Genomic DNA, 252,978 nt, shown 5'->3' on the forward strand with positions numbered 1-252,978 from the left:
AGAAGATGAAGAACAAGAAGATTGAGATGTGAAAGAAAGAAGGAGGGGGAAAGAAGAAAGGAGAAAGGGTCAGTGATGGAATTGAGTAACTGTAATGAATACCTTTTTTTTCCTTGTTGATTCACTCTAACTGGATTTAAAATATCAAAAGATTTTGATTTCTATGAATAATGACAAAACATATATATGTATATATATATTTATATAATATGTGAGCTCTTGACTTTATAATTTAAATTTACTCAAGTCCAAATTTTTATTCTAAATGTTTTCATCATATATGTGTACATAAATGGAGGAAATCAGTTATTCAACGTATACACGTGCATTTTTCAGGGATGTAATTATTATGTAAATTCCTCTATGCTAATTATATTTACAAATAAAATTTACAAATTTTGCTGAAAATTAGCATGGGTCATTTTTTAATTATCATTCTTGATTTTAACCACACAATGTTGAGGTGGACCACTGCACTTTAAAAACTTTAAAAGCTGAAAACACAACATATCTCTTAAAACTTGACAATACAACATCACAAAGAATTTCAAAACCAATATGTTTCAGACCAGATGTCTCATTTCTAGTGGGTAATAGAAAGAATGGTGTCTATGTAATTCCTCTTGGACTTTGAAATATCATTTCTCTGTTGTAAAGTGAGTGTTCTATAATTGAACATTATTCACAAGATGTATTCGTAGACAATCCTACTGGAATAGAGTATACCAGTAAATTACATTTTGCTTTTTAAACAAAAAAGTAGAGGAAAATGAAACCAATTGTGTATCTAAAAAGTGGCAGAGCTTTGGCAAAAGAGATTGCCTCAGTTTGTCATTCCCACAGCCTCATTATTTATAAGAAAGTAGGAAAGGAACAAACATTTACCCAGTATATTCTGTGTCAAACACTATTAGATGTTTTACATAAAGCTTTTAACATTTAAAAAATTATAAATACAAAAAGTACAGTGTTTGTGGAGCTCAACTAACTTTAAAAACGTGAACAGACCTATGATTAATTTTAAGAAGTAGAATAACCTTAATCGTAATTCTAATTCATAAGTTTCCTTCTAGTCACTGGTCCCCAAAGGGAAACCTAACACCACAGATGAATTGTCACTGTTTTTAAAATTTGTATAAAAGGGATCACACAGTACGTATTCTTTTGTGTCTGTGCCTTTTTTCTCCAATATATTTGTGAGCTTTTGGTAAAATTGTATGTAGCTGATTTTGTTATATATAATAATATTCCATTAGTGAATATATCATGATCTAATTTTCTTATTCTGCTGTTCCTGGCCATTTGGCTAATTCCACTTTCTGACTATCATGAATAGTGCTATTATCAATATCCTTATACATATACTATTGTGACTATATGTGCATTTCTGATGACTATATACCCTGCAGTTAATTGCAGTGTTCTAGGTTATGTATACACTCAGCTTTATTCAATGCTACCAAACAATATTCAAAGTGACTTTCCTTTACAGTCTCAGCAGGAAACTGGGAGAGTCTTGTACATATATATTGTGTCTTTACCAGTATCCCCATGAGGTATGTAATTTCATCATTATTACCTACAAATATAAAGTTAGCCCTAGAACACTTCTATGGGACTCACTCAGCATCACAAAACTGGTAATACAATGGTGATCACAACTACAACCTTCAGATACTAAGGCTGTGTTTTTATATTATAGGAGTAATGGATCATTAGTAGCCATTCTGGTTGATGAAAAAGGCTTCTGTGACTACTCTCCTGAGGAAGATTCGGTGGGGCTTACCTGGGTTCAGTTGATAAGACTAAACTGTGATTTCTTAGGTGGTTACCATGGGAGAGATGACCATAAGATTTCCCATAAGTGTGTGAACTACACAATGTAAAACATAATCTGGCAAGAAAACTTAAAGAAACTTTTAGTCAATTTAGTATTTCAGATATAAGAACTTTGTCTCATTTATATAAAGATACCATTAACAAATTTAAGTGAATTTAATTTAAAGAAAAGTGTTGCATTTACACATTTTAGGTGGAACCTCAGCCCATCTCAAGTTAATAAAGAAAACTCTTCTTAATAGAAGAATATCACCTAATAGATATAAAAGAAATGATGAAATTAGAAAATTGCCATTTTGCAATTTCCATGTAATTATAGAATCAAGATGATTCAATGTTAAAACCATTACATAGTAAAGGATTATTGACAAATAGGAAACTTGTTAGATATCAAAATATCACTGTACAGATTAGTAGCAATTTTATTTTTTTTGGGGTCGGGGGAGACAGAGAGGACCATATTCACAAGGAAATGATTTGGCAGTAACTGCCTTAACCAAGTATCATTAATGACTGGGGCAGTAACATTCTGTGTGTCCTAATTCCTGATGTGCTGTAATATATAGAACATGGTATCTCCTCTATGCGGGAACTCACCAAGGATGTCTAACCTGAATATAAATAACTTTTTAAAAACGACCAGAGCAGTCCAAAATGTGAAAAAAGTCCTAAGAAAACTGACCTAATCTCTTCAAAAGGTGAATGTAATAAACATGTTTATTTAACATAAAACGTAATGTTTTTTTAATGGTGAGACTGTTAAAGATGAAAATAAATTAATGTACCTAAAAACAAAATGGAATGTGTGAAACTTGTCTAGATCCCTTTATAAAGCTGAGAGTAGGCAAAGAAATGAGGACAGTGAGAAAGATTTATACAGTGAATGAAATCATGCTGTTCATAGTACTTTGTCTAAAGTTCATAATTTGTCGACATCTGCAGTGAAGTATCAACGGGAACAATGAAAATTAAATTTGTAATGTCTAACAATTTTATGGGAATAAAAGGGAATTGGACATAAGCTATACAATTGTTCCAAACTTCCTTTAATTTTTACCTCAAGCAAAAAAATTATATTCCATGTTTCTGTGTGCTGTGCAGCCCATAATTTTACTTACTATTGTTAGTTAAATTTGGCTAAATCCAGCATAATATAAAACAATAATTAAATTTTTTCTCAGTCTACTGGGAAAAATATTTTTCACGAAATGGCTTTATAAATATGTGCAACATAAAAATACAATGTTCAGGGGCTTCCCTGGTGGCGCAGTGGTTGAGAGTCCACCTGCCGATGCAGGAGACACGGGTTCGTGCCCTGGTTCGGGAAGATTCCACATGCCGCGGAGCAGCTGGGCCCATGAGCCATGGCTGCTGAGCCTGCGCATCCGGAGCCTGTGCTCCGCAAAGGGAGAGGCCACAACAGTGAGAGGCCCGTGTACCACAAAATAAAATAAAATAAAATAAAATACAATGTTCATGTAAAGTGATCTCATTATCATAATTTTTCATGATTTATTATTAAAATAATACCTTAGGATTAAGTATAAACATATATTCATAGTTCATGTATTTGAATATGCATATTTGTACATGAACATATATTCATATTTTAATGTATTATCAAGGTCTTACTTATTGGCCCTATTTTCTGTGTGGAACTTGACCTTAAAATCTGATCTTCATGCATGCATTCAATCACGTATTGCTTTCCTGCCCTGCTCTGATCCCTGAGTATGATCCAGTATTTAGAGTCAGTTTGTTTTGCTGATTCATGGTTAAATTTGTATATATAAAATTATCCTGTAGGAAAAAATATATTGATAGATTTAGCTGTCCTGTATAATAATATACAGACTCATCACTCATTAATAACTAGACAGCTGTGAGGTGTAATTTATAATTATCTGAGTCTTCAAAATATCATTAATTAAATTAAATTTGTAAAATTCTAGATGTTACACAGCTTATTAATTTAAGGAGAAAATGGAAGTTTTTGAAAGTTAACAATCTCAATGTCACTCCTCTTAATGTCCCTAAAGTTATATCCCTACTTGTCATTATCTCCTTTCCAATGAACAACAGCATGGCTAGTATCTCTGTCATATGTTTGTAATTCCATAATATTCTGCTTTCCTATATATCTCTTAAATACCCTTCTCTATGTGAATTGAATTTTCACTCTTTTCCACTAACTTCCTTATCTCAACCTGAATAGTATAACATTATTTCTCTCAGCCCTACGGAGGTAACTCCAAGTCTATCCTATATTTGTTTATATATGACTGAAATTAACTGTAATATACTGTTCAGGCTGTGAAGAGGTTAGCTAAGCTACTCATGGACTTGCTGTCTCGGCATACATTTTGTTGGGACAAGTGGACTGCAGTGACCTTAAACTGACATTAGCTCCTCAGGCAAGTGCATGCTCTAGAGAGCACCCTGCAGATTCACAGCAAATGTAAGTTCCTGATGTGATTTCTCTAACAGCCCTTGTAATCAACAGTCTCCCCCACCTCCCTCAACACATCTTGTAGATAAGACCCTATTCTTGATTTATTTTTTTTGAAGAGATAAATTGTATTTATTGCTTGGAAGAATCAATATTATTAAGATGTCAATTTCCCCAAAATCATTCTTTTTTTCCCCTTTTTATTTTTTTTAATTTTTAAATTAATTTTTATTGGAGTGTAGTTATTTACAATGCCGTGTTAGTTTCAGCTGTACAGCAAAGTAAATAAGTAATACATATACATATATCCACTCTTTTTTAGATTCTTTTCCCATATAGGTCATTACAGAGTATGAGCAATGAGTAGAGTTGAGTTTAGTAGAGTTCCCTGTGAAAAGGTGTTCAACCTTACTATTAGAGAAATGCAAATCAAAACTACAATGAGGTATCACCTCACACCAGTCAGAATAGTCATTATCAAAAAATCTATAAATAATAAATGCTGCAGAGAGCATGGAGAAAAGGGAACCCTCCTACACTGTTGGTGGGAATGTAAATTGGTGCAGCCACTATGGAGAACAGTAGTGAGGTTCCTTAAAAGACTAAAAATAGAGCTACCATATGATCCAGCAATCCCACTCCTGGGAATATATCCAGAGAAAAACATGGTCCTAAAGGAGACATGCACCCCAATGTTCATTGCAGCACTATTTACAATAGCCAAGCAATGGAGGCAACCTAAATGTCCATGGACAGATGAATGGATAAAGAAGATGTGGTAAATATATACAATGGAATATTACTCAATCACAGAAAAGAACAAAATAATGCCATTTGGAGTGATATGGATGGACCTAGAGATTGTCATACTGAGTGAAGTAAGTCAGACAGAAAAAGATAAATATCATATGATATCACTTATATGTTGGAATCTAAAAAAAAAATGGTACAAAAGAACTTATTTACTAAACAGAAATATAGTCACAGATGTAGAAAAAAAATAATGGTTACCAGTTGGGGGGAGGGAGGGATAAATTGAGAGACTGGGATTGACATATACACAGTACTATACATAAAATAGATAACTAATGCTCTTTTGATTTAAATTGATCAGTCTGGCCTTAGCCTGGGAATACCAAATCATTCCATGCATGGATCGTAATACATTTATTTGCTCCATGTCCTGCCTTTCTCTGTACTCTGTTTGCATTTCCCTGATTACTAGTAATGTTAAGAGTCTATTCATACTTATACTGACTAGGTGTTATTTTCACTTTAAAAAATTTTCTAATGATATTTATATCATATGCAATATGATATGATATGCAATACATTGTATTTTCTTTTCTGATTTGTCAAAATTACTATATAGTCTGGATAATAAACATTTGTCATTGTTATATGTTTCAAATATTGTTTCTTGGACTGTCATCTGCTTATTATTGTGAGGATTTATTATAATATAAAATTGTTTTTTAAAGGTGAATAATATTTCAATATTTCCTTTATGGCTTTTATCTTTTGAATGTTACTCAAAGAGCCTTCCATCCCCCAACCTCAAAGTTTTAAGCACTTTCATCTATATATTTTTTTAGTGTTACAATGTTTCTGGTTTCCAGCTTTATATGGGTTATTTGTATGTTCTGGTGTTTAGCCATCTGATATTTTTATTTAGCATGTGAAGAGGAAAAGGGTTTTATCCATTGTTTGAATATCTGTTCTTTTCCCCACTGGTCTTGGATGGCACAACTATTGCATATCAAATTTACATATATACATAGGATTGTTTCTCTAATCACCTTTCAGTTCCTTTATTATCATAATCTATTTCAGCAGTGAAAGATAACTCTAGCTATATCTTTATTTTTATGCTATGAACAAAATAATATATTTAATTATCATATTATGTATAAAAGTTTTCTAACGTTTCTAATGTTCTAATGTTTCTAATGTTAACCATCTCATACATGAGACCAATTGGCCTAAGTAAAGTAAAATTCAATACACTTTTGAATTTTCTTTGCTACTATTTAGAATTCTTGAATTATTTTTGTGAGAACCACAACATTGACTTTTCTAGAACTTTCTTTGGTTTTGTCCTCATGCTGATCTTTACTTATTAATATTAGTTGTGCTATTCCACATTTTCAATGAACCAGAATCATTTATATAAAGTTAGAATTGTCTTCTTCTAGGAAACATTTCAGTTCTGAAGAAGTGATCTTAGCTGTTTCTCTGTCAGAAAACTTCAGAAGAATAGAGTATACCTGCAATATTCCAATGAGAGTAGAATGAAGTTGAGACCTTGTGCTATTTCTTCAGCTTATACTTATTACTATACTGAGGGCACAGAGAGTACTATATTGCTTTCAGAAATGTTTAGTTCATGTCCAAAATAATTTTTATTAATTTGTGATGCTGTGAGCAAACATGAGAAAATAAATATAGAGATATATATTTTTTATCATATATATTATATATATATATTATAAGCTGTTAAAATAAATAATCACAGGGTACATTTTAAATAAAAGACATTTCTGGAAAATTGTGAAGGGGATTCCTGGAAGAGTTTAAATATGATTTTTTAAATTCTCCTACCTTCTTCTTACTTCAACTTCTTACTCCACTTCTTACTGATTTCACAAGTATCATCAAATTAATGTGAATGATAGCTGCACTTCTAGGAAAAACATATATTGTTTTTTACTTTTTTATATGTTCTAAGTTTGTCTCATTTCTCATTTCTAAACCTGAGTAGATCGCACAGAAAACTGGCAGACATTGTCCAGCATTGCTGGAAGGAGTGAAAAGATCAGAATAAATCAAGAAAACTGTTCCTTCTCATACTCTGTAGTTCTAAGTAAAGAACCCTGGCTTCCTTTACATCACTCATACTACAAAACATTTAAATTTTTGTTGTATATTATAGTTCTCATCACTTGCAGCATCCTTGCAAATGAGCTTCACTGAAGTCGTTCATTGAAATATTAATAAAAATTTTATTTTATGGCCAACTACTTTGGTGAGAAATAGCTCTCCAGAATTTGCTTACAAATCTATTAAAATGGAAAACTTTTAAATGAATGAATTAACAAATACATTTAGCATGAAGAAAACTAAAAAGTGTGATAGTTACAACATTTCATTGGTTACATTTTACAGGGAAAACAGTAAGAAAATGTGTATAATATTGAATTCAATCACGAAAATTAGCATAGGCTTCTGCATTCTGGGGCTGGAATAAATTATTTTCTAGGATTACTTAAATTTAAATTGCAACCTATAGCTAAACATTGTAATTCTTTGAATAACTTATTCTTGATACTAGAAGACAAATGATTTCTATAATGTTTTATATAATGTAGAAAAGTTTGGTAAAATTTTTAAGTTGACAGGAAATTTTATACCTTACTGATTCTTGAAAATTCAGTGACTATTTTATCAAAAAATAGAAATGCAATACCAGCGTGAAGCATTCATTAATGGATGTACTTACTAAAATTGAGAGTGGAAAAGTAGCATGGATATTAATGCCTGAACAATTCATCCAAAATATGAGAAAAATAAAATCCACAAGGGTGAGTCAGTGATAAACACAAGTCTAGAATTCAGAACTTCCTTATTTCCTAGCCAAGTTCTCTTTCCATATAGGTAGCTTTTAAAAGTGGAAAACACCAATAAAAAGTAGAACAGAACTGCACACGCTTTTCAAACAGCATAAGGCATATATGTAAGCACCTATCTTTTATGATAAGGAATATCAAAGTTTACAAAATTAATACCACTTACTCCTCAAAACATTCTGTATATCGTCCTTTAACTTAGAATTTTTGTGTAATTAATGTTAGAATTAAGACCAGTCGCATCTCTAACTTCAGTACTTCCCCAAATTCTAATATTGAATAATCCCATGAATGAGCAAGCTGGATATTGTAATATCATCTATAACACCTGTGAAGTTCTTTCTAAGATCATATTTTCTTTCAGGTGTAAACTTTCCTTTTTCTTTTTTCCTTGTCTAATTTTAAGCTCACCCGGTGATTATAGATTTTCAGATCTGATACCATTTGTTTACTAAAATTTCCAGGAGGGTTTTGTGTGATGAAATGAATTTTTATGTTGAGGTGAAGATGATGTTCTTAGCTGATAAAATAACAGCTTCTCACAGCATCTTAAAATGAGTAAACCTCTTCTTGCCTGGTGATATGCAGCTGTTTCTGTAGTTCAGAGTGAGTTTCCTGCTGAAATAAGGATATGAATGTTCACAAATTGAATATTAGTAGAAGGCAGATTTCTTCCTACTGCTTTCAGATAAGATACTGACAATGAACAGTAGGAGGTAAATTCATCTCAATTCCAATTATAAATAACATACAAGCTTCTTTTCCATCTATTGTTTGAAAAACAGAAAGCTACATGAATTATAGCAAAATAAAGCAATTATAAAATTGAGTGCCAATGAATTTTTATGGTTTACTTATTTCTCTTTTAAAAAATTTCATGCTGTGCCCCTTTGGAAACTCAAAAATATGTTTTCAAATAATATCCTCAGATTCATAGAAGGAAGGAAAAATAACTATCGTGTCTTCTAGTTGTTTATTTAAAAGTTATTATTAAACAATCCAATTTAATCACATCAATTTTATTTCAAATAATCAAGTGATCCAAGTGCTTTATTCCACTTTCAATCCATATATAATAATATATAATTATTTCAATCCAATATAATTAAAATAATTAATTTTTAAAAAGGTAAAGATAATATTGTTTTGAAAAGGCACACCGACTAAGCCTCAGGCTGATATAAAAATAAAACCAAACATAATCTGTGAACTTGAACATAAAATATCAGTGTATAATATAGGGTAGACTGTAATTTTATCTTAGGGCATATTCATTCTATGGGTGTATATGGATTGCTGTAGTTCAGCATTAAAATAGACATATATTATGCATAATTTACTTTAAATAACTATTTATTTAATTTATTGCAGGGGGATAAATGGAAATACATGGTCAGCAAACAAGTTAAATTTACTACTAAACAGTATACCTGCTTTAAATTTCTCAGAAAAAGAGATTATAGATACTGTATTAAAGGCACATTAGACTATTCTCTCTGTATATGTAGAATATAAAGTTCTCTCATTATATAACTTCATGATTTTGGACCCTCTCTTCTGCTATTTTAAGGGAAAAAGTAATATAATCAGCATTGTGTTTTAGAAACATTATTTTTACAGTGAGGTGGTGATGGATTGAAGAAGACCAATAAGGTTTCTGAGTGTAACTGATGGTGAACATGCTGTAGTGTATACAGAAGTAAAGATATAATGTTGCAAATATGAAATTATATCATGTTATAAACCAATGTTACCTCAATAAAAATAAAGAAATAAAATAAACAATTTAATATTTAAAATGGAAACCATGGAAACCTAGCTAATTCAGGGTGATGATGACAGAGAAGTGTATGAGTAAGAATGAAATTAGAGATAGGATCAGTACTGATATAAGCAAACGTGCACTATTTTAGGATGCAGAAACTGAGGCACAGGGATTTTTGGTAACTTTTCCCAAAGCCATAGAGAGGCAAGCAGCCATACCCCCACTTGTGGTTACAATATTCGATGAAATAAGGATAAAGTCCTATACAGATAGGCTGGATAAAAAAGGAAGGGAATGCTTTGAACAAAAACACAATCTATAATGTAGAGGTAAGAGAATTCCACTGCCTGGAACAACAATGGAGAAGTGAAAATGCCTTGAGGCAGGAATGCACTGAGTGTGTTCAAGGCATGTGACATTGTTACATACTCAGCTTGAGACAGCTTTGTAGGCTGCTCAAATTTGCATGACAGTTGGATATTTCTGGTCATTAGAAATAACACTTAGAAGTAGGAAAAATTGTTTCTGAAGAAAGACTTCCAAAGAAGGGTGAGCAATGGCAATTAAATGAAGTTGATATCTTGAACAGGAAGAAAAGACAGTGGTTTCAAGGATGGTCAGAGATAATAGATGATTACTTTTCAATTTGTACTAATTTTTTAAATTATATGTTCCCCTCAAGTGTACTCCGCATGTTTATTACATTTTAGTATGACTGGAACATAATTTATACTCTTTATACTATTAAGAAAAATCATTAAAAATACTAATTATTGAGTGAATTTTCTATACTTCTTTTCTTAGTTTCAGTGGTCTGATACTGGTATTACAGTACTTAAAATAGTCCTTTCTTAACCTATATAGTCAACTCTTATTGACACGCAGTGAAATAAATGGGGGCATTAAAATTAACAATATGTCTAAAGAAAATAAGTCTGCTCTTCTTGGGGAATCCATGGGGTTTCTAAAAAACTAAAGCACCTAGGGGGGGGCAGAGTCAAGATGGCAGACTAGGAGGATGCAGAATTCATGTCTCCACACAAGGGCACACACCAGGCACCGGTGGGGGACCACGGACACCTAAGGGGACAGGAGGATCCCCAAGTGATGGGGTTGACTTTCTGTTTTATCTTGTTGCTGTTGATTCATTTATATTTTTATTTTTTTCTAATAAATCTTTTATTTTTCTAATTTTATTTATTTATTTGCATTCTATTATTGCTCTGCTCCTTTTGGCTTGTTCCCCTCCTTTCTTTTTTTTCTTTTTTCTGTTGTGGTTTTGTTTTACCTTGTTGCAGTTGTTTCAATTACATTTTTGTTTTTCCAAATATATTTTTTACCTTTCTAAGTTTATTTTACTTTTCATTCTTTGTTATTGTCCTTTTTTTCTTTTTTTGCCATGCCACACAGCTTGTGGGATCTTGGTTCCCAGGCTGGAGGAAAGGTCCGAGCTCCTGTGCTGGGAGCGCCAAGACCAAACCACTGGACTAACAGAGAACCTCAGACCCCAGGGAATATAAATCAGAGTGAGGCCTCCTGGAGGTCCTCATCTTGGCACCAAGATCTGGCTCTACCAAACTGTCTGCAAACTCCAGTGCTGGACACCTCAGGCCAAACAAACAGTAAGAAAGGAACACAGCCCCAGCCATCAAAAAAAAAAAAAAAAAAAAAATGAAACGACAGAAAAATATGTTACAGATGAAAGAGCAAGATAAAAACCTAGAAGACCAAATAAATGGAGATGAAATAGGCAACCTACCTGAAAAAGAATATAGAGTAAAGATAGTAAAGATGATCCAAAACATCGGAAATAACATGGAGAAAATACAAGAAACGTTTAACAAAGATCTAGAAGAACTAAAGAATAAACAAACAGTAATGAATAAATGAAATTTAAAATTCTCTAGAAGGAATCAATAGCAGAATAACTGAAGCAGAAGAATGGATATGTGATCTGGAAGATAAAATGGTGGAAATAACTGCCAGGGAGCAGAATAAAGAAAAAAGAATGAAAAGAATTGAGAACAGTCTCAGAGACATCTGGGACAACATTAAACCCACCAACATTCGAATTACAGGGGTCCCAGAAGAAAAAGAAGAAAAGAAAGGGTCTGAGAAAATATGTAAAGAGATTATAGTTGAAAACTTCTCTAACATGGGAAAGGAAAGAGTCAATCAAGTCCAAGAAGTGCAGAGAGTCCCATACAGGATAAACCCAAAGAGAAACATGCTGAGACACATATTAATCAAACTATCAAAAATTAAATACAAAGAAAAAAAAGCAGCAAGGGAAAAGCAACAAATAACATATAAGGGAATCCCCATAAGGTTAACAGCTGATCTTTCAGCAGAAACTCTGCAAGCCAGAAGGGAGTGACAGGACATATTTAAAGTGATGAAAGGGAAAAATCTACAACCAAGATTACTCTACCCAGCAAGGATCTCATTCAGATTCGATAGAGAAATTAAAAGCTTTACATACAAGCAAAAGCTAAGAGAATTTGGCACCACCAAACCAGCTTTACAACAAATGCTAAAGGAACTTCTCTAGGCAGGAAACACAAGAGAAGGAAAAGACTTACAATAAAAACCCAAAACAATTAAGAAAATGGTAATATAGGAACATACATATCGATAACTAACTTAAATGTAAATGGATTAAACGCTCCAACCAAAAGACATAGACTGGCTGAATGGATACAAAAGCAAGACCCACACATATGCTGTCTACAAGAGACCCACTTCAGACCTAGGGACACACACAGACTGAAAGTGAGAGGATGGAAAAAGATATGCCATGCAAATGGAAATGACAAGAAACCTGGAGTAGTAATACTCATATCAGATAAAATAGACTTTAAAATAAAGACTGTTACAAGAGATAAGGAAGTACAGTACATAATGATCAAGGGATAATTCCAAGAAGAAAACATAACAATTATAAATATTTATGCACCCAACATAGGAAAACCTGAATACATAAGGCAAATGCTAACAGCCATAAAAAGGGAAATTGACAGTAACACAATAATAGTAGGGAACTTTAACACCCCACTTACACCAATAGACAGATCATCCAGACAGAAAATAAATAAGGAAAAAAAAGCTTTAAACGACACAATAGACCAGACAGACTTAACTGATATTTTAAGGACATTCCACCCGAAAGCAGAAGAATACCCTCTCTTCTCAAGTGCACACTGGACGTTCTCCAGAATAGATAACATCCTGGGTCACAAATCAAGCCTTGGTCAATTTAAGAAAACTGAAATCGTATCAAGCATCTTTTCCAACACAATGCTATGAGACTAGATATCAATTACCAGAGAAAAAACTGTAAAATATACAAAGACATGGAAGTTAAACAGTGCACTGCTAAATAACCAAGAAATCATTGAAGAAATCGAAGAAGTTTAAAAATAACTAGAAACAAATGACAATGAAAACAAGATGATCCACAACCTATGGGATGCATCAAAAGAATTTCTAACAGGGAAGTTCATAGCAATTCAAGCTCACCTCAAGAAACAAGAAAAATCTCAAATAAAGTATCTAACCTTACACCTAAAGCAACTAGAAAGAGAAAAACAAAGAAAACCCAAAGTTCATAGAAGGAAAGAAATCATAAAGATCAAAGCAGAAATAAATGAAACAGAAATGAAGAAAACAATAGCAAAGATCAATAAAACTAAAAGTTGGTTCTTTGAAAAGATATACAAAATTGATAAAGCTGTAGCCGGATTCATCAAGAAAAAAAGGGAGAGGACTCAAATCAATAAAATTAGAAATGTAAAAGGAGATTCCAACTGACACCACAGAAATACAAAAGACCATAAGAGACTACTACCAGCAACTATATGCCAACAAAATGGACAACCTGGAAGAAATGGACCATTCCTGGAAAAGTACAACCTTCCAAGATTGAGCCTGGAAGAATTAGAAAATATAAACAGACGAATCACAGGTAATGAAATTGAAACTGTAATTAAAAATCTTCCAACAAACAAAGTCCAAGACCAGATGGCTTCACAGGAGAATCCTATCAAACTAGAGAAGAGTTAACACCTATCCTTCTCAAACTCTTCTAAAATATTTTGGAGGGAGGAACACTCCGAAACTCATTCTACGAGGCCACTATCACCCTGATACCAAACCAGACAAAGATATTACAAAAAAAGAAAATTATAGACCAATATCACTGATGAACATAGATGCAAAAATACTGAACAAAATACTAACAAACAGAACACATTAAAAACATCATACATCATGATCAAGTGGGATTTATCCCAGAGCTGCAAGGATTCTTCAATATACAAAACATTCAATCTGATACACCATATTAACAAATTAAACAATAAAAACCATATGATCATCTCAATAGATGCAGAAAAAGCTTTTGACAAAATTCAACTCCTATTTATGATCAAAAGTCTCCAGAAAGTGGGCATAGAGGGAACTTCCCTCAACATAATAAAAGCCATATACAACAAACCCACAGTAAACATCATTCTCAGGGGTGAAAAACTGACAGCATTTCCTCCAAGATCAGGAACAAAACAGGGATGTCCAGGTTCTCTACTATTATTCAACATAGTATTGGAAGTGCTAGCCACAGCAATCAGAGAAGAAAAAGAAATAAAAGGAATACAAACTGTAAAAGAAGAAGTAAAACTGTCGCTGTTTGCCAGTGACATGATACTATACATAGAAAATACTAAAGATGCCACCAGAAAACTACTAGAACTAATCAATGAATTTGGTAAGGTTGCAGGATACAAAATTAATGCACAGAAATCTCTTGCATTCCTATACACTAACAACAAAAGATCAGAAAGAGAAATTAAGGAAACAGTCACATTTACCATCGCAATAAAAAGAAAAAAATACCTAGGAATAAACCTACCTAAGGAGGCAAAAGACCTGTACTCAGAAAACTATAAAACACTGATGAAAGAAATCAAAGGTAATATAAACAGATGGAGAGATATACCATGCCCCTGAACTGGAAGAATCAATATTGTGAAAATGACTATACTTCTCAAAGCAATCTACAGGTTCAATGCAATCCTTACCAAAATACCAATGGCATTTTTCACAGAACTAGAACAAGAAATTTTACAGTTTGTGTGGAAATACAAAAGACCCCAAATAGCCAAAGCAATCTTGAGAAAGAAAAATGGAGCTGAAGGAATCGGGCTCCCTGACTTCAGACTATACTACAAAGCTACAGTAATCAAGACAATATGGTACTGGAACAAAAACAGAAATATAGATCAATAGAACAGGATAAAAAACCCAGAGATAAAACCATACACGTATGGTCACCTTAATTTTGACAAAGGAGGCAATAATATACAATGGAGAAAAGATAGCCTCTTCAATAAGTGGTTCTGGGAAAACTGGACAGCTACATGTAAAGGAATGAAATTAGAACACTCCCTAACACGTATATAAAAATACACTCAAAATGGATTAAAGACCTAAACGTAAAGCCAGCCACTATAAAACGCTTAGAGGAAAACATAGGCAGAACACTCTATGACATGAATCACAATAAGATCCTTTTTGACCCACCTCCTAGACAAATGGAAATAAAAACAAAAATAAACAAATGGGACCTAATGAAACTTAAAACCTTTTGCAAAGCAAAGGAAACCATAAACAAGATGAAAAGACAACCCTCAGAATGGGAGAAAATGTTTACAAATGAAGCAACGAACACAGGACTAATCTCCAAAATATACAAGTAGCTCAATATCACAAAAACAAACAACCGAAACCAAAAAATGTTGGAAGACCTAAATAGACATTTCTCCACAGAAGACATGCAGATATCCAAAAAATACATGAAAAGATGCTCAACATCACTAATCATTAGACCAATGCAAATCAAAACCACGAGGTATCACCTCACACTGGTCAGAATGGCCATCATCAAAAAATCTGGAAACAGTAAATGCTGGAGAGGGTGTGGAGAAAAGGGAACCCTCCTGCACTGTTGGTGGGAACTTAAATTGATACAGCCACTATGGAGAACAGTATGAAGGTTCCTTAAAAAACTAAAAATAGGACTACCATATGACCCGTCAATCTCACTACTGGGCATATACACTGAGAAAATCATAATTCAGAAAGATACATGTACCACAATGTTCACTGCAGCACTCTTTACAATATCCAGGACACGGAAGCAAATGTCCATCAATAGATGAATGGATGAAGAAGATGTGGCACATATATACAATGGAATATTACTCACCATAAAAAGGAACAAAATTTTGTTATTTGTCGTGAGTTGGATAAACCTAGACTCTGTCATACAGGATGAAGTAAGTCAGAAAGAGAAAAAAAAATACTGCATAGTAATGCATATATATGAAATTTTAAAAAGTGGTATTGATGAACCTAGTGACAGGGCAGGAATAAAGACGCAGATGTAGAGAAGGACTTGAGGGCATAGGATGGAAAAGGGAAGCTGGGATGAAGTGAGAAAGTAGCACTGACATATATATACTACCAAATGTACAATGGATGGCTAGTGGGAAGCTGTTGCATAGTGCAAGGAGGTAAACTCGATAGTTTGTGAGGAACCAGAGGTGTGGGATAGGGAGGGTGGAAGGGAGGCTCAAGAGGGAGGGGATATGGGGAAATACGTAAACATTAGCTGATTCAGTTTGTTGCACAGCAGAAACACAACATTGTAAAGCACTTATACTCTAATAAAGATGTGAAAATAGAAAAAAACCAAAAACAAAACAAAACAAAAAAACTCTAAAACACCTGAAATTTAGTATATGTGAAATAAAGAGGAGAACTTTAATAAAGGTAGGTATTTTAAAATTCCATCAAATTTAGCAGTAAAGGAATCACCTGTGTTGTTGGTTTAAGCCATTTTAATGGAATAAGTACAGAAGATTGAATGCAGTGGAGGAAGAGAGATCAGAATGAAAAAAAAATAACGTATACAGGTAGAGTGCTAAGGAAGAGACTACGTAAAGGTGACAGCTGGTAAGATGTAGCCTTATAGGAGGTTTTAGTATTGTTGTTTTTCAAAAATACAGCCTTTTTATAGACTTGATCAAATTTAAAAGATACTGAAATACCACCACCACCCCCCCAAAATGTAGCAAGGATGTAATGGAGCAGTTCCCTAAAAATGAACTAGGTATGGGATGTAAAGCACAAATGAAGAGTTAGCTAGAAAAAAATGACATGTATTTTATCCACTTGGATAGAACTAAAAATTCTGGGTACAGGTGAGGTACATAAAGGGGAAGAAAGTTCACAGAGTCCCCTTATGATGCCTTCTATTTTCTCATAAAATTATTAGGGATATTCAAATGACAAGAGTAAACGTGGAATTGATGGTGTAAAGCACATTTGAAGAGTGAGAAAGTTTTTGAATAGCCACTGTGGGAAATAATAAGAGTAATATATGTGTATATATATATATGTATATATATGTATATATATATATATATAGAGAGAGAGAGAGAGAGAGAGAGTTAAAAACACCCTCCACTTTTATTTAATCCACATTCTCCTATTATTTTATTTTTCATTTCCAGCTGCAAACTGAGGTCTATAGATACACCACTTATTAGGTAAAAGGTGAGTTTCTATCGCATGCCCTTCTGACTCCAATTCGCATGCTCTTGGTTAAAACCCTACATTAGGATATCAAGCTGCCCTGTTCTATGCTATTAGTAAAGTACAGAAAAGGATAGAGAGCTCACTTTGAATTCAAGAGCATAAATTTGTAGTGGCACCGATTTGTGCACTTCAGATGAATTCTCAGAAGCGCTCGGCATCCTTCCTGGAATTGAAAGGAGAGCAGACAGAAATGCCCTGTGGTTGATGAGCTATAGGTCGTTTCTCCAGAAGCACAAGGGCGAGTCATCTGAGGGTACGAATGACTGAGTAATTACAGTCACGAATCATTAGGGCCCTGTTGACCGGTATTGAAATGAAAGTTGATTGATAATTTGACATAAAGTAAAGAGTTCAATATTTTTAAAAATGAGGTTAAAGTACAAGTGTAGTCAGAATAAAGGGGTGAGAAAGAAAAATGAAAAGATGAGTTATTTTAATTAAGCTTGGATGAAACTTCTCAGAGTTATGAGACTTACTGAGGATTGCTTGAAATTATTTGTGTAATAAAGTAACAAATAGAAATATATGTTCCTAATTATTTATATTTTGAGAAACTTTGGAAATAAAAGTATTTTTAAAATATTATTTTTTAATTCAGATGTAAGAAAAGAGGCAAAAAGGAGAATGAAAATTTTCATGTATGTGTAAAATCTAGGCTATTTTTAATCCAACTATTACTGTAGATTCCTTTACACCTGCAGCTTTTCTAGTCATATCTGTGATTCACATTTTTAATACTATCATAATGACATCTAATTTGCAGAGATTAATTGAAGCTAATATTTAAAGTATATGAGATTAAAAAAAACTAAACAACTTTTCATTCCAGCCATATAAAACAGATGGAATGTCCCTGATTAAAATTATTTCTTTCTGCAATAATTGTATTTTCTCCAGTTTTCTGCTTTGTGAATTCCTACTCAACTTTCAAAAACAAATTCATATTTTTATTTCTATAAAGAAGTCCCTGAACATTCCCAAAAACTTCACTCCTGCATCTCAAAGATGAGCTTAACCTTGACTGTCCACTATCTTGTAGAAATCCCTGCCACCTCAATTACTGTATTATATTTATGAATTTGTCCATATGTGTTTTATTTTATCATATGTGTCTTACTGATAGTTGGTAAATTATTTGACTTCGATGATGGTAGCTTATGCATTTTTGTATCCTAGGAGCATCCTATGCATTTGATAAATATTTTACAATTAGGAATTTGAGAGATTAAATCAAAAGAACAGAAACAACAGAGGGAATGTGTGTGTATACGATGTCTGTAGCAGAGTATAATTGTAGACAAAAAAAACCTTGAAATCTCAGTCCTCTTATCTGAGGTCCTAGTTGCATCCTGCCCAATGATCTTTATTATTTCAAATGACTAAAAACATCAACCAAATTTAGAAAAGTGCAATAGCTTCTTAGTGGAGCCAGAAAAACTGAATCAGTGCCCAATCACCTAGAGAATGCTCCAGGTCAACCAAAGGAAGAAGAGATGCTTCTATATGACCACTATATTATTAGCTTTTATCTGCCACAGAGGAGGCATTCATTTTAAAAAGGAATCATTTGAATTCTCTAGATGGAAGTTGAATGTGTAAAGTTAACTGAATAATATCTTCCACATGATTTAGAATAACCCTTTAAAAAGTTCTCTTGCATAATCTCCCTGATCTTGAGGTTTTCCAGATTAGATTTTAATGTTTACTAAATATTAAAAAATAACCTAATTTAAGGTAAATGTATATTCAGTTATAAGATTCCTATACGAAGAACCACAGATGATGATAAGGCTGGCTGTGTGACTAGGGGCCAAGCAGCCCAACCCCCCAGACCAGAACGGAGCAAGGGTTTTGCAGAGCCTTGACTCCCAGCTTGGGCATCTCCCTGGAGCCCAAGGGGAGAGCAGTGCGACCCACGACCTCCAACCCCACCCAGGGCAGCACTGTGCAGCTGCACTCATTGGGACTTCACCAGCCTAGGCCCTGTCCACCCTTGGAGCTGGGTGCCAGGTCCTCCACACACCCAAGACATGGCAGCTTCTAATGCAATCTTCTCACAGTGCCTCTTAATAACATGTGGACTCCTACACGGTCAATTAGCATCACTGCTTTGGTTGAACTGGATCTGGGATTTGCCATGGCTTTGGCTTCCAGACAATGCCTGGTCAGGTCAACACAGACAGGAAGTCAGTCTCCTCAGGACACACTAGAGCTTCAGCTTCTGGACAATGCTGGGTTCCATCCATGCAGACAGGAGCCCAGGGTCTTCTGGACCCTCTGGGATATGCCACTAAGGGAGTGAAAAGTGAAGAAAAAGTGAGGAGAAGCTGCCTGTATGTGGCTGACTGCTGAGGGGGGTCCATTTTCAGAGAAGTAAGCGGGGGAAAGTCTTGATGTGGAAAATTGTGGATTTTAGGTAGTTTTGTGTGTGGCATAGACAGTTTCCAGTGTCTTTCTTTGGTGTGTGGTATCTAGTGTCCTTGGCATGATTTATTGAGGGGATTTCCCCAGTGTGTGTCCTTGACAGCTTTGCCATAAATTAACTACATACACATGGTTAACCATACACATGGTTTCTTTCTAGGTTCTCTGTTCTGTTCCTCTGGTGCGTGTGCTTGTTTTTGTGCCAATTCCACAGTTTTGGTTCCTGTAGCTTTGTAGTGTAGTGTGAAGTCAGGGAACAAGTTGACTCTAGCTGTGCTCTCCCTTCTTAGGACTCTAGCTGTGCTCTCCATTCTTAGCTGTGCTTTGACTTTTTGGGGTCCGTTATGGTTCCACACAAATAATATGATTGTTCTGTTTCTGTGAAAAATGTCATTTTAATTGTGTTGGAGATTGAATTGAATGTGTACACTGCTTTGGCAGCATGAATGTTTTAACAATATTCTTCCAATGCCTGATCCAAAACCAGTTGGTTTTCTATTTATGAGTTTCTTTGTTAGTGTCTTCCAGTTTTAATTGTGCAGGTCTTTCACATCATTGGTTAAATTTATACCTAGGTATTTTGTTCTTTTTGATGCAATTGTAAATGGGACTGTTTTCTTAATTTTTCTTTCTGATACTTCTTCTTTCTTAGTGTATAGAAACTCAATTGATTTTTGTGTATTACTTTTGTATCATGCAACTTTACTAAATTCATGTATTACTTGTACCTTCCTGTGGTTTGAGGTGGAAAATTGTAGTTCAAAAATCCCATTGTTTCTACCATCCCATTGTTTCTAAAGTCATCTACAATACCCAAGACATAGTGACTACTATTATAATCTTCTCACAATACCTCTTAATAATATGTGGATTCCTACAAGAGCAATTAGCTTAACCATTTGGAGTGAACTGAATCTGGGTAGGGCTTGGCCCTATCATGAAGTGTGATGTTTTATCTACTTTACTGGCATGGTCTTGACATGTTTGTTTTGAAGTAATTTACTTTCCAGTAATTTCAAACATACTGAAAACTTGCAGTAGCAGTACAATGTACTCTTTATCTGTAAATTCAGATTCCCCAGTTAACACTGATTTACCACATATGTCAATTTTAATGACAACTTCCATTGTGTTTTACCGCAAAAAGGGACACTTTCCCAAGGAATACCTAAATAGCCCCCAAATGTGAAATCATTATGGTTTTCGCCTTCTAATCCAATTCACAGGTCCACTTCTACTTTTTCACCACCTGCTCAAATGTCTTTTTTTCATTCTGAGTGTTCTGGAGACTTTCCCTCATTTTCACAACCTTGAAGGATTTAAGGCATACAATATGAGTATGATCTGGGTGGCCTTTTCTGTATGGCTTCTTTCACTTAGGTTGTTTTCAATGTTCATGCATGTTGTGACATGTACTTCATTCATGTTTTCTATGCTAATAGAAATATATATATATATAATATATATATATATTGCAGTTTTAAAAAGAATACTAATAAATATTTCCTGATAAGTTGTGGAGCAATTGTTATGCAACAATAGATCACTAATACAAGCATTTAATGTTCTACTATAAACTTAGATAACCTGATTCTCCATGTAACAGTAAAGGAAATTGTGTCATGGATTAAACATCACATACATGCATTGTTTTCAGTTTAGAGATAGAAACTGTTCCTTGGAAGAGTCTCAGTAATTGTCAACTCTTTTCTCTGACATATGTATTTTAGAAATATCTGATTAAGTTTGAAAAAAAGGTAAGAGTTATTGTTATTGGAATTACATTTAATTTGTAGCTAAATTTAGTAAGAATTGTATCTTTACAATATTAAGTGTGCCAATTTAAGAAAATAGTGCTTCTCTTCATTTTGCATGGGTTTCAAGCAACTCATGCAGAAATACCCACCCCCAAACCGTTTAATTTTCTTCATAAAAGTCTTGAATATTTTTATTGGATTATGTCTAAGTACTTAATTTTTTGTGCTATCATAAATATATTTTATTTGTCCATCTGCTTATTATTGATGTTGAGAAATGCCATTTCTGTTTTTACATGTACTTAGCATGCAGCAAATTACTTAACTATGTTATTAATTATAACAAAATTTTGACATATTTGGAGGGAGTTTTCTACATAGACAACCACAAACTTTGAAATATGGATTCTTAAAAACATTTCCTGATGTTACATATTTTTATATCTATGTGCCTTTCATATCTCTCCCAATCTCTGTCTTATTGCATTTGCTGAGAATTCCAGTGTTCTCCTGGGTAACTTTGTATAAAGATGATAAGCATTAGTATTATTTTCTGTCTCTCATTTTAAAAGATAATTAGGTCAATTTTATTTTAGTATCAATTTGTTTTTATTTTTTAGATAGCAACTATTCCTTCTAGTTTGCTAGAGTTTTTTAATAACAAAATAATTTATATGTATTCCCCTATCAAAGTAGATATATTTATATATTCAATGACATTTTCTACTATTATAAATGATGCTGCAATAAATATTCCTTTGCATGTTTTGATATCCAATTATGAAAGTATTTCTGGGGAAGACAACTGGATTAGTTAATAAACCATGAAGAAGATGTTTTTGTTATTCTCATTTTTCAGTTGAAGGAATCAAGATTTAGAGAAATTAAATATCTTGTCCAAACTCATTCATTAGGAAGTGGCAGATGCACAGCATAAAAAGACATATATTTGATTTAAAACCCAATTGTAATCAATCTGTAGTTCAACATAAACCTGGTGCTACTTCTGTGAAGTTGTCTCAACTTTCTCCCTTGTACTCAACAGTGATTATATATAATGATAATTATTATGTTTTATGACATTATTTAAAATGAAACTCTTTATAAGGGATCAACAATATAGCAAATCACCATTATGGTAAATCATTGAAATGTATTGGCAATTTCAGTAGCTCATTAAATGCAGAAATTATTCCTCCCATAAAAACTGACTTTACATAAATACAGCAGAAGAATTTCTTGGCAATGGATTAACTATTTCGACTTTTAATAAGTTATAATTTATATGATCATAAAATCGCTTATTTGTAAAATGTGAAGGTCATCTCTGCCTTACAGTAGTAGTTGTGGTAGCATACATTTATGTAATGCATATTTTGTACACACAGGGCTAAGCATGATCCATTTTGTCTCAAAGTATCTCTACTAGATAAATTCACTTATTTAATTTTCTTCTACCTTTTTTCCTTCCTCTTTTCTTTCTTTTTTTCTATCTTTTTTTATAAAGAATGTGAGAAAGTGAGGCATGGAGAAATTAAGATATATATGGAAAGCCTCATGGTGGTAGTGTAAGAATTTGACCATAGACAATCCACTTCAGTCTGTCCTTTTAACCACACAACAGAACACCTTACACTCTGGCTGATGTTGAAGATAAAATATAATGTATCTGTAAATGTCTTTCAAACCCACATAAAAACAAAATTTTTACAGAGTTTCTCAAGGAAAACTCTTCTTCCTATATGTACCTGCTCCTTTGCCAATTTTATCAGGATACAATTGGAACTTAATATAGTTTTAGAATAAAAGGACATTAATAAAGCAGATTTTACTGTTTCAATATAGTTTAAAGTATTTTGACTAGGAAAATTCCAATATAATTGCTTTGCAAAAAATGTACATTAGGCAATAAGAAATATTCATGAGCTAAGAAGCCATCAATATAAAAAGGATACTTAGAAGAGTAAGCTATCATTTTATTGTGTTTAATTTAACATGGAATTGAGCATAGCCACCTGCATACCACAAAAATCTTATAATCCTGTAATTTAAAAAACATATCAAAATATATTAAAATATACATTGTAAGAATAAAACCTGTGAATTTACTGTTCTAATCTTCACAATACATATTATAGAATGTTTAAAATTATATACAAACTAACAGATGATCGTTATGTCAAGATTTTACTGCAGAGCTGAAATTAAGCTCCTTTCAAAGTTTTATTATAAACAGTGTAGCACGTTTATAAGCTCCTGGCATATTGGAAAAAAAATACAGAAGTAGAGTGGAGTGTCTATTATATTTATAATGATCATGATAGTAACTATGTTGCTATCATTGTGATCATTACCATCATCTTCACTCCCTGAAAACATAGGCTGCTGTGCTGTGTCATCTTGAATCTTAAAGAACAGCATGGTGAATTCGAGAGAAATTGCGTACATTTCAAGGGCTGGAAAGGTTAAGATCAAGAAAATGTAGCTGTGCTGTGGAGGTGGGAGTCTTTCACAAAGCACAGTGCAGGGTTTGTTCAGAGACAGCTGATCTATTGCCTTGTCCTACTGACAAAGAGTCTAAAAACCACTGCAGGTGCTACCAATCCAGGCCCTTTCAGATCTCACTGTATCCTTCCTGCCCAAAACTCCCTTTGAAAGAAAGGCAGTAATACATTTCTATGGAAAAGAAATCTAGATAAAATAGGAGTTATAAATGTCTTTCTTTCCTGCTAGGAGGACTCTGTGTTCATTGACACCATTACAAATTTTGTTCATGAAGGTTTTTTGTTCTTGTTTTGATCGTTTTGTTTTCATATTTTCTAATAAAAAGATATCTTTCTAAGGAACAAGTCAATGTATGGGTATTCGATTATTTGAAAGTGAGTAGAATTAAAAGAAAAAAAAACTTTTGACAGTTTCAAATTCTTCATAAATGGAAATTACTATATTTTATATTGTTCTTCAGACAGATGATAAGTTTTAAACTTTTCCTACTACAGTAGCAATTTTCTGCTAAAGATAGATGAATTTTCAGAAAATTTAACTTAACGTCAATTTTCTATTTCACTTAAATAAAATTACATTGGGCAAAAGAATTCCAAACAAACAGATCATCACTGTTGAACATTTCACAAAATCCCCAAAACCTGGATTTTACTTAAGCAACAAAAAGTCAGAAAGTGCTGTTTTTAAATATATATTTTGAAACACAATTAGAGTAAAATTTTCAAATAATGTAAAAGTATTTCTTTGTTTCCATTAGCTTTTAAGCAAATTCAATATGATTACCTTCATTTTCTTGCAATGGACTAGTTGGTCTGAATTTATGCAAACACAAGGATAATTATTTGTTCAATATAAATTTTATCTAATTCATCTGAAAAAAGTAATTTGTCAGCAGGTTGTATTCTACTAATTATTTGTCTAAGCATTTATTTATTCTTTTATATCTTTATTGGAGTATAATTGCTTTATAATGGTGTGTAAGTTTCTGCTGTACAACAAAGTGAATCAGCTATATGTATACATATATCCCCATATGTCCTCCCTCTTGCGTCTCCCTCCCACCCTCCCCACCCCTCTAGGTTGTCACAAAGCATTGAGCTAATCTCTCTGTGCTATATAGCAGCTTCCCACTAGCCATCCATTTTGTATTTAGCAAGCATTTAATAAACACTTTTCTGAACACTTCTTCATTTATAATAAATAGCTTTCGGCTTCATGGAGCCTATTTTTTAGTGGGTAAACTAACCAGAGGTGGAAGCATTCTATAATATAAACTCAGATAGTGATAATTGCTCTAGAGAGAAATACTGCATGGTAGAAGTTTAGAGATCAAAAGTAGGGACACTAATCTTGATAGGGTGGGCAGAACAGCCTTCTCTGAAAGAGTGATAGTTACGCAGAATCCTAAATAAAGTGAGAAGTGTGCCTGAGAGAACACTTCAGTAAGAAGAAACAGCAAGTGCTAAGACTTTGGGTTAAAACTGAGTTTAGCCTATGCAAGGAGCTGAAAGAAATACTGCATTTCTGGAGACAGAGTAAGGAAGGGAGAGAGGGATGGGAAATAAGATCAAATGTAGGGGCAGAGAACCAAAGAGGTCTTTCATGCTGCATTAAGGGAGCTGGATTTTATTCGAAGGGTATGGGAAACCAATGGAGGGTTTTAAACCATGTTGAATATAATATGATTTACATTTTAAAAAGAAAGATTCAAGATTAGGGTAGAATTGGCTTTGAGAAACTCAAATGTGTAGCAGGGAGATCAGTTAAAAAACTATTGCAGGGCTTCCCTGGTGGCGCAGTGGTTGAGAGTCCGCCTGCCGATGCAGGGGACACAGGTTCGTGCCCCGGTCCGGGAAGATCCCACATGCCGCAGAGCGGCTGGGCCCGTGAGCCATGGCCGCTGAGCCTGCGCGTCCGGAGCCTGTGCTCCGCAACGGGAGAGGCCACAACAGTGAGAGGCCCGCGTACCATAAAAAAACAAAAACAAACAAAAAAGACTATTGCAGTATTCGAGGCCAGATATGATTATAAATCGTTAAATTTGGTATATATGGCAGAGGAAAAGTCAATAGGAATTACCAATTTAGCCTATATGGGAACTATTTTACAGACAGTAATGAAGAATTACTCAAGAATTTTGGAGTTAAGCTACCACGTAAATTGTATCCCTATTCATTGTGATGGATCAGATTTGAATAAGATATTTGGAGAAGAGAATAATATTTCTATTTGGTTGCCTTTAGATTATAAATTAAGAGATAAAGTTGCCAGAACAATGAATGAATAACCATCATCTCTGTTGAGACCACCATTGTAAATTCTTGTTTACAATCTTCCCTAAAATGACCACATTTAATTTGGAGCACTTGGAATCCAGAATCATTCTTTTAAAACCTTTACAGTGCCTTAACACAAAATAAAATGAGTTGGTGCTCTAAAAATGTCTATTAGTTTGTTTTGAATCAATGATTATACTAATTTGTGTTTCCCATTAACATAATAAACTATAAAATTCATAAGAAAAAATACTTCATGTTTATTTAAATTATGTCTAATTATTTATTATATTGCCCGTTAAAGTGTGCTAAGGAAATAACATAGTCTTATTTCCCATTTGACTTCTTTACTACAAGCTACAACTAACATTTAATGAAGGATAGAAAATTGATAATATGCATAATTCCTCTGCCATCTATTTTCATGACAAAATATTTCTTTCAAAATCATTTGAGACAGACAATACTTTGTCTTCCATATATAATCATTAGTGAAATGGCTTATATGGCAATCACCAATACCTGTTATACCTATTGTGTGTGATAATATGTAACCTAGATAAAAAATGTAAAAACACAAGAATTGTATTCTCTATTAAATTGATTGATTTTAAATATTGATATTCACGAAAGTTTGAATAATTTTTCTTTACTTTTAACATTAACTTGTTTGTTTTCCCAGTGAACATTTATATTTGAATAGGGAGTGTTTCCTTGTCTCTATAAATATTTTTACTTTTTTTTTTTTTTTTTTGCGTCGCAGGCCTCTCACTGTTGCGGTCTCTCTCGTTGCGGAGCACAGGCTCCGGACGCGCAGGCTCAGCAGCCATGGCTCATGGGACCAGCCGCTCTGCGGCATGTGGGATCTTCCCGGACCGGGGCACGAACCTGTGTCCCCTGCATCGGCAGGCGGACTCTCAACCACTGCGCCACCAGGGAAGCCCCCCCATACCTTGTCTTATTTTTCTCCATAACCCATTTTGCTATCTAAAACTTTATATATTTTAACTATGTGTTTGTCTATGTTCTGTCCCCTCATGCTACAATGTAAGATTCATGAGAGTAAGGATATTTGCTTATTTGTTCACTATTGTATCATTCATGCCGTGCACAAAGGTTGGTCCTTAGGATTACTCATTTTAGTTTCTTTGGAGAAATAAATGCATACCCAGAACTACATGCAATTACGTTCATTTAGCTAAAGTAAACAAAATCTCCAATTATGATGATAAGTCAATCAAAATATTGTTTCTTTTAAACTATCCAAATTTTTACCCCACTGGTTACATGTTTGTTTTTCTTTTATTTAACATTATGTGATTAAATATAAATTCACTTACAAATACCCAGTTCCTGAGAAATGGGCAAAAAAGGCAGGGATTCACTACCAGCAAAATGAATGAATGAATGAAGGAATGAAGAAACAAATCCATAAATAAATTTATAAAGATAGCCTGCATACATCTGAAGTTTGACATATTCCCACCAGTAGTCATAAATGTAAACTTAAATAGGCACTAGTCTAAACACATCAAAATAACAGAAAAAGAAAAACACACAAAAACAAATCTCAATAGAGGCAGCCACCACCATACACTACATTGCAAATATTGCAAATGGTTGCAATCCTCTTAGGAAACACATTGGTGATACTCTTTAAGAACATTAAAATGTGTTCATATACTTTGATGCTTCCATTATTATTCCAAGATTCCAAGATGAGAAAACCTGAAACACGGACAGAGATATATAAATATAGCATATTTGTACACTGTCATCACAAAGTTAACCCTATATCTTTACATTAGAAACACAAAATATCCAACGATAGGTGTGTATTCAAATCCTGTTTGTATGCACCTATTAAAAATAGTATTTTACATTGTGTTAATTGAAGTGGAAAATGCAAATAAAATAATTTAAAAGAAGAGTGTCCAGGTAAATTAATTTACACATGTGACTTGATTCATGTTTAAAAATGTATGCATGGTGGAGCTTCCCTGGTGGCGCAGTGATTAAGAATCCACCTGCCAACGCAGGGGACGTGGGTTTGAGCCCTGGTCTGGGAAGATCCCACATGTTGCAGAGCAACTAAGCCCATGTGCCACAACTTCTGAAGTCTGCATGCCTAGAGCCTGTGCTCCACAACAAGAGAAGCCACCGCAACAAAGAGTAGCCCTTGCTTGCCACAACTAGAGAAAGCCTGCGTGCAGCAATGAAGACCCAACGCAGCCAAAACTTAATTAATTATTTTTAAAAATGCATGCATGCACGGGGCAGAGTCAAGAGGTCAGTGTGGGAAGATGCTGTTAGCTTCTTCCCACAGCTGGGGTTCCTGCCAGCCGCTGGTGGGGGACCCTGATGCACAAGGAGACAGGAGGAACCTCCAGTGAGCCAGTAGGATGTGGGGTGAGGGAGGGAGGAGGAAAAGTGGAGGCCAGACAGGATCAGTGCTCCTGAGGCCAGGAAGATCAGGAGAGGCATGTGGGAGGGGCCTTCAGGAGGAGCAGGAGAGAAGCAGAGAGCGTTTGCCCTGCCCAATTGGGCCCGGGGTTCTGGCTGGGTTCCCAGGTGAGGACCCACACCCTCTGAGACATTCTGTTCCATTGAACCTAAGCCCCACCCCCCACAGCCCCCAGGGCCTTTTCCAGCCCTGTGGATCCTAAGCATACGGCCCACCCACTGCCAAAACCTCATCCATGCTTAGGCCCCACACTCTACAGCTGAGGAATTTTCCCCTTTTTTTCATTATTTTTCTTTCCCTCCACTCCTTTTTCTACTATTGTAGAAATATTTTCATATTCTTTCTAACATATCTGTTAGTTTCCTAGTCTAATTTATTTATTACTTTGTTATTATTCTCTCTTTTTATTTGCCATCACACAGGGCTTGTGGGATCTTGGTTCATGAGCCAGAGGTTGGACCAAAGCTCCTGTGGTGGGAGCTCTGAGTCCGTAAAATGGGACTAACAGAGAACCTTAGACCCTAGGGAATATTCACTGGAGTGAGGTCTCACGGAGTACCTCATATCTGCACCAAGACCCAACTCTACCCAAGAACCTACAAACTCCAAAGTTGGAAGCCTCAGGGCAAACAACCAGTAAGACAGGAATACAATCCCACCCATTAAAAACAAAAAAAATTAGATGGCAAAAGAATATGTCACAGATGAAGGAGCAAGGTAAAAACCTATAAGACCAAATAAATGAAGAGGAAATAAGCAATCTGCCTGAAAAAGAATTCATAGTAATGATAGTAAAGATGATCCAGAATCTCGCAAATAGAATGGAGGTATGGATTGAGAAAATATAAGAAATGTTTAACAAAAATCTAGAACTAAAGAACAAACAAACAGAGATGAACAACACAATAACTGAAATGAAAAATACACTAGAAGGAATCAATAACAGAATAACTGAGGCAGAAGAATGAACATGTGAGCTGGAAGGCAAAATGTTGGAAATAACTGCCAAGGATCAGAATAAAGAAAAAAGAATGAAAAGAATTGAAGACAATCTCAGAGACCTCTGGGACAACACTAAATGCACCAACATACAAATTATAGGGATCCCAGAAGAAGAAGAGAAAAAGAAATGGTCTGAGAAAATATTTGAAGAGATTATAGTGGAAAACTTCCATAACATAGGAAAGGAAATAGTCACGCAAGTCCAGGAAGCACAGAGAGACCCATACAGGATAAACCCTAGGAAAAACACACCAAGACACATATTAATCAAACTAACACAAATTAAATACAAAGAAAATGTATTAAAAGCAGCAAGGGAAAAACAAAAAATAACATACAAAGGAATCCCCATATGGTTACCAGCTAATTTTTCAGCAGAAACTCTGCAGGCCAGAAGGGAGTGTCAGGATACGCTTAAAGTGATGAAAGAGAAAAACCTACAACCAACATTACTCTACACAGCAAGGATCTCATTCATATTCAATGGAGATATCAAAAGTTTTTCAGACAAGCAAAAGCTAAGAGAATTCACCACCACCAAACCAACTTTACAACAAATGCTGAAGAAACTTCTCTAGGAAGTAAACACAAGAGAACAAAAAGACCCACAAAACCAAAACTCAAAACAATTAAGAAAATGGTAATAGGAACATACATATTGGTAACAATCTTAAATGTAAATGGATTAAATGCCCCAACCAAAAGACACAGACTGGCTGAATGGATAGAACAACAAGACCCATATATATGCTGACTACAAGAGACCCACTTCACGCCTAGGGACTCATACAGACTGAAAGTGAAGGGATGGAAAAAGATATTCCATGCAAATGGAAATCAAAAGAAAGCTGGAGTAGCAAGACACGTATCACATAAAATAGACTTTAAAATAAAGACTGTTACAAGCAATAAGGAGGGACACTACATAATGATCAAAGGATCAATCCAAGAAGAAGATACAACAATTATAAATGTTTATTAACCCAACATAGGAGAACCTCCTTAATACATAAGGCAAATGCTAACAACCATGAAAGGGGAAACTGACAATAACACAATAATAGTAGGGGACTTTAACACCCCACTTACACCAATGGACAGATCATCCAAAATGAAAATAAATAAGGAAACACAAGCTTTAAATGACACAACAGACGAGATAGATTTAATTGATATTTATAGAACATTCCACCTGAAAGTGGCAGAATACACTTTCTTCTTAAGTGCACATGGAATATTCTCCAGGATAGATCACATCTTGGGTCACAAATCAAGCCATGGAAAATTTAAGAAAATTGAAATCATATCAAACATCTTTTCTGACCACAAAACTGTGAGACTGCAAATCAATTACATGAAAAAAAACTGTAAAAAATACAAATATATGGAGGCTAAACAGTGCACTACTAAACAACCAAGAGATCACTGAAGAAATCAAAGAAGAAATAAAACAATACATAGAAACAAATGACAGCGACCCAAAACCTATAGGACGTAGCAAAAGCAGTTCTAAGAGGGAAGTTTATAGCAATTCAATCTCACCTCAAGAAACAAGAAAGGTCTAAAATAAACAATCTAACACTACACTTAAAGCAACTAGAGAAAGAACAAAGAAAACCTGAAGTCAGTAGAAGGAAAGAAATCATAAAGATCAAAGCAGAAATAAATGAAATAGAAATGAAGAAAACACTAGCAAAGATCAATAAAACTAAAAGCTGGTCTTTGAGAAGATATACAAAATTGATAAACCCTCAGCCAGACTCATCAAGAAAAAAAGGGAGAGAACACAAATCAATAAAATTAGAAATGAAAAAGGAGAAATCACAACTGACACTGCAGAAATACAAAGGATTACAAGAGACTATTACAAACAACTATATGCCAATAAAATGGACAACCATGAAGAAATGGACAAATTCTTGGAAAGGTACACTTTTCCAAGCCTGAACCAGGAAGAATTAGAAAATATAAACTGACCTATCACAAGTAATGTAATTGAAATCACAATTACAAATCTTCCAACAAACAAAAATCCAGGACCAAAGAGCTTCAGAGTTGAATTCTTTCAAACATTTAGAGAAGAGCTAACACCAATCCTTCTCAAACTCTTCCAAAAAAGTGCAGAGGGAAGAACACTCCCAAATTCATTCTACGAAGCCACCATCACCCTGATACGAAAAGCAGAAAAAGGAACAACAAAAAAAGAAAATTATAGACCAATATCACTGATGAACATAGACGCAGAAATCCTGAACAAAATACTAGCAAACAGGATCCAACAGCACATTAAAAGGATCATACACTGTGATCAAGTGGGATTTGTCCCAGGGCTGCAAGGATTCTTCAATATATGCAAATCAATCAATGTGATACAACATATTAACAAAGTAAACAATAAAAACCATATGATCATCTCAATAGATGCAGAAAAAGCTTTTGACAAAATTCAACAACCATTTATGAGAAAAACCCTCAGAAAATGGGTATAGAGGGAAGCTACCTCAACATAAAAAAGGCCATATATGACAAACCCACAGCAAACATCATACTCAATGGTGAAAAACTGAAAGCATTTCCACTAAGATCAGGAACAAAACAAGGATGTCCACTTTCGTAAGAATTATTCAACATAGTTTTGGAAGTCCTAGCCACAGCAATCAGAGAAGAAAAAGAAATAAAAGGAATACAAATTGGAAAAGAAGTAGTAAAACTGTCACTGTTGGCCGGTGACATGATACTACACATAGAAAATCCTAAAGGTACCATCAGAAAACTACTAGAACTAATCAATGAATTTGGTAAGGTTGCAGGATACAAAATAAATGCACAACAATCTCTGGCATTCCTATACACCAACAATGAAAAATCAGAAAGGGAAATTAAGGAAGCAATCCCATTTACCATCACAACAAAAAGAATAAAATACCTAGGAATAAACCTGCCTAAGGAGGCAAAAGACTTATAGTCAGAAAATTGTAAAACACTAGTGAAAGAAATCAAAGACGACATAAACAGATAGAGAAATATACCATGTTCTTGGACTGGAAGAATGAATATTGTGAAAATGACTATACTACCCAAAGCAATCTACAGGTTCAATACAATCCCTATCAAACTACCAATGACATTCTTCACAGAATTAAAACAAAAAAAAATTTCAATTCATATGGAAACACAAAACCCCTGAATAGCCAAAGCAATATTAAAAAGAAAAACAGAGTTGGAGGAATCAGGCTCCCTGACATCAAACTCTACCACAAAGCTACAGTAATCAAGACAGCATGGTACTGGCACAAAAAAAGAAATATAAATCAATGGTACAGGATAGAATGCCCAGAGATAAACCCACGCACATATAGTCACCTAATTTATGACAAAGTAGGCAAGAACATACAATGGAGAAAAGACAGGCTCTTCAATAAATGGTGCTGGGAAAACTGGACAGCACATGTAAAAAACTGAAATTAGAACACTATCTAACACCATACAAAAATTAAACTCCCAATGGATTAAAGACTTAAATGTAAGGCCAGACACTGTAAAACTTTTAAAGGAAAACATAGGAAACACACTTTTTGACATAAACCACAGCAAGACCTTTTTTGGCCTAACTGCTAGAGTAATGAAAATAAAAACAAAAATAAACAAATGAGACTTAAAACCTTTTTCACAGCAACTGAAACCATAAAGACAAAAAGAAAACACTCAGAATGGGAGAAAATATTTGCAAATGATTCAACAGACAAAGGATTAATCTCCAAAATATACTAGCACCTCATGCAGCTCAATATCAAAAAAACAAACAACCCAATCCAAAAATGGGCAGAAGACCTAAATAGACATTTCACCAAGGAAGACATACAGATGGCTAAGAGGCACATGAAAAGATGTCAACATCACTAAGTATTAGAGCAATACAAATCAAAACTACACTGAGGTGTCACCTCACACTGGTCAGAATGGCCATCATCAAAAAATCTAGAAACAATAAATGCTGGAAAAAGGTGTGGTGAAAGGGAACCCTCCTGCACTGTTGGTGGGAATGTAAATTGATACAGCTACTATGGAGAACAGTATGGAGGTTCCTTAAAATACAAAACATAGAACTACCATATGACCCAGCAATCCCACCACTGGGCATGTAACCTGAGAAAACCATTATTCAAAAAGAGTCATGTACCACAATGTTCATTGAAGCTCTATTTACAAAAAGCAGGACATGGAAGCAACCTAAGTGTCCATCAACAGATGAATGGATAAAGAAGATGTGGCACATATACACAATGGAATATTATTCAGCGAAACGAAACGAAATTGAGTTATTTGTAGTGAGGTGGATGGACTTAGAGTCTGTCATGAAGAGTGAAGTAAGTCAGAAAGAGAAAAAGAAATACCATGTGCTAACACATATATATTGAATCTAAAAAAAAAATGGCACTGATGAACCTAGGTGCAGGGCAAGAATAAAGATGTAGACATAGAGAATGGATTTGAGGACATGGTGTGGGAAGGGGAAGCTGTGGCTAAGTAAGAGTAGCATCGACATATATGTACTACTGAATGTAAAACAGTTAGCTAGTGGGAAGCAACAGCTTTGCACAGGGAGATCAGCTCGGTGCTTTGCAATAACCTAGAGGGGTGGGATAGGGAGGATAAGAGGGAGGCTCAAGAAGGAAGGGATATGGGGATGTATGTATGCATATGGCTGATTCACTTTGGTGTACAACAGAAAGTAACAGTATTGGGTAACAATTATACTCCAATAAAGATCTATTTTTAAAAAATGAAAAAAATTTAAAATGCACTAGTGCTTCCCTGGTGGTGCCATGGTTAAGAATCTGCCTGCCAATCCTGGGGACATGGGTTCGAGCAGTGGTATGGGAATATCCCATATGCCACGGAGCAACTAAGCCCGTGTGCCACAACTACTGAGCCTGTGAGCTACAACTACACATGTGTCACAAAAACTGAACCGCTGCAGCTAGAGCCTGGGCTCCACAGCAAGCGAGGCCACCTCATTGAAAAGCCCACACACCACAACGAAGAGTAGACCCCGCTCACCACAACTAGAGAAAGCCTGCGTGCAGCAACAAAGACCCAACACAGTCAAAAATAAAAATTAATAAAATAAATAAATTTATCTAAAAATTATTTTTTAAAATACACTAAAAAACACATGTACATAATCTTCAACTCAATTACCTACATAAAAATGTACATTGAAAATCAGAACACTGAATCAGTTATATTTTGTTTATATAGTTCCTGTCCTTTCATTTCTATATGAGTATGTGATATATTCATAATTATACAGATTACTTAATGAATTCACAATGAAACTATTAAGTATCCTCAACACATTTTGGAGGTGAGAATTATTACAAATTTTAGGTCACAGTGGCTTTACTAATGTCTTTATTATATACATATATTTCTTTTCCCTTTTCAACTGTTATTTTCTGTTAGTTTTTATTTTAAAATCTTCACCATTACTAAGAAAGAGCCCAGAGTTTTCTAATCTTTACCCACTATAAATAATGTTACAATGAATACCTCTGTACTATATCACCATGGGTAATTATGCATACTTCTGAAAGATAGCTTCCCAGAACTGGAAATGCTGATCCAAAATAAATGAACATGCTAAAATACAATCATTACATCCAAATTGTCCTTAGATATGCTGTTAAATTCATACTTCCATTAATTTTATATAATAGTACCAGTCCCTGTTTGCCTATACCCACACCAAGATTGGACTCTATCAATTCAATTAATCCTTATGTATCTGATAGGAAATGAAAGTAGTTCATTGCTTCTTCAACCTGAATTTTCTGATTACTGTGATTACAAATACTCCCTGTCATATTTATATAGTTTATATTTACTTTTTCTGTGAATTCAACTTCTAACCTCATTAAATCGCTGCAAAATTCAAACGGAATAGGGAAGGAAACAAAATTTGTTTTATATAAAAATGTCTTCTCTTTGTCTAACTGTTCAAATTAGGAAAGAACAAATCACAAATATACCAGGACAATAAAGGTCTTCTTCACAACAGCAATACAATGCAATTAGAATCACACTCATAAATATCTCCCATGACAAAACAAATGCCTTATGTACAACAATCATTCATTTTGCATTGATAAATCATTTTTTTACCAGCTACATATGGTCAATTTCTCTTTTTTTATGTTGTATCTTTTTCGATTGCACCTAGGAGTCATTTTAATATAGATAATTGAATTGTAGTTAATTCTCCATCTGGTATTCCAGATTGGTTACTACTTGCTGATTTGAGGCTGATATTTTTCATTTATATTACTTGATCATTTTATTCACTGGCGCATCTCTAACAGCATGTGACATGTACAAAGCATATCATGTGAAGACAGTTAAAAATTCCCAAAGTATAATTCCTTTTTGAAGCACTTGGAACTCTTACAGAAGTGCTTATATGATCTTATTTTTGACTTATAATTTACTTGTGAAGTATAATCTTAAAGGAACTTTATAAATAGATGTTTCGAAACTAGCATGTGGTATATTATTTTTTGTTGTTCTTTTTTAATTTATTTTAACATCTTTATTGGAGTATAATTGCTTTACAATGTTGTGTTAGTTTCTGCTTTATAACAAAGTGAATCAGCCATACATATACATATATCCCCATATCCCCTCGCTCTTGCGTCTCCCTCCCACCCTCCCTATCCCACCCCTCTAGGTGGTCACAAAGCACTGAGCTGATCTCCCTGTGCTATGTGGCTGCTTCCCACTAGCTATCGATTTTACATTTGATAGTGTATATATGTCCATGCCACTCTCTCACTTCATCCCAGCTTACCCTTCCCCCTCCCCGTGTCCTCAAGTCCATTGCCTATGTCTGCGTCCTTATTCCTGTCCTGCCCCTAGGTTCTTCAGAACTTTTTTTTTTTATAGATTCCATATATATGTTAGCATATGGTATTTATTTTTCTCTTTCTGACTTAACTTCACTCTGTATGACAGACTCTAGGTCCATCCACCTCACTATAAATAACTCAATTTTATTTCCTTTTATGGCTGAGTAATATTCCATTGTATATATGTGCCACATCTTCTTTATCTATTCATCTGTCGATGGACATTTAGGTTGTTTCCATGTCCTGGCTATTGTAAACAGAGCTTCAATGAACATTGTGGTACATGACTCTTTTTGAATTATGGCTTTCTCAGGGTATATACCCAGTAGTAGGGTTGCTGGGTCGTAGTGTATTACTTTAATATACAGAATATGTTGTTGACCCAGCAGACCTTGATAAATATCTTTTAATTATTTATGAATCCTGATGCTATTTTCAGAAAACTGTAAGCTGAAAATATTGCATCATTAGATACAGATCTAGTATTGTGGATTCAACTCTTCTACTAATAAGTCATCTTTTTAATATTTGAATAGTGAATTACAGTTTTAAAATGCTTTCACTTGATTTCACCCTGTTATGTAAGTAAGGGATCTTGTGTTTTAGTGAAAGAATTTTTTTGAGCCAGGGAAAAGTTTAGTGTATTACTAAGACTTTTAATAATTTGGAAATTAGATACTCTTTTCACATCTCAGTGTCAAAATTATGCTAACCATATTTCCATTTTAAGGTTTCTGTGAGGACTAAATGATAATTCATTAAGATAAATTCAATGTGTCTTTGCTATTTCATTACCTCCTTTATTATTCCCATTTCAGGGATCATGAATCAAGTCTCATAGAGTTTGAATTACTTGCCAAATTCAACATATTTCAGAATCACCAAGAACCTGTTTCTCATTCTAGAAACTGCTGTGTAAAATGTGGCATAGATTATGGACAGTAGGCCTCGTCGGGACCAATCTGCTTATTTCACAGCAGAAAAATCTGAGTCACAGTGACTTAATGGATTAGCTCATACATAGGCCATTAGGCTTTGACCAGGTCACAAATAATGGTGATAACTTAGTGTTGTATTTTGAGATGTATTGATATTGCAAATATAAAAAGGATACTGAGTACATAATATTGTAACAAAATACATTAGGTTTTAAAATATTGAGGGATGTGATTAATTTTGTTTTAATTTATGGGAAATGCTCCATCTCACATTTACCCATTTGAAAATGTATACGTATGTATTTCCTTCTGTATCCCATTAACCCACATTGAAGAGCGACCACCGCTGTTTATTTAAATTTACAGGATGAAGACTTTGAAAATGTTTATATCATGTTATATATTATATCAAGCATCTCTAAACCAAGTTCCTCTAAACTAAGAACTCTTTTAAACCCTTAAGAATATTGTATATTTTTTGTAATTATATATGTAAGTATTTATAAAAGCACACTATCTCTATTCAATATTTATAATTGACTCAGATCTTCCAGGTACGATTTAGCTACACAATGCGTCTGAGTGACATATTGTTTCCTGTTAAATAAGCTACATCAAAAAACTCACAAGGTCTGACAGACAATTCAGATAGCATTTTACACATTGCATCAGATTTTTGAAAAAATAATTACTCATGTTTTAATTATGTAAAATAGATACATACCTTAAGTTTTGTATGTTTACAATTTTTTTAATGAATATTTTAATTATCTGCTAAGAGCTTGTTTCAGTGTATCTTGAAATTCATGTCTGCTTGAATACTGGCAGAAATATGAAACCCTTCTAATGGAATCAACGTACTAGTTAAAAAGAAATCCTGAGGCCTTAGAGATTTCCTGTTTCAGAAGTTTCAAAAAGCAGTTTTGAATATCTATGTGATGCTAGGTAACTAAGATTAAAAAAAGTTTTCTTGCTTTCCTTGAAAACATGTGGCATTTAGCAAAATTTTTGTTTTATCATAATGTTCTTTGTATGTATAAATGCAGTAGAAAATCAAGTCCAGTTTTGTTTTATTTCTAATTTTTAAAGTCTTAAATGCACTTTTTGAAAGTTTGGCAATAATATCTGTGGTATCATAATGTCACATATAAAAAAATCTAAACTTACATATATTTTCCTTAGTTTATTAATTTTCATTTGCTAAAATAAATCATATAACTAATTTCCATTCTCATTTTTCATCTGAAAGCATCATGGCAACTAATAAGCACAGTATTGAAGCACAAATGTTTAAGCATGCACACACAAAAACACACACACACACACACACAAATGTTCACCTACTGTGGAAATATTGCTAAATTAACTATAATAAAATAAAGCAAATTATCAGAGGCTTTACATTTCCAAGGAGTTTTTTCTAGCTCTACAAAGGACTGGAAATATTTATGATTTATGATAAAATGGCCACATGTGAGCACTACACATCACTGAAGGAGACTTTGTTCATTGATTATTGGGAATATTAGTTAACATATCTCTGATGTCAAAAGCACTAGTATTTCTGCTTTGTAAACTTAACTTTTCCTCATTAATCCTCAAACTCTCCATTCTCAAGGGTGCCTCCCCACAGTGTTCTCACAGGCCTTGAGCTTATAGGTGTGAGTTCTATGAGAAAAGGTCATAAAAGCACATGCATACCTACATCACAAACAACAAAGCCACAGAAAATATTTGTAAGTAAGAACAGAGGAATAACGTGTGAATTAATTGCTCAAATATAAAGGGAGACAATGTCTTTGCAAACGTGACTTCCAATATTGCATTGTCATATCTCTGGGGCACACCTGTCCTTGACCTTCAGCCATCCCTACTTTTGTTTTACTGTGCTAGTTAATGTGTATCCATGTTTTAAATAAATAAATAATCTCAATATTAAATTGCATAAGATATTTCTCTTTAATCAGAATGTGAGAAAGTGTATTCAAAATATATGAGATTATATGGCAAATTATTATTTTTCTAAAGCTCAGACTGGCATATCTTAGAATAGTCATGGATTTGCACTGTGATAATTTAGCTATGATGGATAGATTCAAATTCCTTAAAATTCTATCCTTGTGTTAGCTGTGGTCACAGAGATGACTTCTGCCATATGTAACTTGTGGCACTGAAACATCAGAAATATTCTTTTTACACCAGGAAGTTCAGTGCCAGATCATGTGCTACAGCAGCTCAAGGTTGTTTTCCCTTAATCTTCTGGCTTTTCTTGCTGGCATGGGCAACAGCCTATCTACTGCACCTCCAGCTCCTACTGGAAGTTTTCCACTATCTTCTTCCACTCCAGTGACTGATGCATGCTGTTTCTTGACAAATTGTCCTCCTGTTGGCCACACATCTTTAAAGTTGGAAACTTAGAGGCAGTGAGTGACCAAAATTAGTCCAGATCATTCCCATGGGTTTCTGTTTTTTAGCCCTCACCAGTCTTTTCTTCCCCCACTATCTCACCATCTACCTGCTGATTCAGGGCCAACATCAAATGCAAAGTAATAGTTTTTTATAAACTGATCAATTATTTCCCACAATTGCATAAAATCCAATCCTTATAATAAATCTGTATACCTCTAGATTAATATAGATATACAAGTATGAATGTAATGTATGTATGTATGTATGTGTCTATCTATGTATCTATCAGGTATTATTGACCAGTTGTTTTATTTAACATCTCTGATGGAAAGTGAACTGATACAGTCATCTCATAATAACAAAATGAAAGTTCTAAAGTTTGTCCATGTGCCTTCTAATAGATAACACCAGTGACTGAGTTGCAGAAAGCTAATTACATTTTCATAATTACTGACAGAACTGCATTTTGGTATTAGGATATATGGCAAAGAATATGCATCAGTCTTAAATCTGGGCAATATCACGTGTGGTGCACCCTATTGGTGCTCCACCCAGTGCCCTCAGATCCCTCCTATAGCTTCTGTGCAATAATCCCCCATCTTTGCTCTGTTTTTCATCTAGTATCCACAGCATCTTTCTGAAGACTGCCTCTAGGCTATTGCAATTGTGTTGCTTACATGAACAGAGAGATGAACTAGACTGGATGTTTATACTTCACTGTATTTACTCAAACCCAACACTGGTGAGCTCTAAAACCCAGCTGTCTTCTCTCCAGATAGGCCAAATTTTGAGATAGAATGTGTGCCCCAGAGCTTCTCATGACATCAGGTTGTAGATGGGACTTTGCCTGAATTTGCATCCTTGTTTGGATTCTGCCCCATCCTGCTCTCACACAGTCTTACTACTCTCATTATTGACTTGTACTTGAATTCACATTCCTGGGTCAGATTTTGGTGAACCCAGCTTAAGATATCATGGAACATACAAATAAAGATTGGGTGTTCATTCTTAAAGAAGAACGCATAAAAACAGGCCATTGTAACAAAAGTGACCTAAATCATGTTTAATGGGATTTTCTGTTTAACTTAATGAGAATTCTGGTATGCAACACAAAGGTATTTGTTTATTTTTAGAAAATAATTTTAGAGTGTCTACTTGAAAAACTAAATGAAACATAACCCAGAAAAAATCGTTTTTGAAAAGTCAATGACATTTGAAAAAAATAAATTGTTTCATCATAATACATTAGTTAATGAAACCATGTCACTATTTAAAATATTGACAATGACAATTTATGCCTTTGGATCAAAAAACAATTTCATGAATACCATATGCAAATTCATGCCAATTTATGTATTATATATTACAGCCTACATTTATTTTCTAATCTTATTCTTATAAGATGCAAAATGTATTTTTCATTTGCAAATATAGAATTTATCTCTTAATTGAGTATGAAATCTATGGGAAATTATTTCTCTTTGTCAGTCATCTGTGCTGGAATTTGACAAAACTCATAATGTAATTTACCAGGATATCATTGAATTTCTGTGTACCCAAATATATTAATTATTTGTCTTCTTGAATTTGCTTGTTCACTTGTAATGATTCCATTAAAATTTTTCTTCTCATTATTAATGGATCAAAATAATTAATTATTAATTCTTTTTCATTTAGTATATTAGTTAAAAGCCCTTTTATTATGTGATACCTTTGGCCAACATTAACTCATTTGAAATGCAAACATAATTCAGTCTTTCATGGGAAGGAGATGAGATGACAGCTAATCAATGATTGACTTTGTCCTTAAATTGTTCAACTGTCAAGGATAAAACATGTCAATCAGTGAGAACAAATGTACCATCAGTTATAATTACATCAGCCAAAAAGTCACAAGTGTCCCATCAGCTTCCAAATATTAAAGCTAAGTTGGAATTAGCACCATTGAGTGGTCAAATTCATTGTCCTATACTTTTCTTTAATTAACAAAAAGAAATATGGAGATAATTCTACCATTCAGACCTATCCATCGATTTTTATATAAACATTTTCTTGTCCTTGACTTAGTAGTCAAGAGATTTTTAGCCTTTAATTATATCCATAGATTAAAAAACATATGCCAATCTAATTCATGGAATGATGAGAATGAGAATAGTCATGAAGCTTGGAATTAGAAAACACTGCCACTTACTACTTGTATGCCCTTGGGCAAATTACTTCAGTTTCCTAAACCTCAGTTTTCATATATCTGCTATGATGATTAATAATTCAAAATTCAAGGGTTGCTAAGAGTATAAAGACAATATATATGTGAACACAACTAACAAAAGTACTATTCAGAGGAGGAAAATTAAATGTTTGAGTGCAGGAATACTTTTATAAGATTAATATTTTAATATAGCTCTTGATAGTAAACAAAAGGTGTTACAAAGTTAAGTTTAACCCATCCTTTTCTATAAGGATTAAACTATATGCTCATGATTCAAAGAAAGGAACCCAAAACAACATAAAACTGTACATTTTATATTACAAATTTTACATAAACAGATACACACACATGTACATACAAACTAGGAACATGGAGGTTTTAATAAATAATGGAAAAGAAGATCATTTTTCTTCTGGAAGGTAAACCAAATCCTTTATGAATCTCATGAATACTGTGACCTTAAATCAATTCCACTTTATAAACTTTAAATATTTTGGATTTTTTTATATTGCTTTTGTTTAATTATTTAATTTTTTTGTTTTCTTGACATATACATTTCAACAATATACACCATTAAAAATATTTTTATAAACATTTCAAGGTAGACACATTAACCTACCCTGTGAATATGAACTTTCTAAAAAATGTATCTCCTTGAAGTAACTCACTGAGCAATTTGCGACCTTGAAACATATAATTCATCATGTCAAAAGCCAGGAGCTCAGTCCCTGGAGTCCAAGGTTATGTGGATGTGAGGTTTTGAGTACCATTAGGAGCCAAAGGATTACAGAAATAGCCAAGCATTCTCCATCTTTGCTTCTAGACAGCCAACACATACGGCTCCTGTCACAAGGCAATTTTTAGTGACCACTAGAGCCTTTCAAATGGAAATCCACTGACCTTGAAAGTAGGCAGTTTGGCAACATCAGTACTTGTTCAGAAAGATTTTTGAGTAATTTGAAGTGACTCCAAACACTGTTAACTTGAGGCGAATTTTCACCCAAAGGTCAAAAAGGCAGCAATTAAAAGTTGAAAGGGGCATCTCCGGTGGCGCAGTGGTTGAGAGTCCGCCTGCCGATGCAGGGGACCAGGGTTCGTGCCCCGGTCCGGGAAGATCCCACTTTCTGCGGAGCGGCTGGGCCCGTGAGGCATGGCCGCTGAGCTTGCGCATCCGGAGCCTGTGCTCCGCAACGGAACAGGCCACAACAGTGAGAGGCCCGCGTACCGCAAAAAAAAGTTTGATACAGATGAAATTGTTATACCAATGGAGAAAACAAAATGATAAAGAGAGGAACTGATATTTGTGCTACTGTAGAAATTATATAATATCGCTTGGATACATGCCTTTGTTTCTTCTCTGCTTGGAAAATCAGCTTACAAGAATTTTCTTTGTAGGGACACAGTCAGGTCTGGGGTTAAGAGCACAACCAAGCTAAACTAAGAGCTAAGTAGTTACTGTTTCTAGGACATCTTCCCTTCCTCATCCCCTACCCCATGACTCCCCTTTAGCTGTAACTTCCATGGATTCTAAGGTTAATGAATTAAGAACAGATGGCAGTCTACACTGTAAGAACTAAAAACAAACAAACAAGCAAAACAAAGAAATGTCCCATAGCCCCACAATTGCTGGCATCATGTGAAATTTCAAGGCATGCTTAAAGTTTGACAAAACTTAAATTTGTATCTTTTCTGCCTCTTTTTTATATTAAATTTGTTTTGTTGAGTCCTTATAGCTTTTGCCTCTTCCATAACATCATAAGCCCATATTTCTTAATAACCAGTGATGGGGTTTTCTAGGAGATGATGACTGGGGAGCCTAGAAGGGGATTTTTGCTAACTGTTAACAAGCATTTATACTATTTCATCTTCATGTAGACTCTTAGAGTCATAGGGTATAGCTCCAGCCATTGGCATTGGATAATGCCCTGATGTATACTCCAAAATCATGATGCCATAGGATACAGCTTAGATAGCATTTGTGTTTCCCTATTGCCAGGCATGATAATAAAAAGGCAATATTTAAGTGTAGCATGCTCAACATTTCAAAAAGAAAAATAAGAATTCTAGTGTCTACTTACACCCTAAAAAGAAAAGAATATATAAATACATCTTTGGATGTACAATAACCATAACGAAAACTATTCAAAAAAGGAAAAGAAGGAATTCTCCACAGAGGAAAAAAATCAGAGAATGAAGGGCTAACTGCTAACTGATTTCATATCTTTTTACTTAAGGTAATTATTTTAGTGGATTATCCAGTTTAAAATTGGTATTTAAATATCAAAATCCTAAGAAATTAGAGGAGTAGAAAAAGTTTTAATACCTTTTATTTTCCCTATACCAAATATAATTCTACAAATGCAGAAAAGAGAAAACATCAACATTACTGGGCCATTTTTTGACAATATTTTACTTTCACAGTGAAAAGGACAAGGTCGAATTTTATTGTACTGGTAGGTATAGTTTCATTAATGATCTTACAAACCGTTCACCCACATACTGACACAGATGAGGCACTATGTCTCAAATATTGAAACCATAACATAAGTGCCATTACTTTTTTTTTTTTGGCTGTGGACACAATTTAATAAAGCTACTGTCAGCTACACTATACACATCATAGCTAAACATATTTCAAGACTGGTGAATCTAGCAAAGCTTTGCACAGTCTTCTGTACTGCCAGTATCAAAGATTCATTCTTGCAGTGTATTACTTATCACTTCAGTCTAAGTCTGGATGCATTTTCTAGCATGCATTGCCGTTATCCTCTTATATAAACTCTTAGGAGATGAACTGATAATTTAGAGCCTGTGACTGCACAAAGCCAAAGCATCCTGCCTGGGTGAAAGGGCCAGATTGTGTAGTTACATGAGTAGGAAAAGAACTCAATACATCTATATGGGAAATGTGTTTTTGATGAAAATGATATTTTTAATTAAAAACAAATTTTCCAAGTGTCCAACAAGTTTTTAATGCTTCATCTAAGCAATAAATAATGAATTAGAATTTTTTCTGCTTATAGGACAAAATAAAAAATAATTATGAGGGAAGATTTATAGAGTAGACCAACAAATATAAAGTAATATTAAATGTATTTTCCAAGGCCTTTTTTACTAGTAGAAATACTTTCTACAATGATATAAGCAGAAGCAGCTCATGCAGCTTAATAACAAAAAAACAAACAACCCAATCCAAAAATGGGCAGAAGACCTAAATAGACATTTCTCCAAAGAAGATATACAGAGTGCCAACAAACACATGAAAGAATGCTCAACATCACTAATCATTAGAGAAATGCAAATCAAAACTACAATGAGATATCATCTCACACCAGTCAGAATGGCCATCATCAAAAAATCTAGAAACAATAAATGCTGGAGAGGGTGTGGAGAAAAGGGAACCCTCTTACACTGTTGGTGGGAATGTAAATTGATACAGCCACTGTGGAGAACAGTATGGAGGTTCCTTAAAAAACTACAAATAGAACTACCATATGACCCAGCAATCCCACTACTGGGCATGTACCCTGAGAAAACCATAATTCAAAAAGAGTCATGTACCAAAATGTTCATTGCAGCTCTATTTACAATAGCCCAGAGATGGAAACAACCTAAGTGTCCATCATCAGATGAATGGATAAAGAAGATGTGGCACATATATACAATGGAATATTACTCAGCCATAAAAAGAAACGAAATTGAGCTATATGTAATGAGGTGGATGGACCTAGAGTCTGTCATACAGAGTGAAATAAGTCAGAAAGAGAGAGACAAATACTGTATGCTAACACATATATATGGAATTTAAGAAAAAAAAAATGTCACGAAAAACCTAGGGGTGAAACAGGAATAAAGACACAGACGTACTAGAGAATGGACTTGAGGCTATGGGGAGGGGGAAGGGTAAACGGTGACAAAGCGATAAAGAGGCATGGACATATATACACTACCAAACGTAAGGTAGATAGCTAGTGGGAAGCAGCCGCATAGCACAGGGAGATCAGCTCGGTGCTGTGTGACCGCCTGGAGGGGTGGGATACAGAGGGTGGGAGGGAGGGAGACGCAAGTGGGAAGAGATATGGGCACATATGTATATATATAACTGATTCATTTTGTTGTGAAGCTGAAACTAACATACCATTGTAAAGCAATTATACTCCAATAAAGATGTTAAAATGAAAAAAAATATATACATATATAATGATAATTTCAAACAATTTTGTCACAAAAATCAAACTGAGAGGAAAAACTTTATCCAGCTCCTATGAGTTTTGTAGAGGAATTTTCATAAGAATCATTGGGAAGATTTTTTTCTTTTTAACTTTTTAAATTATTTTTAATTGTGGTAAAGTGCACTTATAAAATTTACAATCTTAACCATTTTTAAGTGTTCAGTTCATAAGTACATTCATACTCATTGATTCTTGTACATCCAATCTCCAGAACGTTTTTCAGTTTCCAAAACTGAAACTCTATGCCCATTAAACAACTCCCTATTCTCCCCTGCCCATAGTCTCTAGCAACCATCCTTCTACTTTCTGTTCCTATGAATTTAACTACTCATGTTCCTCAGATAAGTGGAATCATACTATACTTGTCTTTTTATGACTGATTTCTTTCACTTAGCATAATGTCCTCAAGGTTCATCCATGTTGTAGCATGTGCCAGAATTTTCTTCCTTTTTAAGGCAAAAAAAAAAAAATTCATTATATATCCACCACATTTTGTTTAGCCATTCATCAGATGGACACTTGAATTGTTTCTGCATTTTGGCTATTGTGGCTACTGTTTCTATGAACATGGGTGTCCAATCTGACTCTGATTTCAATTTTTATGGGTATGTACCTAGAGGTGGAATTGCTGAAGCATACAGTAATTCTATCTGTAAGTAAGACATCTACTCCTAAGAAACCAGAAAATAACACGTGTTGGCAAGGATTTGGAAAAATCTGAACACTTGTGCATGGTACATGGGGATGTCAAATGGTGCTGCTGCTGTGGAAAACAGGATTTGTTCCAGGAGGGGTTTTTTTGTTGATCTTTTCAAATTTTCTACATGGACAATCATGTCATCTGTGGACAAAGACAGTATTCCTTCTTCTTTCCCAATTGACACACCTTTCCTTTCCCTTTCTATTCATGTTGCATTAGATGAACTTAAATACAATACTGAAAAGAAATTAGGAAACATCCTTGTTTTATACTTGATCTTAGGGGAAAAAACCCTTCAAGTTACTCATAATTAAGTATGATATTAGCAGTAGGTTCTTTCTAGATATTCTTTATCAAAATGAGGAAGTTCCCCTCAGTGCTAGTTTACTGAGAGTTTTTATTAGGAATGGGTATTGATTTTTTAAAATAATTTTTCTGCCTCTATTGATAAATCAAGTGATTTTTCTTTTTTAGTCTGCTGATGTGATGGATTACAGTTAGTTGATTTTTGAATACTGAATCAGCCTTGCAATTTTGGGATAAATCTCACTTGGTCATGGAGTATAATTCTTTTTATATTTTATTGAATTCAATTTCCTAATATTTTGTTGATGATTTTTACATCTAGTTCATAAGAAATATTGGTCTGTAGTTTTCTTTTCTTGGAATATCTGTCTCATTTTGGTATTAGGGTAATACTGGCCTCATAGAATGAGTTAAGAAGTATTCCCTGTATTGCTATCCTATGAAAGAGATAATAAGGAATTGCTATAATTTCTTCCTTAAAAATTTTGGAGGGGGGACCTTCAAGATGGTGGAGGAATAAGACGTGGAGATCACCTTCCTCCCCACAAATACATCAAAAATACATCTACATGTGGAACAACTCCTACAGAACACCTACTGAACGTTGGCAAAAGACCTCAGACTTCCCAAAAGGAAAGAAACTCCCCACATACCTGGGTAGGGAAAAGAAAAAAGAAAAAACACAGACAAAAGAATAGGGACGGGTTCCCTTTTCTCCACACCCTCTCCAGCATTTATTGTTTCTAGATTTTTTGATGATGGCCATTCTGACTGGTGTGAGATGATATCTCATTGTAGTTTTGATTTGCATTTCTCTAATGATTAGTGATGTTGAGCATTCTTTCATGTGTTTGTTGGCACTCTGTATATCTTCTTTGGAGAAATGTCTATTTAGGTCTTCTGCCCATTTTTGGATTGGGTTGTTTGTTTTTTTGTTATTAAGCTGCATGAGCTGGCTATGGGGAGGGGGAAGGGTAAACGGTGACAAAGCGATAAAGAGGCATGGACATATATACACTACCAAACGTAAGGTAGATAGCTAGTGGGAAGCAGCCGCATAGCACAGGGAGATCAGCTCGGTGCTTTGTGACCGCCTGGAGGGGTGGGGTAGGGAGGGTGGGAGGGAGGGAGACGGAAGCGGGAAGAGATATGGGAACATATGTATATATATAACTGATTCATTTTGTTGTGAAGCTGAAACTAACATACCATTGTAAAGCAATTATACTCCAAAAAAAAAAAAAAAAAAAAAAAAAAAAGAATAGGGACGGGACCTGCACCTCTGGGAGGGAGCTGTGAAGGAGGAAAGGTTTCCACACACTAGGAAGCCCCTTTACTGGCAGAGATGTGGGGTGGCTGGGGGGGAAGCTTCGGGGCCACGGAGGAGAGCACAGCAACAGGGGTGCGGAGGGCAAAGTGGAGAGATTCCCACACAGAGGATCGGTGCTGACCAGCACTCACCAGCCTGAGAGGCTTTTCTGCTCACCCGCCAGGGCGGGTGGGGGCTGGGAGCTGAGGTGCAGGCTTCGAAGGTCAGATCCCAGGGAGAGGACTGGACTTGGCTGTGTGAACACAGCCTGAAGGGGGCTAGCACACCACAGCTAGCCAGGAAGGGGTCTGGGGAAAAGTCTGGATCTGCCTAAGAGGCAAGAGACCATTGTTTTGGAGTACGCGAGGAGAGGGAATTCAGAGCACCACCTAGACAAGCCCCAGAGATGGGCGCCAGCCATGGCTATCAGTGTGGACACCAGAGACGGGCATGAGACTCTAAGGCTGCTGCTGCAGCCGCCAAGAAGCCTGTGTGCGAGCACAGGTCACTATCCACACATCCCCTCCCGAGAGCCTGTGCAGCCCGCTACTGCCAGGGTCCCATGATCGAGGGACAACTTTCCCAGGAGAACACATGGCACCACAGGCTGTTGCAATGTCATGATGATCTCTGCTGCCGCAAGCTCGCCCCACAGTCCGTACCCCTCCCTCCCCTGAGTGAGCCAGAGCCCATAAACCAGCTGCTCTTTTAACCCCCTCCTGTCTGGGCGGTGAACAGATGGCCTCAGGCAACCTACCTGCAGAGGCAGGGGCCAAATCCAAAGTGGAACCCCAGGAGCTGTGCGAACAAAAAAGAGAAAGGGAAATTTCTCCCAGCAGCCTCAGGAGCAGTGGATTAAATCTCCACAATCAACCTGATGTATCCTGCCTCTGTGGAATACCTGAGAAGACAATGAATCATCCCAAAATTGAGGCGGTGGACTTTGGGAGCAACTGGGGACTTGGGGTTTGCTTTCTCCATCTAATTTGTTTCTGGTTTTATGTTTATCTTAGTTTAGTATTTAGAGCTTATTATCTAAACTAACATAAACATAAAACCAGAAACAAATTAGATGGAGAAAGCAAACCCCAAGTCTACAGTTACTCACAAAAGCAAATGACAATGAAAACACCATGACGCAAAACCTATGGGATGCAGCAAAAGCACTTCTAACAGGGAAGTTTATAGCAATAAAATCCTACCTCAAGAAACAAGAATCATCTCAAATAAATAACCTAATCTTACACCTAAAGCAATTAGAGAAAGAAGAACAAAAAACCCCCAAAGTTAGCAGAAGGAAAATAATCATAAAGATCAGATAAGAAATAAATGAAAAAGAAATGAAGGAAACAATAGCAAAGATCAATAAAACTAAAAGCTGGTTCGTTGAGAAGGTAAACAAAATTGATAAACCATTATCCAGACTCATCAAGGAAAAGAGGGAAAAGACTCAAATCAATAGAATTAGAAATGAAAAAGAAGTAACAACTGACACTGCAGAAATACAAAGGACCATGAGAGATTACTATAAGCAACTATATGCCAATAAAATGGACAACCTGGAAGAAATGGACAAATTCTTAGAAATGCACAACTTCTGAGACTGAACCAGGAAGAAATAGAAAATATAAACAGACAGATCACAAACACTGAAATTGAAACTGTGATTAAAAATCTTCCAACAAACAAAGCCTGGGACCAGATGGTTTCACAGGCGAATTCTATCAAACATTTAGAGAACAGATAACACCTATCCTTCTCAAACTCTTCCAAAGTGTAGCAGAGGGAGGAACACTCTCAAACTCATTCTAAGAGGCAACCATCACCCTGATGCCAAAACCAGACAAAGATGTCACAAAAAAAGAAAACTACAGGCCAATATCACTGATGAACATAGACGCAAAAATCCTCAACAAAATACTAGCAAACAATCCAACAGCACGTTAAAAGGATCATACACCATGATCAAGTGTGGTTTATCCCATTAATGCAAGGATTCTTCAATATACACAAATCAATCAATGTGATAAACTGTATTAACAAATTGAAGGAGAAAAACCATATGATCATCTCAATAGATGCAGAAAAAACTTTCGACAAAATTCAACACGCATTTATGATAAAAACCCTCCAATAAGTAGGCATCGAGGGAACTTACCTCAACATAATAAAGGCCATATATGACAAACCCACAGTGCACGTTATTCTCAATGGTGAAAAACTGAAACCATTTCCACTAAGATCAGGAACAAGACAAGTTTGACAACTCTCACTACTATTATTCAACATAGTTTTGTAAGTTTTAGCCACAGCAATCAGAGAAGAAAACAAAATAAAAGAAATCCAAATTGGGAAAGAAGAAGTAAATTGTCACTTTTTGCAGATGACATGACACTATACATAGAGAATTGTAAAGATGCTACCAGAAAACTACTAGAGCTAATCATTGAATTTGGTATAAAGTGGCAGGGTACAAAATTAATGCATAGAAATCTCGTGTATTCCTATACACTAATGATGAGAAATCTGAAAGAGAAATTAAAGAAACAGTCCCATTTACCATTACAACAAAGAGAATAAAATACCTAGGAATAAACCTACCTAAGGACACAAAAGACCTGTATGCAGAAAGCTACTGATGAAAGAAATTAAAGATGATAAAAACAGATGGAGAGATATACCATGTTCTTGGATTGGAAGAATAAAATTGTGAAAATGACTATGCTACCCAAAGTAATCTACAGAATCGGTGCAATCCCTATCAAACTACCAAAGGCATTTTTCAGAGAACTAAAACACAAAATTTCACAATTTGTATGGAAACATAAAAGACCCCGAAAAGCCAAAGCAATCTTGAGAAAGAAAAACGGAGCTGGAGGAATCAGGCTCCCTGAATTCAGACTATACTTCAAAGCTACCATCATCAGGACAGTATGGTACTGGCACAAAAACAGACATAGAGATCAATGGAACAGGATAGAAAGCCCAGAGATAAACCCACGCACGTATGGTCACCTTATTTTTGATAAAGGAGGCAAGAATATACAATGGAGAAAAGACAGCCTCTTCAATAAGTGGTGCTGGAAAACTGGACAGCTACATGTAAAAGAATGAAATTAGAACACTCCCTGACACCATACACAAAAATAAACTCACAATGGATTAAAGGCATAAATGTAAAGCCAGACACTATAAAACTCTTAGAGGAAACATAGGCAGAACACTCTATGACATAAATCACAGCAAGAGCCTTTTTCACCCACCTCCTAGGGAAATGGAAATAATACAATAATAAACAAATGGGACCTAATGAAACTTAAATGCTTTTGCACAGCAAAGGAAACCATAAACAAAACGAAAAGACAACGCTCAGAGTGGGAGAAAATATTTGCAAATGAAGCAACTGACAAAGGATTAATCTCCAAAATATACAAACAGCTCATGTAGTTCAATATCAATAAAACAAACAACCCAATCCAAATACAGGCAGAAGACCTAAATTGACATTTCTCCAAAGATATACAGATTGCCAACAAACACAAGAAAGGATGCTCAACATCACTAATCATTAGAGAAATGCAAATCAAAACTACAATGAGGTATTACCTCACACCTGTCAGAATGTCCATCATCAAAAAATCTACAAACAATAAATGTTGGAGAGGGTGTGGAGAAAAGAGAACCCTCTTGTACTGTTGGTCAGAGTGTAATTGATACAGTCGCTACAGAGAACAATATGGAGGTTCCTTAAAAAACTAAAAATAGAACTACCATATGACCCAACAATCCCACTACTGGGCATATACCCAGAGAAAACCAAAATTCAAAAAGAGTCAAGTATCACAATGTTCATTGCAGCTTTATTTACAATAGCCAGGACATGGAAGCAATCTAAGTGTCCATTGACAGATGAATGGATAAAGAAGATGTGGCACATATATACAATGGAATATTACTCAGCCATATAAAGAAATGAAATTGAGTTATCTGTGGTGAGGTGGATGGACCTAGAGATTGTCATGCAGAGTGAAGTAAGTCAGAAAAAGAAGAACAAATACCATATTCTAACACATATATATATGAAATCTAAAAAAAAAAAAAAAAAGGTTCTGAAGAACCTAGGGGCAGGGCAGGAATAAAGATGCAGACATATACAATGGACTTGAGGACATGGGGAGGGGGAAGGATAAGCTGGGACGAAGTGAGAGAGTGGCATGGACATAATATACACTACCAAATGTAAAAGAGATAGCTACAGGGGAAGCAGCCGCATAGCACAGGGAGATCAGCTCGGTGCTTTGTGTTCACCTAGAGGGGTGGGATAGGGATGGTAGGAGGGAGACGCAAGAGGGAGGAGGAATGGGGATATATGTATGTGTATAGCTGATTCACTTTGCTATACAGCAGAAACTGACAAACCATTGTAAAGCAATTATACTCCAATAAAGATGTTAAAAAATAAAAATGAGACTAAAATGAAAAAATATTTTTGGAGAATTCACCGATAAATTCAACTGTGCCTAGTTCTTTCTGTTTTGATTAATTTCTTTAATAGGTATTGGCTTATTTAGACTGTATATATCTTCCTGTGTTAATTTTTTCAAATCGTCTCTTTCTAGGAATTGGTGCATTTCATCTAGGTTATCAAATCAGTGGGCATAGAGCTGTTCATTGTATTCTTTAATTATCCTTTTAATGTCCATAAAATTTGTTGTGCTGTGCTTTTTTTCATTTTTTTTTATATTAGTAATTTGTGTCTTCTCTTTTTTCTTAGCCTGGCTACAGGTACTTAGATTTGATTGATCTTTTCAAAGAGCTAGCTTTTAAAAAATTATTTCAAATTTATGATTTTTGATTACAGTATTATCAAAATTTTACATGCACATAGTTTAAAGTTAGTTTTACAAAACTTGTTTGAAAAACAGCATCCCTTCCCCCACTATTTCCCATCCTCAGAGGAAAACACTTCCAACTCTTAATGCTATTTCTTTTAGTATTTGCCTCTATGTCTCTAAGTTATATGCTTAAATTGCTCATTTTAAAAATTGTGGTAAAATATACATAAGATTTACCATTTTAAGTGCACAGGTAAGTGGAATTAAGTATATTCACATTGTTGTATAATCATTACTCCTTTCCATCTCCAGAATTCTCTTCATCATCACAAACTGAAACTCTGTACACATTAAACAATAAGTATTGCCTACCCCCAGGCCTTAGACCTCAGTTCTGCTTTCTGCCTCTATGTATTTTATTATTCTAGGAACTTCATGTAAGTGGAATCATACGATATTTTTCAATTAGTGTCCGGCTTATTTCACTGGTGTCATGTCCTCAAGGATCATCCATGTTGTAGCATGTGTCAGAATTTCTTTTCTTTTTTAAAATATTTATTGGGGTATAGTTGACTTACAATATTGTGCTATTTTCAGGTGTACAGCACAGTGACACAGATATAAATACACGTATATCTACTCTTTTTTAGATTCTTTTCCCATACAGGCCATTACAGAGTACTGAGTACAGTTCCCTGTGCTATATAGTAGGTCCTTATTAGTTATCTATTTTACATATAGTAGTATACATATGTCAATCCCAATCTCCCCATTTATCCCTCCCTCCACTCACCCCCCCAGTAACCATAAATTTGTTTTCTACATCCATGACTCTTCTCAAAGAACCAGCTTTTGATTTCATTAATTTTCTGTTGATTTCTTGTTTTAAATTTCATTTATGTCTGCTCAAATTCTTATTTATTTTCTTCCGCTTATTTTAAAATTAATTTGCCCTTCTTTTTTAGTTCCTATGTTGGAAACTTAGATTATTGATTTTAGATCTTCCTTCTTTTCTAATATATGCAATTCAATGCGATAAATTTCCTTCTAAGCACTGTTTTGCTGCATTCCACACATCATAACAAGTTGTGTTTTCATTTTCATTTAATTCAAAATATTTTAAAATTTTTCTTGAGATTTCTCCTTTGATGAGATCTGGGTTGGAGAACAGGGTCAGTTTCTGAAAGCTAGGCAAAGGATGTGATTTTTCTAAGCCACTGTTGACTTTCTGCTCACCCATTCTTGATTGTTTTGGTTATATAAGAAAATACTTAAGTTATACAGCTAACAGCAACATCTCCTTGCTGACTCTGGCCTTGTGGACCACTGTGGTAAATGCAACCACTTTTCCTTTCATTTCAGAATCCTACTGTCACCAAGCTCCGTCTTACAGCAGAATCTTTATTGTCGACAGACGACCAACGAATTACACCTCACACTTAGCTTCTCTATGATGCTGGGACACTCTATTCATCACATTTTTATAGCATTAGTGAAGTGACTGGCGTCCTGAAGATCTGAGTCAACTGGTTGATTTCCTGTTCTTAAAGCACAAATCCATTCTAATAGGCTCAGCAGTTTATTGTTTCTTTCTCAAAACTCTGGCACAGTTATGATGTCTCCTTTCTCTCTCTCTTATATCCTACATACTGTACATTCATCCACAAATACACACACACATATAAACATATTTGCATGAGGCCTTTGGCTGTTTCAAAGCTTAATGGAGGCCATTCCAATTCCAACAGTTAGGTTTGGCTACATGGCCACTTGCAAGGATGTTAAATCCTGAATCATAGTGGTTTAAGAAAGAATGTTGGTGAAAGCCACACATGCACACACACACACACATACACAGTTGTAACCTGCGCAAAATAAAGATCGATTCTGCCTCATCTTTGCCTTGTGATGGATGGCACTGCTGTTGATTAGAATGATGGAAATGAATATGTGGTCAAAGGAACTAGCAAAAGACTCCGTGGTGTTCTGATAAGTGATTTCCTACACAGATTAACATAAATGATCCTGTATCCGACAGAATGAGGCAGATTTTACTCTAATAAAGTATCTCAACATTTAAATGGCTTAAAACAACAAAGTTCATTTTTGACTCATATTCCATGTCCATCCCATGTCAGCTGGAGGCTGAAATCCTTGCAGTGTTCAACTGGGGATGGAAACAGAGAAACCTCCACCATCTGGACCTCAGCTGTTGCTGAAGCAGGGGAAGGAAACTCTTTAAATCACTAACTGGCCCATAGTGGCTTCTGCTTATAGTTTATTGGCTAAAGCAGGTGTCATGACTGTGCCTCACTTAAATATGGAGGAGAGATGCAGTCCTCCTAGGCATCTGGAATAAAAGTAGTGGGAAATATTGGTGAGGACAGGGTAATGTCTACTATAGGATCTGTATATTGTGGAATCTAACTTCTAACTCTACTAGACTAGCAAAGTATTTTAAGAAAAGTTAATTCATTACTTTATATTAATATTATAAACATAAATTTTCAAAAACAAAGATTGAATATTTCCTGGCACTAAAAAGAGACCTTTTTCCTCTCTTCCTTTTCTTGAAGCACTTCCTTGAGAAAACTTCTACTTGTAAACCTTTTTTCTGTTTCTTTGATATGTAAGCAATACTTTAATACTTTGTAAAAACTAAACAAACCTCTTATTAGTTTTACAACGCCAGAGCCATCTCTTTGAAATGTAAACATTAAAGAAGATAGAGAGCATCCCCACATTGGAACTATCTGCTTGTCATAAAGACGGGTGAAGTTTTTTCTGTTTTTGTAGATAAAAGCAATTAACTAACACAGATGGCCACCCATTATCAGGTGAATTTCAGATGAACTATATAAAGCAAATGGTGTTGTCAAGTCATCTCATATGAGGACAAGTTATCACTTATCTCGAGGACGTGCATGTAATGGATTGTATCTGCCTGGCTGTATTCAGGGGTGAGATTTCATTCTATCTTTGCAATTTCATTAACAGATTGCCTGTGATGCACATAATAGTCTAGCTTAAGGCTTATTCAAGAATAAAAAAATGGTTTCTTTCTTTTCTACATTTGTTGAGAGCTTTTTCTGGTTTGGAAGAAATTTTTATTTTTCATTTTTCCCCAACAGAATGGAAGTTGTGTATGTATGTATATATGTCTAGGAGGCAAGAACTACTAAGGGTTTTGAAAATGAAGTTTCAATGTACATGACTTCTCAGTAAGAAACTTATTTCCTCTTAATATCACTAGTCTTGTACACACTGCATGTGTACTAAGAGCACAGTAATAATATGAGTCTAAAGTATTCTAAGTAAAATTACAGAAGTCTAATGTGTGCATATATTAGTAAACTACTATGTATAAGCAGAAGAAATAACAAGAGTGGTGTTCATGATTATATTAATACTCAGTGCATAATTTATGTTAGATTTATACAAGAAAAGCACATACGTGGGTAAAGAATGCATGCATTGTCGAAGGTTATATGTGTATTGCATACACAATTCGGGTATGTATGTACTCTACCTACACAAGAATATATTTGAAGATTTTATGTAACCTGACACAAATTATTATTATTTTCTGATCATCATTATAACTATCATTATTGTTACTATTATGATCCTTGCTTGTGACTAAATATATAGTAATATTATTACTGCTATTATATATTTAGTCATAAGCAAGGATAATAACAATAACAATGATAATGAGAGAGATTTATAAAGTAAAATAATGTGTTACCAAATTGTAAAGCAAATATATCTTAGGATAAGAATTAGGTTACAGATTTCTTTTACTCCAGAGTGCACTATTCCTTTGTTCCCTATTATAGAAGAATGTGTCTACTTCTTTGATAAGCAGAAAAATTTCCCCCTAAAGCCTAACTCCTAGAACCTGTCAATATGCTGCCTTAAATGTCAAGAGTACTTTGCAGATGTGATTAATGTAAGGATTTTGAGATGGCAAGTTCATCTTGGATTATCCAGGTGGGTCGAATGAAACCACAAGAGTTCTTACAAGGGAAAGAGGGACATAGGAGAATTAGTGTCAGGGAAGGTGCTGTGATGCTGGAAGCAGAGGTCATATTCAGAGGGAGAGATTTGAAGATGCTATGATGTTGGCCTTGAACATGGAGGATGGAGCCTTAAGCCAACAAATAGTGGTGTCCTCCAGAAGCTGAAAAAGGCAAGGAAACAGATTCTTCTTTGGAGCCTCCAGAAGGAAGGCAACCATACTGACATCTTGATGTTAGCCCAGTGAACACTGTTTAGACTTCTGACCTCCAGGACTTTAGGATAAATATGTATTGCTTTAAGCTCCTGTGTTTGTGGTAATTTGTTCCAGAAGCAACAGAAAGCTAATACATAGGTGGCCGAATATCATCCGTATACATTTTCCATGTGCTCTTCTCTCAGCACCAACATCCCCTTTACCTTCCAAAGCTCTGCCCAATAATCATCTCACTTGTTCTTTAGCGTCTATTTGGATCAGCACATTGGAGAGCGCCAACAGGAGCTTCTGAGCAGGAACTAGACAGTGAATTTGAAGTGGTTATTCTGTCAGCTCCCCCTTGTCAGTTCACCACATATGGGCTATATTCTTCCATTGAACGCCAAGGCTTAGCTTAAGTGGCCCGCTTGTCAGAGCTCTTAGTGTTTTGCTTACCATCTCTCCCCTCTCCTTTCCTCTTCATGTCTAGGGGTCACCTCCCCGATGTGACTGGACCACGCCCTACATTATTCTTTAGGTGGTTTCACTACACTGTGCTTGAATCCTTGTAAAACGTGCTTGGGTTGGACAGAGTGGTCTGTACACCTTTAAATGGTAGCACCTTCAAATTGTATCCTAAATTCAACTACTGTCCTCCTGCTACCACCACTGGCCTTCAGCATTTGTAACTTGGAGTAAATTGCCTAAAGTTCTATGTACTTGTTTTCTCTGCCTGGATCTTATGCCATAGATACAGAACATTCCACCGCAGTTAATATTGATGATTTACATTTACATAGGTAAGTACTTTCTATACATAACTTTATTTCTTTCCAGTCTGGATCTTCCTCAAGGTGCTGAAACAGGAGAAATGGATTTTATGATCAGTTCTTCTTCTATACCAAGTTGCTGCTGCTTTAAACCAGAGGTTTATTGTCCATTTGTTTCATGCCAAATGAAGTTCTTGGACCAGTTTATTAGCTTCTTTTTTTTTTTTTCTATACTCTACCAAGTAACGAGACTCAAATAACTATGTAAATTCATTAATCTCATAAAGCAATTAGTGTAAAATCCAATGACTGTTAAATTATTTCAAAACGAATTAGTTACAACATAACATTTAATTTTCATGATAACCCTCATTTATTTACACAATATGATAATTTCGATTAAATAAATGAAAAGATGTATTAAACAGAGCAGCCGAAACTTGTCTCTTGTAAAAGTGCCTTCTGTGACCTAGCGTGAAGCGAATTAACGTATAGAAGACATTTAGTACCCCGTCTGCAAAGAGCAAGCAGTCGTAAATTGTGATTCCCCCGTCTTTCATCCACTGTAGATAGTCACCGTGGCTTGTTAAAAATGAAGTGAAACTCCATTCTATTGTATTCTAAAGAGGTCTCCTTTCATTTAACTCTTGTGTAAAAAAAAAAGCAAAAAGATAACCTCTAGAAATCCCTCTAATATTTCTCTATCTTTCTGAGCTTATTTCAGCTGATAATATTTTATCCACTCTAGGATTGAAGACGATGCCGTAGAGTAAGGGGAAGATGGCTAGGTAGGAATGAGATGTGGGAATAATCCACAGTGCTGTTCAATTTCTTTCACATGTCTTCAATTAATCAAAATATTTACTAAGCTCTTCTGCTCTGATGTAGATTAAGAGGGATATACTATTATGGCACCTTAGATTGTATAAAGACGATGATTACAATGTACGATTACTATAACGAGCTGCATACACATTCAATGAGAAGAACAGGCTCCTACTTAACCAATAACTTACCATTTTAAGTCTTGATTTCCTCCTTTACAGTATGAATTATGGTGAATGAGGTGACTGTAACAATGATCACATACTTATATTTAACTCGTGATGTGAGTCATAGCTGACATGACTATGAAAATCCAATAGAGTAATACATGTACAAGAACGCTGTTAACTATAGAGTCATGTGCTGCTTATAAATACTGGTTTGCTATTTTTAAGAAATGTTTAGTTAGTTGAATAAAAACTAATCTGGAAAAATATTTTAAATAAGGTTTTGGTTTTCATTGACACTATTTGGATTGTAAGGGTATGGAATTTGGCTGGAGAAAGTGGATGGCAGAATAGATAAGAGTGAAAATGCAGTTATGTAATATTTTCCTGGTTTCTATTAAAAATGCATGCATTATTTAAAATTTACATATAGTTCTGTTTCCCACCATGATGAAGTAGTGTGTCTCAGACTTACCCTTCGGCTACGAACAACTATAAAACCTGAGAACACAGTGGCCAGGTTCAAACACTGCACGACCTACAGCACAGGAATATGATTCTTGAGAAAAGGAAAATGCATGAGGGAAGTTCCAGATTTCTGCCTGGGTCAATTTCCAAATAGAGAGCAAGTAAATACAGCCTATTTAGAGGATTAGAGAGCTGTAGTATAGCTTAGTCAAAAAACAGAGTTAGGAGTTCAGAGCTAATGAAGCAGCTGGAATTTTCAGGACAGGGTCCTGTGGAAAGGAAACTTCACAAAGAAAGAGCTCAGGAAATCTGCACCAGGATCTCCTCCTGTCTTTTGTTGAATATGCACAGTCCTATGAGTCCTGCCTGAAAACTGTTACCAGTGGCCTGTGAATGAACGGAGATTCAGGAGCATGAATACAGCTGGGAGAAATTAGAATTCTGACCAGCAAGAGTGGAATGACCTCACAGAACACACCAGGCACTCAACTGAGACCCAAGAAATACCATACTTTAGGAGGAAGGCTAAGCTAGCCCCTGGAGGGAAATTATGTCCCCCAGGAGACATTTGGAAAAGTCTGGACACATTTTGCGGTTGTCACAACTTGGAGGATGCTATTGGCATGTAGTGTGTAGAGGCCTGAGATGCTGTTAAACATTCTGCAATGAATAGGACAGCCCCTAAAATGAAGAATCTTCCAGACCAAAATGTCATTGGTCTGGAAGATTTTCTCAAGGCTGAAAAACACTGCTGTAATAGAAGGCTTACTATAGACACATCCAACAAACAAGAAAACTTAGATTCCTAACAATGTATCATCCCTAATTTCCTCTACACAATAAAAATCCTAGATGTGTGAGAAAGCAGGAAACCGGGGCCCAGTCCATTATAAAGTGTCAATAGAAACCCCTTAGGCTATAGAACTGTGAGAAATAAATGTGTGATGTTTAAGTCACCCTGTTTATGGTATTTTGTTATAGCAGCCCAATCTAAGACAGGGACTAGAATTTATTTCCATATCAAGTGTACATACACCCACTCTCTCTGTATGTGTGTATGAGAGTCCAATAACCCTGAAAGCCTGGTGATGCTAAGGAACTCTTCTAAGTCTTCTTCATGTGATTTTCTCTATAGCAGTAAGTGGCTTCCCTGACATTCCAGTGGTTAAGACTCAGCGCTCCCAATGCAGGGGGCCCAGGTTCAATCACTGGTTGGGGAACTAAGATCCTTCATGCCAATTGCTGTGGCCTAAAAAATAAATAAATAAAAATAATATAGCAGCAAGTGGCAAAAATCATCCTCAAGATGAGAAGATGAACCACTCTGATATGAGGGTCAGACAGGACTCATCAAACCCCACTGCTAAATACTAATGTTTACACCTAGCGCCACTCAGGAGCATGTTACATGAAGGGAGCTAGAAGGGAATATCACTCTGGAGAATGGACATTCTGGGTTACCCCTCCATGCTCACTGTTTAAAACCATCTCACGATAGAGCAAAGTGCTCAAATCTTTCAACCTAAGTTTCTAATTCCTCACCTGTTGGGCTTAGCACGGCGGTGCAGACATCATGAAGCACTGTGCTCTCCACTGTTATTGCATACAATCTGGCATGGCTCCACCTCTCTCTCTCTCCCTCCCACTATCTCCATACAAATTCTAAGGGGCAGAGTAGGTGTTCTTAATATTGCACTTTTTATTTCTCTCAGTATATCAATGCAAATTTCCTACTGATTCCCCTAAGATCTCTCAAACACTTTGGAAGAAGGGTGTTGCTTTGCTTTATCTTTTTGAATGACTTAATTCCTGCATTAAGAGGAGTACTTATTCCCCATAATAGCCTTACTTACTGCTTCCCACTTATGTGACTATTTAGGTAAATTAACCCACTAATCTATTGATGGGGTTTCTCCAAGACCAAACCTCCAAAAAACAGAAAACAAAACTCAAGGCTGCAGTTTTACAGTAATCACCAATAAAAATTGTTAAATCACCTTAGAAAAATAGACTTTGAACTTTACTATTGCTTCTTGTATATAGAATTAATAATGAAAATTGAATTTGAAACTGGCATGATGATTCTGTTATATAATAATCATCATGATGAAACATCATAGACACACATATATACACACATAAATATGCATGCATTTATTTTTATCTCTTCTAAAGTAGGCAGTTTGTTTTCAGAGCAAATGCGTGCAAATTATCACTTAGTGTGGGTGAGTTAACTCCAGTCACTCTAAGTCAGCAATGGGCTGTGCGAGGCTACAGGGTGGCATTATTATTTTCTGTCAAACTCCTACAGGTGCTTGACGATAAATAATATGTTATTTTATTTAACGTCCTTCTATTTTAAGCACAGATTAACTAGAGACATTTAGAAGAATACCATCTTACGGTAAAGCACTTCTTACCGAGGTGGAAGTGAACTAGAGTTTAGGAGGTTGATAAGAGAGAGCAGATCTGTGTCTGCCTCACCAGTTTTAAGAATCTATGAAATGTTTCCTTTGGCAGAGGAATCTGGTTCTTCTAATAGGCAGCAATAGATGTGTATATACATAATCATCTTCTTCTTTGCTAAAGTAAATGTAGAAAAGGAAAAAAAAAAAGAACTGGCATTCTACAGGGAAGCTGCTTTAGAAGGCTCTGCCAGAAATAATAGAAAGAACCGAACGTGGTCCTCACCCACTTCACTTAGATTCAGTGGTCAGCATCACATGGTGAGGTGCAAAGTTTACAAGAATGATAACCTCTGTTCTCTTAGCATTATATTCTCTAATGAAAAAAAGAAAAATGTAAACAGAGAACTTACAAGGAGAGACACAACAAATGGTGAAACAATAAAACAATTCTCATGTAGAAACTTGGAAGACTAGGTTATTTTAATGACATCAGCAGGCCACATGGAGTAAGGCATGCTGGTCTCAAAATCCTTCACAATAGAAAACCTTATGTGAGCCGTAAAAAATCATTTCTCTAAGACCACAGCAGACCTAGCAGGTTTTCTTCTCTTACCTTCTCATTATTTTCTCCTTCATTTATCTTTTCAGAGTTTTGTTTTAAATAAACCTAATTTGCCTAATAAACCTAAACTGCTTACAGCATAATCAATTAAATTCTGTGAATTCTGGAATTTTCCAACTCTCAAAAACATCCTAGGATCTACCATAATTAGATTTGGCCTTATATACTGATGATTTCATATTAACAAGATGCCAGGAAAATTAGTTTCATATTGGATCACCAAACAGCACTCTGTGGGGTAAAGTAAAAGTGTTAGATTACAGGGGTCTCAATAACAAAGAGCACACATAAAAAATTATGCAAATATCTGGTTGTTCATTCAGCTCATACCATTGATTAGGATACAATAAGTGTTAGAATTCCAATTTTTTGGCTCTTTTCATTCCAATGTTCCTAAAACATGAGATCTTCATAAGTTTAACATTATAGTTTATAGCAATTATTTTCACCATCCTTACCACACATTAATGTATATAAATAATATAAGAAGCTATTAGATAACTATATATTGAGTATTCTGTGGGAGGATGGAAGACTGAAATTAGACCTAATTAGAAAATCTTTTTGAAGCTATAATGCTAAGGTTGGGTTTTGAAAGATGACTAAGAGATAATAAGAAAAAACAAAATCTATCTGAGGGAATAAAATAGCTTATGAAATGAGCTTCACTATGTTTATAATGTTTGATAACCTAATGTTATGTAACAAATCACCCCAGATTTGTTACTTTAAAAAAAATCTTTTTTTTTTTTTGTTCACAATACTGTGGTTCAAATTGTAATGTCTTCAACTGGATTCATTTACCTCTGCTCCAGATGATAACAGCTAGGCTCCCTTAGGTGTTTGCCTATGGTCTGGGTTGGCCGGTTACAATGAGACCCCTCTATTCATTCTCCTTTATTCTCTAGGAGGCTAGCCCGGGATTTGGCACATGGAAACAAAAGAATCCCCAGGAACAAGAACAAGTCCTGATACACAAGAACTTTACTACCTTTGCTGGTGTCATGTTGCTAATGTTGTAAAGCCAGAATCTATACAGAAAAGAACATGGAAGCATGAATCATTAGAGGCAATTATTGTTAGGAACAATCTACCACATGTGCCTTGACAAGAGATGGGGCCCAAGTGGTCACTATGTAAGAACAAAGGTATGAGGGCCTTGTGTGTTATCATAAGGGGATTAGATTTCATACTTCAAAGATCTGAAAGTCATTGAAATGTCTCTAATAATAATAATATTACATCTTTTATACAATAGAAAGGCCCCAAAATATTCTCCCAGATGACTCTTTATAGAAGATATGAATAAGTCCTCTATATTTTTGAGAGTAAGAATTATATTAGTTTCTTTGTTCAATAGAACAAGACAGTTTTGTTCTTGATGGTCTCTCACATCAAACATATTTCAAATTTTTTTTCTGTCCATTTTATGTATGAGAATTGCTATAGACTGAATGCTTGTGTCTCCCCAAGTTTCCTATGTTGAAAACTAATCCCCAGTGAGATGGTGTTTGAAGGTAGGGCTTTTGAGAGTGGATTAGGTCATGAGGGTTGAGCCCTCATGGATGGGATTGACACCCTAGTAAGAAGAGAACCTAGATAGATCTGTTGCTCCTTCTGCCATTTGAGGACACAGTGAAAAGACAGTAGTCTGTGAATGAGGAAGAGAGCCCTCATCAGAATCTCCCAGCATCTTGATCCTAGACTTGTTAGCCCCCAGAATTATAAGAAATACAGTTCTGTTGTTTATAAGCCACCCAGTTTATGGCATCTTGTTAAGAGTAGATTAAGACAGTAGGTTAAGACAGTAATTCGTAGGTTCCAAATATGATTACACTGATTAGATTTATGTTTTGTTAAGCTTTATGAATTTCTGCTATTCGTGTGTGCACATGCAGTACCTCTGAATTCTCTTGACTGATGCCCAATACGTAGGTTCACCCTTGTCACTGATGCATATGAGAATAGATCTTAATACCCCTGGTTTTAAAATACTTTGACACAGGAATGAGTGAATTTCCATTTACTATCCTTTAATTCCCTTTCCTCTCAGCACAGCTGGAGCCCATCATCTCTTTTACTGGCCAGCTGTCTGCAGAGCCATCTCCACATACTAATTTGGGGCTGGCAATTAATAGCCAAGGAGGGAGAAAAACTGATACACCTCAAGGACACCTCTGATTCATTTATCCTTGTCTATCCATTAAGAGATTTTTAAGTCAAATATTTTTTTGAATTCAGAAAAGTTTCCATGTCAAACATTATTCTTACCCAATAATCCTTTGACTTGAATTTGCCTGATTAAAAATATGAGAACAGTCATTTAAAATCAAATGCCTTTCTAATGAGTAGTAAAAGGTCACACTCTAAATTATTAATAACAAGGACAAACTATTCATTTCTTTTAGAGACTGGGTTAATGTAGGGTTTAGAATCCAAGTGTTTATTCTAAATCATATTTTTCCTTCCACACATAAAACCTAAAAAAAAAAAAGGATATTGAGTTTTTTAATCATTAAAGCTAAATGCTAGGGTGTGTGTGGGATGAATTGGGAGATTGGGGTTGACATATATACACTAATATGTATAAGATAGGTAACTAATAAGAACCTGCTGTATAAAATAAATAAATAAAACAAAATTTTTAAAAAAGGTCAAGAGGCAGTTGGAAGCAAAAAAAAAAGCTAAATGCTTCTCAAAGTTTTGTGATATGTTTCAAATTATTCATTTCTAGTGTTGAGCTATTTTATCATTTTCTTGTCATCTGAAGAAGCAGTAAAATTTTGTTTGGATATAACTTAAAATATTCATTGTCTTATTTTTCATCAATTACTTCACACTTTACATTTCATACTATGCAAACATTTTAATATAAAAATTTTATGTCTTTTTAATTATTTATAGATTTAGACTTCCTTGGTCCAGAAACTTTTCTTAGTATACAAGCCTTTGATATAAGCAGGGAAGGTTATAAATATTTTATTTTTAGTTATCTGTTAAGCACTTTCATCTAAATTTGAGCTTAACAACAACACATGGTATGAAAAAGTCAAGCCCAATGGAATAATTTCATAAGTTATATTTAATCTATAATAAGATTTTCCTAGTCACATGGTAAGAATGTTTGTCCCCATTCCTTTAAATTTATATGATTTTTTTTTTTTTGCCAATGAAATGTCACTTCTAGTCAGAAGCTCCTTTAAGCACATAGGTAAGAAGACGTATGTAATACACATCAAGTGCTATATCTTAAGTATATATAATATTTATCTGTCAATTATACCTTAATAAATCTGGGGGGAGGGAGAAAGACATCATGAAGAGAATCATACAAAATCTTATAAATATATGTGAAAATATCTTTTAAATACAAGAAAACTTAACAAGAACAAACTACAGGAAAAATCATAGAATATTTGGCCATTGTATAATGTTCAAACACAGATAAAACTAAAAAAATTAATATAGAGATATATATGTGGTAACACATTAAATAAAACAAATTTTTTAAATAAAAATCTATATTAGTGGTTAGCTTTTGGAGGATGGAAGTGTGATGTGTATATGAAAGGCACACTGTGTGGGTTTCTAAGGAACTGGTCCATTTGATTTCCTGGATACAGAGGGTTTGGTCTAATTCTTTGAAATTTCCATATTTTGTCTTTATCACAGTGTATAATGTAATTTACTATATAACAATTTTAAAAACCAAAAGACTGCTTAAAAAGCACGATCTGCCTTGTGCTTAATTTTTAAAAGAAAAACTGTAAAAGCATGGTAAAAAGAACAAAATGAGGAAATAAAAATGTATCTACATGCTACATCTACAGCACCTAGAGCAATTGTGCATCAAAAAATTTAATAATACTATGAAAAACATGTAAAATATAAAATAAACAAAATATTCATCAATTAAACATGGTTAAGCAATATTTAATGTAAAAGAAAATTGAATCTCAGGCAAAACATATAAATAGGAAGAGTAAAAGTAGCATATAATTATAAAAGAGAAGATATAAAATTCTGAACTTCATGTATCTAATATACAGCTTCAAATTTGTGTGTGTGTATGTGTATATGTGTATGAAGTAGGTAAAAGAAATTATGATGGCTTATGTATGAACATAATTTAGCTTTTAACATATCTGACATAAAAACTTACAGTCCTAGCTAACAAAAAAATGAGCAATGACATAAAGTATTTGATTAAACAATAGAACATGGTTAAATCATATCTATATGTGCATGTAAAACCATAAAGTCTAAGTGATGAGAATATGCATGCTCTTATGTGCATTCCTCAATCAAGTAATTATCTCCTTTCCTAACAACTTATATAAACATTATATCTGCAACAAACATTTAACATTATGATATAAAAAGTAGCTGTCTTCTTTGCTTCAGAGAGAGATATATTTCCTGGTCATCATTTTCATTATTTTTCTATTCTTTCCACCTGCATCCAGTCATAGAGCACAAGTTGATTGCATCCTGCTATAGGTATCAGATCTGTATGGCCTGCTACAGACACCAAGCTGAGTAAGAAATTACTCATACTCTCAAGCATCTCATAATATGCTTCACATTCTCATAAAAGTTTACTATAAGATCTCTAAGACAAATACATAAGCAGTATAAAAAGGAGCAAGAAGGATCACACTGCTACTAGAATGGTACTGAGGCAGGAGTTTCATCTTTTTCAATTACAAAGTTCGATTGGCTAAAATAAAGATGTTAAACATTCTGGTTTCCCATCTATCTCCACTCCTAGAAATAGGTCTAAAACAATTAAATTCACTTAACTAATTGATATAGTACTATCTCTCTACTTATATCATTATTACATACTATCCAAGCTATCAATATATTTCAGCCTCTCTGTTTTTAACTATACTTTATTTCACATCATTTAAATCCACAGCTCACAGACACTTTAGTTCCACAATCTTGTTGCCTATCACTTGGAAGGCTTGTACAAGAGATAAGTAGAGAAGCAGGCATGGTCATTAATTAACTGTTCAAAGAGGTCTGCTGTTCATGAGGTTCTGTGTTACATGTACTGACCTTGAAAGTCTTATTGATTGAGGAAGTTCTGAACAGAGTTTTTTCCAGATTTAGTTACACTTGTATCCCTACATGGCTGTATAGCTTGGTTAAAGTATCTGTAACATTATTAAATTACTAAAAAGGAGGTAGTCTCTATAGAGGAGAAGAAACGAACACACATTTACAGAGCAACTAGTATGAAGTAGAACAGAAGTCAAACATTTATGAATGCTGTCAAAATTAATCCTTGAAAGAAAACCATGGGTCAGCCCCAATCCAGGACGATTTCATCTCAAGGTCTTGAATTACACCTGTAAAGTTTCCATGTAAGATCACATTTACATGTTCCAGGTATGCATATCTTTTGAGACTCTACCATTCCTCCCACTACAGTAGCTAAAAGTCCATATGACATAATGCTAGAGTAAGTAAAAAGTTTATCCTTAGTATATATGTGCTTTTAATAACTTTATTTTATATTGTGATATTTCCTCTGTCTCCGTTAATTTCAGAGCAAAATAATAGAACTATTACATATTTCTAATATTACAACCTCTTGGTTGTTGCTTGATAATCCTTTGACTAGTTCTAGTATATGTACTTCCAATAAAGCTCTCCAAAGATATTCTACTCTGGCTTCTCTAAATGATCCCAGGAAACCCCTCTTCTAAGCTCCTGTCACTTTGTTCTATCTGCCTGTTAGTAGGTGGATAGTAATGAACTATATAAGAGATATCTTTTCCTAAACTTATTTTATGAGGGTATTTCACCTGATCAGATATCAGCACCATTTATTTTACTTTAACCCCCAGTTCATGCCCTTTAATGTGTTTAATGAAATGCTATTATCATGTATCCTAAAAAAATGTTTTGGAAGTCATTCATATCTGCAATGTTAAAAGAAATCTCAGGGACCAAAGGCAGTTTAAATAGAAAGTGTTTGGGAGATGTGTGTGTATATCTGCACTTGCTATAGGAGAAAATTGAAAAAAAATGTGATTGCTATGATATCATTTCTGCCTGTTTAATTATGTGCTTTGGAAGTAGCCTTCCTGTGAAACTAATAACAGGATCATTGTTACAATAAGTATTCTTAGCTTCAAAAACAAGAACAGGTCCAGCTACTTTGAGAGAAATATAATTTACTAGTTCTGCTTCCTATATCACCATACAATCATCAATTTGCTATTTTTAGTGACATTTAGGCAATCACCCTTCCAGTGAATTATGTTATATTAAATAGGAGAGTCAACATAGTCTTTGGGAAGACAATGAAGGTATTGCTGTCCCTGTCAAATAAAAGCAAAGTCCTTCTGATCTTCCTTGAAGAGGAAGCAGCACATTTATCGTCTTCATATTGCATCCCATGATGCATATTAATTTGTTTCAGCAAAGTCACTGCATATGGAATAACACAAGCATTTTAATGTTACTATAAAAAATTTTGGTTAGGAAACTAGTTAAATTAGATTAAATAGCATTTTGCTCTTAAGGATTTTATATTCAGTTTCCAACCACCACAGTTCCCATGGGTCAGAGTACACTGAGAATCCTTCTGCCTCTCCTGCCCATTACAGTAATGGGCAGTAATTACCCATCCAACCTTTACCTTCTTGGGTATGTCAATCTGAAATCTCATCTCTCCCAGTGATATCAGGGGCCCATTTTAATGGTGGCATCTCTGACGACCATCCCTGGTCTCCACTCTTCACATCACATTTTTTTCTACACTCTCCTTTACATTATGGCAATTCTGTCATATTGACTTCCCATGATATTTACCAGAGACCAATCTTACTAATTTACAGTCAATTAAATACGTAAATGAAGCATATTCAATCTAGGATCTTGGGAAAATACAATATTATAGAGCTTCCCTGGTGGCACAGTGGTTAAGAATCCACCTGCCAATGCAGGGCACACGGGTTCGAGCCCTGGTCCGGGAAGATCCCACATGCCGCGGAGCAACTAAGCCTGTGTGCCACTACTGAGCCTGTGCTCTAGAGCCCGCCAGCCACAACTACTAAGCCCGTGAGCCACAACTACTGAGCCCCTCTGCCACAACTACTGAAGCTTGCGCACCTAGAGCCCGTGCTCCACAAGAAAAGCCACCGCAATGAGAAGCCTGTGCAATGAAGAGTAGCCTCCACTTGCTGCAACTAGAGAAATCGCGGGCAGCAACAAAGACCCAATGCAGCCAAAAATAAATAAATAAAGCAAAAAAAAAATACAGTATTATAAATTCTATATGTTCTGGTGTTGTATTTCATCCTTGGGCTAACAAACTTAGATTCCATTCCCATATATATTATACAGGTTTCTCATATTGAAAGGTAGCTTGATAATGCAATTATTTGATGTATAAGCTTTCTCATCTTAAAATAGACCTCGATATTCTTCACAAGGATACTTTTCTAGTCATGGGTATAGGGGCAAAGAGAAGATGAAACAGGACTTGAGGAAAATAGGCATCTCTTGCAAGACAAGTCTCAGGTGTGACCACTACAATATGTATGATCAAGCTGAGGGTAGTTTTTTGACATAAGTGAAGAGGAATATTTCCTCTGACAAATGGAGTTTCAAAGGATTAGGGGTACAATACTTGCAACTCAAATTTGAGGTGCCTACTAATTCCCAATTAATTACTTAATGTAACTCTAATTTTTAAGTCTGCCTTGAGATTTGCATTTGTATACAAATCTGAGGGGGTTTTGTTTGTTTGTTTGTTTTTTGGAATGATTATTTCTCCATTATCATTTTTTTCTTCAAGTTCTCTGGAAACATCAAAAGCAGATATCACATCACTTGTCATAGCCCTGGAAATCTCTGTTATTACTCTTCAAATTTAGTTCAGTGTTTGCTTGACGTTCCTAATCTTTCCTTCAACCAGCTCATACAACTAACCACAACTAATTCTATCAGGGCTCAATCCCAGAAATAGACTATGATCATTATTTTACAAGGGTATGCATTAGAGGAATTAGAGCTTATACAATTAGATTTTATATAATTATGGGAAGAACTATAAAAATAAAATCTGGAAAGAGAAGTTGGTGGTAGGGAGGTTTAGAAAAAATTACTATCCAGGCTTTCTAAAGCAATAGTATAGATGAACAAGCTGGAGCCTGGAGGCAAATCTGTAGCAAGACTTGCTCAGCTACCACAGTGGGACTGCAAATGGAAGTGGTTGAGTTAATCTGTGAGCCTTTTCGCCTCCTCTTTTGGTGGTGTGCCTAGGTTACTATCAGTCAGCAGGTCTAGAATATAGAAGCGGACATAGATATGAAGCTGGCAAGTTATGAAAGACACATATGGAACCATCCAGCTCCTCTGGGTTTTATCTCACCATGTCTATCCATGGTGACTGCTTTACTTTCATCTTCCAAATACCATGTTTCTCTTTTGCCTAACTCCTCCCAGATCCATGCTGGGAAAAGCAGACTGAAAAATGGGGTTTCGGATCAGCAAAATGGCACACACTATACAATCACAGTAAGTTATAAATTATGTAATTACACTATTACTACATTAAACTGATTCTGTTTTTTTTTTTTTCAATGCAAGTAATTCTAATAAAGAAATCCCTCAAGCTGGTTAACCACATAATCCCAACAAGACATTACGAGGATCTGTTTTCTGAAACATTTTCTGGAAATGTTCTGGGTATTTTAATGACAAGTAATATAATGTAAGGAACTTATCATACATGTTATAAAAGAGATGAAGAGTCAGAGTGCTGAAGCAGCTCAAACATTATCTAGAGTAACATATCACTTTTTGGAATTGGAGGAGGCAATATTAATAGAATATTAATACAAATATGGCCTACAAAGTGAGGTCATATTATAGAATGTAACATTCTTTCAAAGGCAATGGGGATCTGGGGTTATGGAAGGAGGAATTGTCTTGTAAAGAACAGACAGCATGGAGGAAAAGCAGCCACTATTGGAATAGGCCAGAGATATACACATATAAAAGACAAAAATACCTGGCTCTCCCCTTCTTTTGTCCCTCAGGCTATCAGCAGGAATTCCTGTTGGCCATATTTCATGGAAGACTTAAGCAGATGTTGTGAAAACAGTTTTCAAGAGAAGGGCAAGAAATAGGTGGGAATGTCTGAGAGATGATGATTTATATACATCTAAACACTTAATAATATATCAGATATTACAAGAAGAGTTATTTGAGTGGATACATTAAATTTATTTTATGCCTTAAGGAATCGTTGACTAATGTATTCTCTGAAGTTTTAAGAAGTTTTTTGAGTTATAGTCTCCTAGAAATGTAGAAAAAATTATTTCTTTGACTAGCTTAAAGAACATGAAGATGAAATAGTCTAAGAAAATAAATTTTTATAATCTAATAGCCATATATAACCACACTGTGCAGTTAGAAAAATAATTTGGATTTCAAATTTTAGAAGAATTTTCAAGTTTTTCATGTGTTAAAATGTCTGTACAGTGATGTCATGAAACAGATATATAATGGTTAATAAAACTCAGGTAGCAATGGGAGATTTTTTTTTTTAAATACTAAAATCTCTGGTGGTTAATACACATGACTGAATTTCCAGTTAAGTCTATCTCACACAAAATACTGCACCATGCCTCAGACCATAGAGTCTCCCAATGAGGAAATAGGGCTTAGATATGAAGCACTGTGCAAATAAACAAGCACTTTCTTCCCTTCCTAGGATAAACAGCTGGATGTCTTTTAACAGAAGTTATTAAAGTTACTAAAACTTTTTAAGAAAAAGTATGAACTCTGGATTTAAAATACAAACTTTAAACATTTATATGAAAAAATGTTGCAGCCATTCTTGTGGGAGCAGTGTGAGATACATGCAAGCACATGAGATGACTTCATAGAAGCAGGATATAATAATGATAATAATGGCAAAAACAACTTTTATTGCAATCATTTGAATTGTCTTTTATTTCAGCTCCTAAGAAAGGACTGCTAATTAATACTGTATGTTCATAGTTCCATGAGTTTGCATATATAAAAATTACATTTAATTTACCTATATGATAATTTTTATATATTCAGGCTAGAGTGTAGAAGTTTCATTATTATATAATACTTTATTTTTTGTAACAAGGTTCTGATCAAGAGATTATTTCTGATGTTAAAGGATGATCTTATTACTTGAGGTTTCCTACTATAGGTAAAGACGAGAATCAGATATTTAGAAATTACAGAGCACGTAAACAGCATCTCACCTCAACAAAATGGTCCCTTATTTGTAGGGCAGGAATAGAGACGCAGACGTAGAGAAAGGACCGGTGAACACCGGGGGTTGGGGGAGAGGGGGCGAAGAGGGGGGTGGGATGAATTGGGAGATTGGGACTGACATATATACACTACCATGTGTAAAACAGATAGCTAGTAGGAACCTTCTGTATGGTGCAGGGAGGTCAGCTTCGGTGCTCTAGATGGGTTGGATGGGGGTGAGGGAGGGAGGTCCAAGAAGGAGGGGCTATATGTATACATATAGCTGATTCACTTCATCTTTTAATGATAATTTATTGTTACAGAGAAGAGGAAAAATGGGCCAAGTCTGTACACTATTTGAAAGGCATCAGGTTCCATTATTTTACTGCAGTGTTCAGTTTTCTTCAGATTATGGAGGAGAAAAATGAATCATAATTCATTTTCAAGGTTGCCAGGAGCCACTAATACTTCAAAATTGGTATTCATGTATTATTATATTTTACATTACAAAACCTTAAAGAAACAATAAAGAAAATTAACTTTTGACACAGAATCTTACTTCAGGGTAATAACCACCATAATTTGATTCTTTCCTGCATCTGTTGTTTCTGACAATGTATTAATGAGATCTTAAAAATCTTCTAATAACTTTTGTCAACTTAGTAAATAACATAAGTACTGGTAAACAGTAGTAAGTGAAGATCGATTGAAAGGAAAAAAAATAAAGTGACAAATAAAAATATGATATATTATCAATGATAGAAACACATTAAATTTGTTGCAGTGTATCTAATTTTAAATATTTAATTGTTGAGGACAAAAATCTAAAGAAATTAATATTTAAAGTAATACAATATGTACTTAACATGCCCAATGAATATTAAACTGCAGCTATCAGGAGGCCTACATGCAGTTAGACGCAGCTATGATTACCATAAATGTTGTGAAAAAAATCAAGTGTTTTCTATTCTATAGTTTCACTATTCTAAAAAAAAAAGAGAAAAGAAAACAGATATAGAAGTACACTTTTGTTAAAAATATTTTCAATCATTAAAAATATTATTTAGCTTGGTTTCTAATTTGAACTCTGAAAAGTATAATTTATGTGATTTAGGATACACATTAAGTGATTAAAAGTTTAATCTTTTCTAATATTGAATTAGTTATATAACCACCTCTCTCCTGCCTATGTAACTGGAACATCGTAACAATCTTCCTTTAAAAAGGTGCATGCATTTCTTTATAAATGAAAAATAGCATCGTATTATTGAAAACCCAGACAGTGTTTTCTTATATTCTGCTTACTAATGGTATTAAATAATAGCATACAATTAATATGCTGAAACAGATTTCAGGTTATTTAAAAGGATTTTGGATCAACTGTATAGTCAAATATTATAAAACATATTTTATGTATTTGTCATTGTCTACTAAGATTAACATTGTTTTCATTAAATGCCAGATAAAACATGTGGAATAACTGAGGGAACAATGAATTCCTGCACTGACTAGAGGCAGAGCCCACTCATTTTTTCTCACTGATCATACTAAAATAATTCTAGATATGGTTCTCATACTGAGGAAAGAGGAAGACAGAATTGAAAAGAGATGTGTGAAGGATACTGACAGAGAAAGGAAGACTACATGCCCACACATGTTAGTGTCCAAGCAGGTGAAATGATAGCAGAGGCATCTTTTTATCATCATTGGACACCAATAAACTGAGGGAAATCCTCTTGGGAATCATGCAAAAATCTAGGCATTGCAGGTCTTAGTGATTTGAAATTCAGAAATAATTACTCATACTGTCCACTTATATGTCTACTAGACTTACTTTACCACTTATGGGTAAGACAGAAATAATTAAAATAATTATGTCCTCCAGCTTCCTTCCTCTCTCTCTCCCTCTCTTTCTCTCTCTCCTGAGTAAAAAATGTGATGTCTTCACAAATAAATTCATTTTCTAACTACTTTCCCTATAAAAAGATATTGGAAATTTCACTTGTAGTTATGAGGTAGTATCAGAATCTCTACTGACACTCCCACTGTAAATAACTAGAAAGATGGGCAAAAATACAGGAAGCAACAGTTTTCAGCCATTGCAAAAGAGCCAGCATAAATTTATGATTGTTGAGAGAAGGAAATCATTGCTATGGACTTCCAATGAGTGAGAGGACACAGACTGAGACAGTTTTGTTGAACTGAAGAGAAAGATAAGAGGTTCAGGGAACCTAAGAAGGCTGGAATGTGTGAGAGAGAAGACCACAGAAAAGGGAGCAGTTTAGCAGAAGAGCTTTAAAAAAAAAACTCTACATAGGGATCCACTTGAGTCTCTGCCTAGATACTAATCTATGAGTTTGTCAGATGAAATTTCCAAAATGCCAGACAAAAATTAACTTCCAGGTAAAAAAACGACTACCTAGGAGCTGTAAGTTGAAAGATTACCATAACTCAAAAGGGGCCAGAAATTGTTGGACATGCCAACTGCCTAAGTGTAGAGACCTTGTTAAGCATAGGAGACATTCAACAGAAAGCCCAGAAGAGTCTCATCAGAGTAACAGGGCTGAATGAGCCACAAAGTAAAGACTACTCTGATTTGTCCAAAATAATAAAAAATGAGCCTCAGGCTGTTAAAATTCATGTTTAAATAACTTAGATGTCTATCAATAAAAATTGCAACTTTCTGGGCTTCCCTGGTGGCGCAGTGGTTGAGAGTCCGCCTGCCGATGCAGGGTACATGGGTTTGTGCCCCGGTCCGGGAAGATCCCACATGCCGCGGAGCGGCTGGGCCCATGAGCCATGGCTGCTGAGCCTGCGCATCCGGAGCCTGTGCTCCGCAACGGAAGAGGCCACAACAGTGAGAGGCCCGTGTACGGCAAAAAAAAAAAAAAATTGCAACTTTCCTTAAAAGAATACAACAGCATCAGGTATTTGGTAACATAAAATTTATCATTTTTGACATCAAATAAATGTATTAGACAGGTGAGGAAGCAAAAAAATATGACCCATAGCAAGGAGACAAATCGGAAAACAGAAACTGAAACGATGGGACTAGCAGAAAAGAAATAAAAAGTTATTAATATGCTTCGAGATTTACATGAAAGCATGTATATAATAAAGAGTTTAAAAATAGGCAAAAGTTAAAAGAAAAATAGGCAAAAGTTTTCTAAAGATAAAAATATAACTTGTGAAATTGATATTTCACTGAAGAATTAATAATTAATCATATTGGAGATCTAACAATAGAATCTATGAAATAAAATCACAGAAAGAAACTAAAATAAATAAATACACAGGGACAAATCCTAGGTGGAACTTGGAAAAGCGTAAATGATCTAATACATATGTAATTGGTATTCCAGAACGAGAATAAAGATACTAAAAATAATTGAGAAAATAACAGCCAAGCTTTTCAAAATGAAATAAAAATGATAAACTCAGTGATCTAAAAACGAACAACAAAACAAATGCTTATTTATTAAGATCTAAAAGAATCAAAATTGAAAATTAAAACTATTTATAATTTGTATTTTCTCTATTCAGCTATTCTTGATATTTTTTTTTCCAGTATTGGACACATGGTATTCCATTTTCTTAGAATACCTTTATTCCAAATAACTACTTTTATATCTGCCTCATGCTAATAATTTGGTCAACAATTCCAAGTTTTCTATATAGGGGTTGTTTCCAGCCTATGCATTTCAATAGCATCCCACCATTGTTTTATTATTTACTTCTTTGTATAATTGCTTAAATACTTGTTTATTTATGCCTCTACATGTTAAGCAGCTTCAGAACACAAGCAGCATATTGCTCATTTTTTCTACACCCAGCTCCTACTTTCATCAACACAAAGATATAAGAAAGAAAACATACACGATAATGTCACCAGGTATCTAAACACCTAAAGGGCCACCCTTGTCTTTTTTAGAATCCTATCCCCTAATAATAAATGCAATTCCAAAATGTATTTAACTACAGGAGAGAGTTATTTTCATGTAATGGAAATAAATGTTCTAAGCTCAACCAAAAACCTATATTAAAATTGAAGAAGAAGGGCTTCCCTGTTGGCGCAGTGGTTGAGAATCTGCCTGCCAATGCAGGGGACAAGGGTTCGAGCCCTGGTCTGTGAAGGTCCCACATGCCACGGAGCAACTAGGCTCGTGAGCCACAACTACTGAGCCTGCGCGTCTGGAGCCTGTGCTCCACAACAAGAGAGGCAGCGATAGTGAGAGGCCTGCACACCGCGATGAAGAGTGGCCCCTGCTTGCCGCAACTGGAGAAAGTCCTCGCACAGAAACGAAGCCCCAACACAGACAAAAATAAATAAATAAATTATTATTAAAAAAAAATTTGAAGAAGAAAATGCTGAACCAGTATCAACAATAAAATCTCAGATACATCATTTTCTTATCATGACAAAGTTTATCCCTCTGAATTGTATGCCTGCTATTTCCTATCAGTTCAAAAGAGGTCTCTGGACACTAGAAAAAAAAACTGCAAAAAAGTGAGAGAAATATGTACACAGTAGCTATTTACATTGTCATGGATTATCTATCATTTGGAGTGTTTTGTGCCCTAAGCAGATATGCAGTGATAAAACATTAGTGAATAGAACAGAAATGAGATAAAAGTGGTTTCAGCCCTTGAGTAGTGTGTAACCTAGGGCGAGTGTCTTGACAATTCTGAGCTGCCCTTTAATAGTCTCTAGATTTCGGCTGATATATGACCAAACTTGCATGGTTTCATGAGGACTCAATTAAGTAACAACAGGAAATAATATTTGTGAAACAGTAATAGCATTTGCTCAATAAATGTTAGTTGATTGTCAATATTAGGAATGATACAATTGTAGAAATAGAGTCACAAACTTATGGTTGCCAAGGAGGAAAGTGGAGGAGGGATAAATTGGGAGACTAGGATTGACAATATACACACTACTATATATAAAATAGATAACTAATAAGAATCTACTGTATAGCACAGGGAACTCTACTCAATACTCTGTAATGGCCTATATGGGAAAAGAATCTAAAAAAGAGTGGATATATATATATATAACATATATATATGTTGGATATAGATATATATTTTTTGGATATATATATATATATATATAAAACTGATTCATTGCACAGCAGAAACTAACACAACATTGTAAATCAACTATACTCCAATAAAAATTAATTAAAAACAAAAGAATGATACAACTGTATATTTCCATCTGGCTGCACACCTACCAGGGAAGTCCCTTCAGGCATTCTGGTGGATCTGCTCTTTGTGTATTTAAATTCCTAACCTCCTCTCATTCATTCCTGGGTCTCTAGCTAAGGCCTTGGGCAGAGACAGGCCTCCATATGGGGAGGGAAGGGAAAACCTTGAAGATAACTTTTCCCCAACTCTGATTCAATACTCACTACTTTCCCATGCCTGGACCTCCCTAGGTTGTGCCACATCCCCATCCTCACCCCTACCCCCAACTCAGGGTTCATAAAACTGCTGGAGCCTTTTGTTTGGGGCCCCCTCCAAAGTGGGGTGAAAAGCATTGACCTACCTGGCTCCATACTCCATTTCATGGGGTAAAATGCAATGGAGTCGTGAGCCTTTCTCTTATTTCATTGTAGTAAGTGATTAAAGTCTTAACTCTTTCATTTCTGCCTTGTTGCCTTAACTGGCTACCCTGATACCTGGCAGCTCCCCTCTCACCCAGCTCAGCTGAGCTCCTGACACCTAGTGAAATAAAATCAAAGCCAGAGGTATATACTTTTTAATTCCTATATTTAAATAAAATTACTTTGAACAAAATATAGAACTAAACAATGCATCTTACTTAATTCATGAATATTTTTGTAAAGAGCATCATTTTAAATATTATAGATTTTTAAATTCATTTTAATAACATTTTATATCTTTTATATGTCTTTTAATAACATTTATTAAAAGAATGTAGTATTATAATAAGCATTCCTTCTGACTGAAAGTTAATATAGTCATTTGAATTTTTTGTAAGAGTCATATATATTGCAAATATACGTCTTCCAATTTTTAAGAAGGCAAAAGCTTTCTTAGGGGCCCCATCTATAATCCTCATACATTTGCCTATTTATCTATTTGAGAAATTGATATTCAGTATAAAAAATTTAGTTGCTATTCTTATTACCAAATACATGGCTATGAGGCAAAGCAGAAGATATCCCTTTTTTTTTTTTTAAATTTTAACATTTATTGGTTTTCTTTGATTGCCTCTGGTCCAGTTTTGGAAGGGCTCTCTGGGTTCTTCTGGACTTGTTTCCGGACTGCTGCAGCTGCAGCTTTTAAGGCCCTGTTTTGCTTCTCCAGCTTTTGAGCCTCTTGGAAAACCCGAATGCACAGAGCCTTTTTGGTGACCCAGCGGCGGTGGGTTTTTTGGTAGTACAGAGGGGGAAAGGTGTACTCAATCCCCAGCTCCCTGAATGTCTTCTCAAAGACAGTATAGTTGGTCTTGCGGAGGTTTTTGAGCATGTTTTTCCTCTGATCAATGCTCATCATCAGATAGCGCTTGTGGGCTTTGTCCTTTCGATGTTTCTTCATGTGTTCTTCACAACTGCGGATCTTGACAGTCAATGCAACAATTCGAGCCTCCAGGGAGCTGGTGTCCTTAGGCTTTTCCACGACCTTGTTCATCAACTGCTCTTTCTTGATTTTTAGCTTCTCTTTCTGGTTGGCCATTTCCAAAGATAAGAGTTTTTTCACGACATCATCAACCTTCTCAATTCCAGGCATGTCCTGGTAGTCCTTGAGCAGCACAGAAGGGGACAGGTCATCTTCATGGCTGGGCTGGACTGGTGTCTGGGTGGCATATCTGCGGGCGGCCCGGAGGATAAGACCTCCAGGACTTGAGGGAAGGTCCCGCTGGATGGAGAGAAGCTTGGCGCACCCTCCACCCGGCAGCCCGAGGACTGGGGCCTGAGTCACTGCCTGGGTCCGAATCGAACTCAGCGCCCTCCACGCCGCCCTCAGCATGGTGGCTTCTGACCCCCGAGGGACCCGCTCCACTTAATCAGAAGAATAAGTGGAGTGTTGAGAACAGTTGGAACTTAAAACACCATCTTTTTTTGATCAAACCAGTAGCAATCCTGCTCAGATTCAAGAGCAGGAAAGAGACCCCTTATCTCCATTAAAAGAATGTAAAATAGTTTGCAGCTATGTTTTTGCTTGCTTGCTTGTTTTACTTTACTCATATTATTAAGGAAATTGAAGTTGCAAAATTACAGGGTTGAAGCTAAGGTTTTAGGGCATTTAGAAAAGTATATTTGAGATGAGGTTTGTTTCCTCTGTGATTGTTTTCCTTAATTTCTCACTGCTGAAGAAACTAAAAAAAAAAACCTGTGAACAGGAAGATACAGTATGGGAGGTTTGATATTTTCCTGCCTCAGCTAGTGGTCTCATTAATAAAGTTGTATTTGGTGGAGATAGAGGCTGTGGACAGGCACAACAAGGCAGGCTTATGGTCATTTTATTTGACGTTTTGTGCATCTTTATACATGCAAAGTGTTAAAGTGTTTCAATTAAATATTTTAGTGAAGAACTGTAAAAACCAATTTAGAAACCTAAATTGAAGATGTTTCCTTTGTTATTCAACATATAAGCTGTTAGAACAGGGTTTTCTTTCCATAAAGAATTGACTTTAAATCAAATACTCAACATTTGTAGAGCTCTTTTTTTTTAAGCTAGCAAAGTAATTCAATTATTCTAATTATATAATAATTCTGTGATCACATTTTTCCTACTTGCTTGAATTAAAGAACCGAATTTCAAACTTTTTGATATATGAGTGCACATGTATCCCTATTTCTTATTAAATTATATGTATACAATTGATTGATATTTTTAGAAGTCCTCTGATTATGATTTCTTCAAAGAAGTTATTAAAACTAGACAATAAAGGTCATTTTGTGTATTATTTGTGTTTACTTTCTATAACTATAGATCACACATAATTTATCACCCTGTGTTGACTCATTTGATTTTCAAAATAATCTCTATTTCTAAATTATTTTTCTTTTGATTTAAACAATTTACCTTTAGTTTGCATGAATTAAATTGTATGAATAGAATTCAGAATACATACTCAAATCATTAGATTGTTTTGTATCAAAACATTTTTATTATGGTAATTATCTTATCTCAAAATGACCTATATATGGAATTTTATGTATAAATTATTGCTGGATTTATTTTAACCTAGTCACAGATATTCATACTAAGGACATATTTATTAGCTCACTTTTTTGTCTTTGGAGTTACATTTTTCTGATATCACTTCTCTACAAAACATAAATAAAGAACTTTCAGAACATATGTTGGAAGGTGAAAAAAATTATTTCTAAGTATAAAACATTTTTAATTTCAGATTTATTTGTGTAAAGGGTTAAGGTTATATGAATGTCATCTCTTTATGAAGTACTACACTCTAGTTTTATTACTAATGCTACTCTTCATCAAATCAAACACTGCATATGGTTATAACATTGATTTCTTAATTTTATGAAAATTGTCCTACCAACAGCTGGTCTCTTGAACAAATGAATATGTCAATGGCTGATTACAGATTAATGATATAGCTATTCTTCAAAAGTGCAGCATTTCTCATTCAAAATTAGCCTCATAGTAGTTTAGAATGCTTATTTAAAAGGAACACTCTTTAACTTATGCATTTAAATATTTTTGTTGATATGAAATTGAATGCTTTTGAAGAGCATACACACTTTAGGAGGAAAAAAAGAACTGAAAGAATTTAAATTTAGGATTATTGAAAAGCACATCTGCTTTGAATGTGATGATTTATCAAAATCAGCATGAAGCAACTGCTAATCAAATTTGCCTGAAGACATCAGACAATACTCTATTATCAGACAAAATTATTTAGGATCATTTTTTAAATGTTTATTCAACTTGTAAAAACTTAAAAGTTGAGTTAAAAATCTGAAATTCTCCTTACCAAGCATATTCCGAAAAACTTGTGTCATCATGCATTTAAAATGATATGGAATGCTAATCATAGCAATAGTTTTCTTACATTTTGGGATACTACAGCAACATCATTATGCTACAGCAATTTCTGAAAATGAGTGTTCTTTTACCACGTTACTTCTTGGCCTATCAGCTACTGTTGTAAATGATCTAACTACCCATCAACCATATATTTGAAAAATGTCTTTTATATTGGGTCCCAATGGTTAGGTAAGCAATGACAAAGGTAATAGATAGAATAAAATTAACAAATAAACCTAGTCTCAGTGTTAATACCTTGAACGTACCACTGTGATGCTTCCCAGTTTTGAAGAATTTTGCTTTTCTTTATTACTGTGATTGACATATTGAAAGCTGAGTTCTTTGAAATTCATATCACCTGACAGTCGGTTTGAAGAAAACCTTACTGATACTAAACACACAATGTATTGAATGCACATAGATAAATAAAAGTCCTCCAGAACTGAAAAGTCTGCTAAAAAAAAAATGCAAGTAGATGAATGTGCTCCAATAAAAGCTGTCTTTTCACAAAATTAGTATTTAAATTCCTATAGATTTTTAAATTTCCATTTAAGCAAACCTGTAAGTTTTAGTTATTGAAGCATGAGTTTATTCTGTCACATAATTGTTCTACAATTTAACTCTAGCAAAAATGTCAGCTGAGATCACAAGAGCATTTCAAGGAACTTAAAACAAACATACCAAAAACATGGTTATTAATGTAATCTTTTGTATAGAAGACAAACTTTTCTAAGTGTGTGTCTCACAAATACCCCAAAACTGCCCAAGCTGATGAGTAACCCACACACTCACACACACATGCACATACTCAAATTATTCAAGTTAACTGTGAGTTCTTAGGTACTTGTGCAGCAGTCAGGCTCCATAATCCAAGCTCTGAAACTGTCGTTGGTCTAAAATAGTGTCTAAATGAGGTGACTGAGGAATGGGAAACATAATTTGACCAAGGTCACACGATAACTAAGTGGTGGAGCCAGAAAAAATACAATTTAAAGAGAAATTTAAATACTTAGAACTGAATTGTTAACCCTCTACTTGAGGACTTTACAAGAGTATTATTTTTGAAAGGCACTATTTCAGTCAGTTCACACTACTATAAAATATATGTAGACTGAGTGGTTTATAAACAATGGAATTTATATCTCACATTTTGGGGGGCTGGAAATTGGCTACTGAGCTGCCAGCATGGTCAGATTCTGGTGAGGACCTTCTTCCAGAATGCAAATTGATGACTTCTTGTACCCTCACATGGTAGAGAGAAGAGAGAAGAATCAGGCTCTCTCCTAACTCTTATAAGGGCACTAATCACATTCATGAGGGTTCCACCCTCACTACCTCATCTAATCCTAGTTATCTCCCACAAGTCCCACCTCCTCATTCCATTACATGGGGGGTAGAGTTTCAACATATGAATTTTCAGGGGAACATACACATTCAGTCTATAACAATCCATATTCTATACATTGAAAACAACATAAGAGGCCTTTCTCACCTTCTGAGATGGCCCACACTCTGTGGAGTGTGTTTCTCTCTAAATAAATCCACTTCTTATTCATTACTTTGTCTCACACTGAATTCTTTCTGTGATGAAACATGAAGAACCTGAGCTTCCTTAAGTCCTGAAACCAGGGAAGGATGATTCTAAGAGGTCCTCACAGCTGCACCTCTCTCCACTGGCTAAGCTGGTACCCTCCTGGGCTGCTGATAAGATCTGGGACCCTCCCACACACTGACTCAACAACCTGCTTGCTCCAGGGCTAGGTGTGACCTTCCTACTGGCTGGGAAGGGTCCCTGAGTGTTGTCTTGGGAGGGTCCTTGATGGCCCTTAAAGTTCTGCTGGAGCCCATATAACCAGATGCTGCTGGGACCAGCTGAGGACCAGACCCCGCCCCCACCGTCACAGGATCTTAGTTCCCCACCACGATTGAACCCAGGCCCACGGCAGTGAAAGCACAGACTCCTAACCACTGGACCACCAGAGAATTCCGCTGGAAGTTCAGCATTGATGCAATGATATTACTGATACCCAGCCCACACTCAGATTGTAAATGTCTAATAACTTCATATATGTGTAAAAAAGAAAAAAAACAAGAAAATTGGAGGAAAATACTGATTTTAATTATACTTTTTCTTATAAAATTAGATCTAGCAAACCTATAATTAATATGACTCAAGTGTTAGAATTAGAGCATAAACCAGAGCAAAAAATAATACTTTGAGCATAAACTAAAACAAATAGGTATTCTTGTTCCACGTAAAAACATAACATGCTCATATCTTGGGCTATGGAGCTTGGATTATAATTTCATAATTTTGGGTTATCTTAATATATTTTAGAAAACCAGAAAAAATCACTTGCAAATATATGGAAAATGTCATTTAATTATTAAAATTCTTTTGTATGCACAGGTGGTATTTTTTATATACTATTTCCCACTTAGACTAGAAATAGCCATAAAAAAAACCCTTGCATTAAATACACAGCTACACTTAATGCTTTCCAATTATGTTTTTCTCATTTTAACTTTTTTGTATTTATGCAAATATAATTAATTATATTGAATAAACTAATGATATACAATAATTCTTAACTTAGCATCCTAAAACATGTATAGTTTTTATCATATTAGTAATTATTATAATTACATTAGTAAGAAATATTCTCAATAGTACAAGATTCAAGAAGCTTGATACTCAAGGAAAAACAAATTCAGGGGAAAATTAGGGGTGTAAAAGCCACATATATAGAATTAGAAAAATCTTTCAACTGGGCTACCATATACAGTTTGCTTTGAAGCTGATAACAGAGACATTTACTATGAAATAGTCTCAGATTCTTAATTCATTACTTTAGAGAAAAGCTTTATTAATAAATATGAGGGAAAACTACCCCCCACCTATTAACAAATCATTCTCCTTTTCTTCCTAGAGAAGAACATGGTTCTAGCAATATACTTATATTTCTTAAGTAGAACAGTGATAATTTCTCCAACAACAGAATCAACATGGAATCAACATGGATATTTATACTCACATGATATATGTGTAAGTTTTTTTATTTTAAAAAAACACAGTAATATTTCTATCACACTTTGATGTTTGTAAATTTTCTTAAGAGAATCTTATATCATCTTCAATGCTATACCATTACTACTAGTCATTACTGCCTATAATATGTCAAGTAACTAGTTCTTATAGCAAGAACTGGTTAGGTATGGAAAACAGTGTACTCTGAAATTAAAAATAACCATAAATGCATATGCATACAGCCTATATGAATATCAAAATAATTATATTTATATTTTACACAATTTTACTTTTCTCAGAACACATACACATTTTATTTAATGTGGATTAATATGCATAATTTATTTGGCCAAGGCATTTCACAAACAGTTTGTACAGCTGATAAAAGAAACTATGTGAGCATGTAGATGCCAATTATGCATTTTTGTATCAGCTACTCTTAGTGCTTTAATTTCAATGTAAGAGCACCTTGTAAGGGTCAAATGTCTTGCCTTTATCTGTCTGTTTCTTGCTTTCAAAGTGTTTAGTTTTCTTCTCTCACCTTTAACTATAATGTTAGCTGTGGTATTTTCATAGATATCTTTTTATCATGTTGAGAAAGTTTCCATTTACTCCTAATTTACTGAGTATTTTTGTCATAAAAGTGTGTTTAAATTTGTCAAAATTTTTTTCTGCATCTATTGAGATTATCATGTAGTTGTTTTATTTATTCAATTAATATGACGTATCACATTTATTTCATTGCATTCCTGGGATAACCCCGATTTTGTTATGGTGTATAATACTTTCTATATGCTGATGAGTTGACTATTCTAGTATTTTGTTGTGAACACAGCTTACATCAGTTGCATCCGCCCCACCCAGTACACTGATGGGCAGGGTGAGCCAATCAGTGCCCAGGTTGGCACCACTCAGCACGTGGCTCAGTGTTCACTATCACTGCTCAGGGGCCCCTACTGCACCACTGCTGTGAGCTCAGCCCCCGGGGCATTACGAGATCTGAACCAGCCGGAGGTTCTGGAACCTTCCCAGCCAGTGACTCTGGAGGGCCTGATTTACTGCCTCAGTCAAACCTCTTCAGTTGAGGTTTATAACTAGTAAGTTACAGAGTGGCAGCAGCCAAGGCAAGTCCTTACATGCAGCCCTTCCACCTGCCCAGCGTGTGTGTCTCTGCTGTACCAAGGTGGTTTTTACATTTAAAGTAGAAAAAAGCTAGACAGGAAGGAAGAGAGGGAGGGGCAAAATGTTTATTTTTAAAAAATGGAATTGTCTTTAAGGTCATTTTTTCTGAGGTTTAATCTGGCCCCAAGGAGGCTCCCCTCAGCTGTCTTCCTGCCTGATTCTCTCTGTTAAAATATGAGTTGGTCGAAGTTTAGATTGTTGCTCTAGTCTGTTGTTACCAGACTCTTCTTAATGTTTCCTACCCAAATTTCCACTGTTTTCAAGTGCCCTGATGCTTAAACTTCCCCACGCTCTGTTCCAAATTCAGCCTGTCCCCTTGGGGAGAGTCTCACAGCTCTTACTTCTTACTGCCTTCCTCTCCCCTTAGGTCAATCTCCTGCACCACTGCTGTGCAGTTGGGATAAGGGCAGAGACAGTGGCCTGACCTCAGAAGGAAACCTCTCCTGTACAAGCAGGGCTCTGGGCAAGGGCAGTAGCTCATGATCCTCTGAGCTTGCCTCTGGGGCATAAAACCTTTACCCTGTGAATAATGTTAAGCAGGGATGTCAGGACTCTATTCTGAGGCTGCAGTCCCTGGAATAGAAACTCCACCATAGGAATTGGGGATAGATGGGCAAAGGGAGCCCCAGATCTCTCCCTGTCTACTGCCTGTAAGAGAGCTCCTGCAGCACAGAGCTGAGGAGGACAGGCAACGCTGATGTCCTCCATCTCCTGGAGAGATACTATAGCCCGAGGCTGGGAACTGGAGGAAGGGAGAGCCCTGCGATCTTGGCCACACCCACCTGTAGTGATGCTGTCACATTGAGCGGCTCAAGTGCCACAGTCTCTGGATATTCTTACCAGTATTTAGCGAATTTATTTTTTTCTGTAAAACATTCTTCTTCACTTGTATGTCTTTAGGGCACTATTCAGAGGCTTTACGTGTTTTGTTTTTAAAAATAATTTCCACTGATTATGGTTGTTTCTCTTGGGAAAGGGTCCTCTGCCATTCCAGATGTCATTAAAGGCAGTTCCCCCCCCCAAAAAAATATACTACCACAAGGAATATAATTATCATTATTGTATTTGAATAATTATATATGAAAAACATTTTGTGGAATGAGAGACTGTTCTCTACAATATATCATGATGTTTTCTGTGTATTAAATAATGAAATAAATGTGAAGTTATTTAGCATAGGAGTTGGCATGTGATTCTTGATAAGTTTCTCTTCTTTCTGAATATGTTGTGGGGACATTTTATGATTATAGCTGGTCTGGAATTCATCTTGCCTTCAACAGAGACTTGAGAGGGTTTCTTAAGTTTTCTGTCTTGTCAAAAGCAAACAGAAGTTGCTAGGGAGATTTTCTGGAAATTATAATGTCTCACATTTAATTTGCAAAAGTGTGAACTATGTTTAGTTGCATATGTTTTTATATCAATAATTATTTTATGCTAATGTTCGCATATGTATGTTCTGCTAGCATCTGTTCTTTATGCCTGGAGAAATGCATCCAACTAGTACTTCTAATGTTAGGTACTTGTAATACCTCAAAGAACTATGTAGCAAATGCGATAAACCCTTCTATATCACAAGAGTGCCAGTCTCCTCCTAGGTTCATCCCTACACTGCATCAAGCTTAACCAATCCTATCTTTTCCCGACCTCAAGTATTGACTGCAGTTTTACTCTGCTTTTTAGATTTGTGCACTGATCTAGGTTTTTCTGCTTTGCCCTTGGAACTTATTTAGTATGTAACCGAGATTTATCTTTTTGGCTTTTCTCACTGTTATCTATTTGTGAGGTTTGATATTAACCCCAGCATCTCCTAACCTACAATTAGAAGAAGTTAAAAAATTAAACTCATCCCTTTACCAACACCCTGAGCCAAGTACCACTTTCCATACACTGTCGATTGTTATACACAGAACAATTTTTTAAACAATATTTATTTTATTGTTTGAGTAGATTATTTTTAATTGCTAGAATTAGACACAGACTTTAAGACACAAACTGGACTATTATTTTTATTTTTAAAAGTGCTATAGTAGTTATAGGGAAGCCCTCCCTCAGAGCTAGGATAACTGGGGTAGAGATCAAGAAGGAGGTGGGGGATAAGCCAGACCTTAAAGGATTCCAGTAAAAGAACAGAATCCTAACAGTGAATTAATTAACATTTGTATAAGTGAAAATCTTAGAATTCATCAAACATGCCAGAGATACTTAGTGACTACAGGATTACGGGTAGCAGCAATGGAAGATAATTTTTGAAAGGCAAGCTGAATTCAGATCGTGGATGGTTTAGGTTTGAAAAATGTAAGAATACAACACATGATGCCACTGCTGTTGCTTTGTTCTCAAGAATAGAGGAAGTTGATACATCAGGGAAATATCAGTGAATATTGTGAAAAACAAATAAAAGAGACGTGGACAGAGCCACAAGTTAGGGGTGTTAGTTGATAAAGAGATAAACAAGGGGAATGGAAAGAAAGGAGCCAGAAGTGAGAAAAGTCATGACAGTGAGACCAACAGACCTTCAGAAGGGAGAGACAAATGCCAGTGTGACCAAAGCTTTAGAAAATAAGAAAACAAAACCAAAACCAGAAAGTGGTTGATCATGGGGATTTAAGATTTATGTAATTGGTGTACAACTGTTTATTGCTTCAAGGTAATATTCTGCACTACAACAAGACCTAAAATTTAAAGTAATAAGCAGAGAATGCGATATATTGTATCCAGAGATAATGAAACTGCATAGCCTCAAGTGTCTGCTGTGAAACTTCCTTTATAAAACATTAATTATATGAATGTGTCACATTAAGCAGTTCTTGGAAAGAATTCTTGTGTTCCACTCAGAAAGGTGAATGCTTGTGTTCCACTCAGAAAGGATTTTTTTGCTGCTCTTGAACAGTGCAAATTTAGTTATAATACTGCTTCTCAAGGATTTTACTTTCACGTATAAGGGTTTATGTAATATTGGCTATTAATTCAGGTTACAATTATTTCCAATGGGCGATCTGTTCTTAAGATATATGGAACCGATTAGAAAATCCCTGTAGGTTGAACACTTAATAATGAATAGCTTAATTCATTAAATTTCTCTAAATACCTATAGTCTGAAATGTTGCAGAAGTCAGAAAGATACACGTTCCCATTCAAGACACATGATTTATCAAAACTGCTCAGTGGGGAAAAATATTAAAACTCTCCATATTCTGGAAGTTTATACATTTGGTGAAATGTAATAGTGCTTGTGATTTAGCTGACTTGAAATGTATTAATTTTCATTACTAGAACTAATTATGGCCATTTCCACTTACTATTTCCCTCATTAGAAAGCTCTAGTGTATGCCATCAGTCAATTAATGACTCGGCTCTCACTACCTTACCTGCTGTGTTATAGTAAGTTCATGAGTAGTGAAGGGTTTAAGCATGTAGATAGTTTTGGTTTTTACTACTATTTGTGGGAGAAAAGCAACTAGAGATGTCATAAGATGATATGCATCACTCCCAGGTTTTCTCACGCCTGAAGCTTACACATATGGAGGCACTTTTTAAGAGAAATAAAATTTAAAATGTATTTATAAAGATATAAATAAATAGTTGGACCTTGGAAAGGGCACATATAAGTGTGAGGTCCTAAAATGTATGCATCATGATAAATCTGTCTCTAAAAAAAATAATTGTCAGTATGATATTTAAAGGGTGAATTCAATTCCACCGAAGGAAAAGGCTTTATAATGTGGCATACTAGAAAAAGTAGATGAACTAATGCCTTCTTTTTTTTTTTTTTATTAGATCTTAATAAAGCTTGTGGCTCAAAAGTGGTGTATCGGGGTTCCCTGGTAGTGCAGTGGTTAAGAATCCGCCTGCTTAATGCAGGAGATACGGGTTCGAGCCCTGGTCTGGGAAGATCCCGCATGCCGCGGAGCAACTAAGCCCGTGTACCACAACTACTGAGCCTGCGCTCTAGAGCCCACAAGCCACAGCTACTGAGCCCACACACCTAGAGCCCATGCTCCACAACAAGAGAAGCCACCGCAATGAGAAACCCACGCACTGCAATGAAGAGTAGCCCCCACTCGCCACAACTAGAGAAAGCCCGCGGGCAGCAACAAAGACCCAACGTAGCCAAAAATAAATTTAAAAAAAAAAGTGGTGTATCCTTTGATTTTGTATTATCAAGTTAGCTTACAGAATGTTTACCAAAAATTAAAATGTTTCAGCCTTAATACCTGGAATATAATGTTGTAGCTAATAATCAACCCAATGTCATATCAACATATACCCTGGAAGAAAGAGAATACCCATAACAAATATAAAAGCAGATGTTACCTTGGTCGGGAACTACTGTAACACACGCATTTGACAAAAGGCAAATATTAAAAACATACAGAATCTTTACAAAGCAATGAGAGAAAAGACAGATAATGATAGAAAAATGAGCAAATGATAGCTCACAGAAGAAATAACCAAATATACAAAATACAAAAATACAATCTGTAGTGACAAAAAGCAGATCAGAAGTTATCCAAGGATGGGGGTGGAAGGAGGGAAAAATTTAAAAGGGACAAAAGGAAGCATTTGAGGTTAATGAAAATGTTTGCTATTTTTGATTTTGAAATGGTTTCGTGAGCATACGTGTGTGCCAAAACTCATCAAATTATACATCCGCCCCCTCCCGCACATGAGTTTATTGTCATCAATTGTATCTGGATACATCTGTTAAAAAAAAAAAAAAAGAAGGAAGAAAAGAAGAAAGAGACAAAGAAAGAAAGAAAAGAAGAAGTGACCAAAATGGAGAGTAAATAGCATACACTGCTGTTGGGTGAGAATACCTATGTCTGCTCTGGAACTCTTTTATACTATCCTATCTCCTAAGGCTATAAAGAGCACATACCCTATGACCCTGCAATTCCATGCTTGGGCATTTAGAAATACAAGTATCTATTCTCCAAATTACATTGTGCTAGAATTAGGTTTATCTTTTGTCTGAACTAGCTAATCTTATATAAAGAGTGCTGTTCGTAATACAGCAAAACTCTAAAGTAATAATGTCCATCATTAGTAGAAAGACAAGTAAATTGTGAAATATTTGCATAATCAAATACTATATAGAATAAAACAAATTATATCATGCTTATACAATATGGATTATGGTCACAAATATTAAGAGAAAGAAGTGAATGAATAATGACACATAAAAATTCAAAGACCAACAAAACTCTTCTTTAGAGATTGGTACTGTGGTTCCCTTAGTGGAAGAGGGAAGTGGCCTAAGAAGACTTCTGAGGTCCCTTCAGCGGGAAAGTCCCTTCCTTGATCTCTTAGTTATCACAAACTTACCATTGTGGTTACTTATTTATGCTTTTTACACTTCTCTTTATGCTAAGCTTAACAATAAAAAATTTAATTAAACAATCATCAGGAGGGAGATGAAGGAAAGAGAAGATTCAAAAATTGTAAGTTTTAGTTTCTTTTTGTTTTTGTCTAATTTTTAAATAAAAGAAACTAAAAAGAAAATGGTGATTGCACACAAAGCAAAGGGACATTTAGAAAGATTAATATTTTATGGTCATGTTCAATTTAGAGAATATTAAAATATGAGGTCTACTTATGTGTAAATGGACACCTCAAAGAACTTGAACCCAGAAGTGCCTTAGAATGGAACTCATTTATAAGCGTTAAATAACGTGTATGTGTGTTTTGTTTTGTTTTGTTTTTGTTTTGCCATTCACTGCAAAAGCAGTCACAGTGTTTGAATTTGAGCTACAATATTTGCATTTAAACCACAAACATTTCACCTTCCACATAACTGAAAATGAAGGAATTTTTTGAAAGAGAAAATGGGGAAAGACTTTTTAAAAATGAGTTTCTCTGAAATGAAAGTGTCCTAAGCAAAAATTTGACTTAAAGTTATTGTTTTTTTCTTATAAGAAAAATATGAAAGCAGGCCATGGCATGTTCACAGATCCTAGAAAATGGCCCATATGAACTGGGCTTGTCTTGTGTTTGAACAAGCTAGTCTTAAATAAATGGTGTTCAAAATATGGGTGCTTAAAGTTTAAAAGGCAGAAATATGCATTACAATCATCTTGATTTTTTAAACTGAATTCCACTAAAAAAGAATACTTCTACCACATTTAAATAAAACATAGCTGTGGATCCTACAGTATAAGTAAGAATAAAATGATAGCATAATATGTAGCTTTCTATTTATAGAAGCAATTTAAATATTGGTTAAATTAGGTGGTCTCCTTATACTTAGGAATAAAAAAGACATTAAAAATTAAATACATATATATATTTAAATATATATATTTAAGATGAGATAACCATATTGTTCTACTTGATGATATGATAATAGTATGACCATATTTCTGAAAAATAATAAGGAATAAAGAATAATAATTAGGTGAAATCTGTAGCTCACTAAAATTTCTTGGTTGATTAAAATTTAACTTGGAAGAACTAGTGGGTAGCTGGTAAGTATGGTGATAATAAGGTAAAAAATATTCTTCAGTTTAATTGATAAGTAAAATATTTAATTTGAAAATTAAATATTACCCAGGTTTGGGGGAGGATGCTGACAAAAATGCCTAGTGTATTTTTAATGCTTTTGTATAATGAATGATCTTTTGTGAAAAATCAAAATGTATAAAGAAATTGGATGTGGAGCTCGCATCTGCCCACAAGTAGGGGGCCTTCCGGATGCTGGTGGGGGACCTTGATGCCCAAGGAGATGGGAGGAGCCCCCAAGCAAACCGGGAATATTCATCATAGTGAGGTCTCCCGGAGGTCCTCACCTTGGCACCAAGACTCAGCTCTACCCAACAGCCTACAAACTCCAGTGTTTGAAGCCTCAGGCCAAACAACCAGTAAGACAGGAACACAATCCCACTCATAAAAAAAAAAAAAAAAAAGAGATGGCAAAAATATGTCACAGATGAAGGAGCAAGGTAAAAACCTAGAAGACCAAATAAATGAAGAGGAAACAGGTAATCTACCTGAAAAAGAATTCAGAGTAATGATAGTAAAGGTGATCCAGAATCTTGGAAATAGAATGGAGGCACAGACTAAGAAAATACAAGAAATATTTAACAAAGAGCTAGAAGAACTAAAGAAAAAACAGAGATGAAAACACAATAACAGAAATGAAAAATACACTAGAAGGAATCAATAACAGAATAACTGAGGTGGAAGAATGAGTAAGTGAGCTGGAAGACAAAATGGTGGAAATAACTGCTGAGGAGCAGAATAAAGAAAAAAGAATGAAAAGAATTGATGACAATCTTGGAGACCTTTGGGACAATGCCACACTCACCAACATTCGAATTATAGAGATCCCAGAAGAAGAAGAGAAAAAGAATGGGTCTGAGAAAATATCTGAAGAGATTATAGTGGAAAACTTCCCTAACACAGGGAAGAAAATACTCACCCATGTCCAGGAAGTGCAGAGAGTTCCATACAGGATAAACCCTAGGAGAAACATACAAAGACACATATTAACAAACTAACAAAAATTAAATTCAAAGAAAAAGTATTAAAAGTAACAAGGGGGGCTTCCCTGGCGGCCCAGTGCTTAAGAATCTGCCTGCCAATGCAAGGGACATGGGTTCGAGCCCTGGTCTGGGAAAATCCCACATGCTGCGGAGTAACTAGCCCATACACCACAACTACTGAGCCTGTGCTCTAGAGCCCGCGAGACACAACTACTGAAGCCCACACGCCTAGAGCCCATGCTCTCCAACAAGAGAAGCCACCACAATGAGAAGCCCATGCACTGCAATGAAGAGCTGCCCCTGCTTGCCACAACTAGAGAAAGCCCGCAGGCAGCAATGAAGACCGAACACAGCCAATAAATAAAGAAATAAATAAATTCTTAAAAAAAAAAAAAAAAGCAACAAGGGAAAAACAAAAAATAATATGCAAAGGAATCCCCATAAGATAATCAGCTGATTTTTCAGCAGAAAATCTGCAGGCCAGAAGAGAGTAGCAGGATATACTGAAAGTGATAAAAGAGAAAAACCTACCACCAAGATTACTCTAGCCAGCAAGGATCTCATTCAGATTCAGTGGAGAAATCAAAAGCTTTTCAGACAAGCAAAAGCTAACAGAATTCAGCACTACCAAACCAGCTTTACAACAAATGCTAATGGAAATTCCCTGGGAGGAAACACAAGGGAAGAAAAAGACCCACAAAAACAAACTCAAAACAATTAAGAAAATGGTAAAAGGAACATATATATCGATAATAACCTTCAATGTAAATGGATTAAATGCCCCAACCAAAAGACACAGACTGGCTGAACGGATACAAAACAAGACCTGTATACATGCTGTCTACAAGAGACCCACTTCAGACCTAGGGACACATACAGACTGAAAGTGAAGGGATAGAAAAATATACTCTATGCAAATGGAGATCAGAAGAAAGCTGGAGTAGCAATACTCGTAGCAGATAAAATAGACTTTAAAATGAAGACTGTTACAAGATATAATGAAGGATACTACATAATGATCAAGGAATCAATATAAGAAGAAAATATAACAGTTATAAATGTTTATTCACCCAGCAAAGGAGCACCTCAAAATATAAGGCAAATGCTAACAACCATGAAAGGGGAAATAGACAGTAACACAATAATAGTAGGGGACTTTAACACCCCACTTACACCAATAAACAGATCATCCAAACAGAAAATAAATAAGGAAACACAAGCTTGAAATGACATAATACACCAGAGAGATTTAATTGATACTTACAGAACATTCCACCTGAAAGTGGCAGAATACACTTACTTCTCAAGTGCAAATGGAACATTCTCCAGGATAGATCACACCTTGGATCACAAAACAAGTGTCAGACAATTTAAGAAAATTGAAATCAAATCAATCATCTTTTCTGACCACAATGCTATGAGACTGGAAATTAATTACAGGAAAAAAACTGTAAAAAACACAACTGCATGGAGGTTAAACAGTGCGCTACTAAATAACTAAGAGATCACTAAAGAAATCAAAGAAGAAATTTAAAAATATATAGAAATAAAAGACAATGAAAACACGACAACCCAAAACCTATGGGATGCAGCAAAAGCAGTTCTAAGAGGGGAATTTATAGCAATTCAATCTCACCTCAAGAAACAAGAAAAATCTCTAATAAACAATCTAACACTACACCTAAAGCAATCAGAGAAAGAACAAAGAAAACCCAAAGTCAGTAGCAGGAAAGAAATCATAAATATCAGAGCACAAATAAATGATATAGAAATGAAGAAAACAACAGCAAAGATCAATAAAACTAAAAGCTGGTTCTTTTAGAAGATAAACAAAATTGATAAACCCATAGCCAGACTTATCAAGAAAAAAGGGAGAGAACATACATCAATAAAATGAGAAATGAAAAGGGAGAAAACACAACTGACACTGCAGAAATACACAGGATTATAAGAGACTACTACAAACAACTATATGCCAAAAAAAGGGACAACCGTGAAGAAATGGACAAATTTTTGGAAAGATACCCTTTTCCAAAACTGAAGCAGGAAGAATTTGAAAATATAAACAGACCTATCACAAGTAATGAAATTGAAACTGTAACTAAAAATCGTCCAACAAACAAAAGTCCAGGACCAGCGGGCTTCACAGGTGAATTCTATCAAACTTTTAGAGAAGAGCTAACACTCATCCTTCTCACACTCTTCCAAAAAATTGCAGAGGGAGGAACACTCCCAAATTCATTCTACGAAGCCACCATCACCCTGATAAGAAAACCAGAAAAAGATATCACAAAAAAAGAAAATTATAGACCAATATCACTGATGAAAATAGATGTAAAAATCCTGAACAAAATACTAGCTAAAAGAAACCAACAACATATTAAAAGGAACATACACCGTGGTCAAGTGGGATTTATCCCAGGGATTCAAGGATTCTTCAACATACACTGAACAATCAATGTGATACACCATATTAGCAAATTTTTTTAAAAACCTATGATTATCTCAATAGATGCAGAAAAAGCTTTTGACAAAATTCAACACCCATTTATGAGAAAAAGTCTCCAGAAAGTGGGCATAGAGGGAACCTATCTCAACATAATAAAGGCCATATATGACAAAACCACAGCAAACATCATACTCAGTGGTGAATAAATGAAACATTTCCACTAAGATTAGGAACAAAACAAGGATGTCCATTCTCAGCACTCAACATAGTCTTAGAAGTCCTTGCCACAGCAGTCAGAGATGAAAAAGAAATAAAAGGAATCCAAGTTGGAAAAGAAGAAATAAAATTGTCACTGTTTGCAGATGACATGATAATATACATAGAAAATCCTAAAGATGCCACCAGAAAACTACTAGAACTAATCAATGAATTTGGTAAGGTTGCAGGATACAAAATTAATGCACGGAAATCTCTGATATTCCTATACACCAACAATGAAAAACCAGAAAAGGAAATTAAGGAAACAATCCCATTTACCATCGCAACAAAAAGAAAAAAATACCTAGGAATAAAGCTACTTAAGGAGGCAAAAGACTTGTACTCAGAAAACTATAAAACGCTGATGAAAGAAATCAAAGATGACATAAACAGATGGAGAAATATACCATGTTCTTGGATTGGAAGAATGAATATTGTGAAAATGACTATGCTACCCAAAGCAATCTACAGTTTCAATGCAATCCCTATCAAACTACCAATGGCACTCTTCACAGAATTAAAACAAAAAGTTTTACAATTTGTATGGAAACACAAAATACCCCGAATAGTAAAAGCAATCTTGAGAAAGAAAAATGGAGCTGGAGGAATCAGGCTTCCTGACTTCATACTATACTACAAAGCTACAGTAATCAAGACAGTATAGAACTGGCACAAAAAACAGAAATACAGATCAATGGAACAGGATAGAAAGCCCAGAGATAAACCCACACACATACAGTCACCTAACTTACATAGATGTAAAAAGGAGGCAAGAACATAAAATGGAAAAAAGATACCCTCTTCAATCAGTGGAGCTGGGAAAACTGGAGAGCTACATGTAAAAGAATGAAATTAGAACACTACCTAACACCATACACAAAAATAAACTCAAAATGGATTAAAGACATAAATGTAAGGCCAGACACTATAAAACTCCTAGAGGAAAACAGGAAAAACACACTCTGACACAAACCACAGCAAGATCTTTTTTGACCCACCTCCTAGAGTAATGAAAATAAAAATAAACAAATGGGACCTAATGAAACTTAAAAGCTTTTGCACAGCAAAGGAAACCATGAACAAGATGAAAAGACAACACTCAGAATAGGAGAAAATATTTGCAAATGAAAAAACAGACAAAGGATTAATCTCCAAAATATACAAACAGCTCATGGAGCACAATATCAAAAAACAAACAATTCAATTAAAAAATGGGCAGAAGGACTTCCCTGGTGGTGTGGTGGTTGAGAATCCGCCTGCCAATGCAGGGGACATGGGTTTGGGCCCTAGTCTGGGAAGATCCCGCATGCCTTGGAGCGGCTAAGCCCGTGCGCCACAACGGCTGAGCCTGCGCTCTGGAACCCGCAAACCACAACTGCTGAGCCCATGTGCTGCAACTACTGAAGCCCATGCTCCTGGAGCCTGTGCTCTGCAGCGGGAGAGGCCGCCGCAGTGAGACACCTGTGCACCGCAACGCCCGCCACAACTAGAGAAAGCCCGCGTGCAGCAATGAAGATCCAAGGCAGACAAAAATTAAAAACTAAATTAAAAAGAAAAAGAGGTCTTCCCTGATGGCCCAGTGGTTGAGAGTCTGCCTGCCGATGCAGGGGACAGGGGTTCGTGCCCCGGTCCGGGAAGATCCCACATGCCGCAGAGCGGCTGGGCCCGTGAGCCATGGCCGCTGAGCCTGCGCGTCCGGAGCCTGTGCTCTGCAATGGGAGAGGCCACAACAGTGAGAGACCCGCGTACAGAAAAAACAAAAAAAAAAAAAAAAAAAAGAAAGAAATTTGTCTTCATATATTAAAATAAAAAAACGGGGCAGAAGACCTAAGCAGACATTTTACCAAAGAAGACATACAGATGACCATGAGGCACATGAAAAGATGCTCAACGTCACTAATCATTAGAGAAATGCAAATCCAAACTACAATGAGGTATCACCTCACACAGGTCAGAATGGCCATTATCAAAAAAATCTAGAAACAATAAATACTGGAAAGTGTGTGGTGAAAAGGGTACACTCTTGCACTGTTGGTGCAAATGTAAATTGATATAACCACTATGGAGAACAGTACGGAGGTTCCTCTAAAAACTAAAAATAGAACTACCATATGACCCAGCAATCCAATATTGGGAATATACCCTAGAAAACCATAATTCAAAAAGATACATGTACCACAATGTTCATTGCAGCACTCTTTACAATAGCCAGGACATGGACCCAATCTAAATGTCCATCAACAGATGAATGGATAAAGAAGATTTGGCTCGGGCTTCCCTGGTGGCACAGTGGTTGAGAGTCCGCCTGCCAATGCACGGGACACGGGTTCGTGCCCCAGTCTGGGAGGCTCCCACATGCCGTGGAGAGGCTGGGCCCGTGAACCATGGCCGCTGAGCCTGCGCGTCCGGAGCCTGTGCTCCGCAACGGGAGAAGCCACAACAGTGAGAGGCCCGCGTACCGCAAAAAAAAAAAAAAAAAAAAAGATGTGGCTCATATATACAATGGAATATTACTCAGCCATAAAAAGAAATGAAATTGAGTTATCTGTAGTGAGGTGGATGGACCTAGAGTCTGCCATACAGAGTGAAATAAGTCAGAAAGAGAAAAACAAATACCGTATGCTAACGCATATATATGTAATCTAAAAAAAATAAAATTGGTATAGATGAACCTAGTGGCAGGACAGGAATATAGATGTAGACATAGAGAATGGACTTAAGGACATGGTCGGCGGGGGCAAGCTGGGGTGAAGTGAGAATAGCATCGACATATATACACTACCAAATGTAAAATAGTTAGCTAGTGGGAAGCAGCAGCATAGCACAGGGAGATCGGCTTGGTGATTTGCGATGACCTCGACGGGTGGGATACGGAGGGTGGGACGGAGTCTCAAGAGGGAGGGGGTATGGAGATATATGTATGTATATAGCTGATTCGCTTTGTTGAACAACAGAACCTAACACAGCATTGTGAAGAAATTATACTCTAATAAAGTTGCATTAAAACATGCATAAAGAAATTAAAAATGCATACTGGGTGAGAAACTTAAATATGTCTAACCAGCAGAATTAACTTGTAGGAGCAACTGTGAACCAGTATATGGGAAAAGTTTTGTAGGACAAACACGGGAAGGGGGTCCAGTTTCCTAAGAACGAATGTCTTTGGTTTTACTCTGTTTGGGATCATGTCAGCCAACTTGAAATTAGAGGAACAAGATAAAAACATAAACCTGACTTGATGAGGAGATCACTGCAAATATAGAACTCAGGGAGATTTTAGGCACCACAGAGATCCATATGAAGGGTGACCACATAACATCATCAAACTTGGAAACTTAAGACTGAAAGGGTCCCCATTCATAATTATACCAGACAAGTATAAACCCAGACTGTCCTGGGCAAATGAGAATTTATAGCAACCTTACTGACGTTGAACTTGAGGGCAGGTTGGTTTGATGGATAGTCTAGCAGAGCTAGTGTAGCTGAGATGCTCCATGAAACCAGACAGTTTGAGGGATGAAGAAAGTCTTGAAAAATATTCAGTGAAATCACAGACACTGGTCCAATGGCCTCATTGTACATGTTTAGAAAATTAGAAAGGCAACCACTGTGATCACAGCCTGTGGTCAGAAGAAAAAGCTGAAGTCCTCAGAGTATTCATTAGTACATCTGAAATACATCACCAGAAACAGGTGAACAACAATAGAAACAAAAAAGTGATTTTTCTTTTTCTTTCTTTTTGCGGTACGTGGGCCCCTCACTCTGCAGAGCACAGGCTCCAGACATGCAGGCCCAGCAGCCATGGCTCACGGGCCCAGCTGCTCCATGGCACGTGGGATCCTCCCAGACAGGGGCACGAACCCGTGTCCCCTGCATCAGCAGGCAGACTCCCAACCACTGCGCCACCAGGGAAGCCCCAAAAAAGTGATTTTTGAGACCACTAGTATAGCATATAACCAGCCCCAAACAAACAAGATAATAAATAAAAACAAAGAAATGTTCCTGTTACTCAGAAGCATCAAGAAATGAGAAAAATAACGTAGTTAATTTGTTGTACCTAATACCTACTTAGGCCCAGGGAAGAAGGCTACTGCCATGGTGCTACGCTTTAGAGGAACAGCCCTATAAATGGCCCTGCTTATCACAACATACAAAGCAAATGACATAATGGGCACCACTGCCACTAGGGATTCAGAGCCTTGAGTTGACATGATGCTACTGGGAGATTGAAAATACCCATTTCCATGACCAACAACATTCAAGCTCTAGAAAAAAATTTTCATATCATTTGCCTCGTACTCCTGATTTGAAAGGCAACAAGTTTCAAATACCTAGAAGTTTTGAGAAGTTTGCTGCAGCTGATAGTAAAATTTTCTTCTTAAAGTGGAAAGAATTTGATCATCAAAAACACTTAAAGAAAAAGGAAAGAAAAATAATTGAATTGTCATATCCTTCTATCAGATTAAATGGATGTAAAGGATTTTTGAATATGGAGTATTGTTTCCCCATAATGCTGAGTGTCAAAGTTCTATACCCATTTACACTCCAATTCATGGTTTCTGATATACTCACAAATTACTGTAGTATTTGCAACAAATTACCCATGGTGGTAATTGTCCATGGTGGTAAAGAAAATTTTCAATATTAGCTATTCATTATTACTCTTAAATTTGGATACAAATGTCTACACATAATACGTAAAGCATGGTATAGACTCTTTAGATTAGAAACTAGAATTCCAAATAGTTTTAATACAATGTTCAAATATCATATACCAACATCAGATTGACTTAAATAACTTTGATTTTAAAAGTTGATATATACTCATTATAATTTGTATTTTACATATCCATTTTAATGCACAGTTTTGAATATATTTGGAGAAAAAAATGTTTGAAAATGTTTGAAGCATTTTTTAAGGTTGTGAGTTTTTAGAATTACTTGTACTCATTTTTCATGTAAATATATTTAAATTTAGTATACTTAGAATCATATTACAATTTTAAACCTCTATATTATTATTATCAACAGATTGTATGAAAACTATAATTAGAACATATAATTAATTTGCTGATATATAGGCAAAAAATGAATTTTATGGAATAAATATCAAGGATTTATGTATTGTGTATACTCTTATTTTATTACTAATAACAACATTGCTAGTATATCAACAGACCACAAAGTATTAGCTTTTTTCAGTCATTTGATATTTTGCAGACTTTCACTTTTATAAAATCATAGCTTTCATTATATTTGCCCATTTTGTTGAAATGGAGGTATATTTTCCATAATACAAGGAAAAAGTATTTTAACGGTTTATTAGTTTTACTAATAACTTTAAATTTCTTAGACATATGGTATGTTAGCCTCAATTTGTACTCCTGCACAAATCCAACAAATGTAAGAAGTATATCTGAATAAATCGTCATACTGTCAGTGGACCCTGAACAATTTAATGGGTGTCTGTTGATCCACGATTCCAAATAGAAAGAAATAGTCCTAGCAGTTATAGGGGAGATATACGAATAGAGATAAAAATAAATGAAAGCAGAGTTTCAGACTTAGGAATGAAAATGTAGAACAGAACAGAAGAAGAATATATGAAACCAAATAAGAAGCTAAATCTAATGACTTCTACCTAGATTCCAAGTGGAGGTTTCAAAGAATACATCAGTGTCATTATAAGTATTTCTTCAGTGTTTACAACAGCATCAGGGCAGTAAATCAAGGCCACATCCTTTCAACAAGTTACAGTTAGGATTCAAATTGTAATTTCTCTGGCTACAAACTGTGCCCTTTCCACTTTGCTCCCTTTTAAGACTCAAGTGATTGGTGTCATAGAAGAAATATTTGCTGTAGTGTATTTCTCAGTTTTCTCTATTAAAAGTTGTACATTTACTAAAGAAGTAGGGTTCAAGACAATGCTTCATATATATGAACAAACACCTTTATTTTTTGTAACCCAAATCCGTAAGATTAAACCATAATTCTATAGTTCCCATTAGAATTGGCAAACTTGCTGTAATTAGCAACCTGGTATAAATGTTTACAGAAGTGATCTAGATGCAGGATTTATTATTTAAATTATAATAAAGAGGAAGGTATAGAAATTACTCATAATAGACATTAGGTAAGCCAAATTATATTCTCACCTTTGCAGAAATGCTGACATTGTGATTATTTTCAAATATAAATTGATCAGTATTCACATGAAGTAATTTTTATTGCAAATATCTACAAAGATTACATGAATAGTATTAATTTTTTGGTCTTTGGGTCAATAAAAATAAGAATATGATAATATTATAGATCTTGATGTATTTCTCTTTTATAGTGCTAACATAAAATACTGTTGTTTGCTCTTGATGAAATTCTAAATATCAGGGTGTATTGCCGGACTATGGGTAAGTAAAACACTTTTATGCCCTTCATCTCTTATCTTTTTGAAAGATTATCAGTCTCTTAGAGAAGATTTTCACCTTATACTGAATTATAATTTATTGTTCTTGATAACCTGTTTCTACTTTTAGAAGGCAGAAGTCAATGCTTTATAAAATGTAAAATATACATAAATGCATAGAATAACATAAAGCATTGTCTCTACATGAACTTTAACAGGGTTCAAAAGACTTCAATAAAGTATATGCAAATATATTTTTCAATTCAATATACAAACCTTTTATTTGGTATGTTCTCCCAAAGAACAGATGTTCTTTAGAAAGAATAAATATTTACAGAAATCTCATTGATTTCTTGAGAACTAATCCACATGAATAATATTTGCAGGAAAATTCTGAAAAATTTTCCCTTTTATGTTACTTTGAACTGAACCACATTAAAAATAATATATCTAAGAGCAATGCTTACAAACAGATTTTTAGAATTATTTAACTTGCACATAGATTTATAATTTTTAGGAGCAAATAAAAATCTAATTTACTAAATTAAAATCCTATAATTTTAGAAGGTAGTCTAAATATTATGTAAATATAACGATGATAAATCTATTGTTTCCTATTCCATTTGATTTGCTGAATCAACTATACCAATTACTATTTTATAGTGTTTTATCAACAAGAAAACATATTCACAGGAATGAATCACAACATCCCTGGAAAGTATTATGTTTCTCATAATAATGATCATAGGACTAATGTTCAAACAGGTTAAAGGACTTGTAGTTAAGAAGTAACATTAAGACTATAACAATATTTCAGAACCCATATTCTAATAATCAGACAATGGTACTTCTCTATTCAGGGTACCTTAACAACAATAACAAAAGAATTGGTATAAAAATGACACAACTCAAATTCTGGATCCATCCCGTAAAAGCTATCTTGCACACAACACTTCTTTATAACTTGACTTCTTCATCTACAAAATAGAGAAGAGTGTCTCTCACATGATGTTGTTTTGATAATTAAAAAGGATAGAGAAGGGCTTCCCTGGTGGCGCAGTGGTTGAGACTCCACCTGCTGATGCAGGGGACGTGGGTTCGTGCCCCGGTCTGGTAGTATCCCACATGCCGCGGAGCGACTGGGCCCGTGAGCCATGACCGCTGAGCCTGCGTGTCCAGAGCCTGTGCTCCGCAACAGGAGAGGCCACAGCAGTGAGAGGCCCGCGTACCACGACGAAAAAAAAAAAAGGATAAGTATTGTGATTATGCTTTTCATATCTTTATACTAATCCTTAGCACCACTTGATGCAAAGTCAGATTTACCATTCCTATAAGGAAATTTAAAATCAGAAACTATAACTAATTTTGCCAAAGTGTTATAGCTAAAATTTTAACCCATCAATTTCAAATAGAGTTTCACTGTATTATACTTCTAAAAAATTTATCACATCAAAATTGGCATTCTGTAGTTATCTAATGAATATTTGTTTCTTTGTCTTTGTGAGCTATTTTCTATATAACAATTGTTTATCTTTATGTAGCAAATTGCTACCATCAATGTTTACAGTGATTATCAAAGGTACAGAGAGGCGGGGAGACTTATTTAAGCTCCAGCAAGGACTTAAGCCTCCTAGACTTCCTTACCTCTTTCTACCAAAGTACTTTATTCTTTTTTGTTGGTGAAGTTATTCCTCTCTTTAAGGAGATTTTTAAAATATCACTCTGAAATTTTAAGAAGTATCAAATAATGCTCTACTTTTGAATTAACAATTTTCTGCTCCCTGAGAGCAATATCTCAAAAAGAGACATTGAATGGGGAAGTTCCTGGTCTGATACAATAGAGATTGTAGATCTCTAAATTATCCCTAAACTGTGTAATTGGAATTCTGAAGTCCAGAGAAAGGAGAAATGTTCATAGAAGGATTAGGGCAGTCCTCACCATTAGGATAAAGTCAATTCTGCTGCTATATAATTAAAAATATATTTGAAATGATACAGATAATCTGTACCCTGTCCCCAGGTGCTGTTCTATCAATGTCAAAAAGTTATCACTGGGCCAGTTCATACTAAAGGCCAGACAAACACAAGAGTAAATCTCTAAAGCAATAAGAACAATTAAATAATTTGTATGTTTCAAAATATCTAAATATTCACCATCATGTACAAAGATTCTAAATTTCTAGAGTGTTTAATTATCATACAGATCCAAGTTAGTCACTGAATATTTATTGATAAAATAAATGTTGGATCAGTTGTAGGTTGAACATCAAGGAACCTCACATTTGAAAATATTCTGTCAGTAACAACAGTGTGTAAAGCTTGATGAAACTCTCTGCCAGAGAAACTTTTAGTGGACTGTTCAAAATTAGCAAAGACAATTATTCAGGGTTTCTGGAGATTTTATAAAGGGCTTAAAATAAATTGAGAAGCAGTTATGGCACAAAGTCTACAGATTTTTTTTTTTTTTTTTTTTGGTGGTATGTGGGCATCTCACTCTCGTGGCCTCTCCCGTTGCGGAGCACAGGCTCCAGACATGCAGGCTCGGTGGCCTTGGCTCACGGGCCTAGCCGCTCCGCGGCATGTGGGATCTTCCCGGACCGGGGCACGAACCCGCGTCCCCTGCATCGGCAGGCGGACTCTCAACCACTGCGCCACCAGGGAAGCCCTACAGAGATTTTTAACAACATTGGAAGGCCATGGACTTCAAGCTCTGGGCTACAACATTCTCCCGTAAAGAACCCTTCCAGTGTCTTGGCAAAGGTATATCTATTATCGACTCCCCCCAGCTCTCTGGTGCAAAAGAGCTCTTTTGGGTAGATTTGGCATCCACTGAACATGAATATCCCATCTCCCAGACTATGTGGTCTGGGAGACATATATTGAGGACGATGGGTTGTGGAAGCTAGGTAGAGCATAAGCTCTACCTACTCCTCAAGTACATATACACACAGCTCCTTCTCTACAGGGAGGATCTGGGTTGGGGAGGACACAGTGAAGAACAAAACCTCCATCTCTCCCATCCCTAGCTCCTGCTCATGGAACAGAAGTTCTGCCCTGTCCAGGGAGAGCCAGTGCAAGCCTTGAAAATTGGAAATCCCTTGGCCCTGCCTGAAGGGCCTAAATGTATGTGCATTACACTGTGGCACAATTAATGACTCAGGGATTTGCTGAAAGCAGTAAAGCAATCAGTTAAGAACCAGTGAAGACTAACAGTGGTACTAGTGTGATATAATAGAGGCATACCCAGCAGAAGTCTAACAAGAAAATCAGGGAAAGATCCAGTGAGAGAGGACTGTGCTAAAACCACCATCCATCCTATGTGGTCCAGAAGACTGTGATCACGCTGAAGACACTGCCCTCTAGGGGAGACCTTCAAGACAGCGGGGGAGTAAGACGCGGAGATCACCTTCCTCCCCACAAATACATCAGAAATACAACTACATGTGGAACAACTCCTACAGAACACCTACTGAGCGCTGGCAGAAGACCTCAGACTTCCCGAAAGGCAAGAAACTCCCCACATACTTGGGTAGGGCAAAGGAAGAAAGAAAAAACAGAGACAAAAGAGTAGGGACGGGACCTGCACCTCGGGGAGGGAGCTGTGAAGGAGGAAAAGTTTCCACACACTAGGAAGCCCCTTCACTGGCGGAGATGGGAGTGGTGGAGGGGAAGCTTCGGAGCCACGGAGGAGAGCACAGCAGCAGGGGTGCGGAGGGCAAAGCAGAGAGGTTCCTGCACAGAGGATCGGTGCCGACCAGCACTCACCAGCCCGAGAGGCTTATCTGCTCACCTGCCGGGGTGGGCGGGGCTGGGAGCTGAGGCTCAGGCTTCGGAGGTCAGATCCCAGTGAGATGACAGGGGTTGGCTGTGTGAACACTGCCTGAAGGGGGCTAGTGTGACACAGTTAGCCAGGAGGGAGTCTGGGAAAAAGTCTGGACCTGCCTAAGAGACAAGAGATCATTGTTTTCGGGTGCGAGAGGAGAGGGGATTCAGAGAACCGTCTAAACGAGCTCCAGAGATAGGCGCAAGTCGCGGTTATCAGCACGGACCCGAGACGGGCATGAAACGCTAAGACTGCTGCTGCAGCCACCAAAAAGCCTGTGTGCGAGCAGAGGTCACTATCCACAAACCCTCCCGGGAGCCTGTGCAGCCCGCCACTGCCAGGGTCCCGTGATCCAGGGACAACTTCCCCGGGAGAACACATGGTGCGCCTCAGGCTGTTGCAACGTCACGCCTGCCTCTGCTGTCACAGGCTCACCCCGCATCCCATACCCCTCCCTCCCCCTGGCCTGAGAGAACCAGAGCCCCCTAATTACCGGCTACTTTAACCCTGTCCTGTCTGGAAGGGAACAGCAACCCTCAGGTGACCCACATGCAGAGAGAGGGCCAATCCAAAGCTGAACCCCAGGAGCGGTGCGAACAAAGAAGAGAAAGGAAAATTTCTCCCAGCAGCCCCAGGAGCAGCAGATTAAATCTCCACAATCAATTTGATGTACGCTGCATCTGTGGAATCCCTGAATAGACAACGAATCATCCCAAAATTGAGGCGGTGGACTTTGGGAGTAACTGTAGACTTGGGGTTTGCTGTATGCAACTGACTGGCTTCTGATTTTATGTTTATCTTAGTTTAGTATTCAGAGTTTATTATCATTGGTAGATTTGTTCATTGATTTGTTGCTCTCTTCCTTTTTCTTTAACCTATAGACTTTTTTTTTTCCTTTTTCACCTTTTGTGAGTGTGTACGTGTATGCTTCTTTCTGTGATTTTGTATGTATAGCTTTGCTTTTACCATGTGTCCTAGGGTTCTGTCTGTACTTTTTTTTTTTTTTTAGTATAGTTTTTAGTGCTTGATATCATTGGTGGATTTGTTTTTTGGTTTGGTTGCTCTCTTCTTTCTTTCATTCTTCTTTCTTTTATTTATTACTTTTTAATATTTTTACTATTAATGATTTTTTAATTCTTTATTTTAATAACTTCATTTCTTTTTATTCTATTTTTTCTTTCTTTCTTTTTTCTCCCTTCTCTTCTGAGCTGTGTGGCTAACAGGGTCTTGGTGTTCCTGTCAGGTGTCAGGCCTGTGCCTCTGAGGTGGGAGAGCCAAGTTCAAGACATTGGTCCATCAGAGACCTCCTGGTTCCACATAATATCAAATGGCGAAAGCTCTCCCAGAGATCTCCATCTCAATGCTAAGACACAGCTCCACTCAATGACCAGCAAGCTACACTGCTAGACACCCTATGCCACACTACTAGCAAGACAGGAACACAACCCCACCCATTAGCAGAGAGGCTGCCTAAAATCATAATAAGGTCACAAACACCCCAAAACACACCAGAGGATGCAGTCCTGAACACCTGAAAGACAAGATCCAGCCTCATCCACCAGAACACAGGCACCAGTCCCCTCCACCAGGAAGCCTACAGAGTCCACTGAACCAACCTTAGCCACTGGGAGCAGACACCAAAAACAACAGGAACTATGAACCTGCAGCCTTTGAAAAGGAAACCCCAAACACAGTAAGTTAAGCAAAATGAGAAGATAGAGAAATACACAGCAGATGAAGAAGCAAGATAGAAACCCACCAGACCTAACAAATGAAGAGGAAATAGGCAGTCTACCTGAAAAAGAATTCAGAACAATGATAGTAAAGAAGATCCAATATCTTGGAAAAAGAATGGAGAAAATACAAGAAACGTTTAACAAGGACCTAGAAGAACTAAAGAGCAAAAAACCAATGATGAATAAATGAAATTAAAACTCCTCTAGAAGGAATCAATAGCAGAATAACTGAGGCAGAAGAACAGATAAGTGACCTGGAATATAAAACAGTGGAAATAACTACTGCAGAGCAGAATAAAGAAAAAATGAAAAGAATTGAGGATAGTCTCAGAGACCTCTTGGACAACATTAAATGCACCAACATTTGAATTATAGGGGGTCACAGAAGAAGAGAAAAAGAAAGGGGCTGAGAAAAATTTTAAGAGATAATACTTGAAAACTTCCCTAATATGGGAAAGGAAATGGTTAATCAAGTCCAGGAAGTGCAGAGAGTCACATACATGATAAATCCACGGAGAAACACGCCAAGACACATATTAATCAAACTATCAAAAATTAAATACAAAGAAAAAATATTAAAAGCAGCAAGGAAGAAAAACAAATAATATACAAGGGAATCCCCATAAGGTTAACAACTAAACTTTCAGCAGAAACTCTGTGAGCCAGAAGGGAATGGAAAGGCATATTTAAAGTGATGAAAGGGAAAAACCTATAACCAAGATGACTCTACTCAGCAAAGATCTCATTCAGATTCGACAGAGAAATTAAAACCTTTACAGACAAGCAAAAGCTAAGAGAATTCAGCACTACCAAACCAGCTTTACAACAAATGCTAAAGGAACTTCGCTAGCAGGAAGCGCAAGAGAAGGAAACGACCTACAATAAGAAACCCAAAACAATTAAGAAAATGGTAACAGGAACATATATACCGATAATTGCCTTAAATATAAATGGATTAAATGCTCCCACCAAAAGACATAGACTGGCTGAATGGATACAAAAGCAAGACTCGTATAAATGCTGTCTACAAGAGACCCACTTTAGACCTAGGGACACATACAGACTGAAAGTGAGGGGATGGAAAAAGATATTCCATAAAAAGGAAATCAGAAGAAAGGTGGAGTAGCAATTCTCATATCAGACAAATAGACTAAAAAAAAGGCTACTAGAAGAGACAAAGAAGGACATTACATAATGATCAAGGGATCAATCCAAGAAGAATATATAACAATTGTAAATATTTATGCACCCAATATAGGAGCACCTCAATACCTAAGGCAAATTCTAACAACCATAAAAGGGGAAATCAACAGTAACACAATCATACTTGGGTACTTTAACACCCCATTTTCACCAATGGACAGATCATCCAAAATGAAAATAAATAAGGAAACACTAGCTTTAAATGATATATTAAAGAAGATGGACTTACTTAATATTTATAGGACATTCCATCCAAAAACAACAGAATACACTTTCTTCTCAAGTGCTCATGGAACATTCTCCAGGATAGGTCATATCTTGGGTCACAAATCAAGCACTGGTAAATTTAAGAAAACTGAAATCGTATCAAGTATCTTTTCTGACCACAACGCTATGAGACTAGATATCAATTATGGAAAAAATCTGTAAAAAATACAAACACATAAAGGCTAAACAATACACTACTAAATAACCAAGAGATCACTGAAGAAATCAAAGAGGAAATTTAAAAATACCAAGTGGCAAATGACAATGAAAACATGATGACCCAAAACCTAAGGGATGCAGCAAAAGCAGTTCTAAGCACGAAGTTTATAGCAATACAATCCTACCTCAAGAAACAAGAATCATCTCAAATAAACAACCTAACCTTACACCAAAAGCAATTAGAGAAAGAGGAACAAAAACTCTAACAAGTTAGCAGAAGGAAAGGAATCACAAAGATCAGATCAGAAATAAATGAAAAAGAAATGAAGGAATGATAGCAAAGATCAATAAAACTAAAAGCTGGATCTTTGAGAAGGTAAACAAAATTGATAAACCATTAGCCAGACTCATCAAGAAAAAAAGGGAGAAGACTCAAATCAACAGAATTAGAAATGAAAAAGGAGAAGTAAAAACTGACACAGCAGAAATACAGAGGATCATGAGAGATTACTACAAGCAACTCTATGCCAATAAAATGCACAACCTGGAAGAAATGGACAAATTCTTAGAAATGCACAACCTTCTGAGAGTGAACCAGGAAGAAATAGAAAATATGAACAGACCAATCACAAGCACTGAAATTGAAACTGTGATTAAAAATCTTCCAACAAACAAAAGCCCAGGACCAGATGGATTTACAGGCAAATTCTATCAAACATTTAGAGAAGAGCTAACATCTATCCTTCTCAAACTCTTCCAAAATATAGCAGAGGGAGGAGCACTCCCAAACCCATTCTACGAGGCCACCATCACCCTGATACCAAAACCAGACAAAGATGTCACAAAGAAAAAAACGACAGGCCAATATCACTGATGAACATAAAGGCAAAACTCCTCAACAAAATACCAGCAAACAGAATGCAACAGCACATTAAAGGAGTCATACACCATGTTGAAGTGCGGTTTATACCAGGAATGCCAGGATTCTTCAATATATGCAAATCAATCAATGTGATACACCATAATAAACTGAAGGAGGAAAACCATATGATCGTCTCAATTGACGCAGAAAAATCTTCTGACTAAATTCAACACCCATTTATGATAAAACCCTCCAGAAAGTAGGCATAGAGGGAACTTACTTCAACAAAATAAAGGCCATATATGACAAACCCACAGCCAACATTGTCCTCAATGGTGAAAAACTGAAACCATTTCCTCTAAGATCAGGAACAAGACAAGGTTGACCACTCTCATCACTATTATTCAACATAGTTTTGGAAGTTTTAGCCACAGAAATCAGAGAAGAAAAAGAAATAAAAGGAATCCAAATCAGAAAAGAAGTAAAGCTGTCACTGTTTGCCAATGACATGATACTGTACATACAGAATCCTAAAGATGCTACCAGAAAACTACTAGAGCTAATCAATGAATTTGGTATAAAGTAGCAGGATACAAAATTAATGCACAGAAATCTCTTGCATTCCTATACACTAATGATGAAAAATCTGAAAAAGAAATTAAGGAAACACTACCATTTACCATTTCAACAAAAAGAATAAAATACCTAGGAATAAACCTAACTAAGGAGACAAAAGACCTGTATGCAGAAAACTATAAGACACTGATGAAAGAAATTAAAGATGATACAAACAGATGGAGAGATATACCATGTTCTTGGATGGGAAGAATCAACATTGTGGAAGTGACTATACTACCCCAAGCAATCTACAGATTCGATGCAATCCCCTATCAAACAACCAATGGCATTTTTCACAGAACTAGAACCAAAAATTTCATAATTTGTATGAAACCACAAAAGACCCTGAAATGCCAAAGCAATCTTGAGAAAGAAAAATGGTGCTGGAAGAATCAGGCTCCCTGACTTCAGAATATATTACAAAGCTACAGTAATCAATAAGTATGGTACTGGCAGAAAAACAGAAATATAGATCAATGGAAGAGGAGAGAAAGCCCAGAGATAAACCCACACACATATGTTCACCTTATCTTTGACAAAGGAGGTAAGACTATACAATGGAGAAAAGACAGCCTCTTCAATAAGTGATCTGGGAAAACTGGACAGCTACATGTAAAATAATGAAATTAGAACACTCCCTAACACCGTATACAAAAGTAAACTCAAAATGGATTAAAGACCTAAATGTAAGGCCAGACACTATAAAACTCTTAGAGGAAAACATAGGTAGAACACTCTATGACATAAATCACAGGAAGATCCTTTTTGACCCACCTCCTAGAGAAATGGAAATAAAAACAAAAATAAACAAATGGGACTTAATGAAACTCAAGAGCTTCTGCACAGCAAAGGAAACTATAAACAAGACAAAAAGACAACCTTCAGAATGGAAGAATATATTTGCAAACGAAGCAACTGATTAATCTCCACAACATATAAGCAGCTCATGCAGCTCATTATCAAAAAAAAAAAACAACCCAATCCAAAAATGGGCAGAAGACCTAAACAGACATTTCTCCAAAGAAGACATCCAGATTGCCAGCAAACACATGAAAGGATGCTCAACATCACTAATCATTAGAGAAATTCAAATCAAAACTACAATGAGGTATTACCTCACCCCAGTCAGAATGGCCATCATTAAAAAATCTACAAACAATGATGCTGGAGAGGGTGTGGAGAAAGGGGAACCCTCTTGCACTGTTGGTGGGAATGTAAATTGATACAGCCACTATCGAGAACAGTTTAGAGGTTCCTTAAAAGACTAAAAATAGAACTGCCATATGACCCAGCAATCCCACTACTGGGCATATACCTGAGAAAACCATAATTCAAAAAGAGTCATGTACCACAATGTTCACTGCAGCACTATTTACAATAGCCAGGACATGGAAGCAACCTAAGTGTCCATCGACAGATTAATGGATAAAGAAGATGTGGTATATAAACACAAAAGTAATATTACTCAGCCATAAAAAGAAACGAAATTGAGTTATTTGTAATGAGGTGGATGGACCTAGAGTCTGTCATACAGAGTGAAGTAAATCAGAAAGAGAAAACAAATACCATATGGTAACACATATATATGGAATCTAAAAAAAAAAAAAAAGGTTCTGTAGAATCTGGGGACAGGACAGGAATAAAGACACAGATGTAGAGAATGGACTTGAGGATGTGGAGGGGATGGGGTAGCTGGGACAAAGTGAGAGAGTGGCATGGACTTATATATACTACCAAATGTAAAATAGATAGCTAGTGGGAAGCAGCTGCATAGCATAGGGTGATCACCTGGGTGTTTTTTGACCACCTAGAGGGGTGGGATAGGGAGGGTGGGAGGGAGACAAAAGAGCAAGGAGATATGGTGATATATGTATGTATATAGCTGATTCACTTTGTTATAGAGCAGAAACTAACACACCATTATAAAGCAATTATACTCCAATAAAGATGTTAAAAAAAAATCTTGTGTACACAGCATTGCAGTATAAGCAGGGCTTCCCATGTGAATGTGTTTCATTATTCATGCCTTCACTAGATCTCTCTTATTTCAGGTTATTTCTCCTATTAGAAGTTATAGAAGATTGTACCATGTCAAATAAAGTTTACTAATTAAATCTATTTTAATTCTAAATGTTTTTGCCATAAAACATCATTGAATGAAAACAGGAAAGGGAAAAATATTCAAAATTAAATCAACAATGACAAATTGAAATAATTCCAGTAACAGTTTAATAATCCTCTCTTAGAAGTAACTAATTAGAGATAAATTCTTTCTTTCACAATTGTTCCATTTAAGATAATTTTGCACTACTTGAATTTTATGTGAAGCAAAAACAAATAAAGAGACCTCTAAACTTGTTTTTGTGTGTGTGTGTGTAATAAACAAGCTGTGCTACTGACTTGCAGTCTCCTACTTACCCCAAGTTAAAGACATAAGCCTTATTTCCATAGACTTCAATCCTAGTTAACCTATTTTCTTTTTAAAAATGAGGTCCTAACAGGCACTTTTCTCAAGCAATCTGGTTTCATCCATATGTAAACTTTTATGGCACACAATTGTGTTAATTATGTATTTTTTTTCCAAACCACTTCAGTTCACTTGGCTGCTATTTTACATAAACAATGCAATGAATATTGCCTCCAGCCTCAGTCTTACCAGTGCAAAATTTGTGTTAAGATGACTCTGTCTGGCTTTGCTTGCATCATCAGACATTTTTACTCTTATACTTCATCGATATTGTCAGTGCTTGGCTCTCTTTGAAGCCTCTAGGATTTGGATGTCTACAAAAACAACAGACATCTGAAAGCAACATTTTCCTTAACTTATGGTTGCTGCTGATGTCCAAATTTATTTGTACCTAGTAAAAATTACCCTCCCACTACACTTTTTGTCTCTCTCTCTCTCTCTCTCTATATATATATATTCATAAATATATACATTTATTTTGCATATATATATATTATTTTTAAGAGTAGTTTTAGGTTCACAGAAAAATTGAGGAGAAGATACTGGTATTTCCCATATACCCCCTCCTTCCCCACACATGTAGAGCCTCCCTCATTATCAACATCCCCCACCAGAGTGATATATTGTTACAGTTGATGAACCTACGTACACATCATAATCACTCAAAATCCTTGGTTTACATTAGGGTTCACTCTTGGTGCTGTACGTTCTATGGTTTTGAACAAGTGTACGATGACATGTATCCATCATTATAGTATCGTAGGAAATATTTTCTCTGCCTCAATATATTTTGTAAATTGTCCACTTATCTAAAATGTTTTATATATTTTTTTAAATTTTTTTATTTTTGGCTGTGTTGGGTCTTCATTGCTGTGTGTGGGCTTTCTCTAATTGATACGAGCAGGGGCTACTCTTCATTGTGGTGCACGGGCTTCTCATTGCGGTGGCTTCTCTTGTTGCGGAGCACAGGCTCTAGGCATGCGGGCTTCAGTAGTTGTGGCTCGCAGGCTCTAGAGCACAGGCTCAGTAGTTGTGGCACATGGGCTTGGTTGCTCCATGGCATGTGGGATCTTCCCAGACCAGGGCTCGAACCTGTAACCCCTGCATTGGCAGTCGTATTCATTTTTTTTTAAACATCTTTATTGGAGTATAATTGCTTTACAGTGGTGTGTTAGTTTCTGCTTTATAAAAAAGTGAATCAGCCATACATATACATAAGTCCCCATATCTCCTCCCACTTGCATCGCCCTCCCACCCTCCCTAACCCACCCCTCTAGGCGGTCACAAAGCACCGAGCTGATCTCCCTGTGCTATGTGGCTGCTTCCCACTAGCTATCAATTTTACATTTGCTAGTGTATATATGTCCATGCCACTCTCTCACTTCATCCCAGCTTACCCTATCCCCTCCCTGTGTCCTCAAGTGCATTCTCTACATCTGCGTCTTTATTCCTGTCCTGCGCCTAGGTTCTTCAGAACCTTTTTTTTTTTTTTAAGATTCCATATATATGTGTTAGCATACGGTATTTGTTTTTCTCTTTCTGATTTACTTCACTCTGTATGACAGACTCTAGGTCCATTCACCTCACTACAAATAACTCAATTTCGTTTCTTTTATGGCTGAGTAATATTCCATTGTATATATGTGCCACATCTTCTTTATCCATTCATCCGTTGATGGACACTTAGGTTGCTTCCATGTCCTGGCTACTGTAAATAGAGCTGCAATGAACACTGTGGTACATGACTCTCTTTGAATTATGGTTTTCTCAGGATATATGGCAGGTGTATTCTTAACCACTGAGCCACCAGGGAAGCCCCATGTTTTATATTCTTAACAAAACACTTTGTTTAAAGTCAACTTTTAAAATCATAGAATATCACATTTCTGGGTTTCCATTAATTAACTTCTAATTCATCTCTGAGCCTAAACTACTAGTTTGTCAGGATAATTAGTGTCAGCATCATTTGCTTTTCTTCAGCCTCTGTAAGGTTTCTTAAGAATCTAGGAGCACTCTGAGTTCCGGAAAATGTAAGAGAATTTCAATTATCTTTCTATCATACTGGCCTTTAATAATGTCATTGTTGAAGACTATACAATTCCTCAATTATCTGGGTCACTCAATTCTTTGTCATATGTAGTGTGTGAGAAGTTTTATTAAACATGAAAGCCCTATGCCTAGAATTGATCCTTCCCCATACACCCAGGAGTCACATCAGAGGTCTTATCCATTCCTCTCTGCTGTCCTCAAAGGAATGTTCCCATCTGCCTTTTCCTTTTCTTCCTAGACACCCAATACAATCTGTTCTTAAGAAACATCCTTGGACTTTATGTAATCTTTATTGTGCCACAGCTTTCCTGAGACAAGACAGAACAAAGTCTGGCTATCCATTTAAAACAGAAGGGAGACAAACTATTTAAAAAATTAATAATCAATTGGCTCATATTTCAATAAATTGTACCACCACTGCTATTCAATTTAGTGTTCTACAACCAAGGAAGCAACTGTATTATCCTGTAGAATGCTGATTCTCTCTAGGAAATGTTATTAATGCCAGCATCTATAGTTATGGCAAAAGATACTTCACTATTCCTTTCTGTATTGTTGTTTGAAGCGTATTCATTTTAGATCACTCACTTAAAATTAACGATCCACAAATAGGAGAAACAAAATAAGCTGCCTGTTTGTGGTGAACAATTGTTTTGGTTTTCTTACATTGATTTTTATATTGATTTTCTTATATTGATTTTCTTAGTATTGATTTTTCCTTCAGATGTATACTAATATGTTGTATCTGTTTCATAATTGGAATGAAGTAACTTATTCATTCAACCATTTATCTCACTCTCTATAGATCAGCAGTTAGATAGATATAGATACAGATATAACAAAAATAAAAGCAAACATACAATCTATACCAGGCACCGTACTAAGCTTTGGGGTAAAAAGGCCCTCTTAGAGCTTATATTTTAATGAACACTAAGTTAGAAGGATCTGTATGCTCTTCTTTACATCAATGTGTGAGAATCCTGCAAGGAAATCTGTTTATGTGGGTATTAGAAACTGTTATATATAAATACAATTGTTATATAGACTATAAATACATACATTTCATGGACAAATATGACAGGAATGGTACATTAAACTCAGTCATAGTTCTTTTCTTGCAGGACTACTCCATGATGCTAACGTGAATGATGAATCTCTTGCAGAGGATATAGTCTATATAGCATTTCCAAACTTACTGGCTACAGAGTATTTCCATCACAGAACATTTCATTACAATCTGAAATGTCTGAACTTTAAAATTCCAGGTACTTCTTAAAAATCATTTCTTTTCCTATATCTATGAACTTTTTAGTATACTGTTATTTGATTGGCTTTCATTTTTAATAATCTCTTAGTAACATAGATTTTATAGGCAAAGCCTCATGAAATGTATAATCCCCTAAAAAATATCTTTCAAAACTAAGGTGGATAGATTTAACATATTGATAGAGAATATAGTAATATATGGGTAAGCCTTCGTTTGCATCTTTGAATCCAACATATCTTTTCTACTCAATATAATTTAATCTTGCTCCTTAGTCCAATTTACAAATTTAAAATCTTTGACTTTTCCCTTTCTGTGCTACCCAGACAGCGGTCTGTAAGGCATTGTTCTGGGTTCCCAGCATAACTTAAAGAGAAACTTTCACAATGCCCTGAGCCTTTAATGTCCTGCAAATGAAGGAGGACGTCCTCAAACCTTGCAGCAAGAACCCACTTAGGTGGCACCGACCTTGACTTCCAAATGGGACAGTTATCTAAGAAGAAAAAGTAATGGCATTACCTCTAAATCTGAAGAGAACCTGGGAGAAGCTTCTGCCGTCCTCTTCTGCCATCACTGCCATTGAAAATCTGGCTGATGTCAGTACCATAACCTCCAGGAAGACCAGCCAGAGAGCTGTGCGGAAGTTTGCTGCTGCCATGGACGCCACTCCTACTGCTGGTCACCTCGTTCCTGGAACCTCACTCACCGGAGCCCGGCAGGCTTCCGGGAGCCGCGACTCGTGGTGGTTCCCGACACCAGGCCTGACCACCGGCGTGAAAGGCATCTTCTGTGAACCTGCCTACCACTGCTCCGTGTAACACAAACCAGTCTCTTTGCTGTATGTACACCGCCATCTGTGCAACAACCGGGAGCTCGCTCTGCGGGTCTGACGTGACGGACGGACGCTGACCCGGGAAGTTCTGCGCATGCGCAGTTCCCTCTCCCGTGAGCACCTGCGGGAGTCCCGCCTACTCTCGACTTGTGCGAAGATCCTCAACAGGTGTTTGTAAAGGAAGGGCAGGCCTCAGCTGAGAAGGCTGTGAGCAAGGAGGAATTCAGGGTGAACGGACTTCTCCAGCTCCTGAATTTACTGCTGCTAAACCCGAGGTGGCAGCCTGGTTTGAAGGCAGCAGGTGCCCTCTGTGCCTGCCCATTAGTTCCCCACTGAGAACCACAGTGCACAGCGGTCAGTGAAGATGCCACTGAAGATGGGCTGCAGCTGCCACTGCTCAGGCCATGGAATGGGAGGAGCAATCGCTGAGTGGTCCGCAGCTGTTCTGCAGACTCTTAAAAAGGAAATAGGGGGCTTCACTGGTGGCGCAGTGGTTGAGAGTCCGCCTGCCGATGCTGGCAACACGGATTCGTGCCCCGGTCCGCGAAAATTCCACATGCCGCGGAGCGGCTGGGCCCGTGAGCCATGGCCGCTGAGCCTGCGCGTCCGGAGCCTGTGCTCCGCAACCGGAGAGGCCACAGCAGTGAGAGGCCCGCGTACCCAAAGAAAAAAAGAAAAAGGAAATAGGGTGACAGAAAATAAAGTTTCCAAAGTAGGATGAGATAAAATAAAATAAATCTCTGACTTTTGATTGGAGTGATGAGTCCATTTATACTTGATATAGTCATTAATTGGCTTTACGACTGCCATTTGTTTATGTCTGTTGTCTTTGTTGCTCCTTTATTCTTCCTTAACTCATTTCATGTAAAACCAAATTTTTAGTATTCATTTTAATTCCTCTGTTGATTTTCTATTTACTCCAGGATTTATAATATGAATCAATATATTATGATCTACTTCACAATAATACTGTCTTAATTCCAATAAAATATTGCAACTTTTCTCTATTACTGCTCCGTATCCATTTTTCTCTTTTGTTCTATTTTGCCATATAATTTACAAATTATTATATGAAGTGAAATGAGTCTGACAAAGAAAGACAAATACTGTATGATCTTTGTCATATATGGAATCTACATATATTTATATTTATATAGATGGTTGCCAGAGGTGGTGGGTAGGGGTTGGAATAAATGGGTGAACTTTTTTTTTAGTTTAAATAAATTGAATTTAAAAATGACATCTGTGTATGTTACAAACCTAAAAACAGAATATTATAATTATTGCTTTATGTAATCATGTCTTTTAATAAAATTGAGGAGAAACATTATATATATAGTCTATATTTACTGACAGATGTACCATTCCAGTGCTTTTCATTTCTTCTTGTGGATTTGAGTTAGTTGATCATTCTGGCTAGAGATTTTTCAGTTTCATTGATCTTTTAAAAAAAACAGTTCCCTTTTAATTGATTTTTCCTATTATTTCCCTTTACTATTTCATCTTTTCTGCTTTTATCTTTATTATTTCCTCTCTTCTGTTTGCTTTGGGTTTATTTACCCCCCTTTTTTTATTGTTGCTTAACATGGAATATTAGGTAGCTGATTTGAGACCTTACTTCCTTCTAAAGACAAGTGTTTAATGCTGTAAGATCCCCATAAGCACTGCTTTATCTATTTCCCACAAATTGTAATATGTAATGTTTTCATTTTCATTCAATTAAAATATTTTCTAATTTCCCTTATGAATCTCATGAGTTATTTAGAAGTATTATGAGTTATTTAGAAGCATTTGTTTACTTCCAAATATTTGGGTTTTTCCAGATATCTTCCTGTTATCAACAATAATTGCATTGTGCTCAGAAAATAGACTTTGACCATCATCAGTTCTTTCAGATATATTGATTTTTGTTTAATGGCTCAGAAAATGTTCTATTTTGGTTACGTATTCCAAAAGCTTTTTGAAATTTGTATCTTTGCTTTTGTTTGTTGGAGGGATTTATAAATGTCAACTAGGTCAACTTCTGTTTATCAGGTCTTGTATATGTTTACTGTATATCTGCTGTTCTATGGATTTCAGACAGAGAAGTATTAATATATCCAACTACAATTGTGGATTTTTCTTTTTACTTTTCAGTTCTATCAGGTTTTGCTTCATGCATTTTGAAGCTTTATTGGGATTATTATGTCTTTTCCCTCATTGACTCCTTTTTTTCTGGTAATATGCCTTGTTCTGAATTCTATTTTTTGATATTACTATAGCCCCTCCAGATTTCTTTGCTTATTATTTACATATTATATTTTTCCATATTATTACATTTAACCTTCCAACATCTTTATATTTGAATTTGGTTTCAATAGACAATATATAGATTGTATCTTTTAAAATCCAATTTGACCATCTCTATCACTAATTGGGTCTACAGACTGTTTATATGTAATGCAATTATTGATATATTTGAATTTAATTACACCAACTTATTTTTCTCTTATTATCGGCTCTTTGTTCCCTTTTTCTTTTTATCATGATAGCTTTTGGGTTGAGTGTTTCTTTTTTATTCCATTCATGCTTCACTGTTTGTCCATTATTTATAGCTGTGAAAAACAGTGGTAAACTTACAACAGGATAAGTATAATTACTCCTTCCATTCCTCTATCCTCTTTTTTTTTTTTTTTTTTTTTTTGCGTTTGCGGGCCTCTCACTGTTGTGGCCTCTCCCGTTGCGGAGCACAGGCTCCAGACGCGCAGGCTCAGCGGCCATGGCTCACGGGCCCAGCCGCTCCGCGGCACGTGGGATCCTCCCGGACCGGGGCACGAACCCGCGTCCCCTGCATCGGCAGGCGGACTCTCAACCACTGCGCCACCAGGGAAGCCCTCCTCTATCCTCTTTTAATTATATATTTTCATTGTATTTATGTTATTAGCCACTTTATTTTTACTATTTTTCTTTCAGAGAGTCAAATTTCTATAAAAGCAAGTCAAAATTAGAAAAAATGTAGTTATTATTATTTTTTACCATTTCCAGAGATCTTTATTTATTAAACAAATCTAGATTTCTGTCTGATATCATATTGATTTGATATAAAAAGTATTCTTTAATATTTCTTAGATCTACTGGCAGCAATTTCTCTCAGGTTATATTTGTCTGATGAAGTCGTTTTCTTTTTTCTTTGTATGTAATATTTTGCTGCCTCCAAGATTTATTTTTTTATCATTGGTTTTCAGCACTTTGAATATGCTGTATCTTGGTTGTGTGGTGTGATTGAAAATATGATTCTTCTTTACAGCTCTACAGCAAACTTCCTCATTTTCCATAAAGTTCAACCAATCTGAAATTTAATTTTGTTAGCCCAGAAATAATAGAAGTAATAGTAATATAATCAGGTTCTATAGACTGCAGTTAATTTTTATTTAGTATTTTAACATATGTATTGAAGTAATGGAAACATTACATCCTTGTAATGTTTCAATTATCTTTCACTCAAATTCTTAAAGCAGCTTTACAGAACATCAACTTGTCAGATTTGGATACTAAATAGCTTGTCTTGTGCATCATTTATTGTGTGTGAAAACTCATTAACATTATCCCCAAACTGTGTAATCCCAGGATATATAATTGAAATAAAAGACACTGAGGCTAGATTCTTAGTTCAGCATGCCACAGAGACTTTTTTTCAGACTGGGGTGTCAGAGGGTTAATGTTTCTTTTTCTTCTTTTTTATTTTGTAAGGAGATATTGACTTGGAAGCAGAAACAGAAAACTAAACCATATTGAGTGCTAAGAGATTTTACCTATACCATGACTCTTAAAGAGTTGATGTTGTTATTTCCTTTCTATGGATGAGTAAACTGAGTCTCAGAGAGGTTAAGTCACCTAAAATCACAGATATTAAGTGGCAGGTTTTTCATTCCAATCTAGATGTGGTTCTTAAATATAGTGTTTTCACTATTCCTGCACAAATTTTAAAGAGTTTGAAAATTATATTTAGCAAGCATATTTAAATTCTATGAAACTTGAAAGTGTCCTATCATAACTGGAAAAGCAAATTTATAATTAGGTGAACTAATGTAAACAGATTTCTATGTTTACTGCTTGGCCAAAGATCAATCATAGATATTAACCAGCTGAGAAGCAGGAGAAGAATATTAGGGATTGATGGAGTGTATCCAGAAAAGTGATTCTCAAGGAGACATCAGAGATTTTAAAAGCATTTCAACATATTTATTCAAAATAAACATGCCTTGCCATCCTATGGAGATTAGGCATAGTGATCAATGAGTTCATTAAAAAAAAGAAACACTTTTGTTTGCAGTTGTTGTCAAGACAATGGTTATAATTAGATAAAAGCAACTTTCAAAGTAATTCTTATTTTCTGCAGCAGAGAACGCTGAATGTACACTCTTTAAAAGTTGAAAATCCCAGGCTGGAGAAAATATGTCTGTGAGGAAAAGTATCTGGGCTAAAATATACAGAACAGTAATGACTACACTATTCGTTATTGCAGTGATCTATTCAGAAATCCCAGATCTAGTAAAAATAGTTTTATACACTTTTCCCTAATGTTTTGTTCAAAACAGGATGGACATTTTTCAATGATTTGTAGAGAAGAATGGAATTAAAGAATTACCTATACCCCAAGAGATTAATTTTAGGGCCACGTGGAAATTTGGATAATTTAAGCACATATTATTCTTGCCAAATTAGTGGCTATTATAGGATACTCTTTCTCAGCCAAACAGTGCTGATTATTCACATTTTATCTCTAATTTCAACTCCTAAGCGTATGAGGAATCTATTATATATCATATGCATGTTGAAACTGTTATGAGTTAAATTTGAAGTTTTTCTGTAGACAGTGTTGAAAGTATATTCTGGGTTTCTGGTGCTTTTCAAAACATGTTTAATGTCCAGTGACAATATAACATATGAAACAAGAGAAAGCAAGGGAAATGACCTTCAAACAAAAGGAAGAATGATTAGAGATCACTATTTTTGCCATGTTCACATGACATTTCTCCAAGAGGAGAAATAAAAAACATGCCTTATATCTTGTTTAAATGCATAAATGTTCTATATAAGTTTGGGTTTGTTTAAAAAAAATAGCTGACAAATACGCATTTTTTATTTTGAATTATATAAATGTAACTCTACAAAAATGGAGAGGTATTTTCATATGTAATTATCATCAGCAATAGAGAAATGATATGATTTTGCTTGACGCCATTTAAATGTGGATATTGTTATGCTTTGAATCCATCATTTTTTATCATAATGCAGAAAAGAGAGTAAAGTTATTCAAATTTGAGCCTTTCTTTCCACAGTTTCGGTCTGCAAATGTATATTCCTCTTAGAAGTGTTGTAGGCAGGGAAAGTGTTCCACATGATTTAACAAAGACAGATAGGAAATGTATTTAGAAATATTATATTGCATGTAAATTTCAGAGAATTTAAAGAATTTTTGGAGAGATTAAAGGATTTTTGCCAATCATTTGAAAATCAGAGGCATATAGCCAGTTCCACCCATTTCTATGCTCAATTTGGTTAATCTCTGTAAATAAATCTTAACTAATCCCATTTTTTCTGTCAAGTCCATAGCCAATGGTTTTTAAGATTCATTGTCTACCATATGTTAGCACAAAAAGTTTTCCAGAAGGAGATTTGAATTTCTAGTTCAGAGTACTCATCTGGACATATGTCAAAACATCTGTTCTTTCTGAGGGTAACCACCTCCAATTTTTACGTGTCTATAGAAACTCTCAAAATCTCACAGTACAGTAATAAAGGCAATATCTCAAACTGTCTTTCAAAGATGTTCTAGAAGAGGTCCAGAAACATGTAGCATATCTTGAGCACTTTAGAGAATATGTTATATGAATCAGCCCCTATATATGCATCACCTTTTCATATTAAAAAAAACCTTCAGGCATAATGAAGCCAAGACCATCTATTATCATTAAAATATGGGATTTCTTTGAAAATACAATTGTATGTATACTTTTATTTAAATTATTAAATGTCTGTTTCAACTATTCTGATTTATGAAACAAGTGAAACATACATTATGTAAGTTTCCCTTATTTTCCATGATTAACCGGTGTATGTAGTTCTCATATCATCTATAATGAATAATTTATTAGCAATAACTTTCAGTAAGATTTAAAGCTATTTCTTCATAAGAGGATCATGGACAAAATCTATTACTGGCACATGCAGTTGCACTCAATGTGCTCATGGACAAGGCAAAACAGTTTTTATAGAAGAACACATTATGGTATAGCTGTTGCCATGAACATTGTATATGAATCAGACTTGGAAATGCTATCCTTAACTGTTACTACCAAATCAATCTCCATGAAGATGTCTGTCCATACAAAGAGCTTTACTTGTTACTATTAGGCTCTAGGAGCACTGATGACATTTTTTATTCATTCTTCTAATTATGGATATGCATGTCTTCTTTCTCCCTTCCTGTAGAATGTATCATTTTGTATCATTTTGCTCATTTTTGTGCTTTGCTTAGGGGCTAGCAAATGTTTTGTACCCTTAATCATTAAATACACATTTTTTCTTTATTAGAGATAACTCAGTTTTAAATGTGTTAATATAATTCAAGGACTTTAAAAGATTGTATTGTTTTCTTTTTCATAAACTGACTCTGCGTGCCCTACCGAACACCAGATTCATGGCTTGGAGAGACAGTAAATGCATTTTCAGAGTAGATGGTTTCTACTCTGGGAAATCATTTAATATTCTGCATGCAATTAATTAAGTGCATAAATCCTAAAATCTCCATTAAACATCTTGGAGAGAAAGTGTAGAATTAATTCACATGGACAAGTAACAAGTGTGAGTCGAATAATCAGATAGGTTTTGTGTAGTCATATGGAAGAAGGCCGGTGGATACCAGCAGTTTGCAGTCCCTGCCACGTGCTGTAACTTATATTAATAGATTTTCTTACTTTAATCCTTCTTTTCATTTTGAGAAAAAACATACTTATTATTTGGTGTGTTGACCTTTTATTTATTGTTACTAAATTTGTGCTCTTAAACAAATCTTAAATTTTTTCTCTTATGCTGCCCCAGATTTCCCTATTAACATATACCTTGCCTTAAAATTGAAAACAAAACTGTGGACATTTTCTTCTTTTCTCCTTTTAGCTCCCCCTCCCAGATTCCCTCCCCATTCCACCCTGTTGCCCTTGTCTTTTCTTTCTCTTCATTCTCTAGATTTTCCTATTCTTTGAAAGAATGGTCGAGGTTACCTATAAAATCATCAAGTTTTTTGTGGATGGATTTTTAAACAGCTGGATTACTCTTTATGTTCATAAACAAACTCAGAATGTCTATAAACTTATTTATAGGATGCTTTCTAAATTTGAAATCACGATTGCCCTGACATATTTCCATGTCTCTCTAATATTGCTTTTTTTCAACATCCTTCATCACCCCATCAGCTCTCTCTTTCTTTTAGTACAATTTCTTTCTCTATTTCTTTTAGTACAAAACTCAGAGTTTTGTCTGTTTGTGTTTTCCACATGACTATATATTGGAACCACCTGGGAAAATCTAAAGACTTCTGAGGGCTGGATTAGGGATTATGAGCTGAGCATAAGAAGTTTGAAGCATCTCCACATGATGCTAATGAGTACCATGTTTGAGGAAAGCTCTAGTGGGTTTTATGCATATTTTCAAGGAAATTTGGATTTGCTAATCCTCTCGATTGCTTTCTGAGTACCTCTATATTCACAAATGCATTCATATTTATTATATCTGTCCATCAAATTCTTTAGATTGCTGCCATTTTTCTTTTCCTAATTTCATGAATGAGATGCTTAGATCATTAATTTTTCTTTTCTTTTTTTTTTTTTTTTGCGGTACGCGGGCCTCTCACTGTTATGGCCTCTCCCGTTGCGGAGCACAGGCTCCGGATGCGCAGGCTCAGGGGCCATGGCTCACGGGCCTAGCTGCTCCACAGCATGTGGGATCTTCCCGGACCGGGGCACGAACCCGTGTCCCCTGCATTGGCAGGCGGACTCTCAACCACTGTGCCACCAGGGAAGCCCTATTTTCTTCTTTTAATTTGTCTGTTTACAATGATGAATTTCGCTCTAAAGTATACTTCAAATTACATTCCATACAGGATCCTTTTGTTTTTGTTCAATTCTAAATTTTTTCGACTTCACAATTTGATGCCTTCAGAAATATGTTTGTATGCAAACACAGGCATAAATGTGTGGGTTTTATTTTTAAATGTAGAAATATTTTCTAGGTTTCTCTTCACTACTGATTTCTAATTCTATTTTTCTTTTGAGTTCATATGATGTTTTTAGTATTAGTTTAAGGTGGTCTCTCTGGATTAACACATGAAAAATAGAAAGAATATATATTATCTGTTTAGGGTAGGTTTTACTCTCTATTAGAAAAAAAACTTGTTAATTTTTGTTCCTATCTTCTATTTTCTTCCCTCATTTTTACGTTAATCTATTATTTTATGAATGATATAGCATATTTTATTGTTTGCATGACACAGTTATATTATTCTTCTAACTTGAGGATTTTATGAAGAATATTGGCTTTTTATATGGTGCTTTTCTTGCCTTAATAGTATTTACTTGATATTAGCAGTGCTGTATGTGCTTTTTTTTAAGTTGATTTTTTCATTATTTTAAAAAGTTAGTGTAATTGGGTGTGTGATTGAAAATGGAACTTTTTTCAGTATTCAAAAATAAGTTTCTATTCTTTTGACTTCTATTTTGCTTTTGAGAAGACTGCTTACACATTAATTGCCATTGTTAGGGGTGTTTCCTTTTCTTTATAGTTTCTTAAGGTATTGTCGAGTGTTTTATTTTCACCAATTCATAAGATATTAGCAGGAATGGATTTATTTTTATTTCCTTGTTTAGGCAGTAACTTCATGCACTCAGTCTGTTCTGGGAAGTTCTCAGACACTATTTTTCTGCAATTTCCTCTCTTTTTCTATTCCTTATTCTTATTCTATGCCACTCAACTTATTTTCCATATTTTTATCTCTATTTTCTCTATAGTTTATTTTGATTTCTTTCCTCAATTTTATCTTCTGGTACACTAAGTTTTCTTCAGCTTTAATAAGGCTTCTCTTCGTTTTCCAATGCCTTTTAAATACTTTGTCTTTATAAGGTCCATTATCTTCTTTTTCAAATTTCATTTTTTCCAGAGTAATTTATAACTGTCTTAAGGTTTTAAGATGTATTATTTTCTTTAATGATTTAAATATATTTATTAAAAATCTAAACCTCGTTCTAATATTGTTATAGGTACCAATATGGTGCATATCTACTCTTTTCCTTTTGCTAGACAACTTGAGAGATGCAGGCATTGTGATTCTAGCACATTCCCTGTAACTTTATATGACTGACTCATTGCAAAGATATGTGCATCTGGCATGCAGCTACTGAATTCAAAACTGTCCACTCTTCACCTCTTCTATCCCCAAAGCAGAGAATTAGAATGAGTTTGCTTCTACCTTTTAGGGATCACACTTCATCTTGAGAGACTTGCTACAAACTTGTATTTGTTCTATTATTCTGCAATACAACTTAAGATGCAGTAAAACCTAGTGTTTCCACCATTCCAAAAACATTCTGAATCCCTGAGTTGATTACATCATGCTGATAGAACTTGGATAACAGAAAGTTGTAGATAATATAGGTTTATTTTAAGGTATATGCATATTAAGGTGTAAGAGATAAATTCAAGAAGGCAGAATTTGTGACCTCAGTGAAGATTCTGGAAAGGCATGTAGCTCTACTTTGCAACCCCTACTACAAGGCATGGTAGTCTAATATCACAGATAATGTAGTTGATTTCCATATTCACATAGGTTTTCTAGGACCTATATATAGATAAACACAGAAAGCATCCACTCATTCAACAAACACTAACAATCACTTATATTTCTGGCAGGGGCAGATTTACTGTGAAACTTATGGAACTTAAGCTTCAGGTTCTATCATTTCGTGCAGTAAAGAGTTTAACTTTGCCCAAGGTGAGGTCTGGACTTTGCCCTTGGCTATTGTGAGACAATCTCTAGGTCCAGGGAATGTTCTACTTGATAAAATTATCTTTGCTTACATGAGGGCCTTAGGCCAATAAAGACAGTCTGACAATGATATCTCTAGGTCATGTGGTATTAGCTCCACATCTGGAAGGGCTAGAGGCTTAGATTAGCCACATGGGCAGTCATCCATGTCTGCGTGACAGAGCCCCAATAAAGACTCTGGATCCCAAAACTCAGGAGAGCTTCCCGGGTTGCCAATACTCCATGACTACTGTCACATTCTGTTGTCAGGAAAGTTATCACTGTCTGTGACTCCACGGGGAGAGAATAAGTGGAGACTCCAAATGTGGAACTTTCCTGGACTCTGCCCCATGTGTCCCTTCCCTTCACTAATTCATTGTAATAAACCGTAACAGTGAGCATTAAGCTTTCAGTGAGATCTGTGAGTCCTTCTTGCAAATTATTGAAACTAAAGGTGGTCTTGGGACACCCAAGCATTGGTATCAGAAGTGAGGGTGAGATTGTGGACTGTTTCCTACCTTTGCACACTTTCATGGAGCCCTTCCTCTTTCAGAGACCTTAGTATGGTGTTTGTTTCTGTAAAATTTGCAAAATATTTTTACACAAATTGGTTAAGATTGCTATATTTTTCTAATTTGCCTTCCCCTCCATGATACTATATGCAGGAGGGTCCACAGGAAAGTTGGAGTTAGTTCAAGTGAAATGGAGTTTGAGGATATGTTTACTTGGGATTCAGTGTATTTTGTAGTCTCTTCTATGAAAAGGTAAATTATTGCTAAGCATTTAGGGTTTAAATGACTCTCAGGACATTTCCTTCTACTTCGTGTGCTGTGTCACCTGGTGTTATTTCATTTATGTGGAAAGTCAGAGGTTTTAGCACAGTATGTATGTGTCTTATGCTACCTGGTACCGGAAATATGAATAGAGGGAAAAACTTGATTTGAAATGTTTAGTTGTGAGAAAGCAGTGTGTAAAAATTTCTCCTAATCTTCACACTTATAAACTTTTTAAGTGGAATATTCATTTACCAATACTTAGCAAAAACAAGAATCAAAACATCATAATCTTGATTACATACTCTATAATGATAAATGTGTGAGGTAGTGCTTTTTTTTTTCATTTTTGATAGGAAACCACAAGGAAAATTCACCAGAATTCCTGTGTGTGCAAGGCACTGAACTTTAACAGCACAAACACCGATTTTATCTGTTACAGCTAAAATTTGAAAACCAAAAATGCCTGAAAGAAATTTTCCCAAATTTAATAACAATATTAAAAACTTACTTGACATCAACAAAAACTAGTTGTGAAACTTTTGGAACTGATCTGCATGTAAATCATGATAAAAATATTTGATCAAACATATTAGAAGAAAGACTACCTTAACCTACTTTTCTCAGGATGGAAATAATCTTCCAAAATCATTTTTATAGGAAGAGGCAATCAGAGAGTATAAAGCAAAAATTAAGGATACATATTACAGAAGTATTTCAGAATGATGAGAGATTAAACTTATTTTTTGATTATTGTAATGATTTTGATATTTACCAAATTTATGTTTGGTGTGATAGTCTTTCTAATTGGAAATAAATGCACACTTTGTAACTTAATTTTGTATGTGCAAGAGTGTATTCTTCTTCAAAAAGCATCCCTACTTATTGAAGGTTCAGGCCTGACAAAATGTGTACCATTCTAGATATCCACTCTAGAATGACACCAGGACTTTGTAAAGTATATGGACTGTGACATGAAGCTCTTAAGGTACTGATAATATGGCATTATGTATAAATCTTAATATTACTGAGAGAACGGTAATTTCAGTGACCGCTGTTACCTATTGTCCTGACTAGAAAGATAGACTTCTCATACAGGGGAGAGAATTTGTTGTTCTAGTATGTAACATTTGCCTAATAAACATTGCTGAATGAGTCAATTTGATGAATTATTTTTCTGTCACCATTCACACAGTTCTCTAAGAATAAAATTATAAGCATACAATAGCTTCCAGTCAAAAATTTTGAAGCAATATATGGTAATTAAATCTTCAGAAATCAACTATCTATCCAGCAACAAGTATGGATTTAGGTTCTCTGGATTTAAATACTGGATTCTATATATGCTAGCTGTGTAACTCTGGGTAAGCTATTTAACACTTTTACTTATATATAAACATGGGATACATAACCATTTAGAGTACAGGATGATCTTAAGGTTTAAATGAAGTGATGAATGTAACACTTTATATTTCACATGGGTAATTTCCAGATATTTTATGTATTCCCTATATATTTAGGCTGATGCTGTTTTTTCCTTCTTCTGCAATATTTTTCATAGTTCTATTTTTTCTTCCTTTTTATCAATCTTCAAAGCATGGAGATTTATCTAAGCTTAAAGTTTTTGAAAAAGATATCCTTTTTGTAACATATTTGATTGTTCTTTCTGCATATTGAAATTGTACCCATATAGGGTATATCAATGGGGATAATTCTTGTGCAAATCTTAGCTGAAATTACTATGTGAGATAGCTTTCCTGTAGAATTCTTCTGATGGATCAAGGAATGATACTCTCTTATCCTGCCCCATTATCTGAGCCTTTTCTAAGCAGATAGAATTCGATCTTTGACATTTATTTTATGAAGGCTTTTCTTAACAACTTTTCTGAAATCCTCCTGCTAGAAAAAGGGGAGGAAAATATAAATATGAAAGTGACAAATATGGCAGTGGGTTTGTGGATAGGAATGTAGTAAAAGTGAATATCCCAAGAAGGTGCATCTATGCAAAGAGGTACAAATTCCCAGGTATCTAGTTTGTGAAACACTTGCATTTCTGAGCCAGGGGACAAATAATCAGGGGGGCCTTTCCCTGGCTCTTTTGTTTGTTTGTTTTTTGTTTTTTTGTGGTACGCGGGCCTCTCACTGTTGTGGCCTCTTCCGTTGCGGAGCACAGGCTCCGGACGCACAGGGTCAGCGGCCATGGCTCACGGGCCCAGCCGCTCCGCAGCATGTGGGATCTTCCCGGACCGGGGCACGAACCCGCGTCCCCTGCATCGGCAGGCGGACTCCCAAACACTGCGCCACCAGGGAAGCCCTCCCTGGCTCTTTAACAATCCTGCTCTGTTGCTGTGAGTATAGTACATAAATTTCATTTTTGTTGGTAGTAGAACTTCCACCTAGTGCTTACAAGGAGCTTTTGATGATGTTTACATCGATCCTGAGGTATTACTTCCTAAGCCTAAGATTTATATATAAAAACAGAAGTCTTGAGCCTGTATCTTAACAGCATACTGGGTAGAATTTCGAGGTAGTTTTGACCTCTAAGGAGTAATCCATAACTAAGTTTGTCCATGCAAAATGAAGAAAAGTGTAGTTAAGTTATGGTAAAGGAAGGTAGAACAATTCATATTCATAAAACACCACTTGTGTTTTAGACACAACATATATAAATTCTTTCTACAAAATTTTCATTAAATCCTCATTACCCTCTAAGGAAAGTGTCATTCTTTCAAATTTACATAAAAGGAAGCTAAATAGATTGGCCTAAATCACATAGCTTTTAAGTTCTGGTGTTAGAGTCTGACACTAAGTAACTGTTGTGCTAAAAGTAAACATTAGAATGTTGCAGGGAAGCAAGTCAGTAATATTGAGAACAGAAAGCACTGAAAATGATAGACCATAAGTTGTAACCTTGCTAGGAAGGAATATTTTGACAGCTCACAGTGGTGTTAACGTTTAAACATTCAACATAAACGCTGCCTCCCAAAAAGACATTAAACTTACACTCTATTGCCCCTACTCTCAAAAATGATATATTTTCAAAGAATTTAATATTAAATTGCTATGTTTTTAATCAAAGTGTGAGAATACCTTGGAGATTACAATAATTTCAACAAATTTTCTTTACTTCATGAAACTGTTTTCATGTTTCCTCCTTTTAAAACAAATTTGAATGCTATATGATGAAGTCTATTTTCTAATGTAGAACCTTTTCAAAGGATGATCTCCCAGGGAGAAACAGCTCCAGGAAGCAATCAACCTTTCTATTTCAGGCAATCTACATTCATGCTTTGGTATAGAGAGGGGCGGATGCATCATCTCCCTGAAGTACCTGAAATAGAGGCTGAAGAAAATATTTAGATCCCGAGACACTCATATGAAGTCACAATATAATATTGGTGTAATTTCTCCTTGTTGTTTTTCTTCTAAATTTTTAGGCATTATATTACAACTGCTGAAATATATTGTAAATAGTGAATATATTGTAAATGGTAAATATATTGTAAATAGTGCAAGAAAAAAAACCCTGCAATGTTATGAAAGACGAACTTAAACTCTTTTCCCTAACTCAACCCCATCTGTCTGAGATTGTCAAGGTGCATAAACTAGGATATCTGATATTATTTCCTATTTCATGAGCATTTAAAAACAATGTATACATGTACATAAAGAAGTGTAACTTAAAGATCTTTTTTCACTATGAAAATGCTTTACTGGTGGCTTCTGTACAGCATGTGATGTTAAGACAGAAAGAAGGGCAAGTGCCCAGGCAGGGTGACATGGCTATCAGAGAACAGGCTGTGAGTGAAGAGTTCACATAACTTCTGTGCTTTCCAGGTAGCTGACAGCTCCAAGCCACCTCCTCAAACTCAGCCTCATCCTCAGCCACGGGGTCCTGGTACTGCTGGCACTCGGACACCAGGTAGTTCACCTTGCTCTCGGCCTCAGTGAATTCCATCTCCAGGGCAGGAAGGCCTTGCACCTGAATATGGCCGTGAACTGCTCCCAGATGGCTTGAACAGCTCCAGGATGGAGGGCGCTCTTGCCAGTGAAGGTGGCCAGCATTTTTAGGCCCTGGGGTAGGATGTGACAGACAGCTGTTTTCACATTGTTGGGAATCCACTCCACAAATTAGCTGCTGTTTTTGTTTTGGATGTTAAGTGTCTGCTCATTCACCTCCTCCACGGACATGCAGCCCCTGAATGTGGCTCTTTTTATACTTTTATGCCTTTAAACAGGATTTCACTGTTATTTTAATACGGTTTCTGTTCACTTTATTGTAATTCGGTTGTGATGTATTTAATTTTAACTTTATTACTATTACTATTTGTTACACTGTAAAATCATCATTTCCAGAGGCTTATTTCCAATATGATATGATATGAAAATATTGACTTTTAAAAATATTTATACAAAGCAAATAGTAAAAAATATTGTACAATTTCTAATGTTTTTTTTTAACTAGAATCTGTATGTTGTAGACATACAAAAAGAATTGTATATATATGCAATTTACTGGGTTTTTTTCATATTTCTCTCTTAGCCTTCAAGGTAGAACCTCCAAACTAATAAACAAAAGTTATGATACAGAACTTTAGAACTGTATCTAATATTCTTCTAAGTATATTTATTGAGTTATTCAATTCAATTCTTGACATTTTAGCTGTAGGATTTTTATTTGATTATTTTTTCTAAATTTTCAGTTTTCTGCCAAATATTTCATTTTTTCTTTTAATACCTTGTCTATATTTATTGTGGCTCTTTTGATCTTGTCTGACTATTAAATTATCTGCATCTACTTTGGATCTGTTTATATTTTTTGTATCTTCTTTGGGTTTACAGTCAGTACAGTCTGCAGATTTTCTCTTTATTTTTGATTAAGTGGAAAATATTTTTACGGGAAAAAAGGTAGAGATTTTTGAGGCCTCAAATTGTACCATCTTCCTCCACAGATTTATTTTTGCTCCTGGCATGCCTCTTGGCTTCGCAAGCCCAGATCATCACAAAACAGGAGTCAGCAAACTGTGTGTAAAGAACCAGAATATATTTAGGCTTTGTGTGCCATGAGACAATTTCCTCAACAATCTGAGCAACAGTTTTTGCCAAAAGGCTGAAAGTTTTTCCTACATTTACATTTAAAATACTAAATGTAAAATATTACTAAATGTAAATATTATTCTTAGCTTGTGAACTGTACACAAATAAGTAGTGGGTCCAATTTGGCCTGCGGACCATTGTCTTTCATATTTGCCTTATAGCAAAAATTAAGATGCTTCTAAACTGGGATTTAGACCTTGTAAGGGTTGGCTTTTATCCACTTCACCCTGACTCATAGAATAAAGCTTTGTGGTCCTACACTAAAAATGGATTGGTTAACAGGGCACTTCTCTTTGTTATGCCTTCATTTCCAATTTTTTTTTTTTCCACCAATTCTCTTGAGTCTGTTGTCAACGTATTTGCTCAACCACATGATCTCTTATGAACTACTTTAAGGATTCGCAATTGGTTTCAGAGAAAATGTAAAACTTAGCTACCTTCTCTGGTCTTTCTTATTATCTTCCCCAGGTAAACCCCCAACGCATTATTAGCACTCTGATGCAATCAAACAAATTGTATGTTTTAATATTTAGCCTGATTGTTCTAATTGTTCTTGGAGGGACAATAACAGAAGCAACCTTTTTTTCCTGTGGACTGAAATGAAAACAGCCACGTACACTTATTCTTCACAGGGGAAAAAACCTCTCACATAGATCATTTTATGCTAATAAACTTCTACTGACTCACTTCAAGATTTCACCAAATATCTGAAAAGAAATTTAAATATTACTATTCTTATAATTAGGAAAACATAAGATAGATAACCCACACTTATTCTGGGCTCCCCAAACCCTTCACAATTAAGATAACTATCTATTTTCTTAAACATTAGACATAAACATCTCCCCCTCCTCCTCACTCACAAAAATATTCATGTACTTATACACATATGAAGCCATCCAAATTCGGGGATGATTATATATTGTCTTAAAATACGTATCTTTGCATATTTACTAATCATCATAAGTGAAACTATTAGGCATGCCCTCAAAATAATATGATCAATCAGTATGCTCACAGAGTGGTTATATTTCCTAAAAGTCTCATTTAGGACCCATGTAAGTTGAGAGTTCATTTCGCTATTATTCTTCCAATAACTAGTCTTCAACTTTTCTTACCCAACTCTAGTTTGTATTTTAATAAAATTTCTTTCTAAGTGTCCTCCATTATATTGTTGTAGATTTTACCATTCTCTCCAGGACAGAGATACATATGTATTAATCTGTTTTAATAAATATCTCTCCTAAACTGACTGAATCTATTAGGCCACCATGCTTAATCAATTGGCAGACTGTTGCAAAAAAGCACTGGCTGGAATTGATATGTCAGCTAAATAATTTTAATTATTTTACTTAAGTCATAATTATAGACCATTATATTCTTTAATTATCACAGTCAGTATCGAGATTAGAGTGTACTTGAGTTTTTTAAATTTCATCATCTAACATAAGGCAAAGACATTATAGTATTTATATCTGCATGAAATCTGAACTCTATAAATATTCTTTTTCTAAATTCTTTGATCTCCTAATCACAGTTGATAGAGGAAATGACAGATATTGATTAAACACTAATAGTATTTGGTAAGATGCTCTGGCTTGCATATAATAACATACTTTACTCAGATTTGGCTATGTTGTAAAATAAGATGTGTATTATTCTCCTAAGTATTACTAGGTCTCCCTTCAAGATGAATCTTAATATTTTTATATCTTGTTTTAATTTGAAAAATTCTTAAAATTTTGCTTATGCTAGCCCTAAGAACTCAGATAATTATGTCCTGCGGTTTGAATCCAGCATTGCTAACTCTTTGGCAATGCATGAGCAAAAGGGGATATGAAAAGAGGATTGTTCTACATCTCCCATTTTTCATAGGATAACTGTGTGAATACAGGGAAGGTAAAAGGGGAACAGGGAGATTCATTTCCAATTTTATTTATAAGTACCTCCTGATATTACTAAATAGAAATCTATAGCATAGCGTCTCAAATGGAAGGGAGGCAGTGAGGAAGTAGAGGAAGATCATTAGTCAACTCTAATATTTTTTTAAACACACACAGTGGTTACTGGAGGGTTATCAACATCCAGATGGGGGAAAGGGGAGAGGGTATCATATTCGTTATTTATTAAAAAAACCTCTTAGTTGATTATCATATGCCCCAACCTAGTTAAGACTCATTGTTCTACTAGGAGAACCAAGGGTGACTGCATTTTTATTTCTTATTGAAGGGACTAGATATAAATATTTATGAATAGCAATATGCAAAATAGATAAATGTCTTTACAAGGAAAAGATCTTGATATAAATCCTTGTTAAGAAATACAAGTAGAATGATGTTGAGCAAAGTAATCTTTCTGAACCTCATAAAAATTTTTGCAATGATTACCACATGAAATTTTATTATATAGTATATGTAATATATATTGAAAGTTACTATATATACATATATATAGTATTCATCACACAGTAGGAACACAATATGAAGTCATAGGATATTTTCATCAAAATAGTTTATTAATTATTAGACTACTTTATATATATAAATATATGTACATATTTTATATATATACATACAAATATATATATTTGATGCTCATGGATTGCTTGAAGGATAGATTATGCATCTTAAAATATTCCTGGATTTTTAAAATTGTTGGTGTCAAAGACATGGCCATTACCTTCTTCTGCATGGTAAGCAAATAGGGAGTTGTTCCTTTTGCGGTTAGATATAAAACATAGAATTTCTTTGGTAGCCAAGTATATGCATGAGACTCTTGTGGGTCATCGTTGAGCATGAAAGTGAAGCAGCAGGGATTGAATGTTTTTCAGCATTCACACAATCCTATTTAGAAATTAGAATTAGTGAATTTCTCTACTCTCCCTGCTGCTGCAGCATCTCAAGACCTGAAATCTGCTGTGTGTTAGGAAATGTCAAAAACTCCCTTACATGATGTAATGTAGTGTAATGCTTTCTCTGAGTTTTGTAATGACTTGCGTTACATTGTCTACAGAGAAATAGACTTAGTAATGTGGAAACATGGATATCTTCCCCAAATCTTAGATACTAAGAAAGAGAAGGTATTTCTTTTCACATTAACATTCTATCAGAAAAACTACTATACACAAGTATAAGGATTTTTTTTTTTAGCAAATGTAAAATCTGAAAAATTGGCAACGGCACACATATGAGAAATACAGACTGATTTATTAAATAATCTTTTTAAAGATAGAATATTTTAAGTATGTCATGACTTTAATACATTTAACACCAAATCTATGTAATCCAATTAATTATATTTATTAGATGTTTAAATGAGCAAATATATTTATATGATTCTCCTAGTAGAACATTTTGCTGAATCCTAAGCAAAATACGAAAGTAAGCGGAACAACTTCTTTTCTAAAGAATGTTATGTTCTATAAGAAGAAAGGCGACATAAACAACCCACATTCAAAGGAGGGAATAAAAAATATCATGAGAGAACCCAAAGTGCTCCTGAAACTGAATGAAACAATTCCATTTTCAAGTGAATCTGTCTACACAGAAGAGATTGTGACAGTCACAACTCTGATCCCCACTCTGTTTTCTGGGATGCAGCTTTTCTGTAAAGCATTCCTCTATTAAGGGGTTTTGATTTGTCCTTCAGGGTGTGCAGTGGGTTTTGTTGATGATGCCTCACTCACTCGGGAATCTATTCAAATAATACTCCCCATCTTAATAGAATGCACTTTCTAAACGATTGTAAACACACACACACACAGAGAAATTCACTCATAGAATATTGCCTTGGAGAATACCTTAAAAATAAGAAAAATGTTTTTATCATAATAAAAGTCACCAGGATTTGGTTTAATCTGGGAGGTTTATTCCAGTTGATTAATACATTTATGTCAACCAGAAAGTCTTCTACTTAGGTAGGTAAAAACATGTCTATGATCTCTATTTACTAAGATGGACTCTGGTTATGGTAAGAAGACTTTTTATGCAAATGACTACATTCCTGTTATTATTGAAGTCATGGACTTTACATTGCTATCTTTTCCACCTAATTTTGGGAAATGCAAATGCACGATAATTGACCATTTTTCACAGACAACCGTGATGTTTGTCCTATTTGTTGATTAACAGATATTTGGGGCGTATCAACATCAATTACTTGCTTCAGAGCCTTTGCCTTTCATATTCTCACTAAATGGAGAGCTCCTCCCCCCCCGAGATTCACAACACTTGTTCCTCAGCCTCTTCCAGTCTTTGCTTCCAGGTCACCTTCTCCACATGGCTCTCCCTGACCACTCTTATTTTATAAGTATATCCCTTTTACTGAAATCTATCTTATTTCTCTATGCCTTATTCTCCATGACATATATCGCCTCCTAACTTATTATAAGATTAAGTCTAAAAAATTTTTGTTGTCACCACTAGAATCTAAGGGCCATGCAAAAACAAGTTTTATTTCCTCACAGAAATACCCACAGATGGAGCAGGCATTTAATAAGTGTTATTTTTCAAATGGCTGAATGACATGCGACTATGGCATTGTCGTAACTTTGCTCGGCAATTCGTTTCACCAAAGCCCTGTACTCTGATAGTCTTGTAAGGAGCATACCTCTGTGATGCCAGCTCCCACCACTGGCATCCTGCTCATATTGTGAACACATTAATTATTTCAAGCCAATCACACAGGTCAAATGGTGAAGCAAATACTCCCCTTATATACTGAAAGAATAATGCATAATCGAAAAGAGTTTATTTTTTGCAGAAAGTGCACAGATAAAAGAGAAGGTAGAAGGTATTCAATAAATAAATCCTCTCACACACAACTAAGATGAACTAAAGAACTAGTTAAATGGGCATCTTTTCACAGCTTTTATTTCAAAGATGGACATACAATATGCAATTTAAAAAGATGTGAATAAGCCAAAATGACGGTAGTTTTTCATCTTTGTAATTTTGGGGGGGGGTTATTTTTCCCCCTGTTTTCACTGCATTTATCCTATTTCTTTTTTGTTATATTGATTTCTTCAATCACTTCATTCGGTAACTTCCACTCAGAGAAAACCGCCCTTTTACAGTGCTTTGATGGTGCTTCACTCTGCAGATGGTATCAACAAAGCTGATAAATTGCTTTTGAAAAATCTATTTGGCATTTAGCACGTCACTATTTCAGTTACAGATGTTTCCATTTCTAGTCTACCATTTCTTACAAAAATATGTTTGAGATTAAAATAATTACTGAAAACAAGTGTCAGAATTACTATGTGGATGGCACCCATCTCAAAAAGCTCACAGGTCTAATGATAGATGTTACTAATCTAAAGATCTAGAGCCAATCAATGTACCTAGTACTCCAGACAGCTATATATGCAAAACTCATTTGAAAAATGTGTCACTGGGAATTCCTTGGCAGTCCAGTAACCAGGATTCCATACTTTTCTACTGAGGGCCTGGGTTCAATCCCTGGTGGGGGAACTAAGATCCCACAAGCCATGAGTCATGGCTAAAAAAAGAGAAAAATGTGTCAGTTTATAAATATATAACATTAGGCATTCTTCTAATATTTTAGAAGAAATATATACCTGCTATATTTCTAATTACCAAAAGAGAAAATTTTCCAGTAGAAGCAGCTTGAATATAGTATATATTATTCATATATATGTACATCTATATATAATGTGTATATAGAAAAGGTACATATGTACAGTATGTGTATATGTATACTATATATGTTGTATAGTATATATATACTACATACTATATATTACATATACTATACATACTAAATATACAGTCTCATAATCACCTCAAGGCCCTCAATTTCTCCCCCTTACTAGAATCAGACATGATTATTTTTCTGGGTTATTATCCCTCTCTGGATTTCACCTTTCCCCTGTCATTAATCCATCTCATCCAGTTTTTCTTAAGTTCTCATCTCTTTTACAATCCATGTTTGCTGTCACTTACCCAGCCAATTCCCTCTCTGAATCAGTCCTATCTTTTGTTTTCTGTGTTTTTAATACTAATATTGTGCACATTTAGAGACACATATGTACAATGATAACAATTAGCAGTGGCATTTTAGGTAACAGATTTTAATTTGTAAAACTTTTACTTGCATTTTATATTTTCACTAATAACCTTTTTTTTTTTTTTGTCCTCAATGGAAGGGCCCTAACTAGTAACAGAACCTTAACATTCCTTCATATATGACACTCCCACTCATTTCTAGCAGATATCTTTGCTTTCTAGTTCTCAGGGTAAGTGGGAGACGTCAAGATTAAGTCTTCAAAATTGTGGGAAATACAACTCCTTTTTTTACTCTGAAAATAACTCAGAGTGAGTCTTTGTTCTTTGAAGATTGCTTTGTGCTATTTTTGTCTTCTTCGAGTCTTGCTTTGTGATATCCAACACATTAGAATAAATAAAGGCTCACAACTACACAATAAATGTTTATATTCTCCAGAGTCTTCTTTTTACCCCCTGAAAGAATATTTTAGCAGGAGTGATAGAAAATAAAAATAAATTTGGAATAACTTATATTTCTGATTTCTATTATACCACTGTGTCACCACCAAAGGTCTTTTTGCTAATATATAAAAATGTATTTAATTTAATTATTGTTTATAGACTATCAACATATACCTATAAAATAGTTATTTCTCATTTAAGACTTACCAGATATACAACAATCACTTAGCAGAACGTCCTAAAAAAAATCTATGTCAAAATTTGAAGCATCAAATCGAAAGTTTATGCAAACACTGGTCACTCCTTATATATAGGTATCTAAAACTTTCCTTCAATATTTAATAAAATGAAACTAAACACTCATTTTGCCAATATTTGATGCTCTGTCAAGTCATTAAGTGTTACCAACAGGATGTTACCTGTATCTGAATATAAGTCTAGACTGCTGATACTGTATGTTGTTCAAGGTTAGACTCTGTACATTTAAGATTACTGATCTTGCACTTATTTCTACTGAAGTTAGGATTTGCTATCAAATAGGTTTATTACTATCATAAATTAAATGTTCATAAAACTGTAGGTGCTATAAAGTTACAGGAATAGATGGATGATCAAATGATGTTGGAGTTTTCCACTTCTCTTAAGATTTTTAAAATGAGGACCACATATCAATTTTAGTTAGTAAAATTGTGTTGCAAACTTGTTTGCAACACAAATTAATCTACCTTAATATTTACCATATTTATTACAAAATGTTCTCCTTTGATTATCACTTAATTTAAAAATGCTTATGGGTATAAATTATACAACATGTTACAAGAACGTTATACAGGAACTAAAATGGCCTTTACTCAGAGATGGCCAACAATTCAATTAATGCTAAGAATGGGAAAAGGAACACTATAAAATATCATCATTAGTGGATTAAAGACTTAAATGTAACATCTGAAACTGTACAACTCCTAGAAGGCAAAATGGGGAAAAACCTTCTGGATGTTGGCCTTGGCAATTATTTCTTGGACATGACACAAAAAGCACATGCAATAAAGGCAAAAATAGACAAATGGGGTTATATCAAATTAAAAGTTTTCTGCATAGCAAAGGAAACAAGCAACCAAATGAAAAGGCAACCTGTGGAATGTGAGAAAATATTTGCAAACCATATACGCAGTAAAATAATATACAAAATTATAAAGAACTGCTATAACTCAATAGCAAACAAGAGCAACAACAAATAACCTAATTTAAAAATAGGCAAAGTAAATAAATACACATTTCTCCCAAGAAGACATATGAATGATCAACACATATATGAAAAAATGTTCAATATCACTAATTTTCAGGGAACTGCAAATCAAAATTACACTGAAATATCACTCCACAGCTGTTAGGATGACCTTTATTAAGAAAATAACAGATAATGGTGAGGATACGGAGAAAGTGAACACTTACACACTACTGGTAGAAATTTAAATTGATACAGCCATTATTGAAAAGAGTATGGAGGTTCCTCAAAACAACAACAATAATAAAAACAAAAACAAGTAAATAGAACTACCATATAAGCCAGCAGTCCCTGGGTATATATCCAAAAGAATGGAAATCAATATCTTAAGTGTTTTCTGTAATCCTATCTCATTGCAGCATTATTCACAATAGCCAAGATATGGAAGCAACATAAGTGTCAGTCAACACATGAATGGGTAAAGAAAATGTGGTATATGCATACAATGGAATATTATTCAGCCATATAAATGAAGGAAAACCTACCTTTTGTGACAATATGGATGAACTTGGAGGAGATTGTGGTAAGTGAAATAAGTTAGACACAGAAGGACAAATACTACATGATATTCCTCATATAAGAAATCTAAAATAGTTAAATTCATAGAAGCATGGCTGAGAGGGATGGCAGAACTCATGTCCTATAAGATCATATGTCTGGGGATGTTAGGAAGAAGGATGGTATCAGTAATTCAGCTCTGATTTTTTTTTTAAGGGAACTCATTAAGAGTTTCTCTATTTCAGGTGAAATGTTATCACACAGTGGCTGATGCAAACACAATTATCTACAGTGTTGCAGCATATTGGATCATCTCGATATTAAGAAATGAGTTATAATTTATTCTCAAGCTGGTACATTTTGGCTGCCTTCCACTTATTTCCGGAAGATAATATGTGCACAGTGAATACGTACTGGTATCAATTATTGTCCTAAATGCATTAGGGAATGTGACATCACTCCTTTCTGCCTGATTCAAGGGAGTTCTCATTGTAGCTCTATTAAAATGTTGGCGGTGGGTCATAGAAAAAACACCCTCGGTGTGATATAGAGTTTATATATTGAATTGTCTATGACTCTGTTGGTTCTTTTTACCTTACAGAACAACACTATTACACTCTAATGGAGTGAATTTCACAACATAATGCGAGTCAAATCATGCTGTACACCTTAAACTTGCACAGTGCTGTATATCAATTATTTCTCAATAAAACTGGAAGAAAAAAATGAGTTGAGATAATCTACTTGTGACTATATTCAATGATTTAAAAATATTCTGTGGATTAAATTGAAATAAGCAATGGTTTTATAATAGTTGTTATTCATTTTTTCAATAATTATTAATAATACAAGAATTGTAAGGATTTATTTCAAATAAACTTGTTTAAAATTCAGAATACACCGAACCAACCCCCAAAATATAGCATGCTCAGAATCTTAGCATTTACACGTAGATATGCAGAAAGGTTTCCTTACAAGTTCACTCTATTAAAAAATAATCATTTCCACTATGAAAAAAGAGGTAGAGGCCCACTGAACTATTAGCTATGAGCATCGCCAGGGCACTTAAAAATCCTTGAACTCAGGAACCAGCAACTTAGAAGGGGAGTCAGCATACTGACAGGGGTAATTGACTCTGAATCAGGAGTTAGGTATGCTGTTATGAAATGGGGGGAGAATTACATTTAGTTTTCAAGCTATTACTTGGATACTTCTTGGTGGTACTCCCTCATCCAGTTTTGATGGTAAATGTAGAAGTCCAGCAACACCTGACTAAGCTAGTCATGGTGGTCAGGTATTCAGACTCTCATTGATGAAACTACCCAAAATATCCTGGGTGAATGTGTTTCTTATTGAGCTAGGGAAAATATTAAAATATAACACTATGGCATTCTACCACATAAGATTGATAAAATTGCCTACATAAATTGTTTTTAGACTTCTGCTTGAATAGCACCATCTAAAATACAAAAATGTTTATGCCTTTGTTTTTTTTTTTGATACCTTTGCATCTAGTATATCTTTCTTTTCTAGTATATCTTTCTTTCTTTTCTTTTTAATTGTTTTTGATGATGCCATTCTGAATGGTGTGAGGTGATACCTCATTGTAGTTTTGATTTGCATTTCTCTAATAATTAGTGAGGTTGAGCATCGTTTCATGTGCTTTTTGGCCATCTGTATGTCTTCTTTGGACTATAATAACCTACATGGGAAAAAATCTGGAAAATAATGGATATATGTATGACGGAATCACTTTGCTGTATACCTGAAACTAACACAACAGTGTAAATCAAGTACACTCTAATATAAAATAAAAATTCTAAAAAGGGAACAATCAATGCAAAAAAATTTTTAAAATTAAAGATTAAAAAAATAAAATCTAAAAAAATAAAAAAAATAAAAAGAATAAAAGTTCTGGAAGTTTAATTCTTTGAGGAAGTTTTCCCAGATTAATCAAATAAGTGTTTATTATTTATCTCTAATCATCCAAGTTAGAAACAGATTTCTTCCAGCAAAAAATCGCCAAAACCTCCAAATCTGTTTCTCCACGTCTTTACATATTACCTACAAATAAAACTCAATGTGTTACTTCTTACTTTCCATTAATAGTTGTTTAAACTTTCTGGGTTTTGTCTGGTTTTTTTTTACTTAATTTATTCTTATTTGCTTGTGCTACTTATTGTCACTGTAAATAGGTGCTCCAAAGTGGAAAAACTGTACGTATGTAAAATTCACTCAATAAAATAGATAGTATAGTTCTGTACATGATTATATATTTGACACACTACTTGATTGAATGGAGCAATTAGCTCTTGCCAGAGTATGTAAATATTGCATGTTTTATGGCCAAGCCAGAAATTGTTACAGCTATTTTAATAGATCAGGTCAATGATGTTAAAAAGAAATTCATCATATTGGATGTCACTTGGAGAGAAAAAAGTCCTCAAACAGAGTTTGCCTCATACTTCCTGCTATCTCTGTATTATTGGCAAGTTTTGAGTTAGAATTCCCTGTAAAAACTATGGTCTATGAATTGTAGCCTGAAGAAAATTTAGCTAATTTTACTCTCCACCATAGTAAATTCCACCTGCAATAAAAGAAATAAAGAAAACACATTCCTGGGGTAACATGCTCCAGTGTGTGACTATGCAGTAAACTTTGTTTTACTTTTGCCTCTCCGAATAAGAGAAATTGCTTAAACACCTAAATCAACATCACTTACGGAAAAAGAAATCAACCAACATGAGTAGTGAATCAAATGAATAAAGTATACTTCACCATGAAAGATGATTTTTACTTTTTCCAGTTTTCTATATGGGTTTCATATTTCTTGTATTGTTCACAGTATGCCTTACAGATCATTCTGATTCATAGTCTTACATGATTCATGATCTTCCATGAATGAGATTATCTGAATATATACGTATCATAACCAGAGCCCATTCATCTTATAAAGATAATACAGAATAAAAAGATGTGATAAAGTGTTGAGATCGCCACTCATGCCTCTTTTTTTACCCACAATTTCATATCATCTCAAAATATCCTTTGGAATCATATAATATACAGTTACATGTGTCTGGCTCTTTCACAAATCATGAAGCTTTTGGTAAGTGTATCAGTACTCATTCATTTTTTATTTTTGTGTAGTATTCCATCGAGTGGGTATACCACATTTTGTTTATGTCAACTCACCAGTGGATGAGTAATTTGAGTTCATACTATTTCTTAAATATCTATCTAAAAGACTGCTAAGACTGCTATCTATCTAGCAGTCTTAACAGACTGCTTTTGCTGCTGCATTCTTTTTCATAGTGTGTATCACATTTTACTTAACAACACCTACAGTGATGGAAACCTAGACTACCGACGACTCCTTGATATCATTTATAACAACGGGATGGCCATTCTTGTACAGAGGACCAAGAGAGCAGTGAGATCATTTTCTGGGATGCAGATACCTACCCAAGAATAGAAATACTCGATCACAGACTAGGTGAATACTTAATGTGCTTGGGTGTTAACAGATTCACAGATATGCACAGAATAGCTGTAGTATTAGACATTTCTAAAAGTTTTTTTTTTAAAACGAGCTACTATTCACCCACTCAAATATACAAATTTTAAAAGATCAACAATACTACAACTGTTAGTTTTTTCCCACAGTCCTACTAATACTTGACTTTATTTAGCTTTATATTTTTTGTCAGATTAGATTGAAGTACAAAATGTATTCTTATTAATCGTTAAACATTATTCCCTTCATGATTGTAGATAGTTCAGTATCATTCCCTGGGATGCCCTCTGTCTGGAAACTTTGTCCATTATGTCCTTCATTTAACCAAATCCTAAGTTAGATGTAATCATATTAATTAATGTTTCTTGCAATGGTTTTGGCTTATATTTGACTGAACTGCTGCAAATGTATCATCTCATTTCTAGGTTACAAGGATATTTTTCTATATTCCCTTCAAATTAGGGTACTAAATTGATAATGAAATGGAGAGATACATTTTTATTTTACCTCTGTTTTCTAATCCCATGCTAAATTAACTAACGGGCCATCTTTATCTATCTATCTGTACACACACATGTATATATGTACCTTCTACATAAACATACATATCATATACATACCTACACACAGATGCATGTATGATGGCTTATGCGTTATGCCTAAATAAGGCAAACCATCCCTAATTCCTCAGAACTAGCATACATTGATGACTTTAACAGACAATAATACATTTGTTGTGAAAGTCACCATCCATTAGGAAAATAATACAATAAACAAATGACAAACAAATAAATACAAAATTGAAAATCAAAAATTTTAAATTAGCAAAGATAATGTCAATCTGTAATAGAGAGGAATGCTTGGTCACCCTACATAAACAAAGTGATTGGGGGAAATCACTTCGCCATGTTCACAATGAAGATCCAATTTAAGGAATGGAAAAAAGCCAGGCATATAAAAACAAACTGCTTGCCCTGAAAAATAGTACTAAATGTTTAAATTACATAGAGAGAAAGCCAAAAGAAAAGGGAAAAGATAAAAGAGGCTAGGGTTCTGAGCCTAGAAGTGGTTTTTGGGCTAAGTAAAGGGGAAGTGGTTTAAATAGTTTAACATGACATGATATATATATATATATATATATATATATATATATACATACATATAAATTATTTTGCTGTGGGAAGTATACATTAGGAAAGAAACAGGTGGGAAGCAGTATGGAGGGGATGCTACTATAGTTGCCTAAAAATAAGTTTACAACCTTGGTTTAGACTAGAATTTTGACAGTGAAGATAAAATATGTAGGGGAGATTGAAATATACATATTTTATATAAAAACTAAAAGAACCAAAAAAATATTAGATAAATAGTAATATTGAAGAATACCAAATAGTAATATTGAAGAAACAAGATTCTGAGATTTCTAGCTTGATTAATGGGAGGATATTAGGGCCATTGTTATTATGGAGAAAGATAAGGGAAGGTGTGGATGAAAATGCCTGGGAAAAGCAGCTCCATTTTGGACCTTTAAGGTGAAGTAGTTGTGGCAGTTGTCAGGGTGGTTTGAGGAATAACTGGAAAGAAAATACATGGAATTGGTGTGAACAGGCAATGTTTTTGTAAAGAATCTGTATTAATGGAATTTGTATAAAGTGCCACCAGTATTGTGGCAGGAGCCTTGTTCCACACTACTGTCATTTTCTATTTAATAGATCTCTCTTGGATTATAATTGCTTCACAATACTGTATTAGTTTCTGTTGTACAACAGAGTCAATCAGTCATATGTATACATATATCCCCATACCCCCTCCCTCTTGCATCTCCCTCCCACCCTCCCTATCCCACCCCTCTAGGTCATCGCAAAGCACTGAGCTGATTTACCACAGAAGAGCAAGACCTGAAGGAGGAGACATGAAAGAACCAACACTGGGTCCTCCCAATTCAAAGGTTTTAGACCATTTAAAGAAAAAAAGAACACGCTGAATTGAGTTTGAGACTGAATTCGTACTCAATTGACCTTTTTAAAATGGAAAGCGACTATAAAATGATGGATGCTCCTTGAAATGTCATTGTGGACAAGAAAAACTGATTATATAGCATAACTTTGAAAACAGTGATTTAAAAAATGAAACAATTTAGATCCATATCCCAATTATTCAAAGTACCTCAACCAACGAGTCCATTGCCTTGTCTTTAAGATGCTGTATAAGTAATTTGTTTTTTGCTAAAGCTTCCTTGTTGAGATGGTTTTAACTGTACTGTCCATGATAATTGTGCACAAAATACTCTCATTTATTTCATTCTAACCTGACAGTTTTTTAACAGGGGCAAAGTCAGCTATTTCTCAAGGAAATCTTAGCCTTATCAACTATTTCTGAGAAAAATAACACCTTGAACATCAAGAAAAATTTTATGTATTAATGGTATTAGTTTTGGCCTAGGTTTTGTTATTGTGATTATTGGTGTCCTATAAGTATTTTCAACCTCATTCAGGTATGTGGATAAAAAATACTGCCAACAGTGTCTGCCTGAAATAAAAATAGCTACAATATTATTCAAAGCTCCTAGAATAAATCACAATCGATTGATAGCCTTCCTCAACTTCATCTGCCTCCTCTGAACACATAAGTTACAGAATTTTCTTGCTATTCTGCAGGGGTTTTCTGAAACATTAAACCTTCAGCTATTATTAATTGCATCCCTAATGTATCAGAAACCATATGTCTTCTGATACATTAGGGAGTAACAGGAGTAACATGAATCTTGTTAGAAAGACTGTTTTATAAAGTTGATTTTTCTACCTTAAGAGTGCTGGTTATTGATTCCAATGCCAGAAACATCATGAGTTTAAACTTGTTTCTCGTTTATCTTCTATAGTTTCTCCTTACTGTAGGGGAGAAAAAGTAATGGAGAACATTTGGGATTCTGGGCTGTTGCAAGCACTGTTAACACTAAATGCAGTGGCATAAATAACTGCACAGCTAAAAATGGTTGCTACCTTCCTTAGTTACAATCCTTCAATTCTTTGCTACTTCTTTTTAAATCTGTGAAATGTGTTTTTTAAAATTTTACACCTATCAGTTTTTAAGAGAACTAATAATATCATATCTTAATTTCCACAAAAGTATTTCTAAGAAGAAATGTACATGATAACTAGCAATGTCTTGATTCTAAAAAAAATCAATAGCATTTTATTTTACAGGAGGACAAGTAAAAAGTGATGTTCCCAATATCAGAAATAAAATAAAAAAGTACCATCATTTTAGGTCATTGTTGAATCTGTATTAGGTTAGCAATGCTCAAATGTTTCCAATATTGTAAATTTTTAAGCAATTTTGTTATTTCCCAAGTGATTAGTAGTTGTGCTAGGAATGCATTTACTTAATGGATTTTTTGCCATAATTGACAACCATAGCTAAAACCAAGAAACGTATGTTTGTTATTTTCTGTAGTTCCTAAATATATGCCCTGGTTTTGAAAACGTGTAAACCATTATAAAACTGATATATCTTGATTCACAATTGCGAACCACAGGCAATAATTGCGTACTGCTAGGGCTAGCTGTAAAAATTATCTACATATTGGTTTTGCCTTTTGGAAATACTGTTGGAAAAAATTTTAATAGAGAGTGGGAACTTCAAAACAACAATAAAAAATGATCACTGGGTAAGACAAAATTGAGACTGATAAAATATATTATATGTGGTCAAAATGATTTGAATTAAGACTTGTATGGTAAACTTCAGGCTTTCATAGGTTTACAGATTTTCTAATCAGTTTCTTAACTTTCTCTTATCTCAAAATGATAATAATTTAAAAACAGTGTGTTTTTAATGGAAAACAAATTATTTTCCTTAGTTCAGTCCTGTCTTTAGTAAAGAAAATAAACACTATTTTCAAAAATATTATTTTATTTAATATAACATCCTTGTACTGTAATAATTATTTACTTCAATGTAATTTAACTGGAGAATAGTGATTTAAATTCCCTATGAATAGTTTTGAAATGTATTTCTTCTCTAACATAATGTACTGTAGTGAAAAAAAATATAGAATGTTGTTTTTAGAATCAGGCAAAACCTGAATTGAATTCCAGCATTCACAATTTATAGATATGTAATACTATGAAATGTTAATAAGCCCTTGAAACAGATTTCTAACTTAAGGAGACATACTTTTAAGGATGTAGGAACATTATAAAATGTTCAACATATATATATTAATAATATAAAATACAATTCATCAATGACATATTTCTACAAATTAAAATATTTATTAGGATGGGGGAAGGATACTGATAAGTTGATATTGAATGTACACTGTGATCTGCAACAGGAGTTTTCCTTGTTCTATAAAATAAAGATATTAGGTTTTGTATAGTAAATATATTACACCTTAGGTGCCACACAGTCTCTGCTGCAGCTACTAAACTCTGTTGCTGAGTGTAAGGGCAGCCATGGACAATACGTAAAACGACGCATGTGACAAGTTTCAATAAAACTTTATTTACAAAACAGATGGTAGGCTGGATTTGGTTCATGGGTTATAGTTTTCTAATCACTGATCTCCGCATTTAACAGATTTTTCATTTTTAAAAAAATATTTTTACAAATATATTGAATTTCTTATTACATATGATAAGTTTAGAAAACCTTTAAAGCTTAGAGGTGATTAATAAAACCCAACTAGGTAATGACACTTTAACATTAATTTATCAAGTACCAGGCAGTTTGATCCAAATGCCATAAACATCATGAATTTTATATTTACCACATGCCTATGCAATAGGTAGTAATAATATTATCTCCACTTTATAGATGAGGAAATTGAGGTAGGGAGTGCTTAGGTTCACGTATCACATGTAAAAATACATTTATTGAAGAATATTGTGGGCTCCTTTGTCACTTATAAATGTGTTCAGTGTTGGCACAGTGCATGCCGGAACATTAAAGCATTTGCCTTGAGACTAACATTGTTCAAGTCTTAATGCATCTTCTCATCTTTTATCCTATGTCATTGAAACAAACTAAATGCAACTGTGTCTGAATGTCATGAAGGTTTGTGATTTGAGCTGATTCTGTCATCTGGGATGGTCATTGTTGTGAAATATAACACAGTATTTTTTTCTAATAAAATCCAAGGCAATCTTTTAGAGAAAAAAGTAGTTGTTTTCATTTTTTTTTGACATGATTTTTCTTTCACTGCAAATTTAGATCATGTTTCAATTCATATTCATTGAAATCAATTCAATTCAATCCATTTTCTTTCATAGCCATGAATTTAGATGTTCTATGGACACACTAATAAAAAGATGCAGATGCATCAGCACTGTTAATGCATGGAGTATGCATTTGCTTTTCTCTTTATGTTACCCCAGCTTTTGTAAATTACAATATCAAACCAGTTTTACCTCTCCCCTGAAGGCGTTTACCTACACAGACTGCAATACCTCATTGGCACTATCTTGGCTTTCATCATTAACAAGCCAACATTACATGGGTTGGTGTATTTTAGAGATGATGTGGTGTTTCCTGTTAACCTTTACCAAAGATGCTCCATCCTGTGGATAAGAGCAGAGAGAATGTATTTGAAAAGTCTTATGAGGAAAAACCCGAGCAGAAACCCCATACAGACTAAATGCATCATCACTTCAAGGGGCCACTCTACCATCTGCCGCCAGCTGAAAAAAGCTTGGATTGTCAATAATTGAGTATTTTTGGAAGATTTGGTATAATTTTCTTGGACACTACATCCTTCATCATTACCAATATCTCTGTGAACATCACTTATAGATCTGATTTCCCTTTATGTTGTATCTGAAAAAACTGTTAGCACTTGCAAAATCTCCCTTTCCCAAAATTTAAACATCTGTCAGGGTCACAACACTGTTGTGTGTGGTCATCCTTTGCATATGGCAGCTTTCTGTGAGACAATGTCCAGTTTTGGGCTGCAGGCTGCACCCCTTGCTGCAGGGTTCCGCTTACCAGCAGATACCTGGAGCACAGGTGGAGCACACCTATCTCTCAAAGGCAGGAAGAATGTTGACTTTCCATTTCAAATTGCTGTTGTTTCCACTGTTCCTTATGTGAATTTCAAATCCCCATCTAAATTCATCCCATATGGATTTCCTGGAATCAGATGGCTTTTTTTCTTCTTTGTTTGAATTTTTATTGTTTTAAGGCTTAAGGTATGTATGGTTCTATTTTAAAGTCAATTTATCTGTCTGTGGAAAAAAATAGATTAAATTGGACTTGGTTCAAATTTAAAAGGTTTGTGCTTCAAAAAACACCATCAAGAAAGTAAAAAACCATCCACAGAATCAGATAAACATTTGCTAATCATGTATTTTATAAGAGTCTATTATCTAGAATATATAAAGAACTCTTATAACTCAATAATTAAAAAACAAATGACCCAATTAAAAAATGGGTAAAAGATCTAAATAGACATTTCTCCAAAGAAGATATACAAGTGGCCAGTGTGTTCATGAAAAGGTGCTCAACACCATTAGTCATCAGGGAAATGCAAATCAGAACCACAGTGAGATACCACTTCACATCTACTAGATGGCTAGAATTTAAAAAGTCAGATAACAACAAGTGTTGGCAAGGAATGAGTGAAATTGGAACCCATATATACTACTGGTTGGAAGGTAAAATGATGCATCAGATTTGGGAAACAGTCTGGCAGTTCCTCAAACTGTTAAACATAGAGTTACCATATGACCCAGCAATTCCACTGCTGTGTATAGTTCCAAGAGAAATAACAATATATGTCCATACAGAAACTTGTACATAAATGTTTACAGCAGCATTATTCATAGTAGCCAAAAGGTAGAAACAGCCAAAATGTCCATGAAAGGGCAAATGAGTGAACAAAATGTAGTATATCCTTACAATGGAAATGTAACAAAATACTGAAACATGCCACAACAAGAATGAACCTTGAAAACATTATGTTAACTGGAAGAAGCCAGTTCCAGTCACAAAAGACGACATATATATGATTCCATTCATATGAAATCTGTGCAGACAGAAGGTTGATTAGTGTTTGCTGGTTGGGAAGTAATGGGAGGATAGTGGGGTGATAGCTAAACGATATGGGGTGTCTTTTTGAGGTGTTGAAAATGTTCTAAAATTGACTGTGGGGATGGCTGTACACATCAATGAATATACTAAAAAAAACACTGAATTGTACCATTTAAGTGTGTGAATTATATAGTATCTGAATTATATTTCAACAAAGCTTGTTAAAAAAAGAAAACAATTCTTGAAAAGGAATGTTATATTTTGTAGAGATTCTTGAATACCAGACTGAAGGGATGGAATTATATTCAGTATAAATTTAAATGATGAAAACCATGGGATTGTAAGTGGGTTTTAGGTCATGAATTCTTATGGTAGTGTGAAGAATATATTAGAAAAAAAGAGGGCTTCCCTGGTGGCGCAGTGGTCGAGAGTCTGCCTGCCGATGCAGGGGACACGGGTTCGTGCCCCGGTCCGGGAAGATCCCACATGCTGTGGAGCAGCTGGGCCTGTGAGCCATGGCCGCTGAGCCTGCGCGTCCGGAGCCTGTGCTCCGCAACAGGAGAGGCCACAACAGTGAGAGGCCCGCGTACAGAAAAAAAAAAAAAAAGATGCTGATGGTACAAAAATCAGAAAACTATTGCAAGAAAAGAGAGAATAGATATGTGTGTGTGCCCATGTGACTAGAGTAATAACATTTAAAACAACAAAGAAAGAGTGTAATAAAACAGCTATCTTATGTAACAGTCTATTGTTAGGGTCTGTTCTTAATGCTTAAATTAATCAATCTTCACAATAATCCTGGAAGTGGTACATTTCATTCTACAGATAAGGAAACTGAGGAAGAGAGCTCAAATAATAGCCCAAGTATATGGTGCCAGAAATAAGCTGAGTCAAAAATCCAACCATTGGCATTGGGACTCTCTAGAATCCATGGTCTAGGCAACTGAAACTTGGATGATTAAAGATCCATTCAGCAAACATTTACTCAAGGTCATATACGTTCAAAACATTGAATTAGATGCTGATACACAAAGGCAAATATAATGGTGCCTTTAACACCGATAACCTGTATAACAGAAGACAATGGCATGTACAATAAATCTGTAATTACAGTGAAATATGATGCTTACAGAGATATACACTAGGTGCTAGACAAACACAGAAGACTCAAACTGCATGAAGTAAAGGACAGCAAAAAAAAAATAATTGATGTTTTGAGTGTAATTATTTAGAAACATTGTTTACCACTTAGATGATGCCTAGCCAATTCTCTACAAATACATTCTACAATCATTATCTACATACACACCTATGATTACGTTCTTTTATTTACTTTCACTTTTTATTATCTATTCTGTACATTGCACTTTGTTTTCTATTTCTATTACCCACCATTCTTGGCTGGGACTTTATTACTGAACTTGCTATGGTACTTCTTAAATACCTATCTCTAGATCTTCTATACTAGACTATTAAGTCACCTCGTACGGGAAATATGCCTTCTTCATCTTTCTGTCATACCATTAGTGGTACTGCCTGGCTTGTTGGTGTTTAGTAAATATTGTTAAGTAAGGGAGTGATGGCATACACACAGGAATAAATAATGGATCAAGGGATTATTCTGTCTAAACATTATATAGAAAAATATATAGTGTCTAAACATTATATAGAAAATACATTTGTGTATAGCAAGAATTGGTTATAGAAGGGAGCAGATGATTATTTAAAAATTTTGTACTTAAAGAATTAACTGGTAGATTATATATACATAGGGAGTTCATTAGGAAATCAGCGTTAGAGCTATCAATTATAGAACGTCTTCACAGAAGTGAGAATTGAATCAATTCAAGAGAAAGCAAAGACAGGGTGCATAAGACATAAAGATTTCATTTAATTATCCCTGAATAACAGAAAGGGCCCTGAGAAGACAAGAAAACTGAATGATAGTAGGTTTGACTCTCCTGCATTCTCTACCCTGTTCTAAAACTCTCATTAAGGAACAATGCTAGAATACTAGTACCTTAAAGTTATCAATGCAAAAATAGCAGGGAATTTGTTGTGGGTTAAAGGATTCAAAAGACAAATGCATTATAAAATGTCTAATTTGTTATCTTAATTGAGTTGTAGATCATAAAATCACAGAACCTGGTGTGAAGGGCAGAAACACTAAGCATTTGAGAAGAGAAAGGGAGCTGTTATAAGAAAGACTGAAAGACAGGAGTTCATGATTCAACAGGGGATTTGAAAGCTGCGGCAGTTGGGAGCAATGGCAAAGTCCAAGGTGTGACACCTGAATGTGTACTTAAGTTATTGTAGAGTTTAAGGAGTCTGCGGCACCATTAATTAAAGAAAATAGACTGACAACAGGGAGATATTTTTGTCATCATTACGAGGTGAACTAGAGCTAAAAACTGAACAAGAAGCTTTTGAAGGTTTTGAAGAAAATGGAAAATGATTTTGGAGTTCTTTAGATGACTCACAGGTCAGGCAAGAGTTTAACAAAATCAGATGTCATAATCATCTCTTGAACAAGTTCTCTTTAGTTGACTATAATCCTCAGGTAAGAAATGACATTAAACTTCTATCTCATGGTAATATTGCAGTCCCTTTACACCCACATGGATCTCCTTCCTCTGACAGAGACCTCTGTCCCAAAGGCTCTTAATGTCACTTGTCACTTAGCAGAGTCTGTGCTACTATGTTAGCTGAAAGTCGTGTTCAATTTTTACAACCTCTTTGTTAATAATCAGTGTGTACCTCAAGAGACAAATCTTCATACCTCATCCGTGCTTTAAAACAAAAAAGCTAATAGCTTTTATATCCATTGTAAAAACAAGTCATTTAGGAGAGAAAAAGCTATCTGATCGTTTCAGCTAATTTAAATTAAACTGAAATGCCTTTATATGAAACTCTGGCTGAATGAGCTATGAAAGATTACGAGGCTTCAGCATTAAGGATGGGGTTACTTTGAAGAAATGCTAAGTTACCCTCTGATTTTCATTCATCAGTTAAATCTCTACTTTTGTTTATTTTTTGCCTTTTAAATCCATGAGCCTGTGATTTATAGTTCTGCTTTGTTCCCCTTATTTTCTTTATTTTGTTAAAATAATTTTACACTGAGCAATAACAATAACTGAACACATAATTGCAATACAATCACTTATATAAGAAACTTAGATATGTTTTGCAATATAAAAACTTCAAGGGGGGTTGTAGTCATAAAAATGTTTACATGGTAGGTACCTACTTAAATAAGAATACAAAAACTTCCTTAGCTTCCCCTCAAATATTTATACTGTATTTTCTTCAATCTGAGAATCATCCCATACATTTCTGAATGTTTTGAAAAGCAGGAGTCACACAAATTTTATCTGAGGAGGGGAGTGAAGACTATTTTGGGTTTTGTTTTTTTGTTCATTTATTTTTTTGTGGTGAATCTAATTTCTGTTTTTCATTTGTTTTAAAATACTAAAATAATGAGTTTATTTAATCAGATTAGTTGTCATTTGGAATAACGCAGAGTCTTAGAGCATAAATTCAGTGAAGATTATAATCATAATAATATTAACAGCTACAACAATAACTACACTGACTTACTGAACTATGTGTCAGGAATCATGCCAAGTACTTTATATGCATAAGTCTAATTTAATACTCTCAGCAATCCATCCCCTAGGTATTACCCCATCACGCTGCTCAGAAAACTGAGCCCGCTAGAGAAGTGACAGATCCAGGATTTCACATGCGAATTAGGAAACCCAAATCCAAACTCAGCCATCATGCTTAGAGCCCTTGTTCTGAATGATTGTTATACTACTTCCTAGTAAAAGAACACTAGTGCAGTCTGTGTTGGAAGAAAGTTATACATTTAAGCTCCTGTTTTTATCCCTAGTGAATTTGATTACTGTGCAATTTAATCACTAGTTGGTTCTACAGAGACATTATTTTCCCCTGTAATTCATACTTATTGCCATGTGTGTATCGATAAAATAACTGCAAAATTTTTATTTTATATTTTTCAAAGAATGAATTTACTCACTTCTTGAAGCTATCTTTAAAAAGACAACTGCACTATTAATTTATTAAATGAAATCAGGCAGATACCTCAGTGTAAATTTTCATTAAAAATAGGTCACGTCATAAAAACATTTTGAGATAATTTATTTATAACACGACTCAAAAAGTTCATGCAGAAAATATTGTTATCTACAATGAATTGCTTCTTTAAAGATATCCTGAAAGTATCATAATGAGCATTGTTTGTACACAAGTCTGAAGTTATTTCTTGTTTCTTTGCTTTAAACTTTTAAGACATATTCAAGTCTCTTTTCTTTGTTTTTGGTTTTTTGTTTTTGTTTTTAGGTGGAAAACAGTAATTGAGTTTGTGTAGATATATGTTCTAAATCTTTCTTTTAAATTTAATATTGTTAAGAGTTTTTAAGAAAGTCAGAGTGTTTTCTTTTTTCTTTAATAGTTATAAAGGCAAAAAATGGAAAAAATTTCAGCCTAATGACCTCTATTACACTATTTTAAAATTTTAATTTAATTTTATTTTATTTATGGTTTTCATGAAGCCTGGCAACTAAAGCCTTGGCAATGATTTTTCTCAATTTCATTTCAAGCTTACATGCGTTTACTTATTTTTTAAACTGTATTAGTTTTCTATTACTAACAAAATACCACATACTTATTAGCAGCTTAAAATAGCACCTCTTTGTTATCTTAGAGTTTCTGCGGTAAGAAGCCTAGGCGTGGCTTAACTGGGTCCTCTGCTTTGTGTCTCATAAGGTTGCAGTCAAGGTGTCAGTAAGGCTCTGTTCCCATCTGGAGGCTTTTCGAGGAAAGAAGCCACTTTGAAGCTCAACCAGGTTTTGGCAGACTTCATTGCCATGCAGCTGGATGAGGGAGAAGCCCAGCTTCTTAGAGGCTGGAATCCAGAGCCCTGACTCTGTAATTAGAGGCTGCCTGCAGTTCCTTGCCATGGAAACATAATTTATCCATCAGCAAGGAGAGCCTCTAAGCAAGTTGGCCAGCAAGATAGAGCCTCATCTAATGTAACCTAATCACGGAAGTGACACTCCATCCTCTTTGCTGTATTCTGTTGGTTAGAAGCAAGTCACAGGCCTTGCCCCTCGAAGGGCGTGAACACTGGGAGGCAGAGCTCATGTGTGCTGCCTTACAGTCTCTGTCCATACATGAGCCATAAATAAATGACCTTCCAAAGTTATATTTAAATATACACTGTTAGAAATGTATGGGAATTCCCTGGCGGTCAAGTGGTTAGGGCTCGGCACTTTCACTGCCAGAGGCCCAGGTTCAGTCCCTGGTCCGGGAACTAAGACCCCACAAGCTGCTTGGCACAGCCAAAAAAATAAAGTAATTTAATTTAATTTTTTTAAAAATGTAAGAAGCAATAATAATATGGTTAGCTTCCAGGATGCAAAAATGGTCATAACTAAGTGATATCAAATCAGCGGGAGCATGATATATTATGAAATACTAGCCTTGGAACATTGAAATAAAGCATTCCAATGTTTAACTACATTCCATGTAAGCTTATCTATTATAGACATAACAATAAAGTAATACACATTTATTTCTTGACTTGTAAAATAATTTTAAAACTTTAAATCTATACTGATTTGTAGTTTGGGACCATGTGTCCAATAAAATCCCTGGCACTGACCATGTGTAAATGAATATATCAATGACTCAATGACTAACTGACTGACTAAATACATTAATTTAAAAAAATACACGTGTACACACACGTGCTCCTCCCCATTATACACACAAATTAACACAATTTGTGGATTTTTATGATTACTAAAATAGGTACTACAAAAAGTTCTAATTTGAGTTTCCTTACTATAAAACCTGTTCAATTGGAATTACTCATTAAACTTGCAGGCTAAGGGGGAAAAAACCAAAGATTGTGGTCTGAAATATTAATCTGAAATGTGTTCAGGAAGGAAAAAAATTTTGACTTAAAATATAAGGAAAAAACAACACTTCCTGAAGATCTGTGATGATGAAAAGATAAAAGAGCCGAAGGCTTTTCTATATTGCTCTCTGAGGCAAGGATTAGGGGATTGATTATGGTGATTCTAGGGGGGAAAAAAAAGAACAAAAACAGCACCAGTGAAATGTGCTTAGGGAAAAGGCCATGATATGAAGACATGTTCCTCTTATGGAAGATCACTTATTTCTCACTAAAATTCTTAAAGCTTTACAATCTTGAAATGTTTTAGGATCTCAGACTTCCATCAAACCATCCTATTTCTGAGGGTTTTCTTCCACCTCATTACCCCCCTCCAAATTATTGGTAATTTGTCATAGGAAAGTTTGCCAATTAACAAAAACAAAAAAACAATTCCTGTACAAAGACTTTGAAACAGATTTTTTATTGGTTATTGTAGCTAATACAAAGCTAATTTTTTACTTACATTTTGTAATATTACATGACTATTTTCATCTTAATGCCACTTACAGGAAATTTCAACTATCTAAATTCTACTTTTTGTGTTTAGTAATTCTTTGGATGCTTGGTAGTTCTTTGGATAATTCATGTTTAAAATATGCTAAATTGATAATGAAGTAAAAGTTCTTATGTCAACACACCTCCATAAACAACAAAAGCAAATTTTATAAAATTAGAAATGAGTAGCTCATATTTATATAAAGGGAATAATTTTAAGTGTAATCTCTTCATCTGGATTCTTACTGTAAACAAGGTTTAAAATCGTTTTAATTAAAATAAATTTGTGATATCCTAAGTTTAACAAAATTATTATATCTAGATGAAAGATATTTCAAAACTTTTTCAATCTTAGTTAAGAATTACAGGCATGAATACTCTTGTTTTTTTCTGGATGTGATAATCTCAAGTAATAATTAAAAACATTTTTTCTTCAAAGATCTTAATACATATATTTTATATATGAGCAAAAGTCAATGGCATTTGTGAGACTATTGTGTGAAAAATTTAGGCTGTGTCTACATTTGGTATTATATTAAATTAAAACTAAACTGTCAATTTTCATTATTCACATTAATTGTATTGCATGAAATTGTTACAAATGCCGAAACATTTGCTCCTAGAGAAATACAGAGAGACGCTGTCACCAACTGGTTAATACGTAAGTTTGTATTGTGTGTCTTTCTGTTTAAAGATACCTGTATTTAAAGGTATGTAGCTTCTCTGCAAGGCAGAGCACAGCCTCCTTGTTTTTGGAAACCCTGTACAACCCTTCAGTTCTGCTATCCAGGGCCATTTTAGACAGTGAAATCACTAACACAAAGCACAAAATGTGAAAAATGTGGCACTCTATAAACAGACCACAAAAAAGAGACTTTACCTAGTAAGAGAGCTGAAGCAAGAGGACAGAAGTTCTCCTCATTTGACCTCAGTTGGTAATTTGAGCACAGGGAGACTAAAAGTGTGTCCCCACTCTAAACATGTCCTCGAATGACCGCAAAAGTGCCACGCAAGTATTGATTTTCAGGTTAAAAATAAATTTTTGCAAGTAGTTAAATTCACAAATATGGAACCAGTGAATAATGAGGATCAACTCTATTTATGATTTAATTTTGTCATCCGTCCCTCCCAGGTCTATGGAGAGTATTATAAGAATCATCTGACAATGTGTATTACTCCACTGATTGTTTCATCTAAAATGTTTCATCTAAGATATGAATGGGGGCAAAATAAGTGATTGTTTCTCAATTATGAAAAAACTAAAGATAAAATCTATGTAAATGATTCTGTATTTCAACTCTATGCAATACTGGCAAGCTTTTATTTTTAACTTTAGCCTATTACAGAAAGGGGTTATATTACTGATTATATGTATGATATAGTAATCTTAACCATCCATTGTTGCATAACATGTCACCAAAATTTAGTGGTATAAAATTTTTCTTATCTCTGTAGTCTTTAAGGGGACTGGCATAGCTGAATGGTTCTGGTGCAAGATTCTTACTGAGCCTTCTGAAGGCTTGACTGGGACTGAAGGATCACCTTCCACTCACTCCCAGGGCTGTTCACTGAAGGCCTTGATTCCTCATTCCTTTGGGCCTCTTGGTAGGAGACCTTAAAGAACCCAAGAGGGCTCTCCTAGAGCTGCTGAGCACACAGTGATTAACTTCAGCAAGTGATGACAAAGAGAAAAGGGGTTCACATGCCTTGTGTAACCTAATCTCAGGGGAAATATATCATCATTGTTGGTTACACTGACCAAACATGTCACAATGTGGGAGAGGACCTCACCCACAGAGATATGAATATTGACTATGCCAAAGACACAGGAATCAAGGGGAGCATCTCGGAGAATGGATACCAGAGAGAGAGAGTGTTGTCTATTGGTCCCCAAACCTCAGGGCAATGTTAATGTAGAAAAATTGGTTAATGTTCTAGGTTTAATATACAATTATGCTTTTAATGTATGCCATTTAAAATATTATTACATCTTGATAAAAACATAATTTTTGATAATTCAAATCCATTGATATTTTCTATACTGCATATAAATTAATCAATAATTAAATGGAATTATTTAAAAAGTATTTTTAATAATAATCTTTCAAAAGTACGTTTATAGGTCCTTTTAGGCAAATAAATCACATTAAGCCCTATTTTAAACAAAGCATTTCTCTATACATTAAATATTAGGTAGCTTTAAAAAATCTGACAAAACCCATTCATTTATATGTTTTTCACTCATTCATTCATGTATTTCTTCATTTAACAATCATTTATAGAATGCTCACTACATGTCAGATACAGTTACAAGCACCAGAAATCTCCTAATGATAAAAAAGACAAAAAATGTTACCATCATGGAACTTTTATTCTAGTGAGGGGAGACAGATAGTAAACTTATTAACAAGTAAAATAAAATATATGTTTTATCAGATATTGATAAGTTACATGGAGGAAACTAAAACTGAATTATGAAAAAGATACTGTTAGGGATGGGTGAAATTTTAAATAAAATTATTGGGCAAGACCTCAGTGTCACTATCTAAGGAAAGACAAGCAGGAGAAAGGTACTGAGGTGTAAACATTCTTGGGATGTGACAGGTTTAAGCAACATTAAAAGAGACTATTTGGCTGGAACAGAGTGAGTGAGCAAACAAGAGAGAGAATAGCAGGAAATAAGGTCAGAACCAGGGGCCCATTTCCTTGTCTAGACCATCGGAAGGATTCCACTTTTTTTTCCTTTTTTTGAAACAGAAGAGAAGCCATTGCAGAAACACATGCACATACAAGAAACAAAGTATTAGTTATAATTCAGTTAAAAAATCATAGTGACCAATGATGATGGCCCGTGATATTAGTAACATCTATAAACTCAACATGTTTTGATTTAAAGCCCCAGCACACTTTTGTGGAACTTGACAAAGCAATTCTTAAATATATTAGGGAGAAAAAAAGGTACAAAAGCAAAACATCTGATGAACAGGATACATTCCTGTTACACCTAACATCAATAATGGTTTTGAAGGTTTAATAAAGCCGAAAGATACAAGTTCTTTTCTGATGAGTTTGGGTGATGGCAGGAGGAGATAAAACCAACAAAAAAGTAAGTATTTAACATATATTACAGTATATGTGTTTATTGTTTAATATCTACTATAGTTTGTTAATTTGAATTATAACCATAAATATAGCAGCTGCTATTCATTAAAGCCCTTACTTTATGCCAAGCATGACATTATATGTATATGTCATCCGTTTTATTCTTGGAAATCATCCTAGATACTTTGGCTTGTTAAATAAATCAGCCGAAAATAAAGCCTTTATCTCATAAAATGATAATGTACTCATATGAGAGAAAACTGAATGATAAAAAATTAACCATTTTCTTAATGTATTTTTATATTATAAACTGGTAACTAAATAGTCTGCACACCTGCTACTAGTAATTTGCAAGTATCCAGTGCTTGAAATTCTGTAATATGCATCATAAACCAAAAAGCAAAACTTACTCTCAAAAGAGAACACAAAATAGAATGCAAGTTTTCACTTTCTTTGAGCAGCCAGATGGCTCAGAATTATTTTTCTGCAATTGAATATAAAATAAATAAAACTGAGCAAATTGACCATTTCAGGCTTATAGCATGTTTTTATGATTTTTAAACAATGAGGGAGAATGTATACATTTTTAAATCTACATATCCCATAGAAGATTGTTTAAATAATACATAACACATTAAATAGTGTGTTAGCAAAACCTTATACAATTTTTCTGTTTAGATACACTTATTTAGGCTATAGGTACACTCTGACAATCAACATGTTGCTTTTGCAAATTGTCTGCATATATGTAGACAACCAAAAGTTCAATTGTTCAAAAATAGGCATTTCAATATAAGAACTGAAAATGCATGAACAGACGAATGGGATTTTAAAAAGCATAATTTGTGTGGAGGACACAACAAGGGTGACCGAGCATCTGGTTTGATCTTATTCCACTTTCTTTTCTTTTTCTGTTGCATGATAGCAATAATAGCAGCTACGTCATAGGGTTTGCATGAGAATTTAATTAAGTAATCTTTTTAGAACAGAGTTAACTCTAAATTATCATTAAAAGTACATAGCAGGGCTTCCCTGGTGGCGCACTGGTTGAGAGTCCGCCTGCCGATGCAGGGGACATGGGTTCGTGCCCCGGTCCGGGAAGATCCCACATGCCGCGGAGTGGCTGGGCCCGTGAGCCATGGCCGCTGAGCCTGCACGTCCGGAGCCTGTGCTCCGCAACGGGAGAGGCCACGGCAGTGAGAGGCCCGTGTACCACAAAAAAAAATAAAAATAAAAAAATAAAATAAAGTACCTAGCAAACATTCCATAAATATATCAAAATGAGTAGAGTTCCCTGTGCTATACAGTACATTCTCATTAGTTCTCTATTTTATACATAGTATCAATAGTGTATATATGTCAATCCTAATCTCCCAATTCCTCCCATCCCCCTCTTCCCCCGCCTTGGTATCCACACATTTGTTCTCTACTTAATGCACTGTGGTGACCTGAATGGGAAGGATGTCCAGAAGTGAGAAGGTATATGTATATGTAAGGTTGATTCATTTTGCTATACAGTAGAAACTAACACAACATTGTAAAGGAACTACACTCCAATAAAAATTAATTTAAAAAATATATATATCAGGGACTTCCCTGGTGGCTCAGTGGTTGGGAGTCCGCCTGCCGATGCAGGGGACACGGGTTCGTGGCCCGGTCCAGGAGGATCCCACATGCCGCGGAGCGGCTGGGCCCGTGGGCCGTGGCCGCTGGGCCTGCGCGTCCGGAGCCTGTGCTCTGCAACGGGAAGAGGCCACAGCAGTGAGAGGCCCGCGTACCGCAAAAAAAAAAAAAAAAAATATATATATATATATATATATATATATATCAAAATGAAAAGAAAAAATGAGTACTTATGATTTTCTTGTTAATAATCTAAATGATTTTGCATTTGTGATACATATATTTGGCATGAACTATTTTCATCTTCTTCAATGCACAGGTTATCTGAACATATATCAGTACACATGATGTTCTGTAGATCATTTGGTTAATATAAATGATTAAATCAAGTGAATAAAATAAACTATTAAGTACAATATCATGGCTTTACTTTGTGCTGTTTTTACACTTTTCTAGATGTAGCAATAAAACAAGGCCAGAGTAGTGAATGTCAACTGTATGGAAGTTGCTGTGGGGAGGTGGGCTGATATCAACCCAGTAAAGCTTCAGTGTTCACTCTTAGACTTTAATCCAACTGGTACAGGGAAGATAGGAATCAACAGCTAGGCACTTCTGGTACAGAAAGACAAATACTGTATGATATCACTTATATGTGGAATCTCAAAAATAAAACAAACTAGTGAATATAACAAAAAAGAAGCAGACTCACAGATACAGAGAACAAACTAGTGGTTACCAGTGGGGAGAGGGAAGGGGGAGGGGCGATATAGGGGCAGGGGATTAAGAGGTACAAACTGTTAGTATAAAATAAGCTACAAGGATATATTGTACAACACAGGAACTATAGCCAACATTTTATAATAACTATACATGGAGTATAATCTTTAAAAATTGTGAATCACAATAGTGTTCACCTGTAACATATAATATTGCACAGCAACTATACTTCAATAAAAAAATAAAAAATAATAATTTGGATCCCTGAGAAAGCCATTCTGACCTGCATTTCCAACAATGACCCAAGCATAAAAATTATAGATGAAGATAGAGAATAGACAGATGATAAATGATGGACAGATAGGTAGATAGACAGACAGACAGACAGACAGACAGATGATAGAGACAAAATTCACATCTCGGCACACTCCAAGTTCTCACCAAAGGTATTATCTATCTTTCTAAATCACAGGGATAGTTTTTAGCACTGACTATTCTTGATCTTTGAAAAGTATTTTCCACAATGGCCCCCCCTCCCTGCATTTCTCACATTCTCCCCACTTGACTCCTATTCCTTTGGTCTTCTTCCAAAATATCTGGCTAATTCTTCCTAGGCTCATTTTTGGAGTCTCTGTATCCAACTATCTTCTCTTCTCACTGTACTGTCTTTATAAGGCAAACTCATTTCCCAGATTATTAACAGTATGTTAATAGTAATAATAATAACTGATATGTAGAAAATCCCAAACTCTCCATCTCTCTTCAGACCTCTTTTCTGAATTTCAAAACCACAGATTCTGCTGCCTACTCTCCTCTTCTACTTAGAGGTTACAAAGGAACCTTGTAGTAAACATGTCTAACATAGGAGAAGAATTTCCCCTTTATACCCAATAACACCCCAGAGAGCACACACAAGATCCTTTAGTCTTGCTAAAGGATCCTTCTTACACTGGTCTAGCCATGTACAAGGTATTATTTATTTTTCCGACTTCTAAACTTCCATTTATCAGCCACTTTAGCTTCCAAATGGCTGTCGTCCCATTCACATGTTTATATCCCAACTCACACCACCATAACCTGAGCTAATGATGTGTCTCTTTGGCTAATCTAATAGTTTTCCCGCAGTTCAGCAACATCCACTTTTTTTCATAAAATAAAATGTCTTTACCTTGGAGGTTGCTCTTAAAGAAACAAATGAAACAAAAGTGCAGTGGCTTCCTATTACACTTAGAAGAATACCCGTCTCCCTAGCACAGCCCACAGCAGCAGTGCTTCAACACCCACACATTGGTGTCTTGGGAATCAGCATTGTAAACAGGCATCCCTTATGCTATATAAATACCTTAATGTGTAAAAATCATGGCCTCACTGATTAGGACTTATATGATTCTGCTCATCACATCACTGTCTTCCACACATTTCCCCTCTAATTCTCCCTGGAACCCTTGCCAGTCAGGTCATTGTCTCCATCACTCTGCCTTAACCATTCTTTTCAGAGTCACATACAACTTCCATCTGTCGAGGCAGTGACACCAGTTACATCTCCAGTGGACAAGTCCCACTCTATGAAAATAGGAAAGAGCATATCAATATCTGCCACCAGGAGCAGCCCTTACAAGATGTCATTCCGCTATAAGGTTTGGAGATGGTGGGATTGCCAAGAAAGACAGGACTCACACAGGCACTGGAGGGCACAAGGCTTTACTGCAAAGACATCAAAGAGCAAGCTCAGCTGCAGTAGTGAGCATAGGTGCCCCCTGTCCTCTTGAGCTGCAGGCAAAAGATCCCCAATAACTCCACTCAGAGAACACATATAACATTGGGTCTGGCCAGGTGCACGTGACACACAGCCTTGGGTAGAAAAAGGAAGTACCCATCAAACCCAGAAAAGAGAAAGACATCCCCCCTTCCAAAAAAACAAGTGATGTGCCCCGCACAGGCTGTGAGGGATCTGCTCCACGTAAGGAAATGTTCCAAGCCAGAGGCACACTCTTATGCAACCATGCAAGGGTTAGTACCCTGTTTATGAGTTTTTGACACTCTTTTTCCTGAAGAGTGAAAAAAATTCAAAGTCGGTACTAAATTTCAACTTTCTTGGTACTAAATTTCAATGTTCTAAGTTTCTCAGCGGCATGTGGCAGAACTGATCGCTCCCACTGTGACGTTCTCCTTGTCACTCCATATCTGAGACAGTATTTTCAATCTCAGTTAATTTAGATTTTACCTCCTTACAGAGTTCTGATCTAACCAACACATCTAAAATGGCATTCTCTAGTCCTTTTACCCTGGTTTATTTTTCCTCAAAATGCTTATAGTGCACAATGTATATGCATATATATTCTGTTACATATCCGTTTATAATCCATCTTCCAAAATATAGTATGAACTTGTGACAAATGGGAGTTTGTTTTTTATTTTTGTCTTGTGTTTCTGTGTTTAAATAAAATTTTACTTTTATTACAATTTTAGATTTACAGAAAATTCCAAAGAGTAAAGAGGGTTCCCATATACTACATACCCAGTTTCCTCCATTATTAACATTTTAATTATATATGATGCATTTGTTACAATTAATGAACCAATATTGATACATTATTAACTAAAGTTCATACTGTATCCAGATTTCCTTAGTTTTTACCTAATGTGATTTTTCCTGTTTTATCCCAAACAGGATATCATACTACATTTATGAGTTGTCTCCTTAAGTCTCCTTTTGACTGCGACTGTTCCTCAGACTTTGTTTTGATGACAGTTTCAAGGACCCTTAGTCAGTTATTTTGTAGAATGTTACTCAACTGGGTATTTGCCTTGATTTACTTTCTTGTGATTAGACCAGGGTTACATGTTTTGAGGAGAAACACCCCAGAAGTGCCATTTTCTTCATATCAAAGGTGAATAGTACCAACTTGACTTAACACTGTTGATATTGTTAGTGACCATTTGGCTGAGACAGTTTGTCAAATTTTTCCACTGTAAATTTACTGCTTGATTTCTCATTTCCATTCTGCGCTCTAGATGGATGTCACTATGTACAGTGTTAATTTACACTGAAATAGTAAGGAGATACACTCTACCTCCTAGATGGTAGGGTTTCTATATAAATTATTTGGAATTCTTCTCCCCCATTTATTTGTCTATCCAGTCATTTTTTAAATGTCAGAATAAGCTCCCAGATATTTGTTTTATATTTTTGAATATAATCTAATGCTACATTATTTGTTTTGTTCCAGCTTTGGCCATTGGGAACTTTTTCAGTTGGTACCTGTGTTTCTTTGATGTACCCTCATCATTGAGAGGTTTGGGGGCTCTTTTTAAAAAGAACTTCCTTATTTTTATAAGCTCATCTTTTAAAGGATAATCTCCAAGCTCATTTTATATATTCCTAACACTAGTCTTAGAATTATCCATTTCTCCAAGGAACCTTAGTTCCTTTTATCAGAGAATAGTATTAGAAATTAAGATCTGAGCCCTCAGGTAGCTCCTCTCTTTATGGATGTCATTGATTCTAGGGCCACTCAGGTGACACAGCAAGGAAAGTTATGTGAATATGCTAACCTGTCTGTATACATTTATCGATAAATATTTCTATATGTAAACATTTATATTTATATTAAGATATATACGAGTTTATACTAATGTATCCAACTCTACTCCATTATTACAAGGATAACCCTAGCGGCTTCCCTGGTGGCAGAGTGGTTAAGAATCCGCCTGCCAATGCAGGGGACACATGTTCGAGCCCTGGTCCAGGAAGATCCCACATGCTGCGGAACAAATGAGCCCCTGAGCCACAACTAATGAAGTCCACATGCCTAGAGTCGGTACGCACACTGCAAGGAAGAGTAGCCCCTGCTCTCTGCAACTAGAGAAAGTCCATGCACAGCAATGAAGACCCAATGCAGCCAAAAATAAATAAATGATTATTTTTTTAAAGAAAGGATAACTGTAGTCCTCTCCCCTTCCTTATATGTAAATTCTCACTCCAACAGTGAGAAGACTGAATCTCATCATCTGCCATCCACTTACTTAATTGTTCATTTCCATTAAAAATGTATAGCGGTATCCGCATATCCTGTTAACTCATGTCCGCATCTGAAACAAATTTATAAACTAGCGTGCAGGGCTTACGTACAGGTCCTTTTGCCTTTAATCTTTCAGACTCTATTTATTTCCACATTTATTTAGGTCAGCACTTCTTTCCCCAACACCTTCAGTGAGGTTGTTTCATATGTATGTAATACAGTTAAATTGCTTTGTCACATAGTCTTGATTTTCCAGAATATCATATCATTGGAAACATACAGGATATAGCATTTCAGACAGTTTGTTTCATTAGCAAACTGCATTCGAAGATTCATTAATGTCTTTTCATGGCTTGAGAGCTCTTTCTCTTTATCCCTGATAAAAGTCCATTGTGCGGTTGTATCAGAGTTTATCCCTTCACCTACTAAAGGTCATCTCCGTTGCTTCTAAGTTTTGGCATTTATGAATGAAATTGCTATAAACATTCATGCGAAGGTTCTTCTGTGGACATAAGTTTTTAAATCATTTGAGTAAATACCTAGGAGCACTGTCATCTCATTATATAAGACCACGTTTACCTATTTAAGAAACCACTAAACTCCTACACCATTCTGGTTGTACCATTTTGCATCTGTTGCTCTGTATCCTCACCAGCGGCAATTGATATAATCAGTTTCTTTTGTTTGTTTGTTTGTTTGTTTTTTTGCGGTACGCGGGCCTCTCACTGCTGACGTGCAGGCTCAGCGGCCATGGCTCATGGGCCCAGCCGCTCCGAGGTACGTGGGATCTTCCCGGACCGGGGCACGAACCCGTGTCCCCTGCATCGGCAGGCGGACTCTCAACTACTGCGCCACCAGGGAAGCCCCTGTTTGGTTTTTGTAGCCAGTCAAGCAGTGTAGCCAATCTAATAGTGTATAACAGTACCTCATTTGCTTAAATTTTCAATTCCCTAATGAGATGTTGAGCAAATTTTGTTATGTTTGTGTGTGTGTGTGTGTGTGTGTGTGTGTGTGTGTGTGTTTAATCATAGTATTTCTTAGAAGAGTGACTAGCATAAAACAGGTACTCGTTAGATATTTATAAAATAAATGATGTATAAGCACAATAGAAACTGTATGTAATTTTATCACAAAAGCAAGTTCTTTTGATTGAAAACAAACTATAAGTCCCCTGAATATTTTTATCTGTACTATCAGCTCATACCCCAGGATTTAAAGCATACCATATATCAATATATCGTCTGAAATTAAATGATATGGGAAAAAATGTTATTATAAACAAATTTAACATGAAAAAGATTTGTAAATAACTTTGCATAGCTAGCTCTTTGAAAAGATGTTTAAAATATTGATATTTAGGGCTTACCTGGTGGCGCAGTGGTTGAGTCCACCTGCCGATGCGGGGACACGGGTTCGTGCCCCGGTCCGGAAAGATCCCACATGCCGCGGAGCAGCTGGGCCCGTGAGCCATGGCCGCTGAGCCTGCGCGTCCGGAGCCTGTGCTCCGCAACGGGAGAGGCCACAACAGTGAGAGGCCCGCGTACTGCAAAAAAAAATTGATATTTAGTTTTCAATATTTAGAATTGAAAAATAGAGAAATGCATGCACAAATAAACTCTGTTGAAATATTCTATGCATACTGTTATATCTTTATTTTCATTTTCCATGTAGCATAATATCTTATTACTTATTGTAAAAATAAAATGTGGTAAAATATACAAGATCTTTAACCATTGACTCAAGTACAATATCACGGGTACAAAGTATTGCTGTTGTGACTATAACTATTATTTTTAGCAATTCCTTTTGATGAGGTATCAACCCATAACATTTTCTTAATTAACTTTTCTTAAGTCACTTCTATTTTTTGTTGATCTTTTATTCTTTTACTATTGTCTTAATATCTTTACCCATTATCTATCATTATTTTTTTACCTTTTTTTTTACTATTTACTTTTTCCTTTTGAATAACGTTTTATTTTTCTTTACTTTTAAAAATACAAAATATATTCTTTATAACAAGAATTCTGTTAATATCTATATAATCAAGCTACTTTCTAAATTTGTGTATATTTTCTGTGAATTTCTTCTTTAGTTTTGTACTAACCATCAGTACTGTAACTCTCAATATTTATGTCTTAAGAAATCGTATCGTTAGTTTAATATACCATATAATGTAAGGTATTAATCTTTTCATGGACTGAGGACTTAGGGATGTCTATTTTGTTCATGGATGATTTCTAAAATCAGAAATGAAAAATACCTAATGTATTTGTATTAGTCCATTTGAAAATGTTCATGACAAATGAAAATTATATGTGATAGTTTAAATATTCTCTAAGTACAAGACTTTTAATATACTTCATGAAATATATTTTAAGAATGTATTTATGGCTTCCCTGGTGGCGCAATGGTTAAGAATCCGCCTGCCAATGCAGGCGGCATGGGTTCAAGCCCTAGTCCGGGAAGATCCCACATGCCACAGAGCAACCAAGCCCGTGTGCCACAACTACTGAGCCTGTGCTCTAGAGCCCATGAGCCACAACTACTGAACCCACATGCTACAACTACTGAAGCCCATGCGCCTAGAGCCCATGCTCCACAACAAGAGAAGACACCACAATGAGAAGCCCGCGCACCGCAACGAAGAGTAGCCTCCGCTCACCGCAACTAGAGAAAGCCCGTGCACAGCAACAAAGACCCAACTCAACCAAAAATAAATAAATAAATAAATTTATTTAAAAAAAGGAATGTATTTAGCTTACATGTAATAAAAAACCTTGTTATATTTTAACACATGCACTGATATATCTAATAGGTAATTCTAATATTACATTCAATCAGCATACCAATTTTTATATACTCTTTAAGATTAATTATACTTTTTCATTTAATTTTCTCTAAAATATGCTGATAAAATGTTTTCTTTTATTCTAGAAAATTCTAGGTCTTTTTAAACCACATTGACAGCTTAGTAATTATATGCTAATATTGCTTGAGTGAATTTGTTTTAAGGAATTTTGCCTAGTATCCCAGTGTGGATCCACTCTACCTGCACAAAACAATATTCATGTTTAACTATATCAACATACGGGATCTGTATTAGTTATTTATTGCTAGATAATAAACCATTCCAAAATTTAGTGTCTTAAAGAAACAATCCTTCTATTTGCTCGTGGTTCGATTATCAAATTGAGCTGAGCTCCACTGTACAGTTTTCTTATTGGTCTCATCTGTGGTCACTCATGAGACTACAGCCACCTGGCAGCTTGACTGAGACTTGTTGGTTTAAAAATGGCTTCACTCATATGCTTGGCAGGAGTTGAGGCAATCAGTGGGCTATCTTTTGCTAAACAGTCTCATCCAGGATGCTAAGGATACTTCCCTAGGTGATAGCAACATTCCCAAAGGGTGACAGTGGAAGTTGCAAGTCTTTTTCAGAACTGGACCCAGAACCGTTAACGTTTGCCACATCCTATTCATCAAAGTCCAGCCCAGATTCAAGAATGTGGAGAATGGACTCATCATCTTTTTTTTTTTTAATTGGAGTAAAATTGCTTTACAATGCTGTGTTAGTTTCTGCTGTACAATGAAGTGAATCAGCTATATGTATACTTATATCTTGTTGAGACGTGTAGTGCAGTCACATTACAAAAGAGTGTGTATTCTGGGATAGGGAGAATCTGTGACCATATCCCCAGTTCAGAAAAGACTGCTGTGGAGCATAGCGTTGCTAGGGTATCTGCTCCATAAACTGGTTCTGCCATTCACAGTTTCATACCCCAGGAAAGATGGCCTCATCATTCTGAGACTAGGTCTACCCATTTAGAAAGCAAATATAGTTGTTTTGAAGATTTACTGATATAGTTTATATACTACTTAGTACAATGTCTAGCATAATTACAAATGTTAATTATTAATAATGACTCTTTCTAATATTTTCTTGGTGGTTTACACCATCTTAGATATTCTTTATATTTTGCTAAACAAAGGTATGGTTTTCTCACTTGAAAGAAGAGCATTTCTTCCACGAGATAGCAAAATACCAGAGTAGTACAATCATGGCAAGAAATAAGGAGTAAATAACATGAAGCAGGGCTAAACTCATTGGCAACAACTTTATCATTTCTGTCACCCATGCCTGCCATTTGATTATACACTGGAGACTGAATCCATTTCGAAGTCGGTTAAATTCAGATGCATAAAGGAAGGAACAGATTATGTATCTTTATGACCTTCTTTCTCCTTTCATCTAGGCTGCTCACGTTTTTAGACTTCACTGCCTCTAACTCAAATGTGTTGCTTTCTCTTCGAATCCTTTCAGAATTTAAATGGATATATTAAATTCCCTTCTATATTAGGACTCTCCTGGCTGCTAAGTACATAAATTCAATTCAGACTGGTTTTAAAAGAAATGAATTTATTTTATCACCATCTGTTATATCAAGGCATATACTGACCCAGGTGCATTTTTTGACTCACTAATAAATCAGGACATAGACTGAGCCTATTTTTGTGTCTTTCTGCATCTCTCTCTCTCTCTCAACTCCTGCCCTTCTGTCTTCCATTGTATTGTCAGGAAAACACTTCTAAAATGTGGCCATCTAGTAATTATAGGAAAAACATTTAGCTTCAGCGAAAGTCACAGCTCCAAATTGGTAACTCAGATCAGGTTTATGCCTCAGCCAATCACTGTGATCAAAGGTGATTGTGTCCTTTGACATGGAGGTATAGAACAATATTATTGTAGGTAAAATCAAGTCACTGTTTCCAGAAAAAATGAAAATAGATGCTGGATGAACACATACAACAAATATCCAGTAATCTTTTACCACTAACACAGACAATGGCTTTCAATTTACTGTAGATTGAACTTTTGCAGTTTTATCAAACTTTTCTTATGTCTATTTCCTTCTTCTACTATATCTAAACCAAAGATGGAAACTTACCAGACTCCTAGAAGCAAATACTGCCCTTTCAACCCTTGATTGTACCCAATATTTCTCATGAATCTGACTGCTTCATGCATTGACCACTATGTCTCATCCAAATTCTAGAAATTTTTCAGTTTCCATGAGGCTAGAAAGCAGCAGGATCTTTATTAAAGTTTTCCATAATCCATCCAGGTATAAGAATTTATGTCTGTCATATAAACCACATCTATACATTTTAAAAATACTTTTACACAGTATTTCTCACTTAATGACTGAGGAGAGAGTGAAAATAAATTTGATATGGGTGCATGTTGGTAAAAAAGGAACATAAAAATTTTGTGATCTCTTCCATTTTTCTTCAAACCCTCACAAAAATGTACTCTTGTCTAAGCCAAATAGTTTGAGAAGGATACAACTTGCAAACAAATAAACATACAGAAACACTCTTTTCCCCAATATGTCTATTGTTATATATACTCTAAAGATATATACTTTAACAATTTAACTGAATAATTATTTATGAAATATAATATATGACACACTATATTCTTGCAGAAAAACACTGAATATTTCAATGCCATTAAATGTACTTTCAATACCACAATGACTTAACCATTTCCCCCCACCAAATAATCCCAGTCTTCTTGTATATTTTTATTGTTTTTTTATTTTTCCTTATTATTAAAATGTTTTGATAAATAGCCTTTAATAATATATGTTCATGCATTATTCACATTTATTCTTAAGATGCATGTTTGCAGCATAAAAGACCACAGTAAATTTTCTGATGCCCTTTATCTTTTTGTCTCCTGGTCAATATTACATACACACTTGGATAAGCCAAATACTATATGATGAAGAGAATAACAAGACTAACAAAAACAAAACAAAATAAAATAAGACACCAAAACAATATAAAATATCTAAAATTCACTAAGAAATTCACTGGAAAGTTTTAGCAATTTTTTTTCAACCAGTAAATGGAGGTGAACTGGCACTCTCAAGGAACTATATCAGGATCCAAGAAACTGAAATGAAATTCAGATTGTAACACAACCATCCCATGAATTAATAACTCACTTTTATCTACAAAACCCTAGAGGTGGCTTTGAATTTATTGATTATCTTTCCTTTGTATTTCAGCCAGGTTAGATTTTGGGAGAGAGCCTCCTCTAATTTCTGCAAGGGAGAGAGAAAGATTTATGATATTCCTATCTAATCAATATCTCAGGGGTAAAGGATGGGCATTGTCTCCCAGTTAAGTAAACCATACACAGCACCTTTGTGAAAAGAGTCACTGAATTTACTCTATATTAGTCATTGTCTCCTTGGTCACACAATACTTGCTGAAAAAAGACTAGTGTGGGATATTTCTCTTCTATATAAAGCCAGCAAGACTTTTGTGTCTCTGGAACAAGAGATATCATTGCATGTAATATCATTGTGTTTTATAATTGCTTATAATGCTCTTTCTTAAATTTAGTTTCTCCTTAGGTCAAAATTTAATGAAAATTCAATCAAAAGTATGTAGGAGCTTCTCATGTTATTTTAGATGTACTGATTTTATACTTCTTTTCTTTTCCAAAAATTTTTAGAATTTAAGGACATATATAATCACACATGAATATTTTTGTACACTGATCCGTAACAGTTTTAAAATAAGAAATGAAATATGCATATATTTTATATATGTATATATGCACATATAAAGCATATTTTTAAACAAGTGCTGCTATGCCTACACTGCTAATTACTACTGCTCTTGCTGTTAGTGTTGTTACTAGTGATATTATTAGCAATACTTTTACTACTGATAATGATGTAAATCTTACTGGCCTAGAGTTAGTTTGCTAAAATTTTAATTAGACATAAATTTTTAATTGTATCAGTTTTTTCCTAATTAAAATGATTGCATCATTTTCTCCATTATTCTATTAATACAATAGATTACATTTCTGATTTCCAAATTTTTTCTGGTATAAATCATTTTGTTCATGATTATATTATCATTTTAAATTACTGCTGAATATAATTTGTCTAAATTTGAGTTGTGATCATTGCACTGATATTTATGAGACATTTTTTTCTGCAATATCTCTTACGTGTAATGTTGCTGTTAGGTTTTATTATCAAAGGTAAATTGAAAATAAGTTTCTATAAGAAAACAGTAGCATATCTTCATGACCTTGAGGTATGCAAAGATTATTTAAATTGTTTAAAAATGGCACTAAACATAAAAGAAACAAAAAGATGAATTGTACTTAAGTAATATTAAGGATATCTCTTAATCAAGATATACCATTAAAGCATTAAGATGTTCCATCATGTATATCGGAAAAGCAACTCTTAAAAAGAAATATTCTAAAACTATCAATAATTGAGAATAAAGAACTTGATTTTTTAAACAGGGCTGATCCTTGATCAGGCATGTCTAAAAAGAGTATAGTGGTCACTCAGTATCCTTGGAAGATTGGTTCCAGGACACCTTGAAGATACCAAAATCTACAGATGCTCAAATCCCTTGTATAAAATCATGTAGTATTTGCATGTAACCTAATCACATACTCCAGTAAACCTTAAGTCATCTCTAGATTACTTATAATACTTAATACAATGTAAATGTTATGTAAATAGTTGCTGGTGCCTGACAAACTCAAGTTTGCTTTTTGGAACTTTATGGAATTTTTTTCTTCAATATTTTTGATCTGCAGTTGGTTGAATCCTTAGATGCAGAACCCGTGGATGTGGAGAGCTGATTGTATATTCAAATAGCCAATATGTATGGTATTAATCATTATGGGCATGAAAATCAAATGTGAAAGTCACCTACATTGCTGGTGAGATTATAAGTCATTTTAATCACATTGAAATCTTGTTTAGTGGCATTTACTGTTGCTAAACATATGCCAACCTCAAATCCAACAATTCTGATCCTAAGTATATGTCTAAGAGAAACGAGTGAATACATTCACTGAATAGACATAAAAAATAATTTCAAAAGTTTTATTTTTAATAGGAAGCAGCCTATATGTCTTTCAACACAATGGATAAATTGTGACATATTGTATTATTACAATGGATACAAGTAGCAACAACAAAAACAGACTACTGATATATGCAAAAACATAGATTAATCACAGAGACATTGTATTGAAAAGAAGCAGATAAAACGACTTTTTCTTTTTTTTTTTTTTTTTTTGGCCATGCCACGCAGCTCGTGGGATCTTAGTTCCCCAATCTGGGATGGAACCCGTGCCCACTGCAGTGGAAGCGCGGAGTCTTAACCACTGGACTGCCAGGGAATTCCCCAAAACAACTATTAATTGTAGAGTTTTCATTATATTAATTCAACAACAGTCAAAACTAACTGAGGTTTTTAAGTGTCAAAACAAGGGTTACCTTAATTGTAAATTAATTTGGTATGGGCACAATGGAAAATTCTAGACATGTTCTATAATTCAATAATTTGTGTGTTTTTCATTAGGATATAAATTTCACTGAGCTGTACATTTAATATTTGTTTATTTTACGAACTACACTGTATGTATTTGCAATCACAAGTTAAGGGAAAAACAAACTTGGCATCCATTGACAGTCATGTTCATTTTAAAGAGTGAAGAAGCAGGAAATGCCTCTCTTTAGTATGCTTTCCTATGGTCTTGAGGGGGAAAAGTAAAGGGAACAGTCCATTTTTCTCCCTTTTTATTGCCTAACCCGATACTTTCAATCAGTGTAGCAAGACTGTAAACAGGCTACCGATGTGCCTGAGTTATTGATTTCCTCTGTCCTATGATCACACATGATGCTATAAGAGTTCTGTTGATTTATTGCCATTGGACATTTTTTCCACTATAAATATAAACACTTTTCATATGTAGTTTGCAGGGAAAAGGTAGGAAGTACTAGTTTATACCATTCTTATTTTGGCTCTGTCATGTCTTGAATGTTTATTTCACTGGAGGTCATGGGTGAGTCAGGAAGAAGAGACGTAAGTCAGATGTAATTTACATAACCTGATTTGTTCTGCCAAAATGCTGTTGAAGTTGTTTTAGGCCCACCAGCCTTTGATGAGCATTGGCAGCAGAACTGCCATATATGGTTTAGCAAAAACATGTCATTGCGGTGAAACAAAGCTAGGCAGAATACTACAGTAGTGGGCACATGGGATCAGAGATAAATCATGTAAGAACAAGTAAAATATCCATGAGAATTTCCTGTTTTATTTGTTGAAAGTTGGATTGGAGATGGGTTTTCTGCAAGGTGGGTTTGCACTGAGAGGTGGATTGAACAGAATTCTGGGTAAACACAAGTGAGTTAAGATAAGAAGAGAATGTCTGGATCGAGCTGGGGATATTGGAATTAACACAAAAGTAATGTACATAAAAATAAAAAGAGAAATGAGTAATGGAGTGGCAGTTCACAGGTTGAGTGTACAAAGACTAAGAGGATACAATGATCCTCGATTTCAACACCATTTGATGAAGAATATTTCCCTAAAATGTGTGAAAATTAATATGTAACAGAAAAAAATAAGGAAAGATATATTTGTGCAGAAATATAACATCTTTTTACTCATTTTCCCATCAATTTTAGTAATATAATATCTAAGTTTCATATAATTATCATGAATTGCCATTCATATTTTAGTTAGGACTTAAAATTACATATAAGCCTTATCTTTTAGACTTTGGATAAATTTTATATTATTTCCTTTATGTACTTGTTTCATTTAAAAGATTCAGTTGTGGTATTCTAAACTTTATGGTTTGACAGAGCCCAAAAATAATAGGAAAATATTTGAACAACTTTTATAAGAAGTATATAAAACTAGTAAATAGCGGAGCAAAAATTAAAACCCAAGTCCCGGACTCAAAGTCGAATGCTCATAAAATAATTTAAAAGTTCATTTGTTCTTTTTAAAATTTATTGCAGAAGCATTTTATGATTTGGAAAGCACATAACAACTCTAACAAGAAAATGAAAATGACGGTTAACCTAACTCAGAGATAATCGCTCTGAAATGTATAGAAGATATACATATATACGCCTTTGTCTGATATAACTATTTACTTACATATAAAGATGTACAATTTTACAATATATTTTAAATAACTTACTCTGTTAATCTAATAATCTATTACTTTATCTATACAAGCTACTGCATTTTCCTTTGTATGGAATTAGTATATCATATTTAAACAATCTCCAAATTTTAGTAACAAGAAATCTCTGATTTTTGACATTCTAAATCCTAATGTAAAATACCTTTGAACACACATATTTATATAATTTCATGATAATATTCTAAAGATAAATTCCAAATTCAGATATATCTATTTGACCCACTTGGAATTTATTTACTGTGTGTTATCAGAAAGAAACTCCATTTAACACAGGGTGGCAATATTCCTGACATTATATAATAAAGGCTGATTTTTTTTTTTACTTCTGTTTTGAAAGATCACCTTTTATAATAAATTGAATACATATAAAAACAAAACAAAGCATTACTTCATTTGTTTTTTTGTTTTTGTTAGAATATTCATAGAAACTTTATTCACAACAGCCCCAAACTGGAAACTACCCAGATGCCCATCAACGGTAGAACACTAAAATAAATCGGAGTATATCTACAAATGAAATGCTCCCCAGCAATAAGAATGATTGCTCCACAACTACATAACAACAACATGGATGAATTTCACAGACATAAAGTTGAGCCAAAGAAGCTTCCTACAGATTGGCACTGTAGAAAGTACAAAAGCAGGCTGAATTAAGCACTACTTCATTTGTGATAATTTAGAAATACATTTTAATATCATATAGCGCAATGAACTGTTATTAAAACAGTAGTTCTATAGACTTTCCAACTAGGAAGAGCAAAAATAAAAAAACAGAAAAGAAAGCAGTAATGCAAAAGGATTCAGAAAAGGAAGAAAATCAGACAGAAGAGAGAAATAAAAAGTTGGGGAGGTGGAGAAAGAAATTAAAAGACAGTAAAGTTCTATGACCCAGTCGTGTTTATTTAAAATTTGCAGAAAATGTGGGAAGCAATAACTAATTAAAAAAAGATTAATGTCAATGTTATCATCTTGAGACCTATAAAAATATTAGGAGACAAAGTAAATTTATGGCAGGAATAGGCATTCCAGGTGCACCCTGATATTTCTGGTTCTCTTGCCCTTATGGCTACAAGGGAGGACTTCACTTTTTCACTCCATTGACATTAGGTGTGATTATATAACTTGTTTTAGTCAATGAAACGTGTGTCACTCCTATGATGCAAACACTTAAGAGCCGTGGGTAATCCTACAGGTTTTCTCTTCTCAAGCAACAGTGATTATAAAGTGGTTTTGATGAGAAGATAATGGAATGGCAAAGGTAAAAAGCCCCTGGACTGCAGTGTGACCACCTGAAGGGTAATTGCCCTGGAGAGTCACCAGGACCCTGCTCTTAGGAGATTCTGTATGAACAAGAAACAAACCTGTATTATGCCAAGCCACCAGGGTTTTGCTACATTATAACTGGCTCAAGTAATGAACAGGGAAAACTGTATTGCCCATAAATCACATGGAGGCCTGTTCTATTATAGCAATGACATATTATTTTAAACTGTGAAATGACTTCAAATTAAACTATGCCATTACAGTAACAATATTCTTAGTAAAAAAAAGTAAACATTCTTAAACCAATATGAAGAAAGATTTATTTTCTGCTATCCTCTAGTTTTCTTCCATTTTTTTATACTAGTGTAATGGTCATTAATAGAACTTGTATGGTTACCCCCTTCTGATACAATAATATTTTACTAATTTAACAGAAACAAAGTAACATGTAAAATAAGTTTGTCCTCAGATTTGCAAGTTTGCAAATTCCATTTTATATGTTCATAGGCACTAATTCAAATATTGAGAAACAGCATCACTCTATACATATAATGGAGCAATGGTAAACATCACAGAATACTCCAGAAATCGTATCACCATTTTTCCTTCCTTGCAGGAAGCCAAAATTATCATAATGTTTTATTAACAGCTATATCATTAAAAAGATATCCAGACTAACTTAAACATTTAAAATGTGATTCTGAAACCTCTAAATCAACTAAGGCATGTGATTATGTTATTTATCATATTTCTATAATACTTTAGAAAACTTCTAGATTGTGCATATCCTTTGCTGAATGGTTTAGAACTCATACTGACAAAACCAGCCTATTACTTCTTCTAAATGCCAAGAAAATTTTTAATAGACCCGTAATATTTTTCTAAACAGGTCATGTGCAGGTGACTCCTGGTTGCAGCCCGCAGTGTCCTGATTTTATTGAGGCACACCGTTTGGAAGACAATGTTGCTTCTGATTCATCTACTCTGCAGTCTTTCTTTAACCAAGTTCAATATATACAACATCGTGACCCCTCTATTACAATCCCCAGGTGCTGAGCATCCCTAGAGAAAGCAATGTCCAGGAATCTTTCTCATGGTACAATTCAATTCTTTCTCATATCTTATAAATTGGTTATTCCAATGCTTGTGTTTAAACACATTTCTTGCCTCTTCAGTTTTAGAAAGGTAATTGTAACTCCTACTATTCAGAAAATACCAAGAGTCATCAATATTCAGCATTTCCTATCACCTACAATCTGTATCTGTCCTTTTTATATCGTCCTTCTGTTTCACTGGAAGAAGCATGTGTCTTCATAGCCATAGTTCACACTTTCCCTCTGCCAATCTTCTACAATGTCTTGCTAAATCAATGATCTACTTCACCTACAATTCTTCAACTACTCCTTCTACACTACAGTTTAGCTTTTGTAATATCAGCATATTTAAATATTTCTCCCTAAATATTAAGTTAAAAGAAAGAGGAATTCTAACTTCTATCTTATCTCTTATTTTCCAGCAAAATTTCTTGAAAAAAGTATCTATATTATGTGCCTCTAATTTCTTACCTATAATTCATTTCTGAAACCAACTGATTTTTCAAAATCTGGATGAATAAGAAAACATAGACACTGCTCTACCTATAAGCCACCCCTGACCAAACACAAGTGGACAATTTCCAGTCCTTATCTTATTTTCTCTGCCTTTTATATTGACTAAACTATCCTTCATAAAATTTCACTCTACTGCTTCTTCTGTGGCAATACTTTCAAACAGCTTTATTCTTTCATATATTGTAGTCCCCTATTACTCTTATTCATGGTAAATTTTTAATCAGTTCATCCCTTAAATATCGATGTAACTCAGACATCCATCGTCAGTTCTCACATCTTTTCATGCCATTTACTTGCCTGATTCATCAAGTTTTATATCAACTCCAAATCCTTATGCATAACTATTAGTTGACATTTATTTCTTTATTCATCTATTGAAGACTTACTAAGTTCAAGGCGATTATCTGTGGGATGGCAATATTGTGGGAACGAACACACACAAAAATGCCTCTGTCTTCAAAATCCCATTAGTAAAAATGCTAAACAGTTGAAAAATGCATCATTGGCTGCATTTATTAGACTGACTATATTTATTTTAAGTAGTAATTTCTCATTTCTCCTGCTGTCATTTGTTTTCAAACATTTTTTTAATTGTTGTGTATGTTGGTTAAATAACCTCTGATATTACTCATTTGGGAAGTTTTCAGTCTGGTAAAAATTTGTTAACTTCTCTAAGTTTAGCGAAATGTCAGCTAATCCCTTTTAGCAAGAAAATCACATAATATTGGAACATTTCCAGACAATTATTTCAAAAATGTTCTTTCCACAGTACAAGATTTTTTTTTTGGTAAATATTTTATCACTCATTATTTTTTTAAAATGACATCTTTATCTTTAAGAGAAGGTTTAGGTGTGTTTCTCTTCTCAAAAATCCTTGCAAGTTACTGCAATACTGAGAGCTACTTGCTGACAAAAAAGTAATGGCCAAAAAAAATTAAAATAGTTTATATTTTTGTGAAAGAAAACATGCATGACATTTTTAAGCTTCAACATTCTTTGAAACATTCAACAAGAAAATTAGTAAGCCTCTGAACAATCAAAATATTTTCATGACTTTCCTCTTTTTTTCAGATTTTGTTTTCCCATTTTAAAACAGCTTTATTGAGGTATAATTTCCACCTGTAAATTCACCCATTCTAAGTGTATAATTCAAAGATTTTTTAGTAAATTCACAGAGGTGTGCAGCCAATCACCACAATCCAGTTTTGTTTTAGAACATTTCCATGACCCTCCCCCAAACATTTCCTGTGCCGTTTACAGTGAATCCCCATTTCCACTCCCTAGAAAACAATTAATTTGCTTTCTATCTCAAAGAAAATTTAGAGCAGTTTTAAGTCCACAGCAAAACTGAGAGGAAGGTATAGAGATTACCCGTATGCCCCCATCTCCACACGTGCACAGCCTCCTGCATTATCAACATCTCACACCTGAGTCGTCAATTTATTACAACTGATGAACCTGCACTGACACAGCATAGCCACCAAAATTTCATAGTTCACTCTTGGTGTTGTACACTATAAATTTGGACAAACGTATATGGCATGTATCCATCATTTTGATACTATTTTAATACCACACAAAGTATTCTCACTGCCCTGAAAAACTCCTATGTTTTGCCTATTCATATTTCTTCCCCAACACCTGGCAACCGCTAATCTGTTTACTGACTTCATAGTTTTGCCTTTTCCAGAATGTCATATGGTTGGAATCATATGGTATGTAGCATTTTCAGATTGGCTTTTTTCTCTTAGTAATATGCATTTAAGTTCTCTCCCTGTCTTTTCGTGGCTTGATAGCTAATTTCTTTTTAGCCTCGAAAAATATTCCACTGTGTCAGTGTTGCCAAAGTTTATCCATTCCCCTACTGAAGGACATCTTGGCTGCCTCCATGTTTTGACAATCATGAATAAAGCTGCTACAGACATCAATGTGCAGGTTTTTATGTGGACATAGGTTTTCAACTCATTTAGATAAATACCAAGGGGCTCCCACCTCTTTTTGATTAAAAAATAATATTGCAAATATTTTGTTTAATTAAAAAATTAACCTATATAAGCCACATGGGAGAACTAGAATGGACAATATATTAAAAATTAGCAGATATTATTTTACTCTTATTTTTATATAAGTAAACAATAGTCTATTATGTGTGTTCTTTCCCCACTCAGTGGATTTCCTTGCATAATGCACTATGGCAAGTACTACTCTAAATTCTGTCTGGGAACTGAAAAAACATAAGTGTCATCATATAATTTTCATCTCCTTAAATAATTTAAGAGTTTTCAACACTTTTGAGCATAGCATTTAATCTCTTTAGCTTAGCAAATAATGGTGTCAACATAAGGACTTTTAAAAAGTATTTTCATATTGTTTTTTTTCCACTGACCTATCTGAAATTTCTCCCTCAATCTTCCACATACCAAGTTATTTGCAGTTTATTCAAAAAGTCTTCCAGTTTTTTCTGTCTTTACATGACCTTTGCTCTGCCAGTAACTCTTCCTGTCCCAAGAATTTCTTCATCTAGCTACTTCTCAACTAGAAAAAAATGGTTCAGGCATCTGAATTTTTCTAAAAGACATTCTCTTTAACCTGGATGTGAGTTAGATGGCTGTGACCTTCCTTCTTTAGCACTCTTCTGCATCTTTCACATCTACCTCATTGAAATTTAATTATTGATTTATTACATTATATCCTCCCCCTTCTAGGCATAATGCCTAAATCATCTATGGTTTTTAGCAAATTAAAACTTCTCCTCTTCCTATTTTCATGGACTCGTGTTGAGACAATATGCTAAGCACAACATTTATATCCTGTCTGTAACTATGTGATATTTTGTTTCCAACAATCTATATTGAGACCCTCGCTGAGTTTATTCTTGGAAGATGACAATCTTCTAATAATTAGAAATATGGCAACCTTCCTAATCTAAGTTTCAAATTTTGGGACTGCTGACTATAATCTTAAAGTATGCCAAATAAAATACAGAAAGCAAATTATAGAGCCTAGAAAGCTGATTTTTTATTTTCTTTCCCAAGCGGCATACAATAACTTTTAGAAGACCTGCATTAGATCACCGGACTGAGGTTTACCCTTAGCACAGGAGGCGTATTTGGTTGTTTATAACATTACAAAAAAGGCGGAGTTAAGGTCTTTACAAATTAGTTTAACTTATCTTTATATTTAAGCAAATAAATAAGGCATACTTTTAAATGCCTAAATATTTTTGTCACTTATAGTAGTTGAAAATATGATTTCTCTTTGTTGGTTATGTATGGTTTATTTCACACACACACATAGAGTAATTGCACTGATATTATCTTTAGCCTCTCGTAGTATAATTATATTTCAATTTAGGTCATTAAGGAAAAAAAAAACCTCTTGGGCTTCCCTGGTGGTGCAGTGGTTGAGAGTCCGCCTGCCAATGCAGGGGACACGGCTTCGTGCCCCGGTCCAGGAGGATCCCACATGCCGCGGAGCGGCTGGGCCTGTGCTCTGCAACGGGAGAGGCCACAACAGTGAGAGGCACGCATACCGGAAAAAAAAAATAAAAAGGGCTTCCCTGGTGGCGCAGTGGTTGAGACTCTGCCTGCCAATGCAGGGGACACGGGTTCGAGCCCTGGTCTGGGAAGGTCCCACATGCCGCGGAGCAACTAGGCCCGTGAGCCACAACTACTGAGCCTGCGCGTCTGGAGCTTGTGCTCCGCAACGAGAGGCCGCGACAGTGAGTGGCCCCCGCTCGCCACAACTAGAGAAAGCCCTCGCACAGAAACGAAGACCCGACACAGCCATAAATAAATAAACAAAAATTAAAAAAAAAAAAAAAAACAACCCTCTTCAGAGTAGTGCTTGATTTGTATCAGAATTCATTATTGTATTAAATTGAGACTTCTTTGACCTGGCTTCAAAAATTCCCTGTCCTTTTCTCAAGATACACTGTGCAAGATATCAATAAAAATAAGGCTGACTCAATGTCCTCTATTTTATGTGTTTACTCTGAATTTATAGCTCCTGGCTTTCCTCTTGTCACACAAGTAAGCAATCTTATTTGATTTTATTTTTTCCTCTGTGTTCATGTGTCTAAAAATAATTGGAACACTTAAGATCTCTCTTAGTAAATTTCAAGTATATAATACATTATTATTAATTATAGTCACCATGCTGTACTTCAGACCTCTAGAACTTACGTGCCTTATCAGTTTGGACTCTTTACCCAACCTCTCTCCATTTTCCCCACTCCAGCACCTCGCAACCACCATTCTACTCCCTGTTTTCCTAAGTTCAATTTTTTAACACAATATTTTTCTTTCTGTGTCTGGCTTATTTCACTTAACAATGTCCTCCAAGGTCATCCACACTGTCATAAAAGGCAGGATTTCCTTATTTCTCATGGCTGAATAATATACCATTTATGTACATATGTATGTGTGTGTATATATATATATATATACTCACACATATATGTGTATATATCACTATTTCACAATCCATTCACTTAGGACATTAAGTTATTATGACAACTTAGGTTATTTCTATATCTTGCCTATTGTGAATAATGCTTCAATGAATATGGGAGTGCAAAATGTCTCTTGGAGATCCTGATTTCATTTCCTTTGGATATATACCCAGAAGTGGAATTGTGAATCATATGGTAGTCTGTTTTTAATTATTTGAGAAACCTCTATACTGTTTTCCCTAATGGCTGCACCAATGTTCATTCCCACTAACAGTGCACAATAGTTCCCCTTTTCCCCACATCCTCACCAAAATTTGTTTTGTTTGTTTGTTTGCTTTTTGATGATAGCCATCCTAACAGGTGTGAGGTGATACCTCACAGTGATTTTGATTTGCATCTCCCTAACGATTAGTGACGTTGAGTACCTTGTAACATACCTTTTGGCCATTGGTATGCTTTCTTTGGAGAAGTATCTATTCAGGTCCATTTCCAATTTTTTAATAAAATTTTTTTTTGTTATTGAGTTACATGAGTTCCTATAATGTATTGTACACTTAAAATTTGCTAAGAGAACAGATTTTAAGTGTTCTCACTTTATGCACAAAAATATTAATTATATGTCAGGTTATGGATATGTTAATTAGATTGTCGTAGTCATACGAAGTGTACTTATATCAAAACACCCTGTTGTATACCTTAAATACATACAGTTTTTATTTGTCAATCATAACTCAATAAAGCTAGAAATAAATAAAAATAATTTGAAAAGTACTATAACTTTTTGATATGAATACATATATATTTATATATATATTGGTTTTTATATGGTACATATTTGTAATACAGTGGAAACAAAAATACATTATTTAAGTGATTTTAATATATATTTTTGATACTTAAGCCATAGAACACTGTACCAAATTTAAAGAACCATATTCTAAACTGTACAGTTATTTTATTACCTAATTTGAGTACTACTGATAAAATAATTTATATTTAAATATTTTGCTTTTATGTAGTTGACAAATTAATCACATAATTGATGAATAGCTTTTTGTGAGAACGTTATAACAACTTTAAAATGTTAGTTTAATCATATAAACTCTTTTATGTCTAATGTTTCATTGCTGTGTTATCTTTCATAGGTTCCAGGATCTTAACTCAGGGAGAAAATGTTGCCGTTGCAATATTTTGTGTCAAAAAAGTGCCTGGGGCGAGAAGTTTTTCCTGACAAATTGGATTCTCTGTTTCAACAGTTCCATGCATCATGCTATTTTTTCACCCCTGCTGACATAGTTTATGATAGATATTCTATTTTTTATTGTGCTTTTATTTCTTTTTCTTTTTGTTCCTTAATATCTTTAAGACAGTTTTCCAAGCCAATGACTCATGAAACTAAAGTGTCTACCTCTCGTCTAACATACGATTTGCCTGTTGTAGTCTGGCCAATTTAGTATTAGTCTCTTACAAAACCCTCATTAGGAAGTCATTTTGCACACTTGAATAATATGCATCTCAGCTCTTTGTTGGCATACTTTCACCTGTACTTTAGTGTGGAATGGAATGTGTTCCTAAGCATTAGTTCTTGGATTTTATTTTCAATATAATGGCCTATTTTTCAATACCAGAGCTAAGTTCTTCCCCCACCCTCCCTCAAAGTAAACAAATAAATGACATTCAGAAAAAAAAGAGGAATTCAGTTCACAGTTACCACATATTCCACATTGTTTAATCCTCTAGTTAGTCTAGTACTTGTTTCTGCTAATGGCACTAATAAGCAACTGACACAAGAGAATATTATGTGCCTAATATAACATCAAGCTCAGAATAACAGGGCATATTCTAAATAGACTAATTTTTAAATAACTTCCTATGGTCCTATCAGTCATTAATGAACATAACTCAGATTTTTTAAAACATTAATTTGCCCACTATATTATGTGTATCAATATAATTTTAAACATTTTAATTTTATAACACATTTGTAATGTGTTTTAGCAACGTGTTAAATACTTTTACTTAAATTGGGTATTTCTCACAACTGAATGAATTAGTAACACCTTAGTAGCACTAAAACAACCATTTTATTATGTGCAGGAACTCCACGAGTCACCTAGGAAGAACTGAATGGCTGAGACTGAAACCCCCGAGACCAGAGGATCCATTTTAGAGACAGATCCTTCAGTCAAGCATCTGTCAACTGGGCTGAGAAGGCTGAAAAAAACTGGCTCATCTGGGACTATAGACTGGAAAAAACATACTAAAGAGAAACAGGTATATCTGTGATCTGCTTATTTGAAATATGTGAAAGCTAGGTGCATGGTCTCATTTATTGATATTTTCAGATGAGGGAAATGGTGCCCAGAGATTTTACAGAACTTGTCTAAGACTATTGGGCAAGTAAGGTCAACAGTCTCCTTTTAAATTCTGGTAGATTCAGCTCCAAAGCCTTTTTTCTTTCAGAGAAATAAGATTCAAAACAGTGAAATAAATTATCAAAAATTGCCGATAATATTACAGCCCAGTCCTGCACTCACTCCATGATATGGACACACTTTTCAAGACAAAACAGGGTCTTGAATATTATAGGTAAATATACCTGTAAGATACGGTGAAAATCATTTTCAGTTTTGAGGCTATAATGTACCAGAATCATTTCTTAGTTAAGCAGCATGTATGGCTTGCTCCACAGCACCCAAGATCAAGAATGATCATATTATTTTATTTCTACAAAGTAAATGACAATGGATCATGGCCACTAACTACCAGAGAGGCAGCGAGTCCATTAACATCCTCTTGAGGATCTTCTCTCTTCTGGATAGTTGATAAGACATTGATTTTGAATAGTTCAAAATGATACCTTATTTCTCCTCCCAAGGGATGGCTCTACCTAGGGTTGCTCACCGCTGCGTACCTGCCAGGACTCTATACTTCCCCATGAATCTACTCCATCACACTCATCCTGGAATGTGTCTCTAGAAATACTGCTACCTGCCCTTCCAATTGCAGCTCAACATGCCAATTTGAAGAAGGGAGGGTGTACAGGCTGCACCAAAAATTTGGTGTTCAACCCAAATGAAATTGCATCTGGTTTTGGCACACTTGGCTGCAGGTTTTGGTCCCTCGATCTTTTAGGTGATTTCCTCTGACTTAAACTCCTATATTTTCTGTTTTACTAACTCTACCTACTTCAAAAATCAAATACTGAGGTTAATATAATTTAAATGGAATCAATAATCTAGCACAAGCTTTGAATCCACATCAAGGAACAATTTTATCAATCTTCCGGACAATTCGGTAGAACAAAAGGATAAATATCAATCAGCAGTCAAGGACTACTTTACGGATGTGGATTTTAATTTAACAAACACTCCAAAGTGATCAGTAGATTGCAAATAATCTAACATAATTCTATTTTTCCAAAATCTATTAGCCAAGAGAGATATAATTAAAGAGACACGGGTGAATTTTGAATTGAAAATCTGACTTTGAAAATTGCTTTACTTTGAGTTCCCATGCATTATTCATTACAGATTTAGCCCTATTCCTTTCTCTCAAACCTGTGATACCTCACACATCACACGCCACCCTGGTTAGTGACATTTAAATACGATTTCAACATTGACCTCCTTATTCTTGACTCTTTCTCACTTTAAAAAAAGGCCTTCTTATCTGGTCCATTATCTAGGAGTTTAAGGATATCATCCATTTGGGTTTAAGATCTGTAGTTTACTCAATTGTTGTATTCAGTATGGTCCATCACTTTTTTCTTTTTCCATTCCTATCATATCATCAAAATTAGAGTGCCTGAGAAACTACCCTGGCAAAATTAAAAATTCTTTGTGTGACCAAGAATAAGAAGGAATGCCATTTATTTATTTACTTATTTATTTAATAAATACCTGGAATTTATGCTCTTAATATCTGTGAAACATGCCTAGAAGACTTTGAAACAGCATTCAGAGTGTGCAATCATCAACTTTAAACAATATAGCATAGTTTATACTGATAACAAATTTAAAAATGAATGATAATGATATATTGAGTAACAAATAATAATTCAGTTTTGTATTTTACTCTACTCTATAAAAGCTATTTCTCCAAAGATTCTTATAGAATCTAACTAATCGGCACTAAGTGCACAACAATTTTTAAAATAGTATTCTAATCCCATCATACACGGATTTTATTTTAGTTTCTAAAATATATAAAAATAATTTTACATCATCTAATGCCAAGTGATTAATGGGAAGTCAGCTTAAAATCAAATACGTAAAAATAAGTAGTGTGATAAGGGTAAAGAACAAAAAATGCATTTTAACTGGAATTTATGATTCCTTTGGCATTAACTATTCATTATCTCAATTTCATTCAGTAAAATAAAAATTATCAATGTAGTCAATTTTTACTATGTAATATCACTCTATAGTGTTATCAAATCAAGTAGTATACATATTACTTAGAACTCAATGTTTTTTAAAGTGTGTTACAATAAACAGTTTCCTCTAACTCAGAATACATGTTGAAAGTAATTTTTATCCTTTCTTTTGTTTTGAACCAAGCACCTCATACAAAACTGAAAATATCAAGAAGCCATGACAATACAGGTTTATATAAATATGCAAGTAGATAACCCCCTTATGTGTGAACACTCAATTTAAAATTTTGGGAGGGCTTCCCTGGTGGCGCAGTGGTTGAGAGTCCGCCTGCCAATGCAGGAGACACGGGTTCGTGCCCCGGTCCGGGAAGATCCCACGTGCCACGGAGCGGCTGGGCCCGTGAGCCATGGCCGCTGAGCTTGCGTGTCTGGAGCCTGTGCTCTGCAACGGGAGAGGCCACAGCAGTGAGAGGCCCGTGAACCGCAAAAAAAAAAAAAAAAAAAAAAAAATTTCACATAGCTAGTTCCTCACTCCTAGGGATTCAGGAGTCAAGAAAAAACTCCTGTACTGTGCCATTTTTTAAAAATCACATTTCCAAATTTTGTAGACATGCAAGGGAATAAAGTAATGGTTTTTTAGAATTCATTTATTTAAATCTGGGAGAATGTGTAGTTTAACCATACAGGGAAGGCCAGTTCTGCCATAGGCAGATGATTAGAAATGCTTTGTGGAATATGCAGGCAGCTGGCATATTTGAAACTACTGATATATGGAATGCAGGTTTAAAGCAATCCACAACAAATGGGTATGCCTGGATTCAATAAAACACGACCAGTTAAAATTATACATAAAGTCACTGGTCTTTGCCTAGAGGGAAAAGGATGTGTATTACTTACCTGCAGAACCTAGCAGACTGCCATACACAGAGTGGCCCTCAAAATCACAAATCAAATTACAAAATCAAATTTAGAGATATGTATAATGAAGCAGATTAGTAAATTCTACCCTGGTTTCCAAATGAGAGTAAAATAGCCCTTTTTCTGCTCATATCAAGGATTCTGTGATATGACAAAGTAGTTAGTTGCCCTTGCTGACTTTATATAAAATGTTATCGTTATATTATATCCATTATTAGCTATGTTGTTTTTAAAGTACAAAGCAATAAATTCTACTCAATGGTCAGTACCTATTACATAAAATTGCCTCTCTCCTTCCTGGGTAATGGATATTACAAATTGCGGTAGGCAACTAAAGGTGTTTTCTCAATATTCCCATACCCTGCGTATTTAATCAACACCAGTCTAGGTACTGATGTGAAAGGACTTTGCAGGTGGGGTTTAAGGTTACTAATCAGGTGAATTTAAAATAGAAGATTAGCCAGGATGATCCAGGTTGTACCCTTAGAAGCAGAAAAGTGAGTCAGACAGTTGCAGAGGAAGAAGAAAGCAAAGGAAAGATGGAGCACGTGGGGAAATCAGAGAGATCTGAAACATCAGGACTTGACACATTGTTATTGGTTTTGAAATGGAGAAAAGGACGACAAAGCCGAGGAACGTAGACGGCCTCTAGAAAATGAGAATGACCCCTGGCTCATAGCCAGCAAGAAAATGGGGACCTCAGTTAGACACTCCAGGGGCATGAATTCAGCCTCATGCCTGATGAGCTGGGAGCAGATTCTTCCCTAAAGCTTCCAGCAAGGAACACAGTCTGCACCGAGAACACAGCTGCTAAATTTGTGGTGATTCGTTAAGGTAGGATTGGAATACAAATACACAGGTATGTACAATATTAAGTGAATACACAAATATATATACTGGCTTTAACGCTAAGATAGTTTACATTATATAAGAAGAGAAATCACTGAATATCCTGTATTCCCTCATGAAAAATACATTTTACACATTTTTAAATGAAGAAGAATAAAAAGAGGAATAAAGAAACAAAAATATAAAACATATTATCAAGGCAAAAATTGCAGCTCGCGAAGTTAATCCGGCAAGGAAAACTATTCAAGACTATTGCAATAGAGGACAGACTGAACTTTCCACTTAAACTAAGGGCAGGAGGGGTTTTAAGCATTGCGTGAATTAGTGGGAAAGTTTTGGAGGATGTCAGAGGGGAGGTTGATCAATGGAGTGTGTCAAGTGATCACACTGAGTTATTTCCTTGTTTAAAAATATTTTTCTCCCTGATTAGGTCACCTGTGTTTGCTAATTAGCACATATCAAATTAGGCTCCTACCTTCCTACAGATACTGAGGAATAGGGGTGCTATCTCCTTAGATATTTACATTTCAAAGAGATGGTTCCCAGATACTGGAGAAAGACACTTCCTGAGCTGTAAAACTGACAAGAGACTGGGAGAAGATATACATATATTTCAAAGGGGCAGAGAAGGAATGCACAATGACTATTTTTCTAAAGTAAACGCTCTGAGAAAAGGCAGGTCAGTATTCCATAGTCAGGAAAAAACCGATCTCAAGGTTTAGTCAGCTGACAGGAACCACAATGATCAGTATCTTAAGGTCTCGGTATTGCACTAGACACTTAAATTGTAACTACGTTTATACATCTTATATTTTAATACATAGCAACTATGACCTATAAAATATTTTCGGGTCTGATTCTAAAAATGCAACAAATGAAAACAATTAAAATTTGGAAAATAATCTAACGCTGTTATATTTCCACCACTTTTCAATAGAACCCTCATCCATTACTAAACATAGTAAACTACGATGAAATTTAAAAATGCATCTCTAGGTAATATTAAAGTATTACTAGGGTGTATCAATGAGTGTAGTCCTGGGCAAAGTGTGGCCAAGTGGTCCTACCATATCCCTGGCCTAGTACAAAAACACAGAGTAGTTCATCTAAGGACATGCAGGATTTTAATCTCAGTCAGCCATTGTTTGGTGGATGTTTTTGAATTTTTAAGCATTCGATATTTCTTAAGAGTCATTCTATTTACAAAGATCTGTCATAAAATTTTATAGTGAAAATGCTACAAATAAAGTTAGTTAGGTACTACCAAACATAAGTAAATGAACACATGCTATAAATCTGTCATGTGATCAGCATTTGGAATGCCTATATGATCTGTCAAATAAGAAAATAGAATGTAGTGCTCTAGAATAAGCATGTGGATGCTTGTGAGGACATTAACATAGGACTAACTTGGCATTAATTTAAATACTATCAGCAAACAGTTGAGTATCTGCCTAAATATAGAAACTAGATTAATTTTTGTCTTTCTCATGTTCATATACATAAATGCTTTTATTATATTTGGAATGACCATTATTCCAATATCATGAAATGCACAATGCATGAAAAGATTAAAAAGGGCACATTTTTAAAACAGTAACCATACTTATTAAAAATGATGCAGATGGCATTTTACTGTACTTGTAGCAAGCATCATGGATTCAGTTACTGGTTATTTGTTGCTATTATAACATATAATTTAATGACATTATGTTTTTGTTATGTTCAGAAAACAAGGCACATAATGAAAAGTATAATATAATCCTGTTCTCATTCACGTTATTCTTATAGTTTTTCCCATGATATCTAGATCATTAATAGTGTTATATGTGCCATTTCCAATACATTGGTAGTTAGGCATTCTTAAGTGTACCTTACTTAGCATGCATTTCACACATCTTGTCTTCAGTTTAAGGCTATACTGGTTCAATATGGTAGCCACCAGACACTCATGGCTTTTTTATTTGAAAACTTAAAGTAAAAAAAATTAAACATTCTGTTCCCAGTTGCACTGACCGCTTTGCAAGTACTCTATGACCAAGTAGCTACTATACCGGGCAACATTTTCTTCATTAATGGTAATTCCATTAGACAGTGTCAGTTTATGGAATGAGCTTACCAAATCAGTTTGATAGACTACACGCATGCAAAATATAACCTAACATTTTCTTTTTCATAAATATAATGTAAAACCTAAGACAAAAATATGAGTGGAGTTTATCCATCCATCCAATTAAACACTTTTTGAGACAAGTTATTTTTTTATTTTTTTTTTTTTTGCGGTACGTGGGCCTCTCACTGCTGTGGCCTCTCCCGTTGTGGAGTACAGGCTCCGGACGCACAGGCTCAGCGGCCATGGCCCACGGGCCCAGCCACTCCAAGGCATGTGGGATCTTCCTGGACTGGGGCACGAACTCGTGTCTCCTGCATCGGCAGGCGGACTCTCAACCGCTGCGCCACCAGGGAAGCCCGAGACAAGTTATTTTTGATATAAGGAAAAAAGAAAAGTTTAAGAACTTCTGCAACCAGTTGATATACATATTCTGTAAACAACAGTTTTGTACAAACAACAATCACAAGTACCAATCAATGAACTCCCAAGAAGTATATCACAATGGAACCTCCAAGACAGGTTATCATATCACCTTACTTTAATCAACATTTCATACTGTGTTTTTTTGAAAACATGGACTATTTTGGAGATCTTGAAGTAAGAAAGACAGCTGTAAAGCCAATAATTGTCCTGTCCAAAATACAAATAATACTTTCACTGAAAAAAAATTTGTAGCCATTCAACTTCCCTTTTAAAAGATTTATTTCATAAGCTACTGTGTCTGGAATAATAAAAATCCAGAACTTATGTCAAAGTTATAAAACTGATAAATTTTTTGTGAAACGTATAGGTCGTCTCTAATGTGAGGAAAACATACAAACATATATGCCCATGCTGAATCTGAACAGCAGTCTTAAAATCTTATGTTGCAAATTAAGGCTTATTTTTCTCCCTTGTATTGCTGATCACTGCGTGTAGAAGCCTGATACTTACTGAGCATAATAATGTCTCTCAGGAAAATAAACATCTATGGTCATGAATCCCTATACATTGTGAAAACAGCACTTTCTTAACCAAAAACATGCCCAATGCTTTTTGATATCTATCAATTTGATAAACAGCTCCCTGACTTAAACGCTGTCAGCCAGCTACAAATTAATATATACCTGAATCTGTCTCTTATTCTGTACACAGCCTAGAGGAATAGTTGAACAAGTGTTTTCCTTATACATGAAAGAAGGAAGCTATGTGAAATACGACCGACTTATTTTTAACATCTATTCCATTAATCAAACTAGAGTTCTGGGATATTACATTTAGTCAATGTATAGACTCAGGCTCTCAGAGATCAGTTTCACTCCACATTATCACTGCGCTATTTTTCCAAGTCCAGTTTATAATTATACCTGCATTTTAATATTCTATTTTCTGTTTCACCTATTTTTCCACCTGATGCTATCTTTGCTCAGAAAGATGTTATAACTTTTGTAGCTAGCAGTTTCATTATAGTTGCTAAAAATATATTTCTCAATCTTCTACTGTGAACAAGCTTTTTCTCTCTGAGGAGGTATCTGCACACAAGTCAATTGAGTCTAGATCTGAATGCTTCTAAGCAAATCTTCCTACTGGTGAATAACTTGGTACTCTAATTACGTTTATAATTGGAATGCAAATTATAAAAATATTGTAATTTTTCTTGGGCAGAACTATTGGCCACACTCTGGGAGAAATACAATGCACTTTCTCAATATTCTGTGTAACAGAAGAGTTTTGAACAGTAAGAAGCAGTTTATAGATAATTATTAATAGTTCTATAATGTTAAAATAAAATCTTTTTGTCTTAATTTTTGATAAACCAATTTGCATGAGCACTTGAATTGCATCTCTACTCAGACATGTATTAAATTGGGAATAACTTCTAAGGAAATACTGAAGTTCAGTATATAATAATAAAAGGCGTCATCATACACCAAAACATTGCTGATAAATTTCACTAGCAATGATAGGCAACTCTAAGTGTACTGGATTCAGTAGCAACTCTTAAAGAAACTTGTCTGAGCATAACTTATTTTTAGATGCAAATTATTTAGTTTAATGATTATAAAATTATTAAAATATTTCGAGAAAAGTGAAAATAATAAAACCAATAATGTATATACACATTATTCATAATGAGTACTCAATAATAATGCATATTCATTAACTGTATTCAAAATTATAACTTAAATATAGTAACTTTTTAGTCACCTTTAAGCATTATTAGAATAAGGAAAAGTTTTATTCCAATTTAAACAATATTTAAATGGTCAGCAAAAGATTTTAAAGCATGAATAATATTAATATGATTTTAAAAGAATGTAAAAAATAAAATATAATATCAAGATAACAAGATATAGGGCTTCCCTGGTGGCACAGTGGTTGAGAGTCTGCCTGCCGATGCAGGGGACACGGGTTCGTGCCCCGGTCCGGGAAGATCCCACATGCCGCGGAGCGGCTGGGCCCGTGAGCCATGGCCGCTGAGCCTGCGCGTCCGGAGCCTGTGCTCCGCAGCGGGAGAGGCCACAACAGTGAGAGGCTCGCGTATCGCAAAAAAAAAGATAACAAGATATATGACATATAGATAAAACTGCACTACCTAATAATATGAATTTTCTCTTGAGTACACTTTTCCTACAGATAATCCTAAAGGATTCTGGGCCTCAGTTGTTTCAAGTATTGGAGACAAACTACTGGTACTTGACAAATGATTTCATGCCCCTTTGTCTTTATAATATAAAGCTTTCACTCATTCTTCGATTTAGAACATTGAAAATTCACTTGAATATTTTAACTGTAACAGATTTTATCTGACATGCAACTGGATCTTGATCACATATGTAGAGGCAATGCAACCATCTACTGAACTAGTAGTCTTGTATGACAAACTATCATTATTAGAGAAATATTTTTTATCACCACAGGCACTTATTTCCTTTGAGTTTAGAAAGGTTATTTTTCCAGCTGGAGCTCCATTTTCCAAATAAGATTTCTTGATTTAATAAGGTTACATAGAGGAACACCTCTCTACTGTTTTTCAAATACAAATTATTAAATTCCAAGGGATTATTTTTTACCTTTAAAATATTTGTAGAAGGATCTATGATGAATTGCAGCTATAGATTTGAGAACTGCTTAAGTTAGGTTGTAAACATCTACTTAATAAAAAATTATTTGGTTTAATTAGGAGCAGAAGCATAGTATTAACAACGTTATTTCAGGTGATGTGTGATGTTAGAATTCTGCAGTTGAAAGCGAGTCAATGGTTTTCATATTACTCAGACACTGATGCATACATAATTATGATATGGTTACCCCAGATAATTCAGAGTCTATTGCAAATGACTGAAACATGTGATTCTTTTTTTTTTTTTTTTTTTTTTTTGCTGTACGCGGGCCTCTCACTGCTGTGGCCTCTCCCGTTGCAGAGCACAGGCTCCGGACGCACAGGCTCAGCGGCCATGGCTCACGGGCCCAGCCACTCCGCGTCATGTGGGATCTTCCCGGACCGGGGCACGAACCCGTGTCCCCTGCATCGGCAGGCAAACTCTCAACCACTGCGCCACCAGGGAAGTCCATGAAACATGTGATTCTTTTATCAAGTTGTCCATTAAAAATTTGAATTAAATTGAATTACATCTTCAAGGAATTTAGAAATTAAAAGAAGATTTGAAGCCAATGTGTCTTAACACAACTCAGCATTGAATTTTATGAGATAAAATTTAATGGTTTCTTAAAGTCATGACATTTACAACAATTTCTGAAGAACTCAAAAATATTCACTACAGAACCCTTTCTTTCCAAAGAACTCAAAAATATTCACTATAGAAACTTTAACCTATCTGCAAATTTTTATAAGTTATGCTCTTATTTTATTGCCACTTTAGATTATGCTAACAATCAAATATTGTTGTATAGGCAACCCTTTTGTAAACAATTACAACCTAGTAAATAATTTTACTAGGCAGTATGACCAATACATATAAATATTTCAAGTAAAAATTTCTGTAAAATTAATGACTGGAGAAAAAGTTGTTAATTAAATAGAAATATTTTATTGTGGCAGTAAATATTTTTAAAAATAAGATAATTTCTTTTAGTACAATTAATCCAGTATGTTTTCTCCTAAAAATTTAGTGAAAGAAATTTTTTATCACAGGAAGCTTAAATATGGTGACAGTGGATGTGCATTTTGTTCTCTAAATGTGCATACAAAATATGTAGGAAATAGAAAAAAATTCTTGGAAGTATTTTTTGTTGTTTTTGTCAGTTTTTCATATAGTTTTAAATCATCAAATTGCTTCTTGCAACAGGAAAATGTTCACATAGTCTAGTCATGTGAAGTCGTCAATAAATAGATATGCAGGGACTTCCCTGGTGGCCCAGCAGTTAAGAATCCGCCTTCCAGTGCAGGGGACACGGGTTCGATCCCTGGTCGGGGAACTAAGATCCCACATGCCACGGGGCAACTTAGCCCGTGCACTGCAACTAGAGAGAAACGCGTGCGCTACAAGCAAAAAAGATCCCGTGCTCCGCAACTAAGACCCGAGGCAGCCAAAAATACGAATAAATAAATAAATGCAAGTCTACCAAAATAAACTTAAAAAAAATAGATATACAGTATGCATTTTGTCATAAATGAACAGAATGTTTTATATTTCGATTAATTTAATTGTCTACTCTTGCTCATTTTTTAGAATAAGTAAATTGCATATGTTTATTTTATAAAGGTAAATGTGAAAAAAATTGTTTTCAAGTCTTTTTAATTTCATAGCAACCAACACAAGTGTTTATAATCATTAGCTTTATGTCAGATTTACTCACCTAATTTAGTCTAATGATTTCAATGCAGTACTATAATGGACAGACATTAAAGTGGCACATATGTTCCTCATGGCCTGGAGTTCAACGGCTGTGTTATACCCTCTCACTGATTGTGGGCAGCACCTATGATTTTCTTTTAATCAATAGAATTATGTAAAGATGATGGGATATATGAGATTTATATACATGCGATTACATACACTTGTTTTTCGGTTGCTGGGTTTAAGGAAACCTTCTGCTGTGAATTTTATAGCTACAAGAAAATACAGTTAAGATACTCCAAATTCTTTCAAAGTAAAGAAATCTAAACTAGTGACAGCCTCAAATAATTCCATGTTAAAAACATCATTCTTCTTTCTCCAGAGTACTCAAAAACGTTCAATGAGCATCTACATTTGGGGTTCTTAATGCTGGTATTCCAGTGTATTATTGAACATGTGCATTTAGTGATACATAAACAGCTATAAAATTCACTAAGCCTGTGAAATGTGACTGCAATCAAATTCCAACTTTGTTTCATCTGGAAAATCAACGTTAACCAATTTCTAAATTGACAGTAATAATGGATTTTGAAGTATGTGTTCTAAGAGTCTAGCAAAGACTATTTCTTTTGCCAAGTACTTAACTCTTTTCTCAGCTTATGGAAGCCAGTAGCAGCATGTTTATCGGTTATATTTGATTTGTTCTATTTTGTTGTTTTTTTAGTAACAGCATATATCCTGGTACATAGTTTTCCTATGATGTTCAAAAACTTTCAGGAGAGTTGAGTTTTGTCTACTGATTACCTTGATTTCTTTGCAATGTACCTGAGTATAATTAGCATTTTCTAAAATTAATGCAAAATTCCCTTTATCATATTTTCTGGCCAAGATATAGTTTTTACATTATATATTCCTTTTAAGTTGAGAAATCCTATTTTTTTTTTTTTTTTTAAATCCTATTGATTTTGATGTTTTCATTGCCCTCCTATTGGAGAACCTCTAGTTTGCATCCAGGAGTCTAAGGTGCTGGCCAGAGCCATTCTGAGACGAGTGTTGTGGGGAGTGACTCTGAGATCCTGTGTATAAACACGAGAATCAAGAGATTACTTGGCTCTGAATGTACCGCAAAATAACATAAAACTAGAACAGATCTGGAGGCAGCTGATCTGCTGCCTGTCAACTGTTACTAACGGCTGAAAGTGAGAACATCACATATTAGTTTTCTGTACCACAGCTGCACTCTGAAGAATCTGAAGGCAGACTTATCTTAGAAAATAATGGACACATAAAAATGCATGCCAAGATCTTTTCTCACCTTAGTCTTTTTAGCATACCAAGTTAAATTGTGTTCTGAAGAGTAAGGTTGAAGTACATCAACTTACATTTTAAAGGCCCCTGGGCCCAAGATTAATTGCTGAGGCCCACATGGCCAGAGTTTTACTGAATTCCATGCATACTTTGTGTATGACTGATGCCCTGTGTGTGCAGCCTTGTTTTTATGAATCAGTTCCTTGTGTACCTATAACCAGCTACTTGTCCTGTAGTTACACCTGGGACTATGTCTCTTGATTTCTTTTCTGCAATATTCTATCTAACTGAGCAAACTTACCTGATTCAAAAGATTCAACATTTATCTAGGCATAAAACACCATCCTGGCTAAGTCTGCCTGAGTCTTTTACAGGTAACCTAAATTCAACATGACCATTACTAAATTTATCATCTTTATTCCCAAACCATTTATTTTTATCATTCTTATGTTAGTTATTTCACTCTTAGTCTCTTTCTCAAGGTTTCTGGCCATTGAGCCCAGATCCTAATATCCATCTGATTTTAATATATCACTCAAACTCTACAGGATCTCCTTCCAGATAAGTCCGCGTCCCTGTAAATCTTACAGCATAGGAGTAGCAAAGCAGAAATATGTTTTCTCTGTTCAGAAAGGAAGAAGGAAGGGATTTCACTACTGCTGCTGGGATCCTCAATCTAAACTCACTGATCTACCTCCCCTGGAGAGAAAAAAGATGGGCAGAAGATGGGGAGAGGTGAGAAGAGAAAAACAGAAAGAATCCTCTTGCAAGTAGGTAAGATTTTACAATCTCTCCATCTTTTATAGCAATCGAGACAGATTTTTATTAATTGTAATAATGTAATTTTTATATTCTAAATATTTAATAAACTATATTGGATAAAAATTAAAATAACTATACAAGAAGAATTCTGTTATACAGAATGAGAGTTCTATTTTTACATTTTTGTATCTTTTTAAACTTTTTTATTTGTTGCATAGCTTTTTTATAATGTTATATTAGTTTGAGTTATGATTGGATATTTTTATAGATTGTACTCCATTAAAGTTATTATAAAATATTGGTTCTATTCCCTGCGCTATACATTATATCCTTATATCTTATTTATTTTATACCTAGTAGTTCACACTTAATCCCATTCCTCCATCTGGCCCCTCTACCTACCTCTCTCCCCCCAGTAACCACTAGTTTGTTCTCTGTACCTATGAGTCTCTTTCTGCTTTGTTATATGCATTCTTTTTTTTTTTTAATTCCACATATAAGTGATAACATACAGTATTTGTCTTTTTCTGTCTGACTTACTTCACTAAGCATGATACCCTCCAGGTCTATCCATGTTGTTGCAAATGGCAAAATTCATTCCTTTATGGCTAACTTCCATTGTGTGTGTTTGTGTGTGTGTGTGTGTGTGTGTGTGTGTATCTTACATATTCTTTATCTATTCATCTGTTGGTAGACACTTAAGTTACTTCTATATCTTGGCTATTGTAAATAATGCTGCTATGAACATCAGAGTGCATGTATCTTTTCAAAGATGTATTTTCATTTTCTTCACATATATACCCAGGAGTGGAATGACTGGGACATATGGTAGTTCTATTTTTAGTCTTTTGAGAAACCTCCAGACTGTTTACCACAGTGGCTGCACCAATTTACATTCCCACCAACAGTGCACAAGTGTTCCCTTTTCTCCACATCCTCGCCTATTTGTTATTTGTGGTCTTTTTAATGATGGCCATTCTGACAGGTGACAGGTGATATCTCATTGTGACTTTGATTTGCATTTCTCTGATTAGCGATGTTGAACATCCTTTCACAGGCCTATTGACCATCTGTATGTCTTCTTTAGAAATGTGTCTCTTCAGATTCTCTGCCCATTTTTTAATCAGGCTGTTCTGGTTTTTTTGATAGTGAGTTGTATGAGTTGTCTATATATTTTGGACATTAAACCCCTTGTCAGTCGTATCATTTGCAAATAGTTTCTTTCATTCAGTAGGTTGTCTTCATTTTCTCAGTGGTTCCCTTTGATGTGCAAAATCTTTTAAGTTTAATTAGGTCCCTTTGGTTTGTTTTTGCTTTTGTTTCCCTTGCCTGGGGAGACAGGTCCAAAAAAATACTGCTAAGACTTTTGTGAAAGGGTGTAACATTTCACAGAAAATCATCAGGATACAGATGATCAGAACAATACAATCAACCAACAGGATCAAGCTGACGTGTATAGAACAATCCACCCAACAGTGGCAGAATAAGATTGTTTTAAACTCCCATGGACTATTCACTAAGATAGACTATATCCAGGGCCACAGCACAAACCTTAACACATGTAAAATAATTGAAATAACACAGAGTTCTCTGACCACATTATGACTCTAAGTAGAAATCAATAACACAAAGGCAACATGAAATCTCCAAATGTGAAAAAAAAAGATCCAAACTTATTTTGAGAACACTATTACTCTGACAAAGACAACATAGAAAAAGAAAATTACAGGATAATATCTTTCATGAACGTAGACACACAAAAAAATCATAATATAATTTTAGCAAACCAAAGCCCAGCATTGCATAAAATAATTATATGAACAACTAGGATATATTTCAGATATGCAGGGCTGGTTCAACATTAGAAAAATCAAGTAGTATAACCCAGTGTATTTATTTTCTTTTTATGCTGCAACAAAAATACTAAAATCCTAGTGCCAAGACAAAAAAAATAAATAAACTAAATGAACAAATTCATTATTTTACAGTGCTGTAGGTCAAAAGTTTGACACAGGTCTTAGTAGGTTAAAATTAAGGTGTCAGCAGGGGTGCACTTGTTTCTAGAATTTCCAGGAGAGAATCTGTTTCCTTGCTGTTTCCTGCTTGTAGAGGCGGCCTGCATTCCTCAGCTCATGGCTTCCTTCCTCCATCTTCAAAGGCAGCAAAGACTGAATTTGCATTATATCTCTCTGACTCTCCTTCTGCATCCTTCTTCCACATCTAAAGGACCCTGTGATTATACTGGATTAACAGCCATAATCCAGGATAATCTCACTAAGGTCAACTGACCAGCAATTTTAATTCCATCTGCAATCCTAATCCCCTTTTGTCATGGTAACAATATGTCACAGATTCCAGGGATTAGTAAAGGGAGGGGCATTATTTTGCCTGTCACATCCACCACATCAATAGGCTAAAAAAGAAAAATCATGTGATCATGTCAATTGATGCAAAGTATTTGACAAAATCTAATGTCCATTCATGATAAAAAATCCTCAGCACAATAGAAATAGAGGGAGATAAACCTACAACTAACATCAACCTTGATGGTAAAAGATTGAATGCTTTCCCCTTAAGATTGTGATGATGACAAGATGTCTGTTTCACCACTATTACTCAACAGATTACTCAAGTTCTATTCACTGCAATAAGACAAAAAAAGAAATAAAACTGTCCTTGATGTAGATGACATGGTTGTTTACATGGGAAATCACAAAGATCTATATACAAAAGCTCTTAGAACTAATTATTGAGTTCAGCAATGTTGCAAGTTGTAAGATCAACACAAAACATCAATTGTATATCTATATACTAACAATGAACATACAGAAAATCAAGTTTTAAAAGATACTGTCGATCCAAAGAAAATTCTAAGGTATACACTTAAAATGCGTATAGTATCTGTATACTGATAATTACAAAATGCTGCTGTGTTCATTGATTTACAGATTCAACATAGTAAAGATATCAGTTCCCCACATATTGATCTTTATATTCAATGTAATTCTTAGCAACATTCCAGCAAGTTTTTTTGAACATAGACGTGTATCCTAACATTTATATGGAATATCATAAGCCCTAGCATAGTTAGAACTATCTTGAAAAAGAAGAATAAAATGAGAGGAATCACTTTCCCAGTTATTAAGGCTTATTATACATCTACAGTAATCAAAATAGTAGTGTATTGATGGATCAATAGACATATATACATGTAAAAAAATACAGAGTCCAGAAACAGGCTGAATATATGCTCAAGTGAATTTTGACAACGGTACAATCATTGGAGTAGGGATAACCTTTTCAATAAATGGTGCTAGAACAATTGGACATCCACTGAGGGGAGGAAGAATTTTGACCTAAACTTCACACCTTATACAAAAATTAACTCAAAATGAATCATGGAATTAATGTAAAACATAAAACTATAACGTTTTGGAAAACAAATAGGAGAAATTCTTTGCCATCAAGAGTTAGGCAAAAACTGCATGGACTTACACCAAAAGCATAATTGCGAAAAGAAAAATGTGATAAATTGGATCACATCAAAATTCAAAATTTTTGTTTTGTGAAAGACCCTGTGAAGCGTATGAAAAGGAAAAACAACAAAATGGGAAAAATATTTGCAAACCACATATCTGAGAAAGACCTTGTGTTTGGAATTCAAAAAGAGCTCTCAAAATTCAGCACCAAGAGCAAACAATTCAGGTCCAACAAAGAGGATATAAGATGGCAAATAAGCTCACAAAGTGATGTTAAATATCACTAGCCATTAGGAAAATGTAAATTATATCCACTGTAAGAGAACACTACAAACCTATCAGAATGACTAAAAGTAAAAATAGTATTTATACTAATACCAGATGCTGGCAAGGATGCAGAGAAACTGGATCACTCATACACTGCTGGTAAGATTGTAAAATGGTACAGATATGCTGGATAACAGTTGGTCAGTTTGTTATAAAATGACATATATGATTACCATACAACCAAGCAATTGCACTCTGGGACATTTATTTAAATGAAATGAAAACTTACATTTACAAAAAAACTCGTACACTAATGTTCACAGCATTTTTTTTTTTAAACAATAACTCCAGCATGTAATCAGCAACAAAAAAGAAACAAACTTTTGGTCCACACAACTTGGATGAATCTTCAGGTAAATACGTTTAATGAAAAAAGTTAATCCCCAAATATTACATACTATATGATTCCACCTACATACATTTTAGAAATGACATTTCAGAAATGAAGCACAAATTAGAGAATGCCAGTAGTTAAATTTGGTGCAGATGGTGAAATGAGAGGGAGATGGGTTTGGTTATAAAAGGCTAACGTACAGTATATTTATGGTGATGAAATTGTTGTGCATCTTTTCTCTGGTGGTTACACAAATCTACATATATGATAAAAGTTGTTTAGAACTAAATATACATAACACACAATGATGAATTGTATCAATGCCAATATCATGGTTGCCACATTATTACTATAATTTTGCAGGATGTTATCACTGAAGTATTTGTACACTTGGTAAAGAGTCTATGAGCCTCTGAGAATTACTTATTAAACTGAATTTGAATCTATTTTCATTTCAATAAAATTTCAGTTTAAAATTGGTTTATTCTAGAAACTAACAAATCAATCATGTACCTGGATAGCAGTGAAACGTATGGGTGAAGTAAAATGAGACTTTAGAAACAGGCAGAGAGCATATTACGGTGGTCTCTGTTGATTATGGTAATGGATTTGAACAATGGAAGAATACTGAAGAACTTTAAGATGAAAACTTATATAACTAATTCACATCTTAGACTAGTCATGTTTCAGGGGAAGGAGAACAGGTAGATATGAAGATAATGGGAAAAATAGCTAAATTGTAATAAATCAGGTGGATGTAAATAGTGGCCTGGATTAAATGATGGTAGTAGTGTGAAGAGAAGGAGATGGATTTGAGACACATTTTGAATATATAATGTTAGGGCTTAATAAACATGGATGTGTATAGGGAAAAAGTTAATCAAAAATGTTTTTTTGGATTACTGAATTGAACAATTTGATGGATAATGGTGAAATTTACTGATTGGGAATGGGGTAAGAGGAAGGATAAAGCAATTCATTCTCATATAGGTGATACATCTATCTCTATATACTCCATATTTATACAAGCTTAATACTAACATACCTTATTTTTTATTGAAGTTTTAATTATCATATATAATTTATATTAAATATACCATTGGCTCAAATGTAATATTAATATTAAATGTAGTTAAGTCTGCAAACAAATTTTTAAAAAAATCAAATGTGAAATTCTTGATATTAAAATTGCATATTTAAATTATATGTATACTGGTATATAGGGATTAAATCTTTATCAGAGGTGATTTTGAAAATTACTATTTCATTTACTGCTTTTTAATACATTACATACAGAACATCTGCTGTAAGGCAAGCATTAAAATAAATATTGGAAATTGAAAGACAATCTCTGTCTTAAAGAGCCTACAGCTTCTTCTGGATCCAATGACTGAAAATGTTTGCTAGAGCCAATTTTTCTAAATGTATATAGATAAAGCAAAATCCTGAAATACATTTTTACTTCCTCTCCAATGCCTTTAGCAAAAATATTGGGAGATCAGAAACCAGAAAACTCATCATAGAGAAAAGGAATACTGAAACATTAATGAAGAGCAATGGCATATTGTAACTACACGACAACAAGAAGTGAACAAGCAAACAAAATGCACCATGGTACTTAAAAAATTAAAACTGTGCTATATTAAAATTTTCTGGGCCACAGAACACATTAAATGTTAATAGTATTGGCACTTTTTAGAGCAAGGATATTTTATTGATAATTATTGGAAATTAGAAAACATATAAATGATTACAATTTTAGAATTTCTCCAAAGTTAAAATGATTTTTTTCATCCTAAATGTCTTAATTTTAAAACAATGTAGTATCGACTCTAAAATCAACTTTTGAGAACACAGGGTAGATGGTATTTCATGAGGGTCATTGGTAAAATACATGTGAACACACACTGAAAAAAAAATGTGAAAATGTTCATCCTCAAATCATTATGTCTAAGAAAATGTGATCATTTCCAAGATTTCAAGCACGAGGCACAATGGATAATGAACAACATCAAGTTATAAAAGTATATACATCCTTTCAAAGGTAATACATAATTTTGATAGTTAAATTTTAAATGTGTACTCATTATGCAGTTTCTATACATTTATGAAAATTAAGCACAGGAAAATTATATTTATCTTTGGTTCTATGGGCACAGAGTTACTTTTCTATTGTACCAATTTAAAAAGTAGTGATGTTTTGGAAATGTTTTTCTTTTTCTTTTCTTTTTTTTTTTGCGGTACGCGGGCCTCTCACTGCTGTGGCCTCTCCCGTTGCAGAGCACAGGCTCCGGACGCACAGGCTCAGCAGCCATGGCTCATGGGCCCAGCTGCTCCGCAGCATGTGGGATCTTCCCGGACCGGGGCACAAACCCGTATCCCCTGCATCGGCAGGCGGACTCTCAACCACTGCGCCACCAGGGAAGCCCTGTTTTTCTATTTTAATAACTGAAACTGTAAAAAAGTTCTGAGCATATAAAAAAATCAATAATAGATTGTTGTTGGATCATTGGGTCTTAAGGCAAAATATGTAACAGCTTTCTGCCTCAGTTTTCTCATTCCAAATGTCAGAATAAGAACCCATGCTACACAAATACAATATCAGACTTAATTGCAAACATCAAAATAAGAACATACCTTTAGGGAGGAATTTATTTTCTATGGCTAAATTTATAAGATACCACTAAAGCAAAAGTGCTAAATTTTAGCTGTTGAATCAATCACTGGTTGTTTCCACATCTTGAATGAGGAGACAATCTCATTTAAGATGTGGAATGAGGCTAAGAGAAAATATTTGTAAATACAGAATTATGTTATAAGGTCTTTAAAATTATAATGAATCTCTGATTTTTACCCAGTGCTAAATAAAAAACAAAAGAAAATCACAGTAACAACATTTAAATAATTATTTTTGAAATATACATATATATATATTTTTTAAATAAATGCCTCTGTTTCTCACATCCAAAATTACCTTCTATCTCTATCTCTAAGATAAAGCCTAATTTACTTCTGAGCATACTGGTGTTTCATGTGCAGCATTAATCAAGAAAAATTTCTAGCATTAAAAATAAAAATAGGGACTTCTCTGGTGGCTCAGTGGTTAAGAATCTGCTTGCCAATGCAGGGGACACAGGTTCGAGCCCTAGTCCGGGAAGATCCCACATACCAAGAAGCAACTAAGCCGGTGCACCACAACTACTGAGCCTGTGCTCTAGAGCCCGTAAGCCACAATACTGAAGCCCGGGCACTTAGAGCCCATGCTCTGCAACAAGAGAAGCCACCGCAATGAGAAGCCCATGCTCTGCAACGAAGAGTAGCCCCCACTCGCCGCAACTAGAGAAAGCCCGTGCACAGCAACGAAGACCCAACGCAGCCAAAAATAAATAAATAAACATTTTAAAAATAAATAAATAAATAAAAATAATTTTACTCTTTTAAACTGTATTATTGAGAAACAGAAAAGCAGTCCCTAACATCCAGGAGCTGGCTGGTACTTCAGCTAGGCTTTGTTGTTCTCCTAAAATAATTTCACCGAACATCAACATTAGAAAAGAACATTCTGTGACCATGATGGATCAAGACAAAAACTACAGCACTCTGTAATCCTGTCTGAATGCAAATAAAAAATATTTTCCAAGAAACAAAATACCAAATAGTCCCTCCCAGTGCTAATACGAAGGATTAACTGATGAATCTTTACCAATTATAGTTTAACTTCACTCTAGTCTGTTCTCTCCAAAGGTAAGATTTATTGGGATACTCTACTGGAATTGTCCCTGCATCCTGACAGCACTACACCCAATGCAAACCCTTGCTTCCTTAGGCCATTCCCAAAATCACCCAACCAAAACCCAAATCCTATCATAAGCCCTTTCTAACACCCTCTTACTGAGATGCCCAGAGATGACATTATAAACCAAGTCAAATTTCCATCCAAGGGTTTCAGAAAAATATATATATATATAAAATATAAAAAATATATAATATAAAGAACATATAGAACATACATATGTTATTTTTATGACTAAATCCATCTCTAATGCAAGAATCAAAATATTTTGCTCATGTTGGTATGTTTTTATATTCTCCTACATTCAACTGTAAACCTTGATACTTATTTTGCTTTAATTATGAAAGCGTCATTACTAATTTATTGTATTCCTTCCATGTGCTCATTCTTCTGCTTTCTGGCAATGTGAAGAACTATTTTTAATGGTCCTTTATTAAATTATAAGCTTCTTGAGCTCAGAAACTATATCTAATCTATAGGTTTAGATAACTAAAGGGTTCTTTTATTGAAAAGTGCTAACTAAACTCCTGAAGTTATTCCATAACAACTATGAGCTGGTTGATGCATTAAATCAGTAACAATAAATGCATAGGAAACAAAGAACTGTATAAAAGTATATGAGCAAATGCCAAATTGTAAAATATATATTAGTGATGCTAAGAGGAGGAAAAGAGTTTAGGTTCAAGTTAGTGAAAGCCTCATAGTGACAGCAAGATTTCAGGTTTGCTCAGATGTAAATAAAGGAGGAAAGAAACTGTCATGGTTTTTGTTAGTAAAAATAAAAGAAGAAATAAAGAATATAATGTAATCACTTGGGAAAAATGAGAACACTGACCTAACTGAACCAGATCACTGGTTCATTCTACCTCTTAATAAAGTGTTATGTTCATTGAAATTGCTCAACATTTAGGTTGATAATGTCAAATGACTAGCTAGAAATGATGCAAATATAATATTGAGTCATAAATATCAGGAGGAAAGTCTTAACATATCACAATACACAGTCATAATGCTTAAAGCAAAGTTTTTGAGCATAAGAATTACATGAGAAAAGAGGAAACACATTAGGTAGATGATTGGAAGCAAGTGCAATAAATATTTGTTGACCATTTTAGTTCAATTTTCTTCTCTAATGCAGAAGAATGTAAATGAACGAAGAAGACATGGAAATAAAAAGAAACTGGAACACATAACATGAATAAAAGAATAATTTATTTAAACAGCTATCATGAAAACTCATTGTAATAATGGTTTGTTCGTTTCATTTGCTTCTCATTTCCTAAAGAGCCTATAGTTCCAGAAACCGTATCATATATTTTTAAACAACAAAATTATTTACTGTTGGAAATCAAATTGGAATATTTATACTCTGCCTTAGCCAACAATTTCTGCTCTTCATTTATACTGAAATAATAATAGAAGTAAACACATATACACAGACACATATATAAATAAGTATATATATATATATATATACACATATATATTCATTTATATACCTTTCATGGCTCAAATGATCATGCTACTTACAACCCAGGCTTCAATTATAAAGCAAAATGTGAGTTTTGGGGCTTCCCTGGTGGCGCAGTGGTTGCGAGTGCGCCTGCCGATGCAGGGGACACGGGTTCGTGCCCCAGTCCGGGAAGATCCCACATGCCGCGGAGCAGCTGGGCCCGTGAGCCATGGCCGCTGGGCCTGCGCGTCCGGAGCCTGTGCTCCGCAACGGAACAGGCCACAACAATGTGAGGCCCACGTATGGCGCAAAAAAAAATGTGAGTTTTGCAAAAACCTTTCTCTTTCTTGAAAACGATACCAAATTATAAATACGGAATATATAAAATATATAATTCATTTTCATTGCTTTTTTAAAATTTTAGTAAAAAATGGTGGTTTTCTTTCTTTTCAAACATAATTAATGTTTTTGAAACTACATTGTTTCAAAAACTACATTTCAATCATCACAATTCTGGCTTCTATATTTCCTTTTTTCCAGAAAAATTAAGGCTAATCAAGTTCATGTTATTCCTGCTGTAAAAGTGACTCACATTTGAAATTACCACATGTAATACAATGACATAACATTTCATAAAGACTAATCAAGGAATCAGACAATAAAAAGCAATCGGTAATATTTTTCAGGGTTTTTTTTCATTTTTCTTTTAATTTGAAAAAATTGTATTTTCCTAGTTTTAAAATGATTACAATGGAAATTGTATTTTACCCTATGTTATGGGAAAGCCTAAACTTGTAAGTAGCACTACAATCACACAAGTAGTACCCCAAAATGTTGCCAGGTTTTTTTCCCTAACACTCAAAATTGACAATAAATGTGTTACTTATGTTATTAAGTGCCGAATGTCAGGGCTACTTTCAAACTCATAATGCTTGAACTAAGGAGAAATTGAAAACATGTAAATCCTATGTCATTGTTTAGATAATTTTCAGTCTTTCCCTATTGCGTGTCTGCTCCTATAATACTGTAAGGAATGTCTGTACCTTCTTAGATCCAATATTTGCCCTGGCAAGGTCTCATCTGATGGGATTAAGTTCTGGCAAGTCTGGGAAAAGCTTTTGTTGGCAACCACTAGCTCTGCCCTCTGCCCTCAGGAAAGTAATTAACAGCTCAGGTCACTCCATCATCTTTTTTTACCTGGGGAGTTTCACCTATTGGCTGCAGGCACCCCTGCTCTGTCAATTGTCTCTACAATGAACATGCAATTCACAGCCTACAACTTAAAACAGATCATGCAATTGAAACTTCCCAATGCAGACAGAGAGCAGAAAGGAAGATGGTTAATTCTTAATTATTGTTTGAAATTTGCCTTTAATATGGAATAAAAGTCTGTGTTAAGCTATTAGATTGATTTTGGTCTTTTTTTGTCCTAATTTTTCTTTCTAATCTTATGAGGTGTGATGAATAATAATGCAGTGTGGGCCACAGAAGGGCATTCTATAATATTGAGCAGAGATTAAAGCAAACTGTTATATTTATACTTATTTAGGTAAATTTATCAGCCAGGACTAAAACTCTACTGGTAGATACTCTTTATAAGTCATTTTTACAAAAACAGCACTAGATATTGCAAACAATCTTAGAGTTACCAACTTGCCAGTTTAAACTGCTGGATATATAATTTTCCTTGTGGTCGAGAAATGTTAATACTATTTTAATTTCCAAACTTATCTCATCCAACTTCAACCTTTCTGCTAATCCACAGTTCATTTTCTGTGTTTCCAAAAAAGCAACATCAGAATAATCAGTAGAGCAACAAATTTGTCCCTATCCATCTGGCATTCAAGTACCTAACACAGGAAATAAAATATTTTGAGAATATTGAAACATTATGTTTTATATAGCATAGATGTGACTGTAAACTAGAAGGTATCAAAATGTGCATTTTTATACTCCTCCAAATAAGTTATATCACTTTTATATACAAATATACATATACCCACATATATGCATCCATGTGTGTGTATATATATATATATATACACACACACACATATATATATATACACATATATGTATCTCCATATGCATGTCAAGGATTATGAATTTACTATTTTATAGGGCCTTGATAAAATAAATAAAGCCCAGTTTAGATGATAAGGTTTAGAGTCATATAGTTCAGATTCTGATCCTAAATCTATCACTAGTTAATTAAGAGTAATTAGGGTTTCTCTACATGCCTGGTATCTCCTGTTTGCCTTATAGATCATTATTAATCCTTCCGGATACTCTTCACTGCTAACAAGGAAAGTGATCCTCAAAATGGATTCTGTGATTAGTTGCTTATGTATTTGAGGATTACAGGCATGGGCTCAACTATATATATATATATATATATATATATATATATATATATATATATATATATATATATATATCTTCCTCACTATGGTTGACATGGTTACAGTCACAACTTGGGCACACAAACTTTGAAGAGCAGTGTTGTTCTGGAGCTCCTACCAGGTCTCGTAAGTCATTTGTACACGTCTCCTCGGCTTTATTTTTCATGATATCATATTGGTAGCATGGGGACACCATGGAAATCAGCAAAGACTATAAATCTGGGATCTTTTCCCATCTCGGGGAGTTGGTTTACCAATGCACACAAGGGGCCTCAGCTAGTTACCAGCTGGCAGATTATACTGGATTCCTTCTGTCATGGAAAGAGCAGTGCTTTGTGCTCACAGGCAGAGTCACACTTTTAGTCATGGGTTTGCCCTCTCTACCCATTGACCTGCCAGCATCATCATTTTGAACTTAGACAATGCCTTATCTATGGTTGTGATAACCCACACATACTTTATTATGAAGAAATGTGACAGTGGAGACAATGGACTCGTGTAAACAGAAGCTACTGATTTAATAAGGAGCCCCATCACCCAGAAGCAGGTAGACTAATAGAAAGATGTGGCCTGATGAAGTGGCCTGATGAAGACTCAATTTCTTCCCTACCTGGAGACAACATTCCTAGGGTTGGGGTATCTACTGGACGCAGTATCAGCATGGCTTACAACAACAGGTAATATCTGATGATCTCCTGTACTCCTAACCACACAGATATAAGAATCAAGGAACACAGTTATATGTGGGCCAGTCTCACCAATACACCCAGCCTAGTTGAAGAATTTTATTTATTGTCCTCATGCTTTTGGGCTCAATGGATTTGGAACACCTAGGAAACAGAGGTAAAATTTCTCAATTCGGGGCCCAATGAATTGAAAGTGAGGACTGCCTTTTGGCACATCTTATGTGCCAAATCAATGTTATGACAAAAAAGAAAAAGGAAAGAAAATGGTTGACATAAGAGTGGGAGGACAGAAGAAAAAATAGTGTGTGCTAACATAGCACTCTGTTTCTCTTATCATATTACTTAAAATGTATATAGTAATTGAATATTTAACCTGCAGAGAAATTACAACTTTCTTTGGTCAAATAACTTGCCCTATCTCACACAGCTAACATTTAATTTTATGGCAGATTGGTGTGGAGAACATGCCGTCTGTTTATTTATGTCTGTCCATTTAGTTCCCCGATACAACTGAAACAAAGTAATTTCTCAATAAGTTCCTGTTGAATTAAAAATAGATTCTTGCTCTTTTTCCAAATCCCCATTTTAGTAATTTTATTAATTCACTGCAATTGAGTGACAACACATTTTAATAAAAGGAAAGACGTGATTTTTTTTGCATGCTATTAATAAATTCTACCCATGGCCCTTCTCTTTTCGAGACAGTGGCACGAGTTTTGGGATAATGCTGAATTATATGAAATGGCATTTGCCATCATCACGATGTTAGAAGCAATAATCTAGGACAATTATAATAAAAATGAATGCTGCCACACTCTCACTCACCTGTTCGTGTCATGGTATTAGGATTGATGGTGAGATGCATAACTGTGCCAACAGCACATGTTTTGATAATATACAGTGCATTGCAAGCTAAAAAAACCAACAAAAAACCCCTTCAACCTTGCATCAGTGTCAAGTGTATAATGAAGTTAAACATAAAATGAAGCCTTATTCAGGACCTATTACTTTCTAGCCCAGCGTCGGTTTTCCTCTTAACATGCAGGCTTTAATAACCTGACCCTGTAATGATTGCTTATCATAATTATGGGAGTAGCATGCTATTCTGTGAGCTATTTCACTGAGACATAAAAATGAGGTCCCTGCCACCTCATTATCAGAGCTCTCATGTCACAACATGTCAATGTAAGAGTGTTGCTCTTTTGGTCCAGCCCTGAAGTTGATTTGATAATTGAAAATCCATTCCCTGAACCATCCATTCCCCCGCCCCACTGGTACAAATTGGATATGATGTCCATTTCATCTAAAGATCTCTGGCTTTTTTAGGTACAGAAAGGTTTGCAGGAAGGGTTTGTGCTAGTATGAAAATAAGCTAGATTTGATTTAGTCTACGTATTTTATTGTTTTTAATAACTTATTTGGTTCCCAGTAATAGTATAAAATTCAGCCAAATTAAGGTTTCTCACCTAGGTTGATAGATTAGAGTTACATTAATTATATGTGGTATTTTGATGCAAAGAATTTTCAGTGTGGCTAAGACAGAGCTTTTGTCTGACAAACCACAAAAGGGGGAAACACTCTGTAGGAATTAGATTCTCTTTGCCTAGATCTTCCCCAAACACTATTTGTTTAATCTTAAAATTAGGCTGGCAGAGGATGATAAATACCACATTAAGTGTCCTGTTTCTGAGTGAGGCTGATAAAGTTCAGATAGATCTAGTCAAAACAGAAAGATTGAACAGAAAAGTAAGTGAAGAGAAAGGAACCATTTGGAAGGAATGCTGATAAACGTATAACTGGCTGAAAACTTACACTGGGTCAGGCACCCTAATAAATTATTTGGATAAGTAATCTCATATAATACAATGCCAACACTATCGTATTAGCGTTTTTATCCCCCTTTCACAATAAGAAATATCTTTAGAAAGATTAAGTTAGTTACATGAAATTAAAAAAAATACTGTCAAAGACAGCACTTGAACTCAAATCTTTCTTACTCACCAGGAGATACTGAGCTGAAAACAAGAAAAAAAGGTACCAGGCACTGCTGCTCTGACTTACTTCATTGTTCTTAGTTTTAGTAAACATTTACATGAGGAGACATATTAAAGCCTAACAGGGCTTTGGCCTTTTCTAGCTCATACATTTGAGAGTAATAGCTTGAGGAATAAAACTCTCAGGAATTCAATAGAAGTGGCAACAAATCTCCCTGAAGAGGCTGACTAAGGAGATGTTTTACTTCCTGATAAACATTTCTCTTTCCTGAAGCCTTAGAAGTTGTTCCTTGAGGCAGAAGAGCTTCATAAGAACTGAGGATATGAAATTTCCACAGATTTCTCCCCAAGGTAGGAGCTCAGAAGTGGTAAGCTTTTATAACTGTTGCATTATAAATTAGGAAAAGGAAATAGAAAACTGTCCAAGGTGTATTCTAGAACACATTCACAGCATTTCTTAAAAATCACATTCCATTTGTATTTACAAAAATTAAAATCTTCAAAAAATATGAGGTCCCCATTTGCAAAAACTGAATTAAAAATAAATTAAAAAGTTTTATATAATTTACTGTTTTAAAAATAAATATAGAATTATAATATTGATATGCTCTTACCCAAATTTATAACATTGAGGTTAAACTGGGTGAGGAAGTACTCTTTAAAAATATGTATGTGTGTGTTTGTATATATGCAGGACCTAAACATGACAGGCAGTCATTCTAGGACTTGGTCTAGGGATATTGTTCCCAGGGAAATTGGAAAGAGAAAATTGATAAATCAAGAAAAATCCATATTATTAAGGTATAGTACATATGATATCATATAAATAATAATCAGTTTTATTTTATGATTGTTATATAAATTTCAAAACATAATTTTTATAAAATTGAGACAATTTATTTTACATAATCTGAAATGTTATGTAGTTCTACTTCTTAAGGCTGAGCAGGAAGCTCCATTTAAAGTTAAAGCGGGGACTTCCCTGGTCGCGCAGTGGTTAAGAATCCGCCTGCTAATGCAGGGGACACGGGTTTGAGCCCTAGTCCAGGAAGATCACACACACTGCAGAACAACTAAGCCCGTGCGCCACAACTACTGAGCCTGCGCTCTAGAGCCCGCGAGCCACAACTACGGAAGCCCGCATGCCTACATCCCATGCTCCGCAACAAAGAGTAGCCCCCATTCGCTGCAACTAGATAAAGCCTGAGCACAGCAACAAAGACCCAACACAGCCAAAAATAAATAAATAAATAGATAAATTTATTAAATAAAGTTAAAGGGAATTTTGTAATTTGAGATTCCCATAACAAGTTAAAGGTGATAACTAATAATTACAGAGCACTTATTTCTAAATACCACATATCGTGCTATATCTTCAAGCCAAACTTCTGATGTAAGTGACTTCAAAGATCACTTAGTGTTGTAGGCAGAATAATGCCACCTCCCCAAAAATGTTCATGTCTTAATCCCGAATATTTTGCCTTACATGGCAATAAGAAATTGTTTAAAGGTGGAAATAAACTTGCTAATTAGCTGACGTTATGATAAGGACATTTACCTGGATTATCCGCCTGGGTTCAGTGTAATTACAAAGGTCCTTAAGGAAGATAAAGGCAAAACATAGTGTCAGAATGACTCAGTGAGAGAAAGATTTGATTGGCCATTTCTGGCTTTGAAGGAGAAAGGAGACAGAATCCAAAGAATGCAGGCAGCCTCCAGAAACCAGAAAAGGCAAAGGGATTCTCCCCTACAGGCTCCAGAAAGGAACACAGTCCCCGCCCCCTGTAGACAGCTTGATTTCTAGCCCAGTGAGACACATGTGAGACTACAGGGCTGTAAGATATCGAATGTGTATCCATAAACCACTAAGTGCTGTAATTTGTTACAGCAGCAATAGAAAATGAATACACGTGATTAGGAAGCCCTAATTGATACATTTTAATGCTCACATATCCTAGTGCTTCAGAACATCAAATGAACGGCAATGTAGACCATATTAGCACTAAAGATAAAAATAATGCGCCTACTTTGGGGATTAACATATATGCACAACTATGTATAAAATAATCAGCAGGGCTTCCCTGGTGGCGCAGTGGTTGAGAGTCCGCCTGCCGATACAGGGGACACGGGTTCGTGCCCCGGTCCGGGAAGATCCCACATGTCGTGGAGCGGCTGGGCCCGTGAGCCATGGCCGCTGAGCCTGTGCGTCCAGAGCCTGTGCTCCGCAACGGGAGAGGCCACAACAGTGAGAGGCCCGCGTACCGCAAAAATAAATAAATAAAATAAAATAAAATAAAATAAAATAAAATAAAATAAAATAAAATAAAATAAAATAATAAAATAAAATAACCAGCAAGGCCCCACTGTAGAGCATAGGGAACCATACTCAATATCTTGTAATAACTTATCAGGGAAAAGAATCTGAAAAAGAATATATATATATATATGAAACTGAATCACTTTGCTGAACACCTGAAACTAACACAACATTATAAATCAACTATACTTCAATAAAAAATAATAATAATGTACCTAAAATTTCAAAATTATAGGCTATTTTAGTCACTCTAAAGAGATTGTTTTTCTCCCCAAACTTTTAACATGGTATCTAATAGATCATCAAAACATTAAAATAACTTAAGATAGCTGTGTCTTCCTTTTTAAGGCAAATTCACATTAAATATGATCTGAAGATGACATAAACAGTGCTTTCTATTAAAAGGAGAGATCATTTAAGTGCTTTCCCATTAGATTTAAGCACTGAAGTGTGAGTCTCAGATTTCTGGGATTGGGTTGTGGCTCATTGGAGGTCATTATTGACAACTTCCCAAAGTTAGATCCTTTGTTACTTGTATTCCCACTGAATAGTAAACAATATGAGGAGTTACTCCTACATCCTTGCAGTGCCTAGAATATATTGTATACTTATTTGTTTATTAAAGAATGGAAAACACTGGAGTGATCGAATTAGAATGGCTAATAGTTGAGTGGTGGAATCTAATGAAATGAGAGAGGTGAGTCATCTTTTGATTTTCAAATATTTTTCTCAAGTCTACAAAGTATATGTATCTAAATAGAATTGTAACTAGCAATATTAACTGTCTAACTTGTCATCTGCATTGGTGATTGTTAAAGTTAAATATTTTTAGTAGAAAAGGAATGAGATGACCTCGTTTAAAAATATGATTCAAATATTTAATCGGTTTATGAATTAGTGAAAATATTTAATTTTTCACTCAGTTTTTCTCAGCCTCATTTTATTTGTAAAGCAGAAATAGTATGTATACTTCTCAAAGGTTAATAAGATAAAGTATGTAAAAGTGCTTTGTAAATTGTATAGTGAATGGAATGAGACATGACCACGTTTCTCTTGAACTTATTTGTGTGTGTGTTTTTGCGTGTGTGTGTGGTATTTTAGATGCATGCATAATGTCTGTATGGGATGTTTTTCATTGGGATGAATTCTAGCTTTGTTACAGAAAATGTGTCATCTTCTGAAAAAAAAATATACTTGCTGAACACAGTCATTTTAGTACATCTGGATATACTTTATGTAAAGTGGCTGTATATCATCATGCCACAGTTATGTTTGTTAACGGGTAGCAACAAACTAGCCCTGAATATCTAAGTACAGAAAAAATTCTATTCCTGACTACGAGACTTAGTTACTGGTTTATCCATTGAGTTATCCTAGATATATTCTAGATCTGAATCATCTACCAAGACTCTATAGGGGCTTATTATGAGACTAAAGTATAGTGCTCACTGAATTTTTCACGATTCTAATAAGTTCATTGTTCTACACTAATGAGAAAATCGGATTACAGATGATAGAAGTATAAGTTGGGAAGCAGCTTTCTTTAGAAAGCCTTAGTCAAAAGAGCACATGCGCTTTCTAATACTCCTCTTAAAGAGCACTTCTAATGGATGATTCAGCCACCTGAAAGAAGCTTATTGTAATTTATTTATTTGCATGAACACTATCAACTTAAACTGCACAACGTGAGAGTTGAGAGTTAAGTTTTATTTGGGGCAAAATGAGGACTGCAGCCCGGGAGACAGCATCCCAGATAGCTCTGAGAAACTGCTCCAAAGAGGTAGGCAGGTAGGTCAGTATATATGTGATTCTGGTGAAGGGGGAATACATGCAATCGAGCACATATCGTTTTGCAGAAGGTCTCTGCTAGTCACGAGGAGCAGACGTCACCATGAAGGATTTTAGTGCTTTTCTAGATATGAGGAGATGCAAGAATTGGGCTCATAAAATCTTCTCCTGAAAATATCTATCTGAAGACCTGTTCTGCCAGTTTTTCCCAAAGCACAGAGTGCCTCATTGCTGCTCTCCACCTGAGCTCCTTTCAGGGGGTGTTGAAAGTCAGCAGCTGCAGCAGCACGTGATTTAATCCTTGTAGAGATAGATGGCAAGTGCCAATGGGAAATGCCAATTTGTAGTTGACAACATATATCTCCTTGTCTTTCAATTGGCTGTAATTCTACACTAAAACTATAGAGTTGCACACCAGATGACCATGTGTATTAACCAGTGATATTTATACTTTGTGTGTTTGTGTGCCTGTATTTATAAATTACACATTTAATTTTTTCATGTTTAATTTTTCTCAAAACTATATTATGATGATGTCCAACTTTCCAGAATCTTAAATGCCAATTATTTTGCTGATTTTATATTTGTGTCAATACTTTTAAAGTGTTTGGAGTTAAATTTTGAATTACTGATCAAACTTTTATATTTTTAAAGTATATGACTCTGGTTCATTATAAATTTATGTTTACACATTTAAGGCAATCAGATCATGTGGACAATTATTAAAATATATATGCAGGTGACACTCGAATATACTGTCAGCAAGTTCTTTCAAATGAATAAAACCAAACCATATATATATATATATATATATATATATATATTTTTTTTTTTTTTTCCGGTACGCGGGCCTCTCACTGTTGTGGCCTCTCCCGTTGTGGAGCACAGGCTCTGGACGCACAGGCTCAGTGGCCATGGCTCACAGGCCCAGCCGCTCCGCGGCATGTGGGATCTTCCCGGACCGGGGCACGAACCTGTGTCCCCTGCATCGGCAGGCGGACTCTCAACCACTGCGCCACCAGGGAAGACCCAAACCATATATTTGACATACTAGCATTTTGGCCAAGGTTAATCAAGTTAGGTATGAAGAACATGAAGCTGGTAGATGTAGATCAGGTACCTTAATGTCTCTAATGAAGGAGGAAATGTAAAATATAACCATTATAGCAAACTGCAAGAAATACTGTAAGTAGTGAAAAAGTTTTCAGGTTAAAAAAAAGTTTGGGGAGATTCCCTGGTGGCGCAGTGGTTAAGAATCCACCTGCCAGTGCAGGGGACATGGGTTCGAGCCCTGGTCCATGAAGATCCCACATGCCATGGAGCAAATAAGCCCATGCTCCACAACTACTGAGCCTGCGCTCTAGAGCCCGTGAGCCACAACTACTGAGCCCACGTGCCACAACTACTGAAGCCCGCACGCCTAGAGCCTGTGCTCTGCAACAAGAGAAGCCACCGCAAGGAGAAGCCCACACACCACAACAAAGAGTAGCCCCCCTCTCGCCACAACTAGAGAAAGCCTGCACACAGCAACAAAGACCCAATGCAGCCAAAAATGAAAGAAAGAAGGAAATAAAGAAAGAAAGAGAGAGAGAGAAAGGAAGGAAGGAAGGAAGGAAAAGAAAAAGAGAAAGAAAGAAAAAGAAAGAAAGAAAGAAAGAAAGAAAGAAAGAAAGAAAGAAAGAAAGAAAGAAAGAAAGAAAGAAAGAAAGAAAGAAAGAAAGAAAGAAAGAAAGAAAGGGAAAGAAAGAAAGTTTGGACAATCTGGTAATTTATGTCGACCTATGTGATGGTGGGAAAAAGTATTTAGAACTCATTGTATAAGGTAATTGACTGATGGTTTACATTCTAATAATAGTTTAGCCAACACAACAAAAATATCTGGGCAGGGAAGAGAGTTTGACTCTATTCACTTTATTTCTAACTACGTTGAAACACTACAATCATATACTGTTGAAATAATTTTTTAACACTGAAAATTATCATTTCTGAAATATCTCCATCTAACCAATATTCACTCTAAAGTGTTTAAGCTAATTAATACAATAATGAGTCTGACTTAAAAGGTAGAATCCAATAAAGCAGTTATTTTAATCTTGAAAATAATTTATTTGACATATTACCCAGTAGTTATATTTTATAGCATGTATGTAGCTTTGAATTATTATAACATACTAAATTTCAAAGAGAGAATATCACTCCCAGCATGAAAATTGCCATGAATGATGAAATTAACTGATAATATAGTCATCACACAGATTTCAATTGACATATAAGTTAATTTTATTCTTACCATATTGTAATCTACATACATTCAAGAACTTCTTGTGTATTTGACTAGCTTTAGATGACTTAGAGAAATCCAACATGCTTATGTTTTACAAGTCTACAAAGCATATATCCAAAAACGTCTATCATTGTGCTGTAAAATATTAAAGTCTTTTCTCAACTTCCTATATTAAATGGAAAAAAAGGCACAAGTTTCTAAAATTTCACAAACAGAATTTTAGAACAGAAACAGTAAAATATAAGATACTTCAAAGCCAAAAGTCAAACTGATCTCATTATTTCTCTTTAGATACTTCTGTAGTACAAGGAAATTAATATCCACATTAGGTATCAAATAACTCAACTCACAGTCTCAGGTTTTTGTTTTGTTTTCTTCTTGATGTAAGTTAATTTGTATCGTTTCAATGAATTCACATTCAAAGTAGAAAAGTTAACCCTGGACTGTTTGGTAACATATCTAAATGGAACCTCAGATTGTTACTTTGCACATAGTACATTATTAATAACTTTATAAAATACAAATGATTCTAGACATTGACCTTTGGGGAAAAAAATCTGGTGATTGAACTAAATTAAAACATTTTCAAAGGGATTCTTATTATATACTTTATGTCAAAGACATTTTTCTTCCTGTAAATTATTGTCTAAATTTGATACACTGAAATGAAACTATGTTTTTATACAAACTACAGAAAAACTTAAAATTTAGAATGGCTTTGCAAGTAGCCTTGCACATTAATAAAATTTTATCTATTCTTAACCTTTTATTACAGTTTAAAATGGACTCATATTGCAATTTTATAATTAATGAATATTTTTTTCTAAGGAATTAAAATGCTCTCATTTACCCTTTAAATGTTTGGAATATGTGTAAGGAGTTGGAAGAAGACACAGTGAGGGATAAAGCACCAAGGGATCATCAGCTGGTCTCTCCTGTAGGACAAAAATGTCCCTTACTCCCCTTACACCCTACCCACCAAAAAGTCTGACAGTTATTTTCACTCCATAGCTTTCAGAATGAGGTCCTGAAAACTTCTGATGATATAGTTATGCACAGCCCTTGGATAATCTATGTATTTCAACAATATTATTCATTTCTTCCTAGATGAAATGAATGGTGCTGAATAAATAATGATCATTAGCAATAGGCTACCCTTTAATCTACATATTTTCAAGTCTTTCCCTGAAACAGTGACCATTAATTCATACCCAGTTGCAATTATGTAACTAAAGGTCCTCCTCTAAATTAGACCTCCACTAATTTAGATTGAATTTGCATGCACAAAGCAGAATGTGTCTGGGAAGAGTTCCAACCATAACAATTTGTTGAAAGTATCAAAGCTGTCCACATGACAATGTGTCTGATACTTCTGATATTTATAGATTTCCGCAAAGATGCTATGATTCCTAAATTAATTCTTCCTGAATATGATTCTTTTAGAAGTTCCTAAACATTCTGAGTTTATTCTTATTTTATGTTAACTTGTTATTGGTACATAATGAATCATCCTAAATAAATGCTATTTAAGTTAAATGTAAATTATTATAGTATTTCATATATGGCCATATTATTCATTCAGAAAATTTTACTAAAAATCTATTGTTTACTTAGCAATTAAGTCAGTAAATGACAAAATTTGAAATAAAACAGAAATGGTATGCAGAAACTGATTGATCTTACTAATTTTTCACTATTCCTCACTATTTTCTTGAGCAGTCTCTTCCTTTCCCTGATTAAATTCCATGCTCAGCCAGTATAATTATTCCCTTGCATATTCCCTTGCACATCTGCTTGCCTTTCCTTCCACTCTATTATTCCATTAGCTAAATGGCAACCTAAGTAAAGTCCAGGGCTCTAACTGAACTCTATCTGCTTCCTGCAGTTAAAAATAATGGGAAAACCACGTAAATATTATCATCAGCCTCTGAAAAACACTGAATGTAGTTGGAAGTCTTAAAATATTTCTCTAATCCATTCACTGCCTTTGAGATAACTATTGCATACTGTTTCTTCTCAACTCCTCAGCAACTCACATGCACTCCCCCAACCTACCCTAAACTGATGACCTTGTTTCTTATTTTACTGAGGAAATCTACCCATATCATGGATCTATGATGCTACATGGATCTGTATCCACATATTTTGCTATGAAAAACTGTCAGAGAAAATAGAAATGGCTCCCTTTTAATTCTGCATAACATAACATTCCCTTTTTCCCACTAGAATGTTTTTGGCAATTTTCCCCTCCTCTGCATCATTATTTGTTCATTCTCTTGGATTTTATCAGAGCTTAAAAACATTTTATCAGCTAAAATCTAACAAGATTGCTCTGATGTATCATGGTCATACTAAATACAATGGTAATTTCTTATTTCTCATTTTACTTAATTCATCAGCTGAATTTGGCACAGAGGATCAATCTCCTTTTCTCAAAACATTGGTTCATTTGCTTCCAGTAACACCACAATGTCCTAGTTTTTCATTCACCATACACTCTCATCCTAATCGGTCTTCTTAGCTGATTTTTCTTTCTGATCTCTACTTCTGGGATTGTTCTAGGACTTAATCTTTTTATCTGTTCTGCTTTTTCCTCTACTCTCACCCCTTCAGTGATTACACCTGGTCTCAGTCTCATGGCTTAATAAGCTTAATAAGCATTTCAAAATTTAAATAGCTCAAATTAACTACCTGATCTGCCTGCCCCAAAACAAAACAACAATAACATAACACTTCTTTTTTTTCTCCTTGACCTACACAAGTAATTGACGTCTTCTAGCTGCTCAGGCTAAAAATCCTGAAGTCACCAGTGACAACCTGGTAACAACCCACATGCAAATCAATTAGCCCTTTCCACTGGTCAAACCATTCATCCAGAATCCAGGTAATTCTAATTCTTTACTCTTGGTACCTACTTCCGTGCCAATTTCTTTTACATAGATTATTATAATCATCTTCCCAAAGTTCTCCCTGATTCCACCTTTGACCTGCTGTTACTTAATAGTAATTAGTCTATTACTTTTAATTATTAAAAGTTTTTAATTTGAAATAAAACTACAGACAGAAAATCACATTTAACTTAGGAAGTTATAAATTAAACACCCTTATAATCCACAGTTTTTACTAAGACTTATAATTTTGCCAGCCACCCCAAGATAAAAATTAATTATCTCTCTAACTTAGTGAGATGGCTGTGTAACAACAGAGCTATATTGTTCTTAAGGATGAGATAACAATTCAGGGGTATTGATACAATGACGGCCAATTGATCCAAGGAATAACCCACAGAAAAATCACAGTTTAAATTAAAATTGATTATAGCTAGCCACAGAAAAAACAGTCAACCAGTTCAGTCATTTGGTAAATCAATCCATTTTGGTTGTCAGAACAGGAAGAGAAGAATAGTAGCCAAAGCATGACCATAACCTTCACACACAAGTAAGAGAACAGATGAAGAGAAATGTCTAAGCCTGAAGGAGAGAAAGAATCACAGGGACACAAGATGGGAGTCAGCAATCTGGCTTCTCAACAGAACTCTAAAAGCAGTGAAAAGTTCTGAAAATAAACAAACGATAGCAAAAACAATATCACCGAGTCAGAGGAAAGAAACGAATATATTAAGAAACGCCTACATGGACTCGTGTAGAAGAGTGTCAGAGAGGACAAGTGAAATTCAGAACTGTGGAACTTTATGAAAATACAGGTGCCTAGGATTCACTCCTTAAGTGTTTCAACTCCTTAAGTTTCAATGAATTGCGGTAATGATCCAACTCAGAACTTTTTTTTTATAAATTTATTTATTTATTTATGGCTGTGTTGGGTCTTCATTGCTACACGCGGGCTTTCTCTAGTTGCGGCGAGCAGGGACTACTCTTTGTTGTGGTGCGATGGCTTTTCTTGTTGCAGAGCATGGGCTGTACATGCAGGCTTCAGTAGTTGTGGCTCGCAGGCTCTACAGCACAGGCTCAGTAGTTGCGGCACATGGGCTTAGCTGCTCCGCGGCATCTGGGATTTCCCCGGACCAGGGCTCGAACTCATGTCCCCTGCATTGGCAGGTGGATTCTTAACCACTGCACTACCAGGGAAGTCCCCCAACTCTGTGCATTTTAAAATTTCATATGAAATTCAGATGCACAATTAGTACTGAGACTCATTCAGTTGAGAGCACAGATGTTAGGGTCAGAACTAATTTTGAGTCACTGAGTGTTATTCTCAATTTCCTTTTCTACAAAATGGAGTCATGAGAGGACTCTCAATGATGTTGTCAGACTTACAGGGAATGTGTGAAAAGAGCACAACAGACTGTGGGGCATAGTAGAAGAGCAATACGTATTGTCTTTATGTAACATAATTTTCTGTGAGGAAGTTCATTTTCTAAAGTATTTCTCAGTAGTAATTATATTTGCCGTTTTCATTTCAAGAAAATTTCAAGCTACAGCCTAACTGTTGTGATATTTTTATTAAATAAATTCACGACAAATTGCACAATTAAGGGGTTTTTTTACATTTAGTTTGGTATATTAGTTTTTTACAACTTTCATTTATTTTCAATAATATGTCCTAATGAGTATATTTTGAGTGAATGAAAATATGGTTAGATTTAACTCTGGCACTCTGGTTATCTGATATACCATTAAATCATTCTGCACTCGCATTTTATCATGAGAATGTTACCAATCTCATTGCAACCAGCACAATGCATGCAAATCTTTGAAAACATTTATCCTTTGATATAATCATCATTAAATGTATTATTCATTTATCATTAAGTGAATAGAATCATTTAGCAATTTTCTATGAACAGTTTAATGGTTAGTTTCTAATATAACACATTCTCATTATGCTTCATTTATTTTTCCAAGTTATTTCTACTAATGCTGAGTCTTTTAATTACTACGCTAAATAATGGAACTTTTTTTTTTTTTTTTTTTTTTTTTTTTGCGGTACGGGCCTCTCACTGTTGTGGCCTCTCCCGTTGCGGAGCACAGGCTCCAGACGCGCAGGCTCAGCGGCCATGGCTCACGGGCCCAGCCTCTCCACGGCATAAACCCGTGTCCCCTGAATCCGCAGGCAGTCTCTCAACCACTGCACCACCAGGGAAGCCCTGGAACTTTTAAAATTAGTTGTAGGGTAAGTTTTAAAAGTTATCTAAGCTCATATCACCCCCTCACATATAAGTAAACAGCATATTCTCTATGTCTCTTTCTCATTAACTTCTCAATAAAGTAAAATGTACAGAAAAATGGTTCATGTAATAGTTGAACAGCTTACTGAATTTTCACAAATTACATATATCTATACAACAAACATTCAAATCAAGAAATACAACATTATTAGAATGACAGAAATCACTGTTTTGCTCCATTTCAAACACTGGCCTCCAAAATCTTCCATTATTTCAACTTTTTATAGCACAAATTTAGCTGCTTCTTGTACTTTATATAAAAGGTACATATAGGGTCTGCTTCTTTTCCTTACTATTATATTTGTGTGTTGCATTTTTATAGTTGCATGTATTTCTGTATTTTTCATTCTCATTGCTAAAAAGCATTCCATTGTGTGACTGATTATTGATTCACATCAATAATCAATATTGTGGGCTTCCCTGGTGGCGCAGTGGTTGAGAGTCCGCCTGCCGATGCAGGGGACACGGGTTCGTGCGCCGGTCTGGGAAGATCCCACATGCCACGGAGCGGCTGGGCCCGTGAACCATGGCCGCTGAGCTTGCGCGTCAGGAGCTCCGCAACGGGAGAGGCCACAACAGTGAGAGGCCCGCATACCGCAAAATAATAATAATAATAATCAATATTGTTTTGAATAATTTAGTGCATATCTATTTTAATTCTATATATAACTTAATCTTCCAAATATAACAGCTTTTGAAAAATTGCTATCTATTTAAAGTCATCTACTTATCTGATGTTCATTACTACTTCAAGTATTCCCATGTTCCTTCCCGGTATCATTTCATTGTTTCTAAAGTGCTACTTCAATGTTTCTTTTTACGGTAATCCTACGGACAACAAATCCACTCACTCTTGGTCTAAAATATGTTTCAATTATATCTCGGTTATAAATAAATAAATAAATAAAATGTCTTTGTTCCATGTTTAAATCTAGAATATATTTTGCTGAGCATATAATTTAAACTTATATTTTATTTCATCGTTTTAAACATATAATTCCATTGATTTCTACTTTCCACCATTTCTGTTACTTAATTAGTCATTAATCATAAATTTGTTTCGTTGGAAGCATTACTTCTTTTGCCAGACCAAGCAAGTTCTGATTCTCAGTCTCTTAGCCATGACTGTAATTTATGAATACTTGAAGGGAAGAAATTCAGCTACAAATACTCTTTCACTTCTTAATGGTTCAGAAGTGTTTTTTCCTCTATTTTCTAGTCCCTCTAGTGTTTCTTGATTTTACAGCTCTCATACTTTTAAAATTGGAATTTAGTAATTTATCCAGCTTTCCTAGTTGTTCTCATTGTGTATGTTTTCCTGTTGCGAACTCTTTCATTCTATGAGGATGAAGATTTTACATGTACTTATGTAGGAGAAATCTGTACGTGTATGAGCATATATGTGTTATCTTCCAACAAAGACAAAGTAAAATGAGCATCTATGATTTCTGCTACTTCACCTCTATTCATGCTCATTATGTTAATCTTATGAAAATTTTCTTCTGAGGAAACACTCATTCCCATAGGATCTCAGTAAAGTTTAACACAACAATTAGTTTCACTCTAGCAGAAGAACATATAACTTAGACCTAAATGAAATAGTGTACCTGATTTTTAAGGAGTGTTTGGGAAAATATTCAAATTCTTAATTACTGGATTTAAAGTCTGAAAGGATAAGATTCCTGAAGCAGCAATATCATCTTTTTACCACATGATGCTGGAAAATGAACTCAGGACAGCATTAAGACAAGAAAGTGAGGGGAAGTAACAAAATCTTCAAAATACCATTTGAGCCCTAGATCTAAGTTACCCTATTCTTAAAATTTTCTTCTTATTAGACTCAATATACTCCATTTTATTTCAGATAATTTCAGTCAGATGTTCTGTCACTTTCAACAGAAAATGACTTTACTTATTAATCAACGTAGTTATTAAGATTTTTTTTAATTTAAGGAATGATTATTTGCTTCTATTTTTATTTCTTATTTTTTTGACCATGCCATGTGGCTTGTGAGATCATAGTTCCCCGACCAGGGATTGAACCCAGGCTCTAGGCAGTGAAAGTGTGGAGTCCTAACAACTGGACCTCCAGAAAATTCCCATATTTGCTTCTATTTTTTTTTTTAGTGGTACGCGGGCCACTCACTGTTGTGGCCTCTCCCGTTGCGGAGCACAGGCTCCGGACGCGCAGGCTCAGTGGCCATGGTTCACGGGCCCAGCGGCTCCGCGGCATGTGGGATCTTCCTGGACCGGGGCACAAACCCATGTCCCCTGCATCGGCAGGCAGACTCTCAACCACTGCGCCACCAAGTAAGCCCTGCTTCTATTTTTAAAGCTTTCTCCTTTGAACGTAAATACTATCTTTAGATTGGATTTTCTAGATTTGCTATTTTTGCTAATATTGATTAATTAGAATTCTATAGAGCTTTTAAAAAATTTTCACCAGAGTTAAAAATAATACACAATTAACTAAGAAAACATGATTCAGTTCATAACTATTTCTACTGTGATACAGGTAAGTATAAAAGTCAGCAAGTATTTCCTTGTAAAATTATATTACTTAATATAACTTATCATTTCATCATATATTCTTCAGGAAACATTGTGCTTATTCTGAAATTAATATGTATTCATGTTTGACTGTCAAAAACTACGTGCTATGGATGTACTAACATTGTAACTAGCTTGGCATATCTTTCTGAAGACAAGTAATTCCCTTTAAAGATATTTTATTTATAACTACTTACACATTTATATTAATTATCTGCACATGCAAAAAATCTCAATAATTAGGTTCTTTGTATTAATCAGAAAATAATTTGAAGATGCTGTAAAGAGTGAAAGGATAATCCCCAAATATTTTAAATGACATAATTATTTGACTACTAAAAGCATTGAAAATTTAAGGATATTGTCAATGCAAAGACTGAGGAACAATGTACATCTCTTTAAACTGTGACTATCCAAAAATCTCAACAATTTTAAGTTGATAAACAACATAAAGTAAGGTCCATGAAGAATTACATTAAATATGTTGGAAAACCAAGATATTTTAGGGTATCTGAAAGTCATATTAAATTCGATTGGTCTAAATGCTTTATTTAGTAGAAAACTGCTTCAGAACAACTTTAATCTTGCTTTTTACAAAAAAGAAAGTGCTATCTGATGACTGCAACTTTGTTCCACCTCTGCTCCATATTGGAAGACTACGATAAGCGTCTTTAAATGAGTCAATCTAATCCAAGGCTATTCATCAGATTCACTGGGGTTCTTTTTAAATGTGTAAACATGGGTAATTTTTATGTATTTTTAAATTCAAAATAAGATTCTGAAGTGCATGATGGGTTGATACCAATGATTAAATTATTGATCACTGAGGTTAAGGTTCCAAACAGTAGGTTGTACCCTTCAGCTATTTAAAAAATAATAATAATAATAAATCGGGCTTTCAAAAACTAACCCTGGCAAAATGCATCTCCACTTTTACTCACATTTCTCCCCCACCCTCTGCCCTGCCCTCCATGAGAGGAAGTGTCTGTTGTCTTGTGGTTAAGAGGCAGACAACAGTGCCAGAGGACCTAGATTGTACTGCTCAGTAACTATGAAGTCACCTATGAGTTACCAAAACCTTTCTGTGCCTCAGTTTCTGCCTCTGTAACCCAGGCTAATAGACAATACCTACATAATAGGGATGTTGTAATGAATCAGTAAATTAAAAAGTGATTAGAATAGCGCCTGCCATACAAGGACACAAGAAATCTTCACTACTGAGATGTCTTTGCTTCAGAATACAGATTTAATCCTCCGCCATCCACATTTTAATTTACTGAGACCATGACATTAAAATTTCTCAAAACATTTATTTGATGAACTTGCATGAGTTAATAGCTTCAGCCCTCCATTATACAATTTTCATTAGACCTTCATAATATAAATTCTTCTCTAATTAGTACAGAAAATAGGTTTAAGCAAGTCTTCTCTAACACTGTACCTATCCCAGACAGTAGTCCTCTTTCCCCAAAATTACTATTCAGGGAAGTAATTTAGGCAGAAATACATAACATAATAGCTTGTAGACACTGTTAATCCTCTCAATAATTGGTATTGACTCTGCACCTATTAGGATCTCAAAAGGAAACAAAGGGCTACAGTTGGAGGTGGGGAGGGAGGAAGACAAGGGGCAAATAAAACACATGTAAAATGCCAACAACTGTGGGTTTCCTTGGTGGTGCAGTGGTTGAGAGTCCGCCTGCCGATGCAGGGGACGCGGGTTCGTGCCCCAGTCCGGGAGGATCCCACATGCCGCGGAGGCCCGCGAGCCATGGCCGCTAAGCCTGCATGTCCGGAGCCTGTGCTCCGCAATGGGAGAGGCCACAACAGTGAGAGGCCCGCGTAACGCAAAAAAAAAAAAAAAAAAAAAAAAAATGCCAACAACTAGGCCAAACACTGAAATAAGTCACTGGTGAAAATCAAAACCAAAACCAGATCCCCAGAGAAACAAAGCACATTAATCTAGGAAATTGCTGGAGATCACACTGTGCCAAATGTGTGTAAAGAATGTGTGAAAGGACAGCATCAACTCGTGGCTAGACGGTGATAGCTCTATGCTTATCTCTAGAGATGCCTGGAACTCTGGTGTTAACCCCTGGCCAGGAGGATGAAATGTACCAGCTAGCGACTTATAAAATGCTGCTTAGATCCAAATCATTCCCCAAAGTACTCTGAATAAGCTCATCTACATTACTTATTGAAAATGTATAGATCAATGACTTAATACCTGGCTTAGCCAGTTACACAGTCTGGTTTTGACGATGTGGCCAGTCGGGCATAAAAGCTACTAGGTGAACTCAGACTTTGGTTCCCTGAGTAAAGTATCTCATATAGCTTGGTGGTTTCTCCAAAGATAAAGTGCATATTATCTTACTAAAGGAAATCCTTGTAAGTGCACCTAGAATTCTCTGGCCTGTATTTGTGCTTGCTTTCTTCTTCTGTACGCTATTCTTAACCTTCGTAAGTACATCCTTTGGAAAGTCACGAATTCTTTCAATATTCCAACCTATGTTCTTGCTGCAGTTAATTGAATGGGAAAATTGAAATGGACTTTGTCTCCATAATCTAAATGCTGGCTAAGGCATTTTTTAGAGAAAGTGAGTAAACAGGAGATGAAGAACCTCAGACGGTAGGCAATAATCCAGGCCATCGTGGTTTCAAGGTTTTCAAGCATTGTGACCAATGATGGAAGGAAAAGCATATCATGGAAATTTGATGACGATCCAGAGCCAGGAAAATAGCTGGATGAATTGCTAAAGAAGCAAAAGCCAGTCAAGTATTTGATAACTTGGCTGCTTTTGGTGCCTTAAAGAAAAAAAGAGTAACTTAGAGCCTAAGGCTTCCAGGTCCACCAACTTATACCAACAATCCTATCAGTAAAGATTATAGGGATGGAAGTGAAATATCATCAAGCCACAATCAGAAAAACGATATATTCAATCAAAACTACTTAAAGTTAAGACAATTTGTGAATGATATGAGCTACTTCCTGAAGAGACACTATTGATATAGATTTTTGTGTTGGCGAGAAGAGTTTTTTCTCTCATTCAATACTGCTAAATGGAAAGGGATGTTTGCTCACTCAGCATCCTTAATCAACTGCAGAAATTTGAATAAATGCACAGACTGCCAACCTCTTGAGCTGGATAAATGTTACTTTTCTTAAATTTACCTTTCTATGCTTTTTTAAAATAATACTCTATCCCAAAAACAAAGTGATCTTTTCCCTTCACAACTGTTCCCCTCCAAAATTTTACAAATTCATGTATTTTCTCCCTGGATAAACTATTTTTAACATGTAAACAGAAGGGCATATTCATACTGTCAGTTTAATGAGACAATCATTTATTAAGTTTAGCAAGTGGATTGAAATTTCTCAGTTAACTGGATGTCGTCTACACTTTTGATTTGGACTTGGAAGGTGAGAGAATTAGCGCCTGCTAAGACAAGTGTAATTACTTGTAGGAGCTGGATCCTCAACTGAAAATTAACTCATGGGTTCTATGGTCAATGTGTAACACTTCCCAGGCAAAATATTCAATTTTCTTGGAATCATCTATAAATTAAAAGCAGCATCTTCTGGTTGTTCACACACAATGAAAATCTGTGAAATTCTTTTAATAATTATAATTGAGGTAGCTGTAAAGTCATCAGATTTGAGAAACTCGTTTAGAAAATATTAAATCAATTAACTGGAAGACTGCCTTTTGTATCTTACGAGTCTAGGATTAACTGAATTAAAAGTAAATAGTGTGTTTTAAATTTGTAGCACATTTATGTTCTCTAGGTCTGACCTAAATTTCATATAGGTTAGTAATATTTGTAAATACACTTCAGACCGTCTAGGAAGAGAGAAGAAGACGTATCAAGTTATAAATGCACAGCTTAGAATCACTGTTACAGTGAACCTGTTACGGATGAACCATATTGAATCAGATGTGTAAAAATTATTTTGCATTGTTTAGCAGTAATAACAATATTACTTCATTTCTTATTTTCGCTATACAGGTACTATTATCATTTCCAATTTGTAAAAAATTTACACCTCTTGTTTGATCATCCTAACCATATCAGATATCTCTTGTCTTACTTACAGTTAATTGAATTTAATTTCTAAAAGAGTTATCAAAGAGCTTTAACAAATAGCACATAAGTAGAAAAATTAATTAGATGAGGGGTATGTCTAAGATATCCGATTTTTCTTTCGACAATAAAAATTAAGTCAACATGCACTGATGCATTTACATTTTAAATAAGTAATAATAAACCTGAGATGCTTTTTGGATAAAACATTTGTATTTATATAACACCTGTCTCACAATTTTAAATTTGTCTTCTTTTGACATCACAATATCATCATCCTCAGAATTCCTTCTATGAACATTACAGGTTCAAATACACAGGTGCAGAAACAGGTATCAGTAACTCACTAAAATTCCCACATTTGATCGATAGTTTTATATTTTGGACTTTTAGTATATTAAAGCTTTATATTTTGGACTTTTAGTATATTAAAGCTTGACTAAAACAAAATATTAAACTTGGGTTATTCCACAAACTATACACAGAGAAAATTACTTTTTTTCTTAGCATATTTTATATGCTAAAATATTTCATGTTCATCGAAAGGCTTGCATTTTCTGATCGATAGTAATGGCCTTATTTTAACTGAAATGCACACAACAAATGCAAATTAGAAAATTGTACAAGTTAACTGTGAAATATCTAATATCATAAATACAGCGTTTCCTTCAAGGAAATATATAATTCCAGGGAATAAAGGAAAAAAAAAAAAACGTACGCACGTTAAAAGGTAGTTCACTGGGGCCTAAGTGCATTTCCAACAACTGCAGTCTCTTTTGCTTTACTTTCCTAACAATTTTTTTGAAGGAGTTCGTGTAAATCCTTATAGTAAACACAAAAGATAAAACGCGAAGTTACACAATCTGCCTCTCACAGTGAGTGCCCCACTGTAATTACAAAGGAATATTTAATGAACACATCCAGACAGACAATGGAAACGGAAGAGCGAATGGCAGCAGCAAAATTTGAAAGACAGAAAGAAAATGGACTAGGTGTTGTTGATGAAAAGGCTCTTTACTCCTCTCGTGGGTTAGGCTGAAGCAGCTCAGCCCCTGAAGGGACCAATTGCCTCTGAAAGTAGAAGCTGAATATAGGTCTACAAACCAAAATAATATTTGAAAGTAATTTTAAATGTTCTTAGATTTTTAGGTTTCTTCCCCCTCAGCACAAACGAAAGCAAGTGCCTTTATTCTGCCGTGGCATTAGCCTTGATTTATCCTCTGGAGGGGCTGCACCAACCAGGGAGCCTGGGAGCCCTGATATCAGCAAAATGAGCGGGTTCATACTGAAAAAGGAATGTTAGTTAAGTGGAATGCTCTATCCTGAACCAAGAGCAACCCTTTCCATCTCTAATTGGCTCTGACAAACAGGACTACTAGACTTCAACCTCCCAAAGTAGGGCACTGGAGAATTCCTCCATGGGAAGAGTGAGCACCAGAAATGAATAGATCTTCTTAGGTAATGTTGCCCAAGTACATAGACCAGACACATCAGTGTAGATGGAAGCTCATTAGTTGGTATGTTTTAAACAGAACCAGAGAACAGTCATTCAGCTTTTTATTCCCCACAACTACATATGATTGGATAGCTAAGACATATCAGATATTTGAGGATAGTTAATCACCAGAAAACAACAACCAAATGCACATTAGGAGGAAAAAAGCAATTCATAGAAACCAGAAGAAACAAGAGGGAAAGGAGGGAGAAAATATAACACACCCACACATCTGTGAGTAATAGCCTCAGAGAGGGTTTTTATACATGGGCAAAAATAATCTTTAATAAGAAACAACAAATAAAGATACTTCGGAAATATAGACATATATACAGAAAAAGATAGATAAAGATCTCAGAAATGAAAGTTCCAAAGGCAAAAATGAAGTTAAGGATTATTCCCAGATGCTATTACAGGCAAAAAGACTGAACAAAGGAGAATCTAGATATGAAATAAGGAAATAATTTCAGGAAATTTCAATATCTGAACTTTTATTGTGCCAGATAGTGATAAAAGACAAAACGGAGAAGCAGGTTATTAAATATTTCCTCCAGAACAGTTCATAGAACTGATAAACTTGAAACACCAAATTGAGAGCCCTACACAGTGCCTAGAACAACAGATGAAAAGAAATTCTCACCAAGGCACATTATTGTCAAAATTCAGAACACTGGGAAAGAGAGCCACAACCATAGCATGTGGAAAGGAAGAAAAAAGTCTCATAAGCAAATGTTCAGAAACCCAAATGGCATGTGACTTTACCTGTAAGTCAGTGAAGTAATGCCATCCATGTTTGAAGAAAAGAAAAATATATAATTTTAATTTCTATACTCAAATTGAAAATCAAGTATGAATATAAATGACATTGAAGCTGCTCAAGATATTATTTTACGTCTTATAATCCATTTTAAGGAGGCTATCGGAGTATGTGCTCTATCAAAAGAAAATTAATCTAGAAAGAGGAAGAAATACAGTTCAGGTAAAACGGCATCCTTCATAGGACAGCTGGCGTTTAACTTTGTACCAGGTATAATTTATGGACTGGGATATGGCACTAGGGAGCCTCTTGAAGGGCAGGCAATCTGCACCTTCATCTAGGTACAGGAATCATGGGGAATAATTTGACTATACATTAAGATTTAAGCATGTTTTACTGTATTTTTAGTTATATTTCAGTAAAAAGTAAATAAATACAAAATCAGAAAATGAAGAAAGTATAAAAATGACTCTAATTAAGATTTAGTATCCAAAAGCGTCTCACTAACATGTCGGTGTCTCAGCAGGGTGGATGGGATCTCTGGGCTCGGATGACCTTCCCTTTCTCCCTTTGTGGTCTCCTAACCTCTAATTCTTCTCTTTCTCCGTGTGATCTCTCCCTCCATCTGTGTATTCAGACAACTGGCTACCAAAAATGTGAAATGGAAGCAGCGAGGTCTGGACTTAAGGTCACACGATGACAGTTGTGCTGCATATTTTTGATAAATCACATCACAGGACCAGCCCAGATTCAAGCGGAGGGGAAGCAGACTCCAACTCTTAATGGGAGAAATGATATGGAAATAAACTTAAAATCAACCAGCTAATTGATTGTATTTTCATATGTTTAATGACTATTTGGTATTCTTTCTGTGAAGAGATACTACATGCCCAACTTTACTTTTCCACATGGATAACCATTTTGTAGATTCCATTTGTTGAATCATGTAGCCTTTCCTACTGACCTAATACGACAGTTCAGTCATATTTTAAATGTTCACCTACACACATTTAAATAGTACATTTTTTTTTCATTTAAAGGTACAAAGAGAAATTCAAATTTAAAATAAAAGACTTAATTCTTCCTCTTGAAAATAAGGGAAGAGATTTTCCTACCCTTTTTGTCTCAGAGCATTTACCATTTCTGAGGTAAATTCTTTTCCAAAGTAGCTTTAGTATTTTAAAAAATTCTTTTTTTAAAAAAATCTCTTCAAGGGGCTTCCCTGGTGGCGCAGTGGTTGAGAGTCCACCTGCCGATACAGGGGACACGGGTTCGTGCCCCGGTCTGGGAAGATCCCACTTGCCGCAGAGCAGCTGGGCCCGTGAGCCATGGCCGCCGGGCCTGAGTGTCCGGACCCTGTGCTCCACAGCGGGAGAGGCCACAACAGTGAGAAGCCCCTGTACCGCAAAAAAAAAAAAAAAAAAAAAAATCTCTTCGAGATGTATAGAAATCCTAAGACTAGATAGGGCTTTCGTTTGCTTTTTGGCCCGGACTCTCTTTCTCAAGGACCTGAGAGCCATCTCTTTGAAATGTAAACACCAAGGGAGCTAGCACCTCCTCTCCCAGTTTTTGTGGGAGGCTAACAACCTAAATCTGTGGGTGTTTTTCTCCAAGTTGCAAAATGACCTCCTGTCATAAAGATGGAAGTTTGTTTCTACTTGGATAAAGCCAGTCAGCTAACACAGAGGTTCACCCCAATTACCAGGTAAATTTAGGATGAACTGTGTGTGACAAATGATGTTGTCAGGTCCTCTTACTGGAGGACGAGTTATTGTTTATCTTGAGAACACTAACATAATAGGTTATATGTGCTTACCTATATAAAATAAATAAAAAATTTTAAGACACACAAAACGGAACATTAAGTGGCAAAATAAAATGAGAGAAAAATAGATAGGGAGAAATAGCCAGTAGAAACAGGCCCAAGGATGACAGAGATGTTGGAATTCTAGGCAAGGACATTAAATCATCTACTATACATATGTTTAAGGATTTAAAGTAAAATACATACATAACAAGTGAACTTACAGAGAATTTTACAAGGGAAATGGAAGCAACAATAAAGAAAAGAAAATTTTAGAACAGGAATTTTAATATCCAAAGTAAATCATTTAATGGATGGGTTTAACGATATTGCAGGAAGAAGAAAAGATCAGTAATAGAATGCAGAGCAACAGATTCTGAAGTACGAAAAGAAAAATCACTAAAAAAATTAGAAAAAAAGTTGATCTGAGCATTGTAGACCTATGGTGTATTATTTAATGGTCTAATATACATGGAATCCCAGAACTAAATAAGAGAATGACTGGATTGCACATATAGAAAGTTATAATGGCTGATAATTTTTCAACTTAATACAAAAACTAAAAATTCATAGATCTACGAAAATGTCTATAAACCCTCAGCTGGCATTTCACAATCAAATGTAAAAAATTAAGAACATTTTAGATAAAATATAAAACTCCTGATGCAATTTTGTGTTTTAACGAGAGCAAAGATAATTACCAAGCAACTTCACTTCCTCTAGAGAAATACTCAAACAAAAACCAAATGTTGGAAAAACAGATTGCCCGTATTTTGACATTTTATATTTTAAATATTTTACATGATCATTATCATTCCATAAAACTGTTAAAGCAGGCAGGTAGCTAGATATGAGCAGAGAAAGGGGGTCACGGGCCAGAGGGCAGGAAACCATACAACTTGTAAACTGCACGGAGGGTGGAGTTCGTTGGGCAGACAAAGAAAAGCAGGAACCTCCAGAGTCAAAGGAAACCACACATTCGAGGACCTTAAGTGTCCTGGAGGCAGACAAAGAAAGGTGGGAAAAGGCGGAATCTCCGGTGTCCAAACGTAACCTGTTGCTCATTATGCCCTCATTACAATAAAATTAGCCTCGCAGATGAGTTCCCATCATGCACCAACGCTATGACACTTCTGATCAAGACTAAAGAAGGGCAAAAATCCTCCTCCCCTCGGCAAGGTGGAGCTGAGATGAAAATCAGGAAATATGATCCCCAAACCCCCTCCGCTCCTTCACTTCTATACTCCACATAACCCGCTTGCCAGAGAAACTCAGGGCAGTTACTCACCTGAGACTATCACTTAAATAAATTTTCACTCTGCCTTTCTGACCTCCCTGTCTCCTCTCTGAATTCTTTCTGCCACAAGACAGAAGCCTACCCTCCGGGAACACCTTTGGCGACGCAACAGCCAGGAGAATTCGGTAAGCCTCAGCCTCTGGCCTCCCGGGCGCTCGAGAGGCCCCGCCTGACTTCCGGCTACCCTCCTTCTCTTATGCCTCCGTGGTCCTATCTCACTCTTACTTTCGTGCCTTACTCAGCTGGAAATGGGAAAAAAGAGACCTGCCAGGCATTTTCCGACCTGGCAGCCAGGTCTTCCACTTCTCACTGATACAGACATGCTGGGCACATCAGGGAAAGTTTCCAGCCATTCTCACGGGCACCTGGGGACCCAAACCATAGGAGCCTTGCCCTCTGGGTTTGCCCTAGCCACCATTTAATGAACCGTCACCAGGTCCAACTGTGTGGAAATAGAAAATGCAGACTTACATAGAGTGAGGTCAGCCATGGTTGCGGCCACTGCGGTCCCATCAGGAGCTGCCTCGTGGCGCCGTAGGTGGTATGTGCACTGCACCCCCCGCGTCTTGGGGAGGGAGAGGGTCCCGCACAGGGCGGTTGGGACCCATGGTGGTGGGACCACATGTGGGCCGCCATTCTTCACCACCCAGCGTTCAGCCCGTCACTTCCGCAGTCTACCAGGAGTCCCCACCCCCAACCGGCCTCGCCCTGTTAGGGTGGGGCGTGCACATGGCCACGCCCCAGGGACACATGCTGGGGCGCCAAACTGCATTGGCAGTGTTTGCCTCCCCACCAGGTGTCACGAGATTGGGAGTGTCCTTGCAAGGCCACTGGGCCCTCCGTCCCCCTAAGTGCGGACCCCGCGCATCGACCTCGGCCCCCACCACCCGCTGCATGGAGCCTGTGTGGGAAGGGGCTGAGGGGGGGTGCACCACGTACAAAAGGGAAGGAGAAAGAGGCTTTTTCATAAACCACCTCCCTTAATGGCCAGTGTCCATATTCAGAAACTTACCACTCTTTCAGACAAAGAAGCTGGGACCTAAATAGGTCCTGGAATATGGGGATGTCTGTTCCACGGGAACATACCCAGGAACACAGAGATTAATCATTGGCCATAGAATCTACAGAGAAGCCTTCAGGAAAGTGACTCCTCCTGGGGACTTTGGATGTCAGGATAGGCCACAGGCCCCTAGCTGAGGCCAGCAGGACCGTCACATGGAGGAGTAGCTAACCTCCATAGTAGCTAGGGTGGAGGGGACTAGGTGGTTGGGGATGCCTGGAACCAGTCCTGTCTTAGGGACCCCCATGGGACCTCCACTAGCGCTCCTCTCTGCTACAGGAGCTTCCTCTCTCTGAAGGAACAATGGGAAACACCTCCTCCATCCCCAAGGACTTGGGTGCATTCTGAGTCATTGAGACAAGTTTTCTCTAGATTCGTTAAAACAAACAAAGTTCCTTTTCTTTTGTGACACAGCCTGGTCCCAGTAAAAACTTGAGTACGAAGAGGCCCTGGTCAGAAAATGGAAGCCTCAACTATAATAGCTGTAAGGCCAACTGGCCCGAGGCCGGGGAACACAATCAGATTCACAGGTTGCATCACACCGAAATTCTCCGGACCACCCAGTTCCAGAAACTGCCCTGGAGACATTCCGGACCACCCAGTTCCAGGAACTGACCTGGGGACTTTGAACCCAGCCCAGCCTTCCTGCCTTTCGAGGGGCGGGACTAATGGTTCCCCAGGATACCCGAAAAGACCACCAAATAAGGAATACCCTGCCCCCTCCCAGATTCACCACACCCCTTTCCCTTCTTCCCCTATAAAATCTTGCCCACCCCCTCGCCCGGGTGAGACTTCTCTGGCCCCTTTCTCTCGGACCAGTGAACCTCGCCCGGGAGCGCTCCTTGATAAAGCTCACTTGAAGCTTTCCTCTGTTTCGTGGTGCCGTTTGTTAAGATCCGACATTACAATAGCATCCTACAGTTAGACATCTTTTGCAAAAGGCAGGGAAAATGAACCAAAGTTCCTTATGTCCAGGCTTTTACGGCCCTAAGAGAGAACCCGGAACTATGCAAGTCCTATGTTAGGGAACCTTGCCAGCTGGGGCCCATTCAGGCTACGCAAAAGCCCTCTCTAGAGGCATCGCTGGAGGAGCATACGCCTCAGACAGAAGACCCAATTCCCAGCAGTCTTTCACCATCTTCAGCCCCTCCCCTACCCTATAAGCCTCTTTTTTTTTTTTTTTTTGCGGTATGCGGGCCTCTCACTGTTGCAGCCTCTCCCATTGAGGAGCACAGGCTCCAGGCTCCGGACGCGCAGGCTCAGCGGCCATGGCTCACGGGCCCAGCCGCTCCGCGGCATGTGAGATCCTCCCGGACCGGGGCACGAACCCGTGTCCCCTGCATCAACCACCGCACCACCAGGGAAGCCCCCTCTTTACCCTTTTGTACCAGAAGTTCAGCCAGAGCTTCTTTTCCTCCTTCAGGAAGTAGTAGGAGGGCCTCAGGGAATAACCAGAGTCCACACCCCTTTTCTTTGTCCAGCCTCAACTTGTGCCGCTTAGGTAGATTCTCAGAGTTCCCTAGCTGGTTCACTAGAGAATTCCAAGGATGGATTCTCTCCTTTGACCTTACCTGGAAGAAGCTAAATGTCCTTTCCCATTGTTACACCACTGAGGAAAAGACCCGTATTTTGGCACAGGCTCAAACATATGCTGATCGATTTACATGTCACCCAACCTCACCAAAACCCTGTGGGCGTGACTGCAATGCCTCTAATGGATCCCAACTGGAACTATCATCCAGGTCAGCCTGGTATCACTAGAAGAGATCACATGATCCTCTGCCTCATTGAAGGGGTGAAATGATAATAGTTAACCTATTAACTATGACAAGGTTAAAAAGATCACCAGGGCTTCCCTGGTGGCGCAGTGGTTGGGAGTCTGCCTGCCGATGCAGGGGACACGGGTTTGTGCCTCGGTCCGGGAAGATCCCACATGCCGCGGAGCGGCTGGGCCCGTGAGCCATGGCCGCTGAGCCTGCGCGTCCGGGACCTGTGCTCCGCAACGGGAGAGGCCGCAGCGGTGAGGGGCCTGCGTACCGCAAAAAAAAAAAAAAAAAAAAAAGATCACCAAAGGCCAAGATAAAAATTCAGGCCTGATGGACAGATGCCCTCAGAAAATATACGGAATGTAGACCCAAACACTTTCCAGGGAAACATTGTATTTGCAACCCACTTCATTAGCCAGTCGGCCCTGACATTCTCTGAAGCTTCAAAAGCTTGCCATGGAGACCAAAACCCCTCTCAACCTTCTTAATGACAAGGCCTTCAGTGTCTTTAACAATAGAGACCAGGCTGAGGAGGAAAAGAAGGAACAGCGTGACTTGAAGCTTTTAGCAGCCGTCCTGACAAGACCTAACCCACTTCCTGGTCAACCCAAAAGTACTCCCAGAAGACCTCTGCCAAGAAAGGGAGCCTGTTTTAGCTGTGGGACCCCTAAACACTGGAACAAGGAAAGCCCAGGAAAGAGGTCCCAGTCCACACCCAAAACGCCATGCTCACTCTGCAAGAAGATGGGCCACTGGAGGAGGGAATGTCTCCAGCTGTGAACGGAACCAGGAAGTTCCCCCACGCCAGTTATGGCAGTGGTTGATTGATGGGACCCAAGACCTCCCAAGGTTCCCCAAAAGACAGTCGTCATCACACAGGAGGAACGACAGGTGACCATTGGCAGGTAAGCTTGTCCAGTTTTTAGCCACTTACTCTGTCCTAACTTCTCATCTTGGGCCCCTTGCCCCCAAAACCTGCTCTATTGTTGGGGCAGAAGGAAGACCAAAGCTAAAACATTTCACCACTCCTCTAATTTGTACTGGGGAAAGACCCTTATAACTCACAAGTTTCTTGTCATGCCTGAATTCCCCAGGCCATTACTGGGAAGGGATTTTACTCTCAGCCTTGGAGGTGACCCTTACTCTCCCTGAAAACCAAAACCAAGGAATATTTTTGGCTGGACTAGGTATTATATAGGACAGCTTACTATCGCCTAAATAAATCTTCACTTTACTTTCCTGACTGTCTTGGAATTCTTTCTGCGAGGAGACAAGAACCTACCCTCTGGGAACCAAACTATTAACGAAATTATGTCTTGAGCTTCTTCCCATAAATTACTCTGAAGAAAACTGAGCATAAATGAAATATTTCTGAATATTTAACATTCAAAAATAAATTTGAAATTTTTGATGAGTAACTCTATTAACAAAATAAATGTACCTTAATTTATGCTGCCCAAAATTGAGGCTATAGAATTTTTGGCTAAATATGGCAAGACATCATCTTTATGAAGATTTTCATTAAAAACTACTGGTGAAAGTTATCACCAGGGCAGTTATCTAAAAAAATATTTCTAGGTCAGTTCAGAGCTAAACTTAGAGGAGCAGAACACATAATTGATAAGAGGAAATATTGATGCAAAAACACATTCCTAAAGTGCACTTTATGCATCACTTATCCTAAGAGAAATCTTCTGATAACACAGTTCAAGGTAGACCTCTATTAGAGATGGAAAATGTTATTTTAAAAATATTAGAGTTTGTACATGAAAGATGTTTTTAAACCTTAGGTAAGTCAGTGTTTCCAAATGATGAAGTTGCAAACATTTTTGTACATAAAATATTTTAAAAGTGTGTCAAATGAGTTTAAAATATAGTACATGGAATCTAAAAAATACAGCAGACTAGTGAATATAACAAAAATGAAGCAGACTCACAGATACAGAGAACAAACTAGTGGTTACCAGTGGGGGGGTGGGCAATGGAGGGGTGGGAGTGTGGGAGGTACAAACTATTGGGTATAAGATAGGCTCAGGGATGTACTGTAACACGGGGAATATAGCCAATATTTTGTAATAACTGTAAATAAAAAAAACCCTTTAAAAATTTAAAAAATAAACTTCACATAAATAAATAATAAAAATAAAGAAAAGGGGGCAAAAATAGTAAAGTAGATAATTTGGACTTTTCTGAACACAGGGGGCTTTGTATGTGAATCAGCAGTCTGAGATTGTCGGCAGCTCTAAGCATAGCAAAGAAAGATATGCTCCAAAATATATTTTTTGCTAAAATTAGAGTTTACTTTTGTTTACAAAAATGTGATGAGGGGAAGGCTACCTTTGTCCATTTTGTACCCATGGCATCTTGAACCAATGGCATTCATGATCACATGGCAGACGAACAGAAGGCATGGATGGCTTCTATATTCTCTTCATACCACACCTAGAAATGAGGTACCTCATCTCAGCCCATACTTGGATTGTTTTGACCCAGACAGAGAGCTCTAAGCTGCAAGGGAAACTGGAAAAATAGATTCCTGTGTGCTCAGGGGGAAGAGAGTAAAATTTTCTTTACAAGAATCATTTTTCTCTTTACCAGTAATAAGATTATGGTTCTACATTTAATAACTAAAAAGAGAACATACTCTAGTTATCAGTGGAGAACATGTAACTAAAATTATTAAGCCTAAGTTATAAAAATAATGAGGGTGGAAACATTTCACATTCTTAAATATTTTAGGCCAATAGTTGATACATAAAATTTGAGAATATATATAGAGTGAGTTGAAAGGAATGCAACTTTTAATATTGGAAAGGAAAGAAAAGTCAGGGAAGATACTTTTGGATAGAGTACTGTGAGTTAGTATAATTAAAATCAAGGATTCTAATACTTTATACCCACACCATTCATTATGATAAAAGTCACTGAATAATATTACCAGCAATATGGAAATATATGGTGTATTGGTTCTCTGCCCATGTGGAAGACATTGAGATCGATTACCCACACTGATCCAGGAATTACTTCCAGTTTTCTTCCACAATGCACAGAAGTGTGCACTTGTGATGACACGACGTCTCCAGCAGACACATGACACCTTGATGTTCTTTGTTCAGTTGTATTAATTGCAAAAAAGACTAATGAAAAACAAGTTTATTCTTACTCTGCCATTAATATCACTCTCTGTGTTCTTTCTAAACCTAAGGGTTTTCATCTGCAATTGTTTTGCAGAGATTTTACAAATGAGTGTGTGCCACTAAGGAAATTAAAAGGAGACCCAAATAAATGGGAAACATAATATGTTCCTGGAAAGAAATGCAATATTTGAAAGAAAAAAAATTTCCACCCAATTAAGTTATAAATTAAACACAATTTCAACTGACATACTATTTTTTTTAACATCTTTATTGGAGTATAATTGCTTTACAATGTTGTGTTAGTTTCTGCTGTATAACAAAGTGAATCAGCTATATGTATACATATATCCTCATATTCCCTCCCTCTTGCGTCTCCCTCCCACCCTCCCTATCCCACCCCTCTAGGTGGACACAAAGCACCCAGCTGATCTCCCTGTGCTATGCAGCTGCTTCCCACTAGCTATCTATTTCACATTTGGTAGTGTATATATGTCCATGCCACTCTCTCACTTCATCCCAGCTTACCCTTCCCCCTCCCCATGTCCTTTTTAATTGCTAAAACTTCTTAAATCATTTGGAAAGATAGAGGAATAAGAATAGCCTAGAAAAAATTGTTAAAGTAGACTTTTCCTAACAAATATTAAAAGCTATTAAGTAAGCATGGTGCTATATATAGTGTGTATCTGACAGAGAAACTGATGGACAAATAAAACATAAAAATTTAATGAAATAAACTCTATTATGAAAGAAAATGTATTATGTAGAAAGGTGATATTTCAAAAGAAGGAATAGATGAATCATTCAATTATCGTAATGTAACAAGTGGCTAATTGATTGAAAAAATGATAACCTCGTTACTACTTAAGTGGATGTATGAATCATTCAATAAACGATATTGAAACAAGTGACTCATTGTTTGGAAAAAATATAAAGATAACCTTATTTTTAATTAATCTCATTATCAGCTTTGCTAACTGCTATAATAAACATACAATAAAAGTATAATGACCTATGTAATAGCCCATACGATATTTCCTCATCAGAGAGCAGCTTTCTTCCTGGCTCTACTCTAACCTCTACTACACACAAGGACTTTGAAGTGTTCTATACCAGCAAATAAACAGAGAAGAGAGAGAGAAAGCAAAACCCCCAATACTGTGGCTTGCAAAAATGATGCAGTATTTTGACTTGTATTCCACTGAAAAGGAGTAGTCACATCATTCAACGTAGATGCAAAACGTGGCTATAGGTCAAAATTCCTGGTGGGAAATAGAGGGTAAGAGACATGGACTGTGGAGGGATAGTTTGCTTTATGGATCTCATTCATTGTGCACCAAAAGAAATCGCACAAAGTACATATTTAAATACGAAGTTAAATTACTAGAATAAAATTTTAATTATATTTATATATTTTAAGATGTAAAATAGCCTTTTAAAAAAATTTCAAAAGTAAGCCCCAAAGGAAAAACTTATGAATTTGAGTAAGTAAACACTTTTAAAGGTATGCATATGAAACAAACCAACACTCCATGAATGGAATCGAAAGCAGATTAAAACGGAATAAAAAATTTTCCATATCTGAGAAAAGGATATATACAAAAATTCATATAAATCAATAAGAGAAGTCAATGTAAATACTATTGACAGACAATATGCAAAAGAAGAGATTTCAATGATAAATATGTACACAGAGTAGAATATTGCCTTTTCAGGATTGTTCCAATTTTCTTTTTCTTTTTTGTCTTTTCTTTTTTTTTAATTCCTTATTGAGTAGCACAGCAGAACAAGTCGGTGACACACAGAAAGCTGGATCACAACACAAAGGGTTTTGTAATATGAATTATTTTTATCATGTGTTATAATTAAAAAGTTCATTTGTTACATTGTTTGGAAAAAAAGTGCATTGATAGTGCCTTACATTGTTAAATTCATTCATCCCTATCTCAAAATCTTTAAAAATTAACACATAAATTGATCTATTTTTCTCATTTAAATCCAAATACTATATGGTATAATATTATATTTTTTCAGATTTCATATATATCCAGATTACAAATCAAGTTAATTTTTTGATTGACTAGCCTAATTGATTTTATTAGAAAATTTCAGATTAGCTTGACTATGTATACATAATTTTGATTTGATATGTCTGTGTACATTGCACATTTTACTGACTGGACTTATGGAAAAAACATATACCTATATATGTATATAAATATACACACATACGTATGTATATACACATGTATATGCAAATTTGAGTTTAGTTGACTATTCAAAGCATTTTAAATTTATTTATTTTTGGCTGCATTAGGTCTTCATTGCTGCACGCGGGCTTTCTCTAGTTGCGGCGAGTGGGGGCTACTCTTCAATGCGGTGCGTGGGCTTCTCATTGCGGTGGCTTCTCGTTGCAGAGCACAGGCTCTAGGCTCGTGGGCTTCAGTAGTTGTGGTACGTGGGCTCAGTAGTTGTGGTGCACGGACTTAGTTGCTCCGGGGCATGTGGGAATCTTCCAAGATCAGAGCTCAAACCCGGTCCCCTGCATTGGCAGGCAGATTCTTAACCACTGCGCCACCAGGGAAGTCCCTCAAGAAGCATTTTAAATAACAGATACCTCAAATTCAAGCCCATCACACTTCAATAATTATCTTGATATCTGGTTGGTATTTTGTTTCGAAATTTAGTTAAATTTATTTCCATATCTGCTCATTGCCGTAACGGTGAAATACTCTTTATCATTTCCAGATAAAATTAACACTCAGTGAGAAATGTAAAGCCCAACAGTTTAAATGTCAGTTAGAATTATGCTCATGCAAATTGAATTTTAAAAATATTTAAAAATAACCATACTGTGATGAGAAAGGCCATTTGAAATTATGTGGCATGTAGTTATTTTTAAGTGAAGCTTAAAAGTGTAAATGGGGGGGCTTCCCTGGTGGCGCAGTAGTTGAGAGTCCGCCTGCCGATGCAGGGGACACGGGTTCGTGCCCTGGTCCGGGAGGATCCCACATGCCGCGGAGCGGCTGGGCCCGTGAGCCATGGCCGCTGGGCCTGTGCGTCTGGAGCCTGTGCTCCACAACGGGAGAGGCCACAACAGTGAGAGGCCCACGTACCGCAAAAAAAAAAAAAAAAAAAGTGTAAATGGGATCCAGCTATGAATGGCATAAGGTATAGAACTGGTCTAAAAAGTTTCTTAAATATTTTCCTAATCTTTTGGAATTAATTTTTCTAAATATCATTTATATTGTTAATATCTACACCGTAAAAACAAAGCATCTTATTTCTTAAATTTCCAATTATTATCTTTTTTAAAAATTGAGCATATAAGGAAATCTAGCAGGAAATTAGGGAGTGGCAAGTGCCTGCCATCTACACATAAACAAGTCTAAATTCCATTTCTAAACCCAGCTATCTCATCTGGTTTCCTCATTCTTATCTCAGCGTATACCAATGGCCACATTATTACTTTTTTTTTTTTTCAAAACAGTTCCCTTAACAATTCTGCATTTCTGCCATTTGCCACTTCAAGTTGAAAATTCTATTAGATTTTGCATTGCTGCTTCTCTCTACTTCACTCCAATATCTTAGTTTCATTATCCTATGATCAGTTTCATTCCCCATCTCAGTCCAGAGTCTCCTCATCCTCTGAAGGATTATTGCTACAATTGTCCGCTTGTGTGTATACCATCTAGTCTTTATACTCTTTAAATCATTTAATCAACATACTCCCTCTAAACCGAAATTCTCAACACCTAGATTCCGATGTTGCTTTTCTTAGACCTTAAATTCACACTAGTCCAATAGTGCAACTATCACCAACATAGTGTCAGAAAACAGACAAATATGCTAATATCTTCAATGTGTATGCCTGTTGAAAAACTGCTCTGCTCAAATTGTTTACTCCCCTGAAATAAAAAGGTAAAGATTAAAGAGGTAAAAAGGAAAAAAAAAAAGGGAAAAAGCAGGAACCCTGACCATTCAAAGTTTATTTCAGTTAAATACAATTAATTTTTTCAAAGAGCTACTTTCAAGTCGATGTTCGAATTCCAAGAAAATAGAGAAAAATCAATCCAAATGCCTTTAATGAAAAGATGAAGAGCCAGAGACCAGGAGCAGTTATTCAGTTTTTCCTAATCGAGCTTGTAGTTAATAGAATAGCTAGAATCCTAGACCCTTGGTTCCAGTTAGAGCCCTTAATTTGAAGAAAACTAACAAAGCAGAAAGAAACCATCCAAGGCATATTCCCTCTTTCTGTCTCTATCACGTAACTAATAAGGAATTTCAGCTGGGTCACTAGAAAAAGCAGGGCAGATGACAGTCTCCAGAGCCCCTATGTGAAAGATTGATCATTTTATTCAGAGAGAGACAAAAATAAAGAGCCAGTTAGGTTAATGAACAAGTAAGATTGTCAGTTTTAGACTATTGTTACATGCCCAGTTTGCAGTAGAAACTGTTAGTAGGGCTGTCAGTGGGGTCTACTAGAAGGGACTGGTTCATAGCATCCTTCAACTGAATTTAAGCCAAATGGAGCAAAGTCAAAGGAAGGCATTTACTTCTTGGGGCTCCATCTCTCCCACAAAAGGATAAAGGGGACTTGGATTAAACAGTGATCTAAGTTAGTATGTCTAGGCAGCATATTAAAACTTTATACCTTATATCCAATTATGGTATGTACCGTTTATGCAAACTTATAGTCAAAAATCAAAGACTGAGAGGAATTTGTGAACTAAGAACATGTTTGAAGTTTCAGGGAGAAATAGTTAAGGTTTTTTCTGAAAACCAATGAGAAAATTTGAAATTAAAATAAAATAGAAAAATTGTTAACTTTATATTTTCAAACATTTATATTTTAAAATATTATTACTACATAAGTTATAATTATTTATATTTAACCTTTATGAAAATTTATGGGTTTTCTCAATCAGAGAAAGTGATTGATAAAACCATGTACCTTTTTCTTGCTTTTTATGCTTTAGGCTGGATTAGCTAGTTGATGTATACATTTTTAGACTATCTTTTTTCATCTGAAGTAGATAGGGAATGTTTTTCATGAATTTCCCCTAAATCACAGTTGCTCACTCTTAGTCATGAACTTCATGATTCTCATCTAAACATCAAGTTCAAAGAGAAGATTACAAATTTAATTATCCTTTTGTCAACAGTGAATACTACTTTAAAGACTATGCAAAATTAAATTCTGAAACAAAATGCAAATAAATAATCCAACAGTAAACTCTTTTGATATTAAATTTTCATCTGAAGTAGGAAGACCATTTGTTTTCATGTGAAAATATGATGGAAAATATAGAGAAGAGAGTAACTTAATTGGTTGATTGATTGGTTAATTTTGGCAACAACTTATTAACTCATGTTTGTGTTATTTTTTAACCTTTAATGACTTCAAATAGAAATAAATGTATAGTTGTTGTGATAAATAATCATAGTTAGGTCTGAATTACAGAAAGGTCACTTAGACTCTAAACTACTGCTCAGATACCTAATTTGCTTTCCAATTTGTATAAGACTGATCAAATGGAATTTTTGTCCACAAAGCATAGGAGTATAATCATCAAAAATAAGAAATATGGCAAATTCTTTACCCTCCCCAATCCTTTTCTATTAAAGATATGGTATTTATCTGAAGCCACATTGATGGAAGAAATATCTGCTGGAATTTATTTTCATTATAACAAGACTTGTCTGAACAATTATTTCCCTGAAAATTACTAGTTCAGCAAAGCATGAAAGAGCAGTACCAATCTTTAGCCACTGTCTTTGGGAGATCAAAAACCTCTACCCACATGACTTGCTATATAAAGACCTTACAGTCCTGGCACTAGTCCCCTTGACAAGTAATTTAGAGAAAAATACCTCAAAATTTTGTTATTTTCCTAAACCAAGTGGAGAGATGGACAAATATTTGTTTTATATATACTGTGACTTATTGAATTTTTTCTTTGTAATTTTTTGTTTCTTACATGTCTTTATCATATACATGTCACCCCTAAATAGAACATCTTAACTCTCATTGTATTTTGGGCTTGGATTCATTTTCTTTTTTTTTCTGTCTTCCTATACATAAAGGTAAGGTATTCCATGCACCGTTGCATAATGGTTGTTTAGTATTTAACTAATGCTAATCAGTATCTTCATAAATAATTTGTCTTATAAGGCAGAATATTAATATATAACAATTTAACACAAACATGCATTCGGGACTGAGAAACAGGCGAGTGAAAAGTGCATCCTTGGGTCACTCTTTTCTTTTTTTATATTTATTTATCATTTTACATCTGTTACAGTATATAGGGGAATAGGGGCTAAGAAAAATAAGGTATTCTTTCTTCTGTTTTAATTCTTTTTTAGGATTAAAAAGATTCCTTTGACTTTAATAAGAAAAGTCAAGTTTTTAATTAAAGATGGTTTAAGTCATGATTCAGTAAGGAAAGCAAAAGCTCCATCATTTATTTTTACAAACAGAAATTAATACAAAGAACTCATTACCAGTTGCGAGTCAACAACTGCAAAGCCAAGTCAGGATTCTGGGGTAACACATGGATAGTTATTCTAGAAATTATTCAGCAAACACAGGGAAGAATTTGGATCTTTAGGACCTAGAAATTTGGAGGAGAGTTTTTTGTGGAGGTGAAACTAAAATCTCTGAAGTGGGAAGGCTGTCAGTGGGTGCCAGGACCGCAGCAGGGAGGAGGGAGCTGCAGTTACTGGGACCCTTGAGAAGAAAGCATTACGGGCTGGTGCTTCCAGCCCTGAGGGAACACAGAGAAAACACAGCTGGTTATGGGAACACAGAGAAAAACAAAAAAACTGGGTCCTGGACCTAAACACCTCTGCCAGGACTACAGGCCTTTGCTGAATTCATGCAAGTGGGACAAGAGGACACCAAGGAAAGGTCAAGACATTTTCCTCCTTCTCCCAGATTTCCAGAACACTTCTCTAGATGGGCCCTTACACATGCACCTCACGGACACATGGGAAACACCGTGAGGCAGAGCCTGAACCCCAACATCACAAAGCAAAGTTCAGAAGGGTGGGTTTTGGACCTGACAGCAACACTAACTGGCACAGACAGCTAAGTTATTCATAGCTTTTCCAAACCTTATTTTAACTTTTGTCTGATTTTTCACCACAACAGTGAGCAAAGAAAGTATTTCATTTACTTGTGAAATAGGTCAAAAAGGCCTGAGTCTCTCTGAGGACACTCATGATGAATTTTCTGCACTACCAGATTGCAAATGCCATGGTTCTGCAGACCACTGACTATTTAAGCGCACTGTATTGAGTAGTACTTCAATAATAATATATTCCTCCTGTTTGATATAAGAATACAGGCAATCATATAAAACTTCCTATGGA

The 252,978-nt window shown here is 35.3% G+C and overlaps 1 protein-coding gene and 1 pseudogene across 1 annotated transcript; one reads left to right on the top strand and one right to left on the bottom strand.

Moving 5' to 3' along the window:
• Positions 1 to 79,564: 79,564 nt before the first annotated feature.
• On the bottom strand, positions 79,565 to 80,344 carry LOC115867713 (small ribosomal subunit protein uS15m-like). The gene has a single exon (XM_030884068.3). It carries the CDS (start codon positions 80,342 to 80,344, stop codon positions 79,565 to 79,567), a length of 780 nt encoding a protein of 259 aa, XP_030739928.2.
• Positions 80,345 to 118,010: 37,666 nt separating this feature from the next.
• On the top strand, positions 118,011 to 239,954 carry LOC115867719 (small ribosomal subunit protein uS2 pseudogene; annotated as a pseudogene).
• Positions 239,955 to 252,978: the final 13,024 nt, after the last annotated feature.

This window comes from Globicephala melas, chromosome 1, assembly GCF_963455315.2.
Source record: "Globicephala melas chromosome 1, mGloMel1.2, whole genome shotgun sequence".
Classification (NCBI taxonomy): Eukaryota; Metazoa; Chordata; class Mammalia; order Artiodactyla; family Delphinidae; genus Globicephala; species Globicephala melas.

Coding starts and splice junctions, on each gene's coding strand:
- LOC115867713 (XM_030884068.3), bottom strand. CDS start 80,344: ATGCTGAGGGCGGCGTGGAGGGCGCTGAGTTCGATTCGGACCCAGGCA.